Source organism: Microcaecilia unicolor, chromosome 1, assembly GCF_901765095.1.
Source record: "Microcaecilia unicolor chromosome 1, aMicUni1.1, whole genome shotgun sequence".
NCBI lineage: Eukaryota > Metazoa > Chordata > Amphibia > Gymnophiona > Siphonopidae > Microcaecilia > Microcaecilia unicolor.
Genome location: NC_044031.1, coordinates 650907573 through 651180839, shown reverse-complemented (window position 1 = coordinate 651180839; position 273267 = coordinate 650907573). Strand labels below are relative to the sequence as shown.

The 273267-nt window shown below is 44.9% G+C and overlaps 3 protein-coding genes across 5 annotated transcripts; 1 reads left to right on the top strand and 2 right to left on the bottom strand.

Moving 5' to 3' along the window:
* Positions 1-20597: 20597 nt before the first annotated feature.
* LOC115460570 (apolipoprotein L domain-containing protein 1-like) lies at positions 20598-36547 on the bottom strand. Its single transcript, XM_030190336.1, has 3 exons — positions 36471-36547; positions 35248-35302; positions 20598-21574 (listed from the first exon to the last, which is right to left on the bottom strand). The coding sequence occupies exons 1-3, from the start codon at positions 36480-36482 to the stop codon at positions 21015-21017; spliced, it is 627 nt and encodes a 208-aa protein (XP_030046196.1). The 5' UTR covers positions 36483-36547; the 3' UTR covers positions 20598-21014.
* A 46362-nt stretch (positions 36548-82909) lies between these two features.
* MRPL18 (mitochondrial ribosomal protein L18) lies at positions 82910-112977 on the bottom strand. Of its 2 annotated transcripts, none has more exons than XM_030190334.1 (4): positions 112748-112977; positions 98119-98302; positions 92889-93120; positions 82910-83159 (listed from the first exon to the last, which is right to left on the bottom strand). In XM_030190334.1, the coding sequence occupies exons 1-4, from the start codon at positions 112812-112814 to the stop codon at positions 83088-83090; spliced, it is 555 nt and encodes a 184-aa protein (XP_030046194.1). In that variant the 5' UTR covers positions 112815-112977; the 3' UTR covers positions 82910-83087. The 2 variants fall into 2 exon arrangements, with proteins under 2 accessions (XP_030046194.1, XP_030046195.1); XM_030190335.1 differs by lacking the exon at positions 112748-112977 and adding an exon at positions 105181-105216.
* Positions 112978-114095: 1118 nt separating this feature from the next.
* On the top strand, positions 114096-229676 carry PNLDC1 (PARN like, ribonuclease domain containing 1). Of its 2 annotated transcripts, XM_030185840.1 has the most exons (20): positions 114096-114179; positions 114273-114414; positions 127209-127266; positions 127591-127664; positions 129656-129689; positions 129804-129927; positions 162846-162934; positions 170189-170289; positions 177549-177628; positions 180868-181005; positions 185341-185410; positions 197919-198004; positions 198189-198244; positions 200561-200625; positions 208538-208591; positions 218598-218640; positions 219367-219466; positions 219567-219742; positions 222782-222880; positions 227339-229676. In XM_030185840.1, exons 2-20 carry the CDS (start codon positions 114339-114341, stop codon positions 227409-227411), a joined length of 1596 nt encoding a protein of 531 aa, XP_030041700.1. In that variant the 5' UTR covers positions 114096-114179; positions 114273-114338; the 3' UTR covers positions 227412-229676. The 2 variants fall into 2 exon arrangements, with proteins under 2 accessions (XP_030041700.1, XP_030041707.1); XM_030185847.1 differs by lacking the exon at positions 208538-208591.
* Positions 229677-273267: the final 43591 nt, after the last annotated feature.

Here is a 273267-nt window from a genome sequence, read left to right as displayed (position 1 = left end):
AGTAGATCGAGCAACGAAAAATTGGAATGTAGTAAACTAATCCAACAACAATCCCTCCTTCTGCACAGCAGAGTGTCTCACCTTGCAGCTCCTTTTGATCATCTCACTTTATGGGTCAATGAAGACGAATCTGAACTCATGGAGAGAGAAACCTCTGCAATTTGTAGCAGCTCTAAGTTTCCATCACTTAATCTCAGTAAAGGAGGAGGGCATTATGGATGGCTTAGGAGCTGATCTGGAGCTGGCTGCGTCAGCACTGCTTTGGTTTGCATGTACACTAAAGGAGATGACAGCTATGGGGGGTAGTGAAAATAGAGATTAAACAAATTGGTTTCCTTGCTTACCGTGGAGTAGATAGGCGGCTCATCATCACTTCAAACCTCTTGGTCCCAACGGTGTCCTTTGCCTGCCGCGTCCTGCCTACGCGGAAACAGCAAGTTGAATCAGAGTAGGCGGGACGTGGCAGCAGAAGGACCCCGACATCCTGGTCTAACCACTGCCTGCAAGTACGGTAATGGTTCGGTCCGACGAACTGCGGCTGCAGCGGGGGAACAGGTTGAAGGAGGGAGGCAGGGAGAGGGAGCGAATGCGGATGCGGGAGGGAAGAAAGTGAAAGTTCAACGCATGGGGCAGTGGGAAGGGCAGCAGCAGGGGAGAGAGAATCAGGAATTCAGACGGTGCAAGTGTTCTGGGGGACAGGGGACAATGCAATTTGTGAAAAAAAAGCCTTCAAGTCCCTGCTGACAGCACAACAACCGGCTCGCAAAATAGTTCAAAAATTAACAACCGGCTCTGCAGAGCCGGTGTAAGCCGGCTCCAGCACACCACTGGATTTGGGTATTCCTAAGACTTGTTTTTCAGCCATAATGGAAATATCCAGGACTAAAGCTAAGACGTTTTGAGATAGACCTGTTTTTAGAATGAATAAGCCATAAAAAGTGCCCTAAATGACCAGATGACCACTGGAGGAATAAAGGAATGACCCCCCACTCCCCAAAACTGCAAAAGGAACAATACATACCAGCCTCTATGACAGCCTCAGATGTTATAGCCAGTACTATAAGAACAGTACCTTGAAGCTTTTATGTGACTTTTACTGCAGTGCCCCCTAGGGTGTCCCACTTTCTCTGCTGGGATGTTTGTTTGCCCATTCTACTAAGAATGCTGGCTTCTCCTATATCCCAATGATTTGATTTTGTGCGTTTTTCAGTTGGACTTATTTTTTTTTTTTTTTACAAAAATGGACTAAAAAGATAAACGCATGGAGCACAAAGACATCTAGCAAATAGCCATTTTTGAAAAACAAGATTATCTAAGTCAGATTTAGATGTCATATCGAAAATGCCCCTCTATGTAACTTTGTAAGTCTTAAGTGCTTTGAAAATACGCCTCCACATGGATGCACATAACTTACAAAATTCTGCAAGTTGTACATGTAAATGAAGCCCTGCCCATGCTCCACCCCCTTGCCCTTACACATTATGCCACTTAAGCACACCCATACAGAATAGTGCTTGGTTGCATTACTCCAGCACATAAGTGTAGAATCACCAATGAAAGTGTTGGTGTTCTGTACATTTATGAATACAAGTGGCACATAAATAATGGCGCCTGGTTATAGAATTGCCCTTATGATGTGTTTACTCTGGTTTCATATTCGTTTAAGTAGAATCATAAGGAAGCACAATGCTACTGCTCTTAAGATAATTTGAAATTGAATAAAAAATACCCTAAAAAGAATAACACTGCTGGCCTGTCCACTGGTATGGAGACTGATGCTGCTCTGTGGTGGAGTTTTGTTTTTTCTTTTTCAAGTTGTCTTCTGGTCTCTCATACTGTGAACACTTAAAAAGAAGGATGAAGACGGTCTCTCTCGTTTCATTTAACAGATTTATGATAAATCCCCTTGAAAAAGCTTGAGAGTGTGAAACGTGGCTCCACGTTGGGGATAAAGATGGAGAGCCGGTGGTTTTAATCACTATGCACGAATTATGGGTGTTCTGGAATTAACACAGACCGCACACTTGCCAAAAGCGTTGATAAGTGCCTGAACGTTTATTATATTTGTTTTTTGAGGGTTTGTTTTAAGCTGAGACCATTGGAGGCAAGGAGGGCGAGTGCTATGATGCGTGGCGGCAGTGGTTCTAATCCAGAAATATTTGGTTTAATGAACACAGTATGACTGAGCACTGCATTTTAAAAATTAAATAAAGTTTAGCGTAATAGTCTGTTGTAATTGTCATATATGATAATTTAGCAAAACACATGCCAATCAATTTTATTGTTCAGACCCAACGGTTCTAATGATTTTAATTTGTGAGTCCATTTAGCATCTCTTCTTTGTAACATTAATTTTCTGTTGCCCCCTCTTAAATTCCCATATATCCTATCAATAATGCAACATCTGAGTTCTTCAAATTTATGCTTGAAACTGATACAATGTTCCACCATTGGTTCTTTAATGTTTTGCCTGTTGATGTTAGATCTATGTTCTAACATTCTTGTTTTAAATGCTCTTGTTGTCATGCCAACATACAATTTATCAAATTAAATAGACCTTGTTTTCAAGTGTGGGGAGTACTATTCCTCTCCCAGACACAAAGTGTTTTAAATGTATATTTCCTTGTCATCAAGCAGATGAAGCCATTACGTATGGGTTGTGTCCATCAACCAGCAGGGGGAGATAGAGAGCACTCAATTTTTCACAGTGCCTCATGGCCAGCTAGCTCCACTGCCTCTTCAGTATTCTCTATCTCCCCAAGCAAGGTGGCTGCAGCTTCTTCGAGCTCCATCAAAAATCTGCCTGGGGGTGGCTCCTGGCTTGCCAGTTGTTAGCCGGGGTGTTAGAGGCTGTAGCAGCTTCACTTTGAAGGCACATAGGTCAGCCCTTTCCCTGCCTTACCCATGCCCCCGTGGATGTGGACATATTAGCTTGCTTTTCCCTGTCCTTTCCCACTCAGTGGATGCAGGCACATTGGTTCGCCTTTCCCTGCCTTTCCCACTTATCTGAGCCTCCAGAGTGTTTTTATTTACCTCTTTTGCCTCTGCTTTCCTCACAGCGTTAAAAAATAAATAAATAAATAAATAAATAAAGTCGCGCCGTGCTTTAGCGCAGCGATCTTGGAAAAGAGGTTTTTTTCTTGAGATTCTTCTGCAGGACCGGAGCTGTGATACTCGGTCTAGTGAGGTAAGAGTGTTTTCTGACTCCTCCGGGGTGGGCCCGCGATCGGGACGTTTTTGGCACGAACCGCCATTTTTGAATTTTACCACCATTTTCAGTGATGGCTGCAGAGACTGTAAAGTGCTGTTCTAAATGTGGCAAGCGCAAATCAGCAGTGGGGCTCTGTAATTCGTGCTGTACAGACGGTAGAGCCGGCCCGAGCATGGCGAGCGGCGATCTGTTGCGCTCTGAGCTGGCAGCGGACGCCATTTTGGATTTTCCACATGGCGCGGCCTCCGTTGCGACGGAGAGCCCTGAATCCGGGGGGGGGGGGGGGGGGGTCCTCTGAGTGAGGCTAATAATAGAGCTGATAGCCCTGGGCAGGATCCGGGCGGTCAGGGAGTGGTTTTCGCCCCTGATTTTGTTTTAATGCTGCATAGGGCGTGCATGCTTAAAAGAGCTCTTCCACAGGGATCTTCGGACCCTCTGCCTGCCCCCCCCCCCCCCCCCCCGGTGGATCCTGGCCTTTTGGAGTTGGTTTTGCCTGTTTCTTATCCTCCTGATAAACGCAGAAGGGCTAATTCCCCTTCTGAGTGTGGCGCCCCCCCCTTTTCCCCCCCGTGGTCGAGCTATGAGGATTCTGAGGGATCTGGCAGAACTTCTTGGGCTGAGGAGCCAGAGTCGGGTGCAGAATTGCCACAGGAGCTTGATGATCCGTCTGCGGTGAGGATTTTCCACCGTGAGGAGCTGCTAGCGCTTATTTCAGATGCCTTACAAGCCCTCTCGATTGAAGATCCTGGGAGTGGCACAGCCTCCTCTGTTAATCCAAGGATGGCTAGTACCAGAAAGCCTGCTCGAGCATTTCCTTTGCATGACTCCATCCAAGAGCTTATTTCGGCTCAATGGGCTGACCCCGAGGGACCTTTGAAGGTTGCCAGGGCAATGGGGCAATTATACCCTCTGAGTGAGGAACATTTGGCTCGCTTTGCAATGCCTAAAGTGGATGCCCTGGTCACAGCTGTGACAAAGAGAACTACCCTCCCTGTTGAAGGAGGTGTTGCCCTGAAGGATATTCAAGACCGCAGGCTTGATTCAACTCTGAAGCAGTCCTTTGATTTGGCAGGTCTCACTGTTCGGGCGTCTGCATGCAGTTGTTATGCTGCTAGAGCCTGCCTGGCTTGGTTACAGCAGGCAGTGGAACAGCCCGGTGATGGAGCGGAGACCTTATCTGAAGTGGCTCCGTGGATGGAGTCGGCCTTGTCCTTTTTGGCTGACACCCTTTATGATATGGTCAGAGCTTTGGCTAAACAAATGGCTGTAGCAGTGGCAGCTCGCCGCACTCTTTGGCTACGACATTGGGCGGCGGACATGGCCTCTAAGCAAAGGTTGGTGAAGTTGCCCTTTCAAGGCCTTCTCCTGTTTGGTGAGGAGCTGGAAAACACTGTTAAAGGCCTGGGGGATTCCAAACCTCAGCGCTTACCCGAAGATAGGCCGAAGGGTCAGGCGGTCCGCTCCTCTTATAGACCTCGCTTCCGTGAAGCTAGAAGGTACCACCCGGGGCGTGCTGCTGGGTTCACTTCGCGTGCCCGCTTTCAGCAGAGGAACTCCTTTCACTCGGACAAACGTTCCGCAACTGCCGGTTCAAGGCCTGGAGTTCAGGGGCGACCCTCTCAATGATGGTGCGCCGGCCCCCTCCTCGTTTCCTGTCATCGGAGGAAGACTTTCCCTCTTTTTCGAGGAGTGGGCCAAAATCTCCGCAGATCAGTGGGTCTTGGACCTGATCAGAGACGGATACCGAATAGAATTTGATGCCCCGGTGAGAGACGTGTTTGTGGAGTCCCGATGTGGTTCTGCTGCCGAACGGGCGGCGGTAGAGGAGACTTTGCACAGTCTGTGCCAGATAGGGGCTGTGACCCCGGTTCCTCCCGCCGAACAAGGTCTAGGCTGCTTCTCCATTTACTTTGTGGTGCCACGAAAAGGCGGGTCTTTTAGCCCGATCCTGGCCTTAAAAGAGCTAAACAAGTCCTTAAGAGTGCGGCATTTTCACATGGAAACTCTGCACTCCGTCATTGCGGCGTTACAGCCAGGAGAGTTTCTCACGTCTCTGAACCTGAAAGAAGCTTACTTGCACATACCAATTTGGCCCCTGCACCAGAAGTTTCTGTGGTTTGCTGTGTTGGGAAAACATTTCCAGTTTCGGGCCTTGCCTTTTGGCCTCGCCACAGCTCCCCGAACCTTCTCCAAGGTAATGGTGGTAGTAGCTGCCTTTCTCAGGCGAGAGGGTATTCGGGTTCACCCGTACCTAGACAACTGGCTCATCAGAGCAGACTCAGAAAAAGAGAGTCATCTAGCTACAGCCAGAGTGGTTTCAGTCCTTCAATCTCTGGGCTGGGTCATCAATATGGCCAAAGGTTACCTGACCCCCTCGCAATCTCTAGAATATTTGGGGGGCCAGGTTCGACACAGCCTCGGGCTATGTGTTTCTTCCCGAGCAAAGGCGGTGCAAGCTTCAGAATCAGGTCCGTCTGCTCCTGAGGATGCCCCGCCCGTGAGCTTGGGACATTGTCCAGCTGTTGGGATCGATGATGGCCACCTTGGAAGTGGTGCCATGGGCGAGAGCGCACCTGAGACCTCTACAGTATTCTCTACTTCATCGATGGTCTCCAGTATCTCAGGATTATCAGTGCAGACTTTCTTGGCTCCCTGCGGCCCGCCTCAGTATGGAGTGGTGGCTCTCAGACAGCATGTTGCGGCGGGGAATGCTGCTGGCGCTCCCCGATTGGTGCCTAGTGGTGACAGATGCCAGCCTGATGGGCTGGGGTGCACATTGCCAGGGGAAGCATGCTCAGGGTCTGTGGACGCCCGACGAGTTGGAGTGGTCTATCAACCACCTGGAGTTGAAAGCAGTGTTTCAGGCGCTTCTGGCCTTTCAAGTGACCCTGAAAGGATTGGCTGTCCGAGTGATGTCGGACAACACGACAGCAGTGGCCTACATAAATCGACAAGGCGGCACTCAGTGCAGAGCTCTAGCTGCGCAGGCTGAACAAATTTGCCACTGGGCCAAGCTGCATCTACAGTCCCTGTCAGCAGCTCACATTGCAGGTCAGAGCAACGTGCAAGGCCGACTATCTAAGCAGGCATCAGATCGATCCAGCGGAGTGGGAACTAGCAGACGATGTATTCCTGCAGATATGTGCCAAATGGGGCAAGCCAGTGATGGATCTTATGGAGACCAGTTTCAGCATTTCACCTAAACCAGCCTGTTTTTCTTCCTTTGTTGAGGAGGAGTTTCCAGATTCATTTGGGCAGTTGCACCTTTTGGATGTGCGCAGGACTCTGTTGCAGTATCTGCGAATTACAAATTCTTTCAGGACCTCTGATCATCTTTTTGTGCTGTTTGCAGGTCCTCACAGAGGGTCTTCAGCGTCTAAAGCCACTATTGCCTGTTGGCTCAAAGAAGCTATCTTTTCAGCATATCTGCTGTTTGGCCGGGGTCCGCCTGAAGCCTTTAAGGCACATTCCACAAGAGCGATTTCCTCTTCCTGGGCGGAAACTGGAGCACTGTCTCTTCATGAAATTTGCAGTGCTGCAACATGGGCTTCTAAGCTCTCTTTCGCCCGACATTACAGGCTGGATGTGGCTGCCAGGAGGGATGCGCGTTTTGGAGCACAGGTGCTAGCGCGTGGTGTGGCTTGTTCCCACCCTATTTAGGGATTGCTTTGTTACATCCCATACGTAATGGCTTCATCTGCTTGATGACAAGGATAATTTTCTTTCCTTTAGTCATAGCAGATGAAGCCATGAGCCCTCCCTGTATGATTGTCTGTATTGCAGTGATTCTGATTTTAGGTGCTGTTCTTGTTTCCTGAAGTTATATTCCTTCCTTGGGGAGTCAGAAAACAGTCTTCAGGATTCTTGTTACAGTTATAGGAGGATGAGTTCATTCCCTCCAGTTCATGTTTTGGGAGGATGAGTTTATTCCCTCCAGGAGGATGCAAGTATTCCCTCCGTTTATACAAAGTGGAGGACGAGTTTATTCCCTCCAGGAGGATGAGTTCATTCCCTCCTTTTTGAGTTTATGCCCTTGTTAAGGGGCCATCGTTCGCTGTGAGGAAAGTTCATGTTATTCCCATTGCGGTTTGCCATACTGCTTTGGAAGCTTCAAATACTGAAGAGGCAGTGGAGCTAGCTGGCCATGAGGCACTGTGAAAAGTTGAGTGCTCTCTATCTCCCCCTGCTGGTTGATGGACACAACCCATACGTAATGGATTCATCTGCTATGACTAAAGGAAAGAAAATTATCATGGTAAGAACCTAATTTCCCCATTTTTCAGTCTTTTATTCCACCATACAGTGGGGGAAATAAGTATTTGATCCCTTGCTGATTTTGTAAGTTTGCCCACTGACAAAGACATGAGCAGCCCATAATTGAAGGGTAGGTTATTGGTAACAGTGAGAGATAGCACATCACAAATTAAATCCGGAAAATCACATTGTGGAAAGTATATGAATTTATTTGCATTCTGCAGAGGGAAATAAGTATTTAATCCCTCTGGCAAACAAGACCTAATACTTGGTGGCAAAACCCTTGTTGGCAAGCACAGCGGTCAGACGTCTTCTGTAGTTGATGATGAGGTTTGCACACATGTCAGGAGGAATTTTGGTCCACTCCTCTTTGCAGATCATCTCTAAATCATTAAGAGTTCTGGGCTGTCGCTTGGCAACTCGCAGCTTCAGCTCCCTCCATAAGTTTTCAATGGGATTAAGGTCTGGTGACTGGCTAGGCCACTCCATGACCCTAATGTGCTTCTTCCTGAGCCACTCCTTTGTTGCCTTGGCTGTATGTTTTGGGTCATTGTCGTGCTGGAAGACCCAGCCACGACCCATTTTTAAGGCCCTGGCGGAGGGAAGGAGGTTGTCACTCAGAATTGTACGGTACATGGACCCATCCATTCTCCCATTGATGCGGTGAAGTAGTCCTGTGCCCTTAGCAGAGAAACACCCCCAAAACATAACATTTCCACCTCCATGCTTGACAGTGGGGACGGTGTTCTTTGGGTCATAGGCAGCATTTCTCTTCCTCCAAACACGGCGAGTTGAGTTCATGCCAAAGAGCTCAATTTTTGTCTCATCTGACCACAGCACCTTCTCCCAATCACTCTCGGCATCATCCAGGTGTTCACTGGCAAACTTCAGACGGGCCGTCACATGTGCCTTCCGGAGCAGGGGGACCTTGCGGGCACTGCAGGATTGCAATCCGTTATGTCGTAATGTGTTACCAATGGTTTTCGTGGTGACAGTGGTCCCAGCTGCCTTGAGATCATTGACAAGTTCCCCCCTTGTAGTTGTAGGCTGATTTCTAACCTTCCTCATGATCAAGGATACCCCACGAGGTGAGATTTTGCGTGGAGCCCCAGATCTTTGTCGATTGACAGTCATTTTGTACTTCTTCCATTTTCTTACTATGGCACCAACAGTTGTCTCCTTCTCGCCCAGCGTCTTACTGATGGTTTTGTAGCCCATTCCAGCCTTGTGCAGGTGTATGATCTTGTCCCTGACATCCTTAGACAGCTCCTTGCTCTTGGCCATTTTGTAGAGGTTAGAGTCTGACTGATTCACTGAGTCTGTGGACAGGTGTCTTTCATACAGGTGACCATTGCCGACAGCTGTCTGTCATGCAGGTAACGAGTTGATTTGGAGCATCTACCTGGTCTGTAGGGGCCAGATCTCTTACTGGTTGGTGGGGGATCAAATACTTATTTCCCTCTGCAGAATGCAAATAAATTCATAAACTTTCCACAATGTGATTTTCCGGATTTAATTTGTGATGTGCTATCTCTCACTGTTACCAATAACCTACCCTTCAATTATGGGCTGCTCATGTCTTTGTCAGTGGGCAAACTTACAAAATCAGCAAGGGATCAAATACTTATTTCCCCCACTGTATATAATAGTGATAGACATATACATATTACTTTCAGTATATGGGGATCCTCAGATTTGAAGAACTTTTCGTGTATGTTTTGGAAGAATTTAAATATGTCCCCATTTGGAAGCGTTTTTTGGACGACATATTTTTTCTTTGGACTGGATCTTTACATACATTAGAGGGATTTATGTCAAAGTTAAATTCTTACCAACAGAATCTGAAATTTTCATTTAAATATCATCTGACAGGTATAGAGTTCTTAGATGTTTGGGTTTACAAAAAAGATGGACATCTGCATACCAATTTATATCAAAAACCAACAACTCATAATACTTTGTTACACTTTTCCAGCTTCCACCCTTACCATTGAAAAAGAAGACTACCAGTGAGTCAGCTGTTAAGGGCTAGAAGAATATGCTCTGAAGATATGATGTTTGAGATCCAAGCAAGAAAGATGGCTTCTCGTTTTCATGAAAGGGGTTATCCTAGATCAACTATTAAAACAGCATATCTGAGAGCTAAATACTCTAGCCGGGACTTATTATTACAATATAAAACTACACATGAGATGGACAAGTTAGTGGCAGTGATTCCTTATTCAGCTTTAAGTACTCGGATCAACAAGAGTATACATGACAATTGGAAGATGCTGCAGATTCATGCATGTTTTAAGGAGCACTCTATTTGTGCCTTTAAAAGAGGGAAAATGATAGGTGAGATGCTGACCTGTAAAAGACTGGATTATATCAATGAACGTTTTGAACCCACTGGCCACTCTAAATGTACCACCTGTCAATGGTGTGATTCTACTATTGAAGGTGTGACGTGGATACCTCTTAATTATTCTCGTCCCTTAATAGCTCGCTCTCTGACGAACTGCAATTCTATGAACATTATCTATGCCATAATTTATCCTTGCAATATGATTTATATTGGACGATCTAGTCATCCAGTAAAAATTAGATTGAATGAACATAAATCTCGAATTAAGAACAAAGTATTGTCTGCCCCGATAGTTCAGCATTGGCTAGATAAGGAACATCAGATAGAAGATATTAAATGGCGAGTGATTGATCTAGTTCAGCTGGGGTGGGAGGGTGGTGATGCTGGATCTTTGTTGAATTATAAAGAACAAAGATTGATTTTTCAGCTCCGTGCGTTACAGCCTCACGGACTTAATTCTGAATTGGACTGGTGGTCGCTCTTCTGATTGGTAGCTTGCGGATATACGTGGCCCTATCAGATTTTACATCTAATGATCAGCTGTGCCCTATTTAAATCATGACGGCTGTGTGAAATGCCACAGCCATTTTTTCTGAGACGCAGTGATAAATATGGTGAGAGTAAAGTTTTTAAGTTATTATCTTAGGTTAGAAATTTGATGGACATCTTAAATAACAACATTATTTTCGTTTCAGCTAGCCTCTTCCCTGAAGAAGTACTAATGAAACCTGGCCATGTTGGCAGAGGTTCAAGCTGGATGAAAAATCGCTGCTGTTAAACCCTTTAAATTAAATTAAATTAAGCTAAGTAATATTTTTTCATAAAAATTAGTTAAGAAAAAACGTATTTATACACAAAAATGAAGAAAAATTATTTTATGGGTTGATCAATGAGGATGAAAGGGACACCATTAACGATCTGGGACAGTGTTCCCACATGGTGGAAATACCTGAAGGAAGTCTGAAGATCCCCAATATGTATATGTCTATCAATATGTATATGTCTATCACTATTATATATGGTGGAATAAAAGACTGAAAATATATACATTTAAAACACTTTGTGTCTGGGAGAGGAATATAAATGGTAACATACAATTTATACAAATAAACAATCTGCACGAGTGTGTAGTTATAACAAAGAAACTATCAAACACATCACTCCAATATAGTGTCACACTGGGGATTCAGATCTGAAGGATAAAATATATTAAATTTTAAAAAATAGCCTCAGTGTAACAGGGAGCCTAACTTTTATGCTCCACTGTACAAAATAACATCACAGGCTTCCACCACCTTCCGAAAAAAAAAAACACAGAGAAAAACTCCCAGAATATTTCAAAAATTCTAAAGAAGTGGGAGAAAAGTCTGTGTTTAAAAAACAGAAGGGAGGGTACTACTACTACTATTTAGCATTTCTATAGCGCTACAAGGCATACGCAGCGCTGTACAAACATAGAAGAAAGACAGTCCCTGCTCAAAGAGCTTACAATCTAATAGACAAAAAATAAATAAAGTAAGCAAATCAAATCAATTAATGTGAACGGGAAGGAAGAGAGGAGGGTAGGTGGAGGCAAGTGGTTACAAGTGGTTACGAGTCAAAAGCAATGTTAAAGAGGTGGGTTTTCAGTCTAGATTTAAAGGTGGCCAAGGATGGGGCAAGACGTAGGGGCTCAGGAAGTTTATTCCAGGCGTAGGGTGCAGCGAGACAGAAGGCGCGAAGTCTGGAGTTGGCAGTAGTGGAGAAGGGAACAGATAAGTAGGATTTATCCATGGAGCGGAGTGCACGGGAAGGGGTGTAGGGAAGGACGAGTGTGGAGAGATACTGGGGAGCAGCAGAGTGAATACATTTATAGGTTAGTAGAAGAATTTCCAATACAGATCCAAATACCCACAACACTAGATCTCACTATGAATATAAATCACCCAAATAGACACTAATTAGCAATCCCTCACTAAAATCCTCATTCAAACAGAGAAGCCTTTCTGCAAGTAAAGAAAACTCAAAATAGAGCAAAAACTCTTATAACATTGCTTGAATTGCTTAAACTTCCATCCTTACTAATGAATGGTTTCTAATTCTGACAAAAAGTAAACTTTACTTAGCTCAGAACATCCAAATTGTCATAGCAGAAGTGCAGCCTCATAGGATTTTCACAGTCTGTGGGGTTTCTCCAAAATTAAAGTGTCCAGTTTATATTATCCTTCTGGCAAAAAATGTCCAATTTCCTTGTTTCTCGACAGTAGGAAATCCTTCTGTTTCGCAATCTTCATCAGGAGAAATACATAGCAGTGCATAAAAACTGCTTTACAAATTATCCATAGCAAGAGAGATGAGAGATGAGACTGCTTACCGTAAAATTGATATTGACCCTACTGACAGCTTCCTGCAGGAGTTATTTGAAATCACTGCAGTAGCCTTTGAACAAGGCTTTTTGACCAAGAACGAGATGTCATTCTTAAACTACAAGAACGCCAAGATACCCATATTCTACCTTCTTCCAAAAATTCATAAGACTCTCATTTCCCCCCCCCCCCCCCCCCCCCCCCCCGGGCAGACCTATTGTGTCTGCCCGGGATTCTTTACTGGAAAGAGTATGTAAGTATGTTGATGGGTTCCTGGCACCATTAGTTCCAGACATTGTGTCCCATATTAAGGATACTACCCATTTTTTGAGAAAATTAGATGCCTTTTCATCGGCTAATGGGTGTGGATTATTAGTGACGCTGGATGTTCAATCCCTATATACTGCTATACCACAACAAGAAGCTTTGATGATTTTACAACAGGTGCTGGAAAAGTGCCCTAAACCAGCTACAGTTCCATCTGAATTTATTCTGAAGTTATTGAAGTTGGCACTCTGTAATAATCATTTTTTTGTTTAATGGTGAATTATTTTTACAACTGTCTGGCATAGCCATGGGAGCGGCTTTTGCCCCCTCAGTGGCCAATTTATTCATGGCCAATCTGGAAGAAAAATTGATCTATCATCTCCCCCGTTTTCAATATGTTAAATGTTGGTGGAGATTTATTGATGATGTTTTCATGATTTGGGATTCGTCTGAGGAAGAATTGGAGCAGTTTGTTCAAGATCTAAATTTGTGCCATCCTACCATTAAATTTCAGCACACGGTACATCCCTTGGAAATTAATTTTTTGGATGTCAAGGCAATCAATAATGGGGGTCATTTTGAGACTGATGTGTATGTAAAACCGACTGACCGTAATTCATTATTACGGTATGATAGTATGCACCTAACTCACATCAGAAATAATTTGCCCTTTGCACAATTCCTTAGGTATAGAAGGATATGTGATACCCCTCAAAAATAAAGAAATTCTGCAAACCATTTGAAAGAGAAATTACATGAAAGGATATCCGACTAAAACTATTAAACAAGCATACAAGAGAGCCTTATATAACCATCGAGAATATTTATTGGATATTAAGGTTTAGGATCATCAAGATGAGAGACAGCGGATTGCCTGTATTATGCAATATACTGCTTTATCTCCAAGAATTGCCAAAGTGATCTATAAAAACTGGAAAATATTGTCTGCCCATGAAGCATTTTCTGGGCAGAAATGTATGGTATCCTACTCTAGACGAGCAAATCTAGCTGACATGTTATGTCATTCAGATATAAGTATCAAGAAATTAACTGGTCAGGGCAGACACTCTAAGTGTGGGAAGTGTATTATGTGTGACATGTTGGAAGAGACTGATAAATTTTGGGACCCTATAAACAGAAAATGGATTTTTCTACAACATAATACTTCATGTATATCGATTACATGTCCTTGCGGCTTACGCTATATTGGCCAGACGAAGAGAATGTTCAAAGTGAGACTGTCTGAACATAAACATGCCATAACATCTGGAAAAATTCATATGCCTTTAGCTAAGCATTGCACAGAAAAAAATCATGCCTTTGCAGAGTTGCGATGTGTGATTATAAAATATCTGGAACCTAATGGCAGAAGAGGAGATATATCTAGGGTCTTGCACCAAAAAGAACAAAAGTGGATTTATTACTTACAAACTGTATCTCCCAAAGGATTAAATGGACCTATGGAATGGGAGGCATTTTATTGAATGACATTATACATTTGAAATGTTCCTCTCTTCTATTAGAGAAATAAATGTTTTCTGTCTGCTAGGTTGTGGTTGCTTTAAGATTGAGCAGGCTAGCAATGGTGTAAGTGAGTGATGTCATCTGTGGGTGGAGTTTCTCTGAAGGCGTCTCATACAAACCTTAGCCATTTTTGAGCACATTGTTTGCTATGGATAATTTGTAAAGCAGTTTTTATGCACTGCTATGTATTTCTCCTGATGAAGATTGCGAAACAGAAGGATTTCCTACTGTTGAGAAACAAGGAAATTGGACATTTTTTGCCAGAAGGATAATATAAACTGGACACTTTAATTTTGGAGAAACCCCACAGAATGTGAAAATCCTATGAGGCTGCACTTCTGCTATGACAATTTGGATGTTCTGAGCTAAGTAAAGTTTACTTTTTGTCAGAATTAGAAACCATTCATTAGTAAGGATGGAAGTTTAAGCAATTCAAGCAATGTTATAAGAGTTTTTGCTCTATTTTGAGTTTTCTTTACTTGCAGGAAGGCTTCTCTGTTTGAAGAGGATTTTAGTCTAGTGAGGGATTGCTAATTAGTGTCTATTTGGGTGATTTATATTCATAGTGAGATCTAGTGTTGTGGGTATTTGGATCTGTATTGTGTTACCCTCCCTTCTGTTTTTTAAACACAGACTTTTCTCCCACTTCTTTAGAATTTTTGAAATATTCTGGGAGTTTTTCTCTATGTTTTTTTTCGGAAGGTGGTGGAAGCCTGTGATGTTATTTTGTACAGTGGAGCATAAAAGTTAGGCTCCCTGTTACACTGAGGCTATTTTTTAAAATTTAATATATTTTATCCTTCAGATCTGAATCCCCAGTGTGACACTATATTGGAGTGATGTGTTTGATAGTTTCTTTGTTATAACATACAATTTATGGTATGGGCACTTGGGAAACCAGTGCCATCCTCCCCTTTGCATACCAAATTAGTTAGAACTGTGTCTTGTCTCCTGCATTCCAAGAAAAGTTACTTTCGGTCAAAGAAAGAGTTGAAAAACAATCTTTTAAAATTCACTTCCATTACAAGGCCGTAGGGTTTTAAGCCACACTTGTATTTATTCTCTTTATTAGTCTATGAGCAAATTGACTTCACTCGCACTGCAATGAAATTCTCCACTCCAGGTTTTTATGTTAAATGCAATACACAACTTTACTGGAATACTGCAATAGGCAGATATCCAGACTTCATACTTTTCTTTAACAAACAGTTCACTTTGTTGAAAGAGTTTTTAAAATGCCAATCCAAGACTTTTGGCGTAAAGTTCCAACTGCTAATAGTCTCTTGAAAATCCTATGGTATTTACCAGTCCTCCAATACCTATCCTTTCTGGCAGAAAAATCCAAGGTTATGGCTTCTCGCTCCTTCGGTGGCAAGCTGTCTCGCTGGGCTTTTACCCAGAGCCGCCGAGAGACTGAACCAGGCCCGAGGCAGAGCCCCCCCCCCCAATCCAATTACCTTCACTGGCAGGGATCTCGAGGCCCTGCCAGCAGAAAACGTGTTCCTCCAGCATTGCTCTTCTGCCAATTGCCTGCCCCTGTGGCTGCTTTTCCAGGAAAAGCAGCCACTCAGCTGGGCAGAAGAGCAGCGCTGGAGGTGCTCTACCAGACGGGTCCTCCCCAGCCTCCAAGGGGGGCCCGGAGTTTTCTCTCTCCTGCTGCTGTCAGGACGCGATCACTTGGGTCCCATCAGGAGAGAGAGAGACCCCAGCGATGGGCCCCCTTTAGAGGCCCGGGCCAAGGGAATTTTGCACCCCCCTGCCCCCCCCCCCTCTCAGCAGCTTTGCTTTTACCCAGCCGCTGGACCCACTCAGGGAGGTCCGATCCTACTCCTCCAGAGGTGAACTTCTTGAAGCTGCTGCCTCTGTCACCAAACAGACTGTTCCTGTTATGTTCCCAGGGGATTAACCCTTTCTACCCACCCAGAGCTCTCCTCACAGTTACTGTTTTTATAAACAGTAATTATTCCTTAGTTCAGCCTTAGGTTATTAGGCCTGATCAGGATATCCCCTCTCCTCACGGATCCTAGAGGGGTTGAAGGCAGCCATATACCATGTGATCTGTAATCCCATAACTTTTATAATATCCAAACTCCACTCCAACTATGACATCCAGTGGTGTGCTGGAGCCGGCTCGAACCGGCTCGCAAGAGCCGCTTGTTAAATTTTGACGGCTCTTGCGAGCCGGTTGTTGTTCGGGGCGAGCCGGCTCCATTGCACGAGGTAAGCATGGCAGGAGGGCGCTATGCTTACCTTCCCTCCCGCTCCCATCCATGTCTAGCAATGTCCTTCGCCCCCACCCTCCCCTGCCGCTCCCATCCGTCAGTTTCAATTACCTCCCTCGAAGCGCTGCCTTATTTAAAGCCCTGCTGCCTGTCTCCAGCTGCCTTCCCTGCTTGCTTCTGAGGAGTTCGCGCCCTTAGTCCCGCCTTCTGACGTCATTCTGACGTCATTTCCTTTTTCCGCGAAGGCAGGACTAAGGGCGCGAACTCCTCAGAAGCAAGCAGGGAAGGCAGCTGGAGACGGGCAACAGGGCTTTAAATAATGCGGTGCTTCGAGGGAGGTAATTGAAACTGACGGATGGGAGCAGCAGGGGAGGGTGGGGGCGAAGGACATCGCTAGACATGGATGGGAGCGGGAGGGCAGGGGAGGGAGAATTGCTGGGCATGGATGGGCAGAGGGAGGCAGGGGAGAGAATTGCTGGGCATGGATGGGCAGAGGGGGGCAGGGGAGAGAATTGCTGGGCATGGATAGGCAGGGGAGAGAACTGATGGGCAGAGGGAGGCAGGGGAGAGAATTGCTGGGCATGGATGGGCAGAGGGAGGCAGGGGAGAGAATTGCTGGGCATGGATGGGCAGAGGGGGGCAGGGGAGAGAATTGCTGGGCATGGATGGGCAGGGGAGAGAACTGCTGGGCATGGATGGGCAGAGGGGGGCAGGGGAGAGAATTGCTGGGCATGGATGGGCAGAGGAGGGCAGGGGAGAGAAGAGAGTTTCAGGACATGGATGGAGGGGAGGGCAAGAGAAATTCTGGACATGGATGGAGGGGAGGGGAGGGAAGGGAGAGAGAAGAAATGCTAGACATGGAGGGAAGATAGAGGAAGGAGATTAGATGAGGGAAAAGGAAGTGAGGAGAGAAACTGCACATGGATGGAGAAAATAGGCAGAAGCTGGATCCACTGTACAGTCAAGTCTGCGGAGGACCAGAAATGAAGAAGAAAGGAGGAAAGAAAATAAATAAATGGAAAGGAAGCCCTGGAAACGGAGTCAAGGGAACAGATGGAGAGCAGCAGAATCAGATACTGGGCCAGCATGATCAGAGAAACAAAGTCACCAGACAACAAAGGTAGAAAAAAATAATTTTATTTTCATTATAGTGTTTGGAATATGTCCACTTTGAGAATCAGGTGCTGAAGGTTAAAAGTTTATATGTATTTACTTATTTATGGCATTTTATCCCATATTAAACATGAATTAGATTGGAACCTGGGATCATTTAATTTTTTTTCCTGGAGGGAGTAATGCATTGCCCCCCCCCCCCCCCCCCCCGCTATAGCCAGCTCTGCAATTTGGGGGGGGCGCAGTGGTGGATGGGGGGCGCCAAGGTGGACCGGGGAGAGAGCCTGTTGTTAAAAATTTACCAGCACACCACTGATGACATCCCTTGTCATTCTCCCTCTGGGGTGTTTTCTTCACCCTCCCACTCATGCTGTTCTCCCTTCTCCCAATGAATCTGGAGAGTTCAAATAGTTCTGGTAATCCCCTGGGAAGATCCACACACTCAGTTTACCAGGGGATTATATTTCAGTCCTTTAGGATGCTGTTGTTTGTGATGCAGAATTTTTTCTTAGACATCCCTGATAGATAATAGATAATAAAATTCACTGCACACAAATACCTCCAAATTAGATCAGTGTTTACTTGTTTTCTTCAAGACCATACTCCTGTACCCATCCTTCCAGAAATTTTTCAAGTATTCTCAGAAGCTTTACTTAAAAGTAATACTGCATCTAGGGGTCCTTTTACAAAAGGCACACTAGCATTTTTAGCACATGCTAAAATGAGCATACGCTAGACACCCATATATTCCTATGGGCGTCTCTAGTGTTTAGCTTGTGCTAATCATTAGCATGTGCTAAAAACGCTAGCGCATCTTTGTAAAAGACCCCCTTAGTTATTATAATATATTTTTGCCTATTTGCAATGTATCCCTTCAACACCTTTGGGGAAAAAGATCTTGATGTATTCATTCAATGAAGAACAATGGTCTTCTTTCCGATCTAAAATCAATAGACCTTTATCATCTGCCCCTGTAATGCGATTGTTATATTTCATCATACATAGAGTTTTCTGGACTCCTGTCAAACGAACCAGAATAAATAGTAATCTATCTAATTTATGCTGGTCTTGTAAATCTGCTATAGACACATATGAACATATGCTATATTCATGCCCAAAGTAACATTTCTCTGGAATTTGGTATGGCACAGAATATGTGAAATAATTGATTTAAATGTCCCCAATCAGTTTTAAAATTCTTTTGTTCATTAGTGTCAATTCCACTCTTTCTCTTGAAGAGTGTAAACTTTTAAATGTTCTGTTACCACTTACTCTCAGATCTGTAATGTCAGAATGGAAGGATAATTCTAAGGTATATTTTACATTTTGATGGAACTCTGTACGCCTCATTTATAAGTATGAAGCAAGATTAGCTAAAAAAAAAAAAAAAGCAAAGAGAATTGGTACTTTAATAAAAATAAGAAAACCTATGTCTCGCTTTTGCTCATCTTCTGTCTCATAAGATGCCATGAGGTCTATCTTTATTCTATTATTATATGTATACTGTTTATACTGGATTTTCTCTACATCATATTACTCCTCTTTGTTCATCTGCATATTTGCTGTTATATGTTATGCATTCTTGTTATATTTTTCTATTAAAACTTTTCAATAAAGACAATATGAACTTAAAGAAAGACATCCTTGCAAATGTATGCTTAAATATAAAGGCAATAACTTGTTTTCTTTGACCCAAAACAGCTGAGAGGCTTTTTTTGACATGCCATAGTTCTCACAAGGTTGATATTTCTGCAGTCGGTGGGCATGGTGCAGGGTAGATGCATATATAAGGTATGAGAATTGGAGGGTGGGGATCAGTTATGATTAATTATTTTCTTTAACTTGTCTCTTTATTTTTCATCTTGGATTCTCTCTGTTATTGAGGGCTTAGAGGGAATGAATTGCGATTCTTATTTTATTTTTGTTAAGCTGATTTATTCAGGGGTTCTTTTACTAAGCCGTGTAAGCGCCTACGCGCACCAATTCCGAGTTACCACCTGGCTACCGCGTGGCCTGGGTGGTAATTTCATTTTTGATGCATGGCCGATACGCGCATCAGAAAATATTTTTATTTTCTGGCGCATGGGTGGTAATCATCATTTTGATGCGCATTGACCGTTACCGCCTGGTTAACGCGTGAGACTTTATCGCTAAGTCAATGGCTGGCGGTAAGGTCTCAGACCCAAAATGGACGTGCACCAATTTTCATTTTGCTGCATGGCCAAAACACGTGCCTCCACTACCGCAGGCCATTTTTCAGCGCACCTTGGTAAAAGGACCCCTCAGTTTTTTATTGCTTTTTCACCATATGAGGAAAGGCTAAAGAGGTTAGGGCTCTTCAGCTTGGAAAAGAGATGGCTGAGGGGGAATACGATTGAGGTCTATAAAATCCTGAGTGGTGTAGAATGGTTAAAAGGGAATCAATTTTTTTACTCTTTCAAAAAGTTCAATGACTCCGGACAATCAATGAATGGAAATACTTTTAAAACAAATAGGAGGAAGTATTTTTTCACTCAAAGAATAAGCTCTGGAACTCGTTGCCAGAGGATGTGGTAACAGTGATTCATGTATCTGGATTTTCTAAAGGGACAAATTCCTAGAAGAAAAGTCTATAGCAGCCATTTCCAATTTATTTATTTATTGCATTTGTATCCCACATTTTCCCACTGTATGACAGGTTCAATGTGGCTTACATATTGTTAAAAAGGCGGTTACAAAGTTTAGATTTGTAGAAGTCTAGTACATAATACAGAAGTACAATAAATGCTTAGTTTGATATATTAGCATATTGTGAGAGAGGTTAATATTATTTTCCATTTCTGAACTTTTCATGATGTATGGTGGCGTGGGATTAGGCAGATCCAGGGGGGAGAGACTTCTTGAAAAGATATGTTTTCAGGTTTTTTCTGAATTGTAGATAGTTTTCTGTGAGTTTCAGGTCTTTGGGTAGTGATTTCCAAAGTTCTGTGCCTATAAAGGAGAGGCTGGTGGCATGTGAAGATTTGTATTTTATACCTTTGCAATTGGGGTAGTGAAGGTTTAGGTAGGTTCTTGCTGTTCTCGTCATGTTTCTTAATGGTAGATCGATAATCCGGGCACTGCTTCAAATCTAACTCATGAATACTCATTGTGGATATTCTGAAAACCTGATGGGACTAGGTGTGCCCCGAGGACTGGGTTGGGAATGGCTGATCTATAGTCTACTATTGAGATAGATATGGGAGAAGCCACTGCTTGCCCTGGGATTGGTAGCATGGAATGTTGCTACTATACGGGATTCTAGCAGGTACTTCTGACCTGGGATTGGCCACTGTTTCAAACAGGATACTGGGCTAGATGGACCGTTGGTCTGACCCAGCATGGCTATTCTTCTGCCTATTTCAAAATGTATCTTCAATTGTTATCTATCAAACTGCATAAAAATGAATTAGACTGCCATTTTACTTGAACCTGAATGTGGAATACATGACAATTATTTTCACTGTTTAGTTCATGATGACTTCCATGCTGGATGGTGGGATCTTCTCAAACATCTCATGGACTTTATGTAGCTCCTTCAAGCTTTCCTCCAGCTCATCAGCTGCCTGCCGGATCTTGGCTGCAGATTCTGTTTTTGCCCCCTTGTGCAGGTCCATGGCATCCTTGGTTATGAAGATGGCATCCATCACCAGGAAGATCCCCGCCAACACACCTGTAGCTGCAGCTGCAACCTGTATGCTTCTGGCAGCACTTCACGCCACTTTTGAGAGCTGTGTCAACCGCACAATCTCTACAGCGCTGATGACTCCTCTCCCTGCCCTGGGCACTGCCATTGCCGCAACTGGTGCGAGATCTTCCACTTTGAATTCAAAATCCTTTTCAATCCGCTGCACTAATTGCTCAATACTTTTCAAGCACTTATTAATATCTCTCATGTCCTTCTCATACTGCTGCACCAGCTCCTCCACCTTCTTTCTTTCCTTGTTATCCTTCACCGTGTCAGAGATGGTGGCTGTTGCACTGGTGGCTCCCCCAAGGGCTGCAACACCAAGTCCTACGCCTGTTACAATCAGTGATGCCCCAAAAGTGAATGGAGTCAGCGCTAGACCAACGACACTGGTTATACCTCCAGCTGCACTCACGGCACTTCCGGTGATGCTGGCGACTGTTGCACCATAGTGGAATTCATCTATGTTATCAGCAATTTGGCGCAGCTCAGCAATGCACTTCTTGAAGGAGTCAGAGCGCTGCTGCATGAGAGTCAGAAAGTACTTCTTTGCTTCTTCCACCTTCTGGAGTGCTTCCTCACCACCTATAGGATAGGAAGTAAGGAGAAAAGAAAAAAAAGTAAATATAACTCTTTATTGGGGGTGGGAGGGAGGATAATTTTACTATACAGAAGGCATGTGGAGGGCCATTTTCGATATAAATGTCTAAGTCCGAGTTTGGACATTTTGCAAAAAAACATCCAAAATCTAAATAGAAGAGAAGGTCATTTTCAAAAAAGAAAAACGTCTATCTTTTTTCCCCAAAAATACTGTTTTGAACAAGGTTTTGTGAATTGGATGTTTTGGTTTTTTTTTTGGTCCATTTAAAAAAAAATTGTCTAAGTGCAAAACGCCATTGTGATGTAGGAGGAGCCAGCATTTTTAGTAGATTGGTCCCCCAGATATCCCAGGAGATAAATGGGGCACTGCAGTGGACTTCAAAAACATGCTCCCAGATTCACATCTCACCATTGCTCCCTTATTTGGTCTGCTGAGCCACACAAAATCCACCACCCCCAACTATACACCACTATAGTTGCCCTTATAGGTGAACGGGGCACCTATAGGTGGGTACAGTAGGTTTCTGGTGAGTTTTGGAGGGCTCACAGTTTCCACCACAAATGTGACAGGTAGAGGGAGATAGGGACCCGAGTTCCCCCTGCCATGGTGCACTGCACTGACCACTACACTACTCCATGGACATGCATTCTCCTCTAATAGACCTGGCTCTAAAATCTGAGGCCGTCATAGAGACTGGTAAGTCATATTTTTATTCACATTTTTTGGGGGTGGGAGGGGATCAATGACCACTGGGGGGTATTGGGGAGTCACCCCTGATTCCCTCCAGTGGTCATCTGGTCATTTAGGGCACCCTTTTGTGCCTTATACATTATAAAAACAGGTCTAGCTCAAAACTTCTTAGTTTTAGTCCTGGACGGTTTGGTTTTGTTCCATTATGGCTGTAAAACGTCCAAGGCTTAAGAACGCCCAGATCCCACCCTTAACATGCCCCCCTTGTGTTTTGAATGCACTTCTGACAGACTTCATAGTAAAACATCTAAAAATTGGTTTTGAAAATACTGATTTGGACATTTTTGTGAGAAAACGTCCAAATGCTGCTTTATGCCACTTTTTAGATGTTTTTCTGTTTTGAAAATGAGCTCAATAGTCACATATTTTACTTAATGACACACATGCACCTATATGTTTCTGTCAAATAGCATCAGCAGAAAAAAAGCAGACACAGCCACGGGGATAACGATGTCACTGGCTCCAGTGACATCATTAATCCTCTGACAGTCTGCTTTTTGCTGTTTCTGTTCTCTGCGAAACATTTTTCTTCTTTTCCCGTTTCTCTTCTTTTCTGTAAAATATCATACCTGCAAACTTTCAAATAACCTTATATCTGCTGTGAGGCAGGATCAACTTTGAATGGAATTTTAGAAAGGGGATGTCTAACTCAGAATACGGACATCAGATATGGACATCTATCCAGCTCATTTTCGAAAGTGATCGCCGGTCATCTTCTGACACAAACCGGGAGATGGCCGGCGATCTCTCAAAAGCGGCCAAATTGGTATAATCGAAAGCCGCTTTTGGCCGCTTTTAACTGAACTCCATCGCAACGCCGGTGAAAATTAAAAGGGGCGTGTAAGCGGCGAAGCGAAGGCGGGACATGGACGGGGTTAAGAAATGGCTGGCTTTAGGCTTTTACTTGGTCCCTTTATTTTCACGACCAAGCCTCAAAAAGGTACCCTAAATGACCAAGTGACCACCGGAGGGAATCGGGGATGACCTTCCCGTACTCCCCCAGTGGTCACCAACCCCCTCCCACCCCCCAAAAAAACAATGTTAAAACATTTTTTTGCCAGCCTCTATGCCAGCCTGAAATGTCATACCCAGCTCCCTGACAACAGTATGCAAGTCCCTGGAGCAGTTTTTAATGGGTACAGTGCACTTACTACTACTACTACTTAGCATTTCTATAGCGCTGCCAGGGTTATGCAGCGCTGTACAAGTTTAGACAAGGGGAAGGACAGTCCCTGCTCAAGAGAGCTTACAATTGTTACACTTGTGGTGGTAAATGGGAGCCCTCTATAACCCCCCCCCCCCAAACCCACTGTACCCACATCTAGGTGCCCCCTTCACTCCTTAGGGCTATGGTAATGGTATAGAGTTGTGGGGAGTGGGTTTTGGGGGGAGTTTGGGGGGCTCAGCACCCAAGGTAAGGGAGGTATGCACCTGGGAGCTTTTTTAATAATTTTTTAGAAGTGCCCCCTAGGGTGCCCTAGCATGTCAGGGGGACCAGTGCACTACAAATGCTGGCTCCTCCCACAGCCAAATGCCTTGGATTTGGCTGGGTTTGAGATGGCCGACATAAGTTTCCATTGAGAAGTCGGCCATCTCAAACCCCAGCCAAATCCAAGGCATTTGGCTGGCCGGAACCGTATTATCGAAACAAAAGATGGCCGCCCATCTTTTTCGATAATACGGTTCTAACCAGCTGTTTGCGGCGCCGCCAAAATAGATTTATTCCCCTCCACGTCTCATGTGTTATAGAATAACCTTACTATACTGGGCTAGATTTAACTGAATAACTGTATTAACTATACTAGCAGTATAAATCAGTTATGCTGCATTACAAAATATTTTATTATTTATTATCATTTACTGCATACAAAACATCCTAGTTTAACATCTTCTTTCTTCCACATGTGCAGTCATACGCACTCATACCCCTTTCTGTGCATACCTTAAGTAGAGAGGTGTGGTAGCCGTGTAGGTCTAAATACAGACGTCCATATTTTTGAACATGGACATTCCTTCCCTTCTACAATCAGAGCTGAATGTCCATCTTTGGGCCCCTCCCTAGCCCCACCCAAAACACACCCAGACCACTCCCCCTTGCCATATTGATGTACAGACAGGGATGAGCTTGAGGGCCCACAGCAGTAGGGGGCCTACTCTCCCCTAGCTTCGATCTAGTTTAATCATTTTTGATTGGTGGTTAGGGGCCCATGACCCTTAGTGCTTGGGGGCCCAGATTACTATCAGTCTGCCCCTGTGTACAACCATTTTTGATGTCCATATTCTGGCTTTATAAAATCAGTATTTGGACATTCATACAATATGGATGTCTAAATGCCAGTTTTCAGACATCCTAAACATGAACAGACCTTCTACAATAAGCATGTTTGTGTATTTATATACAGGTATAAAAGATACCCTAACTGTCCTTCTCAAACCTACTCCACACTCCCAGGATGCCTATGCATATATAACACAAAATTAGGCACTACGGCAGGGCCGCCGAGAGACTGGGCCGGGCCCGGGACAAGGCCGCCCCCGGGCCTCCCCCACCCGAGGTCGCTGGGCCCCCTCTCCACCCGCTACCTGTCCGGGCCCTCTCTCCACCCTCGGACCCTGTGCACTAACCTTGCACCTCCCTCACCTTTAAAGTGCCTCCCTCAGCTTCGCAGCAAGCAGCGGCAGACCTCTCCTTTCCGTGCCCCTCCCTCGCGGACGTTACATCAGGCGAGGGCGGGACACAGAAGGAAGGAGTGGCCTGCTGCTGCTTGCTGCGAAGGTGAGGGAGGCACTTTAAAATTACTACTACTACTACTATTTAGCATTTCTGGGAGCGAGGGCGGGCCGGACTGTGGCGGCGGCGGCGCCGCCCCCCCCCCCCCCCCCCGGAGGCCCAGGCCCGGGGACTTTTGTCCCCCCTGCCCCCCCTCTCGGCGGCCTTGCACTATGGGGCCGATATTTAGCCAGCAGCAGGCAGTGCGCTTAAAGCCCACTACTGGCACGGACCCCAAATATTCAATGCCAGGCCATTTTTGGCAATTGGCATTGAATATGTGGGTTTTTAAAAAGGCGGCTAGCGGATAACCGGTTAGCTGATATTTAGTGCTAACCGGCCATTGGCTAGCACATAAAGATAGGACAGCAATTTTTGCAGTCCTATCTATGCGCTGCTTGGCTGGTTACAGCTGAAAATTGGGGCTTATATCAGACTTGCCCCTGAAATGCCCCCAGGATTGCTGGCTATCGTTTCAGTGCTAACCGGTTATCTTCCACTGAAAATGACAGGTTACTACTACTACTACTATTTAGCATTTCTATAGCGCTACAAGGCGTACGCAGCGCTGCACAAACATAGAAGAAAGACAGTCCCTGCTCAAAGAGCTGAGACACAAGTTAACCGGTCGGTGGCTATGGCCAATGGTTAACATTCTTAATATTGGGAGGTATGTTTTCTGAGAGCCTACTTTTATGTACATGTATCTTTAGAAATTTATAAAACACTGACTTGAGCGAACTTATCTGGATAATGGCAATATTCAGTCTGCTATTGGATGACTTACCCAAATAACTTAGGACAGTTAGAAGGCTGTCCTAAATTATCTGCATAACAGACTGAATATTGCAAAATCTCTATTTTCCCTATAGTCAGTTAACAAATTCTACCCCTTTACTGCTGACCCCACCTATCTCAAACATAGAATATGATAACAGACTATCACACCTACACATTATCTAACCTACTGCTACAGCCCAGATCCTGGGTGCCTCCCCTTGCTTTCCAAAACCATCTTTGCCCCAAACACCTTCACTGGCACTCTGTTCTGTATTTAGGGAACCATTATGTTTATTTATTTATTACATTTGTACCCCACATTTTCCCACCTATTTGCAGGCTCAATGTGGCTCACACAATATCGCAAAGGCGGTTGATAACAAATACAAGGTTGTGTTGTGGTCGAATGAGGTAGGTGCGTGTTAGGCACTGTGATGGTCGAAGGGAATGAAGATTGTATATTGTCCAGTACGATCATTGGTTGTGCTGTGTTGCTGGGTGTGGGGATTTATGTTGGATCGGTGGGGTAAGCCTTTTTGAATAGGTTGTTTTTTTATGATTTTCTGAAGTTTAGATAGTTATGGATTATTTTTACAGCTTTTGGGAGTCCATTCCATATTTGTGCGCTTACGTAGGAGAAGCTGGATGCGTCAGTTGTTTTGTATTTAAGTCCTTTGCAATTTGGGTGATGTAAGTTTAGGTATGATCGTGATGATCTGATTCTGTTTCTGGTTGGTAGATCTATGAGGTCTGTCATGTATCCTGGGACTACGTCGTAGATAATTTTGTGGACAAAGGCGCAGATTTTGAAGATGATCCGTTCTTTGGGAGCCAGTGCAGCTTTTCTCAGAGGGTTTAGCACTTTCAAAGCGCGATTTACCAAATATCAGCCTGGCAGCTGTGTTTTGGGCAGTCTGGAGGTTTTTTGCGAGTTCTTTACATCCCGCATGGATTGCGTTGCAGTAATCTGCATGGCTTAGGACCATTGATTGTATTAGGTTGCAAAAGATTTCCCTCGGGAAGATAGGCTTTATTCTTTTAAAGTTTCCACATTGAATAGAACATTTTCTTTATTACGGAGTTTACTTGGCTCTCAAGGGTAAGGTTGCAGTCAATTGTGACGCCGAGTATCTTTAGGCTGTTTGAGGTAGGGAGGGTGTGTTCTAGGGTGTTTATGGTTGTGGGTTTGCACTTGTTATGTTGAGATGAGAGGATGAGGCAGTGTGTTTTTTCAGTGTTCAGTTTCAGTTGGAATGAATTTGCCCAGGAGTTCATGATGTTCAGGCCGTTATAGATTTCATTGGTTATTTCTGTCACGTCATGACTGAAGGGAATGTAGATTGTGACGTCATCTGCATAGATGAATGGGTTGAGGCCTCAGTTGGATAGGGACTTTGTTAGTGGGATCATCATCATGTTGAAGAGTATTGGTGATAATGGTGATCCTTGAGGTACTCCGCAGGTAGCTTTCCATGGTGGTGATATGTTTAGTAACAACATCAACCTTCTGGTGCTATTAAACAATACTGATTATCTGTAACAGATGTTCTATGAAAGCAGCAATTCATTAGACACACAAACAGGTGTCGTCATCTGAAGGCTCTGACATGGAACGCTTGGTCTAGACTTCCAACAGACCATTCTAAGCAGGCACAGAAGTTATTGCACACCCACTGCTGCAGGGGGAGCTCAGTTCTGTAAATCAAGCTAAAGGTTTCAGCTGGGAAAAGTACAGAGGGAGGGTATAAGTAGGCTGATGAACTGCTGCTTTCAAAGAACACCTGTTACAGATAAGCAACTTGGTATCACCTAGTCATTCAGATGATATTCTAGTTAATTGTTTTCTTCAGCAAACAAATAGGAGAAAACAACATAAAGTTAACAACTGTTTGTTGTTGATGAGATGTAAGCATTGTTCCAAATCAGGAAAACAGCCCAAACAAAACAATGGTAATGGTTTTGGTTTTGATTTTGTATGTATGTGTGTGTGTGTGTGTGTGGGGGGGGGGGGGGGGTTAGGTTATAATCATGAAAATGTGAATGCCAAACCCAACAAAAACAGGAGCTTCTGCCATCCTGCTTCCTTTCTCTCGCCCTACCCTACAGAAAGTTGTTCCTGGACTCTTCTTTGCCTCTCCCTTTGATAGGGCTCACCAATTCCACCCCTCTCACTGACATCATTATGGGCTGATCTGAAAAGGAATCCTACAGTAGGAGCGGAGCTTCTCTGAAGAGGGGCCCAAAGAGGGATCACCCTTTGGTGAGCTCCTTAGGAGGTGACTGATGGTGATTGAGCCATTTAGTATTGTGAAGTGAGATACAGTATTATGTAGGTTTGGATGTCTTCTTGTTTTGTTTTGGTCATGGTTAGATTATTGGGAGTCTTCCCTGTATTGGTTTATTGAAAGTCAGTAGGAAGAGATGGATAGTGTTATGATTCTGTATGATTCTGTTAGAATTCTGTTAGTCAAGCAGAGGAATGCTTGGAACCGCTCCTGTGTCACGGTTGTGCCCATGTTGCCTGCTCTCCTTCATCTTGCCACCTGGTGGCCAGACCTGGTGGCTGCAATGGTCTGTCTGTGTGCTGTTTTCCATGATCCAGAAGTCATGCTGGTCCGGTCCGGATCTTCTAGCCCTCCAGACTGTCTTGGGATTTTTGGAACTTAGCAGCACACTTACCTGGTGAACTCCCTTGTATGTGGGCTTTATTAGCCAGCTGGAAACTTCTGTGCTTGCCTTTGCATCATCTAAGGTCCCTGGTATGTTGGTGTGCTTTGTGCACTTCTGCTAGTCCAGTTTATTGTCTGTAATTCTTGCCTGAGTCTAGTCTAGTCTTTGTGTAGCTTATTTGTACTGTATTGCTTGTTTCCCAGTCTTGTTTCATGTTTGTTTGTCTTTGTCTAGTTCTTGGTTGTCTGTGTTTCTTGCTAGTGGCTGCCTGGCAGCTTTCAGTTCTGTCTCTTGTCTGTCAGTGTTTGTTCCCTGTTTCAGTGGCTGCTTGGCAGCTTTCAGTTCCTGTCATTTAGCTTGTCCATTTCCTGCCTTGTGTAGTATTGTCTGTCTGTGAGTCCTTGCCCAGTTTCCTGCCTTGTTGCCCATGTATATTCCTTTCCCCTCTGACCCTCAGTCCCTGTTCAGCCTAGTTGGTATCTAGTTCCTGCCCTGCCCAGTAAGTCCTGCCGGCTGCCTGCAACAAGGGGCTCAACTCCTGGAGAAGGGCGGCCAAGTGCAGGTGAAGTCTAGCTGTTCCCGTCAGAGTTCTGTCTTGTCCCTGGTGTGGGGTGGTTTTTGCCTGCCACTCCCGCTCTTCGGCAGTGGTCCAAGGGCTCTTGAATCTAGTTTCTGCCTTGAAAACCTAACATCCTGATTGGTCCATCAGAGGCTGAGCTGATGTCAGTCTGTCTACTTAAGCTCACCTCTCCCGTCAACCCCTGCTTTGGCGTTTACTCCAAATCTGCAGAAGCCTTCCTTTGCTCTGTGTGAGCTGTTAGCTCTGTGCTTGTGTGGAGTTGTTACTCCTCTCCTGGCTGCAGTTTTCTGTTGATCTGTCTCTGTCTGTGTGTGACTGATTACCTCTCACCCTACACCTGGGGATCTCTGTTTAGCTCTGGTGCCTCACTTACCATGTTCCTGTGTATGCTACCCTTTCTTCTTGCCTGCCAGCACTGAGGGTGTTGCTGGTGCTCTGGTCCCCGGAAGGGGACACCTCGCTTAGTCTCTTTCTCCCCTCCCTAAGTATGACTCAGTTCCAGGTAGGCCGTGAGGCCCGCATGCTTGAGTTCTGAGTGTATCGATTCCAGATAGGGCATTCAGGCGGGCCTCACGGCCTATCTTCCCCTTTCTGGAAGTGTAAGATTGGTTATGTTTGTGTGTGCAGGGATTAGTAGCTGGGGTCGTGTATAGTACTTGTTTGGTCCATCCTAGGCCTTGGCCTAAAAGCTATACTAGGCCTCGGACAAGGTCCAAGGGCTCATGACCAGACTAACAGATAGTCCTTGCTTTATTGACTGGGATGTCAGAAGTAAGACTGCTCGGTTGCTGGTGCTCTCAGTGTCCCCCAATACAAGCTCAATGAAGCGAATCCTTGTCAGTGGGCAACACAAGTTTTATTAAACTTTTGCAAACAGAACACAGTCTTCTCTTGGACAACTGAGTTGACCCTGTAGTATCCTAGTCAGTGCTTTATTATTCAGTCCATGCATGTTTTTTTCCCTAGCACCCTCATTCTACCAAGGCTGGATGTGTTATAACCACCTTCTAAACAACATTACCTGTCTATTGTCTCTCTCTCCCTGGCATCCTGGCTTGCACTGACCATGCCTGTCTACCCCCTTCACCATTCAGCAATGCCATGTCTATTTCTCCCCCCCTCCCCATCTGGCATTGCCCCTCTTTCTGTCTCCCCCCCATTCATTATTTCCCTTCTCTGCTGTCTCTTAGTCTCTCCAGCATTGCCTCTCTCTCTCGCCTCCATCCAATTTTGCCCCATCTTTTCCCCCTCTCCCCAGCTAGTATTGCCCTGTGTTCTCTCTCTCTATCCCCCTCCCATCGCATATTATCTGGTTTATTTTTGTCTCCCCTCCCATTCACTGAAACCATGCAGCACAATTTTCTTCCCGCCCTCCCATTGCATCTCTGCTGGACCCGCACTAATAAATAACCCAAGAAGATGTATGGGACCACGGCTCTCTACCTGCTATTGCTTCCTGGGCTGGTTCCGGAAGTTTACAATATGAGGAGGTGGAACCGGCACAGGAAACAGTAGTAGTGAGCAGAGTGGCAGACTCCATCTGCTAATAGATGCCATGCCATCCTAGTTGTGGCATGCAGCAGTGATAGGAGGAGGAGAGGCCTAGTGCCCTCCTCCCCCTCTCCCCAAGTTTGCCTGTGGTCTCCCTCCAAAAGATTGATCTGGCTACACCAGACAAGCACAGAGGATCTTTGAGGGAAAGGAAAGGGTTGTAGAGCTTAGTCAGTGGTGTGCTGGAGCCGGCTTGCACCGGCTCGCAAGAGCCGGTTGCTAAACATTCTACCGACTTGCGAGCCGGTTGTTAAAGTTCGCGAGCCGGCTCTGGCTCTCCTCCCTCCCTCTGGATCCGGTCCCTTACCAACTCCTTCTGTTCTTCTAATTCTTCGGAGCAGGCACTCTTGCCTGCCTGCTGCCAGCTGACTCTCCCCCGCTGCCGATTCGTGCTTTAAAAATGGCCGCCGAGACTTCCAGAGGCGGCCTCGTGTCTCGGTGGCCATTTTGAAGCGCGAATCGGCAGCGGGGGAGAGTCAGCTGGCAGCAGGCAGGCAAGACTGCCTGCTCTGAAGAATTAGAAGAACAGAAGGAGTCGGTGAGGGACCGGATCCGGAGGGAGGGAGGGATGAGAATTCGCTTAACAACTCGGGAGGGGGTGGCAGGGGAGAGAAGGGAGTCACTGCTGGACATGGGTTGATTGAGGGCAGGGGAAAGGAGGGTCACTGCTGGACATGGGTGGATTGAGGGCAGAGGAGAGGAGGGTCACTGCTGGACATGGATGGATGGAGGGCAGGGGAGAGGAGGGTCACTGCTGGACATGGGTAGATTGAGGGCAGAGGAGAGGAGGGTCACTGCTGGACATGGATGGATGGAGGGCAGGGGAGAGGAGGGTCACTGCTGGACATGGGTGGATGGAGGGCAGGGGAGAGGAAGGTCAGTGCTGGACATGGGTGGATGGAGGGCAGGGAGAGGAGGGGAGAGAGAAGAAATGCTGGACATGGATGGAGGGGGAGAGAGGAGTGAGGAAGGAGATGAGATGAGGGGAAAGGAAGAGAGGAGAAAAACTGCACATGGATGAAGAAAATAGGCAGAAGCTGAGGACCAGAAATGAAGAAGAAAGGAGGAAAAGAAAGAAATAAATGGAAAGGAAACCCTGGAAACGGAGTTAAGAGGACAGATCGCAGCAGAATCGGGTACTGGGCCAGCATGATCAGAAAAACAGTCACCAGACAACAAAGGTAGAAAAAAATCATTTTATTTTCATTATAGTGTTTGGAATATGTTCACTTTGAGAATCAGGTGCTCAACATTAAAAGTTTATATTTATTTACTTATGGCATTTTATCGCACATTAAACATGAATTAGATTGGAACCTGGGATCATTTAATTTTTTTTCCTGGAGGAATGCATTCCCACCCCCCTCCCCCCAGGTTCATAGGTGCCCCCGTATAAGAGGCTTGGGGAGGCTAAGCCTCCCCAGCCAGGTGGGGCGCAGGAAGTGGCCGCTCACCTTCCCGCGCCTTCAACAGCACTGCACCGTGTTCGCCACGATGTTCTCCAGCTCCATGATCGGCGCGCGCACTCACTCCCGAGCAACCGAACCGTCTACCCCCAGGCGAGACATACATTGCGTAGCCCGCCTCCCCCTCCTACCCAGCCAATGAGCGCACGGACACACCCCGCTCCACTACCCCACGCAGCCAATCAGCATGCGGACTCCCCCAAGGACAGTACGAGGCTACCTAGCCCAAGGAGGTTTAATAGACTGCAGACGAAGTGAGCCTATCTGCTCCACTGTAGGAACTGAAGCCAGTAGGCGGAGCTTTAGTTCACCCAAAACAATAGCAAAAGATTATTAAGGGACTGTCTATGCCGTGGTCCATCTGTAAAAAGTCAGAATCTGTTCCAGTTGGATTGGCAGTGCCTTAAAAGGTGGAGGACAATATATATATATATATATATATATATATATATTATATAGCACAGTGTAGAAAAATGAGCACAAAATACAGCCTTTATTAGTGCTCTTTCCCACCAGCTACAATAATTTTTGAAGCTGTTTTAATAATACTCAGTTTTGATTTCATGATATTTATATCTACATATGGGATGCTTAAAAAATGAGCGGATGGGTGAGAGCGGGCGGAACGGAAGAGACAGGACCCGGGGGGGGAGAGCGAGGGAAGCGAAAGCTACAGACCGATGGCTGGCTGGGGGGCAGGGGAGAGGAGAGTCGCTGGTGGGCAGGGAGGGCAGGGGGAGAGGAGGGCAGCTGGACATGGGTGGATGGAGGGGAGGGAAGGGCTGCTGGACATGGGTGGATGGAGGGGGAGAGCAGGGTTGCTGGACATGGGTGGATGGAGGGGAGGGCTGCTGGACATGGGTGTATGGAGGGGAGGGCAGGGGAGAGAAGGGTTGCTGGATATGGGTGGGTGGATGGAGAGGAGTGGTGCTGGACATGGATGGAGGAGAGGGAAGGGAGAGAGAAGAAATGCTGGACATGGATGGAGGGTGAGGGAGGAGTGAGGAAGGAGATGAGATGAGGTAAAAGGAAGAGAGTAGAAAAACTGCACATGGATGAAGAAAATAGAAGCTGGATCCACTGGACAGTCAAGTCTGCGGAGGACCCAGCTTTTACTTACGGATCCAGGACAAGAAATGAAGAAGAAAGGCGGAAAGTAAAGAAATAAATGGAAAGGAAGCCCTGGAAACGGAGTTAAGAGGACAGATAGCAGAATCGGATACTGGGCCAGCATGATCAGAAAAACAAAGTCACCAGACAACAAAGGTAGAAAAGATCATTTTATTTTCATTATAGTGTTTGGAATATGTCCACTTTGAGAATCAGGTGCTCAACATTAAAAGTTTATATGTATTTACTTATTTATGGCATTTTATCCCACATTAAACATGAATTAGGGTGTTTTGTGGCTCTACATGAGAATTGTGATATTATGATCCCTTGTTCATATTGTTGACGGTCTGCATTTTCCGTATGGGTGGTATATTGGTGTATTAGGTTCTGCCCAGTGTAATATTTATGGTACAGTAAGGTTCTGAGTGTGTTTTTGCACAAAATTGTGCATAGTGTTTTGCAGTTGAGCGATTGTGGTTAGTATATGCTTTGAGCAACCACTTTATTCTTTGACATATGATACATATCTAATATCTAAATTTAATAAAAGGTATTATGACCTTTTTATTTATTTATTTTTCTGTGTGTTATCTGACAATTATGGATTTAAGCTCCACCCATGGCCCCACCCTAACCCCGCCCCCTTTAGCCTCCCCAAACAGTTGGGCCACCGACCGCCTATGCCCAGGCTCTCTCCCCAGCTATAGCCAGCTCTACAATTTGGGGGGGGGGGGGGCGCAGAGGGGGACCGGGGAGAGAGCCGGTTGTTAAACATTTACCAGCACACCACTGAGCTTAGTAGTAGGTATGGATGGGTACTTTGCATGGGCTATGTGGAATTTATCTGCCCCTATTCTCTGTGCTTCTCTGTGAGGCTAACAACTGTGAAAACTGTGCATGCCACCCAATCTGCTAAGAAGACCACAGACTTGTGTAGGGGCATAGAGCGAATCTGCCTGTCAGACACAGCTTGGCAGTGATCCCTATTTTCTCTACCAGTGTCACATATGTGAACTTTTGACTGGGAAAGCTCTAGTTTCCAGAACCAGGGCTGATCCTTCTGCCTGGCACAGCAGTGGGAGGACATACCTCCTTGACTTGTAGGGAAACTGAAGGACTATGAAAACCTAGTCCAGGGGCGTGGCCTTGCCTTTGGCTCTTTGCTCCCTGGCTGCTATATCATTGAGAGTGAGGGCAGCTTGTGAATTGATTGACTAACACAGACAGAACCTCTCAAGTTGCTGCACTGATTCCCAGGTGTGGTTGGATGGGGATCAAACCAGCACCCTGCCTCCAGGAGGAGAAACTAAGGAAAGGAGCAGTGGAAACCATCTATCCAGGAGAAACAGCAGCAGGACAGAGAACCCCAGTAGTGAATCCTATCAGGGGGACCAGCTACTAGGACTGTGTGCCTGCAGGATCAAAGAGCTCAGCAACCTGGGAAACACCTCATATTAGCCGTCTCTGGAAATGGGAGTCCAGGGAGAGAGAGAGAAACATATCTAAACAATTTTCCATAGAGGGAACCTTTTACCAAAGCAAAGGATTTAACAGAGCTACCAAGACTTTTTTGACTACTAAAGAATTATAAGTGTGGAGAATAATTTCATGTTACTGGTGGCTGTAAATAGTTATACTGAGTACCACCCCCTCCTTTTTTTTCCATCCATGTTAAGTAAACTCCTTTGGTTGGAATTGCACCTTCTGGCCTGGACTGATTTATTGTATGGAAGGAGTGTGCTGAATTTACTGTGCCTTGCAGCTTGCCATCCCCAAGCCCTGACCTCACAAATCAGTCTTTAAAAAAATCTTTAAGTAACTCTCCCAGTGCTCACTGGGGTAACAAGGTTATGTCTAGTAGGCTATAGAAATGATAAGTAGTAGTAGTAGTAGTACACCTGCATCAAAATCTGCAGATGTGCTTCAACTGCACAGCACTCCATCAGCTGCAAATCCCTGATACCCAGAGTAACTTACTGATCTCTGCCTGTTCATCTCCCATGTAATAATCCCACTCCAGTAGTGTTGTATCCTGCAGGCAGAGAAATATGACAAATGCACACAGTTAGTGATCTGCAGTAGACTCCAGGAGGAAGATTAACAGGCAGCTATTATCATTAAGGGGTCCTTTTACTGAGGTGCGCTGAAAAATGGGGCCTGTGGTAGTGTAGACGCATGTTTTGGGCACGCGCAGAATTATGTTTTAGCGCACCTACAAAAAAATGCCCTTTTTCAAATTTTTGTCAAAAATGGACGTGCGGCAAAATGAAAATTGCCGCGCGTCCGTTTGGGGTCTGAGACCTTACCACAAACACGCAGTAACCGGGTGGTAATGGTCTTTGCGCATCAAATTCCACTTGACGCACGTAGCTGCCGTGTATCAGAAAATAAAAAATATTTGCAGATGCGCGCCAAAATTGAAATTACTGCAAGGGCCACGCGGTAACCGGGCGGTAACTCCAATTTGGCGCATGTAGGCACCCACGCAGCTTAGTAAAAGGGCCCCTATGAAAACTACACTCCATTCTATGTGTGTGTATGCTGTGGAAGGGTGTAAGTTTGACTTTAGCCTGTTTTTTTTTTTTAATTCATTATAATCAACACATAAAACTGAAGTTCTTCATTTAGCCGCAGAGCACAAGCAGCAGCAGCAGCAGTTCAAAACCTTTCCTCACATACTCTGTTATCCTTGGTATTTTACACCTGGTCCTTTCGCTCTCTCTCAGACTTGGTCTACTGCAGCTCGTGTCACCCTCTCCTGTCATTAGCAGGCCTCGAGCATTTGAGATTCAGTTTCTTCATGTACACAGATGCAGTACAAAGGCTGCGTGAAGATGTATGGACATGGAGGAGGTAAGTGGGTAATGAGTAGAGGCAAGGGGCTGAGGGCAAGATTAGCAAATTTGCACTCCTGTCTAGGGCAGCAGAAAAGCTTGCTCAAGCCCTGGTGCTAGCAGAAAGCTCTCCTGGAAAGCCAGCTCTAGTGCAATGGTTCTCAACTTAGTCCTACCCAGCCAGATTCGTTTTCAGGATGCCCACAATGCATATGTAAGAGATAAATTCGCTTGCACTCCCTGCACTGTATGCAAATCTATCTCACGTATATTTAATGTGGATTTCTTGGAAAACAGACCACGTGTGTCCCAAGGCCTGGGTTGAGAACCCTGCCCTAGTGATAGATTCAACCTGATCTTTGATACCTTGTTCTCCATGGTTCAGCTTCTCACAATCTCTTTGTTTCCACTATCTGAGCACAGGCAAAGAGCCAGAAATTCCAGTCCAAAACGCAGTCGATTATCTGATGGAGAAATGATGAAATAAACTGTAAGCAAACAGCAGACAGACAAAAGCATAGGATGGATTCCTCGATGTGTTTCTTTCTAATTCTTGTGTGCACAACTCACTTTCTGCAATCACTTTCTAAAAGCATTGGCACTTCATATGATGCAATTATTGCATGTTTCTTGTACCCCGCTTTAGATACAAGTAGTCATGGAGCATATATGCATGAGAAAGACTTGCCACATGTATTGGACAAATTTATGATGAGACCTAGGGTCCTGCCATAAGGGTAGAGGCTCTACTACAGCAACAAACTCTTTACTATTCACTTGTTCTAGATGAAGGATCAGGAAAGGGGATTAAGGGGCCTTTTTACTAAGCCGTGTAAGCGTCTACGCACGCCTAACGCGTGCCAAAATGTAGTTACTGCTCGGCTTCTGCGGTAATTTCAATTTTGGCACACGTCCAATACGCGTGTCCAAAACATTATTTTCGGACGCACGCCAAGTGGCACTTAACATGCGTAGGTCATTACCACACAGTTACCGCATGACACTTTACCACTAGGTAAATGGCTGGCAGTAAGGTCTCAGACCCAAAATGGACACCCACCAATTTTAATTTTGCTGCACGTCCATTTTCAGCAAAAATAAATACAGGCTTTTTTTTAACAGGCATGCTGAAAAATGGACCTGCGCCTTACGAAAACCCGCACCTGCACTACCACAGGCCATTTTTCAGCACACCTTAGTAAAAGGACCCCTAATTTTGGAGGGAACTAGTTAGAGGTATAAAACCTTGAGTGCAGTTCAAATCATTATCACCTGCCTCTATCACTGACCTGCATGTGAGGGAAAGCCCATCCAGCCCAAATGCCCTAGCCAACTGGCAACCGCAAAAGTACAGAAGAGAGTTCTGGTTACCCAAGCCAGACCCCTAATTAAGGGAAACTGGAGCAAGTTGCGGTGACAGTAGCTGCTTAAGCTCTGCACCATGTCTGGGGCAGTGGAAATAGGGAACCCATTGTACCCACTCCTAGGGTATAGGAGTAAAGGAGATATTGAATATAGTTGTGTAATGCCAGCAAGGCAAATCAGACCATCTATCATCTACAGGATCCTGGATAGCTGCAGAGGCTGACAAAACAAGAATTGGTTTAAGCCACAGGTCTCCTGGGAACCATCTCACATGCATCCAGGACCAAGTTATCTGCAGTGCTGCTTTGGAATCTCAGAATCCTTGAGCTTCCCAGCATCCATAACAAAGACTATAAGTGATCATTTCTTTGAAGCTAATTATACCATTCATTATACCAGTGGTTCCCAAACCTGGTCCTGGAAGCACCCCAGCTAGTCAGGTTTTCAGAATACCCACAATGAATATTCATGAGATAGATTTGCATGCAGTGGAGGCAGTGCATGCAGATCTCTCTCATGAATATTCATTGTGGGTATCCTGAAAACCTGACTGGCTGGGGTGCCTCCAGGACTAGGTTTGGGAATCACTGCACTATACTCAATAACAAAGTAAATGGTTTGGAATGCTAAAAAGTGAATATATGAATGGCATTAAAAAAGCAGAAATGGAGAATAAATAAAGGAGTATTAATAAGGCAAAAAGTACTGTTTTACTCTAAGTCTCATTGTTTGCTGAGCCTTCTTCCGTTTCCCACTATGCTTTTCTACAGTTTTTGCAACCACATCCAAAGCGATCTATCTGGGGCAATGGAGGGTTAGGTGACTTTACCCATTGTCACAAGGAGCTGCAGTGGGAATCGATCCCAGTTCCCCAGGGCCAATGTCCGCTGCATTAACCGCTAGGCTACTCTTCCACTCCACTCTATGTTGTTCTTTATTACAATTTTTCAACATACAATATAGAACACTATATACAGAACAGTAGACCAAATTGCAACTTACGAACCCCCACAGCAAAGCTCACAGAACATGGTTATGAGCACCCTTTATTATTTTTTTTTTATTTATCACTTTTCAAAATACATTCAAGCAATATGATTAGAAAAGGTGCAGAGAAGGGCGACAGAAATGATAAAGGGGATGGGACGACTTCCCTATGAGGAAAGGCTTAAGTGGCTAGGGCTCTTCAGCTTGTTGAAAAGACGTCTGAGAGGAGATATGATAAAGGTCTGTAAAATAATGAGTGGAGTGAACGGGTAGACGTGAAGCATCTGTTTATGCTTTTCAAAAATACTAGGACTAGGGGGCATGCGATGAAGCTACAAAGTAGTAAATTTAAAATGAATCGGAGAAAATGTTTCTTCACTCAACGTGTAATTCAGCGCCGTGAGTGTCCCCTTCCCTCCCTTTCTGTTAATTACTATCTGCCCCGCACCATTTTTAATTTACCTCCGCTCCGTCCCCAGCGTTGGCCGCATCATTTCAAAGCCTGCCCTGCTGCCCGTCTCTATTCTCCCCTCGCTCCCTTCGCGACGTGATTCGTTCTGCAGACAGAGTCCCGCCCTCGAGGAAATAATGTCAGAAGGTGGGACTCTGCGGCACAAATCACGTCACGAAGGGAGCGAGGGGAGAATAGAGACGGGCAGCAGGGCGGGTTTTGAAATGATGCGGCCAACGCTGGGGACGGAGCGGAGGTAAATTAAAAGTGGCGCGGGGCAGATAGTAAGCAAGGGGAGGGAAAGGGTAGACCCAGGGCGCCGCTGGCCCAGATGGATAGAGGCAGGGGAGAGGAGAATCGGGCTAGGTATGGATGGAGGGGGGCAGGGGACAGAAGGGAATTGCTGGATGTGCATGGAGGGCAGGGGAGAGGAGGGTTGCTGGAATGGGTGGCTAGAGGGGATGGCAGGGGAGAGAGGAGGGTTGCTGGAATGGGTGGCTAGAGGGGATGGCAGGGGAGAGAGGAGGGTTGCTGGACATGGGTGGGTGGCTAGAGGGGAGAGCAGGGTTGCTGGATGTGGGTGGATGGAGGGCAAGGGGAGAGAACAGGGTTGCTGGGCATGGATGGAGGGGAGGGCAGGGGAGAGAGGAGGGTTGCTGGAATGGGTGGATAGAGGGGATGGCAGGGGAGAGAGAAGGGTTGCTGGACATGGGTGGGTGGATAGAGGGGATGGCAGGGGAGAGAGGAGGGTTGCTGGACATGGGTGGGTGGCTAGAGGGGAGAGCAGGGTTGCTGGACATGGGTGGATGGAGGGCAGGGGAGAGAACATGGTTGCTGGACATGGATGGAGGGGAGGGCAAGGGAGAGAGGAGGGTTGCTGGAATGGGTGGAGGGGAGGTCAGGGGAGAGAAGATTTGCTGGACATGGGTGGGTGGCTAGAGGGGAGAGGAGGGTTGCTGGACATGGGTGGATGGAGGGGAGGCAGGGGAGAGAGAGGAGGGTTGCTGGACATGGGTGGCTAGAGGGGAGAAGAGGGTTGGTAGACTTGGATGGATGGAGGACAGGGAAGACAGGAAGGAGATGCACATGAATGAAGGGGAGAAATTCTGGACATGCATGGAGAGGAGGGAAGACAGAGGAAGGAGATGCACATGGATGGAGTGGAAGGGAGAGAGAAAAAATGCTTGGCATGGATGGAGGGGAGGGATGAGAGAGGAAGGAGCTAAGATGAGGGAAAAGGGAGAAAACCTGCACATCGATGGAGAAAATAGGCAGAAGCTGGATCCACTGGACAGTCAGGTCTGCAGAGGCCCCAGCTTTTACTTACGGATGTAAGGCAAGAAATGAAGAAGAAAGGCGGAAAGTAAAGAAATAAATGGAAAGGAAGACCTGGAAATGGAGTTAAGAGGACAGATAGCAGCATGCCAGAATCGGATACTTGGCCAGCATGATCAGAAAAACAGTCACCAGACAACAAAGGTAGAAAAGATCATTTTATTTTCATTATAGTGTTTGGAATATGTCCACTTTGAGAATCAGGTGCTCAACATTAAAAGTTTATATTTTTTACTTATTTATGGCATTTTATCCCACATTAAACATGAATTAGGGTGTTTTGTGGCTCTACATGAGAATTGTGATATGATCCCTTGTTTCATATTGTTGACGGTCTGCATTTTCTGTATGGGTGGTATATTGGTGTATTAGGTTCTGCCCAGTGTAATATTTATGGTACAGTAAGGTTCTGAGTGTGTTTTTGCACAAAGTTGTGCATAGTGTTTTGCAGTTGAGCAATTGTGGTTAGTATATGCTTTGAGCAACCACTTTATTCTTTGACATATGATACATAGCTAATATCTAAATTTAATAAAATGTATTAATTATGACTTATTTTTATTTATTTATTTTTTCTGTGTGTTATCAGACAATTATGGATTTAAGCTCCACCCATGGCCCCACCCCTAACCCCGCCCCTTTAGCCTCCCCAAACAGTTGGGCCACCGACCGCCTATGAATTGTTGTGTTACTCTTTTTTTTGTCAAATAATAAACCAGGTGACAAGTACCGAAGGAATCAACAGACCTGAGCTCCCTGCCTTGGAGTACAAATCGGCTGTAACTGGTGTCAGGGCCGGTCTTAGCAATTGCGGGGCCCTGTGTAGACCAGTTCACTCTGGGCCCCCCCAGTCCCGCCCCCACCCAACCCCTTGTTGACAAAGATATGTTTTAAACATTTTCTTTTATTTCAAATAAAGACAAATCAAGCAAAACTTGTATACAAAAACTAATTCAAACATGAAAAATGCTATACTAGGAAACCTACAAAGCAAAACCATGTGCATGTAAGGACTAGATAAATGAATTAAAACGAATCCCCTTAATATGTAATACTTGGTAGCAATAATGAAACAGTGATTGAATATTCAGATAGCAAGCAGCCTGAGCCAACCGATTTATTTTCCACTGAACATAATTAACTTTGTATGAACTAGGCTGCTAATAGTGTGCTGAACTGGACAATGTTGGCACATTTAGCCACACCCTTTTACCAGCCATGGCGCATATAAACAGTAATTGTTGAAATATTACACCAGTACAGGAAAAGAAAAATAGTTTTTTTTCATTATAAATAATTTCTGTAAGCTGTTACAGCTCCAGTATATCCAAAATGATACAAACCAAATTAGCATACAGATTCTGCATGCAGCACAAATACCAGAAAAACAGCAGATGTAAATTTTCAAATTGGACATATTCGAAACACTAAAAAGACAATAAAATGATTTTTTTCTACCTTTGCTGTCTTATGACTGTTTTTCTGATCACATTGGTCCCAGTCTCTGATTCTGCTGCTCTCTATCTGCTCCCTTAACTCCACTTCCAGGGCTTCCTTTCCATTTATTTCTTTACTTTCCTCCTTTCTTCTTCATTTCTTGCCCTACATCCATAGGTAAAAGCTGGGTCCTCCATGGACTTGACTGGAGGAGGTATAGAGTAGATCCAGCTTTTGCCTATTTTCTCCAGCCATGTGTGCAGTTTTTCTCCTCTTTTCCCATTCCCTCATCTCCGTCAGTATGCATTGCCTTCCTCTTTCTTCCCTCCCCTCCATCCATATGCATCTCCTTCCTCTCTCTTCCCTCTCCTCCATCCATGTCCAGCATTTTCCCTCTCTCCTCTCCTCCATCCGTGTTCAACTCACTTCATCTCATGTCCTCTCTTCCCTCCCCTCCATCCATGTCCAGCATTTCCCCTCTCTCCTCTCCTCCATCCGTGTTCAACTCACTTCATCTCATGTCCTCTCTTCCCTCCCCTCCATCCATATCCAGCATTTCAACTCTCCCTTCTCCTCCATCCATGTCCAGAAATTATCTTCTCCCCTCCATCCATGTGCATCTCCTTCCTGTCTTCCCTCACCTCCATCCATGTTCAATATTTCTCCTGCCCTCCCCTCCATCCATAGCAACTCTCCTCTCTCCCCTGCCCTCCCCACCCATCCGTCCAACAATTCTCCTCTGCCCTCCCCTCCCATCTATGTCCAGCAATTCTCCTTTGCCCCCTGTCCTCCCTCCCCTCTCATCCACATTGTGATTTTCCTCTGTCCCCTGCCCTCCCCTCCATGTCCATCATTTCTCTTCCCTCCCCTCTCTTCCATCCATGTGCATCTCCTTCCTGTCTTCCCTCACCTCCATCCATGTCCAGTATTTCTCCTGCCATCCCCTCCATCCATCCATGTCCAGAAACTCTCCTCTCTCCCCTGCCCTCCCCACCCATCCATGTCCAGCAATTCTCCTTTGCCCCCTGTCCTCCCCCCTCATCCACATCCTGTGATTCTCCTCTGCCCTCCCCTCCATGTCCAGTGACTCGCTCCAGCCCCCAACTTACCCCCTTTTCACCCCCCCCAAGTTTCACTTCCCAACTACAACCCCAGCCCCACCTGTGCCCTCAGTTTTCCACCACAGCCCTCCTTTCCTTCCAGCCGCTCTGCGTTTCAAAAGTTGCAGTGGTGGCTGCAGCGGCAGCGAAAAAGTAGGCTCGACTCTCCTTTAATCCGTCCCCTTCTCTCTCAGCGTGCACTGTGCCACCTTCGTGGAAACAGGAAATTGCATCAGTGCATGCTGAGAGAGAAGGGGAAGGCTTAAAGGAGAGGTGAGCCTGCTTTTTCCCTGCAGCTGCCACTGCGACTCTTTAAACGCAGGGCGGCTGGAAGGAAAGCAGCTGAGGATCAATGGCACTATGGCAGGGAGTGACAGAAAGCACCACGGGGCCCCTAGAGGCACGAGGCCCTGTGCGACCGCTCCTGTCGCCCCTGCCTAAGACCGGCCCTGACTGGTGTAGCTTCTCTCTCTCCTGCAGTAAATCCTACAGTAAACACCGGTATAGCTTGGGCTACCCCACGTGAACCAGAGGGGCCCCCATCCAAGCCCTTCTGCTCCAGAAGCGGTGGCGTGTTCTTGAATCAATGCCACCACAGATGGTAATGGAGAACTCTGGGCTCCGGCTGCGGGGGGATAGCTCTTCGGTCCGGACTATGAGTGACCTCCCCAAATGAAGTGCCGCTCACTCCAGCGGCAACATCGAGGCTGGGGTTTACTTGGATCGCATCTCTTCCATTGTACCACTACTACTACTCATCATTTCTATAGTGCTACTAGACATACGCAGCGCTGTACACCTGGACATGAAGAGACAGTCCCTGCTCGACAGAGCTTACAATCTAATTAGGACAGACAAACAGGACAAACAAGAGATAAGGGAATATTAAAGTGAGGATGATAAAATAAGGGTTAAAAGCAGCATCAAAGGGGTGGGTTTTTAGCTTAGATTTGAAGACGGCCAGAGATGGAGCTTGACGTACCGGCTCAGGAAGTCTATTCCAGGCATATGGTGCAGCAAGATAAAAGGAACGGAGTCTGGAGTTAGCGGTGAAGGAGAAGGGTGCAGATAAGAGAGATTTACCCAGTGAACGGAGTTCCCGGGGAGGAATGTAGGGAGAGATGAGAGTGGAGAGGTATTGAGGAGCTGCAGAGTGAATGCACTTATAAGTCAATAAGAGGAGTTTGAATTGTATGCGGAAACGGATAGGAAGCCAGTGAAGTGACTTGAGGAGAGGGCTAATATGAACATAACGACACTAGCGGAATATTAGTCGTGCAGCAGAATGTTGAACAGATTGAAGAGGAGAGAGATGGATCAAAGTAGGGTATACACAAAAAATAGCACATATGAGTTTGTCTTGTTGGGCAGACTGGATGGACCATGCAGGTCTTTTTCTGCCATCATTTCATTTACTAAGTGGGAGACCTGTGAGAAGTAAGTTGCAATAGTCTAAGCGAGAGGTGATAAGAGTGTGGATGAGGGTTCTGGTAGTGTGCTCAGAAAGGAAAGGGCGAATTTTGCTGATATTATACAGAAAGAAACGACAGGTTTTAGCAGTCTGCTGAATATGTGCAGAGAAGGAGAGGGAGGAGTCGAAGATGACCCCAAGGTTACGAGCTGTTGAGACAGGAAGGATGAGAGTGTTATCCATAGAAATAGAGAATGGGGGAGAAGGAGTGGTTGTTTTAGGGGGAAAGATAAGAAGCTCAGTCTTGGTCATGTTTAGTTTCAGATGGCGCTGAGACATCCAGGCAGCAATGTCAGACAGGCTGGCTGATACTTTGGCCTGGATTTTGGCTTAAATTTTTGGTGTGGAGAGGTAGATCTGGGAGTCGTCAGCGTAAAGATGATACTGAAAACCATGGGATGAGATCAGAGTACCAAGGGAAGAAGTATAGATGGAGAAAAGAAGAGGTCCCAGGACAGATCCCTGAGGTACACCAACTGACAGTGGGATAGAAGTAGAGGAGGATCCACTAGAGTATATACTAAAGGTACGCTGGGATAGATAAGAAGAAAACCAGGAAATAACAGAGTCCTGAAATCCAAGTGAGGACAGCGTATCAAGGAGTAGGCTGTGATCAACAGTGTCAAAAGCAGCAGATAGATTGAGAAGGATGAGGATAGAATAGAGGCCTTTGGATCTGGCCAGGAACAGATCATTGGAGACTTTAGCAAGCGCTGTTTCAGTTGAATGAAGGGGGCGAAAGCCAGATTGAAGTGGATCAAGAATAGCTTGAGATGAAAGAAAGTCAAGGCGGTGAACAGCACGTTCAAGTATCTTGGATAGGAAAGGGAGGAGGGAGATGGGGCGACAGTTGGAAGGACAGGTAGGGTCCAATGAAGGGTTTTTAAGGAGTGATGTAACTACGGCATGTTTGAAGGCATCAGGAACAGTCACAGTGGAAAGTGAAAGATTGAGGATATGACAGATAAAAGGGATGTCAACCAAGCCTCCAATTCCAATTCATGTGGCGCTTCCACTCAAGCCTCGGAGTCCAGTCCAAGGGACGCTTCTGACCGAGCCTCCGATTCCAGTCCGAGTGGCGCTTCGAACCGAGCCTCTGATTCCAGTCCAAGTGGCGCTTCCACTCAAGCCTCTGAGTCCAGTCCGAGTGGCGCTTCGAACTAAGCCTCCGATTCCAGTCCGAGTGGCGCTTCTAGCCAAGCCTCTGCCAAGTTCCAGTGCCAGCCGAGATGCTGAGTCCACGCAGAGTGCCGAGTCCAGCCGAGATGCTGCGTCCACTCCAAGTTCCAGTGCCAGCCAAGATGCTGAGTCTACGTCGAGTGCCGAGTCCAGCCGAGATGCTGAGTTCACTCCAAGTTCCAGTTCCAGCTGAGATGCTGAGTCGACGCCGAGATGCTGAGTCCACGCCGAGGGCCGAGTCCAGCCGAGATGCTGCGTCCACTCCAAGTTCCAGTGCCAGCTGAGATGCTGAGTCCGGATCGAGTTGCAGTTCCGGCCAAGATGCTGAGTCCGGATCGAGTTGCAGTTCCGGCCAAGATGTTGAACCCCTTCTGAGTTCCAGCTCCAGCCAAGAGGCGAGTTCCAGTCCGGGTTCCAGTCCCGGTTCAGTTCTTGATTCTTGCTCAAGTTCCTGCCCAGCTAACCATGGTCATGTTTTGAAGCTCCTTCATAGATTTCACCATTGTTACACATGGAGACCTGAATTTCCTGTGGGGTCACGGGAGCCTTGAGGGGGAGGGACTGTCATGATTGTGGTCGTGACCCCTCTCAGACTCACCTTATTTCCGGTGGCCAGCTTCTGAGTTGGCTTCTGTCTGTTCTTTCTGAGTTAGCTCTGTCTCTGGGTGCTGGCTGCTTCCAGCGTGGCTCTAATTACTCCACTATACTGCACCTGTGTGTGTTAAGCCTCTCTGTGCTTCAGTTTGCTTTCTGCCTGTGTCCTGTAGTTGTGACATCATCAGTCAGGGCCTTGATAAGGAAGTGGTGTTCTTCCATTCAGGGCCTTTGCAAACACCAAAGGTCCAGGTTAGTGTTGGTGCAGTTAGCACTTCTGCCTTGTCTTGCTTTGCCTTGCGTCTTAGTTAATGTTTCTAGTCTGTATTCCTGCTTGTTTAGTTTCCTGAATCCTATCTTGAATCCAGTCCTGTTGGCTCCCTATCCCTCCTGTCTGAGAACCCTGAATCCCTGGTGCAGTTAGCACTTCTGCTGTGCTCTTGTCTGGGTGCCTGTGGGCACTTCTGAATCCTGTCTGCTTTTGGCTCCCTTTCCCTGCTGTCTGAGAACCCTGAATCCCTAGTGCAGTTAGCACTTCTGCCGTGCTCTTGCCTGGGTGCCTGTGGGCACTTCTGAATCCTGTCTGCTTTTGGCTTCCTTTCCCTCCTGTCTGAGAACCCTGAATCCCTTGTGCAGTTGCACTTAAGCCGTGCTCTTGTCTGGGTGCCTCTGGGAACTTCTGTATCCTGTCTGCTTTTGGTTTCCGGTCCATCCTGTTTGAGACCCTGTGTCCTGTGTAGTCTGTCTTGGTTGGTTCCCTGTTCACCTTGGGCTTCTGCCCTACCCTGGTTAGTCAAGCTTGTCTTAAAGTTCTTTACCCTGTATAGTATCTGTTCTTCCCCTGTTTGTGGCTGGTTGTCTTCAGCTTCAGTTCCCCTCCTTCTTGTGTCTGTCCTGCTTGCTTTCAGTTTCCTTCCAGTCCAGCCTGTTTGGAAATCCTGAATCCTGATTCCTATCCTGAACCCTGTTTTGGCCAAACTTGTTTAAGAATCCTTTCCAGTGTGAGTTTCTTGGTGTTCCAGCCTGCTTGCTCCAGTACCAGTTTTCCTCTAAGTCCTGCCGGCTGCCTACACCCAGGGGCTCAACCCCTGGGGAATGGCAGTCAAGTGTAGGTGAAGATTAGTTCCAGTCCAGTGTTTTCCAGTCCATATGTTCCGGCTTGCTTATCTGCGTCTGCAGTCCCTGCCTTTTTGGTGTGTTAGCCCAGTGCTGGTTGGGGGTTTTTGCCTGCCGCTGCCGCTCGGCAAGGGTCCTAGGGCTCACAATTGCTCCAGAGTCCGTGCCTGCGTGTTTTGAACCTGAGAACCTGACAGCAATAATCTCTAAGAGGGGCAGGAGGGAGAACTCAGTTCTATAAAAAGAAAGTTATTATCAGCATATAAAAGGACTTTGTGGACATCCTTCCCCACCTGGACTGGGAAAATATGATCGTTGCGAATTGCCACTGCCAGCGGTTCTATGGCCAGCACAAATAAAAGCGGGGACATGGGGCAATAGTGCCTAACCTCCTCATGTAGTGTAAAGCCCTCTGACTGGGTACTATTCACTAAAATGGCACCCAACACCCAAAGGTACCTACTAGTTCCACACTTTCCTGGACTTTGAACAAAAAAGGCCACCCAACCTGGTCAAAAGTCTTTTCTGCATCCAGTGCCAACCCCATAGCCATAGTAGATGTGTGCTGATGTTCCATATCAATAGCCTTCCATATATTATCTCCCAGAAGGCGTCCCTTAACAAAGCCTGCTGGTCAACATGTATCAGGAAGCACCCTTTTCAATCTAGAGGCCAATTTTTTAAGCAAAGGTTTTCATGTCAGCAATTAACAATGCAATTGACCTATAGGTAGAACAGGAGGCAGGATCCTTCTCCTGTTTAGGTGATACCACAACTTGTGCTTTGAACATAGAGTCTGGGAAAGGCCTGCTCTGCAGCAGTTCATTGAAAACTCTCCTAAGAATGGGAGCAATCAGCCTGCAGCACCTTATAAAATTCCATAGGAAAACCATCCTCTCCCAGAGCTTTCCAGATGCCAGCACTGCAGGGTCCGTGATATCCCTATTAATCCAGGCTTGCTTGGTCTCTGATAAACTGGGGAGCCCCATGGCTAGCAAGTACTTATCCATAGCATCTTCTGAAATATCCTCCGCAGTATTGTAATGGGGTTCGCTTCCTCCTCTTGGGTGGAGCCGGCAAGCCTGTGGGGCTCCCAGGGTTCCAGGACAGAATACTGCTGATACTGGGACTCAGGGACAAAGTATTTTATTATCAAGGCAATTTCATACAAAAATTAATAATATATTCTTCAAAACGAAAGGTACAGCCCTCTTAATATAGTCTTCAAAAGAAAAAAAGGTGCAGTCCAGATCCCAAAATCCCTCAGCAAACGTTCAGCTCCTCACGAGTTCAGGCCCTCTACTAGGCCTTAGCTTTCCCTTCCCCCCTCCTTCAGAAGGGTTCAGTAAGAGTCCGGCATACTTCCAATAGGGCACAATAGTTCAGAAAACTCTTCATTGACAGTCTTTGCACATCAAATCAATACCACAAATCACCTGCTTTTTACACAGCACAGAGGGAACCCTGTAAGGAGCAGGGTTGGCAGTTTCTCCCACCTCTCGGCACCATGCCCGGTCTGGCCTCCTCCACTGCCTTCATGTGCTGGGCAGGGCAACCTTTGAATTTTACCACTCCATGGCAGCTGGCTCTTCTCCCTTGGGCAGCTCTAGTGGCAGGCTCCTTCCCTCTTCCACAAACTCCATGGAATCTCTCTCTCCATTTGTCTCCCTTCTCTCTTGGTGACTGAGAGCCTCCAGGAAATCTGCTATCCCCTTCTCACAGCTGGGGGGAATTATATACTGATGGCAAAGCCAGGGAAACTGAGCTTCATCCTTCCCTCTCCCTCTAGTGGGGAAGGGAGTAACAGGCTCACCCTGCCTCGAGCCATTGCTCCCCCTGCTGGGGCTGGGAATCCATTCCATCTTTTTAGGATTACTCCCTTCTCTCATTCTTGCAAGGACTTCCGGGACCCATACTTCTGGGCTCAACTGCTTCACTGGGGAATCTCTGGGGCTTGCCTTGTCACAATATACAAGGATTGATAAAACATTCTAAATTTGGCAGCTACAGCAGAACTAGATACCAGCTCCTCCCCATTAGTTCCCCTCACCCACCTATCACTCCATTTTTTCCAGAGCTGTCAGGCTAGGAGTTTGCCTGCTTGATTATCCTGCTCCATATAGTGGGCCTTTGTGCATATGAGCTGATATTCTATCTTTTGGGTATCTAAAATGTCTTAATTCTTGCTTCTTTGCTAAGAGTTGCTTTAGTAAAGCACTGCGTATGACTGGTAGCGCTATAGAAGTGATTTATAGTAGTAGTAGTTAGTAGTAGTAATGACTCATGAGAACTCTGTATTTGAAGAGCTTGTAAAGCTCCAATATCTTTCAGTAATTGAAAACAGAGTAGGGTTAAATGGTCAGTATTCTCAATGTAGAAGGGTAGATAGTGGGGTTCCTCAGAGGTCTGTTCTCAGAACGCTTTTAACATATTTATAAATGATCTAGAGATGGGAATAACTAGTGAGGTAATCAAATTTGCTGATGAAACAAAGTTATTCAAAGATGTTAAATCGCAAGTGGATTGTGAAAAATTGCAAGAGGATCTTATGAGACTGGGAGACTGAACATCCAAATGGCAGATGATGTTTAATGTGAGCAAGTGGAAAGTGATGTGTGTGAGAAAGAGGAACCCAAACCACAGCTACGAAATGCAAGGTCCCACATTAGCAGTAAAAGGAACTAAGTGTCATCGCTGATGATATGTTGAAACTCTCTGCTCAGTGTGCAGTGGTGGCTGAGAAAGCAGATAGAATGTTAGGAATTAGGTAAGGAATGGAAAACCAAAATGAGAATGTTATAATGCCTTGTATCACTCCATGGTTTATGTGTGTAATTCTGGTCACCGTATCTCAAAAAAGATACAGCAGAATTAGAAAAGGTACAGAGAAAGGTGATGCAAATGTTAAAGGGGACGAGAAAACTTCCATATGAGGAAAAAGCTAAAGTGGCTAGGGGAAGAGATGGCTGAGGGGAGATATGATAGTGGTCTATAAAATACTGAGTGGCGTAGAATGGGTAGATGTGAATTGCTTGTTTACTCTTTCCAAAAATACTAGGACTAGGGGGCACACAACGAAGCTACTAAGTAGTAAATTTAAAACAAATCAGAGAAAATATTTCTTTACTCAATGAGTAATTAAACTCTGGAACTCATTGCCAGAAAAAGCGGTAAAAGCAGTTAGCTTAGCAGTGTTTAAAAAAGGTTAGGATAATTTCCTAAAAGAAAATTCCATAAGCCATTATTGAGATGGCAAATCCACTGCTGTTTCTAGGATAAGCAGCATAAAATCTGTTTTACTGTTCTGGGATCTTGCCAGGTACTTGTGACCTGGATTGGCCACTACTGGAAACAGGATACTGGGCTTGATGGACCTTCAGTCTGTCCCAGTATGGCAACACTTACGTTCTTGTGTAGGCCTTACCTGCATTCCATAGTAGACCTGTGGAGGAATTCCCCTTATCACTGAGAATAATAAAATCAGACCAGTAGTTAGCATGCCACTGTTGTGTATTGGACCACAACAACAAAGTAGTACTGGCCTCCAATGTTTTACTCCACCCACTCCTGCGGAGTCATGCAAACCCTGGATACTATTGCATGATCCAAAATTATAAGAGGATAGATCTGGAGATATGCCTATTCAGCCACTGGGTATTCAGACCCAGAAGGTAGTCTAATCTGGAATAAGATTGAAACGTAGAGGCATAGGTGCCACCTCTGTGGGTGCTTGAGCACCTCCAATATTGAACAAACTCCTTGGTTGTGTCCAGGGAGGGATAATTTCCATTGGGTTTAGTACCCCCAATCATTTTAAAAAGTTGGTTTCTATGGCTAGAGGAATAGCAAGTATAATCTCTGGAGTCTGGATTGAAACTTCTCTATAGGTCTACTAAGTTCCACTTGTTCATACAATCCTGCAAATCTTTTCCCTCCATGGGAATCAAGTCTCCTACAAATTTAGACCGATCCAGGGGACCCAAGCTACAGTTCATGTTGCACCCAATAAGCAAAGTTCCACTACTTTAGGTATAATGGAAGTAAATACCGGGTCAAAAAATTGTACTTTATGTCTTGTGAGAGCATATATATTTAAATGGTCAGCTCCAGCTCAGTCATCAGTTATTCCGTCACGCAGGCCCATCTACCCTCTTCATCTTTACCTGTATCATAAAGCACAAAAGGAATGGTTTTGTACAGTAAAATGACCACCCCTCCTTTTCTTAGAACCCCCCGATGGCCCAAAAAAGAGCCCCAACCACCTTATACAAGTTTTTCCATTTCAGCCACCGTCAATTTAGTTTCTTGCAAGAAATATCAATGCATGTGTCACGCAATGTTTCAAAATCCTCTTGTGCTTTATAGGACTATTGATACCTCCTACATTCCATGTAGCTACCTGAAAACCCTTACAACTCAACATCAAGAAGCTTTAAGAACCTGGTGTTATTCCGTCTCCACTCATCCATACCACCAAGAGACCGTTCCCCCCCACCACCACCACCACCACCTGTATCAAACCCAGCAAACCAGCTGTATCTCTGCAGATACCCATATAGTGTCTTCTATGATAAGAAATGACAGATGACCAGTATCCTAACACCCCATACAACCCCCAAGCTAAAACATCATATAATCCAAACCCTTCCACTGAACCCTCCCACCAACCTCCCCAATCCACTCCACCCATTCCCGCTCTAATTTCCCACCAACCCACCCATGTATACTCAGAACTTCCAGCAAGACACCTGCCCCTCCCTCCATTTCAAACATACCAACAATGTACCAATTTCTACTTCTTAAGTTGTCCTCTGCTTGCAAACCCCAGAACATTCACCAACATCCATCAATCCATACAGCAAACCTTCCAAAAACTGTCTGGAAAGTAAATACTAGAGTACTCCTCTCCTTGAATTAATCCCTGCCAGTAAGTTTTCCACTGTAACAAACAACAAAATTCAACAGTCCCCAGCTCAAGATGGATTAAACAGCTGCGGAGTTGGTCCCTCCTTCACCTTTGTGGCCAACATCCTCCTCCTCCAATGAATCATCAGTATTCTCAGATGCTGAGTTAGACCCTCATGATGTCCTCTGCGCATTGGTTGGGCAGATTGATTGTGACATTGACAAAGTGGTCTGCAGCTGTCACTTCTTCAGTGCCTTATGTTGGGACGTTTCAGTTGAGCTTTTACCTTTAAGCACTGAAGAGAACCTTATGATATCTGTGCTCCGTACCACAGGAGCTTGATGACAGGGAAGTGTCCCCCGGAAAGGGCCTTAAGAAAGACCTTAGCCTCCTTTGGATTGCTCAAAAAGGTTCTCTTACCACCTCGGGTCATGATTAGGCAGGCAGGAAACTACATCCCCACTTGAGGTCCCTTGTCTTGAAGCTCCTTTTTATATGGACACATCTCCTTTCTTTTCCTCATCATAGCCAGGCTCATGTCATAAGTCTTATGAGGAGTAGCCTAGTGGTTAGTACAGGGGACTTTGATCCTGGGGAACTGGGTTCAAGTCCCCTTGTGACTCTGGGCAAGTCATTTAACCCTCCATTTCTCAAGGTACAAAATAAGTACCTGTATATAATATGTAAACCACTTTCATTGCCATACTGGGACAGACCAAAGGGCCATCAAGCCCAGCATCCTGTTTCCAATAGTGGCCAATCCAGATTACAAGTACCTGGCAAGATCCCAGAACAGCACAATATATTTTATGCTGCTTATTCTAGAAATAAGCAGTGGATTTTCCCCAAGTCCATTTTAATAATGGCTTATGGACTTTTCTTTTAGGAAGCTAGCCAAACCTTCTTTAAACCCCGCTAACCTAACTGCTTTTAATACATTCTTTGGCAATGAATGCCACAGTTTACTTACATGCTGAGTAAAGAAATATTTTCTCTGATTCGTTTTAAATGTAGCTTTATTGCATGCCCCCTAGTCCTAGTATTTTTGGAAAGAGTAAACAAGCGATTCACATCTACTCATTCCACTTCACTCATTATTTTAAAGATTTCTATCATATCTCCCCTCAGCCATCTCTTCTCCAAGCTGAAGAGCCCTAGCCACTTTAGCCTTTCCTCATAGGGAAGTCGTCTAATCCCCTTCATTATTTTCATCACTCTTCTCTGTACCTTTTCTAATTCCTCTATATTTTTTTTGAGATGCAGTGACCAGAATTGCTCACAATATTTGAGGTGCAGTTGCACCATGGAGCAGTACAAATGCATTATAACATCCTCATTTTTGTTTTCTACACTTTTCATAATAATACCTAACATTTTGTTTGCTTTCTTAGCCGCCGCCGCACACTGAGCAGAGGGCTTGAATGTATCATCAATGATGATGCCTAGGTCCCTTTCCTGGTTGGTGACTCCTAAAATGGAACATTGCATTACATATACATCACTTTGCACTTGCTTACATTAAACGTCATCTGCCATTTAGATGCCCAGTCTCCAAGTCTCGTAAGGTCCTCTTGTGATTTAACAATTTTGAACAACAATGTCATCAGCAAATTTAATTACCTCACAAGTTATTCCCATCTCTAGATCATTTATAAATATGTTAAAAAGCAGCAGTCCCAAAACAGACTCCTGGTGAACTCCACTATCTCCATTGAGAATACTGACTATTTAGCCCAACTCTATTTTCTATCTTTTAACTAGCTTTTAATCCACAATAGAACACTACCTCCTATCCCATGACTTTCCAATTTCTTCTGGAGTCTTTCATCAGGTACTTAGTCAAATGCCTTTTGAAAATCCAGATACACAATATCAACCAGCTCACCTTTATCCACATGTTTGTTCACCCCTTCAAAAAGTGTAATAGATTGGTGAGGCAAGATTTCCTTTCACAAAATCCATGTTGGCTTTGTCTCATTAATCCATGCTTTTGAATAGGCTCTGTAATTATTTTCTTTGTAACAGTCTCTACCATTTTGCCTGGCACTAACGTCAGGCTCACCGGTCTATAGCTTCCCGGATCACCTCTGGAACCTGTTTTAAAAATCTGCATTACATTGGCCACCTTCCAATCTTCCAGTACCATGTCTGATTTTAAGGATAAATTACATATTACTAACAATAGTTCTAGAAGTTAATCTTTCTATTCTATCAGTACTCTGGGATGAATACCATCCAGTCCAGGCGATTTGCTACTCTTCAATTTGTCAAATTGCGCAATTACAGCTTCCAGGTTTATAGAGATTTCATTTCTCTGACTCATCCGCTTTGAATACTATTTCTGGCATTGGTATCTCTCTCAGGGAAGATATGCAGCTCTGCATTGCCATACTGACAAGGTTTATCTTACTGAGCCATTTTTAAAACCAGTTCAGTCTGCTGAAAGCAGAGCAGTTTAACTATCAGGGCTCTCAGAAGCATGTTAATATTGGGTTTAGGCCTGAATTCACAATGAACTCGCTCAATTTCAGAAGGTGGAGTAGCTATCGTTGCAGGAAAACAAGTCTGCAGTAACTTTTGAACATACTCCACTACATTTGTTCTCGCCAATCCCTTCAGCAAACCCAGAATACAGAAATTTGACCTCTGCTGTCTGTTTTCCTGGCGTTTGATTTTGTCTTGCAGCTCCTCTAACCGTTGCTGGAGACACCGCCGGTCCTGTTGGTCTCCAGCCCAGTCCTCCTGAAATTCCATAACTTTAGCTTCCACTGCATCCAGCAAGGCTGAGAGAGCCTCTATTTTGTCTTCCAACCTAGAGACAACCAGCTCCACAATTTCATTTAATCGCTTCCCGAAATTCCCTCAGAACCCGCACATAGACCGAGTCAGACTCAAGCTGTGAATGGGATGGAGGAGTTTTACATTGGTGGCAAAGACCTCCCTTCCCACCAGTCTGCGAGACCAGCTTTGCAGCTTTTATTTCTTTGATGTAGAGTCCTGTGCACGACTGTCTTCAACTATTTCAGCATCACTTCCAATAAATCCTTGTGTTCAAGCAGCCACCAACAAGGTTAGCTCCAATTTGAACGATCAGCGGGGGGGGGGGGGGGGGGGGGGTGCAGCAGCCATGGAGAGCAATCAGACATGTTGATTACCATGTTCACTCACCGGCAGTCAACTTTTGTAGTGACGACTCATCCTTCTCACTGAGATTGGCTGCTGTGTATGTTTTTCAAACAACAGGATAATTGGATCATGTGATAAGAATGTTCCCTGATATAACTAAAGAAGCTCAAAAAATGACAAATTTTTTGTTGCTTAAACCAGGAGTTCTTCAGTCAGGAGCTCTATTTTTCCTACAAATATATATGCAAGTGTGTGACAAATTTTTTGTTGCTTAAACCAGGAGTTCTTCAGTCAGGAGCTCTATTTTTCCTACAAATATATATGCAAGTGTGTTGTGAAGCTAAAATCAGTTAAATATGTCTTCTTTGAATCAATTCAGCTATCTGAAGATCACATTTATTCCTATCTCTGAAACCTCTGTATAATTTAGCAAGAATATATGTTTATTTACTGGAAGTTCGCAGCACTATGTTGCTTATTGACGATTGAAAAAAGTTTTTTCTTTAAATTTTCTTCTTGTTCTCCTCCCTGTTGAATTGTGGGCTTAATGCTACTTGAATTGAAGACTTTATGCTACACTGAATTTCCCCAAGGATTAATATGGGGGCCGTTTACTAGGGTGCAGGTATAAAGTGGCCTCGGCATACACTTATGCAGGTTTTTCCTGTGCACTAAGGCCATTTTTACCACAACAGTAAAATGGCCGATTTTCCTTTTTTTTTTTTTTTCAATTAAATATAGGCATGATTTATAGAATACTAGTAAAAAAAGGCCTGTTTCTGACACAAATGAAACGGGCGCTAGCAAGGTTTTCCTCGGAGTGTGTATGTTTGAGCGAGTGTGTGTGAGAGTGACTGTATGTAGAGGAAAGCCGCTGTTTGGGTCAGTTGCAGAGCGGCTGCGTTGGTACAATGGAACAACGTGTGCTGCGTGCATCGGCAAGGTGGGTGACGGGTTTGCTGAGTCGGGGGTTGGTTTTGCACGTCCTGGATTTGTTTTTGAGAAGGTTAAGGGGGGGGGGGGGGGGCGGTTGAAGTAGTGTTCATGTGGCAGTGATTCCTAGGCAGGGGAATTTTGCAGTCTGCAGCGATTCCTAGTCCTTGGGCCGCCTGGGTCGGTGTTTGGCGGTTTCAGGGTCACGTTTAATTTTGCATTCTCCTGCGATTCCTAGGCAGGGGAATTTTGCAGTCCCTAGCGATTCCTAGGCAGGGGAGGAGTAGGGCCTACTCCTCCCCCCGCCTGGGTCAGTGTTTGACGGTTTCAGGTTCGGGTTTAATTTTGCATTCTGCAGCGATTCCTAGGCAGGGGAGGAGTAGGGAAACACGCTCCGCATGTTTCCCTACTCCTCCCCCCCCCCCCCCCCCCCCCCCCCGCCTGGGTCGGTGTGTGATACTGGCTGGCTCTGGTTCTATTTTAGGTGGTGGGGCTTAGGTAGTCCTGGCGGCGCATGTCGGTGTTGGCGAGGGGAATGCTTTTTTTGCGTACATACCCACTGCTGAGTTCTTCTGTCTTTCCAGCGGTGTTTGTCTGCTGTCTGTGCTGCTGAGACAATGAAGCGTTCTACCGCTGAATGCTCCTCCCTTCTTCTTCTGGTGTTTCATCTGATTGGTCCGTTCTATGTCGCATTCCGTTGCCTGGTTACATTTGTGCTTTGTTATTGTGCAGTGCTACTCCCTTCTTGTCGTTTGCTTGGTTCTTATTGGTCCCTGTTATGTAGCTTTTCGTTGCTTGGATACGTTTCTGTTTTTTTCCTTTTTTCCACCCTCGTCATCATCACGTTTGACGCGAGGGCGGGGCAGGGAGGCATTCTCAGTGGGATGGCTTCACCACCATGAAGTTATGAACCCTTGTGCTGTGAGTTCAGAACCTTTGTCCTCAGAACGTTCAGGGTGCGTTTTATTATAGTAGATGCCTATATTTCCACACAGTTTATAGAATACGCTGAGCGTCCGTCCGTGTGACTCCATTTACTCAGGGGCAGTTACGCCAAGTAAAACTTGGTACAGATACAGACCCCTAAATTAGGTGTGGACCAGGTATATTCTATGACAATGCATATAGTCTTTAGAAATGCCCATGACCCGCCATAGAAGCCAACTTTTCAAAATTATTAGGGGTGCTAAGCCCAATGGAAATAACCCCTCCCTGGATACATACAAGGAATTTTCTCAATATTGGGGGTGCGCAAGAACCCACACCACCCACAGAGCTGGCTCCTATGTGACCCGCCCATTCCACGCCCACAACCATGCCCCATTTTCAACAATGCAACTTAGAATTTGCGTGCACCACGTTTTAGAATACACGTAGACAGTTGTGCGTGTAAATTCTAATTTCAATTAATGTCAATAATTGCTTGTTAAGTGCCAATTATCAGCACCGATTGGCTTGTTAACTAAATTGCACACCGAAATTCTGTATACGACTGGATTTGCACTCACAATTTAAAAGTCATGCTATATAGAATCTGGGGGATAATATGTACAGCACTGTATACATCTAGTAGCACTACAGAAATGATTAGTAATAGTAGTTGCTAACGGATTAGCGCAGAAATGCCCACTCTCCACCCACAGACATGCCCCTCCATGATAAAATAAAAACCAAGTTTGGTTTGCACATGCAGATCACAAAACTACCGCAGGATGCCTGCGCACATCCCATGGTAAGCCATTTTAAGCTGTGGTAAACATGCACTAGTGCTTACCACAGCTTAGTGAAAGGACACCTATTTAATTATCTATATATCTCCCCTGAGATTCTGTGCAAATTATTAGTTGTAATATGTTTAAAAGTTTATCTATCTATAAAGAGAGGGAGAAAAATGTTCATCCTGGCTAACCCCCGCCTCTTTTCTTACCATTTACACAGAAAACACAGCAGGAAAGATAAATAAACGACTATTAAGTCTACTAATTATAAAGTGAAACTGACTTTCCGAGAAACAAAGGATCCCTTTCATTTTCTCAAAAGTGTAATTGTTTTTCTCCCAGCACCACACTTCTTTCACAGTTTTGGCTTATAAAGTTAATCAATAGAAATCAAACAAAATAAAACATGGAAAAGAAAATAAGATGATACCTTTTTTACTGGACATAACTTAATACATTTCTTGATTAGCTTTCGAAGGTTGCCCTTCTTCGTCAGATCGGAAATAAGCAAATGTGGTAGATGACAGTATATATAAGTGAAACATCCAAACATTTCATTGACAGTCTAACAGGGTGGGGGTGGGTGGGAGGTATGCATGGGAACATCAAAGTATTTAAGAGATAGTCTAACAGGATGGGGGTGGATAGGTGAGAGGAGGGTGATAAACATAGCAATACAACTTTATGGTTTATAATGGGCTAGAAAACCCAGATCTTTGTTAAGTCCTGTCTGTTGGGTGTCAAAATATTCAATCATTCTGACTTCAAAGGTCGTACGTTCCTGTATTGGTTTAAAGTTACCTTTCAGGATTCTTACTATGAAGTCACTGGTACAGTGATCTGGTTTTGTAATGTACTGCCCCACAGGGGTGGGAACCAGGCTGGCACCAGCATTCTTCATGTGATGTCTATGTAAATTAAATCTTGTCTTTAGCATCTGGCCTGTTTCTCCAATATAGCATCCTTCGTTACATTTTTTACACTGAATGATATATACCACATTGGAAGATGAGCATGTGAAAGATTCCTTTATGTTGAATATTTTTCCTTTGTGAATGACTGTGGGGTCCTGTGAAATGTTTTGGCATAGCTTGCAGCTGGATATATTGCAAGGATGTGTGCCCTTCTCTTCTTTTTCAGTCTGTGTTGGGAGTTTACTTCTGATTAGCTGGTGTTTTAAGTTGGGTGGCTGTTGGAAGGCCAGCATTGGTGGGGCTGGGAATATCTCTTTCAGTAATTCATCCTCTTGGAGTAGAGGCTGGAGATCTTTTATGATTTTTCTTAATTTTTCCAGCTCTGTGTTGTATGCCACTATAAGGAGGATTCTGTCTGTGGCTTTATTTTTCTTTGTATTGTAGCAGATTTTCCCTGGGTGTTTTGAGGGAGGAGGCAATATTTTTGGAGATTATTTTGGGGTTGTAGCCTTTCAACAAACAAAAGAGAATTCTGTACAATCTTACCCCACCAGAAAGAGCAGCCATAAGAACTCTACAAACTAACGAACGCATTATCATCAAACCTGCAGACAAAGGAGGTGCAGTGGTAATTATGGACACACAAAAATACATTGAAGAGGGGCACAGACAGCTCTCAGACAATAAATACTACAGGAAACTAACTGAGGACCCCACACAGGATTATACAAAGCAGCTAAAAGACCTTATCAGAACATTTCCTAAACAAGTAGAGCCACATCTGAAGAAACTCATACCAAACCAAACTTCTGTGGGCACATTCTACATGCTACCCAAAATCCACAAACCTGGAAACCCGGGCAGACCAATCATATCAGGTATTGGGTACACTCACGGAGGAAATATCTGGACTCATACAGGGAATTCTGAAACCTCTCGTGCACAAAACAAACAGCTTCATACAAGACACCACAGACTTTCTGAATACATTGAAAACTATCAAGCAATTACCATCAAACACCCTTCTGGTCACGATGCATGTAGAATCACTATACAGTAACATTCCCCATGCGGACGGCATAGCTGCATGTGGGAGACTCCTAAAAACATCCACACTGGACCATCAATACTCACCAGAAACTATTACAAAATTAATCAAATTTATTTTAACTCACAACTATTTCCGCTTTAACAATGATATCTATCTACAAATAACGGGCACTGCGATGGGCACCAGGACAGCATCCCAATTGGTTGAGCTGGAAGAGACATTTCTGAATACATACCAGACCAAACCTCTAAAATATTCCCGGTACATCAATGCCATTTTTATGATTTGGATGGAGGGGGAAGAAACTCTGAAACAATTTTACTATTCCTTCAATACATACCACCCTACAATCAGATTCAAAATTGACTACTCCCCAGAAAAAGTCAATTTTTTGGACACCATGGTCTCAATCAGTGATGGCTATGTACAAACATCTATATACAAGAAACACACAGACAGATGCAGGTACCTCCACAACTCCAGCTTCCACCCTTCACATACAAAGAGATCCATTATTTAAAGCCAAGCCACAAGATACCACCATATCTGCTTTGACCCAAGGGACAGAGACAGACATCTTGAAATCCTGACTGCATCCTTCGAACAGATAGGCTACAGCCCCAAAATAATCTCCAAAAATATTGCCTCCTCCCTCAAAACACCCAGGGAAAATCTGCTACAATACAAAGAAAAAAAAAGGCACAGACAGAATCCCCCTTATAGTGACATACAACCCAGAGCTGGAAAAATTAAGAAAAATCATAAAAGATCTTCAGCCTCTACTCCAAGAGGATGAATTACTGAAAGAGATATTCCCAGCCCCACCCATGCTGGCCTTCCGACAGCCACCCAACTTAAAACACAAGCTAATCAGAAGTAAACTCCCAACACAGACTGAAAAAGAAGAGAAGGGCACACATCCTTGCAATATATCCAGCTTGTCAGGTTCTCAGGTTCAGAGCCCGCGGGGCCAGGCTCTGGAGCAAACGTGAGCCCTTGGGCTGCTGACGAGGAGCGACAGCAGCAGGCAAAACCCACCAACCAACGCTAGGCAAGCACACCGACACCGGCAGGGACTGCAGGCACCGCCCAGCGAGCCGGAACACACGGACTGGAACACTGGACTGGAATTCCCCGGACCGGAACACTGGACTGGAACACTGGACTGGAATCCCCCGGACTGGAATTCCCCGGACTGGAGGACCCAGGACTGGAATTCCCCGGACTGGAGGACCCAGGACTGGAATTCCCCGGACCGGAACACTGGACTGGAATCCCCCGGACTGGAACACTGGACTGGGACACCGGACTGGGACACTGGACTGGAGCACACCGGACTGGTCCACACAGCTTCACCTGCACTTAGCTACTAAGCCCCCCAGGAGTTGAGCTCCTGGGTTCGAGTAGCCGGCAGGACTTACTGGACGACACAGGGACCAGGACTAGAACAAGCTGTAACTGAAGTGCGCCCAACTCCTAAACTGACCAAAAGTGTTCCTAAGCCCGGCACCAGGGTTGCCAGGTAGAAATTTTTTTTCCAGCCCAATCCGGGCCAGAAACCAGCCCAAAACCCGCCCAAACACAAACCCCGCGTCACCGGCCCCGCCCCCGCCGTCACCGGCCCCGCCTCCCACGTCATCGGGCCCGCCTCCCCGTCATCAGCCCCGCCTCCCACGTCATCGGGCCCGCCTCCCCGTCATCAGCCCCGCCTCCCCGTCATCGGCCCCGCCTCCCACGTCATCGGCCCCGCCTCCCACGTCACTAACCCCGCCTCCCACATCACTAACCCCGCCTCCCACGTCACTAACCCCGCCCAAAAACGTCACTAACCCCGCCCCCCGCGGCCGAAAAAAATCAAAAAGCCGCCCAAAAAGCCGCCCGGAAGCCTAAAAAACCGCCCAAAAAACCGCAACCCGCCGCGGGCAAAAATTTCCCGCGGCGGGGCGCGGAAAACCGCCCAATTGGGCGGTAAAACCGCCCACCTGGCAACACTGCCCGGCACCAACAGAAGAGCTCCTAAGCCCTCCACTAACAGCAGTGCTCCTAACAGAAACTAACAGGCGTGCCCCTACGCCCTACACTAAGAAGTGCAGGGAAGCCACAAACTTCAGCACTGCACTAACAGCAGTGCTACTCACCATAACAAAAGGGAAAGCAGGGGAGCCAAAGGGAAAAACAGGGAAGTCAAACACACAAGTCACAAGTGCACACTGCACTAAACTAACCTGGACCTAAAGCAAGTAGCCAGAAGCAAACGCTGCGAAGGCCCTGAAGGAAAGAACACCACTTCCTTATCAAGGCCCTCCCAGATGATGTCACTCTCCCTAGAGCCAGGCAGAACACACTGAAACCCCGAGAGGCCCAACCCACATCAATGCAGCACCGAGAAGCTCTTGAAGCCAGTACACCCAGGGAGAGGTAGAGCAACTCAGTCCACACCCACAGCTGCAGTGAAGTGAGACAATTAGCCCCATGCTGGCAGCAGCCGGCAGAGACAGAGAGAGAGAGAGAGAGATAGCTCAAACGGAACAGAAGCCAGCTAAAAAGCTGACCCCCAGGCAAAAGGTAAGTTTGAGAGGGGTTCTGACCATGATCATAACACAGCTGCAAGCTATGCCAAAACATTTCACAGGACCCCACAGTCATTCACAAAGGAAAAATATTTAACATAAAGGAATCTTTCACATGCTCATCTTCCAATGTGTTATATATCATTCAGTGTAAAAAATGTAACGAAGGATGCTATATTGGAGAAACAGGCCAGATGCTAAAGACAAGATTTAATTTACATAGACAGACATCACATGAAGAATGCTGGTGCCAGCCTGGTTCCCACCCCTGTGGGGCAGTACTTTACAAAACCAGATCACTGTACCAGTGACTTCATAGTAAGAATCCTGAAAGGTAATTTTAAACCAATACAGGAATGTAAGACCTTTGAAGTCAGAATGATTGAATATTTTGACACCCAACAGACAAGACTTAACAAAGATCTGGGTTTTCTAGCCCATTATAAACCATAAAGTTGTATTGCTATGTTTATTACCCTCCTCTCACCTATCCACCCCCATCCTGTTAGACTATCTCTTAAATACTTTGATGTTCCCATGCATACCTCCCACCCACCCCCACCCTGTTAAACTGTCAATGAAATGTTTGGATGTTTCACTTATATATACTGTCATCTACCACATTTGCTTATTTCCGATCTGACGAAGAAGGGCAACCTTCGAAAGCTAATCAAGAAATGTATTAAGTTATGTCTAATAAAAAAGGTATCATCTTATTGTCTTTTCCATGTTTTATTTTGTTTGATTTCTATTGATTACCTTTAAAAGTGGACTAACACGGCTACCACACTTCTGGCTTATAAAGTGAAACTGACTTTCCGAGAAACTCAAAGGATCCCCTTTCATTTTCTCAAAAGTGTAATTGTTTTTTTCTCCCAGCACCACACTTCTTTAACAGTTTTGGCTGCAGCTACCATTGTTGGTGTTTATTCTAGGCAGGAGATCCAGAAGTGGGAAATGAAGGACCGCTAGACAAGCCACTGGTTCAACAAGTCCAATTTATTCTCAAAAAATAAAGACTCGACACATCAACTGTGTTTCAGCATACATGATGCCTGCTTCTACAGAAAGAATACTCTCACATATATATGGAAATACAAACAATAATGTAAAATGTTGTATACATATATAATGGATTAAAACTAATTGAAGATAAATACATAAGTATATACAAAATAATAAAATAACCAAACATCAAAACAAGTGGTTATGTGCATACATTGATGTTGGTTTAAAACAAATTATAAAAATATGAAGTTAAAAACACATTAAATGCAAAGACTATGGAAAAGAATACCTTATGTATATTATTGGTGTGCAGAAATGGAAAATTAAAATGGAGTTAAGTCCCCTCCGAAGGGACACCACCTTGTAGTGGTGGAGGGGCTTCTGTGTTTCAATGACTCAGAGGGCTATGCTGAAGGGTTACCCATATCAGACAGGCCTCTGAGGAGAAACCAGACAAAGAGTGTCCCAAACTGGGAGAGTGGTAAGATGGCGACCTGTAGTTCGTATGCCCAACGGCCTAGCTGCCCTCTGAAGTTTTGTCTTCTCTATGTAAATTTCCTCTCTGCAATTGCAGTTACCTTAACTGAGAGGAAGGGGACAACCGGCGGTCAGCCGCCGATGGCCAACGTTTTGTCCCCTGAGCAGCAAGTGCGGGACCGCTGCACAATGAACTGCCCACAGATGAAAGGGTTGGCGAGTCCTTTGATTAGCGCCGGCGAAGGAGCGCGAATGCTCTTGGACCTGGAAAAAACAACTCCATCGCTCCCGAATTATTCAACCACCATGTCCAAAAGAGTGGAGGAGTGAGTTAGAGGCATATGCTGAAATGAAGGACGTTTACAGCAGAACCCGAATCGGCAGAACCACTCCTAAACACCTAAGAGAAATCAGCTTGGAGTTTTTGGCTCCCGTGGAGGTTACATTGAATATCATCTGGAAGGCCCTTCAGGACCTAACGGTGGCAGTAAATAATTTTGTTTCAGATATAATCTTATTAGAGAGTTACATGGACAATTTAACTGAACCCTTTGAGAGTGAAAAATTGATATAACAAAAGTTCTACATGAGCAAGAAGTGGTTATGATCTTGAAAATGATAATAGACCAGAAACTCTGAATAATAAAATGACTATTATTATAGATGATTAATATCGAGATTATTGTTTTCCCCAGAGTTCCGAGTATGACTCCTAAAGTTTTCCTCAGAAACATTTCCTCAATTATTACTTTAAAAGGAGTGAAGCCTGTGAAAACTGGGATTACTTTAATCAGTGGGATCTGAATTAGAGACTTAAGTATATGTATTGATAAATAACTTCTGGTTTTTTTTTTAAACAGAAAGAATGTAATCAGATGTATTATTTCTAACTAATATTGGATAATAAGTATGTTTTCAATAAAATGAATTGACTATACACCGTATTGGGCTTGAAGAAGCTAACCAGATGATCAATGTGGAATAATGAATTAGATGAGTAATATCTGGGGATAAACAGGTTAATACCACATTTTTTTTCTGTTTACTGTTTAATTGATCTCCTTGTCTTGTGTCACTCTCCATATTTAGTGGTCTAAGGAAGAGAATAGAATTACCTGATTGAAATAATTCCTATATACTACCTTCTCTGTATTTCTGGCAAGTTGTTTTATTGCTTGTAAAAATTTAAATGGTTATAAATAAAAAAATTTTAAAAAATGGAGTTAAGTAAAAACAAAAAATATTTAAGAGCATGGAAATAATAAAATTGTTGAGAACAGGAAGGAACAAACTGACCTGCTGATTTTGAGATCCAAAAATAAAAGAATGATACAGGATGAGAATCAAGAGTGATGTATTGGTCTTTAAGAAGACCGTGTATATACAAGTACATAAGTAATGCCATACTGGGAAAAGACCAAGGGTCCATCGAGCCCAGCATCTTGTCCACGACAGCGGCCAATCCAGGCCAAGGGCACCTGGCAAGCTTCCCAAACGTACAAACATTCTATACATGTTATTCCTGGAATTTTGGATTTTTCCAAGTCCGTTTAGTAGCGGTTTATGGACTTGTCCTTTAGGAAACCGTCCAACCCCTTTTTAAACTCTGCTAAGCTAACCGCCTTCACCACATTTTCCGGCAATGAATTCCAGAGTTTAATTACACGTTGGGTGAAGAAAAATTTTCTCCGATTTGTTTTAAATTTACTACACTGTAGTTTAATCGCATGCCCCCTAGTATTTTTGGAAAGCGTGAACAGACGCTTCACATCCACCTGTTCCACTCATTATTTTATATACCTCTATCATGTCTCCCCTCAGCCGTCTCTTCTCCAAGCTGAATAGCCCTAGCCTCCTTAGTCTTTCTTCATAGGGAAGTCGTCCCATCCCCGCTATCATTTTAGTCGCCCTTCGCTGCACCTTTTCCAATTCTACTATATCTTTCTTGAGATGTGGCGACCAGTAATGCGTTGTTGCAGTGATAAAGCAATTACGCACTGAAGAAATCTATGAGAGAAAGGGAGATAAGCTGTAAATTATAATAAAATATAAAAAGATGCATTGGAGGAGATTCAAGAGCAGAGTGAAAAGAGAGCTACACCTGTAGTGGAGATCCAGGAGACCGGATATGCCAAATGCTAATAAATATCGTGGTAGGAGAAACACAGACCAGGGTGCACAGGAAGAAAGCTTGCCGATGCGGTGACTAAAGAGTGTTGAAAGGCTGGTAAAGACCTTCAAAAACGCGTAGTGCTGAACTAAGGATTTTCTCATTTTTTTTCTGTCCTGAGAGGTTTTGCAAAAATCACTTCTGCGCCTTGAACCTGTAGATTTACTGCCAGGTTCTCCTGTAATCAGAAGGTTACTAAACCCAAGAGAGTTAAAAATAATTCCTTTTGCTTAGTGTCCACTAATTATCAGCCCCGAGCTTGCACCTGGTACTAAATTTGTATTGATCTTTGAAGGAATTAAAAACCCTTTACCTGCTTACAACTGAGCTGGATCTTCTCTTCTCTTTAAACTTGGTGCCTTCTGTTCCTGAGTCTGCATACAACTGAGTTGTATCTTCTCTTCTCCTTTTAACTTGGTGCCTTCTGTTCCTGAATTACTGTTCATAGCACTCTACAAAAAAAAAAAAAAAAAGCAGCCACTGCGGTTCTTTTTGAGAGCGCTTGTGCTGTGGGAGGATTGTGGGGCTTCAGTGTCTTGGAGGAAATGAGACTGGCTGTTTTCTGATCCTACTGTAGCTAGGCTGTTTTTGAGAGCAGAGTTGCCTCTGTTGATCACAAAATCTATGGCGGCTTTAAACATTTCTTCCCCTGATTCTCAGTCCTCTGGTTCTGCTCCATATATTATGTCAGACACTAAGGGACCCTCCTGTATCTTTCCATATTAATGAGGCTATGCAGGAGCTTATTGCAGCTCAGTGGGAGAACCCCCCCCCCCCCCCCCCAATTTTAACCTCCTGGTGGATCATGCTATGTCCAAATTATATCCCCTTCTACTATCTGATTTAGAGCAGTTTGCTCTGCCTAAGATGAATGCCCTTATTACAGTGGTTAATAAAAGTACCACTATCCCTGTTGAAGATGGCACTGCATTAAAGGATATGCATGACCGCAGGCTTGAGGCTTCCTTGAATCTTGCCTTTCAACTAGCTGCGTTAAATTCTGAGACAGCAATTTCTTCTTCTTTTGTAGCCAGGGCTTCTTTATCGTGGATTCAACAATTGTCCACATTGGACTTCCCTCCAGACTTTCTCCCTACCCTAGAGATGGGGTTGTCCTATTTGTCAGATGCTCTTTATGATATTCACTGAGCATCAGCTAAGGGTATGGCCTTGGCCGTTTTGGTGCAATGCTGGCTAAGGTTGAGGCATTGTGCCACTGTGGCGGCATACAAATCTCGTCTGGTGAAGTTGCCGTTTCAGGGGAAACTACTCTTTGGTGCAGATTTGGAGAAGATGTTAAAGACCTGGGAGATTCTAAGGTCCATCCAGCAGCTACCTGAGTACAAGCTTAAGACATCTACAGGCAGCTAAGTCTCGTTTTTGAGAAGGGCAGAGGTATAGACCGGAGAAGGCTTGTGCTTTCGCTCAAAAACCTCGCTTTTCTCAGACTCAGTCTTCCTTTTAAGGAGGCAAGAAGCTCTTTTCCACTTCCTCAAGAACCTCTCCTTCTTCACCGCCCTCGCAGTGACAGGGTTGAGGTTCACTCCTTGTATGTAAGCTTAGGTGGGAATATTTCCCAAGGAGTGGACCACCATTACTGCAGACTGTCTTCTTTGGGACAAGACAGATGGATTATCGACCTGTGCCCCTCTATGCAGGAGGAATGGGCTGAATGGCCCCCAGTCACCGTAAAGAGGCTAAGGTAGTTAGAACTGCCTAGCTCATTACAGAACTACCACAAGGGGACAGCATGAAAAGATCTGTGAGTGGCTTTGAAAATTCTAGCTTGTAACCATGGAGAATGTTAACAGGGTACAAATTGTATCGCAGTGATAGGATCAAATTGGAAGGGGGAGCTGCACTATATGTTAAAGAGGGAACTGAGTGAAATAAAATAAACATTCCACATGACACAGATAGCAGCGTGGAATCATTATGGATAGAATTTCCATGTGTGAAGGAAGGAGTATTCTTGTAGGGCTGTACTACCGTCCTCCAGGACAGAACAGACATGAAGAAATGCTTACAGAGATTAGGAAAGCTGGCAAATTGAACAACGCTATAATGGTGATTTCAATTACCCCGATATTGACTGGATAAATGTTACATCAGAGAGTGCCAGGAAGACAAATTTTCTAGATGTAATAAACGACTGCTTCTTGCAACTGGTCCAGGAACCGACAACAGGGGGAACCATTTTGGATTTGGTACTTGGTGGCGGTGCAGGGCATATTGCGAGAGGTGGCAGTGTTGGGTCACCTGGGAAACAGTGACCATAACAGGATCAAGTTTGAGCTACTGTCTGGGATGAACCCACAAAGGAAACCTACTGTAGCTGCATTTAATTTTCAAAAGGGCAACTATAATAAAATGAGGAAAATAGTTAAAAAGAAACTAAAAGGATCGACTGCTAAGGTTAGGACACTAAATCATGAGTGGACATTATTCAAAAATACCATCTTGGAAGCCCAGTCTAGATACATTCCACATATTTGCAAATGTGGAAAGAAGAGAAAACGACAGCCAGCATGGTTAAAAGGTGAAATAAGAGGCCATTACAGCCAGAAGATTGTCCTTCAAAGAATGGAAAAAGGACTTGAAGAAAATAAGAAGCAGCATAAGCACTGTCAAGTCAGATGCAAAGCATTAATAAAGAAGGCTAAAAGAAAATATGAAGAGAAGCTTGCCACAGAGTCTAAAACTCACAGTAACAACTTTTTCAGGTACATCAGAAGCAGAAAGCTTGCAAGGGAATCAGTGGGACCGTTAGATCACGAAGGAGCAAAAAGGGCACTCAGGGAGGACAAGGCCATAGTGGAGAAATTAAATGAAATCTTTGGTTCTGCCTTTACGGAAGAAGATGTAAGAGGTTTGCCTGTACTGGAAATGGTTTTCAAGGATGATGATGTGGAGGAACTGAAAGAAATCTCGGTGAATCTGGAAGATGTACTGAGCCAAATTGACAAATTAAAGAGTAGTAAATTGCCTGGACCAGATGGCATATACCCCAGGGTACTGAAAGAACTCAAACATGAAACTGCTGATCTGTTCTTAGTGATCTGTAACCTGTCATTAAAATCCTTTAGTACCTGAAGACTGGAGGGTGGCCAGTGTAATGCCGATAAAAGGGATCCAGGGATGATCTAGGAAATTACAGACTGGTAAGCCTGACTTCAGTGCCAAGCAAAATAGTGGAAGCTATTATAAAGAATAAAATTACAGAACACATAGAAAAATAAGGTTTAATGGGACAGAGTCAGCATGGGTCCAGCCAAGGGAAGTTTTGCCTCACCAATATGCTTCATTTCTTTGAAGGCATGAATAAATATGTGGATAAAGGTGAGCTGGTTGATGTAGTGTATCTAGATTATCAGAAAGGTTTTGATAAAGTTCCTCATGAGAGACTCCTGAGAAAGTTAGAGAGTCATGGGATAGGAGGCAAGGTTCTGATGTGGATTAGGAGTTGGTTAATGGGCAGAAAACAGTGGGAAGGGTTAAATGGTCATCTCTCTCAATGGAGGGTGAACAGTGGAATGCCGCAGGGATCTGTACTGGGACCGGTGCTATTTAATATATTTATAAACTATTTGGAAATCAGAACAACAAGTGAGGTGATTACATTTGCAGATGATACAAAACTATTCAAGGTTGTTAAAACATGTGCAGACTGTGAAATATTGCAAGAAAGGAAATTGGAAGACTGGGCATCCAAATGGCAGATGAAATTTAATGTGGACAAATGCAAGGTGATGCACATTGGAAAGAATTATCCGAATCATACCTGATGCTAGGGTCCACCTTGGGGGTCAGCACTCAAGAAAAAGATCTAGGTGTCGTTGTAGATAGTATGCTGAAATCTTCTTCTCAGTGTGCGGCGGCGGCCAAAAATCAAACAGGATGCTAGGAATTATTAGGAATGGGATGGTGAATAAGACTGAAAATACTATAATGCTTTTGTATTGCTCCATGGTGCTTCCGCACCTTGAGTATTGTGTTCAGTTCTGGTTGCTGTATCTCAAAAAAGATATAGCGGAATTAGAAAAGGTTCAAAGAAGAGCGACCAAAATGATAAAGGGGATGGAACGTCTCTCGTATGAGGAAAGGCTAAAGAGATTAGGGCTCTTCAGCTTGGAAAAGAGACGGATGAGGGGGGGGATATGATTGAGGTCTTCAAAATCCTAAGTGGTGTAGAACGAGTAGAAGTAAATCGATTTTTTTACTTGTTTGAAAAGTACAAACATAGTAGATGACGGCAGAAAAAGAGCTGCACGGTCCATCCAGTCTGTCCAACACTAGGGGACACTCAAAGAAGTTGCATGGAAATACTTTTAAAACAAATAGGAGGAAATGTTTTTTCACTCAACAAATAGTTAAGCTGTGGATCTCTTTGCCGGAGGATGTGTTAAGAGCGGTTAGCGTATCTGGGTTCAAAAAAGGTTTGGCCAAATTCCTGGAGGAAAAGTCCATACTCTGCTATTTAGACAAACATGGGGAAGCAACTGCTTGCCCTGGGATTTGTAGTATGAAATGTTGCCACGATTTAGGTTTCTGCCAGGTATTTCTGAACTGGCTTGGCCACTGTTTGGAAAACAGGATACTGGGCTAGATGGACCATTGGTCTGACCCAGTATAGGTACTCTTATGTTCACCAGCAAGGGATCCAGGTACATCCTTACCTAGATGACTAATTCAGGAGCTTTCTTATCAAGACAGCCTTCGCAGTACACAGACAGTCCTGTCTCTTCTTTCTGTGCTGGGTTGGGTGGCAAATTATAGCAAGAGTCACCTCACCCCCACCCAGATCCTGGAGTTTCTGGGAGTGTACTTCACTACCCAGGCAAGGAAGGATTTCCTGCCTCAGTATCTTCAGCTCAAGCTCAAACAGCAAATTCTCAGGCTTCTCTCTCTTCCCTGCCTGCGGGCGTGGGATTATGCTCAGGTTCTAAGTTCTATGGCGGCAACTTTGGATGTTCTGTCTTGAGCGAAGTTCCACATGCGGCCTCTATAGTCGTCCCTGTTGAGCCAGTGGTATCCAGTCTTGGGGACTTACGACCAGTTGGTGCTATGGACGCCTCAAGCCAGATGGAGTCTGACTTGGTGGCTTCTCTCTGCGCACACTCAGGCGGGGTTGCCCTTACAGACTCCCAGTTGGTGTATTCTCACCTCCGATGCCAGCCTATTCAGTTGGGGAGCCCATTATCTCCACCACTCTGCACAGGGCCACTGGCTTCCTGGTCCATCAACAGATTGGAACTTCGAACTGTCGGGAAAGCTCTACTAGACTTTGCGCCTCTTCATCATGGGAGGCCGGTGCGCATGCTCTAGGACAATGTCACAACCATGTCTTACATCAACAGATGCACTAGTACAACCTTGGCCGTTGGATGATCTCCTTTATGTGTTTCCTCCGAGGCCTCTCATGGGAAGGAAGTTGCACAGGATTGCACGTTATCCCGGGAAGGTCGTTCTTGTAGCTCCTGACTGGCCCAGACATCCTTGATATGTGGACCTCATCTGTCTACAAATTGTTCCTCTGTTGACTTTTCTTCCATAGATGGGCTTACTGCACCACGGTCCAGTATTTATGGAGGATCCCTCCCACTTTTCGTCCCTTACGGCCTGGCTCTTGAGAGGGCATGATTAAGAAAGAAGGGTTAAGCAGATGATGTTATTACTACCTTGCTGCAAGCCTGAAAGTGGTCCACTTCTTCTTCTTATGCTAGAGTGTGGAGAACTTTTGAGAGCTGGTCTGCACAGAATGGTGTTTCTCCATTTTGTGCTTCCTTGTCTCATATGTTATCCTTCCTTCATGAGGGATTCAAAAAAGCTTGGCTTCCAATTCGCTGAAGGTTCAGGTGGCAGCGTTGACGTGTCATTGAGCCAATATACAGAATGCCTCACTGGCTGCTCACCCTGCTAAAGTGCAATTCCTCAAGGGAGTCACTCATCTACGTCCTCCTCTCCACAATATTTGTCCTCAGTAGAGTCTTCAAGTGGTTCTTAAGGCTCTTCAGTTGGCCCCCTTTGAGCCCCTTCATTTGTCAACTATCAAAGATCTTACTGTAAAGGCAGTATTTCTAATTGCCAATTCGTTGGCGCAGAGAGTATCAGAACTCTAAGATCTCTCTTGAAGGGATCCTTTTCTCCGCTTTTATTTATTTATTTGCTGCACTTGTATCCCATATTTTCCCACCCATTTGCAGGCTCAATGTGGCTTACAAAATGTTACAACGACATTCACAAAATGAAAATGGAGAAAAAACCTATTTGATTCCCACACAAATTCACCCATTTCCTTAAGGTGCTCATTTCTGTCAATTCCCTGCTTAAACTGGAAAAAATCCCAGCAAGGCTTGTTCAAGTCAAGTAAAGCCTCTTAACAGAACATGTGATGATGCAAGGTCAAACAAGCTAACCAGTTTTGCTTTTCTGAGTGTAGCACACCCCCTCTGCCAGGACTTTTTTCTTGGATCTGAACTGGGCCACAAAAGAGTAGCAAAGCATATGACTCTTGAAATGGCATTAAAGCATAAGAGTAAACAGCTTTATGACTCGGGAGTTTCCATACAGACAGTTCTGTCCTTTTTACCGAAGATTGTATCTGCTTTTCATGTCAATTAGACTGTGTTTAGATCTCCATGGAAAAAGAAGGAAGATTATGCAGAATATGCTTCCCTGAGACTGTTGAATGTGAAGTGCATCCTTATGCGCTATCTTACCGCTACCAACGATTTCAGGCAGTCTGATCATCTTTCTGTCCTCTTTGTGAAACCAACGAAGGGTTTGTTGGCCTTTAAAGCTTCAGTGGCTCGATGGCTTAAGGAGGCTATTTCTTCGGCTTACATTCTGAGGGGTAGATCTGCTGTCATGAATGTCATGGCTCATTCTACCAGGTCTTTGACGACTTCTTTGGCACAGACTAGGTCAATTTTGTTGGCAGAAATCTGTCATAAGTACATAAGTAATGCCACACTGGGAAAAGACCAAGGGTCCATCGAGCCCAGCATCCTGTCCACGACAGCGGCCAATCCAGGCCAAGGGCACCTGGCAAGCTTCCCAAACGTGCAAACGTTCTATACATGTTATTCCTGGAATTGTGGATTTTTCCCAAGTCCATTTAGTAGTGGTTTATGGACTTGTCCTTTAGGAAACTGTCTAACCCCTTTTTAAACTCTGCCAAGCTAACCGCCTTCACCACGTTCTCCAGCAACGAATTCCAGAGTTTATGTGTTGTGTGAAGAAAAATTTGCTCCGATTTGATTTAAATTTACTACACTGTAGTTTCATCGCATGCCCCCTAGTCCTAGTATTTTTGGAAAGCGTGAACAGACGCTTCACAGCCACCTGTTCCACTCCACTCATTATTTTATATACCTCTATCATGTCCCCCCTCAGCCGTCTCTTCTCCAAGCTGAAAAGCCCTAGCCTCCTTAGTCTTTCTTCATAGGGAAGTCGTCCCATCCCCGCTATCATTTTAATCGCCCTTCGTTGCAACTTTTCCAATTCTGCTATATCTTTCTTGAGATGTGGCGACCAGAATTGAACACAATACTCAAGGTGCGGTCGCACCATGGGGCAACATAACGGCATTATAACATCCTCACTCCTGTTTTCCATACCTTTCCTAATAATACCCAACATTCTATTTGCTTTCCTAGCCACAGCAGCACACTGAGTAGAAGGTTTCAGCGTATTATCGACGACGACACCCAGATCCCTTTCTTGGTCCGTAACTCCTAATGTGGAACCTTGCATGACGTAGCTATAATTCGGGTTCTTTTTCCCCACATGCATCACCTTGCACTTGCTCGTCACGTTTACAAAGCTGGAACTGGGATTGTGAGCCCTTGGGCCACTGCCGAGGAGCGGCAGTGGCAGGCAAAACCACCCCACTCTAGAGACAGGGCAGATCTCTGACAGTTAGGCTTCACCTGCACCTGGCCGCTTTTCACCAGAGGTTGAGCTCCTGGCTTCAGGTGGCCGGCAGGACTTACTGGACAGGGCAGGACTGGATAACAGCTAGGCAGCACAGGGACTGAGGGTCAGAGGGAATAGGAATAAACAGGAACAGCAAGGCAGGGAAAGGATAGGCTAAAGGACAGGACTGAAAGCTGCGAGCAGCCACTGAAACAGGGAACAAACACAGCTAGACAGGAGACCGAACTGAAAGCTGCAAGCAGCCACTGAAGCAGGGAACAAACACAGATAAACCCAGAACTAGACAGACATACAAACAAGACTGGGAAACAAGCAATACAGTAAACAAGCAATACCCTAAACTAAACATAGACTAACTAGAACAGGCAAGACTTCAGGCAAGAACAAGAGCAAGGAAACAAACTCAGGCTGAAGTGCAACAAGCACCAACATACACAATGCAAAGGCCAAGCAGAGAGTTTCCAAATGGCTAATAAGCCCACCAGCAGTTGAGATTCAGCTGCAACAATCACCAGGCAGCTACGAGTGCTGATCAGGGACAAACAAGAGTAAGTCTGGCAGTCTGGAAGATCCGGACTGAAGTTTAGAACGGGTAGGAACAGCAAGACAGTCTATGGCAGTTCATAGCAGCCACCGGTTCTGGCCACCAGAGAGCGAGGTGAGCACAGACATAACACTCACATTAAACACACATTAAATATCATCTGCCATTTAGCCGCCCAGTCTCCCAGTCTTATAAGGTCCTTTTGTAATTTTTCACAATCCTGTCGCGAGTTTACGACTTTGAATAACTTTAATTTGTGTCATCAGCAAATTTAATTACCTCGCTAGTTACTCCCATCTCTAAATCATTTATAAATATATTAAAAAGCAGCGGTCCTAGCACAGACCCCTGAGGAACCCCACTAACTACCCTTCTCCATTGTGAATACTGCCCATTTAACCCCACTCTCTGTTTCCTATCCTTCAACCAGTTTTTAATCCACAATAGGACTTTTCCTCCTATCCCATGACCCTCCAATTTTCTCTGTAGCTTTTCAAGAGGTACCTTGTCAAATGCCTTTTGAAAATCCAGATACACAATATCAACCGGCTCCCCTTTGTCCACATGTTTGTTTACTCCTTCAAAGAATTGAAGTAAATTGGTCAGGCAAGATTTCCCCACACAAAAGCCATGCTGACTTGGTCTCAGTAATCCATGTCCTTGGATGTGCTCCGTAATTTTGTTTTTAATAATAGCCTCTACCATTTTCCCCGGCACCGACGTCAGACTCACCGGTCTATAATTTCCCGGATCTCCCCTGGAACCTTTTTTCAAAATGGGCGTTACATTGGCCACTCTCCAATCTTCCAGTACCATGCTTGATTTTAAGGATAAATTGCATATCACTAGCAGTAGCTCCGCAAGCTCATTTTTCAGTTCTATCAGTACTCTAGGATGGTTACCATCCGGTCCAGGAGATTTGCTACTCTTCAGTTTGCTGAACTGCCCCATTATGTCCTCCAGGTTTACTGTGAAGTCAGTAAGTTTCTCCGACTCGTCCGCTTGAAATATCATTTCTGACACCGGTATCCCACCCAAATCTTCCTCGGTGAAGACCGAAGCAAAGAATTCATTCAATCTCTCCGCTACATCTTTGTCTTCCTTGATCGCCCCTTTTACCCCTCGGTCATCCAGTGGCCCAACTGATTCTTTTGCCGGCTTCCTGCTTTTAATATACTGAACATTTTTTTTACTATGTTTTTTTTGCCTCTAATGCTATCTTTTTTTCGTAATCCCTCTTGGCCTTCTTTATCTGCGCCTTGCATTTGCTTTGACACTCCTTATGCTGCTTCTTGTTATTTTCAGACAGTTCCTTCTTCCATTTTCTGAAGGCGTTTCTTTTAGCCCTAATAGCTTCCTTCACCTCACTTTTCAACCAGGCTGGCTGTCTTTTGGAGTTCCGTCTTTCTTTTCTAATTAGTGGAATATGTTTGGCCTGGGCCTCCAGGATGGTATTTTTGAACAGCGTCCATGCCTGTTGTACAGTTTTTACCCTCTCAGTTGTCCCCCTAAGTTTTTTTTCCATCGTTCTTCTCATTTTATCATAGTCTCCTTTTTTAAAGTTAAACGCTAACGTATTTGACTTCTTGCGTATAGTTACTTCAAGGTTGATATTAAAACTGATCATATTAACACTGTTATCAAGCGGCCCCAGTACCATAACATCCCTCACCAGATCATGCTCTCCACTAAGGACCAAGTCTAGAATTTTTCCTTCTCTCGTCGGCTCCTGCACCAGCTGCTCCATAAAGCTGTCCTTGATTTCATCAAGGAATTGTACCTCTCTAGCGTGTCCCAATGTTACATTTACCCAGTCTATATTTGGATAATTGAAGTCACCCATTATTATCACATTGCCAATTTTGTTTGCGTCTCTGATTTCTTTTATCATTTCTGCGTCTACCTGTCGGTCAGCACGTGGTCTTCTTTTCATTCCTTTGTTAAGCATTACTGTTTGGATGTGTCTGCTCATGCTGATGCTTCCTTCGGGGCCATGGTTCTCGCTGCATGGATATCACAGTCCCTACCCTCTTAAAGATTGCTTTTGTACATCCCATTTGTTTGGACTGATCCTTGGGATGTAATGGAAAGAAATATTAGTTAAATTACCCGATAAGTTTCTTTCCTTTAGTCCCAACGTATCAGTCCAGAGCCCGCCCTTCTGTGATGGTTTCTGCTTTTCCGGGTTCTATGTAATTTCAGGTATTTGTATTGTTCTGGATCTGTTATTTCTGAGGCACGAGTTTTGCTCTTTATTTCATAGTTCTTTTTCTATCTGAAGGCTCGAGTTTTTTCCTCTATAAGTCCCTCTCTTTCACTGCTTTGTTATCAAATACTGGCTTGGTTGCTAAGCACAGGAGCTTATGAGGCACAATTCATTAAAGTTCTCTATCCAGCTGCTGGAGGATAATCACAACCCATTTGTCTAGACTTAGCCTTTAGGGCTAAAGGAAAGAAAATGATCAGATAACTAACTTTTCCATCTTTATTATTAGAGGCTTCTTTTATAGGCCATCTTCACACATTTCTTTGTGTTTCTATGATCACAAAATCTCTTAATCAGACCTGCCGACTGTAATTTATATTCTTCCATTGTCAAACAAATACAACGGAACCGTAGGAATAGAGAAAAAGGCAAATTTTGTTTCAATGATTCATGGTGAAAACTCATAACATAGTATTCTTGGCTGTAGCTTTTCTAAAAACTGAACTGGAGAATTTCCCTTTCTTTAAAAATATCTTAACATCCAAAAAAAGATATTTCAAAGAAATCACATAGTAAATTGTATTCTCTTATGACAAGAATTTAACCAATCAACAAATTCCAATTAACTTTTGTTTAGATCTGTTCCATGATTAGAATAAACCTTACCCAAAACATATTTTTTCAGCAGCAAGATGATTGTATCCATCCAAGACTCAAATGCCGCTATAAACAAGGGGGCCATGGTAACTGAACTCTGGGATTCATTGCCAAAGAATTTGGCAAAAGCAGTTAGCTTAGCAGGGTACAACCCACCCCCACTTCGGTTTCATTTTTTCTCCAGTAGTGATCAGACCCATTAGCTGAGTAGTCCCAGTTGGGTGGCTGCAAGATACTTCTGTCCAAGGAGAAAACAGAGTTGTGTGGATGATTTCCTAAAAGAAAAGTCCATAAGCCATTATGAAGATGGACTTGGGAAAATCCACTGCTTATTTGTAGGATAAACCAAGACACCAAAGGGCAATGATGAGTTCCACACAAACACACAAAACCAAAACAGTGGAAAAAACCAACCAAAATGTCCAGGATGACCAAAGTTTATTCTTAAAAAAAAAAAAATGCTGATTAAAATAACCCAACATGGGCCGTGTTTCAACAAACACAGTCTTCCATCAGGGGGATCTTTCAAATCAGCAAACAGTATGTAGTCATATTGGAAATGCCAGTACATCAGTCTTCTGCAGGTGTATCTCCATAGGAATGCAGGGGGAGCGGGCAGCACTTGCTTCGGAGCCTTGAATAGTTTAATTTCCCCCCTCCCTCTTTTGTTTTTAAAGGGAAGGATATCCTGGACATGTTGGTTGGCTTTTTCCACTATTTCTAGGAAAAGCAACATAAAATTCTGTTTTACTGTTCTGGGATCTTGCCAGATACTTGTGACCTGGATTGGCCACTGTTGGAAAAAGGATACTGGACTTGATGAACCTAAGGTCTGTCCCAGTGTGGCAACGCTTATGTTCTTATGTAAGAAGGAAGTCTGTGTCTCAGCTGTGTTCTGTCATCAGGCATTTCGTTACCAATAAAATTTACTGCAGATTTGTCAGAGCCCAGATTACCCACTGGGAAAAGAGGACTCCCACTGTTCTTGAATGAAACCACCAGCACTTTTTTGGACATCTTGCTGATATCCAAATTCCTCAAAGGTGGAAAGAGAACTAATTGTGTACGGCTCAACAACTAACTGTATCAATTCCTTGTTATCACTCACTGCTGATGACATCTGCTGCTGTATAGCTGGAGAATAAATGTAATCTGTTGGAACACTCCAAAGTTCTCCGGAGAAGGGATGAAAGTGATTGTGTATACATTTTTGGTTGCTCTGCATATATGCTGTCTCTGCCTTAATTGTCCCTAACTGTTGAAATCTGCCCGTCTTTGAAGTAAACTAATATTGTGGTTCAGAGCATATCGATCGTGTGGTCTGCATTTATTTAAGAACTGTGTGACTATGAACATGTAGAGCACAGCCTTATTTGGCCTCCTGGGGACTATTCTCCAGTCCCAGCCTACACCCTAAACAAAATATTGTGTACCCTGCCAGCAGTCATGTTCCAGAGCACACTGAGCGGTGCTTTAAAATAGTAATGTAACACACTTACAGTTTTGGTGATCTCTCTCTCTTTTGCTCAAGGGACAGAGATCTGAGTCTCGAGGCTGTAACAAGTATCTGGAACTGCTGCCATCCAGAGAACTGCTTCTAATTTTTTCTCCCTCCTCAACATCAGGATGTTGTTGGACACCAATAGCAAGTGAATTAGGTCCCTGTATTTTGCACAGTTGGAATTACAAGGTGGAAATAACTTATCCCTTAGTCATCTTCAGTCTTTCTTGCTTGGCTTCTAAAACCTCTTTAGCTTTGAGGGTGCTCACTGGGCTACCAGGGCACATCTAACTGTAAATGCTGAGATTAGCTGGCTAGGGCATCAGGCACATAAGTGTTGCTATGGGGAGGGAGGGAGGGGAGGTAGATCCCCCCCCCCCCAAAAAAAAGTCTTAGTTCCCCCCCCCTCCTTTCCCACCCCAATGAAAGGCTACCAACCAACCACCTTCCTCCTCCCCATCCCTCGGGTCCAGTCTCTCTCCCCTCAGCCATGAATTTGCGGCAGTTACTGGCAGCGATTAGATCAGGCCAGCCCAGAGGTCCATCCCTCCATTACAATTTCCTTTTGCAATGTGAGTGGAACACAGCAGAGGGAAAGCTTCAGGGCAGCTAGAGGAAGGCCCAATTTAATCACTGCTAGCAGTCGTCACAAGTGTTTAAATTTGCAGCTGAAGGGAGAGAGACTGGACCCAAGGGGTGAGGAAGAAGGTGGTAGTGAAAGTGATCTGGGAAATTACAGACCGGTAAGCCTAATGTCAGTGCCAGGCAAAATAGTGCAAACTATTATAAAGAATAAAATTACGGAACACATAAGTAAACATGGTTTAATGGGACAGAGTCAGCATGGATTCAGCCACGGGAAGTCTTGCCTCACCAATTTGCTTCATTTCTTTGAAGGCGTGAATAAACCTTTTGATAAAGGTGAGTTGGTTGTATCTAGATTTTCAGCTTTTGACAAAGTTCCTCATGAGAGGCTCCTGAGAAAATTAAAAAGTCATGGGATAGGAGGCAATGTCCTTCGGTGGATTAGGAATTAGCTATTTGACAGAAAATAGAAGGTAAGGTTAAATGACCATTTTTCTCAGTAGAAGAGGATGATTACTGGAGTGCCGCAGGGAACTGTTCTGGGATCGGTGCTATTTAACATATTTATAAATGATCTGGAAATCAGAATGACAATGAAGTGATTAAATATGCAGATGACACAAAACTATTCAAAGTTGTTAAAACACATGCGGACTGTGAAAAATTGCAGAAAGACCTTAGGAAATTGGAAAACTGGGGAGCCAATGTAAACAAATGGAAAGTGAAGAATAATCTGAATCATAGTTACCTGATGCTAGGGTCCACCTTGGGGGTCATCAACCAAGAAAAGATCTAGGTGTCGTTGTAAATAATACACTGAAATCTTCTGCCTAGTGTGTGGCAGCGGCTGTGACCAAAAAGTAAACAGGATGCTAGGAATTATTAGGAAGTGGATGGTAAATAAGACCCAGAATACTATCCAGCTTATAATCGAAAGTAATCGCCGGCTATTTCCGATACAAATCGGGATATGGCCGGCGATTTCGCAAAAGCGGCGAAAAGCATATAATCGAAAGCTACATTTGTGATAGCTTCGCCGCTTTCCCTTCGCCGCGCCGGCGAAAGTTCAAAGGGGCGTGTTGGCGGCGAAGCGAAGGCGGGACATGGGCAGGCTTGGGCGTGGCTACCAGATGGCCGGCTTTCGCGGATAATGGAAAAATAAATCCCGGCGATAAGCAGTATTTCGCCGGGTTTATTTGGTCCTTTTATTTTCACGACCAAGCCTCAAAAAGGTGCCCCAACTGACCAGATGACCACCGGAGAGAATGGGGGATGACCTCCCCTTACTCCCCCAGTGGTCACCAACCCCCTCCCACACTAAAATTATTAAAATACAAACCTTTTTTGCCAGCCTGTATGCCAGCCTCAAATGGCATACCCAGCATCCTGACAGCAGTATGCAGGTCCCTGGAACAGTTGTTGTTGGTTGCAGTGGACTGCAGAAAGGCAGAGCCAGGCCCATCCCCCCCCCCCCCCCCCCCCCCCACCTGTTCCACTTGTGGTGGGTACTGTTGAGCCCTCCCAAACCCCACTGTACCCACATGTAGGTGCCCCCCTTCAGCCCTTAGGGCTAGGGTAATGGTGCACACTTGTAAGCAGTGGGTTTTGGAGGGGATTTAGGGGACTCAGCACACAAGGGAAGGGTGCTATGCACCTGGAAGCTAATTTGGTTGTTTATAAAAGATGTTTGAAGTGCCCCCTAGGGTGCCCGGTTGGTGTCCTGGCATGTGAGGGGGACCATTGCACTACAAATGCTGACTCCTCCCACAGCCAAATGCCTTGGATTTCGCCGGGTTTGAGATCGCCAGCAGTTTTTTCCATTATCGCGGAAAAACAAGAGTGGCGATCTCAAACCCGGCGAAAGGCCCACACCGTATTATCGACAAAAAAGATGGCCGGCCATCTTTTTTGAAAATACGGTTCCGGCCGGCTGTTGCGCCACCGCCAAAATAGATCGCCGGCGAAGTTCGATTATTCCCCTCTAACACACCTCTGTATTGCTCCATGGTGCGACCTCACCTTCAGTGTTGCATTCAGTTCTAGTCGACATATCTCAAAAAAGATATAGCGGAATTAGAAATGTTTCAAAGAACAATCAAAATGATAAAGGAAATGGAACTCCTTTCAAATGAATAAAGGCTAAAGAGATTAGGGCTCTTCAGCTTAGAAAAGAGACAGCTGAGGGGAGATATGATTGAGGTGTACAAAACATAGTAACATAACATAGTAGATGACGGCAGAAAAAGACCTGCACAGTCCATCCAGTCTGCCCAACAAGATAACTCATATGTGCTACTTTTTGTGTATGCCCTACTTTGATTTGTACCTGTGTCCTGAGTGGTATAGAATAAGTAGAAGTGAATTGATTTTTTACTCTTTCAAAAATGACAAAGACTAGGGGGCACTCATTAAAGTTACATGGAACTACTATAAAAACAAATAGGAGGAAATATTTTTTCACTCTGAATAGTTAAGCTCTGGAATTTGTTGCCCAAGGATGTGGTAACAGCTTTTAGCATATCTGGGTTTAAGAAAAGTTTGCCACATAAATGTGTTTTCCTTTTTCTCTCTATTCCATTCCCCAGCCCACGTTCTGGGTAGCAAGACTTCTTAAACATGGATACAGTCTCCCCACACTGTCTTATGACTGTTCCCAGACACTCTAGTACAATGCAAGATTTCAACCCTTTCCCACTGTTTGCTTAGCAATATTATTGCATGGACATTATTGCTCCTTAAGAAGTCTTCATACAGTATAGATACAGGAGATGTACCGCAGGATCTTCTGCTCCAAAGTTGGGAGTATACATGCTCCTGACATGTCAACTTGTAAAGCATATTGGGATCCTATTGAATGAGTGTCAAATTTCTTCATTTCTCAATAACACTATAACCTTCTCTACACCTGGGGGAATCCTGCCCCACAATGTGATGTGTGGAAGATGAATTATGTTAAATCCTGCAACTATGTTTCTTCCCCACAGTATGCTCCACCTGCACCCCAGTACAGTGCTGAAGTCTACTATTTGCTTCATGCTGCTTTCTACGTTTCAGTTGGGCAATGCCTTTATGCTGGTGGTGTTCTCATAATGGTCCCCAAGAAGCAAATACACTAAGTAGCTAATTCACTGACAGTCGCATGGAGGCAGCTACGGAAGCAATGAGGGGAAGAGAAGTGTTACTGGCAAACAGGAGAGCACATCTGAGCATGGAGCAAGGTCCAGACTTCAGAATGAGTGACATAAGTGGATGAAAGAGTAGCAAATGTGAGCTGAGGGTTTAGAATTTATGAACACTGTATAGCAAATTCCTCCAGGAGTAGAAAGTCTGATGCTGTAGCTATAGTTTAAGGTAAAAAGGCCATCTCCCATTCTTAAACTGGATCAGTCACTGCCCAACCACACAGGCATCCCAAGGATTCACTCTTACTAGACAAATTAGTCCCAGCAAAAACAGGAGACTGATGCCACTTTCATTGTTGTTGGCTTTTTAATTTGAATATAAATGCACACCTTTCTTTTAATATAAATCCATATTAAAAATGACAATGCTTCTTTGGGGCTGCTGCACATTAGTCTCTCCTCTTTTCCTGCTACAGTGTCTGTGATGGAGTGTTGAACGCAGCTAACTCTTACTTTGATGTCTCACTGGTAGATACGTCGGGGCTCAGTCAGTACAACTCCTCCCTCCATCATGGCATTCCGGAATCGCTGTACCTGCAAGTCCAACTCATCGTTAAAAAATACACACACATTAAACAATCCTGTTTTAAGCAAGCACAGAATCTGGCTCCCTATGCAGTCCACTGACTGAACAAACACTGTCCTGTTACTTCCTCCATCTCTACTCTCTAAATCAATCACAGATCACAAATGGGTGACCAGTGATGAGTGCTGGTGGTAAAATTAGAACGTATCCTTCACTATAGCCTCACCATTAAACACAGCAGGTGCCTGTTTGCATGGGATATTTGACTCAGCCATTTCCAAAGTTTCTTAATTTTGTAGACAATGAGCTATACAGCTGGATCCTTTCCTCTCATGTAATTAAGGGACTAGTGGGCCTGCAGAGGATTTAGTTGAAGCAAAACACACAAGTAGCTAGAACAAGACATTTTCTGGGCATTAATCTTATTTTCAATCAGGCAGGAACAATTAGTAAACGTTTGAAGTTTAGGAAGTTCTTGATTCTAAGGTTATTAATTTTATCTCCCTGATAGCATTGGATGTTGCCTCATTTGTTTTTTGTTATTTTTTCTGTATTGTAGACTACTTGATATTGTTTCAGATAAAAAGATATATAAATTATACTACTAATAATGTCCAAATGCACTGTTCACAAGTGGATCAAGTCGCACCTTCTTAGAAAGGATCATCTCTCTGTTCATCATAGCCTCAAGAGTATACTGCAGTATTTAGGATGAGTGAAATGAAGGCGAAACATACTGCAGTGGGACTCTCAAGGAGACAGTAACCGACTACAAGCCATTACCTGGCAATATTCGTGTTTGTTAAAAATGAATAAACAAGCAAAAGCCTTGGTAATGGTACAACTTCAAAGCATAATTCTTTAGAACTGAAACTGCATGCAGTATCAAAAGATCCCAGTACAGAGCTGCCTCAGCTCCATCTCTGAGGTACACAAGATGTGGAACAGTATAACAGAGAGAGCGCAAACCAATACTTTACTACTTTATGATTCAGGGTAGGCTTTATGACTTACTGTAGTGGTCTTCAACACGCAGCCTCATAACATAGTTGCAAATTTACATCTGCTCACCAGAAGGATGAAGCACAAAAGTACATACAAGTACATAAGTGTTGCTATACTGGTACAGACCGAAGGTCCATCAAGCCCATTATCCTGTTTCCAACAGTGGCCAATCCAGGTCACAAGTACCTGGCAGGATCCCAAAACAGTATTTTATGCTGCTTATAAGCAGTGGATTTTCCCAAGTCCATTTTAATAATGGCTTATGGAATTTTCTTTTGGGAAGCCATCCAAACCTTTTTAAAATCCCGGTAACTGCTTTTACCACATTCTCTGGCAACGAATTCAAGTTTAAATTACACGTTGAGTGAAGAAATATTTTTTCCAGATTCATTTTAAATTTAGCACTTTGTAAATTCACTGCATGCCCCCTAGTCCTAGTATTTTTGGAAAGAGTAAACAAGCGATTCACATCTACCCATTCCACTCCACCCATTATTTTATAGACCTCTATTATATCTCCCCTCAGCCATCTTTTCTCCAAGCTGAAGAGCCCTAGCTGTTTTTGCCTTTCCTCAAAGGGAAGTCATCCCATCCCCTTTATCATTTTTGTTGCCCTTCTCTGTACCTTTTCTAATTCCACAATATCTTTTTTGAGATATGGTGACCAGAATTGCAAACAGTATCCAAGGTGCGGTCACACCATGGAGCGATACAAAGGCATAACATTCTCATTTTTATTTTCCATTCCTTTCCTAATAATACCTAACATTCTATTTGCTTTCTTTTCCGCCGCAGCACACTGAGCAGAGGGTTTCAAAGTATCATCAACAATGACTTCTAGATCCTTTTTCTGGTTGGTGACTCCTAATGCGGAACTTTGCATCACATAGCTATAGTTCAGGTTCCTCTTTCCCACATGCATCACTTTGCACTTGCTCATAATAAACATCTGCCATTTGGATGCCCAGTCTCCCAGTCTCATAAGGTCCTCTTGTAATTTTTCACAAAACTCTTGCGATTTAGCAACTTTGAATAGCTTTGTGTCATCAGAAAATTTAAATACCTCACTAGTTGCTCCCATCTCTAGGTAATTTATAAATATGTTAAAAAGCAGCGGTTCCAGCACAGACCCCTGGGGAACTCTGCTATCTACCCTTCTCCATTGAGAATATTGACCATTTAGTACATAAGTACATAAGTAATGCCACACTGGGAAAAGACCAAGGGTCCATCGAGCCCAGCATCCTGTCTACAACAGCGGCCAATCCAGGCCAAGGGCACCTGGCAAGCTTCCCAAACGTACAAACATTCTATACATGTTATTCCTGGAATTGTGGATTTTTCCCAAGTCCATTTAGTAGTGGTTTATGGACTTGTCCTTTAGGAAACCGTCTAACCCCTTTTTAAACTCTGCCAAGCTAACCGCCTTCACCACGTTCTCCGGCAACGAATTCCAGAGTTTAATTACACGTTGGGTGAAGAAAAATTTGCTCCGATTTGTTTTAAATTTACTACACTGTAGTTTCATCGCATGCCCCCTAGTCCTAGTATTTTTGGAACGCGTGAACAGACGCTTTACATCCACCTGTTCCACTCCACTCATTATTTTATATGCCTCTATCATGTCTCCCGTCAGCCGTCTCTTCTCCAAACTGAAAAGCCCTAGCCTCCTTAGTCTTTCTTCATAGCGACGTCGTCCCATCCCCGCTATCATTTAACCCTATTCTCTATCCTTTAACCATTTTTAATAAACAATAGAACACTACCTCCTATCCCATGACTTTCCAATTTCCTCTGGAGTCTTTCATGAGATACTTTATCCGGAAGATAGAGGGAAGGCCCCGCGAAGCTCCGTTGGGTCACATGCGTTATGCATGGTCATTTTTACACGCATACACATCAATATAAAGCACATGCAACCCAGCGGAGCTTTGTGGACCCTTCCCTTTATCTATCTCTGGTTGGTGCTGCATCATTCTGGTGAGCAAATTTGATGTTTATTTTTCAACCATTCATTGCTGACGGAGGTTGCTGTGGAGCAACATGAGGAAAAAGGTAGTAGAAGGAGACGGTAGCAAGTCATGCTCCTTTTTTCCACAGTGCTTCTTGTCTGTAATGAGGGTGGTAAGGGGACAGCTCCTTTCTGTACTTACTGCCGCAAAAGTGTGACAGGCAGGTCACAGAGGGTACACTCTGGAGTCCTGTCACACACATGCTCCGAGGGCAGCAGTGAGTTAAGGATGCTCTGCTATTTTGCACTATCCATTTTTACTGACTGAGATTTGGGCTGAAAAAAAAAAATGTAGTACAACTAAAGTATTTTTCTCCTATACATCTGGTTGTGGTTGATATTTATATGGCTTGAATGATATTTCAATACTGTTTTAAATCAACCTGCTCTAGACTGCGTATCTATATTACAGGAGGTTCGGCATTAACACAAGCCATTTGCAACTGTGAAAAAGCCAAAAAAATGCTGCTTGCAGAATCAAAATTAGTGCTTACAGTACAGTCTCAATTATCCAACCCTCGCTAATCCGATCATCCGGCATACCCAACAGACCACCGGGTGATGTTATCACATTACTGTTAAGAAGTGCATGGCTTTTCTTCCTGCTTTCTGACTTCACATGCTGAAAGGAAGCCATGTTTGATACGAGAACATGCTTCTCTGCAAGGGAACTATGCTTTTACAGCATGGCAGCAGTTTTTGGACCTGGGACCCCACTTTTGCAATGAGGGAATGAAGTTTTGAGCTCAGACCTTGCTTTTCCTGCTAGGGAACCATTTTCAATCTCAGGCATGCTTTTGCAGACACGGAACCACAGTAAGATTCTTGTGCACACAGCACTTTCTTTATTCTTACTCTCATTCTTAGATTCAGAGGGTTCCAGTTTCAGTTCTGTTTCATACTGTTACTGACTGGAGAAAACAAAGCTCTAATCGGTTCTGTATTTTTGTAAATGCAGTAGATAAATTGTGATGCTGAGAATGCCAGCGAATGGCTATGCAGTGATGCAAATGATCCAGGGTATTGTATTTTTAAGGGGCTACTCTAGCCTCATCTCCACTGTACAGCTCTAATGGACCAGCCATTATACTGAGCAGTGGGAGACTTTTAAGGCTGCACTTACTAAGACCTCTAGACTTCTCTTTCATCCTAACAGTCATGCGCATGTGTTCTGTCAAGGCTGAAAGTTAGTCAGAAGATAACCATATTCTAAATGTTCTTTATTTTATACCATTTGATCATATTCTAATATAGAGGGAGCAGTTAAGTTGTAATTTTCATCTGTTAGATTGATTGTCTAATGCCGGATAGAATCCGGGAAAATCTATCATCATATACATCTGACTCCATAACTGAATGTAGTAAGAAAGAGAAGGAGAGACAGTTTTTAGTTCTAAAGATTATAGGTTTATTTCCATACTCACCCCAGTAATATACAATTACAATGTAAGCGTATGTTCGTTCAGGAGGAGGCCCATCTGGCACGACCTATCGGTCTGATATGCCCCAGGAATTCTTCCCTTGCATCAAAAGTTACCAGTTTTTATATCCTCTTGCTTGCATTGATCTCAATTGGCTCCAACAGACCTCTATAATAACCTTGTCTATCAAATTGTACCCTGACCGCAAAATGTTCTCCGGAAGATCCCTCTGCAGAGGTGTTAACAGCCCCCCCCCCCTTTGAGCTTTCCGTTCTTTCACACCTACCATAGGTGTTGTTTACCAGCTTCATGCTATTTTTGATCAGTTTCGTTTCTTAGCTGCTAACTCTCCTTGTGAGGAATAGAAACTTAAGCAACAGGCCAACTTGACCTAAGTCATTCAGCAAGCAAACCCTTAGGCCTCAGATCTAGGCTCTAGGTTTTTAAACTTGGGCAGTAGGCCTCAGACTGTACCATATCTCTACACTTCCCTTTTCTTCAGACCGGCCAAGGAAGTTTAATATCAGCCGTCGCCACCCACAGCACTAGCTCCTATGTAACAGCCTACACGGGGAGAGTGACACAGCTGTCAAGTCACTCATTCCAGGAGACAGATGCTTTTTGGCTGGTCCTGGATTTCTGTCAGCTTCATTCTATATTGTATTATGGTACTTACAAAACACAGATTTCAATGAATAGAATCATGGATTACAAATACTACACTGCTTTAGGACGTAATTTTAAAACCAGAACCGGCCAAATAATCTCCCTCCTGGAATTGGGTAACTTGACAGCTCTGAAGTGATTGTGGACCAGTTGGGATCACAGCCTGTGCCACTTAGCCTGGACTACAGAAATAAGTAGTAGTGTATCTCCGCGAGAGGGTTGAGACAATGAGGTTTAAATCCAATCGCCCTGGCTGAGAAGCACTGCTTTAGAACACTTTTCCTCTACAAGTAACACAACATACTCAAACAGTCTAGAGAGAATTACGTCGAACGGGCGTGGCCTAGTTTTCGCGGGAGTCCACAGGTGTGTGACTCGCTGAGAGAACTACATCAAAACAGATGATGAAATTGTAGAATTGGTACAAGACAAGGAACATGAAGAATCTGAAACTGATGGTGATTGCCAGATTGATGCTGATGTGAGAACCACAAATGCAGAAGCCTTTGAACGTTTAAATACAGCAATGGCTTGGCTGGAAAAGCAGGAAGAAAGCAGTGCAATCCAGTTCCTTTGTCTGAAAAGACTACGTGATCTTGCAGCTGAGAAATGAAAGTTGGCCTTTAAGCAATTGTGAATGTACTTCTTCTTTTAACACTACTACTACTACTACTTAACATTTCTAGAGCGCTACTAGGGTTACGCAGCGCTGTACAATTTAACAAAGAGAGACAGTCCCTGCTCAAAGAGCTTACAATCTAATAGACAAGTGAACGGTCGGTCCGATCGGGGCAGTCAAATTGGGGCAGTCTGGATTCACTGAACGGTAAGGGTTAGGTGCCGAACGCAGCATTGAAGAGGTGGGCTTTAAGCAAAGACTTGAAGATGGGCAGGGAGGGGGCTTGGCGTAAGGGTTCAGGAAGGTTGTTCCAAGCATAGGGTGAGGCGAGGCAGAATGAGCGGAGCCTGGAGTTGGCGGTGGTGGAGAAGGGTACTGAGAGGAGGGATTTATCCTGTGAACGGAGGTTACGGGCGGGAACGTAAGGGGAGATGAGGGTAGAGAGGTAGTGAGGGGCAGCAGACTGAGTGCATTTGTAGGTAAGAAGGAGAAGCTTGAATTGAATGCGGTATCTGATCGGAAGCCAGTGAAGTGACCTGAGGAGAGGGGTGATATGAGTATATCGGTTCTGGCGGAATATGAGACGTGCAGCAGAGTTCTGAACAGACTGAAGGGGGGATAGATGGCTAAGTGGGAGGCCGGTGAGGAGTAAGTTGCAGTAGTCCAGGCGAGAGGTAATGAGAGCGTGGACGAGAGTTCGGGTGGTGTGTTCAGAGAGGAAAGGGCGAATTTTGCTGATGTTAAAGAGGAAGAAGCGACAGGTCTTGGCTATCTGCTGGATATGCGCAGAGAAGGAAAGAGAGGAGTCAAAGATGACTCCGAGGTTGCGGGCAGATGAGACGGGGAGGATGAGGGTGTTATCAACTGAGATAGAAAGTGGAGGAAGAGGAGAAGTGGGTTTTGGTGGAAAGACGATAAGCTCGGTCTTGGACATGTTCAGTTTCAGGTGGCGGTTGGACATCCAGGCAGCAATGTCGGATAAGCAGGCCGATACCTTTGCCTGGGTCTCCGCGGTGATGTCTGGTGTGGAGAGATACAGTTGGGTGTCATCAGCATAGAGATGATACTGGAAACCATGAGATGAGATCAGGGAGCCCAGGGAAGAGGTGTAGATTGAGAAGAGAAGGGGTCCAAGGACCGATCCCTGGGGAACACCAACAGATAAGGGGATGGGGGTGGAGGAAGATCCATGAGAGTGAACTTTGAAGGTGCGGTGGGAGAGATAGGAGGAGAACCAGGAGAGGACAGAGCCCTGGAACCCAAATGAGGACAGTGTGGCAAGAAGTAAGTCATGATTGACAGTGTCAAAAGCAGCGGATAGATCCAGGAGGATGAGGATGGAGTAGTGGCCTCTGGATTTGGCAAGGAACAGGTCATTACAGACTTTAGAAAGTGCTGTTTCTGTCGAGTGAAGAGGGCGAAAACCGGATTGAAGCGGATCAAGGATGGCATGAGAGGAGAGAAAATCAAGGCAGCGGCTGTGGACTGCGCGCTCAAGTGTCTTGGAGAGGAAGGGTAGGAGGGAGATGGGGCGGTAGTTGGAGGGACAGGTAGGGTCTAGTGATGGTTTTTTGAGGAGTGGCGTGACTACAGCATGCTTGAAGGTGTCGGGGACAGTTGCAGTGGAGAGAGAGAGGTTGAGGATATGACAGATGGAGGGGGTGATAGTAGGAGAGATGGTGTTAAGTAAGTTGGTGGGGATGGGATCAGAGGAACAAGTGGTGCATTTTGAGGAGGAAAGAAGGCGGGCGGTTTCCTCCTCGGAGATATCAGGAAAGGAGGAGAAAGAGGTCTGGGTTGGTTGGTTGAGGGAGAGGGTTGAAGGGTGAAGAGGAGGAGGTGGCTTGGTAGTGAACTCAAGGTTGATCTTTTGCACCTTGTCGCGGAAGTAGTCAGCCAGTGATTGAGGAGAGAGTGACGGGGGGGTGGGAGCGGAGGGCACTTTGAGGAGGGAGTTAAGGGTGGCGAAGAGACACACATATACAGTGGGGGAAATAAGTATTTGATCCCTTGCTGATTTTGTAAGTTTGCCCACTGACAAAGACATGAGCAGCCCATAATTGAAGGGTAGGTTATTGGTAACAGTGAGAGATAGCACATCACAAATTAAATCCGGAAAATCACATTGTGGAAAGTATATGAATTTATTTGCATTCTGCAGAGGGAAATAAGTATTTAATCCCTCTGGCAAACAAGACCTAATACTTGGTGGCAAAACCCTTGTTGGCAAGCACAGCGGTCAGACGTCTTCTGCAGTTGATGATGAGGTTTGCACACATGTCAGGAGGAATTTTGGTCCACTCCTCTTTGCAGATCATCTCTAAATCATTAAGAGTTCTGGGCTGTCGCTTGGCAACTCGCAGCTTCAGCTCCCTCCATAAGTTTTCAATGGGATTAAGGTCTGGTGACTGGCTAGGCCACTCCATGACCCTAATGTGCTTCTTCCTGAGCCACTCCTTTGTTGCCTTGGCTGTATGTTTTGGGTCATTGTCGTGCTGGAAGACCCAGCCACGACCCATTTTTAAGGCCCTGGCGGAGGGAAGGAGGTTGTCACTCAGAATTGTACGGTACATGGCCCCATCCATTCTCCCATTGATGCGGTGAAGTAGTCCTGTGCCCTTAGCAGAGAAACACCCCCAAAACATAACATTTCCACCTCCATGCTTGACAGTGGGGACGGTGTTCTTTGGGTCATAGGCAGCATTTCTCTTCCTCCAAACACGGCGAGTTGAGTTCATGCCAAAGAGCTCAATTTTTGTCTCATCTGACCACAGCACCTTCTCCCAATCACTCTCGGCATCATCCAGGTGTTCACTGGCAAACTTCAGACGGGCCGTCACATGTGCCTTCCGGAGCAGGGGGACCTTGCGGGCACTGCAGGATTGCAATCCGTTATGTCGTAATGTGTTACCAATGGTTTTCGTGGTGACAGTGGTCCCAGCTGCCTTGAGATCATTGACAAGTTCCCCCCTTGTAGTTGTAGGCTGATTTCTAACCTTCCTCATGATCAAGGATACCCCACGAGGTGAGATTTTGCGTGGAGCCCCAGATCTTTGTCGATTGACAGTCATTTTGTACTTCTTCCATTTTCTTACTATGGCACCAACAGTTGTCTCCTTCTCGCCCAGCGTCTTACTGATGGTTTTGTAGCCCATTCCAGCCTTGTGCAGGTGTATGATCTTGTCCCTGACATCCTTAGACAGCTCCTTGCTCTTGGCCATTTTGTAGAGGTTAGAGTCTGACTGATTCACTGAGTCTGTGGACAGGTGTCTTTCATACAGGTGACCATTGCCGACAGCTGTCTGTCATGCAGGTAACGAGTTGATTTGGAGCATCTACCTGGTCTGTAGGGGCCAGATCTCTTACTGGTTGGTGGGGGATCAAATACTTATTTCCCTCTGCAGAATGCAAATAAATTCATATACTTTCCACAATGTGATTTTCCGGATTTAATTTGTGATGTGCTATCTCTCACTGTTACCAATAACCTACCCTTCAATTATGGGCTGCTCATGTCTTTGTCAGTGGGCAAACTTACAAAATCAGCAAGGGATCAAATACTTATTTCCCCCACTGTATATATTATATACATACAGCACTGAACTGTACTTTTAAATACAGTACTGTACAGTATTTCCTTTTTTGAATATAAATACAGTATTGTATGTACTAGTGTTACAGTATTCTATTGTATGTTGTATTTTACATTTTTTTCTGCCAACTTATTGATGAAAATAAAACTAATGTTCAATATGTCATGCTCTGATTGTGTTTTCCTTAGAAATATTTGATATGAATTATCTGGATATACGATTATCCGGACCACCCTCTGCAGAGGAAGGCCCGGATAATCGGCATTCTATTGTATAAACGTATATATATTATTACATTTCAAATGTTCTACACCATAAGCTGCACTGACATTGGAACTTGAAAGACTATAACAAATCCACAAATAAACTAAATGAAATCAAGCAAAAGACAAGGCAGGCAATTAAGAAAACAAAACACTTACCCCCTCATGGTTGAATTCCCAGGGGATGACTTTGAACACCATGTAGCTGATGCCTGCCTCCAGGCAGCGCTGCGCCAGCACACGCCCCACATTCTCACTGGCTGCCGCATCCCGGGTGCTGTAGAGATGTCTCTTCACAGCCCATTCTTGAGTAGAGGCGGATACAACCACGTGGCCATCACAGTGCTCCACAAATGCTGTCACGTGGTTTTGAGAGCGTTCAAAGCGCAACCTGAGGAGACAGAAAATGCAATGAAATGTTAGTCAGACTAAAAAATGGTTAATATTTTGGGGAGTGGCACAGCAGTTACTGAGTCAAGAAATACAAAAGGCGGAAGATGCCACTGTGAAGATTAAGCTTTATAAGATTAAGGCCCTCAAAGAAATTGAATGCTGGGTATATCTGTGAAAAAGGTGCTGGCTTTGTGGATCTAAGGGTGGTTATAATAAATCAATATGATCCATGAAACATAGTCAGAGAAGGGGTTCTCAACCCAGTCATTGAGACACACCAAGCCAGTCAGGTTTTCATGGTACAAAAATGAATATGCATGACAGATTTCCATACAAAGGAGGAAGTGCAGGCAAATTTTACCTCTTTTACATTCACTGTGGGTATCCTGAAAACTTGACTGGCTAGGTGTGTCTCAAGGACTGGGTCAAGAACCCCAGGGTCAGAGGAATATAAGGCTGTAATGAGCTTGAAATTCCAGCCTCCTGCTCTGCTGGGGTCAGGGATCTCCCCTCCTTCCCCAATCCTTAAACTACAGATTCCACCAGCCCCCCCCCCCCCCCCCCCCCCAATGCAGTCATGGCTCCCAGTTCAGTCCTCGGGCCAAAAGGTTTGCTCACTTCTCTTCTAATGTGAAAGCAAGAACTGAATACATATAGTTGGTATTGCATTTCCTCTGTGCAATATTTTGCACTTCTCCACATAAAATTTAGGCTGCCAGTTAGATACCCAGTATGATAAAATCCTCCTGTAATTTCTCATGGTCTCTTATATTTTAACCACTTTGAATATTGAACATAGCAAATGACAGCAGAAGATCATACAACCTATACTATCAGCCCACATTCTGTTACCTGCAAATCTGACCACCATCGCTTATGTCTCCTTTTTCCAGATCATTAATGTGTTAAATACCAGACCCAATACAGATCCCTGGGACATTCCCTTCATTTTACTCTACTGGGAGAGCTGACCATTTTAGTCCTATCCTTTGCTTCATATCCTTTTTAACAATGCACAACAGGATTGTTTTTAACTTCCTGTGGGATCTTTTGAAGGAATTTTATCAAATATTTACTGAAAATCTAGATATACTTGGGAAGCCAATATATGGCGCCTAGCATTATGCGCTATTTCTATGCCAATTTTTTGGCACAGAAAAACGCTATAACGTAAGCAAGGTGTCCAAACAGCCTAAAAACAGCAGAATAGCTCAGAACTACCCTGTTACTGAATAACACCTAACTGCTTCCGCACGGATCTGAAACGGGGGCATAACAATGGAAAAGACGTGGGTGGACGTTCCCTTAAAATGCACACAGTGTTATATAATTCAGAGGATCCACAACCAACTTAAATGTTGGGATTTACCCCTGGTTTCAGTGGGTGTAAATCCTCACACCCAAAGTTGTGTGCAGATTCCAGCGCTATGTACTAGTCTATAAAGGGACCATCCCACAGCAACGTTTACAGAATAGTGTTCAGCACCATATACTGAATCCAGTCCATACTGTCTTACTTCCTCCCTCCCCCACATCTTCTAGTCAGCCCTATTTCCTTCCTGGTGCTCATACCTTCAAAAGATTCTAGCATATTAGTAAGAAAGGACTTTCCTTTGCTAAATTTACACTGGCTGTTCCCCATCATGTCAGGTTTATTCGTATAACCAGTTAATGCTTGTTATTCTGGACGTGAGCCCTTGAGCCCAGGCTGAGGCCTAGTATAGAATTTAGACCAAGGCCTAAGGTGGACCGAACAGGCCCTATGCACCACCCCAGCCACCAAACCCCGCACACTCACAATAACCAACAGGCACCACAAGAAAGGGGAAGATAGAGCATTCAGGCGGGCCTCACAGCCTATCGGGAACCCACTCACGCAGAGACCAAGCAAGCGGGCCTCATGGCCGACCAGGAACCGAGTCACACTCTGGGAAGGGGGAAAGAATAACATGGGTTCCACATGGAACTGCAGCGCACACAGTGCAGGGTAAAGCCACAGAGAAAAGGGTTAGAGGCAGAAGCCTCTAAGGGAAAACAAAGCTGTGCCACAGGCGAACAAGAATATAGGAAACACCAGAAAGAAACACTCTAGGTTTAAACAGCAAAGCACTCAGGGAAAAGGAAACAGACTATAGGAATATACTCTAGGCTGACTCAACACAGCACTCAGGGAAAAGGAAACCAACTATAGGGATATATTCTAGGCTGAAACAGCACAGCACACAAGGGAACAAGGCTGTACTTACAGCACACAAAGGAAAAGGGAGAACTACCTAAGGAATACACAAACTGGCTTCACAACACCCAAGGGAAAAAAAGGAACTGCTAAAGGGAAAGAAGAGGGCAGAGCACTCTGCAGACAAGATAAGGGGTGAGTAAACAAACAGAGGACGCTGCCTTGACCCACACAGACCAGAACAGGAACGCTGCTCTCCACACACAGGAGACAGCTACAGCAAACAAAAGAGAACTGTACAAACAAACAGGAGCAAAAATACAAGGACAAGGGAAGGCAGAACCACAGGGAGCAGAGCAGCAGCTCAGCACAAGCAAGGGAACACCGAAGGACAGAAAGCTAAACAAATAAACTGAAATGATTCAAGGCAACAGCTTACCCCAAACAGCACAACATTACAGGAGGAGAAGCAAACCAGGTGGGGGAAGTGAGGCAATCAGGCTCATGCTGGGAATACCCAGCACACACACACACAGAAACAGCAAGCATGAGAAAGGCTAAACTCCCACATAACACCAGTGCCCAAACACAGGCTGGCTTCAGCAAGGCAATCAACACGAAAGCAATGATTGCATGGGAAATGCAGGCTTAAATGGATCAAGCTTCTGAAGTCTGCTGGCTCAGCCCCTGACAAGCCAATCAGGAGTGAGTCCCAAACCTTCCCCTGCCCATCCAGCAGAATCATAACAATGTTCTTAATAACTTACACTATTTTATCCATCAAGGTGTCACTCATTGGTCATTACCCAGATCACACCAAAGACCCTTGTAGATGCATCTCAAAACAGATGATGGCACCTGCCTGCTGTGTGTGCATCTGTCTGTATATGTTTGGTGGATACAGAGCACAGAGACAGCCCATGGCTGGGTGGTGGATGAACCTTCAACCACAGACACTACCACTCGAAGATAGAGAAACCCTTTTTGATTTTTGCTGCTCCAGTGCAACCACTACTTTGTATGAGAGCACAGCTGATGATTTTATGCCTACTTGTTAGGTCTCTAGCATTGTTTGCCTCCCTTTCAGCAAAACGTTTATACTGACTCGAGCTTTGGACTCCTGATGAAGGCACAGGCTGAAACACAGACTGTGATGAGTCCTTGAAGTGCATATTGTTGCTTTTTTTGAATGTGCTGTCTTCAAGCAAATGCTGGTGTATTTATCAATAAAAGGACTTGTACTTTTACCTTGACTCATCGCCCTGGTCATTCCCACCCTTTTCTTTGATTACCCAAAGATAGTGAGGCAGTGGAAGGTACAACTGGGTATTGGGGGGGGGGGGAGCTGGCTGGGAGCAGGTGATAGGAAATTGGAGGGAGAAGTAGGGGAGAAAGGGTGGCTGGAAAAAAAGTGTGTGCCCCCCCCCCTCCCTTCACCATATACACACACACACACCTACTTTGTGTAAGCTTTTTTTCTATTTTCTCAGTAGGTACTGCTTTCCACTTTATTTTTTTTTTTTAAGGAAACCATTGCACCATCTAGCCTTGCTGGCAGATGTCTGCCATAGACAGCTGAATGGGAACAGGGTTCGCGGGGACGGAAGCAGTTTTGCGGGGTTCCCACGGGAATGGAGGCAGTTCTGCAGTGTTCCTGTGGAAGTGTAAGCTGCACCTGCACCAGCCTCTCATCTACAGAGTACCAAGTTCTTTGAGTGTTGTCTCTTCCTCCTAGTCTTCTTCCTTGCTGACAGCACAAACGTGGAAAGTCTTTCATTAAGGAGGTGGTACAGACACAAATGATGACGGAATTCAAAAAGGCATGGGATGAACACAGAGGATCTCTAATTAGAAAATGGAAGTTATAAAAAAACCTAATCTTAAATGGCTGCATGTGTGTGGCTGTGTCAAGTGATGTTTAGACGGTGACTTTGGCTGTGATGAACTAGGGCTGATACCGGGCAGACTTGTATGGTCTGTGTCTCATACATGGCAATCTGGTTTAGGATGGGCTGGTATTTGCGTATTGAGTAAGTGTTGAAGTCTTTCTGCTGGAAAGGGCTTAGACAGCAACTTCAGTGGCTGGAACATGAGGACAGTGCTGGACTGACTTTTATGGTCTGTGTCCCACAAATTAGAATAGACTGGAGTGGGCTTCAACGGCAACTCCAACAGTTGGAACATAAGGATAGGGCCAGATAGACTTCTATGGTCTATGTTCCAGAAACCCGAAAGAAAGACCATAATCAAGTATATAATATCACACTCGTTGATTTAATCATGAATTGATAATGAGTGTGACTATTGGGCAGACTGTATGGATCGTTCAGGTCTTTATTTGTTGTCACTTACTATGTTACAATTAATCCTCTTTGCTCACGGGCTGATGCGCAGACCTCAGCTCTGACACAGGCATGAGCATCGGATATCACCTGACCTACTGGAGCATGCATGTGGTGACCTCTCAGCACACAGTGCCAGTAAATCAGAGACAAATCTTACATGTGCACACCAGAGTGTTCCAAGCTTCAACTTCCATTCCTTCCTTGCCTACAGTGCTGTGGCTCACATCCAGAGAGAGACTGAGTGAGCTGACCGGAATTTTCTTTTATGTACCATTAAATTCTTATGGGGATGGGTTGGGATAGGTTACATTTTTGCGGGGATGGGTGGGGACGGGTAAGATTTCTGTCCCTGTGCAACTCTCTAGTCTGCCATCTTTTGATCCTGTGCTACATAAGACTGTAGTTATTACCGGTGCCACATACAGGAATATGTGCTACCAGCCTGTGCCACGTAAAAGGAGGCATTGCTACTCACCTATGCCAAAATTGCCGGCTGGGCCATACTGTCGCCCAACCACGGTCCTTTCTCGCTAGTGCCATGCGCTCCAGATTGCGTGGATTGCGGTTCATAAAATGTGGGCTCACCACCTCATTCTCCCTTGTGTCTACTTTGCTTTCAGGATACAGCTGTACATTAGCCCTGGTTTCCAGCAGGCGAACTGACGAGACAGGCAGAGGAAAACAAATTCAATCAATCAACATAAATTCATTGTTTATATACCACTATATCCCCTGAAAAGGGTGCACCACGGTTTACAACATGTCAAATAGACACATCATAAAACAAACAAATGAATTTTTTTTTAAAACTAAGATCAAACCTGGTCCTTTAAGCCAAGTCCCTGCATGCTTTGGTAAAATTATGCTCTCTATGAAGCTCAAAGTTCTCATAAAATACAAATTTTGCATATCCCAAAATAACCAGGAAGTACTATTAAATATCTCCCCCACCTAACCGTCTATGCTGAAACCAGCTGGTCTGTGGGCAGTCCAGGGGCAGAGTTAGCACATATGCTCAATATTGTACTATGGATAAATGCTGGCCGATCACACAAAACCTGATATCCAATGCTGGTGACTGGACACGGTCTGGTATTGAATATGTTTTACATTTATTGAGCTGGAGGAGTAGCCTAATGGTTAGTGCACTGACCTGAGAACCTGGGGAACTAGGTTTGATTCCCACTATATCTCCTTGTGACTCTGGGCAAGTCACTTAACCCTCCATTACCACAGGTACAAAATAAGTACCTATATAATATGTAAACTGCTTTCATTGTAACCACAGAAAGGCAGTATATTATTATTATTTATTGCATTTGTATCCCACATTTTCCCACCTCTTTGCAGGCTCAATGTGGCTTACAATAAGTCATGGATAGTGGAAATATGAGGAGAGAAGAAATTTGGTGTTACAAAAGGAATTGGGTTGCATGGTAATGTGATACATAATGGTAGGAAAAAGAAAAGACAGAAGGTAGTATTTTACAATCAGGGTATATGTGAGAAATTCAGATGTCTTGGTCTTTGTGATAGGTCTTGTCGAAGAGATGGGTCTTTAGCAGTTTCCGGAAATTGGTCAGTTCGTAAACCGCTTTCAGATTGCGTGGCAGTTCGTTCCAGAGTTGTGCACTCATATAAGAAAAGGTTGATGCGTGTATTAGTTTGTACTTTAGACCTTTACAAATGGGGAAAATGGAGATTGAGGAATGTGCGAGAAGATTTTTTAGCATTCCTGGGTGGTAGGTCTATCAGGTCTGACATATATGCTGGAGCATCTCCATGGATGATCTTATGTACTAGTGTGCATACTTTGAACATGATGCGTTCTTCGATTGGGAGCCAGTGTAGCTTCTCTCGTAGGGGTTTTGCACTCTCGTATTTTGGTTTTCCAAATACGAGTCTGGCTGCCGTGTTTTGGGCTGTTTGGAGTTTTTTCAGTATTTGCTCTTTGCAGCCAGCGTAAAGAGAGTTGCAGTAATCTAGATGGCTGAGAACTAATGATTGTGCCAGATTACGGAAGACTGTCCTCGGGAAGAATGGTCGTACTCTTTTCAATTTCCACATTGATTGGAACATCTTTTTGGTTGTGTTTTTCGCGTGGTTCTCAAGCATTAGGTGCCAGTCAATGGTAACACCGAGAATTTTCTAGGTTTCCGAGATGGGTAGGTTTAATTTTGGTGTGTTGATGGTGGTGAATTTGCTCGTATTGTGTTGAGAGGTAAGTACTAGGCATTGGGTTTTTTTCTGCGTTGAGTTTTAACCGAAAGGCATCTGCCCAGGAGTGCATGATGTGTAGGCTTTGGTTGATGTCGTTGGAAATTTCTTTTAGGTCTTGATTGAATGGGATGTAGATCGTTACATCATCAGCATAAATGTAAGGATTGAGGTTTTGGTTGGATAGTAGTTTGGCTAGAGGTGTCATCATTAGGTTGAATATAGCTGGTGAAAAGGGAGATCCTTGTGGAACTCCACATTCAGGTGTCCATGCAGTTGATGTAGTCGACTTTGATGTCACCTGATATGAGCGTGTGGTTAGGAATCCTTTAAACCAGTTGAGAACATTGCCTCCAATGCCGAAGTATTCAAGGATGTGTAGTAGGATTCCATGATCAACCATATCGAAGGCGCTTGACATGTCGAATTGTAGAAGTAGTATATTCTTGCCAGTTGCAATTGTTTGTTTGAATTTCGTCATGAGCGTAGCTAATACTGTTTCAGTGCTGTGATTAGATCGAAATCCTGATTGGGAATCGTGTAGTAATGAGAATTTGTTTACATATTCTGTGAGTTTTTTGGTTACCATTCCTTTTGTTATTTTGGTTATTAAGGGGATGGATGCAACTGGTCTATAGTTGGTTATTTCGCTTGCGTTTTTCTTTGAATCTTTGGGTATGGGGGTGAGTAGAATGTTTCCTTTTTCCTTTGGGAAGAGTCCATTTTGTAACATAAAATTCACGTGTTTCGTTAGGTCTGTGATGAAGTGTTGGGGTGCCAATTTCATAAGGGTATTGGGGCATATATCTAATTTGCAATGAGATTTGGCGAATTTTTTAAGTGTTTGGGAGATAAGATCTTCCGATATTGTCTCAAATTCAATCCAGATCCTATCTGCTGGGTATATTCCAGGGTTTGGGTCTAGGCAGTCTAGAAGTGTAGCGTATTCGATGGGGCTGGCAGGTATTTTGAGTCGTAGTTGTACTATTTTCTCTTTGAAGTCCCATCTCCTTTCCCTTGATATACCACCTTTCCAGACATGCCATCAAGGTGGTTTACAATAATAAAATCAGAAATAGAAAAGAACTCCATAATACACATAGGATAGGTGAAACAAAAAGATAGGAAAGGGAAAGAAGGCACAGAACACAATGGGGTATATTCAGCCAGCAGCTAAAACAATTCATTGTGTATATTAAACCCCTGTATGTTGGGCATTAGAGTGGATACATTTTTTTACTGTATTTATTGAATACCTAAAATTTGTTATACCATTGTATCACAAGAATTTCAAAGTGGTTTATAGTCTCAGGGTAGGAACAGGTTCAAAGAGGCAGAAACAAACTACTAAACAAAAGAAATTACAGTATTGTCTCGATTATCCGTCCTTCACTGATCCGAGCACCATCCGGAATATCCGACAGACTTCACAGTGACATCACATAGCTTCTCTTTCCATTTTCCAAACCCAGGACCCTACTTTTACCACCATTGTGAGCCGGGGCTCTGCTTTTCTTTCTGTATTGTTTGAGGGGTTCCAGTACTATCCGACAACAGATTGGTCCCGTTTAGGTTGGATAATCGAGACGTTACTGTAGCTGAAACAAAAGGAAGTTTGTAGCACAATATTTGTCTTAGAACGTAAACACAACAATCAACAAAAAAAAAAAAGGGGGGGGGGGGAGAATGCACCAAAAAGGAAAGGTTAGGGAGTCCTAATTTTAAACTCTCACGGGATCCATGGACTCATAATTCTGATTTATCTCAGAAAAGACTTACAAATCCCTGCATACAGTGGAACATAGATACACTAATACAGTCTAGGGCAGGGCTGTTCAACCCTTTTCTATTGGGGAGCAACATTTTGTATTATTTGGCTGCAGATTCTGTCGAATAGTGGCATCCTCCCCTCCCCACCCTTCACTCCACTTAGTCTCTCTCTCATGTACCCACCCCGCAGCCTTCACCCAATCTCTCTTGGCTGACTTCAGCTGCATGAAAACTGTACAAATCTGGCTTCTCCACTAAGACTCTGGCTCTCTTCAAGCTTGAGCTGCTCCAGTACAGAAAGTTTGGGTTGACCTCACTGTTTCAAGTCTCATGAAACTTGAAATCTTGAGAGCTCCTGAACTTTCTGCAACATGCAGCTTAAGCTTACAGAGCTTGAGCCGCGTGATCAGGATATTAAGGTTAGTCCGTTGGTTTCAAGTCTCACGAGACTTGAAACTGTGAGAGATCCTGAGCTCCCTGCACCATGCAGCTCAAGCTTGAAGAAACATAGAAATATGACGGCAGATAAAGGCCAAATTATTCATCCAGTCTGCCCATCCTCCGTAACCCTTAACTCCTCCTTTTCCTAAGGGATCTTACAGTGGTGGAAATAAGTATTTGATCCCTTGCTGATTTTGTAAGTTTGCCCACTGACAAAGACATGAGCAGCCCATAATTGAAGGGTAGGTTATTGGTAACAGTGAGAGATAGCACATCACAAATTAAATCCGGAAAATCACATTGTGGAAAGTATATGAATTTATTTGCATTCTGCAGAGGGAAATAAGTATTTAATCCCTCTGGCAAACAAGACCTAATACTTGGTGGCAAAACCCTTGTTGGCAAGCACAGCGGTCAGACGTCTTCTGTAGTTGATGATGAGGTTTGCACACATGTCAGGAGGAATTTTGGTCCACTCCTCTTTGCAGATCATCTCTAAATCATTAAGAGTTCTGGGCTGTCGCTTGGCAACTCGCAGCTTCAGCTCCCTCCATAAGTTTTCAATGGGATTAAGGTCTGGTGACTGGCTAGGCCACTCCATGACCCTAATGTGCTTCTTCCTGAGCCACTCCTTTGTTGCCTTGGCTGTATGTTTTGGGTCATTGTCGTGCTGGAAGCCACGACCCATTTTTAAGGCCCTGGCGGAGGGAAGGAGGTTGTCACTCAGAATTGTACGGTACATGGCCCCATCCATTCTCCCATTGATGCGGTGAAGTAGTCCTGTGCCCTTAGCAGAGAAACACCCCCAAAACATAACATTTCCACCTCCATGCTTGACAGTGGGGACGGTGTTCTTTGGGTCATAGGCAGCATTTCTCTTCCTCCAAACACGGCGAGTTGAGTTCATGCCAAAGAGCTCAATTTTTGTCTCATCTGACCACAGCACCTTCTCCCAATCACTCTCGGCATCATCCAGGTGTTCACTGGCAAACTTCAGACGGGCCGTCACATGTGCCTTCCGGAGCAGGGGGACCTTGCGGGCACTGCAGGATTGCAATCCGTTATGTCGTAATGTGTTACCAATGGTTTTCGTGGTGACAGTGGTCCCAGCTGCCTTGAGATCATTGACAAGTTCCCCCCTTGTAGTTGTAGGCTGATTTCTAACCTTCCTCATGATCAAGGATACCCCACGAGGTGAGATTTTGCGTGGAGCCCCAGATCTTTGTCGATTGACAGTCATTTTGTACTTCTTCCATTTTCTTACTATGGCACCAACAGTTGTCTCCTTCTCGCCCAGCGTCTTACTGATGGTTTTGTAGCCCATTCCAGCCTTGTGCAGGTATATGATCTTGTCCCTGACATCCTTAGACAGCTCCTTGCTCTTGGCCATTTTGTAGAGGTTAGAGTCTGACTGATTCACTGAGTCTGTGGACAGGTGTCTTTCATACAGGTGACCATTGCCGACAGCTGTCTGTCATGCAGGTAACGAGTTGATTTGGAGCATCTACCTGGTCTGTAGGGGCCAGATCTCTTACTGGTTGGTGGGGGATCAAATACTTATTTCCCTCTGCAGAATGCAAATAAATTCATATACTTTCCACAATGTGATTTTACGGATTTAATTTGTGATGTGCTATCTCTCACTGTTACCAATAACCTACCCTTCAATTATGGGCTGCTCATGTCTTTGTCAGTGGGCAAACTTACAAAATCAGCAAGGGATCAAATACTTATTTCCACCACTGTATATGCTTGTCCCATGCTTTCTTAAACTCTGACAGACCTTGTCTCCACATCCTCCACCGGGAGGTCATTTCACACTTCCACCACCCTTTCCATAAATGAATACTTTCTTAGATTCATCCTAAGCCTATGTCCTCGTATGCCCCCTCATTCCACAGTTTTCCTTCATTTGAAAAAGGCTCTCTTCCTGTACATTAATGCCCCTGAGATTTTAAATGTTTTTATCATCTCCTCTTTCCCTCCTCTCTTCCAGCGTATACATGTTGAGGTTGATAAGGCTGTCCTATGTTTTATGTCCAAGACTGCTTACCAATTTTGTAGCTGCCCTCGAATTGCAGGAGTTTGATGCAGCTGAAGGCAGCTGGGCACGAGCAGATAGCAGGAATTTGTGGGCTGGGTTCTGGCCTACAGGCCGTAGGTTAGACAAGTCTGGGCTAGGGTAATTAATGAGGTAATACAGAGAATATGACAGTAGCAAGGAACTGTAGGGCCCCTCTAGTATGCCCTATTTATTTTCTGGTGCATGCCATAGACCCAAGGTGATCACTGTTATGTTGGTCTTTCCCTTGACTTCTCTGCAGCTGAGGACTGTGCTTATAGCAAGCTTCTGTGCATTCTGTTACTGCTTTTATCTATCTCCACCAACTCCCCCGGGCCCTGATGCTAAGAACTCCAACACTAAACAGTGCTCGCCCCATAGTACAAAAACACAAAAATAGAGCTCCCCAATGCTAATGACATACAAATCATATGCACACTGTGAGAATGAAAGTAAGGGAGAGGATCATGCCTGGAGAAATGAGGACTAGTTTCACAGTAAGTGCAGCGCTTGTGCACATGCCCAGCAAACCCTGAAGTAAAACACATATCAGCGTCCTGCTTCTGTGTCTTTAAATATAAGCTTTGCCATTTATTTTTCCACTTGAAAGGCTTACAGTTAAGCACAGAAAATAGGAGCCAATATGTGCTTTCAGTTTCAGGTTTGCTCAGACTTGCATACATTTTTTTCTCAGTACCAGCGCTTAGATGCCGTTAATAATATGGAATATATGGGCCATGCTGGACAGGACCATATAACCATAGAATAGGCTGATCAATAACCTGTATGATTGTGTGTAGAGCTAGGCCTCAAAAGGTTAATAGGACAAACTGTAAACTGCTTACAATTGTACTTTTACAGAAATGCTTATATGAAAGATGATCATTTACTGGAAATGCCCATGTGGAGGAGTGATCTAGTGGTTAGGGTGGTGGACTCTGGTCCTGGGGAACTGAGGAACTGAGTTCGATTTCCACTTCAGGCACAGCTCCTTGTGACTCTGGGCAAGTCACTTAACCCTCCATTGCCCCAGGTACAAATACGTACCTGTATATGTAAGCCGCATTGAGCCTGCCATGAGTGGGAAAGCGCGGGGTACAAATGTAACTAAAAAAAAAAAAAAAAAAATGAGACAGATGGTCATTTACAAGAAATGCTTATGTGACAGAAGGTCTGTTTTAGGCCTTGCAACATTGGATAACAAGGAAGTAGATGTGTTTTTCAAGCAGTTTAATAAGAAACTGAAATATGATCTCATTACAAAATGGTTTATACCCCTAGTAAAGTTAGGGGAATTTTAAAAATATTGAACAGGTGGGAAGGAACAAACAAGATCATGCGGTTGGAGACAATGTTGAAAGTGAGAAAAACCCAGATGACCTGTGCAGATGACCTGCTGATATGTGAAATTACTGTAAATGTGAAATTAAGCAAGTTACAGGAAATAAAGTGCTGAATATAAAGAAAATCATAAATGCTAATAAGTAAATTAACTAATTCTGATGCTAATTAGTATCTGTACACGAAGACAGATTTACAGGAATAAGAATGACGCAAAAGCATGTGATTGAAAGAGTATATAAATGAGAACTGTAAATCAATAGAAATTAGATAAGTAATACTGTGGAATCGCACTTCGCGTCCAGTTTACCACTCTCTATGTGAAAAGCTTTGAGAACTGTCTTGATTATATCTGATTTGATGTACGGCCTAGACTGAAATTACCATATACCAGTGTACCCATAATTGGTAAGTTATAATAAAATCTTTCTTCTCATATCAACAGCCTTCTGACTCTCCTTCTTCTAGTAATTTATAAAAACAGTTTATGTGTATCAGTGGTAGACACTGTTTGCATTTATATAGACTTGGGTTTATTTTACTTATAGGAGGCCAGATTAGTTGGAATCTAGTAAATACAAGGCTTACATGGGCTTCCTTCCACTTCCAAAACAAATCAAAGCCAGCAGATTTTAAAAAGAAAATCATAAGAAATCCTCTCTTCAAACTCCCCCAATGCCAGTTCTGAGCTGGTGGTAGGTTTCCAGTGTTAAGGGCAAGGTTTTTTCATGAATTGTTCTCTGAACATTGAAAGGAAATACCTCATTAACATCTGATTATATTTAAATACAATTTGTGGCTATCTTTGACACGCATGTTTTCTGCGCTACAGCTTTTTAAACATTTTGCACAGATTAATGCCAGCGCTAGTTCATCACTAATCAGCTCCAACACCAGCATTAGGTTCTGATCAGGGCCCTGAAAAGCTGTTCTATGCATTCTCCACTCTTTCTGTGGGGAAAAAAAAAGTGTTTTCTATTGCCCAGCCTCATAATATAAGATCTTATTCTAGAACTTCAACACTCCCTGTGCCACCTTTCAACTCCCTGTACAGAGGTCCCTGAACCACAGAGGGAAGCAGTGTCTGGTCACCTGCATATAATAAATTTAAACCATTTTGGTTGTACCACAGAAGGCGGTATATCAAATCCATGACCATTTACCATCACTTGGTTTCGGCCTTCACCCAGTCTGGTACAAGGGATCTTTGCATCCGTTGCTAGGCTCTGAGGGTCTTCCCTAATCTGTGTCAGCTTGATAAATAAAACAATTCTTATCTACAAGCTATCAATAAAATAACAACACACCATTGCTTTTCCAACAGCTACTTCTAAGGTAAAATTATGTATCATACCTGATAATTTTCTTTCCATTAATCGTAGCTGATCAATCCATAGACTGGTGGGTTGTGTCCATCTACCAGCAGGTGGAGATAGAGAGCAAACTTTTGCCTCCCTATATGTGGTCATGTGCTGCCGGAAACTCCTCAGTATGTCGATATCAAAGCTCCATCCGCAGGACTCAGCACTTAGAGAATTACACCCACAAAGGGACACTCTGCCCAGCTCACCACCGCCGAAACGGGGGAGGGGAATTAACCCAACTCATCCCCACACAAGTGGGGGAGGGGAATCCGTCCAGCTCATCCCCGCGGAGCGGGGGAGGGACACCACCCCGCCGATGCGGGGGGGATCTGGCTTATCCTGCAACCGCGGGAGGAGCTGACTGACCCTAACACCGCCAAAGCGGGAGGGGTACAAAACTGCCCTACAGCCGTACGAAGCGGGAGGGAGCGCCGGCAGAATTTAAGTCTCAATCCAGCCCCGTAAAACGGAGGGGAGAGGAATGCAGCAGCTCACTGTAACACAAACTCGTCTCAACTCTTGAAGAATCCAATTGAAAAAACTTGAACACGAAGTCCTCCTGAAGTAACTGAAGACTAAACTTGAACCTGAAATGCAACCAGAATATAAACAGTACAGATATCTGGGCGGGGCTATGGATTGATCAGCTATGATTAATGGAAAGAAAATTATCAGGTATGATACATAATTTTACCTTCCATATCATCATGCTGATCAATCCATAGACTGGTGGGATGTACCGAAGCAGTACTCACCCAGGGCGGGACATTGAAATCCCTGACCTCAACACTGAAGCTCCAAACCGGGTCTCCGCCCGAGCAGCCACAGTCAAGCGGTAATGCTTGGAGAATGTATGGGCCGAAGCCCAAGTTGCCGCCTTGCATATCTCTTCCAAGGAGACGGACCCGGCCTCTGCCATCGAGGCCGCCTGAGCTCTAGTGGAGTGAGCCTTCAGTTGGATAGGCGGCACCTTCCCCGCGGCCACATAAGCCGCCGCAATGGCTTCCTTCACCCATCTTGCCACTGTAGGCTTAGCAGCCTGCAGACCCTTACGAGGACCTGCAAACAGGACAAACAGATGATCCGACTTCCGGAAATCATTGGTCACTTCCAAGTATCTGATGATGACTCGTCTCACATCCAGATATTTGAGAGCAGAGTATTCCTCTGGGTAGTCCTCCCTACGAAAGGAAGGGAGACAGAGCTGCTGATTCACATGGAAGCGAGAAACAATCTTGGGCAGGAAGGAAGGCACTGTGCGAATAGTCACTCCTGCCTCAGTGAACTGCAGAAAAGGCTCTCGACATGTGAGTGCCTGGAGCTCGGAAACTCTTCTGGCTGAAGTGATAGCCACCAAAAAGACTGCTTTCAACGTCAGGTCTTTCAGAGATGCCCTCGACAAGGGTTCAAAAGGCGGCTTCTGCAAGGCTCTTAGCACCAGGTTGAGATTCCACGCAGGCACCACTGAGTGCAGAGGAGGGCGCAGGTGATTAACTCCCTTGAGAAAACGCACCACATCTGGCTGCGAAGCCAGGGAAGCGCCCTTCAGGCGGCCCCTGAAGCAAGCCAGAGCCGCTACCTGGACTTTAAGGGAACTGAGCGACAGGCCTTTCTCCAGACCTTCTTGCAGGAACGCCAACACTGAAGAAATTGGAGCAGTGAAGGGAGAAAGTGAGCCTGCTTCACACCACGCTGCAAAGGTACGCCAAACCCTGGCGTAAGCAGTAGAATAGAGCGCTTCCTCGCTCTCAGCATAGTGGCGATGACCTTGTCTGAGAAGCCCTTCTTCCTCAGACGCTGCCGCTCAATAGCCAGGCCGTAAGACCAAAGGGGGAGGGATCCTCCATCACCACGGGACCCTGATGCAACAGGCCCTGCTCCACTGGCAGTCGCAAAGGGTGGTCCACTAAGAGCCTGATCAAGTCCGCATACCAGGGACGTCTGGGCCAGTCTGGACCCACCAGGATTATCCGGCCCGGATGCTTTGCCACCCGGTCTAGCACCCTGCCCAACATGGGCCAGGGCGGGAACACATAGAGAAGCTCCTGTGTCGGCCACTGTTGGAGAAGAGCATCTACTCCCAGGGATCAAGGGTCCCGTCCTCTGCTGAAAAAGCGCGGCACTTGGCAATTGGCCGATGACGCCATCAGGTCTAGGCTCGGCTGGCCCCAGCGCTTCGTGATGTCCAAGAACGCCTGAGCCGATAACTGCCACTCTCCGGGATCCAAGGTATGGCGACTGAGAAAGTCCGCCTTGACATTCATGACTCCGGCAATGTGGGCCGCTGACAGCTGCTCCAGGCTCGCTTCCGCCCACTGGCATAAATTCATGGCCTCCTTGGCTAGAGGGGCGCTCTTGGTACCTCCTTGGCGGTTGACATAGGCCACAGCCGTGGCATTGTCCGACAGGACCCTTACTGGCTTCAACGCCAGTATCGGGAGGAACTGCAATAGCGCCAACCGAATGGCTCTGAGTTCCAGGAGGTTGATAGACCACTTTGCCTCTGCAGGAGACCAGAGCCCCTGCGCTGCCCTTCCCAAACAGTGGGCTCCCCAGCCCGTCAAAGAGGCGTCCGTCGTGACGACAATCCACTCCGGGGTTACAAGAGGCATCCCTGCAGACAACTTGTCTGTCTTCAGCCACCAGCTCAGCGCCTTGCGCACTGCTGGATCCAAGGGAAGGCGCACAGCATAATCCTCCGACCGGAGTCCAGCGCTGCAGCAGAGAGTGTTGAAGTGGTCTCATATGAGCCCTGGCCCAGGGCACTACATCCATCGTGGCCGTCATAGAGCCCAACAGCTGCACATAGTCCCAAGCCCGAAGGGGAGAGGCTACTAGGAACTGGTCCACCTGAGCCTGAAGTTTGACAATCCGATTGTCCGGCAGGAACACTCTGCCCACTTGGGTGTCGAATCGAACGCCCAGATACTCCAGGGACTGAGTTGGGCGCAGCTGGCTTTTCTCCCAGTTGATGATCCACCCCAGGGAGCTCAAAAGAGCAATCACCCGGTCCACAGCTTTGCCGCACTCTGCATAAGAGGGGGCTCGGATCAACCAGTCGTCCAGATAAGGATGGACTTGTACTCCTTCCTTTCGCAGGAAGGCCGCGATGACCACCATTACTTTGGAGAAGGTCCGCGGAGCAGTAGCCAACCCGAACGGGAGGGCTCTGAACTGGAAGTGTCGGCCCAGGACTGCAAAACGCAGAAAGCGTTGATGAGGAGGCCAGATGGGAATATGCAAGTACGCTTCCTTGATGTCCAAGGATGCCAGGAACTCCCCTGCCTTCACTGCCGCTATAACAGAGCGGAGAGTCTCCATGCGAAAGTGCCGAACTTTCAAGGCCCGATTGACCCCTTTGAGGTCGAGGATAGGCCGTACAGAACCTCCTTTCTTTGGTACCACAAAGTAAATGGAGTAACGTCCCTTGCCAAGCTGATTTTCTGGCACCGGAACGACCGCACCCAGGCGGATCAGATTGTCCAAGGTCTGCTGCACTGCCACAGCCTTGACCGGAGACTTGCAGGGAGAGAGTACAAACCCGTCTTTTAAGGGTCGGCAGAACTCTAGCTTGTAGCCGTCTCTGATGACGTCTAGCACCCAAGTGTCTGAAGTTACTCTGGTCCACTCGCCCAGAAACGAGGACAGGCGTCCTCCAATCTGCACTGGGCCATGGACCAAGACCCCGTCATTGGGTACGAGACCCTGGGGGAGGACCGGAGGGCGTACCTCCGGGACGGCGGTCTCTGCGAAAGGAATGCTGCTTGGGGGAGAAGTTCCTCTTGAAGGAAGAGGAGGCAGAGGAGCCCGACTTGCCCGGGCGGTACCGACGGACCTCTTGAAACCGTCCTCTGGAGTTACCGGGGCAAGCACTGGTCCGAGCCCTGGCCTCTGGTAACCTCTTGCCCTTAGACGTGCCGAGATCGGTCACAATTTTGTCCAGCTCGACCCCAAAGAGCAGCTTGCCTTTAAAAGGCAACTTAGCCAGGCGGGACTTAGAGGCGTGGTCCGCAGACCAATGCTTCAGCCATAGCCACCGCCGCGCAGAGACTGTCTGAGCCATACCTTTAGCTGAGGCTCTCAAGACATCATACAGTAAGTCTGCCAAATAAGCCAAGCCCGATTCCAGGGCCGGCCAATCAGCCCTCAAGGAAGGATCCGAGGGGGAAGCCCGCTGCACAATCGTCAGGCACTCCCTGGCCACATAGGAGCTGCAAACTGAGGCCTGCAAACTTAAAGCAGCCGCCTCGAAGGACGACCTTAAGGCCGCCTCCAATCTTCTATCTTGGGCGTCCTTTAGGGCCGTGCCACCTTCCACCGGCAACGCCGTTTTCTTAGTCACCGCAGTGATTAAAGAATCCACGGTAGGCCAAAGAAAGGCCTCACGTTCACTTTCAGGCAAAGGATAGAGGCCGGACATAGCCCTAGCCACTTTGAGGCTCGCTTCCGGGACATCCCATTGAGCCGAAATTAAGGTGTGCATGGCATCATGCACGTGGAAGGTTCTAGGCGGGCGCTTCGTCCCCAGCATAATGGCGGAGCCAACAGGGGCTGAGGGAGAGACGTCCTCAGGAGAGGAAATCTTCAAAATGCTCATGGCCTGCATTAACAGGTTGGGCAAATCCTCTGAGCGAAAGATCCGCGCTGCAGAGGGGTCATCCGCTCCATCCGAGTGGGAATCCGTCTCCTCCAAGGAATCCCCAAAGGACCGTTGGGAGAACTCAGATACGCTGCCCTCATCTACATCAGAAGAGACGAAGTCCTCTAAGGCCTGGGAATACACCCGAGGGCGTTTACTTCTGGAGGCCTCAACCCCTTTATCGGACAAGGGAGCAGGGGCAGCGTTTTGCATAAGGAAGGCCTGATGCAGCAGCAAAATAAACTCGGGGGAGAAACCCCCCAGACTGTGCACTTCAGCAGCCTGGGCCACAGCCCTAGATGCACCCTCAACCGGCGCTCGCAAGAGCGGGGGAGAAACATGCTGCGCATCCAAGATGGCGTCCGGCGCGACACTCCGTGAAGGAGCCGCGCGGGAAGAACGGCGCTTAACTTTAGCCGCTTTTTTGCCGTCGCCCAAATCAAGGGTGGCCATGGCATTAACGTCTCCCAGCTCAAGGGCGGTCCAAGAAGAAGCCGTCCGAGCAGAGTGGCCGGCCAAGATGGCGGAGGCGAGCAGCGGGGGATGGGCGTTTATGGCGGGAAAAACCGCCGCGCCGGAGGGAGAACCGGGACACTGACCGGCCTCCAAACTGACAACCAACAAGGGCGAATCAGACTTTAAGGCCCCCGCATCCCCGCTAGAAACGCACACGCGGTCCGGGGAGCGAATCTTCGCGCCCTCGCCCTCTGACGCCATAGGCCACGTGGAGATCGATCGGGGAACCCCCTGCCCGCTATAAAAAGGTAAAGATTACCTGCTTCTCGCTCCGAGCTGTAACGAACTGGTGTCCCAGTGAGTAGCTGCAATAAACGTTTAAATAAACGTCGAAATAAACGCCCTTAAGGACGTCCAAAAATTATTTTTTTTTCAACGGAGCCAGCGGGAGGGGGGAGAAAAGGAGGGACCTGGCACCACCAGGTTTGCACTTGCTCAGGAAGAGCCCTCAACCCCAGGTACTCAAAAAAACCTAAAAATTAGGCTTGGAGACCTAGCCAGAGCTGCTGCTGTGGGTGACCACCACCTGCTGAGATAGAGAACATACTGAGGAGTTTCCGGCAGCACATGACCACATATAGGGAGGCAAAAGTTTGCTCTCTATCTCCACCTGCTGGTAGATGGACACAACCCACCAGTCTATGGATTGATCAGCATGATGATATGGAATCAGCATTCAAACTGCAGCGAACTCACTCATAATCTGTTACTTCCCGCCCCTCATAATCGAATCCTGATTTCTTAGTGTCATTACCCGCGCTGGTTTCCTGGAGTCTGCCGGTGGCGACCAGCAGATGCCTGCTACTCCTCAACAAGGCCATCAGCGTGAAAGTTGCAATGCACGCTACAGGGATGTCTACACTACAACGATACGTTATCAATACTCTGGAACATCCATTTTCTCACTTCACTCGAACCAGTTTAGCTCCATAGCCTGGAGGCCGCCATATGCATGGAAGACACCTTCCGGTCAGGCGGAAATCGCGAGCCAATCAGCTGCGACTGCAATGCGGCCATCTTTATTCGGGGCAAACTAATGGCAAAAGGTAAAAGCCGGATACAGCAGGTTCCTCGGGATCCTCCCTCTTTGTTCAACTTTCTAAAAGATTTGTGCAGCGCTAGGTAAGGTTATGGCTGGTGATCGCTGCATACTGTAAGCAGTAGCGGCCGTGAAAACAAAGAAGCGCTCCTTCTGTCATTAAACCTTATTTTAAGCTTGAGAACGCCCGATCCGCTAAGTTACGCCCCCTGTGACGTAATGTTACAGTCGCAAGGAGGATCGCAACTTTTAAGGTGGACAAGATTGGTTAGGCAATAGGAGGATCCCGGGAGAATAATCCTCAGCGTTAAATACATCAGCTGCCTTCTTCTAAAAACATTTATTTTGGAGGATATATGTAAAATGTCCATATGTAAACGACTGGGCAAAGAAAAAAAATAACTTTTAAAGGTTTTTAAATCGTATCCGGGAGGATCCTGCTGTATCCGGGTTTTACCCGCAGATTCACTCCCGGTACTGCCAGTCCCAAGGAGGTTTAAAATTTGAGAAACTTCCCGTTTCTTCCGGCCCGGCCAAGGAAGTTAAATATCAGCCATCAGCACCCACAGCACTATCTCCTATGTAACAGCCTACACGGGGAGAGTGACAGAGCTGTCAAGTCACCCATTCCAGGAGACAGATGCTTTTTGGCCGGTCCTGGATTTCTGTCAGCTTCATTCTATATTGTATGGTATTTACAAAACACAGATTTCAATGAATAGAAGCATGTATTACAAATAGCTTTAGGACGTAATTTTAAAACCAGAACCAGCCGAATAATCTCCCTCCTGGAAATGGGTAACTTGACAGCTCTGAAGTGATCGCGGACCAATTGGGATCCTATGCCAAATAGCCTGGGCTACATAAATAAGTAGTAGTGTATCTCCGCTAGAGGGTTGAGACAGGTTTAAATCCAATCACCTTGGCTGAGAAGCATTGCTTTAGAACACTTTTCCTCTACAAGTAACCCAACATACTCAAACAGTCTAGAGAGAATTACGTCGAACGGGCGTGGCCTAGTTTTCGCGGGAGTCCTTCACAGGTGTGCGACTCGCTGAGAGAACTACGTCGTACGGGCGTGGCCTGGCCGGCGTTCGCGGGAGCTTTTTCACATGTGGGCTTGTTGTAGTAGTAGTAGTAGTGTGGAGTACGTTCTTGTAATCTTTTTTACTAGCTGGATCAATAGTTTTTGCTCTACTCTCGTGATTTTTTTAAAATATATTTTTGTTTATATTTGTAGCTACCCTATTTTCCGCCTTTGCTTTTATCGTGTATCCTTGTCCCGCTTCTAATCTTCTTGACTCAAATGGATATTTTCGGCAGTCAGCTGGAGGAAGCCCTTCCTATTCTTCAGGAGCAAATTCAGGGCTGTGATTTCTTAGGTAAGGAAGAAACTTAAAATCCTTACCTTCATTTATGTTTTTATCTGTCACTTTCAGAATGGCAGAAATTTAGTTGAGGCCCCGGTAGAAGAAAGTTTCTTCAAGAAACCCTTTAGTCTCAGTGCTTCTATGTTGGATGTGAGATTGACTGCCGGGACTGGAGTAAATGTGTGTGACGGCTTATTAGTAAAGGTACTAGGAGCCCCTTTTACCAAGCTGCGGCAAAAGGGGGCCTGTGTTGACGTCAGCGCGTGTTTTTGATGTGCGCCCAGGCCCCCTTTTACCAAGCTGGTAAAAGGGTATTCTTTCTTTACTGCAGGAAATGGCTGTGCGGCCATTTCAGGGGGAGCCCTTACCACCACCCATTGAGGTGATGGTATGGTTTATGGGATTGACCGCACTGATTTCAATGGGTAAAATCAAGGGCTAGGAGTACCACACTGCTTTGGGAAGTAATTGCAAAAGCAGAACTGGCTAAAAGGTTTCCAACTGGAACTGGGAGACTTAAGCAGTGAGGGGTCCTTTTACAAAGACCCACTAGTGTTTTTAGCACATGCTAAAAATAAGCGTGCGCTAAACGCTAGAGACACCCATATATTTCTATGGGCATTTCTAGCATTTAGTGCATGCTAAAAACAATACTGCGTCAGTGTAAAAGACCCCCTCACGTTTACAGAGCACGAAAGAACATGCTTTGGTGCTTGTATGTAAGTAGGAGCTTTAGAAAACAGTTATTTATCTGTAGCAGGTGTTTTTCGAGGGTAATAGGATGAATATTCTCACTGATGGGTAACCTCATCTGATCTGTGAGAATACTGCATCCTGCTTGGCAGGGCTGGTCTTAGCAATTGCGGGGCCCTGTGCAGACCAGTTCAGTGGGGCCCAGCGCCTGCCCCTCCCCGTCCCTCCTGCCACCATCTCTCTATATAAAACGCACCTCCAACGTTCTAATGAAGCCGGAAGCCTCCAAGTTCTAGGTTTGTAGTTGTGTAAATCGCTGTTTGCCCATGAGTGTCTGCCCCGCCTCGCGTTATGATGACGTCGAGGGCGGAGCACTGACACTCACCAAATCGCATCGCTCACTCGTTGCTACGCCACGAAATGTGATGTCAGACGCATCACGGACCTATGAGAACAACCTGCATGAAAAAAGGAAGGAGTATCAGCAGCTGACAATGAAGGAATCGCCGAACCATTGCCAGGCAATGGAAGGAGACCTCAGAAGCATGACGGACCAATCACGAGCAACTGCATGGGAACAAGGGAGGAGAATGAGCAGCAGAACCGCTCACTTTCTCTGCAGCATGGAGACGAGGAACATCGCTGGAAGGAGAATACTATTTGGATGCCCATGCTCCTGCTCTCGGTATGTGATGGCGCAGACACCCAGAAACACAGTTGCAGCCTCCCTAACAAACGCTCTCCGAGACAAAACTACCCACTGTCCCAACGTCCCCGGCACCTCAACCAACCTCCCTCCAAGTTACACACACCCACAAAAATACTGCATCATAATGGCGCTGCAAACACACACCCAGAAATCAACTTGCAGCCTCCCTAACAAACGTCCTCCAACACACAACTATGGAGGGAGGGAGGGAGGGGGGAGCACCCTGGAACTCAGAGGGGAGGGGGCAGGAACCTGGAACTTGGGAGGGAGGGAGGGGGGAGGACCCTGCAACTGGGAGGGAGGGAGGGGACGACCCTGCAACTCGGAGGGACAGCAGTGAGAAGGCTCTGGGCTTGGCAGCTGATGGGATATGAAAATCGCTGCCTGATGCTCTCTACTGAAATGTGGATGCACATTAAGGTACGGAGCAGGGAGGTGTTCCGAGACAGGAGGACAGATGTGCCAGAGATGCGGGGCCCCTACGAGCATGGGGCCCTGTGTGACTGCCCCTGCCTAAGACCGGCCCTGCTGCTTGGTCCCACAAAAGCTGGTGCTACAGAGGGTAGGGATGGGGGTGGGATAGTGGTGTGGCAAGACAAATTGAGGGTAATTTGTAACAGGCTGTATACGGGTGAAATCTTCGTAAAAGTTGTTAATAAGTCCCAGTAAATAAATGTGTGAAGGTCAAGTAGGTACTTGTATCCTTATTGGTTTATAAAACACCCTGATGCTTCTATATATAATTTGTTTTTAAGTTCAAACATTTTATTGAATTTTTATAACAAAATACAACTGACAAAAATTGTATATTTCAATTTAAAAAATTTTTTTTTTATTATTGGTCTAATAAAACATACATGTCTGAAAACAGAAAAACCAACAGAACTCGGAATTTGTTGCCAGAGAATGTGGTAAAGGCGGTTAGCTTAGCGGAGTTTAAAAAAGGTTTGGATGGCTTCCTAAAGGAAAAGTCCATAGACCGTTATTAAATGGACTTGGGGAAAATCCACTATTTCTGGGATAAGCAGTATAAAATGTTTTGTACATTTTGGGGATTTTGCCAGGTATTTGTGACCTAGATTGGCCACTGTTGGAAACAGAATGCTGGGCTTGATGGACCTTTGGTCTTTCCCAGTATGGCAATACTTATGTATGTATGTAAGTGTACTAAAAAGCAAGAATTAACAGAACCCCCCTTACCCTCCAGAAGTGCCCCCACCATACAGACTTAGGGCCCTGTTTACTAAGGTGCATTAGTGTTTTTAGCGCTCCAACACTTAGCGGGCGCGCTAACCATGTAGGTGCCTATAGGAATATTGTAGGCACATACATGGTTAACGTACGTTAAAAACATTAACGTGCCAATAACGCTGCTTAGTAAAAAGGCCCTTAGTAAGCATCACTGTTAGTAACTTCAGTTACCAGTAAGAAGGCCCACTTAGAGACTTAAAGGGTAAGTACGAGCCCGAGAGGGCAATGTTTGCCAAAAAGTTTCCCGAGTCTCTTGAAAGCAATGACCCTCAGGAGCGTCGAAATTATGAACCCCTTGACGTTCCAGTCTTATTTGTGTAATAAGCAGTGTTCGCCTCCTCTGGAGCATGGGCCCCAAATCCTGTAGCCAGCAGAGCAGTATTGATTTCAGTCCAAAGAGCATAGCTAGTCGGAGAAACCTTTTAAATACCTTCGATACTGTGTCTGTGTAGGTAAATATGTTAAAAAGAAGCAAAGAATCATTGCAAATAGTGCAACGCCAGTCTTTCCAATGCTTGTAATGTAGCTTCCCAGGACTTGACCACCAGAGCACAGTGCCAGAACATATGGCCCAAGGAAGCAGGTGCACAACCACACTTTGGGCAACTATCTTGTAACAGCAATTGTGCTCCGAAGCTCTGTGAGGAGAAATATGACGGCAAAGTGCAAATTTATATAAAATGTAAAATATAAATAAAACATGATTATTTGTTATTGTCAGAAGGGAAGAAATACTACAATCATAATGTTTTTAATTAACAGAATAACACCCATTGATGAGACAGTATATTAAATCTGAGAAAGATAGATTTAAGAGGTTTCCAAAATCTTACACATTTTTCCACAGCCTTAAGTTTGTGTTTATAGATAAGACAAAGCATATACCACCAAAAGATATAATTCAGAGTTGTGGCAGTCTTCCAACAAGCAAGAATCAATTGGATTGCAAACACAATTAATATCCTATATAATAATTTGGACCTCTGCACTTCGTCTGGCTGCCTGGGTTCGTAACACAGTCCCTATTGGTCCGCCCTGGGGATGATGTCACAGGGCAGACCAATGGGAAGTGAGAGGGAAGGGAACCCAGCAGCAGGGCCCTGGGGATGATGTCACAGGGCAGACCAATGGGAAGTGAGAGGGAAGGGAACCCAGCAGCAGGCACCAGAGGTGAGTAAACAATCGCCCCCCCCCCCCCCCCCCGTCCTTGCTTTCGAGTTGCAGGACACCCCTGTCCTCCCCTTCAAGTTGCAGGACGCCCCCTTCCCTCCCTCGTTCCACTCCCCTCCGAATTCCACCCCCCCTCTCCGAGTTCAACACCCCCCTGCCTCCCTCCTTCGAAGTGCAAACAGGAAATGAGGGCAGGACCAGAGGCAGAGCTCAGACAGATGGGAAGGTAGCGTGAAGTGCTGCCCGCCTTCAATGCTGACGCCGGACCCCGAGGTAACAATTTTTAAATTAGAGCCCTCACGTAGGAAGGCGAGGGGCAGCTGGAGGACAGGTCCTGCTTGCACTTCGAGGGAGGGAGGCGCGGGGGCGTTGAACTCAGAGGAGAGGGGGGCCGTGGAACTCGGAGGGGATTGGGGGGTGTCCTGCAACTAGAAGGGGAAGAGGGCAGCGTCTTGCAACTGGAAGGGTAGGGGGCCTCCAACTCGAGGGGGAGGGGGCCGTGGAACTCGAAGGGCAGGGGAGGGGGGTCCTGCAACTCAAAGGGGAGGGGGCCTGGAACTCGGACGACAGAGAGGGACAGAGGGAGGGAGGCGGCCATGGAACTCGGAGGGGAGGGGGGCTGGAACTATTTCTGTGATTTTTTCCTCCCAGTAAGGATCAGTTGAGGATGGGTAAGACTTTCTAAGAAGGAATCAATTTCCTCAGAATAAACTTCTACTCAAATTCAGACTGCAGCACATTTTCAAAAAAGTTGCTAAAAGCCTTCTCAATATCTGCTTGCTTGGTACATATCTTCATTGTAGAGTCATTTAGGGGGCCTTTAACTAAGGTACACTAGTGCTTTTAGCTTGCGCTATAAATCAGCTGACACTAAACGCTGACACACCCATATAATGGGTGTCTCAGCGTTTAGCGCCAGTCGATTTGTAGAGCAAGCTAAAATACTAGTGCACCTTAGTAAAAGACCCCCCTAACAGAGGTATCTTGTGGGGGAGGGGGTTTGTTTTTTTTTTGAGATATTGAGATAACATCCTATCAGCCTTATCTGCTATATATCTCCCAGAATTTTAAATAAAAATATCTCAACCAGCCATCCTACTGGTAAGTTTATTGTAGTTGTGTTTTGCAGTCTTAAGAATGGCATTAAACTTGCCAAATGAAATAATCAATTAAATATGAGTGCAAGTTACCAAGATAACACTTAAGGTGCCCTTTTACAAGGGTGCGGTAGTCTGTACGCACATGCAGTGTGCGCCAAAACGAGACTACTGCCAGGCTAGTGCCCCTTGCGGTAATTTCGGATTTGGGATGCGACCATACCGCCGGGACAAATTCTTTAAAAAAAAAATTTCCTACAGCGTTTCAGGCATTAATTGGCAGATGGTGCATGCTGACCGGTCACCGCGCGTGTAGCACATGAGCCTTTACCGCTAGATCAATGGGTGGTGTTAAGGGCTCAGGCTGTAAATAGGTACGTGCTGGTTTCAGTTTTACTGCAGGCCCTTTTCCCGGCCCATTGAAAAAAAAAAAAAAAACCTTTTTCCCAGACATGGTAAAAACTGGCCCAGGGTGCCCAAAAAAGACACGCTCACACTACTGCAGGCCACTTTTTGTTGTGGCTTAGTAAAAGACCCCTAAGTTAAGAAATTTCAAACAAAAGAGGAAAAAGATTTCAGTTGCTCACTAATCTGCCCTATTATTATTTAGTTATTTGTTACATTTGTATCCCACGTTTCCCCACCTTTTTGCAGGCTCAATGTGGCTTACATATTACCGTTAATGGCGTTAGCCGATTCCGGTCTGAACAAATATATTGTGTGGATAATCAAGGCGGTTTTGTGGTAGAATTAGGTACATGTGTGGTAGGTACAGTTGGGGGAGCTTAGAGAGGGAGAGGGTAGGAAGGGTCAGGTAATGTCCAATACAGTCTTTGGTTCCATTGTGTCATAAGTGTCCAGGTATTTTATGTTGGGTCGGTGGGGTATGCTCTTTTGAACAGTTCTGTCTTTAGTGCTTTCTGGAAATTTAGGTGGTCGAGCGTAGTTTTTACTGCTTTTGGCAGTGTGTTCCACAGTTGTGCACTTAAGTAGGAAAAACTGGATGCATAGGTGGATTTGTATTTGAGTCCCTTGTTGCTTGGGTAATGGAGGTTTAGGTATGATTGTGCAGATTTTGTGGCGTTCCTGGTTGGCAGGTCAATGAGGTCTGTCATGTAACCTGGTGCTTCGCCGTAAATAATTTTATTAGGGACTTTTACTGGTCATGCTTTGTCATTAGTCTTTCAAAAATCTCCTTCATAGTCTCTCCTTTATTATTTGATATGGTCCAATTTAATCTTTTAAAAAATATTTTATGTAGTACAGTTTAATCTTTTTTTTTTTCATTGCCATTTTCATAAAATTTTTTGACGTCTGAAAAACAGGACACATCAAAATGTGGAATTGTCGGTTCGCTCTACACTGAGCACCACTGTTTCACTCACGGCTTCTTCAGGAGCGTTACCAAGACCACTGTTGTTTCCTCTTCAGTGAAAATGTCCTCTCAGCCGAAGTGTTTTCTTTTGCCATTAAGACTTCTTGCTTACCGGCAAAGGAAAACGCTTCCAGGTCCGGGTTTTGCAGGAGGGTAATGCTGCGGCAGACTGAACTCCAAGCAGCCTTTTCTCACCTCAGCTAGTGGTGATTCTCCTGGCTCACCACTTTGCACTACAAAATTCTCCGGTTCTGAGCAGAGGAATTGGAGAGGACTTGGGTATGTCTGTGTCCCTACACTGACCTTTCCTTTAGGTTTTCTCATGGAAGTGGAGCTCACATGATCGTCTATTCGTGCTGCAGCACAAAATCTGCCAGTATTGAACCTTCTCCTGCCTTTATTCCAGCTTGGAGTTGGCGTAGGTTTTGCAGTGGTACGGCACGCTTGTGGAGTCTGCGGTTGTACGAGCATTGGAATGAATAGCTAAGGACCCCTTTTTGCATGCATTAGCATGCTGCTTGCACAGATGGTGGCCGCGCTCATTTCCTGCAGATGATGGCTGCACTGATTTCCCACGCCGGTAAAAGCAGGTGCTAGTCCGGCACTAATGGCCTCTAGTGCCCACGTTTACTTCTGAGCATCGGCACATAAGGCAGATGGGAGAGTCTATTGTTTCTTCTTCCCTGGACTACTGGGATGTATGAAGATCTTTGGTTTACTAGGCCAAAACACACTCTTGTAAGATTACAGAGCTCTCTAGCTATTCAGTATAACAGTTTGTCTTTTGGCAGCAATTAACAATGGAGTGTTAATTACAGAAACAGCTTTTATGGTCTGAGGGGGGGGGGGATGCACAAAAGTCCTCGTTAGAGCTGTTCCGTACAGAATTCCATAACGAATTCCATACGGAACAGCTATGTACGAAGGAAAGGGAATGCAAATGAGCTGCTCGTTGCAGCTCACTTGCATTCTCTAACCCTTCGTAAAACCAGTGGAAAATCGGCCCGTAGAGCATGCGCAGGACAGCCAAGCATTATGCTGGCTGCTCTGCGCATGCCAAAGACGTCAGAAAACAAGCAAACAAACACGTCCTTTATAGACGTCCTTAATTGATGGCCTTGCCCCTCCCCCCCCGCCCGAGGTTGCCGCTGCTCTCCGCTCCCCCTGCATTAAAATCATAACTTTAGGCAGCCCCAGCCCCCCTCCCTCCCTTCCTTCCTCTCTTTCTCCTTTCTTTGAAACGACAGCTCCCGCCATCCTCCGCCGCCATTCCCCCCCCTCCATCGGGCCCCCCTCCGTCTTACCGGGCCCTCACAGCGCCTCTCACCTTTGTGTGAAGGCGCTGCAGGGGCAAGAACAGCTGATCGCCTATGTTCTTTCCCGTGCAGCACCTTCACACAAAGGTGGGAGGCGCAGTGAGGGCCCGGTAAGATGGAGGGGGGGAGTGGCGGCGACGACCTCAGGGGGGGGTGGCGGTTTTGGGGGACACGGGGGCGGAGAATGGTGGGAGCTGTCCTTTCAAAGAAAGGGAGGGAGGGGGGCCGGGGCTGCCTAAAGTTATGATTTTAATGCAAGGGGGAGCGGGGAGCAGCGGCGACCTCGGGGGGGGGGCAAGGCCGTCAATAAGGGACGCTCTTGACGAGCGTTTTTGCCCCCTCCCGATTTTTTTTTTTTTTTTTTTGACATTTAAGTTTTGAAAGCCGGGCAGCCCCAACGAGAGGTACAGACCTCTCATTAGCTTTCCCGGAGTTTTCCAGCGTTAGGGCAAGCAGAAAACCTTAGTGCATCTCATTTCAATAGGGTTTTACACAATTTGCTCATCTGCATTCCGTTTTCGTTGGCTGCTACTGTCGTGGGAAATTGGGCTTTAGTGCATGCCAGGGTGATCTACTTGGTCGTTAAAGGCTCGTTTAGTGCATCTTGCCCTGAGTCCCTTTGAAGTGTTTGTTTCCTAGGAAGCTGAGATTCTCTAGGAGTAGGGTTACCACATGTCTGGTTTTACCTGGACATGTCCTCTTTTTGAGGCGGGCGGGCCTAATGGTGTCCTATACTAGTCTCCTCCCCTTACCTTATTCTGCTGCCCTGGTGGTCTAGTGACCTCTTCGGGGCAGGAAAGCTCCCTCTTTCCTGCCCGGAGCGCTGCCCTGCATACTGTTCCCCTTGCTGATGGTCCTGGCGCTGATTCAAAATGGCCGCCGAGAGTGGCAGCGGCCATTTTGAATCAGCGCTGGGACCGTCAGCAAGGGAAACAGTAAGCAGGCGCTTTGGGCTGCCCTGAAGAGGTCACTAGACCACCAGGGCAGTAGCGTAAGGGGAGGGGAGGACAGGACACTCTTAGGGGTGTGTGAAAGGGATGGGGTGATATGTGATGGGGCGGGGGTGTGGCAGGGGGAGGGGCACGTGTCCTCTTTTTGGGGGGACCAAATATGGTAACCCTATCTAGGAGATATGTAGTCAGTTGGGTGTCAACCCTGTATCTCTCCACACTCGTCCTTCCCTACACCCCTTCCCGTGCACTCCGCTCCATGGATAAATCCTTCTTATCTGTTCCCTTCTCCACTACTGCCAACTCCAGACTTCGCGCCTTCTGTCTCGCTGCACCCTACGCCTGGAATAAACTTCCTGAGCCCCTACGTCTTGCCCCATCCTTGGCCACCTTTAAATCTAGACTGAAAGCCCACCTCTTTAACATTGCTTTTGACTCGTAACCGCTTGTAACCACTCGCCTCCACCTACCCTCCTCTCTTCCTTCCCGTACACATTAATTGATTTGATTTGATTTGCTTACTTTATTTTTTGTCTATTAGATTGTAAGCTCTTTGAGCAGGGACTGTCTTTCTTCTATGTTTGTGCAGCGCTGCGTACGCCTTGTAGCGCTATAGAAATGCTAAATAGTAGTAGTAGTAGAACTGCTTATTCTATCTATATTTTGTGCTTTTAAATTTTGAAACAAGGTAAAATAGTTTTTAAAGTCCAGTATCTAGTATCTAACAAGGCATTTCTGTTCCCTAGTGACATAATAAATCAAATGGCTGTATTTCAGTCCTGTGAAAATTATTTGGAAGCTTCAATGTAGAGGGAGATTCAGCAGGATATCAGAAATGCACAGATCATATAAGTTAGACATGAGTGTTAACTTAAAGGTTGCAGTTATGACTTTGTGTTGCAGTTTCTGATCTGCTGTCCTTTGATGATCCAATTGATGCAGGTCACTGGAGGCTTTTTTTTTTTTAAGTTGTAAATCCAGCTCAGATCACAAGCAGAGAAAGGGTGCTTGCTTGATAAGTGCAGGGGGCAAAAAGTTGCCTCTATCCAAACAAAACAAGTGAAATTAACTAAGGGCTCTTTTTACAAAGCTGTGATTAAAAGGGGCCCTGTTGTAGCGTTGGTGCATGTTTTTGTCATGCGCTGAGGCCCCTTTTAACTGCAGCGGGTAAAATGCTGTTTTTTGTAATGTAAATGGCCGTGCGCTAATCACATGGATTGGTGTGTGGCCATTTTCAGGGAGAGCCCTTACTGCCTGCGCTAACCCGGTGGTACATAAATAGAAAATATTTTTGTAGCACCGGAAATGGCACGTGCTGGGGGTAGGAGCTGCCACCGGGCTCCTGTGGCAGTCCGACAGTAGCTCTACCATGGCATTGTAAAAGTGCTCCTTAAGGAAAGAGAACTCAAAATAAAATTTGGGTCTGGTATCCCAACATAGACTGAGTAGAAGTATGTAAAAATTTGAGCAGTAAATAGTGTATTCTTTAACCTGAAATTTAGGAGTCTCTTTTGAACACGGCCTCTGCCCAGTATTCTTGCAATAGTACCTATGGCATCAAAGCACAATATGCACCGCCTTTTTTTAACCCTCAAAGAATTCCTGGTTAGCTGGATGATAAACACATAAGAATAGAAGCCCTGATATGTCAAATATTGGGATGTTTTGTTTCCTGTAAAGCAGGAAGTTAGGAGTCTTGATGTTTTGCTGGATGCAGGTCTGACAATACAATCCCAGGTACGGTGAGTGGTTTCTTCTTCTTTTTTTTTTTTCTTTAAATCAACTGTGGCTTTTGAGTAAATTGAAATTGCTGTTGATTTTCAAACAGTAGTTCAAAGTCTAGTGTTAAGACGGTTGGATTATTGCAACTCCCCTGTACCTGGGAATTGCTTCTTCCTGGCTTCGGATATTACAGGTAATCCAAACTACAGCAGAGAGACTAATTCTTGGCATTGAAATCATGGCATTGGTTGTCAGTATTTTATAGAGTGCAGTATATGCCTACATTGTTGATTCACAAAAGTATCTATAGAGTGGTTCCAGTTTATGTCTCTCTAAGGTGTTACAAGTGTACAAACCACAGAGGGAATTGAGGTCTGAGGCCTCTAAACAATTGGCTATCCCAGCAGCTACTGAGTTCCATCATGTAGAAACTCGTTCTTGTGCCTTCTCCTTGGCGGGATCTTTGTGGAACAAACTTCCTGGTTATCTGAGGCTTTGTGCATCGGTCCTGCAGTTCATAAAGCTTTTGGAAACCTTTTATTTTGTGCAGACTTACTTGGGTCGAAGTGATGATGCAGTAATTCTATTTTAAATTATGTATTTGTAGGTACATGAATGAGGCACAGTATAGTTGTTTTGCATGTATTGTCAAGCCTCTTAAGACTTGTTAACTGTAAAGTCTCTATCTTGAAGTATAACCTTGGCATACCAGCACACACCTGAAGTCTCTATTATTTTCTGATGTTTCCTTTATTGAATAAACACAGATAATTTACTCACAGTCAGATGTTCAGAAGTGTTGCCCCAGGGCACAGAGACTCCGTAATTCTGAGAGCTGTGTCAGTGGTTGGAGTTAGAAATCTGAGGAGAGGCAGCTTTATTGCAGAGGTGAGAAATAGTTGAACAGGTAGAAGTAGCTCAGAGCTAGGTGACTGGAGAGTGCAATATCTCATTAGGAAGATATATTCAAGGTAAAAAACCAAGTTCATTCCAAGGAGTTTTAGAAGGGACAAGTGCTGTCTGAAGCAAGATGGAGAATGCATCATTTTTTTTTTTTGTTACATTTGTACCCCACACTTTCCCACTCATGGCAGACTCAATGCGGCAGGCAATGGAGAGTTAAGTGACTTGCCCAGAGTCACAAGGAGCTGCCTGTGCCGGGAATCGAACTCAGTTCCTCAGTTCCCCAGGACCAAAGTCCACCACCCTAACCCGTAACCACTAGGCCACTCCTCCACTCCTCATGGAGAGGGAGAGGCTAAGAAGGCTCACACAGGCCCAGGGAGGAAGGAGTCAATAGCTCAATGGGGACAGAGCCTGTAATCGGGTAGCAAGGGGTGGTCCTAGAGGACAGCTTTCGATTGGAGGGAAAGGTCATACCTGGCTGACCTCTCAGGACAGAGATAGTAAGAATGACCAGGAAATGCAGGTAGACAAAGGAGCCAAGCTTGGCTGAGAAAGAGATGAGGTCTAGGCAGCAGCACAAACCAATAGTCAGTTCTTATACAGACTAGCCGTTGAGCCCGTAAAGACGGGCTGGTATTGGGGTTTTCCTTCTCCCACCCTCCCCGCGAGGTCGCCACCGCTACCGTCCCGTCCCCCCCCCCCCCCCCCGGAGTTGCCGCCATCCCTCCACCTGGCCTGGGCCTTCTCTCCGCTACTAAACTTACACATTCATTCGCCGGAACGCAGCACGCACATCAGCTGAGCTGCCGTCGGCCCTTCCTTCTCTGCCTGTGTCCCGCCCTCCTGTGACGTAACGTCAGCGAGGGCGGGACACAGGCAGGGAAAGAAGGCCGACGGCAGCTCAGCTGATGTGCATGCTGCGTTCCGGCGAATGGATGTGTTAGTAGCGGAGAGAGGGCCCGGGCCGGGTGGGGGGGAGGAACGGTAGCGGCGATCTCAGGCAGGCGGGCGGGCGGGGGGAGCGGTATCAACCTCGGCGGCGCAGTTTTCCTCTCTGTCCCGCCCTCGTCATCACGTATTGACGCGGAGGCGGGACAGAGAGGGAAGTCTCTACTGCGCATTTGCGAGTGAGTCGGTCACTCGCCGTTTATATGTTGTTTTTTTTTTTTTTTTTGCTCGCCGTTTATATGTTTGATAGGCAAGTGTGGCTGCATTGCCTGTGAACTACATTACACACAATGCATTGCCCACGTATCTTTGCAGTGAGAGCTGCGACAATGGAAATCCTTAGAAGTGAGAATAACAGTAAAGGCATTAAACACATTTTAGGGTCACATTATAAACTAGTGCGAGGCTGTCAGAGGACAGAACATGTATGTTGTAATGGTGGTTGTTGTGTTTACTGAATTTATGTCTGTTTGTAATGCTCTTTGGAATTCAAGTGTTTAAATTAAAATTGTACTGCCTGTCTAGTTCTGCTTGTTAATCATAAATTGTGGGGTTTGTGTATAATTTACTCGGGGCTTCGCTGTGTATAAATGCATAATGTACTTCGCAAGTTTTCCAATTTTAGTTTGTGGTCGGGTCTCACTAATTTGTGCTGTTCTTGTGCTCTAGCAATGGACATGGAATTCACAGGCCTCCATTCAGTCTTGCCTCACAGCCTGAAGCCCAGGTGAGCAACTCTTATGTGGTGTTATTGCTGTAGTTTTTCAAGTGTATAATGCTGTAGGAGACTTGTTAGCAGTTCCAGTGAAAGGGATGTCATTTTCTGTGAATGCTTTCCACCACACTGGACATAGGGGCTTCACACTACAGAACTTGAAAAGATGCAGTTGTAATAAAGAATGGTGGAAGGGCATGGGATCTGCTGGGAGTTTTACCTCCTGCAGTCCTGACCTTTGCCAGCTGATGTTAGTACAAGGAATAATTTACTGAAGTTATAGACTAGTCTCTTTATTAACTAACTGATTTGTGTGAAATGGATTTGTGTTCACAGTCTGTTTGATTCAGCGGATGATTGGTACAGAAAGGTGAGGTCTAGCGTCCAGAAGTTCACTGTGTGTCAGATTGGTGAGTTTTGCAGCATTGTCTTACTGTTCCCCAAACCCCCAATTCATGAGCTGTTGGCTTGCTTCCTTTTTGTCCATGAACTGTAGAACTATTTCTCCTCTCATACACATCTGTAAGTAGACAAATACCCCAAAGCATCATTAGTGCACAAGCTCTTTAGTTTGAATCTCCTTGTTGGATACCTGAAGCCGTTGACTACAGCAGTTGACGTTGGCCCAGTCTCTGTGAAAAGATTTTTGGCCAGTCTCAGTTTCTGAAGCCTCGATTCCGGTGTATTCTGGTACTTGGAATCTTGCTTTTTCCATTTGCGATGAACTCTGCAGGTAGCAAAATGCGTTAGGATAGTGGTTTGCAACTTATTCCTCAGGATATACCCAGCCAGTCAAGTTTTTAGGATATGCACAATGAATATACATGAAATAGATTTGCATTCGCTGGAGCCAGTGCATTCAAGACTTCAGCTGGATGGTACATATGCTTTATAACTATCTTGAAAATCCAACTGCTGTTTGCATATCAGGTGGGTTGAGAACCACTGCTCTTGGTGTGTTGCATAGACCTGTCGTAAAGCCGTAGTGGGTTATCCATTTAGAGAGTAATTTCTCCAGGCAGTTGTCTAAATTTAGTCATGCCAGTATTCTAGTCATGCAGGCATGTATGCTAACACATATTTAGTTATTAAAAATTATAGCCCACTGTATCTAATGGCACACCTTTTTCATTAGTAGCTCAAGATGAGCTACATCAAGGAGACTTGAGTCACAGGAGATGGCGTGACATCACAAAGCTGAAGCTGGTCCACCCAAGGAGGTTTTCATTTTTCTTAATGCAGCTGCTGCCATCTTGGTACACCCAAATCAATATAATTGATAGGGCGACAAACTCAGCCTACTGGCTTCATCCCAGATAATGGTCCATGAACGCTTCTGCCATCTCCTGTTAAACATCCACGAGTTGCATTCAGGTACTGTAAGTATTTCCCTGTCCACAGAGGGCTCACAATCTAGTTTGCACCTAAGGCAACAGAGAGTTAAGTGAATTGCGCAAGATCACAAGGAGCAGCAGTAGGATTTGAACCAAGCCTCCTTGGTTATCAGCCTGGTGCTCCAAACACTAGGTTATTACTTCCACTCCATGATCATTTTCCAGCTGTGCAACATTTTAAGTATGCACCAATATTTGATAGCATGTATTTTGCAGGTGGGTGCTCACAGCTGTGGTTGTTGTCAGGGCCGCTGAGAGACTGGGCCAGGCCCAGGACAAGGCCGCCACCGGGCCGGGCCCTCTCTCCACCCCCAGGCCCTCTGCACTAACCTTAAGTGCCTCCCTCACCTTCGCAGCAAGCAGTGGCAGACCACTCCTTCCTTCTGTGCCCCGCCCTTGTGGAAGCTATGTCAGGCGAGGGCGGGACACAGAAGGAAGGAGTGGTCTGCCGCTTGCTGCAAAGGTGAGGGAGGCGCTTAAGGTCTGTGCCAGGGAGCAACGGAGGGCGGGTGGGCCGGACTACGGGGCCCGGGGAATTTTGTCCCCCCCCTGTCCCCCCCTCTCGGGGGCCCTGGCTGTTGTAAGTGATCATGACTAGAATGCGGGCATGTTTATGATTTATTAAGGTAGTATTTGATAAAGGAAAGCAAATGCCTACTTTTTGTTTATAAAACAGACTCCAAGTTGTGGTGCCTAAAAATGTTTTCTATAGAACTGTCCTCTTACTGGAAAGCATCCTGAACCTTGGCGATGTGTCTGTTGCGTTCTCATGAAGTGTCACATTGAATCATATTTCTTTGCTAAGAAATGTAAAAATAGACATTTCATAAAATTGTCTGAATCTTGAATCCATTGGACTATATCAAGATTTCCCCAAGATTTGTCAAAACCATGTAGTTCATTCCACACTCATCAGAAGTTGGATGAATTTGAGTGGATTGAGGAGGGAGGTAAAAAAAAAAGTTGTCTGCATTTAAGTGTTTCTAAATCTCTAACTTTTCCCCTAGGGTTGTCACTATTTTTTAAACAGAAATCAAACCGGTAAGTTATTTCCTGCAAAAGTTTAAGGGTGCAGGCAGCCCCTGCACACTGTGATTATATAATTGTTTCTTTGGGATATGGGCTGCCTTGTAACTTCTTCTCTTCCTTCCTCAGGTTTCTATCCTATTCGTACAATTTCTTTCTCTTCCCTTTGACATTTGGCTCTATAGATTCTGAATTCGCCATCCAGGCCACCAGCATTCAGTTTCTGAACGAGTTTGGCTTTGACTTTAATAAGGTAAAGGTTTTCTGTGAGTTAATTGTGGTGCAGACACTCCCAATTAGTGTTTCAGCCCCTCATTTTGCAGCAATGATTATAAGAAACTGAAATTCTGTAAATTCATTGTGATTAGAGTAGTACTTGCCTTTCCCCTCATACAGAACAGTGGTCTGTGTTGCAGCATTTTACTTCTGGAAGAATTCTGCATTCAAAATATTTTAAAATCTGGCAAAATTCATCATGTATCAACTGAATGCAGTTGACAATCCCTAGGAGTCTGTCCCTTCTGTACGGCGGGTCTGGGGGTGGGCATCATTGGAGCTGATCTGGGGGTTGACTTAATTGCATATAATTGGACTAAAATTAGGAATTGCATTTTTATGATATCAATTTGTTAAACAAGAGTGGAGCTGGTGGTTGAACTTTTACCTGGCTTTATAGAACCCCAATTTTGTTTTATGGTTCTGGCCAGGGCATCTTCCTCTGGTGGGATGTGGTAGGAGAGGGACTTTATGTGAATATATTGTGGGCCTGTAGGTTTATGGCACAATTCTAGGGTTAAGTTGAAAACAAAGTTACCCAAATATTACAGGTTACTGTCTAGAGTAGCCCTGTCCTAGATCTGCTGGGAGCTGGTGTGGGTCAACTGTTGTGACACACTGACAATCATTTGTCCAACAGTTATTTCTTATGCTCTGATAGTTAACCCCCCCCCCCCCCGCCACCCCCGCATAACTCATTGGCTAAAACAAAGAACATTGCCCTTACTGAGCATCTCATTTACAGTGTTAAAAAGTTTCTGCATAGGTATCACAGTATTCTGCTCTCCAATGGCAAAAGGAAGCAAGTGGCAAAACTCATATTCTGAGAAAACCAGGGAAAACGATTTGAACTGCAGTAATTTATTTATTTATTTATTTATTTTAGTGCATTTCTACCCCACATTTACCCACATGAGCAGGTGCAATGTGGCTTACAATAAATTAAGTGGATACAATACAAGACAATGATGGCCCAGAAACAGAAAGTGACAGGAGCGGTAGGAACAGGGGATAAAACAGGGTAAATGACATGGGTGAAGCGACGGCAAGTGGGAGAGGTTAATCATTGGAGTAGCCAGTGGAGTAAGCCTTGTTGAATAAGAATTAGCTTGTGCTGCCAGGTAAACATTCACAGAAAAGACCCTCTACAGCATTTAGTTTAAGCAGGATTACACACATGAATAGCACTCATCTACCATGTTACTTCCCCAAAGACAGATATGCCATTAACCCAACTTGACATTTTGTCCTTTAGATTGTAAGCTCCTTTGAGCAGGGACTGTCCTTCCTTGTTAAACTGTACAGCGCTGCGTAACCCTAGTAGCGCTCTAGAAATGTTAAGTAGTAGTAGTAAAAAAAAACAAAAAGTACTTGCTTACTTTTGCCATTGGAGGGCAGTATTTCTCAGAAATGCTAAGGATGAACTATCCCAAAGAGAGATTTTTCAGATGGTATATCCAGGGTATAAGTCTAGAATGATTTAATTGTAGTATTGCTTTGCAAACGAATCAAGGCAAAATTATAACTGGCTTTTCTTTGTATCCTTTCAGAGGCTCCAAAGTGGGGAGCAATATGGGTACATTTTTTTTGAGCTGAAATTTCTTCCACCTAGTACTTAAAAGTATATACATCATTTTGGACAAGGGGAAGCAGTAGGCAGGAAGGTGTGCTCAGATTTCTTCCAACTGGTTAGACCACTTGATTTACTTCTCTAAGGCTTGCCTCTCATGAAAGCAGTGATCAAGATCAATGCACTGGTACTAAGCTTTGATGAGTGACAAATAGGGATCAAAGAGTGTGAGACTTGGCGTCTCTGATTTCTTAATCCTCTGAGGTGGTTTTGTAGCATACTTGGGTCCTGAGTTTGGGTTTGCTAATACTCTGTACCGCTGTAGCTTTATTTTCTTTCTGCAGAAGTTACAATATCTTTTGTACTTGTTAATGTTTTCTAAAAAAAAAAAAGTTCTAAAAAGAGAGAGGTTAAACCAATTAGGGCTTTTTAGCTTGGAGAAAAGACAGCTAAGAAGGGATTTAAGAGAAGTTTAACCATACTTATCCATACATGATTTTATAAGTAGGGAACAGTGGTTTAACCTATTGAGCAACTCTGAAACAAGAGAACAAGCCATGAAACTAAAGGCAAGTAGATTGAAAATAGAGAGTTGCACGGGGACAGAAATCCAACCCGTCCTCATTCATCCCCGTAGGGAATCTAACCCATCCCCGTGGGGAATCTAACCCGTCTCTGCCCGTCCCTGCAAGAATTTAACCTTTCCTCACCCAGTCCCGCAAGAATTTAATGGTACATAAAAAAAATTGCTGTCGGCTCTCTGTTTCTCTCTGGGTTTGAGCTGCAGCACTGCAGGCAAGGAAGGAACGGAAGTTGGAACACTCTGGTGTGCACATGTAAGACTTCTCTGATTCACTGGCACTGTGTGCTAAGAGATCGGCACATGCATGCGGCAGTAGGTCGTGCCTATGTCAGAGCTGAGGTCTGCGCATCAGCCCAGGAGCAGAGAGGATTAATAGTAACATAGTAAATGACAGCAGATAAAAACTGTATCGGTCCATCCAGTCTACCCAATAGGCACAATTATTATTAATTCATGATTAAATCAACAATGAATGTGATATTATATACTTGATTATGGTCTTTCTGTGGCATTTCTGGGACATAGACCATAGAAGTCCGCCTGGCCCTATCCTTATGTTCCAACTGCTGGAGTTGCCCTCAAATCCCACTCCACCCTATTCATCTTCTCATTTGCGGGACACAGACCGTAAAAGTCTGTCCAGCACTGTCCTCATGTTCCAGCCACTAAAGCTGTCTAAACCCTTTTTTTAGCCCATCTTAAACCAGATTGCCATATATGAGACATAGACCGTACAGGTCTCCCGGTATCAGCCTTAGTTCATCACAGCCAGAGTCACCATTTAAGTTTAGGTTTTTTATAACTTCCATTTTCTAATTAGAGATTCTCTGTGTTCATCCCATTCCTTTTTGAATTTCATCACCATTTGTATCTCTACCACCTCCTTAATGGAGAATTTTGTATACTTTTAGGGTGCTATTTATTCCTCCCAGAGCAGTGGAAATGCCACTAGAATCAGAGAAATAAATAACATCCAAGGCTGCTTCTGATCTATTTACCTCGCTTATCTAAACTCCCTAATTACCAGAGCTGTGCACTTTACTCATAGCAAGTCAGGAAATAGCAAGCAGAACAAACACAGAAGAAATATATACCGTATTTTTCGGACTATAAGACGCACTTTTTTCCCCCCAAATTTGGGAGGAAAATGGGGGGGTGCGTCTTATAGTCCGAAGGTAGCGATTTCCCTCCCTCCCGCCCTCCCCCCGGCCCTGTCACCACTTCTCCCTACTCACGTCACGCGATCTTCCCTGGTGGTCTAGTGACGTCGGGGCAGGAAACAGCCCCCTCTTTCCTGCCCAGCGCGCTGCTCTCCGTCCTCCTGTATGCTGCCTGACGGTCTCGGCGAGATTCAAAATGGCCGCCGAGACTTCAGTTCTCGGCGGCCATTTTGAATCTCGCCGAGACCGTCAGGCAGCATACAGGAGGACGGAGAGCAGCGCGCTGGGCAGGAAAGAGGGGGCTGTTTCCTGCCCCGACGTCACTAGACCACCAGGGAAGATCGCGTGACGTGAGTAGGGAGAAATGGTGACAGGGCCGGGGGGAGGGCGATCCCAAACTCGGACAAGACGCACCGGAGCACCTAGGTTTTAGAGGAGGGAAAAAGGAAATTTTTTTTTTCCTATTTCCCTCCTCTAAAACCTAGGTGCGTCTTATGGTCCGGTGCGTCTTATAGTCCGAAAAATACGGTATATGTGAGATCAGCTCTCATATTTATTTGAATTAAAGGCCTAATGCAATACTCACCACGCAGTATCTATTACATCAATTAGTACGGCAATCAAAGCAGCTCACAGAACACCATTTGTGATGAGAAGTACAACTTAATTTTATTTATCAGGTACAAGCCAAATCAGCAGTTCTCATGGGGGGAGGGGGGGACAGCAAGCAATGCAACTATTATCTGATCCTCTCTCTCCCCGTACAGTCTGTAATTACAGTAGATTATATAGGCCATTTTACATCATTAGACCTGTCATTTTCCGTCATTATTGTCTTTTTACATCACTAGGCCCGCCTTCTTCAACTTCCTCAAAAACACTTTCTGTGACACCTGGTCATCTTCCTGTGGTATTATCCAGTTCTGCTATTCTGAACATCTGTTACCACCATATTGCTACATTCATGCCCCTCTGTGTCAGTTAGACCCCCACCCTTGCGGTTTTCTGTTTGTTCTGCAGTGTTTCAACACTGAAGTTTAAGTCAAAGACACAGGCCTGTAAGTTTTTATCTCATTTTAAATCCTGAACCAAAGTCAGGCCTGGGACCCAATAATAATATTCACTTTCTACAGCTGTGCTGTTAAAGCAAGGAGGAGGAGGAGACAGCACTCAAAGAACTTGGTACTGGGTAGGTGAGAGGCTGGCGCAAGTGCAGCATACACTTCCACGGGAACCTCGCAGGAACTGTTTCCGTTGGGAACTCCGTTCCTGTGCAGGTCTGTAATTGAAAACAAATTATAGGAAGATTTTTTTTTCCGCACAGAAGAAAGAAGAGCAAATGACAGCCAGCATGGTTAAAAGGTGAAGTGAAAGAGGCTATTAGAACCAAAAGAGCATCCTTCAAAGAATAGATAAAAGATCTGAATGAAGAAACTAAGAAGGAACATAAACACCGTCAAGCTAGATACAAAGCACTGATTAAAAAAAAAAAAAAAAAAGCTAAAAGAGAATATGAAGAAAAACTTGCCACGGAGACAACAATTCATTGTAACACCTTTTTCAGGTGCATCAAAATCAGAAAACCTGTGAGGGAATCCGTGGGACCAAAAGGGGCACTCAAGGAGGACAAGGCCATGACTTTGGGCAAGTCACTTAACCCTCCATTGCCCCTGGTATAAAATAAGTACCTGAATATATGTAAACCGCTTTGAATGTAGTTGCAAAAACCTCAGAAAGGCGGTATATCAAGTCCCATTTCCCTTCCCTTCCCCACAGCGGAGAGATTGAATTAATTCTTTGCTTCGGTCTTTACAGAAGAGATGTAAGAGATCTACCTGTACTGGAAGTGCTTTTCAAGGGTGATGATGCAGAAGAACCAAAAGAAATCTTGGAGAACCTGGAAGATGTACTGAGACAAGTCGACAAGTTAAAGAGTGATAAATCACCTGGACTGGATGGTACATATCCCAGGGTATTGAAAGAACTCAAAACATGAAATTACTGATCTGTTTTTAGTGATCTGTAACTTGTCATTAAAATCGCCTGTAGTACCTGAAGATTGGAGGGTGGCCAATGTAATGCCGACTTTTAAAAAGGGATCCAGGGATGATCTAGGAAGTTACAGACTGGTAAGCCTGACTTCAGTGCCATGCAAAATAGTGGAAGCTATTATAAAGAATAAAATTACGGAACACATGGATAAACAAGGTTTAATAGGACAGAGTTAGCATGGATTCATCCAAGGGAAGTCTTGCCTCACCAATTTGCTTCATTTTTTTTTTTTTTGAAGGCATAAATAAACATGTGGATAAAGGTGAGCCTGTTGGGGGGTCACGTGATGCTTTAGGGCAAGGCAGACGTGGTTTCCGCGATCTCCCGGGCCCCGACTCGATCTTTCAGGAATAAACCCTGCAAACTTCAGGTAAACACTGCCACAACTGTGGAATCGCGAGGGGAGATTGTATGGAAAAATTTTTGAACTCCCCGAACCAACCAATGGCGCCCAAAAGCTCCAAGAAAGAAAGAGAGAAGCCGAAACCGGCGGGCGGCGCGGAGGCGAGTCCGAGCACGCCGCCAAAAGACTCCACGGCTTTTTCGGTGGAGCAGCTGCGGCAACTGGCGGAGGTAGTTGGAGCGGTGGTCGAACCTAAATTGGACAAAATATTAGAACGCCTCGCGACGATGGAGGCGCTAATCACGGATACAACAAGGAGGACGGGCGAGCTCGAGCAACGGGTATCAGCAGTGGAGGAGTCTCTAATCCCCAACGCGCAACAGCTTAAAGAGATCGGGAAAAAAATGGAGTCTGTAACTGAAAAATTGGATGAATTAGAGAACAGGTCTCGTCGAGCCAATTTAAGAATTGTGGGCCTGCCGGAATCGGTGGGTGCGTCGGTGCTATCTTCAGTGCTGGAAAAATGGCTGGCTAAAGAATTTGCTTTATCTGACCACGCGGGGCCCTTATGTTTGGAGAGGGCCCACCGCGTGGGCAGACAGCAAGATGGACGACGCAACCCAAGGACAGTAATCCTGAAAGTACATAATTATGTACATAAAGAGGAAATTTTAAGGGGATTTCGGATGAAACGGAACGAAACTAAATTTGATGGCAACCAAATACTCATTTTCCAAGACTACTCTGCAGCTTTGCAGGAGAAGAGGAAGCTGTTTACACCATACTGCAAAAAGCTGCATGAAATGAATACCCAGTTTATGTTGGCTTACCCTGCAGTGCTAAAAGTCAAGGACAATGGTCAGTGGAGAACCCTTGGAACCCCGGAGGAGGCACAGAAGTACGTGCAACAACAGGAGCTGAAGGACCGGGACGCTGCAGGCAGTGGCTGAACTGCATAAAGTCCAATGTACTGGGCTACTCTGATAAAGACTAGAACACTAAGTTGCAGGGTTGGTATATTGTTTAAACTGCACTAGGAGTCGGGTGCAGGGAGACAAGGAAAACCCCTGGGTCCCATTTCAATGGGAAATACATGTGTGGGTTCAAAGGGAAGGGAGGAAGGGGTGGAGGGGAGGGGGTTGGAGAGGGATGGAAGGGATAAGGGTGGGGGGGAGGGGGGAGAGGAGAGAGGGAAGGGGACTAGGTTAGTGGGGAGGGAGGGGGAGAGGGTTATATGGATGTGCACTAGTGCTGTGGGAGTGAGTAAAGGTAGGAGTAGGGGGATATTAGTAGTGAATCATATGGTTGTACTGAAAACCCCTGCTCTGAATGGAAGTTGGATCCCTTGGGGGGAGGGGCTGGCCCCCGGGGATGTTGAGAATAGTAAATCTGTCATCCTAACTATTGGAATTTTGGCAACTGGCTGATTGTTCTCAGGTAAAAATAATCTCCTGGAATGTCTCTGGAATTACATCCCCGGTGAAACGGTACAAAATATTAACACAGTTGAGGCGCAGGGGTGCCACCATCGCTTGTCTCCAAGAGACTAAGCTCACGGACATGGAACACAAAAAACTAAAACAACAGTGGGTGGGGGAGTGTTTTTATTCCTCTTCAGGGGGTAAGAAAAGTGGGGTGGCTATTCTAATTAAAAAGGGTCTCCCAGGCCAGTTTAAATTAATTCACAAGGACGCTGAGGGCCGTATAGTGTTAGTGCAGATGAACTACCAGGGCCAACAGTATTATCTGTGCACGATTTACGGCCCCAATGAATATAGTCCAAGTTTCTTTCAAACGCTTACTGCCCTGGGCCTTCAATATGCGGACGCTCCATGGATCTGGGCGGGAGATTTTAACCAAGTACTGAACCCTGCCCTGGATAGATCTTCCCCTAGGGCTTTCCGGGGACCGGGGGGAGGGAAAGACATGGGAACGCTTTGCCATCAACTTCATTTGGTGGACCCTTGGCGGGTGCATAACCCCACCACTAGAGATTATACACACCAATCTAAAGTCCACCAAACCTGGTCGAGAATCGATTACATACTGATCTCCCAGTCTTGGTTCTTTAGGGTTCGGAGGGCTGAGATAGGCCCATTAGCTGTCTCTGACCATGCAATGATCTGGCTGGTTTTGGATCTGGCTGTAGGTGTAACAGGGGCGCGACCATGGAGATTTCCGTCCTTTTTACATCAAGACAAACAGTTCATTGAACACTTACAGACAAAATGGCAATTTTATGTTGACACTAACGCTGACTCATGTGAATCTTCAATTACTTTTTGGGAGGCCTCTAAAGCTGTAATAAGAGGAGAGGTGATTGCTTTTCAAAGTGCTAGGGCCAAGAGAATGGCGGCAGGGGTGTTGCGCCTAGAAGGGGAGTACAAATTAGCAAAAAAAAAATTTATTGCTGATCCTTCTAGGATTCATAAAGACAGGATGGATGCCTCCCTGGTGGCGCTTAATTCACTTTTACATGAACAAGCGCAGAGACACCTATCGGCGGGTCGCCTTAGGTTTCAATGCTTTGGAAACAAACCGGGTAGACTTTTGGCGAGGGTGGCACGGTCGAACATTTCACGCCAGTTTATCCCCAGGATTACCAACCAGCGGGGGTCGCGGGTTTCCACGCCACAAGCGATTTTGGATGGGTTCCGAGATTTTTTTTGAGGATATGTATGCTACAGGGAACTGTGAACGTGGGCCTTTGTTGAGGGATTATCTAGACGATGCAGGGATGCCCAAGTTGAGGGTAGAGGCCCAACAGGCTCTGTCTAAACCACTCCAGGGGATAGAAGTGCAAAAAGTTATCAAGAAACTAAAGCTGGGGTCTGCCCCAGGGGTAGATGGTTTCTCAAATGAATACTATAAAATCATGGCACCCCAAATATATGGTCCTCTAATATATTATTATGATGAAGTGATAGACCGGGGCTCATTTTCTAAGGGAGTCAATGAAGCACTTATTACCCTGATTCCTAAGCCTGGCAAACCACTAGACCAGATGGAGTCCTATAGACCTATATCCCTCCTCAATGTGGATATAAAAATTTTGGCTAGGATACTGGCCGACAGGTTGGCTGCCTATATTCCATCTCTGGTAGGGGAACACCAAGTGGGCTTTGTACGTGGCCGTCACGCAGTTACCCATGTGCGGAAAGTATTGTTGGCAACGGCCTATGGGCAGGCTACTGGGGACCCACTACTATTAGTGAGCCTTGATGCAGCCAAGGCCTTCGATAAAGTCAACTGGGACTATTTGTTCCAAACCCTTGAATATATTGGGGTGGGAGGGAGGCTTTTGGCTGCAATAAATACGCTTTATCGGGACACCACGGCACGGGTTCTGGTTAACGGACTTCGTTCGGACGCTTTTAAAGTGGAAAGGGGTACCAGACAGGGGTGTCCCCTGTCCCCATTATTGTTCTTATTGTACTTAGAACCCCTCCTGCGTACCATACTAAAAGATCCTAATATAAAAGGAGTAACATGTCTTGGGAAAGAAACAAGGGTACTTGCATTCGCGGATGATCTTTTTTTGACCCTCACCCAGCCTACCATCTCGGTCCCTCACCTGATAGAGGTCATAGAGGAGTTTGGTTTTTTTTCTGGTCTTTCTCTAAATTTACATAAGTCAGTAGCTCTCCCAGTTCAATCTGTGGTGAGGGAGGCGTGGGTGGGAGACTTCCCGTTCCAATGGGCAGAGGGGGTGGTCAGATACCTAGGTGTGCTAATCCCATCTGATCTTTCCCGGTTAGCTGAGATAAACCTTGGTCCACTAAAAGATAAGCTAGTAACAACACTGCGGGGGTGGAGGGGGTTACCCCTATCACTACAAGGACGAATAGCTCTATACAACATGATCCTGTTCCCTAAGTGGACATATATTTTACAAATGCTTCCGCTCATTCTGAGTTGTAAAGAGGACACATGGCTTCAGAGACAGCTTAATGGGTTCCTATGGCAAGGAAAGAGAGCACGTATTGGGATCAAGACATTGATGCGGCCGAAAGGGAAAGGGGGACTAGGACTTTTGGACCTGAAATTATTTTCGATAGCCAGTTGTTTACGCCACCTGTCGGACTGGTTCCGATCCACTGAACACTTTTCATGTACTGGGATTGAGACTGCTCTGACAGAACCACTACACTTTGCATATTGGTTACAGGCGCCAACAAACCAGTTACCCCCCCTGGGTCCTTACAAATACATTTTGAATCCTTTAAGAAAAACATGGCACTGGATAAGCAAAACCTATAAATGGGATAGATCGGTGTCGCCTCTGTTGCCAATCCGGGGTAACCTGGCATTCCCAGAGGGAGGGTCCTCGACCCTATTTAAAAAATGGTCAGCGCGAGGGATCCTATTTCAGGTAGTAACAGAGCAGGGGTTAATGAAACCGTTTCAGACCTTATGTGAGGAGTTTGGTCTGGAAGGGGGCGATACATTTGCATACCTACAGCTAAGTCATTATGTCCGTTCGTTGCCGGACGGTTCCCTGGCCAGGGGTGTGTGGGAATTGCAGGACGCTTTGTTGGGGCTGGAGGCGCAGCAGAGAACTCCACTGAAATACTACCATAGCTGCTTGCGAGACTCTCTAACACCATTGGACACTACTCTCATATGCGATAGATGGTCCAAAGAGCTTCGTTGGTGTTTGACATCACAACAGCTGGAGATTTGTTTGAAATCGTCTCAGGGAGTGACTGAGAATGCAGCATGGACAGAGATGAACTACAAATTCTTGCTGCGCCTCCATATCTCACCCCACAGAGCTTTCAGAGCAACTTTGCGAGAGTCAGATGATTGCCCTAAATGTGGGGGCCCGGGAGCATCCCTGGGACACATGTTTTGGTCATGTCCATTGGTGCGCTCATTTTGGCTGGCAATGGGCGGACAGGTGTCGGGCATGTGGAAGGTACGGTGGAGGCCTACTCCAGGCCAACTATTTGATACCTTTCTGGTGCAAGGGCCGCCACCAGAAGGCCTGAGGGCTTTTTTAAGGAGAGCTGTGTTGATGGGGAAAAGAACAATTTTACAGCAATGGATAACACGAGAAGCCCCCTGCACATCACACTGGCGTAGCGCCATGATGCAGTGCTGTTCAGTGGAGAAACAGAGGGTCCGGGACCTGGCCTCTGCAAGGGGAGACCGTTTTTGCAAGGTTTGGTCACCGTTCTGGGACTCACTCACTTCCACAGCAAAAAGCAGGATTTTGAATTGTTAGGGGAGGGTGGGGGGAGGGGAATCAGTTGGAGAGTTTGTTTGGAAGTAAAGGAAGAGGGAGGGGAGGGGGGGCAGTGTTGCCAGGTGGGCGGTTTTACCGCCCAATTGGGCGGTTTTCCGCGACCCGCCGCGGGAAATTTTTGCCCGCGGCGGGTTGCGGTTTTTTGGGCTGGTTTTTGTGCTTCGGGCGGTTTTTTTCGGCCGCGGGGGGGCGGGGTTAATGACGTTTTTGGGTGGGGTTAATGACGTTTTGGGCGGGGTTAGTGACGTGGGAGGCGGGCCGATGACGTGGGAGGCGGGGCCGATGACGGGGAGGCGGGGTCGATGACGTAAGAGGCGGGGCCGATGACGGGGAGGCGGTGCCGGTGACGTGGGAGGCGGGGCCGGTGACGGCGGGGGCGGGGTTGATGACGGCGGGGGCGGGGGTGATGACGCGGGGGCGGGGGTGTCAGGGGCGGGGTTTGTGTTTGGGCGGTTTTTGGGCTGTTTTTTGGGCTCCAGTGGGCTGGAAAAAAATTTTCCACCTGGCAACCCTGAGGGGGGGAGAAAAGTGAAAATCATAGGTTCTGTATATGTTTGAGCAGATTTGATATTTTCTTCTTTGTTAGATAACAGTTTCTCTGTGAAAAGGTTTTTGTTTCTCAATGCTGTGGTCACAATATATTGCATTGTATGAAGTTGTGCTAATAAACAATATTAAAAAAAAAAAAAAAGTGAGCCTGTTAATGTAGTATATCAAGATTTTCAGAAACCTTTTGACAAAATTCCTCGTGAGATTCCTGAGAAAATTAAAAAGCCATGGGATATGAGGCAATGTTCTTTGTCCTTCTGTGGATTAGGAATTGGTTATTTTACAGAAAACAGAGGGTAGGGTTAAATGGCCATTTTTCTCAATGGAGGAGGGTGAATAGTAGAGTACCGCAGGGATCTGTACTGGGACTGGTGCTGTTTAACATATTTATAAATGACCTGAAAAACAGAACAAGTGAGGTGTTTAAATTTGCAGATGACACAAAACTTCAAAGTTGTCAAAACACATGTGGAATGTGAAAAATTGCAGGAAGACCTTGGGAAAAGGAAGACTGGACATCCAAATGTCAGGTGAAATTTAATGTGGACAAATGCAAAGTGATGCACATTAGGAAGAACAATCCAAATCATAGGTACCTGATGCTAGTATCCACCTTAGGAGTCAGCACTCAAGAAAAAGATCTAGGTGCCATTTATATACAATATGCCCAACTCTTCTGCACAGTGTGTGGCAGCTGTGACCAAAAAGGCAAACAGGATGCTAGGAATTAAGTATTGTGTTCAATTCTAGTTGCCATATCTCAAGATATAGTGGAATTAGAAAAGGTTCAAAGAAAAGTGACCAAAATGATAAAGGGATGGAACACCTCCCATATGAAGAAAGGCTAAAGAGATTAGGAGGGGCATAATCGAACAGAAACGCCTATCTCCATGGGCGTTTATCTCCGAGAACGGGTCCGTGAAGGGGCGGACCCAACCGTATTTTCGAAAAAATTAGACGTCCATGTTTTATTCGCCAAGTTGTGAGCTGGGCGTTTTTGCTTTTCAGCGATAATGGAGAATGAAATCGCCCAGCTCAAAAACGAATAAATCCAAGGCATTTGTTCGTGGGAGGGGCCAGGAGTCGTAGTGCACTGGTCCCCCTAACATGCCAGGACACCAACCAGGCACCCTAGGGGGCACTTTTACAAAAACAAAACAAAAGGTAAAAGAGCTCCCAGGTGCATAGCACCCTTCCCTTGTGTGTAGAGCCCCCCAAATCCCCCTCAAAACCCACTGACCACAAGTCTACACCATTACTATAGCCCTAAGGGGTGAAGGGGGGCACCTACATGTGGGTACAGTGGGTTTGGGGGGGGGGTTGGACGACTAAGCATTAAGCAGCACAATTGTAACAGGTAGGGGGGGGATGGGCCTGGGTCCACCTGCCTGAAGTCCACTGCACCCCCTAACAACTGCTCCAGGGACCTGCATACTGCTGCCAGGGAGGTGGGTATGACATTTGAGGGTGAAAATAAAAAGTTGTGAAACATCATTTTTTGTGGTGGGAGGGAGTTTATGACCACTGGGGGAGTCAGGGGAGGTCATCCCCGATTCCCTCCAGTGGTCATCTGGTCATTTAGGGCACTTTTTGGGGCCTTATTCGTGGAAAAACAGGGTCCAGGAAAAGTGCCCTAAATTCTAGCTAAAAACGCATACTTTTGTCCCATTATCTGTCAAATGCGCCCATCTCTGTTCGGCAGATAACCACGCCCCAGTTCCGCCTTCGCCACACCTCTGACACGCCCCCATCAACTTTGTCCGCATCCGCGACGGAGTGCAGTTGAAAACGTCCAAAATCGGCTTTCGATTATACCGCTTTATTCGTTTTTGTGAGATAAACGTCCATCTCCCGATTTAGGTCGGAACTTGGGCGTTTTTCTCGTTCGATTATAAGCTGGTAGGGCTCTTCAGCTTGGAAAAGAGATGGCTGAAGGAGGATATGATTGAGATCTATAAAATCCTGAGTGGTGTACAATGGATAAAGACTGGATTTTACGGATGTTGTAAAGAAAGAAACGACAGGTCTTGGCGATCTGCTGGATATGAGCAGAGAAGGAGAGAGAAGAGTCAAAGATGACCCCAAGGTTTCGAGCTGAGGAGACAGGGAGAATGAGAGAGCCATCAACAGAAATAGAAAATGGGGGGAGCGGGGAGGTGGGTTTGGGGGGGAAAATGAGAAGCTCGGTTTTGGTCATATTTAATTTCAGGTGGCGTTGAGACATCCAGACAGCGATGTCAGACAAGCACGCTGAAACTTTGGTTTGGATGCAAGGTGAGATATCAGGGGTAGAAAGGTAGATTTGGGAGTCATCAGCATAGAGATGGTAGGAAAAGCCATGGGATGAGATTAATGAACCAAGGGAAGAAGTGTAGATAGAAAAGAGGAGGGGACCAAGAACAGAACCCTGAGGTACACCGACAGGCAGAGGGATAGAAGTAGAAGAGGATCCACCAGAGTGAACACTAAAGGTGCGGAGGGAGAGTTAGGAAGAGAACCAGGAAAGGACAGAGCCCTGGAATCCAAGTGAGGACAGGGTATCGAGAAGTATGCTGTGATCGACAGTGTCAAAAGCAGCGGAAAGAAGAATGAGGATGGAATAGAGACCTCTGGATTTAGGCAGTAATAGGTCATTGGAGACTTTAGTAAGCGCAGTTTCAGTTGGGTGGAGAGAGCGAAAACCAGATTGTAGTGGGTTAAGAATAGCATGTGAGGAGAGAAAATCAAGGCAGCGGTGGTGAACAGCACGCTCAAGTAATTTGGAGAGAAAAGGGAGGAGGGAGGAGGGAGATGGGTCGGTAATTAGAGGGACAAGTAGGGTCGAGTGAAGGCTTCTTAAGGAGCGGTGTGACCACAGCATGTTTAAAGGCAGTAGGGACAGTTGCAGTGGAAAGTGAGAGGTTGAGAATGTGACAGATAAAAGGAATAAGAGCAGGTGAGATGGCATTAAGAAGGTGGGTGGGGGAGGAAGTGACGTCATCCCCTGAAATGGCTGCCTGAGCCACGAGCTCCGATCAGCCTCACGCTATCAGGACACCCACGGAGACGCGAGCGCATAAAAACAATTAGCAATTACATGGAAACAGCATCGGAAGCCAAGGGTAAGCGATCCATGTCGAAATCAAAAACGAACCCGATCGACTTACAAGCTTTTGCGTACACGGGCCCAGCGGCGAACATGAGCGCGCCGTCCCCCGAGCAAGAACCGACCAGCCCTCGTGAAGGCAGTCCCCCGCTGCTCTCCCCGCCACTTTTTATAACGGGAGAGGGACACAACCCAGAAGAAACCCACATGCACGAGATCCGCGGGTGGCTACAAGAAATAAAAACTGAAATTATCGCCGCAGTGCGAGCGGACCTCGTGGCACTGGGGGCGGAGCTCCGAGGGGAAATAGGCGCGCTGGGCATCAGAGTCGCAGAGACAGAAGATCGCATTGACGAACAAACAGAATTAATACAGACCATAGACTCCCAGATGAGGGAGGCTAAACTGGAAACAATGCAAATATGGGACAAAGTAGAGGATCTCGAGAACCGGAGTCGACGCTGCAACGTGAGGTTCCGCGGCCTTCCAGACACGCCACTGTACAATGATTGTGAAACAACAGTACAGAGTATTGCAAGCGCCCTACTGAAAGAAGTTCAGATATCTAAAGAACCAGCAACAATCCAACTTGTACGGGCGCACAGAGCCCTAGGAAATACCATAAATAACCGTCCAAAAGATATAATCGCCTGCTTTAATGACTTTAAATTAAAGGAACAAATTATGAGGGCCTCACGATCAACACCTGGATTCCAATGGGACACCTACCATATAGAATGCTACCAGGACCTAGCCACAGCCACACTGAAAAGAAGAGCAGAGCTCAAGCCCTTCACTAAATTTCTGACTGACAAGGGCATTAAATATCGATGGGGCCACCCATTTGTGCTACGATTCTACAAAGAAGGGAAACAATATCAAGTGCGAAGTATAGAGGATGTGGCGGAAATATTCCCAGAAGAAGGATCACAGGGGGAAACTACTGCATCAAAGAAACATCTACCCACGATTGGCGATAAACCACGTTGGCAAAGAGTCGTCGCGGGAAAAGGCAGACTACAACGCCAACAATCAGACAAGCAATTAACAAAAATGGACGCCAGAGTAAAGAAATAAACAAAGCCTATATCCTTGGCATCGGAACCCAGATGCAGGCCGCAACTGGGTGACTATGTAATTGAATTGTGCAGAGTTGATGTTGTTAAGAATGCACTACTTAATGCGGAAAGGAGATATAACTATGATAAGTAATTAGCAATGTATAAGTTAATGAAGTGGGGCCCAGATATTCAAAGTTGATAACTAGAGGGGTGGGTCATTATCCTTCTAGACACCCTTATGTATATGACACGAGGATGTCCTCAAAAGGGGAGGGAGGGTAAGGGGGGTACTAGTGGGAAAAGACTGACAAGATTTAAACACCACATGAAGGGGAGGGAAAAAACACAACAAGAGGGGATAATCTGGAAGACTAAGCAAGGATTAAAGTCAAGGGGTGCACTCTCACAAATTAGATGAGTGTTGTTAAATGTATGACCCTAAATGTAAAGGGCCTTAACTCCCCAGGTAAACGCCAACTCATGTTCAAAGAAGTGCAACGCCTAAAAGCAGACATAACATTCATTCAAGAGACCCATTTGCTACAGTCAGCTGAGCGGTTCTGTCAAAGTACAAGACAGCAACAGGTATTTTGTGCATCCAACCTACTAGAAAAGAAAAAGAATGGGGTCATGATCATGCTATCCCAAAAATATTCATGGCGGGTCCAGAGAGTGATCAGGGACAAAAAGGGCAGATATCTGTTAATGATAGTACGAGTGGAGGGGGAAACACTTACGCTTCTAAACATATACGCACCTAATGACCAGCAGGGTGTATTCTATCTGGAACTGTCAGCGCTCCTCTCCCAGCACATAATAGGCACCCTATTAATAGGTGGGGACTTCAATCTGACGCTGCACCCAACTCTGGATAACACCACACAGGGGGTTAGATACTCACAATCCGCTCGGTCCCAGCTCCACAAATTTATGAGGCAATGGCATCTAGTAGATATCTGGCGACATAGAAATCCCCAAACGAGAGGATACACATTCTATTCGGCAGTCCACAACTCATACTCCCGCATAGATTTCTGGATGGGCCCACCAACCCTAATGACTGATATCATAGATATTCAGATACACCCGAGAACGTGGTCAGACCACACACCAATGGTGCTAGAGGTGAAGCTGAGGGTTTCGAGCCCTGAGGCGCCGCAGTGGCGATTCAATGACAAATTACTAGCAGATTCGGCTATCGCTACCAGTCTAGAAGTGGCCATTAAAGATTACATCACCCTTAATGATAATGGAGAGGTGACATCAGGAATATTATGGGAGGGCTGTAAGGCAGTGATAAGAGGGAAAGTAATAGCTCTACAGGTACATCTTGCACGCCAGACACGAGTGAGGACCCAACAAATACACACAGAGCTGACAACCCTCAGTGCACAAGAAACCCGCCAGAGAGATAAGGAGAAAATACAACACCGCATACATGCATTGAGGATGGAACTTAGGGAAATCCAGATGGCAGAGATAGCAGAACAACTCCAACGGGTGAGACAGGCATACTATGAATATGGGAACAAGTCCTCTCGGCTAATGGCATTTAAGTTGAAAAAATGGTCTGCTAACACACATATCACGGCCATTCATGACAAAGAGGGGAAAATATGCACCACACGAGAAGATATTCGGGCAGCCTTCACAAATTTCTACACAACACTCTATCAGGCCGAGGGAAACTCGGATCCGCAGGAATCCGAGAGATACCTAGTGCAAGCCAAGCTTACAAAATTAACACCACTAGAAGAGGAGATGCTCTCAGCCCCCATTACACACGACGAAGTGGCATGGGCAATTAAAGATCTACCTAATGGGAAAGCACCGGGACCAGACGGGTTCACAAATAAATTTTACAAACGATATAGCAAACTGCTGATCCCCCTGCTAGTTCGGGCATTCAACGAGTTGGAATTCCAGGGGGAACTATCTCATTCTTGGAGATTGGCAGATCTAGTGGTCCTCCGCAAACCAGGGAAAGATCCACAATTTTGCGGTTCTTACCGCCCAATCTCCCTTCTAGGCTCCGACTATAAAATCTTCACCAAAATACTAGCCAAGAGACTACAAAAGCTAATGCCGAAGCTAGTACAGGAGGATCAGGCGGGATTTATCACAGGCAGACAAGCAACTGATAACATTAGAAGGGCACTCCACTTGATCCACGAGGCACGAAATACCCGACAACCTATGTTGCTTCTCTCGTTGGATGCCGAAAAGGCGTTCGATCGGGTTAGCTGGGGTTTCATGTTTAAGGTCTTAGAACATATGGGATTTACAGGTCGTTTTATAACATGGCTTCAATTGATTTACACCAGACCAATGGCTGCCTTGAGGATCAACGGGAAAAGTTCAGACCCGATAACACTAGAACGTGGGACACGCCAGGGCTGTGCCCTATCACCACTATTGTTCGCTTTGACAATGGAGCCACTAGCCCAGCATATCCGGCTGGACCCATATATACAGGGCATCACTGTGGGGGGTGTGACACATAAAATCATGTTATTCGCCGATGATATTCTACTAACCCTAGTGGACCCGAGCGACTCCATGCCTCAGATAATGCAGGAACTAAATCGATATGGTAAATGCTCTGGGTTTCGAGTGAATATGGACAAATCAGAAGCTTTAGGGCTGGGATTAACAATGAGAGATGAAGCCTCAATACGACAACAATTCCCGATCAAATGGGTCACGAGATCCCTTAAATATTTAGGAGTGCACTTAACACCCAAATTGACAGATTTATATCAAGCTAATTTTCCCATGAAGCTCAGGGAACTATTTGAAGATCTGGACAGATGGGAGGGCTTAGAACTATCTTGGCTGGGGCGAGTGGCAGCGATAAAAATGATGATCCTACCCAAATTGCTATATTTGTCTCTTGCACTGCCCCTACCAATGCCGAGGGGGTTCTTTAGGCAACTCAAACGGAAGGTTTTCGCATATATTTGGCAGCATAAACCGCCCAGAGTGAAGGCAGCTATACTATATCAGCCCAAGAAATTGGGAGGTATGGGAGTGCCAAATTTTACGCTATACCATCAGGCGGCACAGTTACGTGTGCTGGCGGGATGGAGTGCTGGTAGTACAAAAGCATGGTTTCAGATAGAGCAACACTGGATGGGACTAAACAACCTGGGCTCTTTACTGTGGATACCAAAGGGCCAACTACGGACATATATTAAGAGAGCCCCCCCAGCGGTGCAATACCCTTTGCAGACATGGTTAGCCATCAGGGGGAAGTATCTTCCTAATCGCTGTTGTTTCCACCAAATGGCAATAAAAACGGCCCCAGGGTGTCCACTAGGGATGGATAATTTAATATACAGACAATGGGAGAGGAGAGGTTTGACCACACTGGGCCAGCTATGGGATGAGGGTCAGGTATTCTCATTCGTAGAATTACAGGAAGATTATGGGCTACCACTTTCACATCTGTTCCACTACACTCGCATTAGAGACTATATAAATAAGAGAGCCAAAGCAGAATTACTTATAGAAGAAACGACCCTAGAAAGAGCAATGAGAGTGGGAAGTCACAGGGGGTGTATCTCTCGCATATATGCTGCACTGCTTAATGACAAGGGACCTATACTATATTACATACAACGATGGGAACGAAACTTGCAGGTTACCATAGATTACACACAGTGGGAAAAAGCATTGAACCACTTGTTGCGGGTTTCCATATCTAGCTCAATGATTGAAAATAGTTATAAGATACTATATCAGTGGTACTACACGCCACAGAGACTGGTAAAAATGTATGGACAGGGGTCTGCACAGTGTTGGAGAAACTGTTCAATGGTGGGGGATATGCTACACATCTGGTGGTCTTGTCCTAAGATTCAAGCATACTGGACAGAACTGTTGGACCTATTTGCTATAGTGACCGGGGTAAGATACCCTACTAAACCGGAGATTTGCCTGCTACACATCAGACCCCCGGGAGTGCGGCTGTCGGTGCACAGGCTCACAACAGTTTGGATGGTAGCGGGAAAAATCACACTGGCATCAGCGTGGAAAAGCCAGCTGGCTCCGCCAGTGATAAAGGTGATACACAAGATGGACTACCTCTACCAAATGTCCAAAATGACAGCTATACGATTGGGACATGTAACAAAATTTAATTTACAGTGGGAACAATATCGAGTCTGGCGATCACAAAATGGGATAGACTTAGATGCACCTAAACTGATTATACCAAGACTATGAATGCTATAACACAGTCCTCATATCATGATATCCCACTGGTAACATGGGGGGAGGGGGGTTTATGGGACGGGACAAGGGGGAGGGGAGGATTGGGGATACACCGCTTCTTGTTTTTGAAGCTCAAACATTCTGTATGTGATACATGACTGTTATAAAGAGGTTGTCAATATGTAATCGTTTAAAAACCTTAATAAATAAATATTTGAAAAAAAAAAAAGAAGGTGGGTGGGAATGGGATCAGAGGAACAGGTGGTACATTTTGAGGAAGAAAGGAGAAGTGTAGTTTCCTCTATAGTAACTTCAGGAAAGGAGGGGAAGGAGAGAGAGGGGAACGGACTAGTGGAGGGAGAGGTGGCGAGGTAGAGAATTCAAGGTTTATCTTTTGAACCTTGTCGTGAAAGAATTCAGCAAGGGTCTGAGGAGATAATGAAGGGGGAGTTGGAGGAGGGGGCACCTTGAGAGAGTTCAATGTGGTGAAGAGAAGTCGAGGGTTAGAGCCAAGAGAGTTGGTCAGTTGGATATAATAATCCTGTTTGGCACGTAAAAGAGCAGATTGGAAGGAGGTCAGTATGAACTTAAAGTGTAAGAAATCAGCAAGGGCCCGAGATTTCCGCCAGAGGCGTTCAGCAGAGCGGGTACAGGAACGTAGGTAGCGGATATTAGAAATCAGCCAAGGTTGGGGTTTTGTACGCCTTATAGGGTGGGTCATCAAAGGTGCAAGAGTGTCTAAGGCAGAGGGTAGAGTATTGTTGTAAGAAGAAACAGCCTCGTTGACAGACGTGGATGGTGCCACAGTAGAGAGGAGGTTTGAAACATGGGAGAATAGTGCTGGGCAGACTTATACGGTCTGTGCCAGAGCCGGTGGTGGGCAGCGGGTCTGGTGGTTGGGAGGCGGGGATAGTGCTGGACAGACTTGTACAGTCTGTGCCAGAGCCGGTGGTTGGGAGGTGAGTATAGTGCTGGGCAGACTTTTATGGTCTGTGCCAGAGCCGGTGGTTGGGAGGCGGGGATAGTGCTGGGCAGACTTATACGGTCTGTGCCCTGAAGAGCACAGGTACAAATCAAAGTAGGGTATACACAAAAAGCAGCAAATATGAGTTATCATGTTGGGCAGACTGGATGGACCGTGCAGGTCTTTTTCTGCCGTCATCTACTATGTAAGATAGGCCGGGACTGGGAGGGAGGAGATTTAAGTGTGAAAGTTATAAGATGGTAATCAGAGAGGGGAAGATCAGAGGCAAGGAAACTAGAGGGTGAACAGTTGGAGGAGAAGATGAGATCAAGACAGTGACCATTTTGATGAGTGGGGGAGGTGGAGCATAGTTGGAGATTAAAGGAGGATGTTAAAGCGAGTAACTTGGAAATATAAGAGTTGGAAGGATCATTAGCAGGAATATTAAAGTCGCCAAGGATGAGAGAGGGGGAGGAAGGATCATGGAAGAAGGCAAGCCAGGCATCGAAGTCACTGAGAAAGGGTGAAAGGGACTTATCAGGGGGACGATAAATGACCACTATTCGAAGAGGCAGAGGAGAGAAAAGGCGGATAGAGTGGACTTCAAAGGAGGAAAAACAGTGAGATTGAGGTGGAAGAAGGCGTTGAAATCTGGAGGAGGGATAGAGAAGTAGTCCAACACCACACCCGCGACCAGCAGGGCGAGGAGTATGTGAAAAAAGATAAGTGCCATGGCAGAGGGCTGCGACTGAAGCAGAGTCATCAGGGCAGAGCCAGGTTTCTGTTATGGCGAACAGATGGAGGTGACACGAGATAAAGAGGTCCTGGATATAGGGGAGTTTGTTACAGATAGAGCGGGCATTCCATAGGGCGCAAGAGAAGGGCAGAGAAGAGGAGGGGAGTAGAGGAATAGAGATGAAGTTAGAGAGGTCGCGGTGAGATCTGTAGAGTTGGGATAATAGTTGGTGAGGAGGGCCAGGATTGGGATTGATGTCACCGGCTGAGAGAGAGGGAGTAAAAGAGAGCGGAGGAGAGTAGGAGAGGTGTGGCCACGAAGGCATCAAAGGCGAGAGGTATTTAGGTGGAATGGGGAAGGCAAAATGGAGGGAAGAAAGAGACGGAGATTAAAAGCCAAGAGGGAGGAAGAGGGTAGGAGAGAAGGTGTGGTGATGAAGTCGATGAATGGGCAGTGAGTTCCTGTAGCGGAGAGAGGTAGGGGGTGAGGGAAAAGATTAGGAAGGGACAGGGCTAGGAAGAGAATGTGAATATTGGCCATAAACGACTGAGGTACTTTAGCAACTGGAAAGAAGATTAGATGTCAAGAGAAAAATGCCCGGCACCTAGAGCGGAGGCCCTGAGCGGATCGGAGTGGACCTGGGTGTCACCCCGGAGAAGGCTGTAAGGATATGCAGATGAGCTGCAAGTCCTCCACAGCACCTGAAAAGCAGCCGGTGATAGAGCTGGGCACCTCTCAGCTGAGAAATTTAGTCAGGGAGATGTGGGAGAACCATTGCTCATCCCTGAAAATGAGCTGTGAGAAATGGATGTACTTTATGGCAGTGTTTCCCAAGCCCGGCCCTGGAGTACTCCTTGCCAGTCAGGTTTTTAGGATATCCATAATGAATGTGCATGAAAGAGATTTGCGTGTAATGGAGGCAGTGTATGGAAATCAAGTTCATGCATATTCATTGTGATTATCCTGAAAACCTGACTGCCAATGGGTACTCCAGGCATGGACTTTGGAAACACTGCTTTGTGGGATCCACTGGCTACTTTGAGACGGGATGCTGGGCTCGATGACTTTGAGCTAACTCGGCATATACCGATTCCTCTCCCCCAGGAGCTTGTCTGTCTCTCTCATTAACTGTAAGAAAAATAAATTTGCATAAATATGCATATTTTGGACATTATACAACTTAACATCGGTGGACCCACCTCCCTCCTGCTTACTGTCGAATTCTTTTGTGCCAACACTGAAATAGGTTTGACACTCCTCGTAAGCTTATCACCAAAAGAAGAGGCAGCGAGTGCTGCAAATCCAAATATCACAGGGCAACAGCACGCTGACCAGTGACCATTAAGAAGTAATATGTTATTGAAAAAGAGCAACCTCCCACTGCAGCATTTGGGCTCGAAGAACTCATATTCCACCTTTACCTGTAGAGGTAAAGGTGGAATATAAGTCTTCAGATGTAGCTTGCGACAGAAGAAGCCAGATCAAAAATCCAGGAATTATAGTATTAATAATAAAAGAAAATGGTAAATAAGCCATAACTGAAACAAGCTACTTAATTACAAGTTGAGGATGCAGGGCCAATATCATGAAATATAAAAGATTTTAATTTCTTCCTGAATATTAAATATTGTCGTCGAATTTTCAATGATAATAGTAAGGAATTCCACCATGTGGCCATCTGATACTGTAAAGAAGAAGAAAAGTGTTTGTTTGATTTTATCCCACCCACTTTTGGAAAACACAATAAAAATTGATTTTGAGTATTAGACCTTTCATTCCGCAAGAGAGTAACCATATTTATCATACAAGATGGCGCCTCACTGAACAAAATTTTAACATTGTTTACGAGCATGATGGCAACCAGTGTAATTTCAAATAACTATCGTATCTTTAACACCACATGTGAATCCAAAAATGTTGTGTATATATTTCGGTGTCCATGTAACTTGTTATATGTGGGTCATACTACACGTCAATTTAAAACAAGAATAATAGAACATCGTCATTGTATTACACATAGTAAGTTAGAAGCACCTATGACACGCCACTGTATTTCTAAACAACATCAATTTGACCAATTGACATGCATGATAATCGACCAAGTTAAACTGGGTATGAGAGGGGGGGATATTAAAAGTATTCTATGGAGAAAAGAGCAGCAGTGGAAACATAGGCTACAGACAGTAGAACCGAAAGGTTTAAATCGTAATATTGAATGGAATGCTTTTTTCTGACTAAAAGTTAAGCCACTCCCTGGATTGCACTTGCTCTCCCGTGATTGGGGGATGTTAGTTTGGGGGTATGGTTCTGCTGAATGGTAAGCCACTCCCTGGATGGCAAATGCTCCCCTAAGATTGGGGGAAGCATTCTAAGGGGCGTGGTTCACATCGAATCTGCAGGTTGCAATGATGTTTACAAGACACTTTGCAGTTTTCTATCTAAACTTAAGCCACTCCCTGGATTCTACTTGCCCTCCCGGGATTGGGGAATGCAAATTTAGGGGTGTGGGTTTGCTGAATGGGAAGTCATTCCCTGGATGTTAAATGCTCCCCATTGATTGGGGGATGAATTTTAAAGGGCATGGTTTACAACGAATCTGCAGGTTGTAGTTTGTCAGCTTTTTTCCCTGGATTGCACTTGCTCTCCCGTGATTGGGGGATACAAGTTTAGGGGTGTGGGTTTGCTGTATGGTATGCCACTCCCTGGATGGTAAATGCTCCCCATAGTTTGGAGGAAGCACTTTAAGTGGCGTGGTTTATATCGAATCTGGAGGTTGCAGTGATCTTTAAAAGACGCTTTTCAGCTTTCTGACATTGCCATTTTTGAAGACACAACATATATGACAGCTACTTTATGGCCTTTATGGTCCAACAGGGACCTATTTGTAGTGCCCTTCCTGAGGCAGCCACTGTGTGGGCGAAACAAGGCGCACTTGTTGAAGGGTGATGGTAATCAAGACAGGTAGCGTTGTTTAAAATTGGAGGAGCTCCTCCCTGACGACACCGGAAGAACCTTGAACTTTTATTTTCTCCAATTGACTAGCTGGAATGCTGTGCACAGCCAGCGGAGGGGATCGTTAGATGCCTGGAGTCCTGTAGGGGATTATATATATGTTTTTGTAAGAGGCCAATTTCCTACCTATGTACTCGCTTATGTCTAGGGGGCGTGGCCTCTGCCCAACATTAGCTGCATGGAAAATAACGGACAGACCAATGGAATATATTAGTTTATTTATACAGCGTTATATACAAAAATATAGAAAACTCTTATCAGCTTATAGCATCAGCAATTCCTGATTGCACACACAATGATACCCAAAAATATAGAGAATAACTATGATTATCCTATTGGCTAATCTGTAATGACAGATAAACACAATACCAAGATCCTAATGATTACCACACAAATCTTATACTAGGCTAACAGCAACTAGAGATCATAAATCCTGACGTCACACATCTGATGGGTCCGAGCACAGACTAATTATCTAACCCAGCCTGAAGGAAGTAAACTATGATCTCACCGTCCCGGTCACCAGATCAGATTCCTTCCGATATCTCAGCCGAATGTCTCAGCGAGGTCACACAAGCTCAGGTGATGCACTTGTCTTGATCAGCCACAGATGATACAGACTCAGTATAGATCCTGTAGACAGCTGTAACCTGGGGAGAAGCTTTGCCAGGTATTATCAGTAAGTCTCTTAGGAAAATCAGGTGCTTGCAGAAATGCAAGTGTTATCTTCTTCTTTGCTTCTGTTCTTCTTCTTAGTTCTTCAGCAACTAACTCTTGTCTGTTTCTGTTCCCGCTTCTCAGACCACTCATGTTTCAGGGAGCCAATCAGAAATAATCCCATCATGTACTCCCAACATCTGTATGAAGCCTCCTTTGTCCGTCTTATCTCGTACTCTCTCTCCCTCTCTCCCAAGGACATGCATTCTCTCCCGATACAGAGTGACCTTGGAGGTGGTGCAGGCTTCAGTAAATCTATTACAAGCTGGAATGCTGACTTCTGCACAGTTGGTAGTCAGACATATAGGTGAAAGGTTGCAGCGTCCATTTTGGCTGTAAAGGTGCTCTCATGTGCACACAGGGTGGGTGAGATCACAGCAAATACTCCTACAGTCCTCTGCTAAGGATAAGTGAATGAACTTTATATGTTTATGCTGGTAGCAAAGTGTTACTAAGTTATATTACTACAGAGGGTTGATATGTGACAGTGGGTCTGTTTGGGTAGAAGTGTATCAAGGTCTGGTTGGGTTTAGTATGGGAGGAGGAGCTGCCCGTATGTTTGGGTGTAGTTTCTGTTGTGTATTAGTCTTCCTGTGGTGATTGGGTTTTGTTAGTAAAGAAGACAGTGAGTTTTTTTAGATCAATTGGTTTTCCTCACATAAGTGTGAGTTTTTTACTTTGATCTGTTTTTCTCCTGTTTCCTCTTTACATTTGGACCTATGATATTACTCTACTCCTATTATATTTAGGATTATGATAAACACTGTTGATGTTCACCCTGTTAGGAGCTTTGAGGTTCCCTTTTGATTAAGAAATTTGAATTCTTTGAATTCTCCAATCACTGTGAGAGACATACACATAGTGTATAATACATTTTCAAACTGTTATCAGGTTGACTTGTTAAAGTGTGAGTTTGAAATTCCCTGGTTTTGTTTAGAGTTTCGGTAATATTATAGAGAAAGAAATGACAGGTTTTAACAGGCTGTTGGATATGTGCAGAGAAAGAGGTTATGAGATGATGAGACAGGGAGGATGAGAGTTATCCACAGAAATAGAGAATGGTGGAAGAGGAAAGGTGGGTTTAGGGGAAAAGACAAGAAGCTCAGTCTTGGTCATGTTTAGTTTCAGATGGCGATGAGACATCCAGGCAGCAATGTCAGACAGGCAGGCTGATACTTGGGCCTGGATTCCTGCTGAGATTTCTGGTGTGGAGAGGTAGATCTGGGACTCATCAGCATAAAGGGATGAGATCAGAGTACCAAGGGAAGAGAAGTATAGATGGAAAAAAAGAGGTCCAAAGACAGAGCCCTGAGGACACCAACTGATAGTGGGATAGAAGTGAGGAGGATCCGCCAGAGTATATACTAAAAGTGCGATGGGAGAGATGATAAGAAAACCAGGAAAGAACAGAGCCCTGAAATCCAAGTGAGGACTGCGTATCAAGGAGTAGGCGGTGATCAACAGTGTCAAAAGCAGCAGATAGATCAAGAAGGATGAGCATAGAATAGAGACTTTTGGATCTGGCCAAGAACAGGTCATTGGAGACTTTAGCAAGGGCTGGTTTAGTTGAGTGTAGAGGGTAAAGGCCAGATTGAAGTGGATCAAGAATAGCTTGAGATGAAAGAAAGTCAACACAACAGCAGTGAACAGCACGTTCCAGTATCTTGGATAGGAAAGGGAAGAGGGAGATGGGGTGATAGAAGGACAGGTTGGGTCCAATGAAAGTTTTTGAGGAGCATCCCTTGGTGTTTTATGCCAGGGAGGAGAATGGTCTAGCACAAATACCTTATAACCAAATCGGAACTGAATAGGAAGGTGAATAAGGTCCAAACAGTCTTAGTCAAGAGAAGCAAAGAGATGCTTTGTCCTTATTTATGGAAAGATGGTATATCAAATCACAAATCATAATCATAAATTATATGTCCGAAGCAGTGTTAGTCTGGAGATACAGAAATATATCCTCTTAACAACTAAATCATAAATAGTCAAAATGATAAAAATTATCCAGATAGACTAGTCAAGGGAACTGAATTGCCTCTTCCATTGAATTGTTCAGTGAAGAGAACAGTATGTCCTCCTACAAAGGACGCACCATCCTATGATGCTATAGTAACATAGTAGATGATGGCAGATAAAGATCTGTACAGTCCATCCAGTCTGCCCAACAAGATAAACTCGTAGCATAAGGCATTCATACTTGATCTTGATTTGTCCTTGCCATTTTAAGTCCGAAAAAAACAAAACAGGCAAACGATCTGCAAGATGCAGAACAACGGAAAAAAGAGCAGACTGTGTAAAAAAAATAAAATATTTATTTCCAAGTCTTCAAAACAGCAAACAATTTTCTTTAATCGCCGAACGTGACCATGTTTCGCCCTACAAGGGCTGCTGCATCAGAGGCTAAACAAATAACTATAAATAAATACATAAGTTAACACGTACAACTCAAGACAATCTCTCTATATAAAACGCACCTCCAACGTTCGAATGAAGCCTCTGTTAGCCAAAAGTGAAGGGGGTGAGATCGCATTGTGTCTGCCCCGCCCACGCGTCAAACGTGATGACGTCGAGGGCGGAGCAATGACACTCATCCAATCGCAACGCTCGGCAGCGAAGCGTCAGGGAAGGAGGCGGCGCTCTCAACGTCTAGCCTTCCCTTCGCTGTGTTCCGCCTTCTTCTGACGTCAAGGATGACGTCAAAAGAAGGCTGAACACAGCGAAGGGAAACCTAGACGTCGGGAGCACCGCCTCCTTCCCTGACGCTTCGCTGCCGGAACCGCCACGGAGGTAAATTTAAAAACAAGAAAAAAAAAAAAAAACCATGTTGGGGGGAGCGAAGAGGGTGACCACAAAAGAAAAACAATGGGACCGGGAGGGCAAGGGGAGAAACGATAGCATGGATGCGAGGGGGGGGGGAAAGAAGAGGGCAGCCCAGGCTGGGACATGGGAGAGAGAGGAGCATGGATGCAAGGGGGGGTCATGGAAGGGAGACAGGGGACTTGCTGGAAAAGGATGAATGGAGGCGGCAGGGGACAGAGGAGCATGGATGGGCATGGATTGGGAGGGCAGGGCTCAGGGAGAGAGGGCAATTGCTGGAAAGGGATGAATGGAGGGGGCAGGGGACAGAGGAGCATGGATGGGCATGGATTGGGAGGGCAGGACTCAGGGAGAGAGGGAAATTGCTGGATAGGGATGAATAGAGGGGACAGATGGCCATGGATGGATATGGATTGCAGGGCAGGCCTCAGGGAGACAGGGCAATTGCTGGATAGGGAAAAATGGAGGGGCCAGGTGACAGATGAGCATGGATGGGCATGGATTGGAAGGGCAGGACTCAGGGAGACGGGAATTGCTGAATAGGGATGAATGGAGGGGACAGATGGGCATGGATGGATATGGATTGCAGGGCAGGCCTCAGGCAGAGAGGGGAAATGCTGGATAGGGAAAAATGGAGGGGCCAGGTGACAGATGAGCATGGATGGGCATGGATTGGAAGGGCAGGACTCAGGGAGAGGGGAATTGCTGGATAGGGATGAATGGAGGGCACAGATGGGCATGGATGCATATGGATTGCAGGGCAGGCCTCAGGCAGAGAGGGGAAATGCTGGATAGGGAAAAATGGAGGGGCCAGGTGACAAAGGAGCATGGATTGGAAGGGCAGGACTCAGGGAGAGGGGAATTGCTGGATAGGGATGAATGGAGGGCACAGATGGGCATGGATGCATATGGATTGCAGGGCAGGCCTCAGGTAGAGAGGGGAATTGCTGGATACGGATGAATGGAGGGGCCAGGTGAAAGAGGAGCATGGATTGGAAGGCCAGGACTCAGGGAGAGGGGAATTGCTGGATAGGGATGAATGGAGGGGACAGATGGCCATGGATGGATATGGATTGCAGGGCAGGCCTCAGGCAGAGAGGGGAAATGCTGGATAGGGAAAAATGGAGGGGCCAGGTGACAAAGGAGCATGGATGGGCATGGATTGGAAGGGCAGGACTCAGGGAGAGGGGAATTGCTGGATAGGGATGAATGGAGGGGACAGATGGCCATGGATGCATATGGATTGCAGGGCAGGCCTCAGGCAGAGAGGGGAAATGCTGGATAGGGAAAAATGGAGGGGCCAGGTGACAGATGAGCATGGATGGGCATGGATTGGAAGGGCAGGACTCAGGGAGAGGGGAATTGCTGGATAGGGATTAATGGAGGGCACAGATGGGCATGGATGCATATGGATTGCAGGGCAGGCCTCAGGCAGAGAGGGGAATTGCTGGATAGGGATGAATGGAGGGGCCAGGTGACAGAGGAGCATGGATGGCCATGGATTGGAAGGGCAGGACTCAGGGAGAGGGGAATTGCTGGATAGGGATGAATGGAGGGGACAGATGGCCATGGATGGATATGGATTGCAGGGCAGGCCTCAGGCAGAGAGGGGAAATGCTGGATAGGGAAAAATGGAGGGGCCAGGTGACAAAGGAGCATGGATGGGCATGGATTGGAAGGGCAGGACTCAGGGCGAGGGGAATTGCTGGATAGGGATGAATGGAGGGGACAGATGGCCATGGATGCATATGGATTGCAGGGCAGGCCTCAGGGAGACAGCGGAATTGCTGGATAGGGATGAATGGAGGGGCCAGGTGACAGAGGAGCATGGATTGGACTCACACTTTCACTTTGACTCTCAAACACTCACTCTCACATACACTCTCCCAAACATACACACTCCGAGGAAAACCTTGCTAGCGCCCGTTTCATTTGTGTCAGAAACGGGCCTTTTTTACTAGTCTAAATATAAAAGACATCTCATACAAATAAAAGAAGAACTATATACCCAGCAGGAGCAGTCCAATGTCTTCCCTGTCTGGTTACTACTAAAAATAAGTGTTCTTTAGTCTAATGATACTGTTAATAAGAACATGTAAGAATAGAGGAGATGATTAAGGAGAACTTGGATAAGGAACTTTTTTTTTTTAAATCATGATGTTTGTTTTGAGTTATTATATGAAGATTTTAAAAGTATTTTAGATACTTTTACTAAGGAATTGAAGTTGAAGAAATTTGAAAAATGTTGAAGGGATAAGGCAGATTATAGGCAGGGAATGTTTATCCATGGAATAAGAAAAATATTATGAATTTAGTCAAGGGAAATCGTGCCTCATCAATCTACTACATTTTGTCCTTTATATATACACTTTTTAATGTTCGTACTTGTTGATTTGGGAAACTTTTTGATTGGTGACTAGATGGTGGGGTTCGTTCCTCAAGGGTCTCTGGTGATGACACAAAATTTATTCAAAGTTGTTAAATTGTGATTGTGAAAAATTGCAAGAGGACCTTATGAGACTGGGCATCCAAATGGCACATGATGTTTAATGTGAGCAAGTGCAAGGTGATGTGTGTGGGAAAGAGGAATCCGAACTGTAGCTACATGATGCAAGGTTCCACATGGAGTCACCGCCCAGGAAAAGGATCTATGTGTCATTGATATGTTGAAACCTTCTGCTCAGTGTGCAGCAGTGGCTAAGAAAGCAAATAGAATGTTAGGACTTAGGAAAGGAATGGAAAACAACAATGAGAATGTCATAATGCCTTTGTATCGTTCCATGGTATGACCACACCTTGAAAACTGTGTGCAATTCTGGTCACCTCATCTCAAAAATGATATAGCAGAATTAGAAAAGGTACAGAGAAGGGCGACAAAAATGATAATGGAGATGGGACGGCTTCCCGTTGAAAGGCTAACATGGCTAGGGCTCTTGAGCTTGGAGAAAAGACAGCTGAGGGGAGATATAGAGGTCTACTGAGTAGAGTGGAATTGGGTAGATGTGAATTTCTTGTTTACTCTTTCTAAAAATACTAGGACTAGGGGTCACACAATGAAGCTACTAAATAGTAAATGTAAAATAAACAGAAGAAAATATTTCACTCAATGTATAATTAAACTCTGGAATTCGTTGCCAATGTGGTAGAAGCAGTTAGTTTTGGATAGTTTCCTAAAAAAAAAAAAGTCCATAAGCCATTATTAAGATGGAGTTAGGAAAATCCATGGCTTATTTTTAGGATAAGCAGCATAAAAATCTGTTTTACTGTTTTGGGACCTTGCCGGATACTTGTGACCTGGATTGGCCACTGTTGGAAACAGGATACCGGGCTTGATAGACCTTTGGTCTATCCCACAATGGCAATGCTTATGTTCTTAAATTGTCATTGAAGCCTCATTCCAGCCAATCCAAATCGGTCCAGCCGCGTTCAGGGCACAGACCATAGAAGTTTGTCCGCAACTGGCTTTGCTTCCCAATTACTGGAGTTGCCATCTAAGCACCACTGAAGTTTGGTTTCTTTCCATACGGGATTCCTTTTGTATTTATCCCATGCATTTTTGAATTCTTTTACCATTTTCATCTCCTGCAGGAGGTCATTCCAGGTATGTACCATCCTTTCTGTGAAAAAGTACTTCCCAAAGTTATTCCTGAGTCAGCCCCCCTGCAGCCTAAATTCATGTCCTCTAGTTCTGCCACCTTCCTGTCTCTGGCAAATGTTTGTTTGTAGATTAATACCTTTCAAATATTTGAAAGTTTGTATCTTATCCCCCATGTCCCTTCTGAAGATCATCAAGTCTCTTCTCATGCGTCTTGCTGCTGCTACTACTTATCATTTCTATAGTACTACTAGACGTATGCAGCATACTTGACATAAAGAGAAAGCCCCTGTTCGACAGAGCTTACAATCTAATTAGGATAGACAAATAAGAGATAAGGGAATTGCTAAGGTGGGGATGATAAAACATGGGTATTGAAAGAGTGAGTAGTAAGAGTTAGGAGTTAAAAGCAGCATCAAAAAGGTGGGCTTGACGTACCGGCTCAGGAAGTCTATTCGGGCGTATGGTGCCACGAGATAAAAGGAATGGAGTCTGGAATTAGCATTGGAGGAGAAGGGTGCAGATAAGTACCATCACCTTATTTTCACAAACCCCATACCATTTTCATCATTGTTCTCTGAACCACTTCAAGACTTTTTACATCCTTAGCAAGGTATGGCCTCCAAAAAAGGAGCACAGTACTCCCAATAGGGGCCTGCAAAGAGGTGGGAAAATGTGGGATACAAATGCAATAAATAATAATAATACAGGGAAGGCTCACTGAAAGATCTAAAATTTTAAAGCACTTGAAAATCTCTTTAGAGACAACCCTGTATGGAGGTCCGTGGGGAGACAGTAGCAAGGAATAAGTACTAAGCAGAAGGCTGCATCTTGAGAAGAGGCCAAAGTTAGGGCCATGTTTAGTAAAGCTTAGCTCATGCTAAGTGCTGTGCATCCCATTTTATTCCTTTGGGCCATACAGCACTTAAAGCACACCAAGCTTTAGTAAACATGGCCCTTAGCTTCCTAAGTGAAGGAATAGTTATGAGACTTTTTTCTGAGGAATGCAAACATCTTGATGGTTTGTATGGAATAAGTAAGCAGTTAACGAGGCAGGACCTGTATGAAGAACCTTGTGTGTAATAAAGAATATGAAACTGAATTCTATGTTGAATACGTAACCAATTTTTTACATCCTCTTATTTCACTCTCTGCATATTTGGCATATCTTCCTTTGTCCTGGAGCAGTTCCTGAAGGATGGAATATCATATCTGAATGAGGAGCAGGAAGAGAGGCTGAAGAAGGACATCCTAACAGGAAACTGGTGCCCCCAAAGGTAAGAGAGAGTAGTGCAATCTGTGGCATGTTGTGACTCTTTTTGTTTGTTTTTACTTTCACTGTGGTGTGATATTGCGTGTGACAGCACAATCTGCTGGGTTTGCTTCTCTTCAATCTGTCAGTATGTGATAGGGAAGCTCCTCTTGTACAGACTCTGGCATTCACAGATTTCTCTGTGAATTCAATAAAACCTAGCCCCACCCCCACACCACTTTTTTTCAGGCAAATCCCAAGCAGAAAGCCTGCAAAAGAATCTGTGGGACTGTTAGATCAGGAAGGAGCACTCAGGGAAGACAAGGCCATAGCAGAGAGATTGAATGAATGAATTCTTTGTTTCGGTTTTTACATAAGAAAATGTAAGAGATCTATCTATACCGGAAGTGGTTTTCAGGGGTGATGATGTGGAGAAACTGAAAGAAATCTCAGTGAACTTGGAAGATGTACTGAGCCAGATTGACAAGTTAAAAAGTGATAAATCATTTGAACTGGATGGTGTACACTCCAGGGTATTCAATAAATTCAAACTTGAAATTGCTGATATGCTGCTAGTGATCTGCAACCTGTCTTTAAAATAGTTCGTCGTACCTGAAGACTGGAGGGCGGCCACAGTGATGCCAATTTTTAAAAAGGTTTCCAGGGGTGATCTGGGATATTACAGACTGGTAAGCCTGACTTCAGTGCTTGGGAAAATAGTGGAAACTATTATAAAGAATAAAATTACAGAACACGTAGACAAACATGGCTTAATGGGACAGTCAATATGGATTCAGCCAAGGGAGGTTTTGCCTCACCAATTTGCTTCATTTCTTGGAAAGCGTGAATAAACAGTAGATAAAAGGTGAGCCAGTTGATGTAGTGTGTCTAGATTTTCAGAAAACTTTTGACAGAGTACCTTATGAGAGACTCCTGAGAAAATTAAGAAGTCGTGGAATAGGAGACAATGTCATTCTGTGAATTAAGAATTGGTTATTGGACAGAAACCAGAGGGTAGGGTTTAGTGGCTATTTTTCTCAATGGAGGAGGGTGAATAGTGGGTGGAGTACTGCAGGGATCTGTACTGGGACCGGCTGTATTTAACATATTTATAAATGATCTGGAAATTGGAACAACGAGTGAGGTGATTAAATTTTCAGATGACATGAAACTATTCAAAGTTGTCAAAACACATGTGGATTGTGAAAAATTGCAGGAAGACTGAGCATCCAAATGACAGATGAAATTTAGTGTAGACAAATGCAAAGTGTTGCACATTGGGAAGAATAATCCGAATCATAGTTATCTGATGCTAGGGTTCACTATCGATCACCTGCAGGACAGCTGGAAAATTTCCCAGTGTGCCAGGTTATTCAGAACAGATTGATTTTATGTATATATTTATTTTTAGAACTTTTACCCCACCTAAAAAAAAAAAAGAAGCAGCAGCAATCAATAAAAACATATATAATATGTCTCTATATAAAACGCACCTCCAGCGTTCTAATGAAGCCGGAAGGACGCCTGAAACCGGAAGATGTAGTTGTGTAGATCGCTTTTTCCCCATGAGTGTCTGCCCCGCCCTCGCGTCACAATGTGATTACGTCGAGGGTGGAGCACTGACACTTACCGAAAGCTTCATTACAACGCTGGAGGTGCAAGGAGGAGTGGCGAAAGGGACAAGGCACAGGGGCGGAGGCGGAGCTACACAGAAAAATAGAGCGTTGCGACCCAATACAACAACGCGGGTACGGGCACAGGGTGGAGGTGTACCTTCAAAGAAAAACAGAGCGTCACGAACAATAGAAGAACCCGGGTAAGAGCGCACGGCGAACGGGAACGTTTCACTGAAACTGGAAGGAAGCCAGGGAAAAAAAGCAGCCTGATCGTCGGAGGAAGGGAGCGAGCCAGCCTGAACGTGGGAGGGAGGCAGGCAGGCAGGCAGCCTGAACGTGGGAGGGTGGGAGGGAGGGAGCCAGCCAGCCAGCCAGCCTGAAAGTAGGAAGGAGGGAGCCAGCCAGCCTGCCTGCCCCTGAACGTGGGAGGGAGGGGGGCCACGACCCTGAAAGACGGAGGGAGGGGGGCCACGACCCTGAAGCTGGGAGGGGGGGGCTCTGCGGCACACTCTCATTCTTTCTCACACATACACTCTCATTCTCACATACACACTCTCACACAGTCTCACTCTATGTCACACACACACTTGCACATTCACTCTCTCTTTCTCTCACACACACTCTCTCAAACATACACTCTCTGAGGAAAACCTTGCTAGCGCCCGTTTCATTTATCTAAGAAATGGGCCTTTTTTACTAGTATCTCAATAAAACTACAGTTGCAGACGTATTCATAACAGCACTCTTAAAAACGAATCATAATTTAAATTCTCGAAAATCTTGCATGAAAAGATGTGTTTTTAAAGCTTTTTTTTTTTTTTTAAACCGTGAAAGGGAAGAACAGAATAGCAAAGGACCAGGAAATGCATTCCATAAGACTTGACCTGTGAGAGAAAAAGCACTTTTAAGAGTGGTAGAATAATTTATACATTTCAAACCTAGGACAACAACTTTCTTTGTAATATGTGATCTTAATGATCTATTAGCATGATGCAACTGCACTACATTTCTCAAATACAGTTGAAAAACAAAATAAACTCTGATACATCAGAACTAAATTATTGTATTCTATATACAGTATTACCGGTAACCAGTGTAATTACTTTAATGCTGGCGAAACATGTTCAAATCTGGTAAAATGACAAACCATATGCACAACCACATTTTGAATAACCCGTAAAGCATGAATTCTAGACCGAGGCAAACCTACCTATAGCATTACAGAAATCCAATCTTGTCAAAACCGGATACTGAACCACTATCCAGAAATCATATGGTTTTAAACATCGGTTTCAATCTCATGCTTAATTGCAAATTTTAAAAACATATTTGAACAGCCTTACAAATTTGCTCTTTAAAAGACAAACAGGAATCTAGGTGTATCCCTAAATTCCTCTTAGAAGATTTAACCTCAACCTGTACCTCTTGTAAAATCAAATTAACTTCGGGTAAAATATTCTTTTGATCACTAATCGTCAGAACATCAGTTTTAATCATGTTCAACAGTAATTTGTTCTCTTTCATCTTATGTTGCATGGTAGTAGAAAAGCAAAAGAAAAACATTTGTGTGTGTATGTGGATAGATGTTCCTAATAGTCATTTGAAATGATGACATTGCTGTCTGCAGCTCTCACTGGTTTCCTTGTTTTTTCTTGCTATTTGTTACGTAAATCCATAAAGCAGTGTTTGGGTTTTCTTCTCATTTATTGCTCATTGTCTTGGCATCTATCTTTCTGTTCTAGTTTCAGGCCAGTAAATTCTCTGCTGCAAGTCTGGTTGTGAAGCCTGTAAGGCACACTTCAGGAGTCTCCTTCCAATGCTTCTGTAAAACTGGTCAACCACCATCCCCATTCTAATGCTCCATAGTCAGCACTGAGCAAAACAAGATTGGGGATCGGGAGGAAATTGCAAATCCACAAACCATCTGAAGGGAAACTCAAGTGAAGATTTTTTTTTTTTTGGGGGGGGGGGGGGGGGGGGAGTGCATGGAATTGAATAAACAACTCTAGAAGGATGAGCTTAAATAAAGAATTTCTCTAATAAAACAGATTTACAATCACACATATTGGAAACAATACAGACTGTCTTGGTGTCCATATGTCGGCACTTTTCTTCAGCCAGTGTGTCGGTATCTCTTCAAGTGCAGAAGGCCCTTTGGTGGGGTTCATATGGGCGTTGAAATATCCCCCTGTTCAGGACAAGCAGATATGTTGTGTAATATTCCTTGGAACAGAGTAAAGTAGGCTTGTGTAGAAATTAAAAGGAAACTAGGGCGATAAATATTGCTTCAAATGTTAACCCTTTTGAAAAGTATGGTGTCCAGAATTGTGAAATGAGCTGCCCGAACAACTGAGAATAATCACATCGCTAGATCCATTGAAACGGAAATTAAAACTTTATTTTGTGAGGCATTTGATAGTTCAGACACTGGCTCAGTCTCTTAATCATCTGATTAACTGCATAAGTGTGTTAACACAATGAGAGTGTGAATAATGTGAAAATGGAGATATGGCATGTTTATTACTTTTGTTTGATTTGTCATTTTAATATTGTGAATATGTTAATTGTAAGCCACCTAGAACATTGTGGATTGAGCAGGTTATAAATGATTTAAATAAACTAAGTGAAAACATTACAGTCACGTGTACAGTAACGAGCCTCAGCTGCTCAAATGTCATGGTTTTCCCAGATGTGTCTGTGGCCCAAAGCAGCCCAACCTCCGCCAGTGCCTAGGGCAGCTGTGAGAGCGCGGTGTCTGCTCCAATTCTCCACTGCCTGTTCCCTCAGGAGATTGTGCAAGCTAACTGGACAGTCAGACCTTGCTTCCCTTTAAATGTTTTGCAACCCTAAATGAATGAAGAACAGTTCTGAAAGTCAAAGGGTCACACAGTAACTCCCTGCAATGTGTGTCTGAACATGGAGATTGTATCATGAGTTTAGTTAAATGTTTGAGCTAACTGATTCCATCTATGTTTTATGTTTGAGTCTGCAAAAGTCATGTAGAACTTTGCCTGCTTTTTAAACCATTCTTGTTATCTGTTTTGGATATGTTCTTTTGATCGTATGATAGGCTTTATGTCAGAAATCCACTATAAAAATTCAGTACTTTATTACATTTCAAGCTACATGCTTTCTGTTAACATTTTTTTCTATCGTTTTTCAGTTGGCTATAATTACCAGTACAAGGAAACCACAGCCCTAAATGAAGGGGGAGGGGGGCGGGGGATATAACCTCCAAGAAACGGTAGTACCAGCCCTAACCACTTTACTGGCCAGACTGAGGCCTGATGCACAAAAGTCACCATTAAACACCATGCATGTTTATATCTGTGGTTGAACTTAGCGATTTGAAACAGCAACCAATGCTCAAAGGAAATCTCATGCAAATGAGATGCATGGAAATTCTGCAAGCGGCTCGGCAGGGAAAGCACCTAGCACATACGCGGAGCAGTCTCTTGGCAAGTGTTGATATCTCCTCATGCACTTCCACCTTCAAAGCTCAGCTTTCCACATGACCAGCTAAACTCCAAAATTTGTATGTTTGTTGTGTCAGCCTATAAAATCTTGTTCATTTCATTAGAAGGCTATTATAAAACAGGTTCCTGTTTCTGATTCATGTTAATGAAGCTGCAGAGATTTAAAATAATAGCTTTATTAGAGTTACGAAATTGGTAACTTTAGGCCTTTTCAACTTGTTCTGTTAGTAGAATTATGGAATCAGGATGGATATGAGTGCACGTTTTTCTACGGCTTAAATCCAACAAACTTTATTATTCTAGCAGACTGCTCCCCATACAACGACAGCTCCAGACTTGCTGTAAAAGTTTGCATGTTAAAGGTAGGCGCTCCTTTCTGTGCAATGCACTGAAATGTCTGTGCAACACTCGGAATGCTCACTTTAATATTAACGAGCTCTTTGTAATACATTTGAATAGGATTATCGGTAGCTGCTATGGCAAAACTTCATAAGACGCTCAACCCCTTTGTGCATTAACATAGTAACATAGTAGATGACGGCAGAAAAAGACCTGCACGGTCCATCCAGTCTGCCCAACAAGACAAACTCATATGTGCTACTTTTTGTGTATATCTTACCTTGATTTGTAACTGTCATTTTCAGGGCACAGACCGTATAAGTCTGCCCAGCACTATCCCCGCCTCCCAACCACCAGCCCCGCCTCCCACCACCAGCTCTGCCGCCCTAAGTAACGTGTTCGCTAGACTGGCTACAATCAATTGTTGCCAGCACGGTAAGCTTTGTTGATCGGGCCCTGAATGGGCTGTTTCAGTTTTATCTGCCATTTTTTTAAGCTATGGAAGTTGAAAAGATACAAAAGGGATCGAGAATGTCTATCTGTCTAGGGTCAAAAATTTTAATGGAATGGGATAAAACTTGGCATGTGGATAAAAACTGGTAAAAATACACACCAAGTTTGAAAATGGGCCAAATCAGACTGGGGTTCCAAATAAAATAATCCCTGCCCCTCTCCCCCTCCTCACCCCCCCCAATAAAAGCAGCCAGTTGCATTTATATGGAGGAGTTCAGGTTCTGTATCACAGAAAAATTCTCTGTTTCACTGTAATTGCCTCTCCCTGATCTCTACTTGCCCACCCCAAAAAAACTGCTCCATCACCCCGCAAATTGCCCCCATTCTGAAAAATCTACTTCTGCACAGTTGTCCCTTTGCCTCGCACATTGCCCCCACACAGAAAAAACTTCCCCGTCTTCAACAGAAACATACATGCAAAGGGGCTGAAAAGAATTCCATATGCCTTGCTCCGCATGCTATTCCCACTTGCTCTATAGGAAGGTTCCATGGAACCTTAGCGGAGATTGGGTGGTGACGCCGGTAATTGGGGAAACAAAACGGGAGCTGGGCAGACTTCTACGGTCTACGCCCTGAGAAAGGCAAGGACAAATCAAACTCTGGTATACATATAAAGTAGCACATACCATGTAAAATGAGTTTATCTTGTTGGGCAGACTGGCTGGACCATACAGGTCTTTATCTGCCGTCATTTACTTTGTAAAACTTGAGGCAGTACCCTCTTCACATCCCACCCCTTCTCTCCTCCTCATCTGAATGCATTTTAACACTTCTAGTGCATATTTCAGATGGAAGAAGCAGGACACAAATCCCATTCTGCAGTGGAATAGGAAGAAAACAGAAATGGGCAAATGTCTTCCTCTGGGGAAGTGGGGCACTTGACCTCTTTGGGAAAACTAAGGTGAAATAAAGAAACCATTGGAGCTGGGTCATATGATAGCCTAGTAACAGTTCTTTTGTCTGTCCAAGGTAGGCTTTGTTAGAACCAACCCATACCAGGGGTGCAGACACTTGCTGTGGGGTATGGTTTGCAGGAATCAATAGGGGCTAGGAAGCAGTGTGATCAAGTGTGAAAACATTCTGTCAACAGTAGCTGGCCCTTCTCCCTCTAGTCAGCTAGCTTACAGTGGATTTTTTTCCTACAATGCAGCTCAGCACTGAAATAAATTTGACATCTCTGATGTATTATCTGTCTTATTTCCCCCACCATCACCACCACCACCGCAACAGGCTCTGTGCCTTGAGCCAGCCCTTATTGCTGTAATAATGCCCAGCCCTTTAACAGGTACTTAATTTGATGCTGATTAATCTCTGCTTTTCTTATCTGTTTTTTAGTGCTTCAGAGAAGGACAAACTGAAAGAGGTAATCGTTGCTGTGACGGATTGGGAGGCATCAGCAAAAGAGGGTGATTCCATAAGACTGCACAACCTCAAAGGTGAGGAGCCTTCCCAGGGTGCTGGCTGTCTCCCCAGTTTTTAAGAAGTTGTGTTTTAAATTAGATAGGGCCTGAATTTCAAGAACCAACTTGAAATAGAAAGTTATATAAGAAATAGAGAGAGAATGAAACAGAGACATCAAAACATTCTTCATCATTCCTCCAAACTAGTCCAGACAAGTGGGTTGTACTCACCTACCAGCAGATGGAGACTGTGACATCACCCTGTAATGGGACTTGTGCAACCCTTAACCAGCCAGCATTTCTCAGGTCCAGCAGATGATAGGGTGAGTCAGGGGCATAGCTACATGGGGCCACGGGGGCCTGGGCCCCCGTAGATTTGGCCCTGGACCCCCCCTGCCGACGACCCTCTCGGCCGCCAACCCGCCGTCATCACCAAGGGCTATCTTTGCTGGCAGGGGACCCCAATCCCCGCCAGCTGAGGTCCTCTTCTTCCCGCGAAGGCTTCGTTCTGTTTCTGACGTCCTGCACGTTGTACGTGTAGGACGTCAGACTCACAGAAACAGAACGAAGCCATCTGACGTCAGAAACAGAACGAAGCCTTCGAGGGAAGAAGAGGACCTCGGCTGGCGGGGATTGGAGTCCCCCGCCAGCAAAGGTAGCCCACGGCGAGGGTGGGGGAGGGTTGGCGGCGGGAGACGGGTCGAGAGGGTCGTCGGCGGGAGGGGGGGACGAGAGGGTCATTGGCAAGGGTCATCAAAGTGGGCGGGGGAGGAGGCTAAAATGTGCCCCCTCACCTCGGGCTCTGGACCCCCCCTCCCGCCGAAGTCTGGCTACGCCCCTGGGGTGAGTACATGCTAAATAGTAGTAGTAGAACCCAGTTCTGGGTTGGGAAGGTCAGTCAGACCTGGCACTTTAGTGGACAAACTTGGTATTGGGGGTGTTGTCTTGGCCTCCCCCCCCCCCCCCCCCCCCCCACACACACACACACAAAACAGTTTTTGCTGTCTGCAGACTGGAGGACACCTGTGCTGGTTCCTTGGTCTGTGGGTGCACACTGGATTCAGTGTCCTTTCCCGGCTCTGAACTCCGGTGGTTTCTTGTTCCTCATCGCCCTCTATCCAAGTGACAATCAGTTGAGTCACAATAAAAAAAAAAATCCATATAGATAAATAAAATTTCACAGAGATGGGCGATGAGCAGCAGACACTTTGCTGTTCCTGTTCAGAGGAGAGCTTAGGAGGTTGCTTCATATTCAGGTAGCACTGTCCACTTTTGTATGGCCGTTCTGGCAGAGAAGCACTGATGCTGTGCAGCCTTTGGGATACAGAGGCTAGTCACCACTGCAAGCGGCCTCTGTCCTGTGGACTTTCAGTTGAAGCTCTGGGGTGGCTTTGGTTACTTTTGGGATACCCGTGGAGCAGGTGTGGTGCTCGTCAAAGGAGTATGTTTGTTATTGGAGTTGGGGTCTGTTGGAGCAGGTGATGTGACTTTGGTGGGAACTTCCACCTTATTACTCTGTGATAAGAGAGTTGGGCCAAGGAGCTGCCGGTGCTCATGTGGCAAGACTGTACTTTTCTTTTTTTTTTTAAAGCTCTAAATGCAGGAGGGAGTTTTCCCCCAAATTTTGTCCTGCTTTTGAATAGGGAGTTTTGCGTGAAGAAAGAAATGCAGTTGAAGAACCAGGTGGAGGGTCTCGTGTTACAAAAGGGCCTTCAGAGGCTAAACAACCAAAATTTGCAGTTCCTCAGAATATGGAATCTTGTGGATCTTCTGGATTGTTTGAAGAAGCCCTCTTGGAATGTGAGGATTAGGGGATTTCCAATACCAGTGTCCTCCTTCAGGGGATGATCCCTCATGTGGTCAAGAGTTTTAGGAAATGAGAGTTGCCCTTTTTGATCGCTGTGGTGCAGGAGGTAATAGATTGAGGAACCAACGTCAGGGCCCACTAAGAAGAGGAAACCCTCCTGGTGGGTAATGGAAAACCGTCTAGAACCTTTCCTATGCACCCAGGTATCAGTGAGTTGATAGAAGCGAATTGGCAGGTGCTGGGCTCTAGGCTTTGGGTCAGCAGAGCCATGGCTGCTTATAGCAGTTGCTCATGTCAGAGAAACAGAATCTTCACCTACCTAATGTGAATAAGCTAATGATGGCAGTAACTAGATAAACCTCTCTTCTTCTGCAAGTGATAGTGTTTTGAGAAAGATTCCCAAGACTGTCAGATGGAAGCCCTGCTGAAGCAGTCCTTTGAGGTAGCCATGCTGGCCTTGGAAGCTGCAGTCTGTGCAGGATATATGGCTCATGCTTGCATCCATTGGGCAGAACAGTTGCTAGATAGTCCTGGCCAGGAGATGGTGAAGGTTGCAGACCACCTCATGCATCTGGAGATAGGGGTGGCATTCTTGGCCAACATGACATATGACTTGATTAGGACTTCCATGAAGAATGTAGCCTTGGCAGTAGCAGAGAGTCAATTTTCTGAGACAATGGTTGACTGCTGTAGCTTCCGAGATGTGCCTCAATAAGTTGAACTATAGTGGAAAGTTGTTGTTTGGCGAGAACTTGGAAAAGCTAGTCGAGGACCTGGGGGAATCGAAGGTTCCCAGGCTTCCAGAGGACAATTCTCACTTTTATGTCCTGAACTCTGTTGGCTAGAGGGCACTTTTGAGATGCTGGACATTACCATCCAGGTAAGGGGAGTGGTTATAAGCAAGGTAGATTTTTGTCCAGGTGGCAGATGGGGTAGGGGAGGGGGATGAGAGTGGCCAGGGAGCCTCCAGATCCTCCCTTTCAGCTTAATGAAGGCTTGAGGATCCATTCTTTGATGGCTACCACGGGTGGTCATTTACAGGTGTTTTACTGAAGATAGTCTCGGATAACCTCTGATCAGTGGGTCCTAGAGGTCATTTTGAGAAGGGATACGTCCTCAAGTTTGCTCATTCATGGGTTTGCCATGGCTACATCAATTGGAAGCAGTTGCTTTAGTGCCACAAGGAGAAAGAGGCTTGGACAGATTATTTTGTGGTTCCTAAGAAGGAAGTTGCTTATTGTTCAGTCATTGACTTTAAAGGGGTGAACAGGGCCCTAAAGGTCACCTTTTGCATGAAAATGTTGCGATCGGTCATAGTGGCAGTTCATCAGGTGGAATTCCTCACCTCATTAGAGCTTAGAGGCCTATTCATATATTCCAATCTGTCAAGAGCATTATTTGTAGGGAGGCATTTTCTGTTCAGGGCCTGAAGACCTTCTTCAAGCTCATGGTAGTCTTAAGTTACCTAAGAAAGGATTTTAGTTCATCCTTATCTGGATGATTGGTTGATCCATGTAAAGACCCTGGAGGAGAGCAGATCATTCATGAGTTGGATGGTTACCTTGTTACAGGAATTAGGTTGAGTGGTGTAGCTGGCCACCCTGGAGGAGAGCAGATCATTCATGAGTCGGATGGTTACCTTGCTACAGGAATTAGGTTGAGTAGCTGGCCAAGAGTCAGTTGGAACCATTGCAAGTATTTGGGAGCCTGGTTTGACAGTGTAGTGGCAAAGTATTCTTCTGGATGGCAGAATTTAGAAGTTAAAAGTCAAGGTCAGGGTGTGCTCAAGCAGCTGAGACTGTCGGCATGGGACTTTCTACTGAGCCTTAGGATCCATGGTGGCCACTATAGAGTTGGTTCCATGGGCTAGAGATCACATGCATCTACTTCAGGATGTTTTGCTGTTTCACTGGTCTCAATTAGATGAACTAGGCAAGTGTTTGCCCTTTGGAGGGGGAGTGGGGCAAGGTACATCCTGGCCTGGTGGCTGGACAAGGGCAGCTTGGCACATGACATGGAGTTGTTAACACTAGAGTAGACAGATGTGATTATACATGCCAGTTTCAGCGGCTGGGGAGCACATAACCAGGGCTCAGTGGCTGAAGGACGCTGGACACCGGAAGAGGCATCATGGCTGATCTGTCCTCTTAAGACAAGGGCCATCCATTTAGCACGCCAAGAGTTCTTACCCTTGATTCAAAATTAAGTTGCGAGTGTGATTGTGACATTGCGACTAGGGTAGCATATGTCAACCAGCAAGGTAGTACTAGGTGCAGACAGGTAGCACAGGAGGCAGGCATCCTGATGGCAGTGGGTAGAGAACAATCTCTGTATTCTGTCGACAGCCCACATAGCAGAAGTCAGCAATGTGGAGGCAGATTTCCTCACAGGCATACTTTGGACCCAGGAGAGTAGGGTGCTGTCTGACGAAGCCGCAATGTTAGTTCATTGGGGGATGCCAGAGAGAGATCTCGTGGCAACAGTGAGCGATGTGAAGGTCAGAAGATTCTTCAGGTCGCAGGAAAGAATGGTTTTTCAGAAGGCTGGACATGCTAGTTTGGCGTTGGTTTCCAGAAGCTTTTCTGTATGTGTTTCTGCTTGATAGAACGATTCAGAAAGTGGAAGATCATTCAGGGCAGGTGATCCTGGTTGTGCTAGACTGGCCAAGAAAGTCCTTTTCTAGTGATCTAATGTGACTGAAGATGGAGGATCCCCTAGTCCTTCCCATGTTGAGGGGCTTGTTGTATTGGGGTCCAGTCTGATGTAGGACATAGCTTGATTCTGTCTGGCTATTGAGTGTGCATGGCACCTGAAGTGAGGTTATTCTATGAGAGGAATTGTTGAGTTCTTGGAAGACCTCACGTGCTTAGCCTGTGTCATAGTTTGGAGAATTTTTGAAGTGTGGTGTGAAGAACACAATTTCCTGCTATTCTCATGTAATCCTGGAGTTTCTACAGGATGAGTTTGACAAAGGCTTGACATTATCCTCCCTTCACATTCAACCAACAGCCTTAGCATGTTTTTGAGGGCTGGTGGAAGGGCGTCCCCTGGCACTTCATCCAGATGTTTCCTGTTTCTTGAAAGGAGTGAAGCATATTGGATCTCCATTTAGAATGGTGGTTCCTCCTTGGAATCTTAGTCTGGTATTATCGGTTATATGGTGTGTAGCCCCACCCAGTGCATCCCAGGATACACTGGGCAGGGCTGGGCACTGCCATTTTGCAGCGTTGAAGGAAGAGGAAGGAGGCAGGCTACCTCCCTCCTCCAACTCACAAGGTAGGGGGGTAGGGGTGTAGGTAGGGAAGGGGACGGATTAATCACTGAACTACCAGGGACCCTTTGCTAGGGGAGTTAGGGGGGGCTGGAGACCCACTGGATCTCCAGCCCTCCATGAACCTGGGGGGGGGGGGATTGTCGGGGGGACCGGAGGTCCAGTGGACCTCCAGCCCACCTGTCGCTCGTGGGGGGGGGGGGGGTGTTGGTTGCCCACTGGGCCACCAGGGACTGTTTTGGACATGTTGGGGGGGGGCTGGAGACCCACTGGATGTCCAGCCCTCCCTGAACCTGGGGGGGGGGGATCGTTGTGGACCTCCGGCCCCCTGTCGCTGGGGGGGGGGGGGATTGGCTCCGGCCCCCTGTCGCTGGGGGGGTCTTCCAGGTTTGCTTTGTTGGGGGGAATGGGGGCCTGCTAGCATGCAAATGCTTGCTGGACAGGGCTCACCATTCCTCCCCAATGATCTACAAACCCTAACGTCAGCTCGGAGCTGGCGTAGTGTTTGCCTTGCCCAGCGACCCAATCTTTGGCGCGCTGGTCGCTGATCATTGGGGATGAATATGTTTAGCCCTGTTTTGCATGCATTTGCATGCTAGTATCGTTCAGAGCCCTCGAGCGCGTTGTTTCATGTGCTTGGGGACTCTGATCATTGGCCGATAGCAAACGCCGGTGCTAGTATGGCGCTAACAGCTTCTGATCATCCCCCTGTAAATATGAGTTTGAGTGAGCAGTATCCAGGCTGTCCAGCTGACCTTTAGAGGTCAGACCCTATTCATCAGGGTAGAATACAAGCATTAAAGCTCCTTTCAGTACTTCAGGGAAATACCCATGTTAGAATTAATCAAACATGACTTGTTCTTCCCGATGGTATTATCCAGCTCCTCAGTTCTGTTATGAAGTACAGCATTGTGTTAATGCTAGAGAATTAATTGATGGAAATAGACGCCTACTCTTTTAAAACCTCAAGATGCTTCAGTCTTCTGCAGAATTAAGTCATGAACATAAGAGTAGCCATACTGGGTCAGTCCAATGGTCCATCTAGCCCAGTATCCTGTTTTCCAAATAGTGGCCAAGCCAGGTCAAAAGTACTTGGCAGCAACATTTCATACTACCAATCTCAGGGCAAGCATTTGCTTCCCCATGTCTGTCTCTGTATCAGACTATGGACTTTTCCTCCAGGAATTTGTCCAAACCTTTTTAAAACCCAGATATGATAACTGCTGTTACTACATCCTCCGGCAAAGAGTTCCAGAGCTTAACTATTTGATGAGTGAAAAAATATTTCCTCTATTAGTTTTAAAAGTATTTCCATGTAATTTCCTCAAGTGTCCCCTAGTCTTTGTACTTTTGGAATGAGTAAAAAATCGATTTACTTCTACACTTTCTACACCACTCAAGATTTTGTAAGCCTTAATCATATCTCCCCTCATCCGTCTCTGTTCCAAGCTGAAGAGCCCTAACCTCTTTAGCCTTTCCGCATAAGAGAGGAATTCCATCCCCTTTATCATTTTTGGTTTCTCTTCTTTGAACCTTTTCTAATTCTGCTATATCTTGGAGCGATACAAAGGCATTTGAACTTGACTTCTCCTTATAGAGCTAGATAAATATGACCTGGTTTTAGAAAGTTTAAGCCTTGTAACCGCTTTCCATGGAGTGATCTGAAATGTCACCAGTATACTGCTCCATCCAGGTTGTACAGCATATGTCAAAGTGGAATTATCCAGGCCTGTTTTTCTGGACACTTGACTTGTAATAGTCCTAAGTATTACCACACTTTCCAGCTAGACATAGGCTGAGGTCTCTCCACTTGTGGAACCAGTACCTTACACGTGTGATAGAGCTCCATGCCTGCAAATCTTTGTACTAACCAGAGAGGGTAGATACTCGATCCCATGCTCTCAGTGATGTCATGCAGTTCAGATATTGGTCGGATCAAAACTGCCCCTTCCTTTGAGGATGGCTTTGGGGAAACAGGAGGTGAACAAGCCATAAATAGAGTCCTAAGGATAAAAGAAAGAGAAGCAATGCTGAAACATTCAGCACTGGGAACTGCAGTACTTGAGTGTATGAAATCTAGAAGCTTTTCTGAGTTGGTTTTGTATGGGTTTTTTTCAGCCCCTCATCTTGCTGTCCCCCAGTGGCATTATAGTAGTATTCAGGGGGAGTGAGGTCATTCTCTTCAGCACACTGAGTATGAATTCTCTTTTCTGGTAGGTTTCCAGATGTTGATGGCACAGCTGGTACTAAGGCAGGCTCTCCCAGATATTTGGACCATACCTGTGGAGGGAAGTGAGGTGATGTATCCATTGAGAAGTTGTGCTTAGGCAATCTTCAATCTAATGAAGATCCTGACAGGTACCTGTTTCGTCTGACCGGCTTCGTTGGATGATCTTTGAATTCTTGTGGCTCCAGTTTTTGGATGATGATTTTTGTACTTGGGAGGGCTGCAGCAGCGATGCTCTTTAACCCTTCTCTGCCACCTCACAGGCAAACTTCAGGTATGGATGGTTCTCTTTTGTGCTCTACTGGTGACCTGGTGGTGTCTGCTTACACCAGCACAAAAGGGAACATCTATATCTGAAGTCTGCCTGTGAGGTGACAGAGAAGGTTGAGTTAAGTACTGTTCAATGCAGGATTTAAGCTTTTGCCAGAAACATTAACAATAAGATGTTCATGAGATCATGATAAGATTAAGAGCAACAATTTGGAATGCACGTATACAGTCAGTGTTGGCAATAAAGACTAGATAATGAGACTAGATAACATTTTAATGATTTTGAAAAAGAAGAAAAATATGTGATAAAGGTTTAAATAAAAAAAAGAATAGTTTGTTTTTTTTTGGACCGATGATTGATTGATGTGGCTCATGGTACACGCAATATAGCCATGCTATTGGTATGACAGTGTGATCAAGCAGCGGGTTCTGAGGTTATTTTTTTACCTATCAACAAACATTTTTTGACAGTTTTTTGAGAGACGGATCACTAAGAAGAGAAAAGAGGGAGATTATTCCAAACTAGTAAAAAAGCCCCGTTTCTGATGCAAATGAAACGGGGGCTAGCAAGGTTTTCATCTGTGTGCATGTGGGAGTGTGTGTGTCCCTGCCCTCTGCCCTCTCTCCCCTCCCCCCTCTGAGTCCTTCACTGTTACAGAGAGAGCGATTAGATTTCGTGCTTTGCTGTGTTTTTTCCTTCACTGTTTGTGTTACAGAGAGAGCGAGGGCGGGGCAGACACTCATGGGGAAACCGGATATCTCTCCCCCTTCACACTTCCGGCTGGAGGCTTCATAGAACATTGGTGGTGCCTTTTATATAGAGAGATATGGGGGGAGAGAAGAAAGAAAGTTCAGTGTCTGCTTGTTTCTAGCTGGACATGTTTAGGGCTTGGTAAAACTAGACAGTGGTTGTTTAAAGAGTGGAGGACCCTCGCAGGAGAGTAGAGGACAGTAAGGTAAGAGTTGGTTGCCAATAACAGAAATAAGGTTGAGGAGGAATATTTCAAAGGAGTAAGAGTATAAGGAGTTCGGAAAATGTATGGATTCATATTTCTTCGAATTAAGAAACAAGCGGTGTTCAGAGAGCCAAGGAGAGACATTTGGAGACGATGGTTGAGGTTGGTGAGATCAGAACAAGAGGGGGGAACAAGTAGAGAACATGAATGTCATCAGCATAAGAAAGGAATGCAGTGATTAGACTGGATCAAGATAAGGAGTGGAGCCAAGAAAACATTAAATAAGGTAGATGTAAGTATAGAATCTTGTGGCACGCCGGAGATGATAGAAAAAGATGGTGAGGGAGCCTTACGATGAACAACCTGACAAGTGTGATTAGATAGATAGCTTTGGAACCATAGCAAGACAAAGCCAGAAATGGCAATGGACTGTAAGCGTTGGGAGAAGAGTGTGGTTGACAAGATTGAAGGCTGAAGACAAGTCGCATGAAACAAGGATTACTGAAGAGTGTTGGTCTAATGCGGTTCTAATAGTGTCATGCATTGCCACCAAAAGTGTTTTAGTGCTGTGAGGCTAAGGCCAGATTGGAAAGGATGTAAAGTAAGTGAAGAGTCAAGGAAGGAAATGAGATGGTAGTGTACTTGGTTTTCCCAGACCTTAGAGAGAAAGGGCAGGTTTGAAATTGGCCTGTAATTGCCAGGGTCTGCAGGATCAAGATTGGTTTTTTTTTCAAAAGAGGTGTGATCAGAGTATGCTTCCAGGTACTGGGTACATGGACACGTGGCAAACTGGTTTGAAGCAAAGGCAGGATAAGGGGGAGGATATGAGAGGCAAGATGCTTGAAAAGATGAACTGGCCATATATCCAGCACAGAGCCCAAGGGGTTAACAGATGAGAGAGCATTCTTAAGGGTGGTAAGAGTGGGTGTGCTAAAGGAAGTCCAGGAAGAAGAGGGGAAGCTAATTTGCCATCAGGGTTGGTCGAGGAATTTGGGGAGGAAGAGGAGATAGTGGGAGAAGGACCAGCAGGAAAAGTTGCACAAAGAGTGGAAGTTTTGGTTTGCCAGGAGCCCAAGGTTGATGGAGATAGAACAGATGGATCAAGAGGCAGAGCAGCCTCTGAAGAGGCGAGCAACTTTAAAAGCTGGAAGAGAGTAAAGTCAGTATTTTTGAAACACAATGACTTTGCATTTTGTAACCTCTCCCCCACCCCAATAGCTCTAAGTTGCTTTCGTTCTATGTAATTATGTATGTGCTGTTGTACTCTTCATAGGGAATTAGGTGGATTACGAATGTGATAATAAAGATACCAAAGTGATTTAAACAGGCAGGAGATGGTCTTGCCTGCTTAAATCGTTTATCTGTGGGTAACCGCAAATATTCAGTGGCACTTAACTAGTTAGTGCTGCTGAATATTCATGGTTAGTGCCTGAGCCAAAACCAGCTACCTTGTGGCTGTTCAGGGTGGAGTTGGCAGTTCTGTGGTTAAAGGCCTATATTCAGCCCTTCACCGCATAAGATAACCACTTAAATTGGGCAGCATAAATAGCAGTCCTATATTTAAGCAATTCAGCTTATGCGGTCAAGGACTGAATATTGCACTTTAACCACATAAGATTTAGCAGTCAACCTAAAATCAGATACTCTGTGCCAGTTGCCGGACATGGCCTGGGATTGAATATCCGGGAATACAGCTGGCGGCGGACGTAAAAATGGTAACCACCACTGGCTGAATATTGGCCGGACAACAATTAAGTGGGCTTCTACCCAAACATTTGAAATATTTTTTTCTAAATTGAAGTACCAGGCCCTCTATTGCCCCTTCCTTCAAGGCTGCCATCATTATTTGTCCGAGTGGAGCCCCTTCCAGAGTGGCGGGGATCTTGCTAATTCTAATAGATTCTGTGGTTTGCCGTGGTATTACTCTGTAATTGTATGGCCATGTTGTGTACTGGAATTTTTATTACTACACACAGACCTGAGTGAGTGCTCAGTGATTTACCTGGAAATGTTACCGTGTTGCACCTGGACTAGTGTTGGCAGTTTGTCCTTGTTTTCACAAGTTGTGGTGCTTTGATTGCAGCTGTTGGTGAGGAAGGTAAACCGGCAGCGGCGACAGCAGCTGGAGAACTCCTCGCTTGATCCATGCGGAAAGAATCGTGTGCTCCTCTTAGCTCGAGGTTTCACCAACATTTTCCAAACAATTGTTGGTGCAAAGAAGGTACCACCCTATTGTGCTGAGCCGTCCCTCCCCACAATGTGGTGAATGCTATGTACAAAAGAAGCACACATTGACCTCTTTCTATTTTGGTGATATAACCTCATGACAGCACATTTCTTATGTCTACCTGTGGCCTTTGTTTATATTTTGAGGTTCATTTTTTCATACTTATTCTGTCATCAAATCTATTGTACATTTTTATGAATATTTTGAAGATTTGCCTTTGCAATTCATCTAATTAGGAATCCTAAGTATATTTATTTATTTTTTAATGTTTTATGTTTTTAAATAAGAATATTATGTATGTCAAGTAGTTTTATTTGACAGTTTCATTTATGTATATGTTATTATTTTCAGACCCCTGATGCAGGCGCTTGGTTGCCGAAACACAGCCCGTGTCAAATCTTTCCAATAAAGAACTCTTCATTGTACTGTTTCTGGAGGTCAATGTGTGCTTCCTTTTTTTTTTTTTTTTTGCATTGATCTTTTGGTGTACTCTTACCCTCTTTTGATTGACTGTGAAAGCTATGTACCCAGTGACTGAGAACCCCAGGTTCTACTCTCACTCCTTGTATACTAGAAAGCATCTGTGGTTATAGCTATTGTTCGTTTGAAGAGACCTGTGTATGCCTTTTTACACTCTCCCTCTCTCTACATCACTTTGTTTTGATTTCTGGAAACTCTTCTTATTCCTCCTACCTCATTCTTTATCGTGGGGGTGACCTGATTCTCAAGGTGATGACAGGTAGAAGAGGCGACTGTCAAAGCCAGAAGGGTGCTTGGGTGCATAGGGAGAGGAATGGCCAGCAGGAAAAAAAGAGGTGATAGTGCCCTTGTATAAGTCTTTGGTAAGGCCCCCATTCAGAATACTGTGTGCAATTCTGGGGACCGCACCTACAGAAAGATATAACTAGACGTATGAGGAGAGACTTGCTGAACTAAACATGTATACTCTGGAGGAAAGGAGAAACAGGGGTGATATGATACAGACGTTCAAATATTTGAAAGGTATTAATCCGCAAACGAACCTCTTCCAGAGATGCGAAGGCGGTAGAACGAGAGGACATGAAATGAGATTGAAGGGGGGCAGACTCAAGAACAATGTCAGGAAGTATTTTTTTCACGGAGAGTGTAGTGGATGCTTGGAATGCCCTCCCACGGGAGGTGGTGGAAATGAAAACAGTAATGGAATTCCAACATGCTTGGGATAAGTATAAAGGAATCCTGTGCAGAAGGAATGGATCCTCAGGAACTTAGTCAAGATCGGGTGGCAGAGCCGGTGGTGGGAGGCGGGGCTGGTGGTTGGGAGGCAGGGATAGTGCTGGGCAGACTTATACGGTTTGTGCCAGAGCCGGTGGTTGGGAGGCGGGGATAGTGCTGGGCAGACTTATACGGTCTGTGCCCTGAAGAGCACAGGTACAAATCAAAGTAGGGTATACACAAAAAGTAGCACATATGAGTTATCTTGTTGGGCAGACTGGATGGACCGTGCAGGTCTTTTTCTGCTGTCATTTACTATGTTACTACTACTTATCATTTCTAAAGCGCTACTAGACGTACACAGCGCTGTACACTTGAACATGAAGAGACAGTCCCTGCTCGACAGAGCTTGCAATCTAATTAGGACAGACACAGGACAAACAAGAGATATGGGAATATTAAAGTGAGGATGATAAAATATAAACAAGATGGAGTTGGTCCAGAGGGCAGGGCCGCCGAGGGGGGAGGGGCAAAATTCCCCAGGCCTGGGCCCCCAAGGGGGCCTGGCGCTGCAGTATCTCTCTCTCTCCTGCTCCTGATGGGACCCAGGTGATCGCGTCCTGACAGAAGCAGGAGAGAGAGAACTCCGGCGCCAGGCTCCCCCCCCCCCCCTTAGAGGCTGGACTTCGGGCCAGCGTCTCCGGTTTGACTGGCAGGGGTCCCCCCAGGCCCCGCCAGCAGAAGAGTTTTTCCTCCAGTGCTGCTCGTCTTCACTCTGCCACCTTGCCTGCCAAGTGGCAGCTTTTTCCCTCAGGCCGCTCATACTCTGTTTTGAAACTGAGCATGTGCAACGTGAGAGAAAAAGCAGCCACAGGGGCAGATCATGCAGCAGAGTGAAGATGAGCAGCACTGGAGGAAGACCTCTTCTGCTGGCGGGGCCTTGGGATCCCTGACAGCAAAGGTAGTTGTGGCGGGTGGCGGCGGTGATACTGGCGGGGGGGGGGGGGGGGGGGGGTCATTGGTGGCAGCAATCCTGGGGTGGGGGGGGTGGCGATTCTGGTGAAGGCGGCGGCGGCGGCCCTGCCCCATGCCCGGCTCAGTCTCTCGGTGGCCCTGCCAGAGTGCGGCTACAGAATTGGTCAGTGGGCTCTTTCATACAGCATAGGGGACAGACTTAGCTCTCAATTTGTATACTTTGGAAGAAAGGCAGGAGAGAGGGGATATAATAGATGTTTAAATACTTCTGTGGCATTAATGTACAGGAGGTGAGCCTCTTTCAAATGAAGGAAAACTCTGAAATGAGAGGGCATAGGATGAAGCTAAGAGGTTATATAGGCTCGGGAGTAATCTAAGGAAATACTTTTTCACGGAAAGGGTGATGGGCATGTGGAATGGCCTCCTGATGGAGGTGGTGGAGACAAGGACTGTGTCTGAACTTAAGAAAGCATGGGACAGACACGTGGAATCTTTGAAGGAAAGGAAGAGATAGTGGTTGCTGTGAATGGGCAGACTTGTAGCCAGGTTTTGACACCTGGGGGAGCAGACCTTTTGTAAAATAGGTGCCGTTTGCAAGGCTGCATGCCCAATCCACATAGGCACCATTTAACTCAAAATGCATTTGGGGGAGCGGTTGCTCCCTTTGTACCCCTTCTAGCTACGCCTCTGTGGATGGGCCATTTACTCTCTTCTGCCATCATGTTTCTGAATTGGACTGTTATTTATGTGACCCAATGTTTAAGCGGTTCAGCTTATGCGGTCAAAGGTTGAATATTGCACTTAACCGCATATGCTTTAGCGGCCAACCAGCATTGAATATCCAGAAATGCAGCGGGTGGCGGACATGAAAACACTCACCGCCATCGTCTGGATATCGGCCAGTAACTTCACAGAATACTTCCTAAGTGTAATTATTCCTGTAACTGCAAATTGGGGCTAACTAGTGCCAGTTAACTCCAATAATGTCCAATTTATTTGTTATACTTAGGTAATTGTTATGCGTGTAACTGGCACTCTTCTATAACCTGTACAAGCAATTTTGCACGCTAAGCAAAAAAGTGCTCGCAAGATCATAGAACAGAGTGATAGCATTTCTAACCTGGACGCAGGATGTACTACTTCTTTCTTAGGGTTACCATATGTTCAGATTTACCCGGACAAACAGGCAGATTGCTAGCCTCCCCTCCCCTTAGTTACTACTGCCCTGGTGGTCTAGTGACGTCTTCCGCCTTTGGGGCAGGAAAGAGCCATAAGTACATAAGTAATGCCACACTGGGAAAAGACCAAGGGTCCATCAAGCCCAGCATCCTGTCCACGGCAGCAGCCAATCCAGGCCAAGGGCACCTGGCAAGCCCCCTCTTTCCTGCCCGGAGCGCTGCCCTGCATGCATCCTTCCTGTTGGTGATCTTGGTGCTGATTCAAAATGGCTGCCGAGAGTTGCCCTCGGCGGCCATTTTGAATCGGTGCCGAGATCACCAACAGGAAGGATGCACGCTGGGCAGCGCTCCGGGCAGGAAAGAGGGGGCTATTTCCTGCCCCGAAGAGGTCACTAGACCACCAGGGCAGTAGTAAGGGGAGGGGGGTGATGGGGTGTGTGACAGGGGGAGGGGAAATGTGACTGGGCGGAGCGAGGGTGTGAAAGGGGGCAGGGTGGGGTGTGTGGTGGGGGCGGGGCATGTGTCCTTTTTGGGGGACAAAATATGGTAACCCTATTCTTGCTACAGCTGTGGCTGCTCCTCTTTCTACCAGGATTATCTTCCTGCTCATTCCTTCATGGGCAGTCTTTGGTTTTCTGCATTAGCTCTGGAAATATCTTTTGTAATTTGCACAGTACAGAAGGACATGCATTTGTGTTTCTTTTCCTCCTGTGTTGCACAGGTTTCTTGAGGCTTCCAGTTAAGTTGGTGTGCATATTTCTATTTCTGCTTTGTAACCCTTGTATGTTCTGAGGGTCAGTCTGTATTTAGTTTAATCTGTGTGTAATGTTCCAGAGGCTGGTGTAATGTTTGCAGTGCTGCTCTTTTCAAGGTAGAGTGGTTGATGCTTAAGTCTTGGCAGTTAGTGCCATTATGGTTGGATGTGCTTGCAATATAGATGCAGGTTTGTGTTACTCACAGAGTGTTTTTTCCCCTTCTGCAGCCAGTAGTTGGACACAATATGCTGATGGACCTCCTACATGTTCATCATAAATTTTACAGACCTCTTCCAGGTATAGTCTATATACTCCTCTGTCCCCGCCCCTCTTCCCGCTCCAAATTTTAGAGGCCAAGTCAGTGCCAAAATCCCAACAATGGCTCAAAGCTGAAGTTTAGAAACACTTTCAGCGGTCAGCTTTTTAAAAAAATGATAAATGCCATAGGCTGGATATTGGCCAGAAAGGTTTCAGTGCTCCAAAACAACTGCAGTGGACTAATATGATTTTGTTTTATTCTTGTTGGGTGTCTGTACTATGCTGATTAGTCTTTCGAATACTGTGAGAATATTGTACTTTATTGTTGTATTTGATTATTAATATATTTGATGGTTTTTTTTCTTTTATTGATCTTATTGATGTATAGAAATGGTTTACTAGACCTATAGAATATACATTTACGGGACATAGTGCATTTTTGTTTCTAGCAAAAGAGGTGCCAGTACTCAAATTGATTGTTCTTCGCTCCTCTACCCCAGGATTAACCCTCAAAGGCTCATTTAATAAACTCCTAGATATGTTGGCTCTAGCTGCGATTAAAATTCATAATGTCGGAAATTTTAAGAAACTATGGGCTCCTTTTAATTTATTTTGTACTAATACCTAAGAAAGCAGAAAGCCCCTATCTTTTTTTTTTTTTTTTTTTTCTATATTCGCTCCAGCAACGATACTATTACATTTGATGCAATAATTGTTATTAACATTTATTAATTGTATGGTTGGATGTACACTTTTTTGTTGTATTATCTTTTGAAAACTCAATAAAAAAAATCACTGGGAAAAAAAGAGGTGCCGGTACTCAAATGCCAGGCCATCCTATACTGAGGCACCCACCCCACAATAGCCAGGTCCCCTGCAGCCAGCTATAGAATTGTATAAAATGGCAATATTGATGTGTAGAGCCCGGGCTAAAGAAATGCAGGGAGTCCAGTCTAACTTGTTGGTGACTGTATTAATGTTCATCAGAAATTGGAGATGTTTTGAAAAGACAGACAGTTGAATATACGGGTTTTGAATTTCCCTTGTCTGTCAACTATGGGTCCCAGGAATCATTAAGAGAGATTTGTTGAAACTGTTAAAAAAAAATACTTGAAGAAGCTTTACGACCTTTCCATAAGCTGTATTATCTTCTGCTTAAGATGAGAAGATTGACTGGAGAAAGTATGAGAGAGGGAGAACATTTGCAGGGATCTAGAGATGCTCTTCATGTGATAGTTATGTTCAAAGCTCCTTCTGAAGTGCTGATGGATTGAGCAACTTTGCTAGTTTCCTTTGAGGCTAATAAATTTGATAATGCAATTGTTGAGTTCATGGTTCAGCGTGTATTGCACTTTCCTGATTTCTGCATGTCTACACAGAGAAGGAAGACACTCTTTCTGCAGCTACATTATTATTATTTGTTACATTTCTGTCCCACAAATTTCCCACCTATTTGCAGGCTCAATGTGGCTTACATAGTACCGTAGTGGCGTTCGCCAGTTCCGTAATGAACAAATGCAGGTGTTACTGTAGTAGAATAGGTTCATGTAAGGTAGGTATATTAGGGGAATTTAGGAAGGAAGAGGGAAGTTGGGAGTGTCCGTTACGATTTTTGGTTTTGTTGTGTTGCAGGTGCTCAGGCTTTTATGTTGGGTCGGTGGGATATGCCTTTCTGAACAGGTTTGTTTTTAGTTCTTTCCGGAAATTTAGGTGGTCGTACGTTGTTTTTTTTTTTACTATTTTTAGCAGTACGTTCCATAGTTCTGCGCTTAAATAGGAAAAGTTGGATGCATACATTAATTTGTATTTGAGACCTATACAGGAAAAGGGTGTGTGTGTTTTTTTTCTCAAATGAGATCTTTTTCATGTTTAAATCTGTTTGGTTTCTGAGTTTAATAAACATTATTCATAACAGTCAAAACAACCAACAATAGTGAAAAACGTATAACATTCCAAGTACTTCCTACAAAAATTAACCCCACCCCCAATATTATTCCATTTTCCTTCTAAAATCCGCAGTTAGTCATACTGCAACTAGCACCCTCTAATACCACAGTAATTATCGAACAAAGACATTCATTATGTTTGTTACAGCTGTTTAGTAATTACGACTTGGGGAGTTATACTTCTCCATTAACTAGTCCATTTGCTCAGATACTATACGATGATGCTCATTTTCAAAGCATTCTTACAGCAGGCTAACCATTAGTAAATGACCCCCACAATGTAAACCTGTGCAGCAGGGAACTCTTTGAGTTGTTGGCACATCATTCTCTTCTCTTGTCTCTCTTCTGTTTTTCCACTTGCTCCTCCTACCTCCCCTGCCTACCAATCATTTATTAACAAATACACAAGGCTAAAGGTCCCTAATTCAATTTGATTCCTTTTGTAAGGCCTTAGGGCCTGATAGTGAAGTGCTCAGGTACAGCCCCCACACTCCCCAGTTTTCAAAATTAAATATGAGGCAGTTTTAAAAATAGGAGACTATAATCTGGTAACGAACCCATCCAAAATTTGTATTCATCTGTGACACTTAAGTGACGGTCACTAAATGAAAGTGGTAAAAAGTCAAACTTTTGAATAAAATCCACATCTTTTAAGGTGTATAATGTCGGTGTTCAGAATCTTGGTCACCAAAGAGTAAGACACAAAGTGCTGTTTGTCATCCTCCTGATGCAGGCAGTTTGTTGAAATGCAACTGCATTGGGTTGTTATGTATGAAAAGCTTTTTTTTTTTCCCCCACTGTACCGGCATTCTCATTTCTAGTTGGAACTTGTTGCTCTTGGAACTATACAAATTTACAGACCTCACGTTTCATGTTGCTATATTTCTTTAGGCTCTCAAAGTTCTTGTCCTCCAATCAGGGCCTGTGTGGTGACTTTTGGCCCTCTTGCAGATCTTGTAGGAAAGTTCTGGTAACACAGTTTCTATGACTTGCAACTTCTCATTATGTCAGATTCTCAGTTTGGTCAGATACTGCAGTGTTAATCTCACATTTTGCCAGATTGCCTCTGGATATTCCCTCCAGTCCTAATCATGTGACTGAGAAGTCCTGGTGAATGCTTGGAGAATTAATAATTTTGTGAGCATAACTCAGAAACTTTGCTATAAACATTTGCGGTCTGTTATTATTATTATTATTTGTTACATTTGTATCCCACATTTTCCCACCTATTTGTAGGCGCAAAGTGGCTTACATGGTACCGGAGAGGTGTTTGCTGACTCTGAGAACAAATATAAAGTGGTGATGTGGTAAGATAAAGTTCGTGTGGCACAGCCACAATTTGGGAATCGTACAACGGAAGAGTTGAGTTATGTCCATTGCGTACTTAGGTTTTGTTGTGTCACAGTGATCAGGCGTTTAGGTTGGATCGGTAGGGTATGCCTTTTTGAACAGGTTTATTTTTAGTGATTTCCGGAAGCTTAGGTGGTCATGCATCGTTTTCAAGGCTTTTGGTAGCATGTTCCACAGTTGTGTGCTTATGTAGGAAAAGCTGGATGCGTAAGTTGATTTGTATTTGAGGCCTTTGCAGCTTGGGTAGTGCAGATTTAGATATGTTCGTATTGATTCTGATGTGTTTCTAGTTAGTAAGTCGATCAAGCTTGTCATGTATCCCGGGGCTTCACCGTAGATAATTTTGTGAACCAGGGTGCAGATTTTAAAGGCAGTGCATTCTTTGGGAGCCAGTGCAGTTTTTTTGCATAAATTCCATTGCAGTAGTCTACGTGGCTGTTATGTCTGAGAATGTGAGCCCTTGTGCCTTGACTGAGCACGACGAAGATGGAGTGAGACCGCACTCGGTCAGGCAGCCAGACAACCCCTAGCTTCACCTGGGAAGCGACTGCTGTTCCCTGAGAGTTGAGCCCCCAGGTGCAGGCGGCCACCAGGACTTCTGGAACCGGTGGGGTTGCACGGCCACTGACCCGACAGGCAGGGAGAACAGACACCGTCCAGGAGCCAAGGAATCAGCAGCGCAGCGAATAGTCAGAGAAACAGTCCGAGGTCTAGGCAGGCAGCAACACAGCGCGTAGTCAGGCAACAATCCAGGGTCTGGTACACAGGAATCACAGAAACAAAGATAGCTGGCTGTAGAACACAGACGTAGACCACGACCTCTAAGCACTAGTAGCCGAAGCAAGGAAGGACTGGAGGCAGGGCTTTAAATAGTGTAGGAATTAGGTTCAAACATGTGCAGCTGATCCAAGATGGCTGCCTCCATCAGAAGAGATGCCCTATGCCCAAATATGGGCTTCCTTCCTGAAGCTGCCCATCTCCAAGATGGCTGCCACAACCTGAGACGCCCATCTCCAAGATGGCCGTCCTATCCTGGCGATACCACATCCAAGATGGCCTCCGCATCCTTGAATGCCCATACCCTGCGCAAGCAGGCTGCACCTCTGGAGGAGTGGAACAGAGTGTAACAGTGGCTTAGTACCATTGATTGTACCAGGTTGTGAAGTGTTTCCCTCAGGAAGAATTGTTTCAAGTGTTTGAGTTGTATGGGCCACAGTCATGGTGCTAACTCTGTGAGTGCTCCCAGATGGTTTTGCTCTTCCATTTCCTGAAAGTTTACCTCAATGAGCGGTTTCTGGTTATTTAGGGAATTCTATAAATAGTGCCTAAACTTTCAGTGCGGAAACACGTTATAACAGATGCAAAGTGCCGAAACAGAGCTGAAATGGCAGATAAGCATGGAAATACACTTACGTGCCCAGTTACAGGATAGCGCCTAAGTGTATCTGCACACAACTGCAAAGGGAACTTTCCAATGCGGGGGGCATTCCTGAAAATTGTGCATAGTATTATAGAATACCGCGGATATGCGCCCAACTTGCATGCCAGGATTTACACCTGGTTTCAGTTGGTGTAAGTTCTCATGCCCAAATCTATTCTATAAAGAGCGTTCATCCCGGAGAGCTACCAGGTACTTCTTAGCCAGGATCAGGTGACCCTCAGGGGGAGGAATGCTGGCTTCGGCCTAACCCCTGGTAAGCCTTTTCTTGGTTGAGAGGTGCCCAGCTCTCCCACCGGTTGCCTTCTCAGGTGCCGTGGAGGACTTGCAGCTCATCTGCATATCCTCGGAGCCTTCGCCAGAGTGACTCCCAGGTCCGTTCCGATCCACTCGGGGCCTCTGCTCAAGGTGCACAGTGCTCCTACCAGGTGCTGTGGAGGACTTGCAGCGTTCTGCATATCCTCACAGCTGCATCCGGGGTGACTCCCAAATCCACCCCGACCTTCCCAGGGCCTTCGCCACAGTTACCCAGGGCTTTCGCTCCACCTACCCAGAGCTACCAGGTACTTCTTAGCCAGGATCAGGTGACCCTCAGGGGGAGGAATGCTGGCTTCGGCCTAACCCCTGGTAAGCCTTTTCTTGGTTGAGAGGTGCCCAGCTCTCCCACCGGTTGCCTTCTCAGGTGCCGTGGAGGACTTGCAGCTCATCTGCATATCCTCGGAGCCTTCGCCAGAGTGACTCCCAGGTCCGTTCCGATCCACTCGGGGCCTCTGCTCAAGGTGCCGCGCGCCGAAAGCTTTCCTTCTAATAAGTTCTGGGAGAAGAGGATATTTCTCTGGTAAGTGAACAAATTTTGCTTGTGCTTTCGGAACTTGAAGATTGGGGTTTAAAGGAGGAACTGTAAGTTAGTGATAGGCTGATATCCTTAATACTTTAGCAAGTTTTAAATTACGGAAAAACTCAAAAAACACTAAGATGGAGTCAGCAGTCCAGCAGCGAGAGGGGTGCTATCCAGTCTTTTGCATTGAGTGTCACATGTATGATTATCTCCCAATTGGTGAGGTGTCATATGTGTGTGCCCGATGCAAAGAGCTCCTAGCTCTCAGAGAACGTGTCCGTTCCCTTGAGGCTAGAGTAGCAGACTTGATGGAGCTGAGGGAGACAGAGAGGTACATAGAGGAGACCTACAGGGATGTTGTAGAGAACTCCCACCTCCAGTCAGGTAGCCCCTGTGCTACCTTGGAGGAGGGAGGTCTCCTAGAAGGAGAGCATCACCCTGGTGAAGTAGGAAGTACTCCTGTAGCCAGGACCTGCCCACCAGGGGATGTATTATCCTTTCGCACCGAGGATATATCTCCAAATGTTGCCCGGGAGGGAAAGGTTAGGACAGCTGTTGTACTTGGCGATTCGATCATTAGGCATATAGATAGCTGGGTGGCTGGTGGACGTGAGGATCGCCTGGTGACTTGCCTGCCTGGTGCGAAGGTGGCGGACCTCACGTGTCACCTAGATAGGATTCTAGATAGTGCTGGGGAGGAGTCCGCTGTCTTGGTACATGTGGGTACCAATGACATAGGAAAATGTGGGAGAGAGGTTCTGGAAGCAAAATTTAGGCTCTTAGGTAGAAAGCTGAAATCCAGATCCTCCAGGGTAGCATTTTCTGAAATGCTACCTGTGCCACGCGCAGGGCCCAAGAGACAGGCAGAGCTCCAGAGTCTCAATGCGTGGATGAGACGATGGTGCAGGGAGGAGGGCTTTAGATTTGTTAGGAACTGGGCAACATTCTGGGGAAGGGGGAGCCTATTCCGAAAGGATGGGCTCCATCTTAACCAGAGTGGGACCAGGCTGCTGGCATCGGCGTTTAAGAAGGAGATAGAGCAGCTTTTAAACTAGAAATGGGGGGAAGGCCGACAGTCGCTCAAAAGAGCATGGTTCGGGATAAGGTATCTTTCAAAGATATCACCATAACAGGGAAGATAGAGTATCCTGATAGTGAGGTTGCAAAAGAGATTGTAGTAGATCGGGTATCTTTAAATAACAATAAAAATCAGACAAAAGATTGCCAGTTAATACTGTCAAGTACTAAGCATGATGTACTTAGGAACAACAAACATAGTTTGAAATGTCTATATGCGAATGCCAGGAGCCTAAGAAATAAGATGGGGGAGTTAGAATATATTGCACTAAATGAAAAATTAGATATAATAGGCATCTCTGAGACCTGGTGGAAGGAGGATAACCCGTGGGACACTGTCATACCGGGGTACAAATTATATCGTAGTGATAGGGTGAATCGGATTGGTGGAGGGGTAGCATTGTATATTAACGAGAGCCTTGAATCAAATAGATTGAAAATTCTGCAGGAAGCAAAACACTCCTTGGAATCACTGTGGATTGAAATTCCATGTGCAAAGGGGAAAAGGATAGTGATAGGAGTGTACTACCGTCCGCCTGGCCAGGACGAACAGACGGATGCGGAAATGTTAAAGGAAATCAGGGACGCAAACAAACTGGGCAACACAATAATAATGGGGGATTTCAATTACCCGCATATAGACTGGGTTAATGTAACATCTGTACACGTAAGGGACATAAGATTTCTTGATGAAATCAAGGACAGCTTCATGGAACAGCTAGTTCAGGAGCCGACAAGAGAAGGAAAAATACTAGACTTAGTCCTTAGTGGTGCTCATGATCTAGTGCAGGGGGTAACGATACGAGGGCCGCTTGATAACAGTGATCATAATATGATCGGTTTTGATATTGGCATTGAAGGAAGTGAAACTAGGAAATCAAGTACGCTAGCGTTTAACTATAGAAAAGGTGATTACGACAAAATGAGAAAAATGGTGAAAAAAAGACTGAAAGGAGCAGCTCGCAGAGTAAAAAACTTGCATCAGGCGTGGATGCTGTTTAAAAACACCATCCTGGAGGTTCAGGACAAATATATTCCACGTATTAGAAAAAAGGGAAAAAAGACTAAACGTCAGCCGGCGTGGCTAAACAGTAAGATAAAGGAAATCATTAGAGCCAAAAAACAATCCTTCAGAAAGTGGAGAAGAGAACCAACTGAAAGTAACAGGATAGATCATAAGGAATGCCAAGCCAAATGCAAAGCGGAGATAAGGAGGGCAAAAAAGGACTTTGAGAAGAAATTAGCGTTGGAAGCAAAAATACATAGTAAAAACTTTTTTAGATACATTAAAAGCAGGAAACCGGCCAAAGAGTCGGTTGGGCCGCTGGACGAAAATGGTGTTAAAGGGGCGATCAAGGAGGACAAAGCCGTAGCGGAGAAATTAAATGAATTCTTTGCTTCGGTCTTCACCGAGGAGGATTTGGGGGGGACACCGGTGCCGGAAAGAATATTTGAAGCGGGGGAGTCGGAGAAACTAAACAAATTCTCTGTAACCTTGGAGGATGTAATGGGTCAGTTCAGCAAGCTGAAGAGTAGTAAATCACCGGGACCTGATGGTATTCATCCCAGAGTATTAATAGAACTAAAAAATGAACTTGCGGAGCTACTGTTAGAAATATGCAATCTGTCCCTAAAAGCGAGTGTAATACCGGAAGACTGGAGGGTAGCCAATGTTACTCCGATTTTTAAGAAAGGTTCCAGAGGAGATCCGGGAAATTATAGACCGGTGAGTCTGACGTCGGTGCCGGGCAAGATGGTGGAGGCTATTATTAAGAATAAAATTGCAGAGCATATACAAAAACATGGACTGATGAGACAAAGTCAGCACGGATTTAGTGAAGGGAAGTCTTGCCTCACCAATCTAATGCATTTTTTTGAGGGGGTAAGCAAACATGTGGACAATGGGGAGCCGGTTGATATTGTATATCTGGATTTTCAGAAGGCGTTTGACAAAGTGCCGCACGAAAGACTCCTGAAGAAATTGCAGAGTCATGGAATCGGAGGTAGGGTATTATTATGGATTAAGAACTGGTTGAAAGATAGGAAGCAGAGAGTAGGATTGCGTGGCCAGTATTCTCAGTGGAGGAGGGTAGTTAGTGGGGTCCCGCAGGGGTCTGTGCTGGGTCCGTTGCTTTTTAATGTATTTATAAATGACCTAGAGATGGGAATAACTAGTGAGGTAATTAAATTCGCCGATGACACAAAATTATTCAGGGTCGTCAAGTCGCAGGAGGAATGTGAACGATTACAGGAGGACCTTGCGAGACTGGGAGAATGGGCGTGCAAGTGGCAGATGAAGTTCAATGTTGACAAGTGCAAAGTGATGCATGTGGGTAAGAGGAACCCGAATTATAGCTACGTCTTGCAAGGTTCCGCGTTAGGAGTTACGGATCAAGAAAGGGATCTGGGTGTCGTCGTCGATGATACGCTGAAACCTTCTGCTCAGTGTGCTGCTGCGGCTAGGAAAGCGAATAGAATGTTGGGTGTTATTAGGAAGGGTATGGAGTCCAGGTGTGCGGATGTTATAATGCCGTTGTATCGCTCCATGGTGCGACCGCACCTGGAGTATTGTGTTCAGTACTGGTCTCCGTATCTCAAAAAAGATATAGTAGAATTGGAAAAGGTACAGCGAAGGGCGACGAAAATGATAGTGGGGATGGGACGACTTTCCTATGAAGAGAGGCTGAGAAGGCTAGGGCTTTTCAGCTTGGAGAATAGACGGCTGAGGGGAGATATGATAGAAGTGTATAAAATAATGAGTGGAATGGATCGGGTGGATGTGAAGCGACTGTTCACGCTATCCAAAAATACTAGGACTAGAGGGCATGAGTTGAAGCTACAGTGTGGTAAATTTAAAACGAATCGGAGAAAATTTTTCTTCACCCAACGTGTAATTAGACTCTGAAATTCATTGCCGGAGAACGTGGTACGGGCGGTTAGCTTGACGGAGTTTAAAAAGGGGTTAGATAGATTCCTAAAGGACAAGTCCATAGACCGCTATTAAATGGACTTGGAAAAATTCCGCATTTTTAGGTATAACTTGTCTGGAATGTTTTTACGTTTGGGGAGCGTGCCAGGTGCCCTTGACCTGGATTGGCCACTGTCGGTGACAGGATGCTGGGCTAGATGGACCTTTGGTCTTTCCCAGTATGGCACTACTTATGTACTTATGTACTTATGCCCTTTATAGAAGAGAGCAGGGCATCGTTGACTGAGTTCATGCTCTCTTGTGTTCTTTTATTCCCACATAGTGCAGATACTAGATCACGTACAGTTTTCAGAGCCTTCCAGCTTCACATCTTTCTCCAATACTACCTTTTCCAATTCAGGGCCAGATGCACTAAATGAGCCAACAATGTGGTTTTTAAACTGGTTCTAGCCAGTTTAGCACGCAAGTAGTAAACCGGGACATGCACAAAAGGGTTCTCCTAGCCATTTTCCTGTCATGGTAGCAGCTAACGAAAACGGAATGCAAAAGAGCTAATTACTATTATAATGTGAATGTGATGCACTACCATTTCTGACCCCATGCACAAAAGCAGTCCATACCTTTACCGTGGAAATTTTAACGGGAGGTGTGGACCTGCCGGTTCTTCATTATCGCAACTAGGAGAAGGGGAGAAACAAGGCATGGAAGATGGAGCACAAAAAAAAAAGTATACCAGCTTACATGCAGCTTTTTTGTGTGTATGAAAGCTGTGCCAAATATGTTTCTTTTTCAAATTACATTTTACTGGCAAGAAATTGTGGGGGGGGGGAGGGGAGTACTGAAATGTAAGCATAAAAGTAATGTGACTTACCAAAAATACAAGGAAATTAAGGGTCCATAAAAGAAACAGCGTCTGTGGGACACGGGCTTGGTTCCACCCCCAGCTGTTCCTGCTGCTTCCTTCTATTGACATCCTAGAATGCCCATCTCCCTGAAGATGGACTCTCATTGACTGGCTGCTGTCCCAACTCCTCCTCCCTGCAGGGCTTCCCTGATGACATCACTTTAGAGCTGTTAACTGATTGGATCTGAACTTCCTGGTGTCCCCCTCCACAGAGAAGGGCTAAACCAATTGGACAGCATCAGCTTGGGATGTCCCGCCCACTCATTACTGGAGGGGGACACCAGGAAGTTCGGATCCAATCAGTTCACAGCTCTAAAGTGATGTCATCAGGGAAGTCCTACAGGGAGGAGGAGTTGGGACAGCAGCCAGCCAATGAGAGTCCATCTTCAGGGAGATGGGCATTCTAGGATGTCAGCCAGCCAATAGAAGGAAGCAGCAGGAACAGCTGGGGGTGGAACCAATCCCTGATGCTGCTGATTCCTCACAGAAGAGCAGAGAGCAGCAGAGCAAGGTTTTTCTCACTTTCCCAGCAGCCGGAGGCAGGGAGCTGCAATACAGGTATGCCCATTCAAAAAAAAGCATTTTTGTGTCTGCCCCCCAAAAAAAGGGTAAATCTACTACTATCGTATATGAGAGCCGTCTGTAGCATGCGCAGAGTTGCCACGCATTCAAATGAGCTGGGTTGCAAAAGCAACGAGCAGCTCATTTGCATGCGATTTTCTTAGTGAATCCCTCTGAGTTTCTAAATCGGTAAATTTTTACCGATTTGGAAACGCACACGGATCTTTAACGGGACCTTTGTGCATCTGGCTCTGTTATTTAGTTTATTAGTATAATTTTACAGTATCAGTTGCATCTCTATGTTCATAAACTTTGCCAAAATTACTTTCTAGTGTGCTACGTCCATGGCTTTCATTAGTTTCCACCAGTGATTCATGCTGTGCAGTCCTTTGCGTCGGCCATTTTGGAATCACTTTGCTTCTTCCTGTTACCTATTTTCCCAGGTTGTTGTTTTTTTTTTCAATTTGTATCTTTTTGAAAAATTGTCCATGTGTTGGTTTTTATGCAGGCTTGGAAAACATTTAGGACAAAAGTGAGTCTAGTGAGAGCTTTATTGTAGTTCTGATTGTGAACTGGAGTGTAAGAGCAGTACATTCTATTTTTTTCTTGGTATTTATATCCCACTTCTAACAACAGAGAGTCTAAGCGGGTTACAGTAACACAAGAAAGAAATACAGGGATCAAGAGAGACAGTTGCTAAATCATACAGCTAAATACTTATCAAAAAGATAAGTTTTCAACGCTTTACAAAATGGAAAATATCCTGGAAGAGTGTGTATTTGCTGTGGAATAGAATTCCATATCTTACTAGACTGGTATACAAATGAACCATCTAAAACACTTTTATAATGTACATTCTTAATAGTCTGTAATCCAATTAACAAAGTGGACTGACAACCTGAACTTTTCCAAAAAATCGGATAGGTTATTATTTGAGTATGGAAAAAAGCAATAACCGTGCAGAATTTTAAATACTATACAGGCAACCTTAAATTCCACGCACACGAAAAGCGCAACCAGTGTAGATTTCTCAACAAAAATATCACATGATCAAATTTTGATCAGCCAAATATCAGTTTTGCTGCGGTATTCTGCAGAAGCTATAACTGTCCAACTAATTTTGAATGAAAACCAACATAAAGGCATTGCAATAATCTAGCTGAGAAAGAACAATAGCCAGTACTAACATGTAAAAATGATCAGGAAAAAAAAAACTGGTCTAATTGTCCTTAACTGATGCAGTTGAAAGAAAATCTTTTTACTCAAATGATTTATCTGAGTTTACAGTGTTAATTGGGTGTCCAAGATAATTCCTAGAATTCTAGATGGTTTTTCAATTTGCAGTTGCTCTCCTGAATGTATTATAGCCATAGATGGAACTGTTAACATATCATTGCCGAAGTACAAAATCTTTGTCTTGAATGCATTAAGCTTGACTCCCTTCCCTTCATCATGATCTCTCTAGGCCTATTTTCTAGTGCATATATGTTTTGTTTCACCCCAGAAAGCTACAGTGAATTTAAGAAGAACATTCACACCTTGTTTCCTGTTATCCTTGATACCAAGATCTTGACAGGAGCTGTCTGGAAGGTGAGTGAGGAACTGCAGGTCATGACCCAGGCACATTGGTCAGAGCTATGTGTGGAAGTCAATACAGTAATAACAGCAGGGGTGTAGGCAGGAGTGAAGAGCATGGGCAGCACTGTATGAGAAGTAAGGCATGACAAAGGTACATTGGCAAAGCTGTATGGGAATATTCTCTCCTCTCTTTCAGGAATTCCAGTTTCCCTGGGCTGGAAATCTTTCGAAAATCTTTGATGTCCTCAGCAGGTGCATGGGTTTGTATATTGAAGTGGGAATTCCAGATCTCATTTGTTTTGTGACTTGGGCGAGGTATTTAACCTTCCCTTAGTGATCTCTCTCACTGTGTCCTCATTTTTTTTGTGCCTTTCTATGTCTGTCTCTAAGAGAAACTGGCAACTGGCAAAGTGTCCGCAATATTACTGGATTCAGAGAATATCTGGCCAGAATTCCTGCAGTGTAATGAGAGAGATAAAGGACCAGTAAAATTAGCAAAAGCTTTAGTTCATGCTGCTTGGCAATCCATGAAAAAGATAAAGGTCTGACAGGACATTTTATGTATTGATTTATTCATTCATTCATAGATACATACATACATTCTTATATCCCACTGTTATCCAAAAATGAGTTTCGGTTCAAAGTCGTATTGATACTTATGGAGTTGGTATACAATTTTCTGTTTACATTTGTGGGTTTTAGTGACACTTTGCAATTTCTGTTTTCACTTTGCTTTGTGCTTGTAAAGGTGACTTGTAATTTGTATTTGGGATGGATGATGATGGCTAGGTTATTTATAGTAGAATTTTTTTAAGAGGTATGTTTTTCAGTTCTTTCTAAAGTTGAGATAGTTCATGATGCTTCTTGTGATCTTTGGTGTTGAGTTCCACCATTTGGAAGCTAGGTACTTGAAGCTGGCCATGTATATAGATTTGTAAGTTATTTCTACAGTTGAGTAGGTGAAGAAGTAGGTAGCTTTATGGTTTCTGGGCTTGTGTTTCTTGGTGATAGTTCAGTCATGCCTATTATATATTCCGGTGCCTGACCAAATAATATTTTATGGATGATGGTGCTTGCTTTGAATATCTGTCCTGCTTTGATTGGTAGCCAGTGTAGTGCTTCGTCGTCTTGAAAATTAGTCTTGCTGCCGTGTTTTGGACTGTTTGCAGTGATTTCAGTGCACTCTCCTTACAACCCATGTATGCTGCATTGCAGTATTGCAGTAATCTAGTTGCGATAGTATTGTCGATTGTATTATTGTCCAGAATGATTGTCTTGGAAATTTTCTGATTCTTCACAGTTTCCATAGTGTTCTGAAGCATTTAGCTCTTACTGCTGATATTTGACCATCTAGTGTTGGGTGTTTTGTCAAGAGTAATTCCCAGTATTTTCAGCTGTTTTTCAAGTTGGTATGTTTGGTGGTTGATTGTGAAGTTTTGGTGTTCTATAAGGTTGTGTGGACTTGATAGGACTAGAAATTTGGTTTTATCCCTATTTAATTTGAGTTTGAAAGTTTCTGCGCAGTTTTCCATAAGGTCCAGTTCTGTTTTAATTTTGTCCGTTATTTTTGTGATGTTGAAAGGTATGTAAATGGTGGCATCATCTGTGTAGATAAACAGGTTAAAGCCCATTAACTCCGATATTTTCCCCTATAGGAACCATCATTACATTGAACAGTGTTGGTGATATCAGAGAGCCCTATGGTACCTCACACTCAAGGATCCAGGATGTTGATAGCTGGTTGGACATTTGATCTGGTCTTTAGGAAGCCATTGAATAGTTTGGCCACTGTGCCGCTGATTCCCATGTAATCGAGCAGGGTCGTGAGTACTTCGTGGTCTACTAGGTCAAAAGCACTTGACATTTTGAATTGCATTGATAGTATTTTCTGCCCTTGGCTTATTAAACTTCTAAACTTTGTTATTAGAGTGGTTAGGATCGTTTCGGTACTGTGTTGTGGTCTGAAACCTGATTGGGATTTATGTAGTATTGTGAATTTTGCAAAGTAGTCCATTAGTTGTGTTACCAATCCCTCCATCGTTTAGTCAGCAGTGGTATTGAGGCCACTAGTCTGTAGTTTGTGAGGTCGCTGATCTTGTTGGTTATGTTGGGAATTGGTGTGAGTCTGATTTCACGTTTATCTTTGGGAATTGTCCTTCTGTTAGCACATATGTAATATGTTTGGTGATGCATTCAATGAACCATTCTGGTGGGTTTTTCATCATGTAATTGGGGCATTTGTCTAGCAGACATTGCATTTACTCTCATCAGAAGTGCATCCATCACTCTCTTACCTTCTATTGCTTTTATCTATTTCTATAATTTTTTTGTTGTTGCCCTGTCTCTCCCCCCCCCCCCCCCCTTTGCCTCTTACATTGTCCATTATTCCTCTATTTTGGCTTATTGTGAGCCCAAAAGAAAAGATACTACAAATGGCTTCTTTGACAGGCAAGAAATTTAAGTCTCGTGCAAATTCAGCAGCCTAGGATGACTTGGGAGGGGGAGAGGGGAAGGAAAAGGGAATGTACAGAACTAAAATTAATGCTTCCTTCCTTTGCTTCTTCACAGTGACATGAATCCTGCGAGCCCCTCCTGCCCCCTCATAGAGCATGCTGTTGACTGCAGAAAATATGGTACAGAAATCTGAGTTTGCTAAGACCCAATCTCCCCCCAAAGGAATTGAGAGCTGCTAGAATATTCCCTCTTCCCAAACCCCAGACTGTGCTGCTTCAGAAGTTTTCTGGCAGGACAGAGTGATAGCAAGACCCTTATAATCTGGTCTCTATAAGAAGCAAAATTTTTACAGCACACCAGTTGGGAACATCTATTCTGGGAGCGAGCTGGTCTGGTGAAAATAATAATTATAAGGAATAGCTGTGTGAATAATTACATAGATATCTCCAGAAATTGTTTGAATTTACTAATGCTTTTGAAATCAGTGAAGCAAAACAAAAAGAGGAGAAAGTCCAATCCTCATGTATGCAACAGGAAAAAGGAGTTAGGTCACAAAAGATGAGGAAACCAAGCATGTATGGACCATTCAGGTCTTTATCTGCTGTCACTTATTATTTTACTATGTTATGCTATGGATATAACAAAAGAGAGGGAACGAAGTACAAACTAAAGTCCAAACAAAAAAACAGCACCACGGGCCTTTAAAAATGGAACACAGTTCTTTAATGAATGAGCCTTGTTTTTCATCCGTTTGGATACAGAAAGTGAAAGTGCCTTGTTGCTTTGTAGCGTTTACTATATGAGACATGGGGTAAGGAATAATATACTGTAGAGGAATATATTCGAGTTGTTCCCCAAGTTTTCCACTTCATCACTTTGACCCCTGACGCAGGTGGTAGTCACCGAAAAACGGCCCGTGTCGGGTCTTTTTGTCAAGGCTCATTCATTAAATAACTGTGTTCTATTTTTAAAGGCCCATGGTGCTGTTTTTTTGTTTGTACTATGTTATGCTATGTCATGTAATATCCAAAGACTTTATTGCTTATCACTTCTGAAGGCCTATTGCGGGAAGAATACATAATTAATGAGTACAAGCAAGATATTAATGACGGACACGGCAGGACAGCAGAAATAAGGGAAAAATTATGTCATACCTGATCATTTTCTTTCCTTTAGTCCTATACCAGCAGTCCAGACCAATGGGTTATGTCCATCGACCAGGGGATGTAGACGGAAAAAAAGTAGTTCTAAGTGATTCGTCCCAAAGGGTATTGTGCAGCCATAGAATCTTCAGTATTTCGATTAGCCAAGCAGTTGTGCTTATATTCATACTGTCAGTTACAACCAGATATTTGTCGCAGAGCAAATGCCAAAACTCACCCAAAATCAATTCCAGTCATGCAGACATAACCTCTGCTGAAATGCAGTGAGACCATAGAGTCAGGAGATGCAAGCCGAGGAACATGAGAGAAACTTGAAAACAGAAACAATGATATCTGCAAAGGGAAAAGAAGGGCAACAAAGACATTGTTGATCACACATAAGAATAATCAGGGTTTCCGGACTGATCCGATATAGGACTAAAGGAAAGAAAATTATCACGTAAGACATAATTTTTTCTTCCTTTTTGTCCATACCAGACCAGTCCAGACCAATGGGATGTAGCAAAGCAGTGCCGAGCAAGGGAGGGACTCAAAATTTAAGCCAAAAAATATACTATACCTCTTACCGAGAGCTTGTAGTCAAGAGACTGCTAAAGTCTACTATGCAGAAATGAAAGTGACCTTTAGCAGAAATAACAGATCTAAACTATCAACCCAGAGATTGGATCTGAATGCACCATGTTAAGATGAAAGGAGAGGAATCCAAGTCAGAAAGGAAACAGAGTGACTTAAGTTGATCATGGAGAGGAGCTGAGGCACTTGGCCTGAGGAGAGAAATATTCCAGAAGACTGATACAGCAAGCCAGAGAAGAAGACTTAAGTATTCAGCTTGAGAAGTATGCTGATATATTAGTATTGAGAAGAGAGTTGATCTGTTGTACCAGAGAGGAGATCCGAGTCATCCAGGGAGACAAGAGAGCTAAGCTGGACAGCTCGAAAGGGAAGGAGAGTTGTAACATACCAGGCTATAATTTATTTAGGAAGGATAGAGAGGGTCGTAAAGGTGTAGGAGTAGCTCTATATGTGAGCAATGATATCGCAGCAGCTGAAATGACAGGGACCTGGGGAAAGGAAGAAGCGATATGGATCACCTTAAAAAGAGATGATAGAACCTCTGTCCATGTGGGTGTTGTCTCCCTGTCCACATAGGTGTTGTCTACAGACCGACACAATTGGAGGAATTAGATAAAGATCTGATAGCAGATATTCAAAAGTTAGGAAACAAGAGAGAGGTGCTGTTGCTGGGAGATTTCAATCTGCCGGATGTAGATTGGAAGGTTCTGTCTGCGGAATCGGAAAGAAGTAGAGAGATCGTGGATGCTTTCCAAAGTGCTCTGCTCAGACAAATGGTGATGGAACCCAGGAGGGAGGGAGCGACGCTGGATCTGGTGCTCACAAATGGGGGTAGTGTATCAAATGTCCGAGTGGGTGCCCACCTGGGCAGCAGTGACCATCAAACGGTTTGGTTTGATATGACGGCTGAAGTGGAAGGCGGCCACTCAAAACTCAAAGTCCTGGATTTCAAGCGAGCTGACTTTAGTACAATGGGGGAATACCTGAGGAAGGAGCTGATGGGCTGGGAGGACGTATGAAAAGTGGAAGGACAGTGGTCCAGGCTGAAAGAAGCTATAAATAGGGCCACAAACCTTTATGTAAGGAGAGTAAATAAAAGAAAGAGAAAAAGGAAACCGATATGTTTTCCAAGCAAGTGGCAGAGAAAATAAAGGCTAAAGAGTTGGCATTCCTGAAATACAAAAAAACTCAAGAAGAGGAACACAGGCAGGAATACTGGACAAAACTGAAAGAAGCCAAGAGAGAGATACGTCTGGCGAAAGCGGAAGAACAAATGGCTAGAAATATAAGGAGGGGTGACAAAAATTTCTTCAGGTATATTAGTGAAAGGAGAATGACTAAAAACGGAATTGTGAGACTAAAAGATACTGCGAACCGCTATGTGGATGATGATGAAGAAAAAGCAAATTTGCTAAATAGATACTTTTGTTCTGTTTTCACAGAAGAAAATCCTGGAGAAGGACCACGATGGACTGGCAAAAGTACATTTGAGAATGGAGTGGATATAGCACCGTTCACGGAAGAGAGTGTGTATGAACAACTTGAAAAGTTAAAGGTGGACAAAGCCACGGGACCGGATGGGATCCACCCCAGGATATTGAGGGAGATCGGGTTCTGGCGGGTCCTCTTAAAAATTTGTTTAATAAATCCTTGGAGATGGGAGAGGTTCCGAGGGATTGGAGAATGGCAGATGTGGTCCGTCTTCACAAAAGTGGTGATAGAGAAGAAGCTGGAAACTACAGGCCGGTAAGCCTCACTTCGGTTACTGGAAAAGTAATGGAAGCGATGCTGAAGGAAAGGATAGTGAATTTCCTGCAAGATCCGAGACAACATGGTTTTACCAAAGGTAAATTGTGCCAAACGAATCTCATTGAATTCTTTGATTGGGTGACCGGAGAATTGAATCATGGACGTGCTATAGACGTAATCTACTTAGATTTCAGCAAAGCTTTTGACACGGTTCCCCACAGGAGGCTCTTAAATAAACTGGACGGGCTGAAGATAGGACCTGAAGTGGTGAACTGGATTAGGAACTGGTTGACGGACAGACGCCAGAGGGTGGTAGTTAATGGAATCCGCTCGGATGAGGGAAAGGTGAGTAGAGGAGTGCCTCAGGGATCGGTGCTGGGGCCGATTCTGTTCAATATATTTGTGAGTGACATTGCCGAAGGGTTAGAAGGTAAAGTTTGCCTATTTGCGGATGATACTAAGATTTGTAACAGAGTGGACACCCGGGAGGGAGTGGAAAGCATGAAAAAGGATCTGCGGAAGCTAGAAGAATGGTCTAAGGTTTGGCAATTAAAATTCAATGCGAAGAAATGCAAAGTGATGCACTTACAGAGTAGAAATCCACGGGAGACCTATGTGTTAGGTGGTGAGAGTCTGATAGGTACGGACGGAATCTTGGGGTGATTGTTTCGTCGCCTTCAGATCCTCAGATACTGTGTGACAAGGCGGTGGCCGTAGCTAGAAGGTTGCTAGGCTGTATAGAGAGAGGTGTGACCAGCAGAAGAAAGGAGGTGTTGATGCCCCTGTATAAGTTGTTGGTGAGGCCCCACCTGGAGTATTGTGTTCAGTTTTGGAGGCTGTATCTTGCTAAGGATGTAAAAAGAATTGAGGTGGTGCAAAGAAAAGCTACGAGAATGGTATGGGATTTGCATTACAAGATTTATGAGGAGAAACTTGCTGATCTGAACATGTATACCCTGGAGGAAAGGAGAAACAGGGGTGATATGATAGACATTCAAATATTTGAAAGGTATTAATCCGCAAACGAACCTTTTCCGTAGATGGGAAGGCGGTAGAACTAGAGGGTATGAAATGAGACTGAAGGGGGGCAGACTCAAGAAAAATATCAGGAAGTATTTTTTCACGAAGAGAGTGGTGGATGCTTGGAATACCCTCCCGCGAGAGGTGGTGGAGATGAAAACGATAACGGAGTTCAAACATGCGTGAGATAAACAGAGGAATCCTGTTCAGAAGGAATGGATCCTCAGAATCTTAGCCGAGATTGGGTGGTGGGAGGCAGGGCAGGTGGTTGGAAGGCGGGGGTAGTGCTGGGCAGACTTCTACGGTCTGTGCCCTGAAAATGACAGATACAAATCAAGGTAAGGTATACACAGAAAGTAAGCACATATGAGTTTATCTTGTTGGGCAGACTGGATGGATCGTGGAGGTCTTTTTCCCCCCGTCATCTACTATGTTACCGTGTTTCCCCGAAAATAAGACACTGTCTTATATTAATTTTTGCCCCCAAAAATGCGCTAGGTCTTATTTTCAGGGGCTGTCTTATTTTTCGGGGAAACATCGGGGTTGGCCCGCCCGCCCTCCGTCACTCCCGGAACTAACCTTAAATGCCTCCTTTCACCTTCGCAGCAGCAGGGCAGGCCACTCCTTCCTTCCGTGTCCTGCCCTCGCCTGACGTAATGTCCGCGAGGGCAGGGCACGGAAGGAAGGAGAGGTCTGCCCTGCTGTTGCTTGCTGCAAATTTGAAAGGAGGCGCTTAAGATTAGTTCCAGGAGCGACGGAGGGTGGGTGGAGGGGGGGCCCGGTGACCACGGGGGGGGGGGGGGGGGGGGGGCGGCCCGGGGCGGCCTTGTCCGGCTCTCGGCAGCTCTGCTTTCAAACAAAAATTTGCTAGGTCTTACTTTTGGGGGAGGCCTTATATCTACCAATTCAGGAAAACCTCTACTAGGTCTTATTTTCGGGGGATGTCTTACTTTCGGGGAAACAGGGTACTATGTAAAATGACAGCAGAGTCTTTCAGGAGCTAAAAAAAACCCAAAAAACTAACTAACTAACCTACTCAGCTGAAGGGGCGAAACCAGTTAGAGAACTGGCACCATATTTGTGAGTACGAGTAGTCAAGAGAATGTAGAATATAGCTGGTTGCCACGGTAGTATAACAGGAAATGTAGAAGAATTTATCTATGAAATGGAGGTTAGGAACATCTATAGGTGAAACCAGGAGATTGCAAGAGCCATGCAAACCCTGTCCAGAATTGGAATACCTCTGAGACAATCCTATTTGGCAAAATGAAAATGAAAAAAAAATATCCTATTGAACTCTATTACTGCCAAGGTACTTGAAAAGAATTAGTTATATGACTCAGGGTTGAAAAGAGAAGGGACCTGACTGAGGGAAAACACTCTGGCCAATATTTAAAACTATTTAACCGTCCAGGAACGGCTTCTGGTTATTAAATTGCCTTAAGCCAATAAGCACTAATATTCGGCTCAAGATAGGCAGCTATCTTGGCTGAATATTACCGCTTAGCGGCTAGCCCGGTCATCGGCTATGTTGCACTAATATTCCATGGCTAACCAACTAAGTGTAGTGGCCATATAGACCTGCTATTTATGCGTGTCTATCTTTGGTGCTATAACTAAGCCATTCAGCCGATGAGTATCGGCTTAACCAGCTATGTTTTTAGAAACCAAAAAGACCCCCCCCCCCCCCCATAAATTCAGTGCCAGTCGCTAGATACAGCTCTAGCATTGATTTTTCTGTGTTCGCCACCAACCACAGGAGTTAGCTGGACTCCCGCAGTCTCAATATCTGCCCCACTGTGTTTTTTACTAGCAGAGATGAGAGATAATAATAGATTAGATATGCAAACTGCATAGCCTGCTTTCAGAAAAACAAACCATGCTAATTGCCTCAGTCCTGACAAGTGTTTTAAAAACAGCTTGAACAGAGGCCAAAGATAAGGGCTGCTTTAGTTGAAATTTGAGCCGAGGAGCAATAACCCTTGGGTGGCTGAAAGCCATACTGGAGGCTTAAAGTTAAAAATAGAGTAGAAACATGTTGGCGAAAACGAGTTCACTTCAGCTTAATTAGAGCAGAGATAGAAACAGGTGTGCCGTTCCCCTGCAGTCAAACTTGGTGCCTTACGAAATATTGGTATGTTAGGAGAAATCCTGAGAGAGAGCTCCGTTCAGATAAAAACTTATCTAACTAGGGTGTAGGTTTAAGCTGAGTGAAGCCAAAGCTGGGAAAAAAAAGTCAGCAACTAGCCAAGAAATTTGCCCAGAGGCAAAATAGGAGTGCAGGAAAGCAGGAGGCAGTGACCAGCACAAAATGAGTAAATGAGCTAAAAATACACTGAGGAAAAATGTAAACAAAAAATTGTGAAACCGTCATTAGCTAAAGGAATCAAATAATGTCTATTCAGCATTTAGGAATATTAAATTCTGAGGACGAAGGAACTTATGAAAATGAAAGCATTATGAGAGACTCGCAGACCAGGAAGTTTCCTACCCTCAGTGTGATAAAACAAATAAAAAAAAAAAACTCAAGGCAGAATGACTGAGACATACAAAACTTTAAAGGTAAAATACTTTCCAAGTTAAGGATACATAAATATTGTCTTACCAAGCAGAATATGAAATCGTTTCAGCCCCTAGCCTTGCCGTTATTACTCTTAGCATAAAGAAGGATGGGGGTGGGAAGGGACTCAGTGCCACCGACTGTTACGCAAGCTCCAACCAAATCTTTTAAAAAGGAGCTAAAACTATCCATAAGGACATCCTCTGCAAAACTGACACCCAGATAGTACTAGGTCAGGAGCTGGCTCAACGGACATCCAGATAACATTGAGTCAGGAGCTGACTGAAGAGCACCAAGTAAGATCTGCACAGCCCCATCAACCATCCACTTGGAGACAGAATACTGAAGATCCTACGGCTGCACAAAACCCTTTGGGGCGAATCACTATTGAAAATATGATAATGAACTCCCCCCACTCCCACTCAGAGAGAATAGTGCCTGGGCCTTGTCAGGGCACTGGCATTAAATATCCAGGTATGTGCAGCTGGCCGGCACTTAACTGGTGCGGATAGTCAGCCCTAACCAGTTAAGTAAACTGGCCAAAGATAGGACTGCTGTTTATATGATTCTGTTTGGCTGATTTAATTTAAAAGGTTAAGGCTGCATATCAGCACTTAACCAGTTAAATGCTGACTCCACCTCCCAGACTACCTGTTGAATAGCCAATTTCGGCTTAAGTGGTTAGTGCCACTGAATATCAGTGGATAGCCCTGCATAGGTGATTTAACTGGGCAGAAGCCTCTCCTGCCCAATTAAATCACTTTGAATAATGGACCATGTAGTATTTTGTATTATTGGTCTGTCATTCCCTAACTCCCTCTCTTCAGCTGTCTGTGCTGTATTCATTCAATGTGCGTACTGGCATGATTCTTCAAGGTGGGTTAGCACTGCACCTCCTGACTTTGAGAAACCCTCTTTCATTCTGATTGATTTCCAAGAGGTTACTTGATGACTGAGTTCTGCAACCCCTGAATTAGCCGAGGACCCTGGTTGCGTGTTATATGGTAATGATGTGCTCTGTTTCAGTGGAGAACCGATGTCCCCACGAAGCAGCCTATGATGCGTTTCTCTGTGGATCAGGTATGTGTGGAGAGTGGTATTTGGTAAGCCTGGGGGTTATACATTGAGCAGGTTTTGGGTTGGTTATCTTAGGGCAGTGGTTCTCAACCCAGTCCTTGGGGCACACCCAGCTAGACGGGTTTTCAGGATATCCACAATGACTCTATACATGAGATAAATTTGGATGCATTGTCGTATTAGTATTCATTGTGGATATCCTACAAACCCAACTGGCTGGGTATGGTCCAAGGACTGGGTTGAGAAGCATATTAAGGGGTAGGTGTGCCCTGACTAAAGACTGATCATTGTTATATCCCTAAGTGGCCGATGCTTAGAGTACTGGGCTGGCTTTCGACTTGCCAGGCACCTTCTGCTTTTTATCATGGTCTGGGCACAGCTTAAGAGAGGTAGGAATTCAGTGCTAAAGTGATAATCCTCCTGAATCAGCAGAAGCTTCCCACTGTTGTAGGGAAATGACAGAAACTCTGAGGAGCAGCAAAAATAACAGATGCCAGAAGCATCTTATTAAAAAAAGAAAAATACAATTTGCGGACTCTGGTCCTCGAATGATGCCTCAAATTAGTGTATAAGGTGCCATCTGTCTCTGCCATTTGCAAAAATGTCACACCCCATACTTCAGGATGGGGTGTGACAGATGAAAGCCAGCTGAGTATTAATGTCACTTACATAAAAACAGGACTTTCCATTACATAACTTCCCATTATTCCAGAACCTGTAGAATAGTTGTGTCCATCAATAGCATACCTGAAGTGGCATCAGCAGTCGACAACACAAGACAGAGGCGCCATGACACCCATCTGGAAGCGGGGTTGGCCTGCTTGGTGGATGCTGATTATCAAAAAAAAAAACAAAAAAAGGGAGTAAATCCTAAGAAAGCTTGTATTCAGTTAACAAGTACTAGTGAAAACTGAAAGACAGCATCATTCAATACATATATAACAATGAAAAACCATAAAGAAAATAACCTTTAAAAATGATTATAAAAAATTGTGATAAAGGTGGAAATTGCTCAATCTTAGTGAAGGAGATGAACTACCAATTAGAGCCCGACCAAAATTCGGTTTTGTTTCTGGTGCCAAAACCGACCCAAACAAGTTGTTTTCAACAGGTTTCCGTCCACTGAAAATGACTGTCTTGAGTTTCTGCGGTTTGATAGGAACTGATACCCTGTTTTACGGTGATTACCGAACCTGGCACTCCAGCAGACCCCCTCTGCATGCTCCTTCTCCCTGCCCCTCACCGCTGCAGTGAAGACAGTCACCTGGCCCAAAGCGTCTCTCTGTAACAGGAAGTTCTGAGGTGTAACTTCCTGTTACAGAGAGAGAGTTGGGCTGGGTGAGAAGCAGCACTGTCTTACTGCAGCGGTGAGAGATAGGGAGAAGGAGCACACGGAGAGGGAATCTGCTAGAGTGCAAGTGCTGGAGGACTTAAAGGTGATCTTTAAATATAAAATCCCCAGCAGTTGAGAGGCTAGGCAGCATTGCTGCTCCTTCTCTGTCTCTACCGGCTAGCATAGCCATGGGTAGGCAGGGGCCCTCCCCAGTCCCCTCCACTTAGGCTCAAGAGCTGCCTCAGGCCCACGCCCAGTTGCCCACTCAAACGCTAAGGAAGACTACAAGTCCAGGACCAGTGCACCATCTGCTCTCTATTCTTATTACTTTCCTCTACGCCCCCCTCCCATTGGTCATTAAATCTCCTTGGTCAGATCACATGCTCAATGCTCTTATTGGCCTTGTCCCCCAGTGGGGAAAAGCTAGCACACCACCAGCCCACCCTGCAGAGCCTCTATCTCATGCGCTCTGCAAGGCTCTGCAGGCCCTAGTCGCGCCCCATCTGTAGCAAGAAGTGTGCGGCAGAGGGGCAAGACTAGGATTGGCAGAGGCATAACCTAACCACGAGGCTCTGCGGCAGGCTGCTATGCTGTTCACCACTGATTTAAGTTTGAGGAGGTGACTACAGGAAGGGAAGGAGATAGATTACAGGCATGATGGTCTGATGGCCGAAGGGAGGGGACAGAGCTCTGTTGGAGAGATGGCCAATGGGAGGGGGAGAGAGGAGAGGAGAGATGGCTGATGGGAAGGGGGAGAAAGGAGAGAACAGAGACAGTCACAGGGAGAAGATGGACCGGGGTGGGGGGAGAGGCCAGAGAGACAAGGAGGCTGGCTACACAGTTTTATGATGCCTTTACAGTTAGGACTTTTTGTACAAGTTTTTGGGTTTTTTTTAGAAAATTAAGGCTTAGGTTATATTTTGGGACATCAGAAGAACAAGTAGGGTCAATAGAGTCTGGGAGAGGTCTTTATTTTACAAAAATATTCTTTGCCCTGATAATGGATTTGTCATAGACTGGTGGACCCGATTATAGATACTTTCAAAAGTTAATTTTAAGGGATTTAGAGAGTATAGAAAATCATATGGAACATAACATCCCAATTTAAAAGACAAGCATTGAGAGATTTTGCAAGGGGATCAGTCTATTGTGATATCTAGGGCAGATAAAGGAGGAGGGGTAGTAGAGCAAGATAAAGTACAGTATGAATTGGAGGCTTGGTCCCAATTGAATGATTTTCAGTTTTATTTGGGTTTGGAGGAGGATCCAACTGAGGAGTTGTACAGGTAGGAAGTAGATTGAAGTAAGCAGTTGATCAGGGAGTGTCTGTCTCTCTCTGTCTCTCTCTGTCGCCTGATGGGACCCGGATGATGGTGTCCCGATAGGAGCATGAGTGAGAAAACTTCGGTCTTGGGCCTCCCTTCCATTGTCTGCCTAGCAGCTACTGGGCCCTCAGATCACACATGCTCAGTTTTGAGACTGAGCATGTGCGACCTGAGGAAAGCAGTCACAATGATAGGCAGAGGAAGGAACTGCGCTGCCTGCAGCTGGTGGGGCCAGCCAAGGTACTTCGGGAGGGAGGGAGGAACAGGCAGCAGCCCTGCCCGGGGCCCAGCTCAGTCTCTCGGCGGCCCTGAAGGGGCTGGCCATGGGAGCTACGGTAGCTCCCACAGTTGTCTGCTTATATTTGGCTGAGTTTGAAGACAAATTTATACGCATTAGTCCCCACTCAGCCCAGGTATTTACATGGAAGAGATTTATAGATGATATATTTTTTATATGGAGTAGGGAAGAGTCAGTTTTGGGAGAATTTTTGGAATATTTAAATCAATGTGATCCTAGTATTAAGTATACTTCACATATAGGAGGCCATCAAGTTCAGTTCCTGGATGTGATGATTTCATTTGAACATTAGGAAACTCAAAAATAGGAACACTATTCTCCATTATCAAAGTTTTCATCCTAATAAATTAAAGAATAGCATTCTGTCTGGCCAGTTTATGCACCTTAAAAGATTGTGTACATGTAATTTTCAGTATGAACAGCAGGTGTTTAGGATGTACAATAGATTTCATGATCGAGGGTATCCTCGAAGGGTGGTGAAGAAGGCATGTAAAAGAGTCAACAATGTACAACGCAGTTGGTTAACCTAGAATTAGTTTCCCTATTGCTTCTTATTAACACTTCAATCTGGCTTTCGCCCCCTTCATTCAACTGAAACAGGTTGCTAAAGTCTCCAATGATCTGTTCCTAGCCAGATCCAAAGGTCTCTATTCTATCCTCATCCTTCTCGATCTATCTGCTGCTTTTGACACTGTTGATCACAGCCTACTCCTTGATACGCTGTCCTCACTTGGATTTCAGGGCTCTGTTCTTTCCTGGTTTTCTTCTTATCTCTCCTAGCGTACCTTTAGTGTATACTCTAGTGGATCCTCTTCTACTTCTATCCCACTGTCAGTTGGTGTACCTCAGGGATCTGTCCTGGGACCTCTTCTCTTCTCCATCTATACTTCTTCCCTTGGTACTCTGATCTCATCCCATGGTTTTCAGTATCATCTTTACGCTGATGACTCCCAGATCTACCTCTCCACACCAGAAATCTCAGCCAAAATCCAGGCCAAAGTATCAGCCTGCCTGTCTGACATTGCTGCCTGGATGTCTCAGCGCCATATGAAACTAAACATGACCAAGACTGAGCTTCTTATCTTTCCCCCTAAACCAACCTCTTCTCCTCCCCCATTCTGTATTTCTGTGGATAACACTCTCATCCTTCCTGTCTCATCAGCTCGTAACCTTGGGGTCATCTTCGACTCCTCCTTCTCCTTCTCTGCACATATTCAACAGACTGCTAAAACCTGTCGTTTCTTTCTCTGTAATATCAGCAAAATTTGCCCTTTCCTTTCTGAGCACACTACCAGAAACCTCATCCACGCTCTTATCACCTCTCGCTTAGGCTATTGCAACTTGCTTCTCACAGGTCTCCCACTTTAGCCATCTCTCTCCTCTTCAAATCTGTTCAAATTCTGCTGCATGACTAATATTCCGCCAGGGTCGTTATGCTCATATTAGCCCTCTCCTCAAGTCACTTCACTGGCTTCCTATCCGTTTCCGCATACAGTTCAAACTCCTCTTATTGACCTATAAGTGCATTCTCACTGCAGCTCCTCATCTCCACTCTCATCTCTCCCTACATTCCTCCCCGGGAACTCCGTTCACTGGGTAAATCTCTCTTATCTGCACCCTTCTCCTACACTACTAACTCCAGACTCCGTTCCTTTTATCTTGCTGCACCATATGCCTGGAATAGATTTCCTGAGCCGGTACGTCAAGCTCCATCTCTGACTGTCTTCAAATCTAAGCTAAAAGCCTACCTTTTAAATGCTGCTTTTAACTCCGAACCCTTATTTTATCATCCTCACTTTAATATTCCCTTATCTCTTGTTTGTCCTGTTTGTCTATCCTAATTAGATTGTAAGCTCTGTCGAGCAGGGACTGTCTCTTCATGTTCAAGTGTACAGCGCTGCGTACGTCTAGTAGCGCTATAGAAATGAGAAGTAGTAGTATTCACAAATTCAAGCCTTCAGAATTCCATTAAGAAACATTGGTCCTTACTAGCTATTCATGTGGGATTTAAAACCGCACAAAGATTTGCATTTACAAGAGGCCCTAATTTAGGGGAGTTATTAAAAGACAGAAAAGAAGTTCTGTTACAGGATGAGAAGAGACGGGGCCATGTACAACGTACATGATGTACTTACTGTAAATATGCTTTGATCACAGACAAGGTGTAGGTTCCCAATTTGAATAAATATTTTGAATTACGCTGCAACACGGATTGTAATTTGAGTCAGGTAGTGTATGCCATACAGTACCTGTGCACCTTGTGGTATATAGATGAAACTATGAGGAAAGTCAAATATCGCATAGCACAGCACCTGAGTAATATTAGGCTTCAGAAGAAAGACACACCTTTGTGGATCATTGGATTCAGTATAATCATTTAGCATTGTCCAGAACTTGTCGCCAGAAAGACTGAATAAGAGAACAGCTGCAAAACATATGGCCAAGCTTAGCAGGAGCATGCAGTGGTGGTTGTCACCCATGAATCTGACTATCAGCGCTCCCTTTCTGATAACACAGTGGGACATGGTGACAGTGGACGCCAGCCAGTCGGGTAGGGGAGCTTGTTCCATCAAGGTGCCCTTGCCAAATGAAACTTGTAATGACAAGTTTCATTTGGCAAGGGCACCTTGATGGAACAGGAGTCACCGTGGTCAATTAAATTGCTTAGAGCTCAGGGCAGTGCAGAATGCCTTACATGACTTTGCTTCATTTCTGGCAGGGACCCTGGTCCAACTTTTTCCGACAGTGTGACAACGTTGGCTTATATCAACAAGCAAGGCTGGACCTGCAGCTGGCAGTGAAGGTGGCCTCCTTCATGAGTTGGGTGGAGAAAAATCTTCTCTGCTTGTCAGCAGCTCACATCATGGGGTCTTTGAATGTGGAGGCGGACTTTCTTAGTGGGCACTCCTTGGAATCAGAAGAATGGGAAACAGAATGAGCCAGGGGGTTCAGCTAATAATGGACCAAAGGGATTCTCTGCTTCTGGACTTGATGGTGACGAAAAGGAATGCCAAAGTCCCCAAGTTCTCCAGCTGTCAGAAAAAACCAGGCTTGATGGGATCGATGCCCTACAGCAGTCCTGGCTAGAGACACATCTACTGTATGTCTTGCCTTCCCTTCTTGACCCATGGTAGGCTGTGTGTTGAAAAGAATTGCATTGCACCAGGGTTGAATTATTCTCATAGGCCTGGATTGGCTGTGGACCTGATTCGACTGCTGGACAGGAGTCCTCTCCATTTCACAGGTACATGGCCTACTGAAGCAAGGTCCAGTGCTCAAGGAGGATCCATGCCTCTTTGGTCTTACGGCTTGGCCATTGAAAGAGCTCAGTTGAGATGAAAAGGCTATTCTGATTCGGTCATTGCTACCTTGCTTCAAGCTTGGAAAAACTGTACATCTGTGGCATATATGAGGGTGTGGAGGACGTTTGAGGCTGGTGTTCTGAGCACAGGCTTTCTCCCTTCTCTGCTCAGATGGTGTACATCTAGCGTTTTCCAGACAGGCCTTCAGAAAGGATTGGCATTGGGTTCTCTAAAAGTTCAGGTTGCAGCTTTGGCCTGTTTTCAGGGGCCGACTACAGAAGATGTCTCTTGCAGCTCATCCAGATATCGTTTGATCCTTGCAAGGAGTGGGCCGCTTGTGGCTTCCTTTTAGTACACCGTATCCAGTGTGAAACCTTAATTTAGTCCTTCAGGCTCTTCAGAAGTCTCCTTTTGAGCCACTCTGGAAGGTCTACTCCAAAGATCATACACAAAAGACAGCATTCTTGGTGGCTGTTGCATCAGCACATAGGTTTTGAAGTTTCAGGCTCTCTTGGGATCTTTCTTTACTTTTTCAGAGTTGGGTGTGTCCCTGTGCATGATTACTTCCTTTCTTCTGAAATGGTATTGGGCATTTTGTCTCAACCAATTTATGGAGATTCTGTCCTTTTGCAGAGAGGACGAAGAGGCCCAGTATTCTTCCTTTATGCTTCTCGATGTGTGTGGAGTCCTCATTTGTTATCCGGAAGTTGCAAATGAGTTTCGTAAATTGGCCAGACAGTTTGTGCTTTTTGGTAAACACAGGCTTGGCCTTATGGCTTCCAAGCCCACAATTGCTAGATGGCTGAAGGAGACTATCGCATCAACTTATTTGCTTGCCAGGCTGCACAGCAACTACCTTTTTGTCTCTGGTGGATATTTGCAAGGTAGCGATGTGGTCAACGCTGCATACCTTTGCCAAGCACTACAGGATGGATGTTGCGTCATACGCTGAAGGCAGTTTTAGGGCTTCGGTCCTCAGGGTGGCAGTGCCAGGATCCCACAAGTTTTGGAATAGTGGGAAGCTACATAATGGAAAGAGAAATTGGTCTTAATTGATAATTTTCTTTCCATTAATCTGTTATGATTGGGGTCTGAACCCCTCTCAAGAACTTACCTCTTTCCTGGGAGTCAGCTTCTTAGCTGGTTTCTGTTTCTTTTTCTGTCCTTTCTGAGCTGGCTCTGTCTCTCTGTGCTGGCAGCTTCCAGCAGCAGGGCTCTAATTGTTTCACTATACTGCACCTGTGTGGGTAGTCTGAGTTGCTCTAACTCTCTTTGGGTGTACTGGCTTCAAGTGTTTCACGGTTTTGCATTGGTGTGGGTTGGGCCTCTCTGGGTCAGTGTGCTTTTGCCTAGGTCTAGGGAGTGTGACATCATCAGGGAGGGCCTTGATAAGGAAGTGGTGTTGTTTCCTTCAGGGCCTTTGCAACAGTTGTGTTTGCTTTAGGTAGGGTGGTGCAGTGTGCACTTCTGACATTGTGTCTAGTTTCCCTGCTTGCTTTTGCTAAGGTCCAGGTTAGTGTTAGTGCAGTGTGCACTGGTGTCTATGTGTTTAGCTTTCCTGCTTTTCCCTTATGGTTCCCCTGCTTTTCCCTCTTGGTTTTGGAAGCATTGCTGTGTGTAGGGCTTTGGAAGCTCTGTTGCTGATAGAAGTACTTCAGGGTTTGGTGTTGTTAAGAACACTGCAGAGTTTGCTGTTAGAAGTACTTCTGGTGTTTGTGCTATTGGGAGCATTGCAGTCTTTGCTGTTGGTGTTTGGTGCTTTAGAAGCACTTTTGGCTTATGTGTTAGCTTCACTGCTTTTTCCTTGTGGCTCCCCTGTCTTCCCCTTTTAGTGCTAGGAGCTCTTCTGGTTGCTTGCCAGAGTAGTGCTTAGGAAGCACCTTGTTAGTTGTATCTAGCTTGCTAGAGCAGTGCTTAGGTAGCTGGTTAGTTCTGTGTTTAGCTTATTAGTGTAAAGCTCTGCTTGTAGCTTGGTGCTTAGTAGCACCTGTGTTAGCTTTGTGTTTAGTTCCCTGCTCTGTTAGTTTAGGGCTTAGGAGCTCCTGTTTAGTATAGGGCTTAGGAAGTCCTTTTGTCAGTTTACTGTTAGGAACACTCCTGCTGGTTTAGGGCTTGGGAGCAAGTAGATCAGTTTAGGTTTAGGAGCACTTCTGTTTCCAGTCCTGGTCCCTATGTCATCCGGTATCCAGTAAGTCCTGTCGGCTACTCGAACCCAGGAGCTCAACTTCTGGGGGGCTTAGTAGCTAAGTGCAGGTGAAGCTGTGTGGACCAGTCCAGTGTGCTTCAGTCCCGTGTTCCAGTCCTGTGTCCTCCAGTCCGGGGGACCAGTCCAGTGTGTTCCGGTCCGGTGTGTGTTCCAGTCCGAGGGATTGCAGTCCAGTGTTCCAGTCCTGTGTCCTCCAGTCCGGGGGATTCCAGTCCAGGTGTTCCGGTTCGCTGGGCAGTGCCTGCAGTCCCTGCCGGTGTGCTTACCCAGTGTTGGTTGGTGGGTTTTGCCTGCTGCTGTCGCTCCTCGGCAGCAGCCCAAGGGCTCACGTTTGCTCCAGAGCCCGGCCCCGCGGGCTCTGAACCTGAGAACCTGACATAATCCTTCCCACAATTCCAGAGGCCCACACCCGAGGTTTCTGAGATGTTTAGTCGGTGCGAAGTAATGGGTCAGATATCAACCGTCACCTTGCATGGTGCTTCTGGCATCTCTCTTGTTCTCTACAAGTTGTCCAGAGATGAGAAGTCCACAAATGCTTGCTTTTCTGGTTAGTACTAGATTAGTGAGTTATTTAAGGTTGTTGTGTTTTGTTCGGAGTTTCTCCTTATTGCTGGTCTACTTAAATGCTGAGGAGCTGGACTGGGTGCAAAGAGAGATATCGCAACTCAGTTTTCTGTTCTGTTTCTCTGCCTGCTGGTTCATGGACACAAATATCCCCCAGGTTCTAGAATTGTGGGAAGGACTAATGGAAGAAAATGATCAGGTAAGACCTAATTTCTCCATCAGACAGACAGTTTTGGGTCTTGTTCCATTGTACCTATAGATTTGTAAGTTCTGTTTATTGGAAAAATTGGAACAAACCTGAATCAAGTTAAGGACTGGTTCACTGGCCGTGAAAGTGACCCTATTTCAAAGAGGTACCTGAATATCCATTTTCTGCAGTAGTCACAGAGCAGGTGTTTTTCTTTCCAGTTTTCCTCCCCTTGTTTGCAACTACCCATGGCTTTTTACCCTATTAATAAACCCCATCCACTTCACAGCCCAGTTATTGCAGTGACCGGCCTCGACGAGGGCCAGGAGGAGCCCTGATGCATGGCTGTGAATCAAACCATTAGGGCTGTGAATGCTACATCTCTGCCAAGCTGGTTTCGGCAGCTATAGAACCATGGGCACATAGTTTATAGTTTTATTTAAAACTTGATATACCGCCAATACAACAAAAGTTGTTTGAAGCAGTTAACAAAATTAAAAACAATACATTAAAAGAAAAGGAATGCCATTATCAATAGGACAGTAAACAGTCACACAGAAAAAGACCACAAGACTTTAGGGATGGATATATGTAGAACCAAACTTTGTGATAATGAAAACCAAGGCTGCAGAATAGTATATCATACATTCAGGGTGATGGAAGCAGTAAGATCAAAAGTTGGTGTCACGTGTCTGCTGCTGAGGCACACAAAGGGATCCTTTCTGTTTTATGCCCAGAGTGAACATGTTCTTTATCGCAGAAAGAAAGTCATAGATTGTTTTGTTTTTTTTAAGTTCTCATCCAGATGGCACATCTGCTGCTGGTGTCAGGGCAAGGGTGAGTATATCAAAATCATTGATGGGGTTGTGGGTTCATATAGAGATCAGAGCTATTGGTTGGGATTAATAAAATGAGCATCTGCTGGGGGCAGCAGTGTACCTTGCCACTGTCACTGTAATGGTGGAGGTAAGTTACTGTGTGTGGATTAAATGTATGGACGTTTCATTCTGCTGCCATAGTAACAGTGGTCACATTGTTAAGGGGGGAGGGGCAGCCAACTGGTGATGGCATTGGAGGAGGAGTCTCTCCTGCTTCTTACCCAGACTATATCCTGGGACATTCATTGGCCCCAGCAATGGTCTAAGTAGGGCTGCATTTATAATATTTCTGTTCAGTGTCTCTGGTTTGGATTTTGGGCAGGTGTTGGATGAGGGCTAAATGGGGAAGGAGGACAGCTTATTAGATTTAAATATACCATTGACCTTGTTCCTGGCATTGAAGGAGCATTTTGTATTACTCCTTCACCCAGTTGTTCACATGAGCCATACCCTGATTTCCAGATTGGTGCTAGCTGAGAAAAAAGCTCCTCTGTGCTTTGCATGTGGACAACGTTCCCCACAGCACCACCTCCTGGGAGAGCCTGCGAGTCCAGGAAGTATGAGCTCTCTCACAAGCAGAAGTTGTATAGCTGTTCCTAGAGTGTCTGTCGCTCCACTTGTGGCCTTTTTCACCTAACTGTTTTTCTTCTTTTTTTGTTTTCTTTTGTTTTTTTGCTGTATTCAGTGAAACTGAAGAGCTAGAGCGTTCCTATACTCAGTATGTGAAGATAGTTTCCAAATATGTTAACCAAGTGAATGTGATCCGTGCTGGATTCTCATGTGTCGTAAGTGACCCCATTTTGTTATCTTTTCTTGCAGACTTGTCTCATTTCTTTTCTAGAAAGACTAATCCTCACCCAAACTATTTAAACTCAAACTTGGCAGAATTTCTCAGGACCGGATCCCTTCCCGAAGCGACCGCCTGCCCTGCTGCTGACTGTACGTGGTTGGCCCGATGTGGATGAACAACAAATTTACCGTGAATTTCTATCCATCTGCAGAGTGGATGTGAAGAGACTCAGAGGGACTCAGTTTCTGCTGCTCACCACCAAATTCAAAGGGTATTGGAGTGATTCTGAACCTGCCACATGTTAGTTCCAGAGGTCCACCACCTTCTCCAAGCCCCTGTGTGCCATCTCGAGCAATGTCTAAGGACTGAGTGGACATGAGCAAAAATTGTCCATTATATTACCCTGTGAACACTTCTTACAGATATCAAGAGGCGTAGCTAGGTGGGGTGCCAGGGGAGCCACTGCTTCCCTAAACAGACTTTGGATGGTGCCGGTACCAGGGGCGTAGCCAGACACCCAATTTTGGGTGGGCCTGGGCCCAAGATGGGTGGGCAGAAGAACTCCGCCTTGTCCCACAAGTAATTTGGTCTCCCCCTCTCTCGCCTGCATGCCATATGGTCTCTCAAACATCCCTCCTCCCCTGCATACCTTTTAAATAGCAGATTTTCACTGGCAATGAGCAGCAACTAATACACACTGCTCATGTTGGCCCCACAGCCTTTCCTCTGATGCAACTTCCTGTTTCTGCATAAGCAGGAATACATCAGAGGGAAGGCTGCAGGGCCGGTGCGAACAGTATGTATCAGTTGCTGCTTGTAGCAGGCAAAGATCTGCTATTTAAAAGGTATATAGGAGGGACAGTTGGGAGTTTTTGGCTGGTGGGGCTTGGGAATCCCTGCCAGCCACATTAGAGATGTGCTGCTATTGGGTGGGCCTGAACCTAAAGTGGGTGGGCCTGGGCCCACCCGGGCCCACCCTTGGCTACGCCACTGGCCGGTACCTATTTTTCAGGTGATCTGTGGCACCTACGCCTTCGCGTGCATGTCTCTCCACCCCCCCTGGCGTCGCAACCTGTCTACACTTCTGCAGGTACCCACAGATGTGCAAACACAAGCAACATAAACGCAGGGAGGCTGGAAAGAATTCCATGAGCATCCTCTCTGCATCCCTTCCCTATTTGTTCACCTGTAGTTTAACTATATGTTATAGGTACTCTGAATTTTACTCAATTGTGGATGTTTAATGCAGCTTAGAGAGAACTTTGCTCCCCTTGTAGAAGCACCACTCTTAAAAGACAGTTGGGGCACTTTTCAGCACAGCAGGGTAGGACCCCATCACTATCTACCAGCTGCCTTCCCCAGTATCTCTGTTACTGGTGGTATTATTCACACATTATATATTTTAGGGAATTACGTACAAACAAAAAGTCAAAATAATACAACATATTAAACAAACATTTGTAGTATTCTGGAAATGTATGTAGGTATTTTAACACTTGGCTGTTAGCCAGCCCTAGCTCCCCAGTCCACATCTTCCCGTTGGCCATGTGAACAGTGATGTTCAGCAGCACTGTAACAGAAACCTTGAGGTTACTGGCAATCATAAAATAATTTACCAACCATTGTTTTTGGTAGGTTGTGAAATGGCCACTAGGCTTCAGTTGCCAATTTCCTGGGACAGAGGCGGGGAACCTATAGCCTTTAGGCCGCATATGGTGTTTTGTGGCTAATATACAATGGTACAATACAGAAATGATTTTTTTGGGTGACTCTTTTTTTTTTCTTTGATGACATGTTCGTAGCACAAGCATCAAGCACTGGAACCTTTGCACAGACACTTAAAATTTTGTCTTGGTTTAAAATAATTTAGGGGCCCTTTTACCAAGCAGTGCTAAAAAGTGGCTGGTGCCGTTGTCCGCATGTAGTTTTTTATTTATTTATTTATTTGTTGCATTTGTATCCCACATTTTTCCACCTATTTGCAGGCTCAATGTGGCTTACATGATTCCGGAGTGACAGTCGTCATTTCCAGATCTGAAAAATACAGATTGGTATAACATGTACATTATAGGGTAAATTACAAAGTGATATTACCTTAATGTTCATGAATGGAAGAGAATTTACATTATGCCGTAGTAGCAGTCACTATTTCCGGATCTGAGAAATACAAAATGGCATAGCATTGGTATTCATTGATGATAGCATAAAGTACAAGGTGGTATTGCATTAAGGTTCATAAATGATATATTAAAGTAAAGGGTGGTTAGACATTCAAATATAGAAAGTTCATTTACAGTATGGATTTGCCAGGACAACAGGTGGTGGTGGTGGTGCATAGTACCTTCTACGTGTCCGAGTAATAGGTAGTCCAGTGTAGGGAGTTCAGTTTAGTTTTGTTGTTATTTCGTGTTTGGTGTACAGGATGAATTGTGGTATGCCTTTTTGAACAGGTTGGTTTAGGTATTTTTGCGTGCTGCAGCCACTTTTAGCGCAGCAGTAAAATGGCCGCGCTTCTGTAGGTTTCTTTAATGGCCATGTGCTAATTTTCCAACTAACGTGTGGCCATTACAGTGGGAGTCCTTACCCTCACCTGTTTTATTGGTGCTAAGTGTTCCTGCTCTAACTCCTTGGTGGTCAGGCAGCGTGCAGCAATGTGCCTTCGCTATTCAATTAGTGCAGGGCACGCCTACACTCCACCCATAGTCATGCCTCCCGCACTGAAAACTAAACATTTTTTTCAGCACAGGATTAACCCATGCTGATGCGTGTACTACCGTGGTACTTTTTGCTGCAGAGTAGGCAAGCGTAGTGCCTACCATGGCTTAGTAAAAAGGCTCCTTAATGACGTATTTTCTTGATCTCAAAGTTTAATTTTGCTTTTATGAATTTTCAGTTATAAAAGTATGTTTTCTCTTTTTTTTTTTTAAATAACATCTAAATACACTTGCATATTTTTGGTGCATACCGTTGAATGCACAACCTTAAGTACAATATGCGTCCTTACAAGATCCCTCTGAAATGGGATGTGTCCTTCTAATTATAAAAGGTTCCCCACCTCTGCTCTGGGATCTATCATCATCCTCTTACCTCCTCTGCCCACACCATATACACTCAGGATCCCCACATTCAACATCAGGGCCTCTTGGGAACCCCCACATTCACAGCTGAGCTCTTTTCACGCTCTGTGCTTGGAATCAGAATAAACTAAAAATGTAGGCTCTTCGAGTTTATGTGGGAAGTAAGGCCTAATTGCCCCCTTGTGACTGCAGGCCCTGCCTTACTTGCTCTTGTTGGTTTCTTTTCTTTTCAGTGTTCGGGCGATACAGCAGGAGTATAAGGGCCACCCCAACCTGCAGCTTTGTGTATATCGTTACTGGAGACACTCACCTGCTGTCTGCTGTGTGTTCAGGTAAATGCTTCCTGTGAGCAGTGTAGGTGGTCTTTGATCTAATCTCAGTATCTGCTTATTCCCACAAAAGGTCCAAAACAGCTCACTTAATAGATCACTTTAAAAGAAAGAACATAATGGTTACAAAAAAATCCAATAATAAAATTATTTAAAGGGAAGGAATTTGATATACCACCTTTCTGGCGTTACAATCAAAGCATTTTACTTGTTATATACAGGTATTTATTTTGTACCTGGGACAATGGAGGGTTAAGTGACTTTCCCAGAATCTCAGGGAGCTGCAGTGGGATTTGAACCCAGTTCTTCTGGTTCTGAGGCCACTGCACTAACCTTTAGGTTATTCCTCCATGTAGTTATTATTGACTATTATCGATCAAGTATTTCTGGAATAAGTAAGTTTTTAAACTCTTGCGAAAGGAAACATATGAAGATATCTGTTTAATCACTATTGGTAAATTGTTCCAAATTTGAGTTGCTTGAAATAAGAATATTTGTAGAATGTTTTTAAACCAAACTCTCTTAAAGAAAGGAAAGTTAAGCACCTGTGTAAGCAGGAGGCCAGCCCTGTTCTGTATCTTAATAAGAAGAAACAGAAACAAAGCAACACTGGGCCTTCTTGTGTTCAAGCAGTTAGGCCAGTAGGCCCAGGTTTAAGTCCTGCTGCTGGTATACACTGCGACATTTGACAGAGTCATTATTTTATCTCCTCATGTCTCAGGTGTCCAGTTTGTGAAAGTTGTCTGGCTCAGGAATTCATTGTGCCTGTGTGTAATATGTTGTAGTCTGTTGTGATTTGTAGATGCTAGAAAAAAATGTTAAAAATGAAAAAAAAAAATTTGTGACACCTGTTAAAAGTTTTCAAGCATGAAATTGCTTGGATTTAATTTGGTTTTAGGATGAGTCTCCACAAGGTTCCTGCTCAGTGTCCCTGTGCCATCAGCTTTTACTCTCTGCAGTAGCAGCAGCAGAAGATACTTGCAGTCAGTTGCTTTGATGTCAGTCTTATCAATAGCTGTAATATGGGGAAACAAATTGTAGCAGGACATGGGTGGTCATAGGGTTGGCTCACTTCTTTTTCTGTAAAAGTTTATATACTACTTTCCCAAGCAAACTGTGTTCAAACAGTTTACGACATAGAATTTTGTAAAACGTGTAAATAACATAATACACAAACCACAGGCTATTTTCCATCCAGCCAGGCCTCGTCATCCAACGCACTGCTGCTACTTCTATCCCCAGCACAGAACTTTTATTTTTTAATGTAGCCTAGAACTCCTTTTTGTTTGATGTGTGTAGTATGTGTTTTGTTTTGGTTTTTTTTAATCCATCTGCCTGGGTGGCCACTGCAGAGCAGCCTTTGGACTACAGTCTGTGGCCACTCCTGCTTTCTTTTTGTGGCTTGGTTCGTGGCAGTAGAGAGAAGGGCAGTAGCTTGTCTTTGCTGACGTCACTTGTCATAATCTGCTTTGACTGCAGGAGAACCGCCTGTAGAGGAAAGGGAATTCTGTATGAAACAGAAGTGGTGGTGCTACACTGAAAATGTAGTTAGTTCAGTGAGGTGAAGTAGTGGCCCCTTCTCTTCCTCTTCACTATGCTGATCGCTTGTGAGGAGGACAATCACAGCAGTAGTGCGGCACCTCAAGCTGCTTCCTCCTCTGCTGCTGGGCCCCGAGTATCAGGCTTTTGAACACCTTGTTTCAGAGTGTAATCTCAGGTTACATCATCCCCTTCTGCTGCCACAGTGACCATTGTCCTTGTCACAAGCTGGAATGGAATGTGAGTGAGAGGATCAAAGGCAGGAACAGCCACAGAACAAGTGAGGGGTACAGGGTGGCAAGATAGTAAGGGGAAGAAGATCGAGGGAAGAAGCGAATGAGGGCCGGGGAGAAGATCGAGGGAAGAAGCGAATGAGGGCCGGGAAGAAGCGAATGAGGGCTGGGGAGAAGATCGAGGGAAGAAGCGAATGAGGGCCGGGGAGAAGATCGAGGGAAGAAGGGAATGAGGGCCGGGGAGATCGAGGGAAGAAGGGAATGAGGGCCGGGGAGAAGATCGAGGGAAGAAGCGAATGAGGGCCGGGGAGAAGATCGAGGGAAGATGCGAATGAGGGCCGGGGAGAATATCGAGGGAAGAAGTCAATGAGGGCCGGGGAGAATATCAAGGGAAGAAGTCAGTGAGGGCCTGGGATAGAGAGTAGGGTGGGACAAGAGTGAATGAGGAGATAAGGTGGCACAGAAGAGTGAGTGAGGGGAATATGGTGAGGGAGAGAATGAGTAGGTGAGGGGAAGAATAAGTGAGTGTATAATAGTGTTTGGGGGGGGAAGAACATTCCTCTCCCCATCTTCATCTGTCTCTCCTCCTTCCCCTTTTTCTTACAATCTTCATGCAACATTAATTGGTGATAACAATTGATAGTTGGTCTTAATTGCTAATTATCACTGTTTTGAGGTTATTCGCAGATCTGCCCGATGCCCTTATTCTATCCCCATGCACAAGTCCCAAGGAGGTGTGGCTATGGAAGGGGCATGGACAGGTTGGGGCGTTCCCAGAAGTTTGGGTCATAGGTCATAGAATACTTACATTTCTGCACCTAACTGCCCTTAGATGGACATGAGCAATTACATCAGCCTTTGGCAGCAGTAAATGATTGATTGCGCCCAGAGTTAGGCATAGAAATGCGTGCTGAGCTAGTATTCTGTAAAAGCCATTACACGTGGAACAGTCTGTACAGAATTCGCACTTAGTACCTAACCTTGGGTGCCGTTGACTGAATCTGGCCCTTAAAAGTATGTGTTTTTTTTTTTTGTTTTTTTGTTTTTTTGCAGTGTGGCCTGTCATTGAGATAAATTTGGCATCCCTGCAGTGGACACACTGATTGGGATTAAATACTGATTGCATCCTATGCTTTCTGTTGCCATCTGTAAGCTTGAATAGGGTAAAATGGAGTCACCCAGAACCAGTTTCACTACTTTCACAAGTGAAGGAGTAGCCTAGTGATTAGGGTTAACAATCAGAGAAGCCCAGTTTTAAATCCCAATGCTCCCTCTGATCTTGGGCAAGTCACTTAACCCTGCATTGCCTCAGGTACAAACTTAGATTGTACATCCTCCTGGTACAGAGAAAGACCTAGTTTACCTGAATATAACACACTTTGAGCTGCTACTGAAAAGGTCTGAGCCAAATAAATAAATAAATTTGTGTGTTTCCCTGTCAGCCCGACTCTTCTCAGCATATGCATTGTGCACCATTTTTGTCCTTGCCTTCAGGGCCACCAAGGGTAGGGGGGGCGCAACATTCCTCTGGGTCGGGCTTTCATCAGGGCCTGGTGCCAGCAGCCCAGATGAGATCCAGCGTGTCTCCCTCCTGGTTCTGTACTTGCCTGTAGTCATTGAATGGCAGGCAGCAGCAAGCGAGAAACACTGCAGAAACAGGTAGTTATGTCACAGGAGATGGGACATGGCAGGAAGAAGGATCTGTGGTTCTCAAAGCAGTCTCTCTTAATTGCTACTGCCCCTCCCTTCCCACCTAGGGTTACCGTATTTGCTCCCCCCAAAAAGAGGACACATGCCCCACCCCCGCCATCCCTGGCCTGCCTACACCATGCCCCCCCCCCCCCCCCCCCCAATCACACACTCCTAAGGGTGTGCTATCCTTCCCTTCCCTTCTCTTACTATACTGCCCTGGTGGCCTAGTGACTTCTTTGGGGCAGGAAAGAGCCCCCTCTTTCCTGCCCCAGCACCTGCATGCTGTTCCTTGCTGACTTCGGTCCCGTCGCCGATTCAAAATGGCCGCTGAGAGTTGAAGTCTCACGAGGCTGCTTCAACTCTCGGCGGTCATTTTGAATCGGCGCTGAGACCGGAGTCAGCAAGGAATAGCATGCAGGCGCTGGGGGCAGGAAAGAGGGGGGCTCTTTCCTGCCCCAAAGAGGTCACTAGACCACCAGGGCAGTATAGTAAGGTAAGGGGAGTGATGGATAGGACACCACTAGGCCCTCCAGCCTGCCTGTTTGTCCGGACAAATAGGCGGGCTGGCAAAACCCGCCCGGTTGCCCGGCCATGTCCTCAAAAAGAGGACATGTCCGGGTAAAACCGGACGTATGGTAACCCTATTCCCACCCCCTAGTTCTCCACTTGCCTGGAGTCATTGGATGGCAGGCAGCAGCAAGCAAGAGACACACTGCAGAAACAGGAAGTTACGTCACAGGAGGTGGGACACGGCAGGAAGAAGTACCCGTGGTTGGCAACGTAGTCTCTCGATTGCTGCTGCCTGCCGTTCAGTGACTCCAGGTAAGAAGAGGACTGGTGGGGATGGTGGCAGTAGGCCCCTTAACATTATTTGCCCTGGACCCGGCTTTGTGTCTCGGCAGCCCTGCTTGCCTTCTGGCTGGTGCTTCCCTGCATGTGCAACATATGGTGTGTTTGTGTACTCCTCACTCATTAACTCAATGCTTTTCATCCTCAGTGTGTGTGGTGTTGTCCTGGTCTGGTCTGCTGTAGCCTTTGTTTTGGGGAAATCTGTTCCCCAGCATCTCTAGGACCTGAGGGCCTCCCTGGAGCACTCTTCGCAGGATTATTCTCATTTTGTTGGACCTTGCAGATTTTGGCTTGTACTGTTCTTATCCTGTTTTCAGTAGAGGCCTGAAGACCTTTGTGAAACCTCATGGACTTTGCATTAAGAGCGAGTTCTCCTGGAAGTAAACTGCATGTCTCTATTAATGGTACCTGGGGGACACGGCCTGGCTCTCTGTGTAAATATTAATTACAGCACAAGACCTCTATAGCTCTGGTTGTGAAAAATGAACAGTAAAATCTGTTAGGTTTGGTGGTGGCACAAATGTTTGAGTGGCTAAACTTTTTGAACATTTGTGAAACAAGGTACGTGCACCTTCAGTCTGTTCTTGCTTACATCCAGCATCATCAGTGGAACAGATCCCTCTGCATGAGGGGTTCTTAACCCAGTCCTCGGGGCACACCTAACCAGTTAGGTTTTCAAGATATCCACAATGAATATGTATGAAAGATATGTGCTTTGCACTGCCTCCTTAGTAAGCAAATCTTTCACATGCGTATTCATTGTGGCTATCCTGAAAACCCAACTGGCTGGGTGAACCCTGAGGACTGAGACAAGGTATTTTTCTGACCTCCGCAGCACCCCGATAAATAATACAGTTTCATCTTACAAATAGTGAAATACTCAATATTCAAGCAATAGATGTAATGGTATATCCGTCTATAGGGTAAGATGTAAATGGGATTCCTGTAGAAATGGACCATTTAAAAATTGTCTCAGGCCCTTGTCAGGGAAAAGTGCTGACAGGCTGCATACTGTTCCCTGCATGGAAAAGAGGAGAGATGGGGGAGAGCCCAGAAAAATTGCAGATTTAATTTTTATATCCCTATGCCTGTTTTTCACCCACTCTGCCCCTGCGGGGAACATAAGCGTTGAAAGAAAACTGGCAGCAGCACCACCTACAGAAAACTCCCGCCCCAAGATTCAAAACACAAGTCTAATAACTCCAATAAAGGAAACTCCTTAAAAATTTGTTCCAGCTTACATATTGTACTTGCAGCCTGGTAGATATATTATAAGTCCAACTGATTTAGGTCCCTATTTACTAATGTTTACACTGCAATAACACAATTATTGCATTCTATCAACTATAAAGCCAGTTATGTGTCCCTTGCTGTGTGTGAATTCTTGGTGGGACAGCCACATACTTTATGGGGTGCAGCACTGTTCTGGTTAGGTCTACCACCCACCCCATGGTATGAAGGATTCTTTCAGTCAGAATCAATTAAGATGGGGAGGCTTTTGGTCTCTAGTGTCATTCACTCAGACAGCTTTCACTTCCAGTCTAGTCCAAATTTCTTTTATAGCTGTTTGATCAAAAAAGTGTATCACAATTAAAAATTTTGATCAGCAGGCCTTAACTGGTTGGGTTGGTAAATGGATACAAGATTTGGGCTCAGAGGCAACGAATGGAATGTTGAAGGGCCTGATTCTTCCTCTCCTTCCCCCTCCCCATTTTACTTTTAAGAATTTTTATTGATGATACTCCATATCAAAACATTGTTATCATATTGCAAGCATATCTTGCTTATATTTCATCTCATACTAACAATTTTCAACAATAACTTCATCATCAAACATTTTACATATTCTCCCTCTTCCCCTTCCCCCCTTCCCAGGTCCTCCTCCCCGTTTTAAAGTGGTTAATGCAAATTTGGTAGTACAAAATTCTAAGTTTGTCTTGGGCTTATATAGCCCCTAATACAGCAGCAAAAATAGACATCACACAGAACGCTTCCTATATGAAATGTGGGAGCTATGTTGGGACACTTGTTTTGGTCTTGTGCATTGATTCAGAATTTTTGGAAAGTTATACGTATTCATGCATCCATGGATTCTTTCCAAGCACCTTCCATCCCTTCCTCTGTTCTTTTAGTTTCATGTTTTTGTCTGTCTGACAGACTACAATGAGTTATTTTGTATGTTTTTGTTAACCTGGAAATGTATACTAATTGAATGGTGACATACTTCTCTGCCAAATCTCATATAGTGGCTGAATATGTTGTATGCTACTATGGTAATGGAGCGCCACAAGACAGGGTGGAACAACCCGATGCAATGGGCCAAACTTCAAAAACGGTGGGAACCTATATGGTTGCCTAAGCCCCATCATGCATGCAGTTGGGTATTAAATTGTTAACTGAGAAGATTAAGTTCTTGTACAACATTAGCCCTCACTCCAGAAGCTGGTGTAAGAAACACCTCTGGTCTCTGGTTTGATGCCTTGTTTGCAAGGGGTGGATTGAGGGGGATGTGTGGGGAGGGACTGAGAAGGGGGTATTAAACAAAAAAGAAAATGAAAAAGTTCATCTTTAAGAGCGTTCTATTCATTTGTATATGGTTGATCGATCTTGGGTCATTTTTTTTCTATATATTCACGATCACTAGTATTGCATTCAATGGACACACTGTAAATTTTTAATTATAATTGTTTGTTAAACATTAAATGCAAAAAAAAAAAGACTTTATTGCAGTTTTACTCCTTGCTCAGATCGTGCTATTCAATATCCCCTCTGACCACCGTTATCTGGTTAGTGGGATGACTGTTGAGGGGGAGTTAACTGCATAACAAGACTGAATATCAGAGGAATTAGTTTTGCTTATGCCCCTCCCCCCACCAAGAGCATCCAACCCCTCCCAAGGCCCTGCCAGATCATCCAGCCCCCTCCTGAAGACAGCCCCCGTCCCCACCTGTCCTCTAGAGTAATACAGGCAGATGTGATCCATATGCACTTCTGCCTGTGCCAGCTCTGTATTCAAAATAGTGGTATGACCTGTAGCAGTAGTCATGCGGTATTATCGCTAGGGGTCAGGACCCTAATGGTAAAGGGTCGTAAGGACCATCATTTTGAACCTGGAGGAGGCACAGGCAGGAGTGACTAGAGATTGTTCTTGCCTTTCCTACACTAGATTACCATATCATTGTTAAGGTACGCATGGGGGTGCCTATAGTGGGGTAGGGGTTATTGGGAGGGAGTGGATACTAGTGGTGGGGATCTTTGTGAGCACAGTTCTTCCAGGGGAAGGGGACTCTAGGAGGGGGGATATTCTGAGTGGGCGTTTCATGAAGGGGTGGGTGATGAAGCTGTGGCAGTCAGGGTGAATGTCGTTAATAATTTTAAACATTGTTAACATTTACATGTTAATCACAAATGTTAATGGTGATTAATCAAAAGCACTAGGGTTTTTTTTTCTTAACTTGCTCAGGTAATGGTATTGGGGCCACTTGACAACAGTGATTGCAACATGATAGCATCCAACCCTGATGTAAATTTTTATCCTTTTGCAGCTACTCCTCTAAGGGTTGTTTTTTTTTTTTTTTAAACAATTTTCCTGATTTTATTGTAGTCTCCTTTTTGAAAGGTAAATACTAAAGTATTGGATTTCCTATGTGTATTTATCCCAGTTATTAAATCCAATCTAATCGTGATCACCATTGGCAAGATGTTGCAGTACCATTGCCTCTTGTACCAGATCATACGGGCCACTCAGGACTAGGTCTAGAATTACTCCCCCTCTTGTTCTTTCCTTAACCAGCTGCTCCATAAAGCAGTCCTTGATTTTATCAGGAACATTTCCTCCCTCGTATGCTCTGATGTTACATTTATCCAGTCAATATTAGGGTAATTGAAATTACCCATTTTTTTATTTTATCCAGTTTATTAGGCTTCCTAATTTCTGGTAACATATCTGCATCTGTCTGTTCATCCTGGCCAGGTGGATTATGGTACACTCCTATCACTTGAATGAACAGTATCCATTTTAGTATGTTTTGATTTATGTTTATTTAATAAGAGAATGTGGTAAAAGCTTTCCATGCCAGTTTTTTGTATACATTTTTATATGTATACTAGTAAAAAAGGCCTGTTTCCGAAACCAATGAAACGGGCGCTAGCATGTGGGGTTTTTTTTTGTGTATGTGTCACAGAGTTATTTTGTGTGTGTGTGTAGGTTGTTGATGTTGTGTTTTTTTTTGTTTTGTTTTGTTTTTTGCTTGGGGGTTGGGGGATGTGCTGTGCTGGCAAAGTGGGTTGGATTGGTGTGTGGCTTTGAGGGTGTGTTTCTGTTGTATTGTGTGTGTGTGGTTTGTCTGTCAAGGAGGTTTGTGGAGGGGGGTCTTTCTGTTGGTGAAATGTAAATGTGGTTGTAGGGGGTGTCAGCCTTTGTTGAGTGTTGCTTTTTTTTTTTTGTGTTGTGCTGAGGCAGCAGTGTTGTTTTAGATGGGCGGAAGGTTGAGGAGCACGTTCTTTGTCGGTATTTTTTGGCCGTTTCAGGGCTGCTGTAGGGGAATACTGGAAGAGAAATGTGCTGTTGGAAGCAGCGCCATCTTTTTCCATTGGGCTGGGGTTCTGGGCATCCTGGAGGTGGGTGACGGCTTGCTTGAGGACGGGGATGGCTGTTTTAAGTTGGCGGAAGGGAGAAGAGCACGGTCTCGGGCCGTCGGGGGGTGATCCGGTATGTTTGGTCCATTTCAGGCCGGCTGCAGGGGAATGCTGGAACATTTATGCGCTGCAGGAATCAGCGCCGTCTTTTTCCAGGTGCTCGGGGAATCCCCGAGGTGGGAGACAGCTTGCCTGAGGCTGGGGATGGTTGGGCATATCCTTGGCCGCTTCGGCAAAAGGGGAAGAGGAAGGGGGTGGGGAGTTACCTGCAGCCACCTGAGAAACCATGTATTCTTTGTTTGTTTTGTATTATTAGTTTGCATTTCTGTTTAAGAAAGAGTGGATGCCTTTCGAATGATGGAGGTGGTGCTCGGTGTGCGGTTGTTTCGTTAGTTTGGCAGCCAGTCTCCAGCGATTCCTAGGTCGCTGTTTGCTGCTGGCTGGGTCGCGGGTAATCCTTCCAGCTGGGCCGCAGCTTGTCCTGTTCACCCACGTCCCAGATGGTGACGGGCACGTTGTTTTCTGGCTCCTCTGACTCCATGTCAAGCGATCCCAAATATAGTCTGTGCTATAGGCCCTCTGGCACTCTTCAGTGCTGGCATTAGGCATTTAAAAATTCCCCCCCCCCCCCCGGTCTATTTTTGCACATACCCACAGCAGGAATATTCTCCTCTCGTTCCAGCGGTGGTTCTGTGCTCTCCGTGCTGCACAGATAATGAGCCATTCTGCTGGGGAATGCTCCTCCCTTATTGTCATGTAGTTTCCTCTGATTGGTCCGTCTTACATTGCCTAGTGTTGCCTGGGAACGGTGTTGTGATGGTCCTTTGTGTTTTAGGAAGTTGAGGGTGTTTTTTCTGATTGGTCCGTCATGCGAGGGCGGGGCAGAGAGACATGGTCAGTGTTCTGGCTTCACCACCATGAATCCATGAACCCTTCAGTGAGTGACTGAGTGACTTCAGAACGTTGTCTTCAGAATGTTGAGGGTGAGTTTTATTATAGTAGATATAAATATTTTTTTTTATCTTTGAGACAGGATGTATAAGATTTGTATGTGTATATTTGTTTTATATTGTACTTGTCTTTTTCTATAAGTATATATGTTTTCATTTCTGTATTTGTTATATACACTAGCCCTCTAAATTCTATATGTGGCGCTCAAAATTGCATGCGCAAATTTGTGTATATAATTTAATTGAATATTGAGCTAGTTAGTGCCAATTGGGCACTAATAATTATTGGTGCTAAGTGGCAATAATTCAAATTTACATGTGCATTTTGCTAGGTGGTATTCTATAAAGATGCATGTGTAATTTTTTTTTAGCGTGCAACTGAAAAGGGGGTGTGGCCATGGAAGGGGCATGGGTGGGCACACTATTATAGAACCCAGGGAATCTGTACCTAATTTAGGGTTCAGTTAGTGTAAATCCTCGCGTCCAATCCCTGCACTAAGTGATATTCTATAAACAGTTCCCAACTCAGAGCATCATTTATAGAATTAGCAATCTGTGCTTATTTTTTCAGTGCCCAAATTTGTGTGCAATTTACTGAATTTAGTCCTAGATATTTTATCACCCCTGACGCAGCCTCCCTAGGTGAAATGTGGCCATGTTGGATTGTTTATAAATAAAGTTGTTGACATTTTGAATTCTGTTTTCCTGGTCTGCTCCATTTCTGGTGCTGATGCAAATGACAGTAGCATGAGACTGGAAGTTGCATGTGTGCTCTGTGCTGCAGTGTGTACTCTGCAGGTGTGCTGACTACTTGAGTGGCCTAGAGAGTGCAGGACCCACAGTGCCAAGTGCAGAAGCTGGCCTCTGGCGAGAAGGGAGAGGGAGCTGTGCAGCAGTTTTGTGCTGCTGCAGAAGCCAGGGAGATTTGGATGAATGCTGCTGGTGATAGGGAGGAGGGGACAAAAAAGGGGAAATGGGTGGAGAGGGGGAAATACTGGGGCTAGAAGGTGAGAAGAGGGGAATGCTCCTTGGGCTTAAGAGGGATGGGGGAGGGGCATACTGAAGCTGTAGGGTGAAGAGAGAGAAGGTGAGAGGAGTGCTTCCACGGTTGGAGAGGGGGTGGGGGTGCTGGCCAAAGGAAGGGACGAGAAAGAGGAGGAGAATGCTGGAGGAGAGAGAGGTTTTTACAGGGAAAGGGGGATGGGTTGTAGAGTTGGAAAAAGTCACAGGTGACAGCTTTATGGTGATATAGATTTTATTCTCAATAAAATAAATATGTGGATAGTAGCTTTGTGAAGGCTGTGCTAACTTTATCCAGTGCTTTCCAGGCACGGTCTGAATATCAGCCCACACCTGGATAACATCGGATAGTCAATGTCTGTGCCAGGACTAAGCCTGGCATTGAATATTGGAGTCAAATTCTGCCTGTGGCAGTCAGCACCATGAAAATTGTGCATCATCACAGGCTGAATATTGGCCCTGTTCTGCCCCCATATACATGGAAGCAGGTGGCATGTTGTTTTTATAGAGAACTCAGTGCTTGAAAGTGTGTCCTTGAACTACAAATGTGTGCAATTTTGTAGTTCTCTTTGATGGACTCCTTTAACAGCACATATACAGCTCCCTGTGGTTTATGGGAGGCTTCCTAATGGTTGCTTGCCTTCTAAGGGCTAGTAGTGCCCCTTCCTCTGCTCTGAGAGCATGGTGGAAGTAGCTCTCTGACTTAGCAAGTAGTATATGCATGGCTTTTTTTCTAGCTCAGTTGTTTCTGAACCTGTCTTGGGGAACTGCAGGTTTTCAGGATATTATTCATAATGAATTTTCATGAGTTAGATTTGCATCACTGCCTCCATTGCATGAATATCTAACTCATTAATATTCATTGTGAATATCCTGAAAACCTTGACTTCCTGGTCAGGTTTGGGAACCTAGCTCATGAAAGAAAACACTCAGGACCAGAAGCTCTGCTATAAAATGTGTATTGCCAGGCCCTGTCTTGCTTCCTGAATACATTATATTTATGCTTTTTAATAGTACTGTTTATTAGGAAATATTTTATATCATTTTTCTAGTATAAGAATCAGAACTGCTTAACGTTACATAGTAGCCACAGTTCCATTGTGATGGCAGTTCATACTGTTTCAAAAGAACATAACAATGCAACCACTTAATATCTCAAATTCCACATATTACAAACCTCTGAATCCCAACTCTCAATTATGTCTAATATTGTCATTTCCATTTCCTGCAATTAAACAATGTTTTCAAGACCTTCCTAAAACACAGTATTGTATCTGCAATTTAACTTCTCCTGGCTGAGTAGCCTGGGAGAAGGATGGATCCAGGCCTCTGACTTTGTCAATGTGCACTCATCCACAGCAGTGACTGGGAGCTCTCTCATACCCAGTCTTTACTCTCTCTCTCATTGTTTTGTTTAGTTACTGTTCTGCCCCCATGTTCATGGTGGCAAGGGTGTATGTATATTTAGTATGAGTAGTATTTGTATTCAATTGCATTGTCTGTGTATAGATAGCACTGTGTTTTAGGGCTGCTTTTCCTATAGTTTGCAATACCCTGTGATTGACTCCTTGTGAGCTTTCCCTATTGGCTGTTAGCTGTGAGCTAGGGCCAGCCCTCTTTTTCTGCTTCTGTGGGCAGTGTGAGTGAGCCTAGCATGCCTTTGTGATCAGCAGCAGTTCTAGGGGCTGATCCCTCCTTAATCTACTGTAATTCCATGAAGATTTTTCACCATCTCCCCAAGTCATTCCCTATTCATTTTCCCCGAGTTACTCCCCCTTATTCCCCTTTGAGTATTACAGCTTTTCCTCTCAGCTGGGCTGAGGTTCTGGCCATCTTCTTGCCTCTGAGATGGCTAGATGCAGACTCTGTTTGCAGAAGGAAACAATTCTCTTCAAAGCAACCGAACTGTAAATTGGATTTTCTTTGTTTATTTATGAGTACTACAATAAAGATTTGCTTAAGCATTGAGAGTGTACTGGTAAAGGTTCTACTTGGGGATGGTCTAGCTGGCTGTTTAAGCGCCACTATACTTTGCATAGAACAGTACAATGAAAAATCTTGAACACTACAGTAAAAATCTCGGAGTGAAAAATCTTGCAATAACTTTGTGGATTCAACTAACAAAGATTTTTAGTGGATATTCTCAAAGTATCTCATATGTGGATAACAGGGCATGTTCCAGTTCAAATGCATGTGTGCTTACACTATAATTATAAGCATTCTTAATTGTGAAAGTGACAGAATTAAAAGTACATTGCATTAAAGCTTCTAATGTGTTACCTCAGTAAAAATTTGATGCAGTGAAAATGGGGAAATGCAAGGTGCAGAATATTACAAGCATAACTGCTTCAGAGATCCGTTGTCATAAGAATATTATAAAGTAGACATTTGTGGACTGGTGCTAGTCATCTTTGCAAACAGATGCAGACAGTTTGGAGGTATAGCTCTCTTCAGAGCTATAGTGCAAACCTGCATAATTTGTACCCCCCTGCCTCCATCTTTGCTTTAGCAAGCAGAAGTGTCTACTTGAGCGCAACCCCTCCCCCCCCTCCTTCCCTACACACACACTGCAATATATAAAGGAAAAGAAAGGAATTTCTATATAGGGCTTCCTTGCTAAGGTGCTTGTGCAACAGCGGGAAGCAGAGAGTTGCATGCACACTCCCCCCCCCCCCCCCCCCCCCGCATTGTTCTTACTAGCAACATTTTGGCACAAAGTCACAGTTCTTTCTGCAAAGGTGTTCTAAGAAAAAAAAAACAGGATTTATTTTTACCTGTATAAGCCATGGCAGATTTTATTGATTCGGACAAAGCAGTAATTGAGCAGACTGACACAGGGAATACAGAACAAGCCAACCTTGGTAGTGACAAAGATTCAAGATCCAAAAGACCACACTATACCTACACATAAAGGTAAAGGGAGTTATGAAGCAATTAAAGGCATAGAATCACACATAACCTTTGCAGGGGGAGAATGAGTGTCAACACTCTGGCAGCTCCAGATGTAGTTCTAGAAATTCTAGAGGTTCCAGGTTCCTAAACTCATACAGGACAAATCATTCTAGCAGGTCCACTATGGGCTCTATTGTTCTTTAACTGCAAATGGATAGAGTGGCTGTCAAATCAAAAGTTCTTTATAGTAAACAAGGTGCAAGCATAGAACTTGAGAAACAAACTGGAAGAAAAAGCAACAGCTGCCACTGCATGCAAGAAGGCAGAGTTACAAACCAAATTAGAAGAAGAGGCGAGAGCAGTGGCTGCCACTGCATGCAAGAAGGCATCATTAGAAGAGGTAAAAGTCACTGCTGAATACGAGACGGCAGACATCACCTTAAAGCTGCTCCAACAAGAGAAAGAAGCAGCTATGTTTGTCCAAGTAAAAGCACTTGAAGAAGCCACAAGGCAGGATAGTGAGGAGAGTCAGCTCAGCCATATCATCACCAAAGATTCTGCCCAGTGAACAGCAGAATATGTGAAGGCTCACACCCTAGCTCACAAAAGCACACAGTCACACTCTGACGCATAAGAGTCATCAATGCTGAGCAAGCACATTACAGCAGAGTCTAATTCACCTGAAAGAAGCAAGCCTAAGGCACAGCACACTAAAGAGGTGAGCCACTGCTACAGTGATCCGCACGCTCACATGCATACTGATGCACTACAATTGACTCTTGTTCCAGGAAAGCACACCAAAGGTATTGCTTAATTTCAACTGGGTTTAGATAAAAGTTGAGCTATTACACCCAGCAAAACACCCTATCATTAAGCAAGAGCTACCTGACCAGCCATACTCCATGCCTGACTTCAGACAAACCCCAGCACACAGCCAGCCACTGGCACCTACTGCCAGTGGACTAGAAACTTCAGAGAGAGAAGATCTAGCAATATACAGGGCTCACAAAAAGATGGTGAACATAGGGCTTACCCCGAAAAGTATAGAAGGTGGAAATCTAACTTTAAAGATGCCACAGCAATTATGAAACTCACTTCAGTGCAAGAGATGAACCTGATGATAAAGTGACTGGGTACTGAGTCAGCCAATTTTGTAAACAGATTATTGTATACATATTTGCATGACCCCTCAAGAGGTTTGAAAGAAATGTGGAAGAGACTGGACCAATACTATGGCAGTCCAGAAGCTATCCAAATAAGTACTAATGGAAAGAATAAGGGGTTATCCAGAGGTGACAAATAGAGATAATGACAAGCTACAAGAATTAGATCTTCTCCAGGAACTGGAAGCACTCAAAGCTGATCCAAACTTTCTTGGTCCATACTACCTGGATACAGCTTGGGGCATAAATGAGATTATATCAAAGCTGCCATATGACATAAGAGAAAAATGGTCAGCAGTACGTGCCAACTATAAAGAAATCAACCACGAGAGGTTTCCTCCATTCACAGTCTTTGTGAAGTTCATCTGAGATTTGGCAAAGAGGAGAAATGAGCCCAGCTTTATGTTTGATGTACCTGAAGCAGTCAAGACAGGTTACTTTCTGAGTCAAAGGCCAGTCAAGAAGTATGGCAACACCAAGAAGCCTATAGCTGTATATATCATGGACGTGTCACCCACAGCAATCCCACAAACTGATTGTCCTCCTACTACAGAGAAAGTAGAGGATTCTGATAGATGGTGTCCTATACATAAGAAACTTCATCCTGTCAAGAAATGTAGAGGGTTTAGGAAGAAACCTTTAAGAGAATGTAAAGATCTGCTACAAATGTTGCTGTTAATCTAAGCTCATGGTTAATGACTGTAAAGCAGCCATCAAGTGTACAGAGTGCAATAGTGACTAGCATGTCAGCACCTTACACACTGACAAGAGTAAGCTTACTTCTATAGGAACCCCAGCCTCCGAGTCCAGCCACAGTGGGGAGAAGGGGTTTAGCTGGCTGTTTAAGCACCACTATATTTTGCCTAGTACAGCACACTTGTGGAGGGCTGGGGGGGGTGGTAGGTAAGGGTTATGGTTAGCATATTTTCTCTTTTTCTTTTATGTGCCTATGCCCAACACACCTACCCATATAATGAGTAGACCTGTACCAAATAGTATATGTTACTATTTGGCCAAATATGAATAATGAGTAATATTATTTATTGAGCTTTAACATAAATAATAAAAGAAGCAATGTGAAATCAGAAAGCAAGTGTTTATTTCAGTAGGGTTTAGCATAGTAGAGCCCTGGATTATTCATATTCAAATTTAAATCACTATTCTGCCAAATATGAATAATGTATTTGGAGCACTATTTGAGGCCAAATTGAATCAAATACAAATATTCAGTACAGCCCTAATAATGAAAGAAACCATCTCTGGTGCTGGGCAAAATAGTGGAAACTATTATAAATAATAAAATTACAGAAGACATAGGCAAACATAGTTTAATGGGACAGAGTCAGCATAGGTTCAGCCAAGCGAAGTCTCGCCTCACCAATTTGCTTCATTTCTTTGAAGGCATGAATAAACGTGGATAAAGATGAGCTGGTTGATGTAGTGTATCTAGATTTTCAGAAAGCTTTTGATAAAGTTCCTCATGAGAGACTCCTCAGAAAAAAAGTTTCATGGGATAGGAGTCAAAGTTCTGGTATGGATTAGGAATTGGTTATTGGACAGAAAACAGAGGGTAAGGTTAAATGAGCATTTCTCTCAATGGAGTAGGGTGAAGTGCCACAGGGATCGGTACAGGGACCAGTGCTATTTAACATATTTATAAATGATATGGAAATCAGAATGACAAGTGAGGTGATTAAATTTGCAGATGACACAAACCTAATCAAGGTAGTTAAAACACGTGTGAGATATTGCAGGAGGACCGGGCATCGAAATGGCAGATGAAATTTAATGTGGACAAATGCAAGATGAGGCACATTGGAAAAAATAATCTGAACATAGTTACCTGATGCTAGGGTCCACCTTGGGGGTCAGCACTCAAGAAAAAGATCTAGGTGTTGTAGATAATACGCTGAAATCTTCTGTTCAGTGTGCGGCGGCAGCCAAAAAACAAACAAAATGCTAGGAATTATTAGGAAAGGGATAGTGAATAAGACCGAAAATACTATAATGCCTCTGTATCGCTCCATGGTGCGACCGCACCTGGAGTATTGTGTTCAGTTCTGGTTGCCGTATCTCAAAAAAGATATAGCAGAATTAGAAAAGGTTCAAAGAAGAGCGACCAAAATGATAAAGGGAGTGGAACTCCTCTCATATGAAGAAAGGCTAAAGAAATTAAGGCTCTTCAGCTTGAAAAACAGACGGATGAGGGGGAAATAAGATTGAGGTCTACAAAATCCTGAGTGGTGTAGAATGAGTAGAAGTAAATCGATTTTTTACTTGTTCCAAAAGTACAAAGACTAGGGGATAATGGAGGAAGTTACATGGAAATACTTTTAAAACAAATAGGAGGAAATATTTGTTCACTCAATGAATAGTTAAGCTCTGGAATGCTTTGCTGGAGGATGTGGTAACAGCGCTTAGCGTATATAGGTTTTAAAACGTTTTGGACAAGTTTCTGGAGGAAAAGTCCATAGTTTGCTATTGAGACACACATGGGGAAGCAACTGCTTGCCCTGAGATTTGTATCATGGAATGTTGCCACGATTTGGGTTTCTTCCAGGTACTTGTGACCTGGTTTGGCCTTAAGAAGGCCCTTAATACAGTAAGTTAAATAGAGCCCCTATGTTCCTGTGTGCATGTGCCTGGTAAAAACCTGAACATCAAGCACAGTGGTATCTGTTTTCTGTGGCCTAAATGTAAGTGTTTTAATTTTTTTATTCAGCTTGAATAGATCTACCAACCAGAAACAGAATAGAATCATCACGATCATACCTAAACCTACATTACCCAAATTGCAAAGGACTTAAATACAAAACGACTTACGCATCCTGCTTCTCCTACATAAGCGCACAACTATGGAATGGACTCCCAAAAGCTGTGAAAACAATCCATGACCATCTAAACTTCAGGAAATCATTAAAAACCAACCTCTTCAAAAAGGCCTACCCCACCGATCCACCGTAAATCCCCACACCCAGCAACACAGCATTACCAATGATCGCACTGGACAACATACAATCTTCACTCCCTTGACCCTCAAGGTGCCTGATACACACCTACCTCATTTGACCACAATTTAACCTTGTATTTGTTATCAACCAACTTGGCAAATGCCATTACGGTATTATGTAAGCCACATTGAGCCTGCAAAAAGGTGGGAAAAGGTGGGGTACAAATGCAATAAATACAAAAATTAAAATATTACAGGAAATGGACAGCTATAATATTTACAGAGCTGTCCTACATCTATATCCTAAGACAAGGAAAATGGCTGATGAAGAAGTTAAGAGTTGTGAGGCGATGACAAGAAGAATACGGAAAATGGATATTTATAGTTCTCATCCACTCCTGTTGTCACTGGTGTAAATAATGTGTTTTCTGGAATGGCCATGAAGATTGAGATGTGGTGGGGGGTGGAGCCAGGAGGCAGAGTGGGCTGGGTAGGGGATGGGGCTAGGTAGAAGGAGGTGGGGATTGGGCATATACTAAAATTTCCCAGTGAAAAATTGGGCCCCCTTGGAAGCAGGGGCATAGCCAGACCTCAACGGGAGGGGGGGCCAGAGCCCAAGTAGGAGGGCACATTTTGGCCCACCCTTCCACCACCACTTCTGCCCCCCCCCCCCCCCCCCCCCCCGTGGCCACTACCACCGCCACCCTCCTGCTGCTGCTTCTGCCCCTCCTCTGCTGCCACTGCAAAGGTACCTTGGCTAAATTATTTGTCCCACGCTGGTCTCGCATTTCATGGCGCCCTGTTCTGTTTTCAGTCACTGTGCACACTCGTTTTAATGAAACTGAGCATACAGCCAAATTGGGGGCCCCAGAGCCAATTTGGGAGGGCCCAGGCCCCTGTGGCCCCCGAAGCTACGCCAATGCTTGGAAGTACTAGTGGTATATCAACTCTCATCCCTCTTCCCTTCCCTAAAGGACTGATAATCTCCCTCCCTCCCAACCCCAGATCCAACATCTCTCCCTTTCTCTTCCTTCCCTTCCCCTCCTCTTCCCCAGGTCCATTATCTCTATCTTTCTCTCCTCCCTCTCCCTCCATTCCCATGAGCAGTGACACAAACTTGGTGGGGAGCAGCACCAAGCTCTTCTTGTAGCTGCTGGAATTCACAGCCTCGGCCATAGTTTCCACAAGTGTCCCCTACAGTTCTGCTTGTGGCTCTGCAATTCACTCCCCTCCCCCCACCCAGGTTTCGGCATCTGCCCCCCCCCCTCTCAATCCAGCCCCCCAACCAGTCTACCTTAAAGGTGGTCACTTCCTGTTTCTGCATGGATGGAACAGCCCAGAGGGAAAGCTTCAGACCAGGCCGCAGGCAGTGTATGTGCAATACTACCACTACTGTGGACCAACAGAAGACTACCATTAAGGTAGACCGGTAGTGGTGGGGGAAGGGTGACACCGGATTGCACCGAGGATAAGGGTTGGAAATGGAAGAGAACAGAAGAGACGTTTGGAGGAGACAGATGCTGCAATGTGATTCATTTTTAAAATTGTGATTAATAACGCATTAATTGCAGAATTAACTGCAATTAACTTGCAGCCCTAATAATTATTCCAATCAAGCTTGATGATAGAAAACCTGACATACTGGTAGTGGAGAAAACCATACAGCTAGTATTGCTGATATAAGTCTCAATACCAAACCAGTATTCTGCACTTCTAATGTCCAGAGCGGTTTACAATTACCTAGAATTAAAACAATTCATAATACAGTACAAAACAAAAATACATAAAATCAATTACACTTCATCATAAACAGGGTAAGGTTAAGAAAGCAAATAGGTCTTCATTTTCTTCCAAAAGGAGAGATAATCAATTACTGTTTTAATGCTAGTAGGAAGCGCATTCCAGAAAGGGATCCTAAAAACCAGCAAAAAACGTTTTTGTTATCCTATGGAATCGAACTGAGCGGAATATCAGCAAACTATATAATCTCTCTGAAGTTTGACCTGATGTAACACAGATCAAATCAGTGAGTAAGGAAGAAGAGAAACTATACACTGCCTGAAAAAGTAAGCAAAGAGATTTATACAGTATCCTTTGATGTACTGGGAGCCAGTGCAATTCAACAGCAGATTTTTAAGTTCAAGAGATACAGTCAGAGACCAGGAAACTCTGGAATAAAGACATAGAAATAGTTTAAATTGTATTGGGCGCCACTGGCTTGACTAAAAATAAGTTCCAAGTGCACCTCAATATGCTGCATATATATATATTACACAATACGGGCTCCAGAAGGGAGCTGTTTGGCAGCAATGCAAGCATTATGAATAAAACTAGAAGTAAATCTGAGAGACAGAGATCATACCCAAAATACTCCGACAAGAGTAAGGTTTGTTTTTATCATTGTATATGCAAAATAAATTTAATATAAATCCTGCACTTCCAGTTCTGTAAATATTGTATCCACAGATCCCCCTCCTTACCCATGACCTCCACCTAAGATATTTTGTTGTATATCTCACAATTTAAAGAGGAAATTATGATGCAATCTCAGTAACAGACTCCATCCACTACCAGATGCGTTGTGAAATAATCCAAAATCCTGCACTCAAATGGGGAAAATCAGCCCTATGCTACATTTCTGTACTACTACTAGATGTATTCAGTGCTGTACATATCATATGCAGGTACTTTCTCTGTCCCTAGTGGGCTCACAATCTAAAGGTTGTTGTGGGTTTGTTTGTTATTTTTGTACCTGGGGCAATGGTGGTGAAGTGTCTCGCATAGGGTCACAAGGAGCTGCAGTGGGAATTGAACCCAATTCCTCAGGAACTCAGCCTGGTGAACTAGCCATTAGGCTACTCCTCTGCACATTTGTAGCAAATCTGCCATACCACAGCGGCACTACCTCCTTGGACTCCAACAACCTATGAAACGTCAACACCAGGCACTAGAACACAAGTACACCTCTGGTTGGGCAAACACAAAAGAACAAAAACGCTTCAGATCCCTCTGTACCGGTAAATACCTCGGCTTGGTCATGCTTGAGGACACAGACAAAACCTTCAGCAAATATCAAACAGCAAGTCACAAATTACAAATGTACAGCCATAAACTGAAAGGGAAACCCCCACAAAGCCAGAGTCTGTAAATGGTACTGAACTGTAAATCTAGAAACAAAAGAGGAGAGCAGTGATGTCACCACCCTAAAAGGCAGCTTAGATCTTGAGTTCCAGTTCCTCCCTGGCAAATAAGTGCATTGGCCTGCATCCAAACCCCTGTTTTGTCCAGCAGGCTATATTTTGGAGCAGAATGGATTTGTAATGGCTTCTAAAACTGATATTAGCAAGCTTACAAGGACTGTGCTATGCTTGGGCAGCAAAGCCACGGCCCGAAATGGATCCCCAACCCACACACCCTCACATGATTTGGAAGCTGACTCTTCAGCAGGTAAGGATGATGACCAGGCCCATTCTATCTGTGCTAAGGATTTAAAGAGGCACCCGAACTCAATGCAACAAGAGCTAAAGCTGATGCATTCTGTACATTGCACAAAATCAAAACTATCCACTTTGATTTGCATGATATGGACACTTGCATGAAGGATTTGGAAGGCTGCGTAGATGAGCAAGCTGAATCACTTGCAGAGACCCAGACCCAAGCTGCATCTTCGTTCTGAAAGGTGATATATCAAAAACTGGAATAAATGATAAACCATTTGTGAAGAGCTGCAAATCAAGCTAGATGATATTGAAAATAGAGGGGAGAAAGGAGAACTTGTGCTTTTGAGGGTGCCTGAATGCAAGGACCATTAAGATATCCCCGCTATTGTGCAAGTACTATGTCAACAGCTCGGTGACTCTGGAAACCAAGGCCTTGTTGAGTTGAATCGTGTACACAGAGCCCTGGAACTGTTCCTAATAACCGACCCCATGATATTGTTTGCTTTACCAAATATGCTGATAAAGACCACTTGTCTCTGCAGAACTGCAACGGGGGGGCTGACCCACTCAGAGGGAGATTTAGGGCCTATCCCAGCCCCGCCCATAGCTTCACCCAGTCCTGCCCATAGCCCCACCCCTGGCATACACCGTTTCACTGCCAGCAGCAAAAGAAGTGGCCTCCCCGGGCTGCAGCAGTAACAGGAAACACCTTTATAACATGTCATTACCTGCTGTCGCAGGATCAACGGCAGCAGGAGGTAATGTTTTATGAAGGTGTTTCTTGCTGCTGCTGGATGGGGAGGCCACTCAGCGAGAGATTCTGGCTTCTCAGCAGGAGTGCAGGAGATGACCCACAAAAGAGGGAGACTTGGCAGGTCTGTCTTTATCGGCATATTTATTGAAGGGAGTGGAGGAGCAGTCTAATGGTTAGTGCAGTGGGCTGAGAACCCAGTGAACTGGATTTGATTCGCACTGTGGCTCCTTGTGACCCTGGACAAGCCACTTAACCCTCTGTTGCCCCAATAATCAGATGACCACTGGAGGGAATTAGGGATGACCTCCTTTTATTCCCCCAATGGTCACTAACCTCCTCCCACCCCCAAAAAATGTGATGAAAAACATTACTTGCCAGCCTCAGATGTTATATATTAGAACAGATGCAGGTCCCTGGAGTAGTCTAATGGTGGGTGCAGTGCACTGCAGGAAGGTGGACCCAGACTTCTACCTCCCTCTACCTGTTACACTTGTGGAGGAAACTGTGAGCCCTCCAGAACTCACCATAAACCCACTGTTCCCTCATATAGGTGCCCCCTTCACCCATAAGGGCTATGGTAGTGGTGTACAGTTGGGAATAGTGGGTTTTGGTGGGCTCAGCAGACAAGGTAAGAGAGCAACGGTCAGGTGTGTACCTCCACTGCAGTGCCCCTTAGGGTGCCCTATTGCTTTCCTGTGATGTAAGGGGGACCAGTGTACTAAAAATACCGGCTCCTCCTACATCCCAATGGCTTGATTTTGTGCGTTCTGCACTTGGACGTGTTTTTTTCGAAAATGGACCAAAAAGTAAAACGTTCAAATCACAAATAAAACCTCCTATTTTCAAAAACAAAAGATAGGCATTTTTCTTTTTTGAAAATGACCTTCTTTGCTATTCAGATTTTGGACATTTTTTTGCAAAATGTCCAAAGTTGGACTTAGACGTCATATCGAAAATGCCCCTCTATATCACTTAGAGAGTGAGCTCCCAATGAATGAAGTGCTATGTCCCACCTGATAGTGGTCTAGTCAGACTACCACGTGGGTGTTTGTTTCTCTGAGGGAGCTCATCTCATCTTTATTTTCATTTTTCATGAAGTGATTATTGCATTAGTACGTTTTCCTGGTTCTTTGATTGGTTATACTATTTGCTCTGCCAGTGAAATTAGGGATTTGTTATCTTCATGATTATACTTTTCCTTGACTAGATTCTGCTGCAACAATTCCCACAGCTCAGCTCTTTGCTGACTGGAAAAGTACTTTTAGAAAATGTATTGAAATCTGCTTCTAGTTAATTTTATGGAATATCCTCTGGTCCTAGTATTGTTTCATAAAGACATGTAACAATAAGGAAAGGTATACAGTAGGGATATATGTATTCTTTCCCTTGCTGTTCCTAATATTGCATCAGTGTCTGTATCTAGCGGCAGGGCCGCCGAGAGGGGGGGCAGGGGGGACAAAATTCCCCGGGCATCCAAGGGAGGCCCGGCGCCGCAGTCCCCTCCACCTGCCCCCCTCCGTCCACCACCGGGCCGGGCCCCCCTAAATTCAAAACATAGCGCCTCACCTCGACCGTGCACCATGTAAAAGAAGCGCAGCAGCGGCAGTCTGCAGATCGCCTCCCTTCAGGCCTTCCCTCCCTGTGTCCCGCCCTTGTCTGATGTAACTTACGCAAGGGCGGAACACAGGGAGGGAAGGCCCGAAGGGAAGCAATTTGCAGAGTGCCGCTGCTGCGCTTCTTTCACATGGAGCGAGGTTGAGGTGAGGCGCTATGATTTGAATTCAGGTGGGCCCGGCCCGGTGGTGGATGGAGGGGGGCGGTGATGATGACCTCTGGGCGGGGGCGGGGACCCAGGGGCAGCCTTGCCCCAGGCCCGGCCCAGTCTCTCAGCGGCCCTGTCTAGCGGGTGGCTGGCAGCCTTCTTTTCTGTCAGTCAATAAGAGTAAGTTATTGATGGATTTTCCCAGCAATCTGTCCTAGTATTTTGTTTCAAGCTATATGCAGATCTAGGCTGTCTAGGCTTAGGGCTGCCATATGTCCAGGTTTCCCTAGACACGTCCTTCTTTAGAAGCATCATGGGGCATTTGGGTGGGCCTATCCATTTGTCCAGGTTTGCGGGCAGACTGGCTTGTTGGCGGGCCTCAGGGTGTCCTCCCTCCCTATCATCATGTCCCAGTGGTCTAGTGACCTTTTTGAGTCTTCGAGGCAGGAAATAACCCGACTCTTTCCTGCCTGGCGCCGCCACGGACCCGCTCGCTGCCAGTGCCGCTTCAAAATGGCTGCAGAGATTTCAAGCGGCAGCCTCAAGAGACTTCTGCAGAAAGGTAGGTGGAGGGAGACTGAAAAAAAGATTGGAGAGGGGGACATACATGGGGGGATAGAAAGGGGGAACTACAGCATATGAAGAAGGAGGTGGAGAGGGGAGGAGAGGGAAGGAGGATATGCTACTCATGGATGGGAGGGAAAGGAAAGGGGGATATGCTCAAGGATGTTTGCTGTTTTGGAAATGTACATTTTTCATTTTATATTTAGCAGAATATGGTCAAAAATGCATTTCTGTTACTTTACCAGTATTTTCATTGCTTATAGAATCTGGCTTTCTTGTGTGTGTGGGGAGGGGGGGGAAGGGGGTGTCAAAGTGACTGTGTGATGCAGGGGCATGATGGGGTGGGGTAGGGGTGTAACAGGAGGTGGGGCTGCATTTTATTTTGTGTCTTTTTTTTGTCACGGCAAATATGGTAACCCTATCTAGGCTGCACTTCTGACCTGCTATTTTTTCCTGTATGCTTCCTGCAGCAGTTCTAGTGCACTAGGTACTCAGACCTTCTGGCACCAGATCCTGCTGGAGGGTTGGAGTGGTTTCTGGTAGTTTCTAGAAAGGAACCTGGAAGCAGGGGAGGAGTTAAACCTTCAGAAGGGGTGTTGCTAATGGCAGTATTATACTCCCCTGAAGAAGATTTAAACTCCCTGACTTTGCCACCAAAATGTTTTCTTAGGAACCTCTTCTGCTACTCGCCATCAGTGTTGCCAGGGCTGCGGGTTTCCCGTCCAATTGGGCTCCTTTCCGTGACCCACTATGGCTTTTTCACACTGTGTGCGGGTTGCAGGATTTGGGGTGGCTTTTTCTTGCCCCGCCGGCGATTTTTTCGCCCACTGCGGTTTTTTCCCTCGGCCGTCAGCCGCGGGTTGGCTCAGTTTTCCCGCGGCCACAGCCAGTGGAGGTGGGCTTAATGATGTAATTTGTATGCAAATGGACTCATTAATATTTATTAATAATGTCATTCATATGTAAATTGATCTATTAATATTTATTAATGATGTCATTCATATGCAAATTGACTTTGTGCGGTTTGGGGCTGGTTTGGGGCGTGAACAATTTTTTACATCTGGCAACACTGCTCGCCATACCTTTCTGGGAAGAACCCCATCCCTGCCAATGCCTTAGAAAGAGAGAAAGAATCAGCCTGTCTATGCCCATCCAGTTAGAGATTTGTGGCACTTGGAAGCACAAGGATTCAGAGGCACTGACAGCACTGGCTTGCTATAGTGAGAAAGGATGGGGACCCTTCTCACCTTGTATAGTCTCTTTGGGGAAGAATGAGAATCTCAGGATGCTTGGCCCTTCCACCAGGTAGCTCATATACCACTCCTATGGGACATTACATCTATGGCAGAGTGGAGGAAAATTTGAGAAATAGAAAGAAACATCTTTTTTTTTTTTTTTACTGTACCAGACTACAGCAAAGGTATCTGTTTAATGTGTGTGACATCAGCTTGTTCAAATGTGACATCTGACCGAACTGTGCTCTTAACTATCTGAATATCAGCAACCTACCCTGAGTAGCCTCAATATTTAAGAAGTGTGAGCAGGAGGAAATAAGATGTATATAAGTTGGTGTTTGAATTGACTGTGGGTTTTCATCTGTGCTTCATCAATTGACAGTGCAGTAAAGTTCCAGTTTGTTTTAAGTTACTTCATGGTGTGGTCTGGATTTTTTTGTGCGAGTGGAAGTCTGATGCCTTGCTTGCTCAGCTCTCCAGCCTTAAGGTTGGCCCCTCTCCTGGTCCCCACCATCCTGGGCAGTGACTAGGCAGCCACCTAGCACATTTATACGACAAGGGGGCTTTCACATGTTCCATATTTACTTGCTCCAGCCCACTCATGATTTTATAAACCTCCATCCATCCCTTTTCAACCTCTCCAAGCTGAAAATCTCTTGATCTATGGAGCAACATTTTTCATCAGTCTGTTCTGTTCTTTAGTTTGCTGTAAATGCCTTAACATTTATAAACCATCCTTTGAGTGTTTACACAGGAAACACGCTCTTTCTCTATCAGGCTCTGAAACAGCATTACCTCACCAGGGTTTCCACATGTGGCCTCACATTTTATCATTATCCTCTTTGTGGCCGAGGATACCAACCCCTCATGGTTTCTAAGATCTGGCAGGATCTCTCCAACTTCTTGTCTTCTGACCTCCCAGAGTCCTCTGGCTTGATGTCCTCTGCTTTTCCAGAATCTCTCCAGATCAGTTTTACTGCCTTTCTTACAGAAAAGTGAGTGAATATGTATCATTATCATTATTCTGGGGGTTTTTAGGAAAAGTTTCTTTAGCAAGGGGTTTGAATTGAGCTAGTATTTTGAATTATATAGCATACAGTGTTGATGCCTGGTTGGGAGAGAGAAGAGAATGGGAGACTCGGGGAGAGGGTTTGAGGGCAGGGGATGACAAAAATACATGTAAACATTCGTAAGTATGAGGATCCAGGGTTCTGCCTTGAAAGTTTATAAACAGAGCATTTGCATTTCTAGTCATGGAAGAATATAACTAGCTGTGAATTTTCCTGTGTTCATAGCTATGATCAGGGCTTGGGATGATGAAAGGTCAGTCTGAATTCCGAGGTTCCCTCTATGCTGTGCAGGAATTTATCACCTCTAAGCACAGGGTATGCTGCAATCCTTCCTCACTTTGAACACCACCAGGCAAGTAGGTCCCAGGAAACTTACTTACACAATCATATCTCATGCGTGCACTCCTGTGCATCTTATAGGGAATGTAGCTGAACCATATTTTCTGCCTGGATCTAGAACCTTCTTATTCCTTTCCTTGCATCTCTTTTTCTAATGTTCCTGACAATCTTCTATTCTATTCCATTCTATTCTATTTCTGTTTTCATATCCCGCCAAAATCAACTTGGAATCAAAGCAGGTTACATCCAGATAAAACTAATACGGCAAAAGCATGAACTACAAATTATCCATATATTTGCTAAATAAGTATGTTTTCAATGCTTTCCTAAGGGAAAGGGAAATGATATACTGCCTTTCTGAGGTTTTTGCAACTACAGTCAAAGTGGTTTACACATATTCAGGTACTTATTTTGTACCAGGGGCAATAGACTCACAGAAACAGAAGCCTGCGCAGCTGCGTTGCTGATCTGGAAGGGCTCTACATGGAATGTTGCTAGTGGAATAGCAACATTCCATGTAGAATCTCAAATAGTAGCAACAGAATCTCCAATAGTAGCAACATTCCATGTAGAATCTTAAATAGTAGCAACATTCCATTTAGAATCTCAAATAGGTAAAGGGAAATGGGACTTGATATACCATCTTTCTGAGGTTTTTTGCAACTACATTCAAAGTGGTTTACATATATTCAGGTACTTATTTTGTACCAGGGGCAATAGAGGGTTAAGTGATTTGCCCAGAGTCACAAGGAGCTGTAGTGGGAATTGAACTCAGTTCCCCAGGATCAAAGTCCTCTGCACTAACCACTAGGCTACTCCTCCACTAGTGACATTCCATATAGAGGCCTGCCCTTGCAGATCAGCAATGCGGCCGTGCAGGCTTCTGTTTCTGTGAGTCTGACGTCCTGCATCAGACTCACAGAAACAGAAGCCTGCGCAGCTGCGTTGCTGGTCTGCAAGGGCAGGCTTCTACATGGAATGTTGCTAGTGGAATAGCAACATTCCATGTAGAATCTCAAATAGTAGCAACAGAATCTCCAATAGTAGCAACATTCCATGTAGAATCTTAAATAGTAGCAACATTCCATTTAGAATCTCAAATAGGTAAAGGGAAATGGGACTTGATATACCACCTTTCTGAGGTTTTTTGCAACTACATTCAAAGTGGTTTACATATATTCAGGTACTTATTTTGTACCAGGGGCGATGGATGGTTAAGTGACTTGCCCAGAGTCACAAGGAGCTGCAGTGGGAATTGAGCTCAGTTCTGCAGGATCAAGGTCCACTGCACTAACCACTAGGCTACTCCTCCCCTACTCATATAGGGGGTCTTTTAAAAAGTTGTGGTAGCGTTTTTAGTGCATGTTAATAATCAGCTTGCGCAATATGCTAGAGATGCCCATAGGAATATATCTGCATCTCTAACATATAGTGCACGCTTATTTTTAGCGTTCACTAAAAACACTAGCACACCTTAGAAGGACCCCATAATTAGGAAGTGTCCGTTTCTGAACTGGAATAGAATTCCAAATCCTGCTAGACTGAAAGTTAAACGAACGTTTGTGAATGCATTTATAGCAATAACATGAGTTACAGAAGGATACCCAATCTTATTAATGATCCAAAGCGAGAGGCAGAACGAACAGTAGGAAAAGTAATTAACTGAACAAGGGCTTGAGAACAACAGCCATTAATTATTTTGAAAACCCAACATGCCACCCAGAGGCGTAGCTAGGTGGGGTGCAAGGGGCGCGATTTGAATAAAATGGCACCTATGCGGATCAGCTCTTCAGCTTCACAATGACACCTATTTTACAAAAGATCTGCTCTCCCTGACATCAAAACCTCGCTATGCTTCTGATGCCACCTTAAATTCGATGCAAGAATCTAATGGCAGCCAATGCAAGTCCCTTAATAGCGAGGTCATGTGGTCATTTTTTACAGCCAAAAATCACTCTCGCAGCTGCATTCTGCCAGAGCTGAATCCTATTTCTAATCTTGTGAGCAGTACCCACATACAAAACATTGCAATAGTCCACCTGTGACAATAATATAGCTTGAAAACAGTCAAAAGTGCTTTGGGTTAAAAAAAAAAAAAAAGATCTTACAGCTCTTAATTTTTTTTTTTTGATTACATTTGTACCCTGCACTTTCCCACTCATAGCAGGTTCAATGCTGCTTACATATTATATACAGGTACTTATTTGTACCTGGGCAATGGAGGGTTAAGTGACTTGCCCAGAGTCACAAGGAGCTGCCTGTGCCTGCAGTGGGAATCGAACCCAGTTCCCCAGGACCAAAGTCCACCACTCTAACCACTAGACCATTTTACTTCTATTTGATTTGCCCACTAATATCAAGATAAATGTGTTATATTTATCAAATGTTTCCTTGCCATTTGAAAAAACATATTCCTCTCCTTAAATCTCATTACTGCCAGAGAAGGCTCTGAAATGTACTAACATTTCACTCCTTCATTTTCTTTCTTTCTTCCCTCTGTCTTCCCTTATTATTCCTATTATTATTTCCATAGCACTACACAGTACTGTACACATACACATAAGAAAGGGTCCCTTCTCAATGCAGTTTACAACAAGACAGACGAGAGAATGAGGGAGATTCATTTATTATGTGCATGCTTAAAAACAATATGAGTATTTGAACAGAAAAATAGTTTTTGTTTCTCTTTCTCCCTCTCCCTTGCTTTCTACTTCTCTCTCCCTTCCTCACACACTTTCCTGTCTCCTTTTCTTCTTTCTCTCTGGCCCCTTCAGTGCCTCCCTAGTTTGCCTCTTTCTGCCTTTTTAATTCAATTTTAATATGCTATCTTGTCATGGCAATATAAATATTGTCAAAGCAATTCAAAATGTAACATTGTTATTGTATTATATAACATTGTATTATATTAAATTAAGTCTTGTCCTCCCTAGAAAATTTCTGTCTCAGTGTCGCTTCCATTGTTTATGATTTACTGATGGAAGGGATTTGTTTCTACCTGTTACTCTGAAGTCTTACAGCTCTCTTGGGTACTTTAGGTGAATCTTCAGCCTTATGGGCTCCTCTTTCAAAGTTTTGATTATTAAACTGAACAACCATGATCATCCCAGCACTTGTAAAAATGCATAACTGGACATCATACTTTTAAATATTAAAATTTGCTTTGCATGTATGTGTGTGCCCACTCTTCCTGCTGTGGGTTCTTTGAGTTTATGCAGTTGTCAACACTTATTGTTTTGCTTTGACTGCTGCTGCTCTTTGCCACCCTTTAAGAGCTGCTCCCATAGGCAGCTGCCTAGGCCTAATAGTTGGACCAGCACTAGGGTGCCACAGAGCCATCAGCAGTGCGAACTGCAGAATGGTCCTGTGCCTTTATGCTGTATTTTGGACAGAGGGACAGATTCTGGCGAGGAAGAAGTTACTGAAAGGCTGCGGAAAAAAAGAGAAAGATGAGGAATGGTGGCTATGATGAGAGAAAGAGATGAAAAGCTGTATGTACATGCAGTAAAAAGAGGGAGATTGAGGAATGGATGGTAAGGAGAAGGAGTGAAATCGTAGTGGAGAGAGAGAGAATTAAATGGAAGTAAGCTGAAAGGTAGAGATCATTGTCCAAGATGGATATAGGAGAGAAAGTGAGGAAGATGAAGGAAGAGAAGAAGTGTCAGATGGACTGGAGACCCTGGAAGGAGAGTTAAGAGAAGACAGAGGACAGCAGAGACTAAGACCACCATGATGAAATGAATGAATCTGCCAGACAACAAAGGTAGAAAAATTATTTTCAGTTTGGTTATGTGAATATGCTAATTTTTCAAATTTAAATCTGCTGTTATATTTTGTACAGTACAGGGAGAGTTACAGCTCCTATTTACCTGGTGGTGTTCTTTATGCAGATTGTGGCTTCTTGAAGGTTCAGTTTAATTTGTGTATATGTTTTTATTTTTAATTTATGGTCACTTATTCTGTACTCTCCGATGGTCTTGCTATGTCCTAAGTGTGTGATTGAAACTAGATATTGTGTTACTATATAAATTCTATGCAGGGATGTTTAGTAATCTGACTTGTTTAGTTGTATTAATGATCCAGAGCCTTCTTCAAAATGGTGCCGCTGACCCCTGGAAACAGTCTTGCAGTACTACCACTGGGGGTTGAAACTTTTATACAAGGGCTTTTTTCATTTATATGGCAGTTTGACTCCCCCCTATTTTGAAGAAGGCAGCCACCAGGGCAAGAACAAGTGGGAAATGATCCTGTCTTTCGGACCCGTGGGATATGTCGGAGTTATGCAGGTGGTTTGAATGGCTAGAAAGGAGCTGATGTGGGGGAGCTCTGAGGTAAGGGGGGATACACACCAATGCAAAAGTTGATTCAGGGTACCACAGTCCCTTGAGCCAGCCCTTTTTGCCACGGCTGAAATGTGCTTGCTCTTTAGTTGTGAATGGAAATTTGATGATAAAGAGGAGTAGAAGTGCATGGCTTTGTGTTTTGCGCTCTGCTTATTGACATGGTAACACCTCTGATGCAGGCAGTCTAGCTGAAACCCAGCCGTGTTGGTTTATTTCCATAATTAAGTATCCTGGTGACATCTGTTGGTTGCTTCTCTTTCCTCTTGGTCAGCTCTACTCTTCTGTCAGCTGTTTTATGTATACCATGGACTTTTGATGGGGTTTTTTGTTCAGAGACTGAATAAAAAATACATTTGCAAAAATAAAAAGTGCCCCCCACTATCCCATTACTGCTGACATAGGTGTTACCCCTCCTACCCTCACCACATTATGCCTCATCCCTACTTTAACCTCCCCAAAATGGTTCTGAAAAGATCCTTACAGAAACAAATGTAGAAGCAGGCAGCATGCAAAAGAAAAAATATCGGTTTGTCATAGTTACCAGGTACCACAAATAAAAGAATGAAATCCTTTCCCTGCATGCGTACATCTAATGAGTTTCTAGCTGCATGTTTTGTTTGTAACCACAGTTCCTTCAAAATGTAATTGTCTGTGTATTGTTTCCCATTTCTTATTAGGAAATAGATCATAATGAAAGCATTCTGTGCACAGGGCTCTGTACATAAGTGATATCCTTTCATAGATAATGTGCGGGTGGGAGAAATGGAAGGGCCATGATCAGACTGGCCAAGCCCAGGGGGAGAGGGTGGGAACAACAGTGACTTCTTAACGCTGTTTCCTCTTGTCTGGTCCTCTAAGCACTGTGCCTGGGATGGAAGGTAAGTGTTCTGTGATGTGGTCTTTTGGTACTGGACAGAACCTCCGATATTAGAAGACTGGGGATAAAAATGCAGCTGACAAAACCTAAGGCAAGCTGGAGTTTTGTATTTTATATGGATTTATATAGTACTTGTAGATGCAGATGAAAAAGAGAGTGACACATAATTTCAGTCATAGCAGAAACAGGGAAGATCAACCAAAGGAGAATTAAAGCCAGTGATACGATCGCTTATACACACATAGAGAACGTTCTCTCTCTTTTTCTTTCTCTTTCATAAGGAGATGTTGAACAGATTGGGATGTACTAAATTATTTTAGAGTTGCCACCTCACTCAGGCCAGCTCCAACAGGCTGATCCAGTTCTGGTTTTATGCATTGATGGATTTGTAGTGCTAATTTCCCTCAGCAAAGCAGGATGATATCTCCATGCATGCAGGTGCTATAAAACCTACACTACATCAGTCTCTCTAGGTTTAAAACTGGTCTAAAAACGTATCTTTTCTTTTTCTTTAGCATTCAGTTGATTGCTGTTTATGCTACACAGATGTTTCGCAGTTGGCTGACATGTTCTGTTACTATATTAAGGTGATTTTTGTCAGTAGGCTCCTCGTTCCCCTTCTTTCCCTGTGTATGTTTGTGACTGAAGTATATACTGTCCTATATTTTATGGAGTTCTTTTCCCTGGTTTTATTTTTTTTTGATTACATATCGCTATGATTTGCAATTTGCAATAAGGGTGTTTTTATCAAATTTGAATAAACATAAATATAATTCTACTGTAATTATGATGCACAGTTTGCCCCCAGTCCTGGAAAAGTCACAGAGGGAACAGTGTGTTGCAGCAGAGTGTGAATGCTGACACATCTTGTATCAAACTCACAACCAGGGTGTGGTATAGATAGAGAGAACCCTATCTCCTGTTTCCCTTTTTATAGCACTCATTGGAATTTTGTTACTTGCTGCTGGAGGGGGTAATTTTATAAACTTTTCCCCATGTATAAAAGGCCTCGTAAAGTGTATGGTGTCAAAGCGCATTCTTTTACGTGACCTGCGAGTGGGTGTGTTCAAGGGTATAGTTTGGGCGGAGTCACAAACTTGCCTAATTCTATAATCTTAGCACGTAAATGTAAGTGACATTTGTATGCTAATCTAATATAATAATTTGCTCCTGCAATGTTCCAATGAGGCTACCTGGGTTCATAACTATCTCCTGACGTCACTCTCCCACAGTAGAAGCCTGCGTGCCTGACGTCAGGAGATGTTACTGTGGTCGCCTCTGTCTCGCTGTCTTTGGACTATGCATCGCTGCCACTCTCCTCCGCAACCCCACGTCTCTCTCGCTTCCCGCTCAGGTATCTGTGCCGGTTGTTCCATCTTCACTTACCAAGTCAGGGTTATGGCGGCCACCAGCAGTGGTAAAAGGTGTGAAGCCTAGGCCCTTTTCTCTCTCTCAGCTGTGGTCCCGCCCTTGCAGAAACAGGAAATGAGGGCGGGACCACAGCTGAGAGAGAGAAAAGGGCCGAGCCTGCACGCCTTTTACCGCTGCTGGCGGTCGCCATAACCCCAACGAGGTAAGTCAAGATGACTTTCAAATTTCGTAGGGAGGGGGCCTGGAACTGGAAGGGAGGGACGACGACCCTGGAATTGGGAGGGAGGGGGGACCCTGGAACTGGGAGGGAGAAAGGAGGAGGGATGGAGGGAGGGAGGGAGGGGACGACCCTGGAACTCAGAGGGAAGGAAGGAGGGGATGACCCTGGAACTCGAAGGGAGGGAGGGGACGACCCTGGAACTCGAACGGAAGGAGGGAGGTAGGTGGGTGGCACACACTCTCAATCTCTCACACACACACTCTCTCCCAGACACACTCACACCCAGTCTCACTCTCTCTGTCACACACACACACTGTGAAAGATCTGTCCCTCCTCCAGGGATTCTCAGGATCTCGCCGCTTCCTCTGAGACTTCGGCTATGGGCCAAGCTTCATGCCCAGCCCCATAGCCCACTGTAATCCACAGGGTATGCCTCTGGGTGACCAATAACTCCAAAAATAAATCAGTAAGTTTTTATTTTCTTGGTGCTCACAGTCCAGCAGTTCAAGCAAAGACAGGAACCAAAAATCACAACCCCACTGTTTCCCTTTTCAAAGGAATCAGCACAGCAGGGTAAAAAGAAAGATAACCCCCACCCCCCCCCCACTGCTTCCAGCACTCAGTTTGTTCCTCCTTAAGCAGTCCTACAGCCCGGCGGTCCTCCCCCTCTCTGGAGAGCGGCTGCAGGCTGCAGCAAACAAAACACAAAAACCACTGCTACATATCTTCCCCAAGTGCAGTGGCAAACAGTTAAAAACAAACAAACCTCTTCCTTTCACTTTGAATAGTTCACACAGGGGAAAACAATAACCCCTCCCCAAAACAGCAAACTTTTCACTCTGAGGAGTTCAGCAGCACACAGTTCAAAAACAGCCTGAACTCTATGGGGAGATACAAGGATCCCACACTTTCAATATCACTGACCCTTCTCCCGCATGACCCTTTTCGTTCCCCTTCCAGTCCAGCTGCCATACCAAGAAGTCACCTGCTTTCTCAGCTTTTTCCCCAGTGACTGAGCCCATGCTGCTATGTCCATCGGCTCCTCCAGGCTCTCCCCTCTCTCTCTCTCTCTCCAGCCTCTTTCCACTCCATGGGTTCCTCGTCCCACCCTTTCCTCAGCTGTTCCTCCTCCTCCTGATTAACCTCCAGGGACACCTCCCTTGCCTTGTCAGAGTTCTCCCCTGGAGGCTGCTGGGTAGGATAGTTTCTGTACCAGGGTTTTCCCCGGGGCTGATGGGTATTGTAGTCTTTCTCCATCCTCCATTTTCCAGTGGGCAAGAACCCTTTTCTTTTCTCCCTCTGCAGAAGTAGCAAAGGCAAGGCTCTGTTCTGTCTCCCTTTTCTCTTGACCCTCCTCACTTCTTCCTCTTCCACTTCCATTTTACCCACCCCCTCATCCTCCTCTTCACAACACACACACACTCGCACATTCACTCTCTCGCTCTCTCACACAGTCACTCTCACACACACTCTCTCAAACATACACATTCCGAGGAAAACCTTGCTAGTGCCCGTTTCATTTCTTTCAGAAACGGGCCTTTTTTACTAGTATTATAGAATACAAGCATTTATGCATGTGAAATTAACATTCACATGTGTAAGTTCCAATTAAGTACCAAGCGGTGTTCTATAAGCTTAGCGTGCAACCCATATAGCACACAATTGCAAGGGGGCATATATGTTGCATGAAAGGGGCATGAGTGGTCCTATACTTGAGCATCTAACTTATAGACTACTATAAGTTACACATTGAAGTGCAGCATTAACACGCTAACATTTATGCCTGTTTTTTACATGGTGTGATAGCACCTAAATGTTGTCCTACAAATGCTAACTTCTGCTCTATTCAATAATGGAATCTGGGAGTCCAGTATCCGTTATAGAATTCATGCTCAGCACCCTGTACTTCAGCGCCCAAATTTGGCTGACCTTTATAGAATTGCCACTTAAGTGTGTATTTTATAAAATATGTGTCACTCTTGCCTCACCAATTTACTTCATTTCTTTGAAGGCGTGAATAAACATGTGGATAAAGGTTTGCCTGGCTGAAATAGTGCATTTAGATTTTCAGAAAGCTTTTGACAAAGTTCCTCATGAGAGATTCCTGAGAAAAATAGATTCATGGAATAGGAAGCAATATTGTATTCTGGATTAGGACTTGGTTTATGGACCAGGTAGGGTTAAGTGGCCATTTATTTCAATGGAGTAGGGTGAATAGTGGAGTGCCACAGGGATCTGTACTGGAACTGGTACTATTTAACATATTTATAAATTAAATTGGAATGACAAGTGAGGTGATTAAATGTGCAGATGACACGTGGATGGGCATAATCGAATGTCTCCGGCGAAATAGGTCGCCAGCGATCTATTTTGGTGGCGGCGCAACAGCTGGCCGGAACCGTATTTTTGAAAAAGATGGCCGGCCATCTTTTTTTTCGATAATACGGTTTAGCCCGGCCAAATGCCAGAGTTCGCCGGTTTTGTTTTTCAGCGATAATGGAAAAAACTGCCGGCCATCTCAAACCCGGCAAAATCCAAGGCATTTGGTCGTGAGAGGAGCCAGCATTTGTAGTGCACTGGTCTCTCTGACATGCCAGGAAACCAACCGGGCACCCTAGGGGGCACTTCTAAAAATGTTCAAAAAATACACAAATAGCTCCCAGGTGCATAGCACCCTTCCCTTGGGTGCTGAGCCCCCCAAATTACCCCCAAACCCACTCCCCGCAACTCTACTTCATTACCATAGCCCTTATGGGTGAAGGGGGTTTTGGGGGGGTTTGGAGGGCTCAACACTTAGCACCAAAAGTGTAACAGGTAGGTGGGGGATGGACCTGGGTCTGCCTGCCTGCCTGAAGTGCACTGCACCCATTAAAAACTGCTCCAGGGACTTGCATACTGCTGTTAGGGACCTGGGTTTGACATTTGAGGCTGGCATACAGGCTGGTAAAAAAAAGTTTTTATTTGTATTTTTTTAGTGTGGGAGGGGGTTGGTGACCACTGGTGGACTCTGGGGAGGTCATCCCCCATTCCCTCTGGTGGTCATCTGGTCAGTTGGGGCACCTTTTTGAGTCTTGGTCGTGAAAATAAAAGGTCCAAGTAAACCTGGCGAAATACTGATGAACGCCGCTTTTTTTTTCCATTATCCGCAAAAGCCAGCCATCTGGTAGCCACGCCCATGCCCGCCCTTGTCCCGCCTTCACTACACCGCCGACATGCCCCCTTGAACTTTCGCCGGCGCGGCGACGGGAAAGCGGCGATGGTGTAAAAAATGACGATTTTGATTATACCGATTTTGTCGCTTTTGAGAGCTCGCTGGCGATCTCCCAATTTATGTCTGAAGATCGCCAGCAATCACTTTCGAAAATAAGCCTGAAAGCCATTCAAATTTGTTAAAACCCATGCAGACTGTGAAAAATTGCAGGAAGACCTTAGGAAATTGGAGGGCTGGCCATCCAAATGGCAGATGAAATTTAATGTCGACAAATGCAAAGTGATGCACATTGGGAAGAATAATCCAAATAATGGTTACCTGATGCTAGGGTCCACTTTGAGAGTCAGCACCTAAGAAAAAGATCTAGCTTTATTGAGGACAATATGCTGAAATCTTCTGCTCAGTGTGCGGCAGTGGCCAAAAAAGCAAACAGGATGCTAGGAATTATTAGGAAAGGGATGGTAAATAAGACCAAGACTACTATAATGCCTCTGTATTGCTCCATGGGATGACCTCACCTTGAGTATTGCATTCAATTCTGGTCACTGTATCTCTAAAAAGATATAGCAGAATTAGAAAGAGTACAAGGAAGAGCGACCAAAATGATAAAGGGGATGGAACTCCTCTCATATGAGGAAAGGCTAGAGAGGTTAGGGCTCTTCAGCTTGAAAAAGAGATGGCTTAGAGAAGATAGAATTGAAGTTTACAAAATCCTGCGTGGTATAGGATGGGTAAAAGTCAATCAATTTTTTACTCTTTCATAAAGTACAAAGACTAGGGGACACTCAAAGTTGCAAACTTTAGCACTTCTTTCTCATCTTCTTTCCTGCATTATTATAAAATTCTGTGTTACGTGTTTAATTTGGGATTTAGCAAGCACTAGCAGTTTGATACACACACATTAGCTGCTCTTATTCTTTCCATCACAATTGAACTTTGGAATGCAATTATACATGAAAGGTTGAAAATATTGGTACATCTGCCAGTCTTCTGGGGAGCACAATTAAGCTCCAAAAACTTAACAGAATGGAATCAAATTTAGTGTGAAGGAAAAACAGAAGAAAAGGCACATCGTTTGAAAATGTGTCAAATCGGACTGGATGTTCCAGAGATAAACACCCTAATTCTGTAAAAGTCACCAAAATTTGATGGAGCAAATTTGGACACATTCCCAATTTAATTAAACAACAAGCTAATTAGCGCAATAATTGGCTTTTTAACAAGCAATTATTGCCACTAATTAAATTTAATTGAACATTATGCATGTAAATTTCGGCATGGGGTCTGCGCCTAAAATTTATGTATGATGTTGCAAAAAATGGAAGTGTCATGGGCTGAACAAGGCCTTCCTAAAATTAACACACATTGTTATGGAATAACAGGGATATGCGTCTAATGTAGATGCGTACATTTGCACCACATTTCAGTTGGTGCAAATGGCTGCGCCTATTGTTAGGTATGATTCCTGGGCTTAAGCGTTATTTTATAAACCATGCCTAACTTTAAGCACAGCTTATAGAATAGCGCTTTTTTTCATATATAGAATGTAGCCCATAAAGTCATGAAAACAAAAATGGTCAAATGTATTTCTGTAGGAGAGGGAGTTTGAGCAGCTGTATTATAGAAATATTGATTTATTGAAACATAGTTGTGAGGGCACTGTTCCTTTCAAACTGTCCTCCCCGGTCTATATTATCCTGGCCACAGGCACACATAGAGCCAACACAGATACACATATATACAGACATACAGATACACACACACATAGAAACAGGGTTGATCCTGCCACTAGGCATCTGCCTATGGCAGCAAAATTTATTGTTTTTTTTTTTTGGGGGGGGGGGAGGCGGTGGCGGCTCTGTGGCTCTGGTGTGGTAGGAGAGCATCGCATCAGTTCTGCTTCAGTGCAATGGCAGGCCTTTCAGTACAGACCCATGCTCAAGTGCTGCTGCATTCCGCCCCCTCCAATAGTAAGTATGTGTCAGAGGGGGCAGGACGTGGTAGCACTTGAGCACAGGCCTATATTAAAAGGTCCACGACTGCGCTGAGTCGTGGACCTTTTAATATAGCTTCAGGCCCAGGAGAAGGCAGGGTGGCTGACAGTGAGAAGATACTGAAACTGGGATAATTTGCGTGTGTGTGTGGGGGGGGGGGGGGGGGTGCAGATAGGGGATGGGGATATTGAATTTAGGATGGTAGTAAAGGAGGATAAGATGCTAGATATCTGGGGGGTAGGAAGGAGAAGTGGAGATGCTTGCTACCTTGGAGGTAGGGTGGGGAAGGGAGAGATGCTGGACTTGGGGGAAGTGGGTACATGGATGAAGGTTCTACAGTTTTTGCAAAAACATCCAAAGCGATCTATGTGGGGCAACGGAGGGTTAAGTGACTTTACCCATTGTCACAAGGAGCTGCAGCGGGAATCGATCTCAGTTCCCCATGACCACACACACACACACACACACACACACACACACACACACACACACACACACACACACACACACACACACACACACACACACACACACACACACACACACACACACACACACACACACACACACACACACACACACACACACACACACACACACACACACACACACACACACACACACACACACACACACACACACACACACACACACACACACACACACACACACACACACACACACACACACACACACACACACACACACACACACACACACACACACACACACACACACACACACACACACACACACACACACACACACACACACACACACACACACACACACACACACACACACACACACACACACACACTCCATGAGTCATGCTTTGCATGCTTTCCCCACTTGTTTTAAAGACAAAGCAGGAAGGAAAGAAAATTGGACAGGAGAAAAAAAGGAAAGAGATCCCTTCTCCCAATTCACATTAATAGCCCTGCATGCCCTATAAGTGTTTCACCCTCCATTCTTGTTTCCCTTTCCATCTGTGTGTGTTTGTCTTCCTCCGTCTGTATTTGTCTATCTCTCCTCCTTTTGGTTGTCTCCCGCTTTTATCAGTGTGTAGGTATCTCTTTTATAAAGCTACCCCAGACTGGGTCAGCCCAAAGGTTCATCAAGTTCAGCATCCTGTCTCCAAATGTGACCTAGATTGGCCGCAAGTACCTAGGAGGATCGCAAAGAATATACCCCTGGGTTCCTTAAGGGTTGCCCAAAGTTGGGCACATTAAATAATTAGCTAATTAGGCAATAACAATCAAATTTGAACTGAAGGAAGGGAGGAAGGAGTTAATGAGTGGTTTAATGCTTTGGGCTCAGTAGTGGATGAGATCCTTCAAACTGCAGAAGTGAATAGCCATTCTGCAATAAGAAACAAATGATATCATCCAGAATTGTCTCTACTGAGAACTGCATGACTGTGTGTTTTGTGCTCTGCTTATTGACATGGTAACACTTCTGATGTAGGCAGTCTAGCTGAAACCCAGCTGTGTTGGTTTATTTCCATAATTAAGTATCCTGGTGACATCTGTTGTTTGCTAAAAATGCTAACACGCCTTAGTAAACAGGGCCCTTAATTTGCTATACAAAAATGGAATTCAATTTAAAGTTTTGCAATGGTTTGTCTTATTTTTCACATCGGGTTCAGATTGTAAGTTGGAATCAAGAGTTGTCCCCAGGGCTGCCGAGCCGGGAGGAGAGCAGGGGGGGGGGGGGGCAAAATTCCCCGGGCCCAGGCATCCAAGGGGGGCCTGGTGCTGGGGCCTCTCTCTCCTGCTCCTGATGGGACCCGGGTGATGTCGCCCCAACAGGAGCAGGAGAGAGAAAACTCCGGTGCCAGGTCCCCCTTGGAGGCTGGGGAGGACCTGGAGCAGCAGACACCGCAGGCGCTGCTCTTTCCTTTGCCACATTGCCTGCTTGCCAAGCGGTTGCTGGGCCCTCAGGCCGCACATGCTTGGTTTTGAAGCTGAGCATACGCGAAGTGGGAAAAAAAGCAGCTGCAGGGGCAGGCAATGAGGCAGAGGATTAAGCAGCGCTGGAGGAATACATCTTCTGCTGGCAGGGCCTCGGGAGCCCCACCAGCTAAGGTATGGCAGCATCAGTGGTGATCCTGGGGGGGGAGGCAGTGGCCCTGTCCCTGTCCCGGGCCCGGCGGCGGCAGCCCTGCCCTGAGCACGGCTCAGTCTCTCAGCGGCTCTGGTTGTCCCCTTCAGTGAAATTGGCAAAAGGAGTACCACAGGGCTCACTCCTCTCACCCATGTTTTTAAATCTATACCTTGCTCCACTGGCTAAGCTTCTTGAAAGCTGGGAATATCTTTCATTTTTTTTTCATAGATTTATTTATTTATTTATTTAATTATTCATGTTTGTATCCCACAATTATCCAAAAACAAATTTTGGTTCAATGTGGCTTACATATAGAAGATTACATTGATGCATAACGATTGCTAAGATATATGGGTTACAATCTTAAGTTGTATAGAAGAGTGTTCTTGTGGATTGATATCAGTTATTAATAGTTCACATTCGGTTAGTCATAGAATGTCTGGAAAAGGTAGGTTTTTAGCTGTTTTCTGAATTGAAGGTAGATTGTGATGCTTTTTGTGACCTTGGGGACTGAGTTCCACCATTTGGAGCCCAGGTAGCTAAAACTTGCCATGTAGATGGTGGCGATTGTTTTTGCAGTTGGGCAGGTGGAGTAGTAGGTATCCCCTGGTTTCTGGGTTTGCATTTCTTGGTGATAGTGTGATCAGGTCTAACATGTAGTCTGGGGACATGCCAAACAGTATTTTGAAAATAATCGTGCACGTTTTGAATATTAATCTGGCCTTGATTGAGAGCCAGTGTAGCATTTTGAGTAGTCGGGTTACTCTTTTGTATTTTGATTGTTTTGAATATCAATCTCACTGCTGTGTTTTGGACAGTCTGCAGTGATTTTAGTGTGTTTTCTTTGCACCCTACGTATGCAGCATTACAGTAGTCTAGATGGGACATTATCAGTGTCTGCACTATAAGACAAAATGTTTGTCTGGGGGAATAATCTCTGATTCTTCTCAATTTGCATAGTGTGTGGAAGCTTTTTGATATGACTGCAGAAACCAGTTTTTCGAGAGTCAGGTGTTTATCGATGATGATTCCCAGTAGTTTAAGTTGTGTTTCGATTGGATACGTTTGTTGGTCTATTGTGAGATTTTGGTGAGTGGTTGGATTGTGTGAGCTGGATAGAACAAGGAGTTTCTTTTGTCTTGGTTCAGATTAAGTTTGAAAATTGTGTTCCAATTTTCCTAATGTCCTGCCGTTTTTTAACCTTATCCAACATCTTGGTGGTGCTGTTGTTAAAGGGTATGTAGATAATGCGTTGTCAGCGTATATGTATGGGTTAAATCTCAGTGTTTCCAGTTTCCTGCCGCGTGGAGACATCATGACATTGAATAGAATAGGTGATATCAGGGAGTCCTGAGGCACTCTGCATTCTGAGATCCAGGAGGTTGAAAACTGATTGGCCATCTTGATAATGTAGGATCTAGTTCTTCAAAAGCTGTTGAACCAGGTTGCTACTGTTCCAGTGATTCCTGTGTTGTCAAGCAGGGTCAGTAGTGTTGTGTGGTCTACTAGGTTAAAGGCGCTTGACATATCGAATTGTAGTAGTAGTATTGATTGGCCTTGACTTATTATTCTTCTGAATTTTGTTATCAGGGTGGTCATGACCATCTCAGTACTACAGAGTGGTCTAAAGCCTGATTGAGAGCTGTGGAGGATTGCGAAATGCGTTAGGTGTTCCATTAGTTGTTGTGCTACTAGTCCCTCCATTGTTTTGGTCAGTAATGGTATTGAGGCAATGAGTCTGTAGTTTGTGAGTTTGTTGATCTTACTGGTGGTGTTTTTAGAGATTGAGGCGAGTATGATGCTGTCCTTATCAACAGGAAAAATACTGTTACAAAACATGTATTCTATATGTTCAGTTAGACACTCAATGAACCAGTCTGGTGGGGTTTTCATCATGTAGTTAGGGCAGCTATCTAATAGACAGTTGGTGTGGGTGTATTTTGTCAGTAGTGCTTTAACTGAGCTGGTTGTAGGTATCTTAAATGATGACCAGATTCTGTCAGCTTCAGTATGGTCATTGTTGGATTCACATTCATATAGGAAATCTGTGAGGGATGTTTGTGTTGCAGCTAGATTTGATCTTATTTTTGTTATTTTATCCTTAAAATATTGTGAGAGCTCACCTGCTTTTGGTGGTATTTTGTTTGATGTTAGCAGGGATTGTGTGTTTAATACATTATTCATAAGTTCATATATATATTTTTTCAGTGTTTATCTTTTCTGGGGGTACATATGTGATACATATCTGGGCATACATATGTGATATTCAAATACTTGTTTTCATGCAAAATGATCAATCTGTTGATGAATGATTTAAATTGCAAATTGGATTTATTATGTAAATGGTTAAATGATCACAATCTCATTTTAAATGCTGAGAAATCTTCTGCAATGTGGTTATCCCATAAATCAAATTTAATGACTGTTCAGCCAGTGTTGCAGGGCAAGTTAAGTCTGTTAAAGGATGATGTTAGTTACTTTAGTAATTATTCATGTCAGTTCTTTGAAATTTGATATACACTTTGGTTCTGTGGTTAAATCATCTTTATTTTCAACTTTGATTCATCAACTGAAATCATTTTGAATAGATCCAATTTGGTTAAGATAACTCATGCATTTGTAATGAGTAGACTTGACTATTACAATTCTTTATTTCAGGGTCTTACCAAAACTAGTCCAAAATACAGCAGCACTTTTGGTAGTAAATAGAAAAAAATCCAATCTTAAGAGATCTACACTGGCTACCAATCCCTGCCAGGATCACATTTGCTTTGTTTTGGTTTATAAAGCTTTCCTCCCAACCTTGTTTATTACAAATTCCGTCATTGAAACTGGCGAGGTTGACCTTCATGACAGTGGCGTAGCCAGAAGTCAATTTTTGGGTGGGCCAACAGGTTGGATGGGTGGGCACTAGACAGTGGTGTGCTGGTAAATGTTTAACAACAGGCTCTCTCCCCGGTCCACCTCTGCGCCCGCCCACCTCCCCCTCGTCCACCTCCCCTCAAAATTGCAGAGCTGGCTATAGCCGGGGAGAGAGCCTGGGGGGGGGGGGCAATGCATTACTGTCTCCAAGGAAAAAAAATTAAATGATCCCAGGTTCCAATTTAATTCATGTTTAATGTGGGATAAAATGCCATAAATAAGTAAATAAATATAAACTTTTAATGTTGAGCACCTGATTCTCAAAGTGGACATATTCCAAACACTATAATGAAAATAAAATGATTTTTTTTCTACCTTTGTTGTCTGATGACTGTTTTTCTGATCATGCTGGCCCAGTATCCGATTCTGCTGCTATCTGTCCTCTTAACTCCGTTTCCAGGGCTTCCTTTCCATTTATTTCTTTACTTTCCTCCTTTCTTCTTCATTTCTTGCTCTACATCCATAAGTAAAAGCTGGGTCCTCTGCAGACTTGACTGTCTAGTGGATCCAGCTTCTGCCTATTTTCTTCATCCATGTGCAGTTTTTCTCCTCTCTTCCTTTTCCCTCATCTCATCTCCTTCCTCATTCTTCCATCCCCTCCATCCATGTCCAGCATTTCTTCTCTCTCCCTTCCCTCTCTTCCATCCATGTCCAGCAACCCTCCTCTCCCCTTCCCTTCATCCAACAACCCTCCTCTCCCCTTCTTCCACCATGTCCAGCAACCCTCCTCTCCCCTTCCCTTCATCCAGCAACCCTCCTCTCCCCTGCCCTCTCCTCTCCCCTTCTTCCACCATGTCCAGCAACCCTCCTCTCCCCTTCCCTCCATCCAGCAACCCTCCTCTGCCCTTCTTCCACCATGTCCAGCAACCCTCCTCTCCCCTTCCCTTCATCCCGCAACCCTCCTCTCCCCTGCCCTCTCCTCTCCCCTTCTTCCACCATGTCCAGCAACCTTCCTCTCCCCTTCCCTCCATCCCGCAACCCTCCTCTCCCCTTCTTCCACCATGTCCAGCAACCCTCCTCTCCACTTCCCTCCATCCAGCAACCCTCCTCTCCTCTTCTTCCACCATGTCCAGCAACCCTCCTCTCCCCTTCCCTCCATCCAGCAACCCTCCTCTCCCCTTCTTCCACCATATCCAGCAACCCTCCTCTCCCCTTCCCTTCATCCAGCAACCCTCCTCTCCCCTGCCCTCTCCTCTCCCCTTCTTCCACCATGTCCAGCAACCCTCCTCTCCCCTTCCCTCCATCCAGCAACCCTCCTCTCCCCTTCTTCCACCATGTGCAGCAACCCTCCTCTCCCCTTCTTCCACCATGTCCAGCAACCCTCCTCTCCCCTTCCCTCCATCCAGCAACCCTCCTCTCCCCTTCTTCCACTATGTGCAGCAATCCTCCTCTCCCCTTCTTCCACCATGTCCAGCAACCCTCCTCTCCCCTTCCCTCCATCCAGCAACCCTCCTCTCCCCTTCTTCCACCATGTGCAGCAACCCTCCTCTCCCCTTCTTCCACCATGTCCAGCAACCCTCCTCTCCCCTTCCCTTCATCCAGCAACCCTCCTCTCCCCTGCCCTCTCCTCTTCTTCCACCATGTGCAGCAACCCTCCTCTCCTGTCTGCCCTGTTTCCTTCCGCCCCCCCCCCCCCCCCCGCCGTACCTTTAAATATTATAGTTTTGCTGGAGTCGCGGGCAGCCGGTATTGAAGACATCGGCAGGCTTACGCTGGTTCCAGCAGCCTTCCCTTCCCTCGTTGCAAGTAGGATGATGGCTCCGCCCTCGTAGAAACAGGAAATACGTCAGAAGAGGGCGGAGCCATCATCCGACTTGCAACGAGGGAAGGGAAGGCTGCTGGAACCGGCATAAGCCTGCCGATGTCTTCAATGCCGGCTGCCCGCGACTCCAGCAAAACTGTAATATTTAAAGGTACGGCGGGCGGCAGCGGGGGAGTGGCGGGCTGGGGAGGCAGATGCGGGATCGGAGCTCAGCCTGCTCCCTCCACTCCGCTGCCTCCACTGCTGGGTGGGCCTGAACCAAAACTGGGTGGGCCTGGGCCCACCCAGGCCCACCCGTGGCTACGCCCCTGCTTCATGAGGAATAAAGGTTTTAGTTGTATTGGATCTTTTGTATGGAACTCTAGTCCAACTACGGCCAGCAATTTGTCTAGCTAATTTGGATTTTGAAAAATTATGACAACGTGGAATTTTTAAAAGGCTTTGTTGCAATAAGTTGATGACTTGTGTTAGCTAAGTTTTAATATTGTATTTTTAAGTTGAATGTAATGGGTGTTTTTTTAAACTCCAATGTATTTTTTAATTATATGCTAATTTTTTTTGTAAACTGCTTTAAACCTTATGGTAAAGGTTGTTCCTTGCAGAGTGCCCCTTCATTTCAGTGCCTATCTCTGGGTGCAATTTAAAGAATCTAGCCCATATTAACACAAGGCAGATAAAGACAAGCATGGTCCATCCAGTTTGCCCAGTAAAGCTGATCGGGTTGTAACTGCCACTCTGTACAGTTATCCCCCCCCCCCCCCCCCTTTATTCTTTTTTGTGGTGTGAAAGTCACTTATATTTTGCTTGGGTTGTATCTTCTTGCTATATAGGGACCCTCTGTGTTTATCACACACTTGTTTGAATCCTGTCACTGTTCTGTCACCACCTCCTCCACTGGAAGGGCATTCCAAACAACCATTACTCCTACCGTGAAGAAATATTTGCAGATGTTTCTTTTAAATGTTCCTTCTTTCAGCTTTATTTCATGTCCTTCGATTCTGTAGCTTCCCCATTTTTGGAAAAAGCATGGTTTAAAAAAAAAATGCATACAGTATTAGTTCAGTATTTAAATATTTGTGCCATTTCTTCCTGCGAATTGGTAGATTCAGAAAAGGGGAAAGAAACGTTTGTTGCCCAAGGTCATCTTCTGAGCCTGTGACATAAGCTTGTCAGAAAGATGATGGGAAAAACTGCTTTCCACAAGAGATACAAAGACAGAGACTGTAATGGGTCAGCAGTCACAATAATCATTAATAGCCAGCATCAACTACAAGAACATCTGATGTAAGCTGCTGCTGCTGCACACTGAGCTGATGTCACCCATGTGAAGGCTGCCATGAAACAAGCTGCAGCAAATGGTAATGACAAGCCTGCCCAAATGGTTCAATCCACACTTGCAATGATGGACCCTGCCGCTCAATTGTACCTGACAAAGACAGAATTTTTGAAGCAAATTGTCAAACGAGTCCAAAAAGTAGAACATCCAAAACTGTCAACCTTCTGCTCAGTGTGCTGCTGTGGCTAAGAAAGCAAATAGAATATTAGGTATTCTTAGGAAAGGAATGGAAAACAAAAATGAGGACGTTATAATGCTTTTGTATCACTCCATGGTGCGAACACACCTCGAATATTGTGTTCAATTCTGGTCGCCGCATCTCAAAAAAGATATAGTGGAATTAGAAAAGATGCAGAGAAGGGCGATGAAAATGATAAAGGGGATGGGACGACTTCCCTATGAGGAAAGGCTAAAGCGGCTAAGGCTCTTCAGCTTGGAGAAGAGACGGCTGAGGGGAGATATGATAGAGGTCTATAAAATAATGAGTGGAGTTGAACGGGTAGACGTGAAGCGTCTGTTTATGCTTTCCAAAAATACTAGGACCAGGGGGCATGGGATGAATCTACAAAGTAGTAAATTTAAAATGAATTGGAGAAAGTTTTTTTTCACTCAACATGTAATTAAACTCGGGAATCCGTTGCCAGAAAATGTGGTAAAGGCAGTTAGCTTAGCAGAGTTTAAAAAAAGGATTGGATGTCTTCCTAAAGGAAAAGTCCATAGACCATTATTAAATTGGACTTGGGAAAAATCCACTATTTTTGGGATAAGCAGCATAAAATGTTTTGTACTTTTCTGGGATCTTGCCAGGTATTTGTGACCTGGATTGTCCACTGTTGGAAACAGGATGCTGGGCTTGATGGACCTTTGGTCTGTCCCAGTATGGCAATACTTATGTACCCTTCTTCTCTCTAGGGTATACATATTCGGGTCTTCAGGTCCCTTCACGTGTCTTCTGGGGCAGATTCTACACCATTTTGGTTGCTTTTCTCTGAACCACTTCAAGTCTTTTTATATCCTTAGCAAGATGTGACCTCCAGATCTTCAAATCTGAACATTGTGACCTGTATAGAGGCATTAACACCTCCTGCTTTCGATTATGCCCTTCTCTATGCAGCCTAACATCCTTCTTGATTACAGTTTTTAAAATCATATGGAGTTTAGCCCCAAGTTATTCTTTAGATAGAGTAAGAGCTAAGGGCTTCTTTTACAAAGCTGCTCTACCGATTCCCACGTGGCAAATGAGAGGAAGCCCATAGGTATTGAATGGGCTTTCTCTCATTTGCCGCACCGAGAATCGGTGGCGTGACTTTGTAAAGGAAGCCCTAAATTCTTTAAGATCTATACAAAATAAACAGAGGGAATTTCCACCCTTGCAACAATGTTGATTGTCAACTTTAAGCAGTTTAACCCCCCACAAATTTGGAATCACCTTCAGGGAGAAATAAGACTAGAAAGAAATTCTAAAAGATTTTGTAGATTGGTTCTGACTTGACTGTTTCAGCATTGATTAGATTCCATAGATCTATCATAAGATTAATTTAATAGGAAATTACAGTGGTTATTTTAGGAGCTCTAGTCTTGTTTTGGACAGCTGAAAACTGGCATTTAGACGTTCAAATCCCAATTTTACATAGGCAGGATATGGACACCTAACTCTGCAGTACATCCATATGACAAGGGACTGTGGTCTGGGCGCGTTTTGGGAGGACTAGAAAGGGTCCATAATATGGACATCCAACTGCAATCACAGAAGACGAAGGGACATCCAAGTCTAAAAAAGATGGACATCAGTATGTAGACCTGGTACTTGTCACATACACAGAGAGAGTAGTGGATGCTTGGAATGCCCTCCCGCGGGAGGTGGTGGAAATGAAAATGGTAACGGAATTCAAACATGCGTGGGATAAACATAAAGGAATCCTGTTCAGAAGGAATGGATCCTAAGGAGCTTAGCCGAGATTGGGTGGCAGAGCCGGTGGTGGGAGGCGAGGATGGTGCTGGGCAGACTTATACAGTCTGTGCCAGAGCTGGTGGTGGGAGGCAGGACTGGTGGTTGGGAGGTGGGGATGGTGCTGGGCAGACTTATACGGTCTGTGCCCTGAAAAGGACAGGTACAAATCAAGGTGAGGTATACACAAAAAGTAGCACATATGCATTTGTCTTGTTGGGCAGACTGGATGGACCGTGCAGGTCTTTTTCTGCCGTCATCTACTATGTTACTATATCTAGGTTACAGAAAGTTGCTCTGATTGAGCATCTGTCCTCTGGAGGGATTAAGGCATGATATCTCCTGAATCTTCCAGTGGTTGCTGACCCCCTTCCTCTTCCCTGAAAGTGAAACCGGCAAGAAATACTAGGCTTTATGACAGCTTCAAGTATTGTGGACAATTTTAATAGACTAACATGTAGATCTGAAGAGTAGCCGAATGGTTAGTGCAGTGAAGTGAAACCAAGGGCTACAGGTTGCAATCCCACTTTAGCTTTTTGTTTTTTAAATTGTAAACCCTCCAGGGACAGAAAAATACCTACTGTACCTGAATATATAAGACACCTGCAAGTCTGAAGGCAATGAAGTGGAGTACATTCAGGTATAGTAGGTATTTTTCTGTTCCTGGAGGGCTTACAATTACAAAGAAAAATCACAAACAGCTGAAGTGGGATTTGAATTGGATCCCCTGATTCTCAGCTTACAGCTCTAACCATTAGGGTACATTATTCTCCAGATTCTATATATGGTGCATAAATTTGGTCATGTGCACCCAATTTGCGTGAGCAACAAGCCAATTGGTGCTAATAATTGGGCGCTAACAATCAACTTTTGGCAACAATTTAATTTATACCTGCATCTTGCTATGCTTTATTTATAATGATGCACACGGAAATTGTTTAGCGTGTAACTGAAGAGGAGGCGTGGCTATGGGAGGGGCATGGTTGAGTGAGGCATGTTCACTAAAGATACTCACCTAATTTACACATGAGGATTTACGCCAGATTTCAGTTGGTGTCAATTTTCATGCCCAAAGTTGGACGTGGATCCCGGCGCTATGCACTATTCTAGAAACAGTGACAACTCAGAGCGACATTTATAAAACAGCACTCAGCTCTCATTTTTATCGGCGTCCAAATTGTAGGGCAAATTTTCCTCCAGCTACCCTGCCATA

Bases quoted from the DNA above. Each gene is read 5' to 3' on its own strand.
- LOC115460570 (XM_030190336.1), bottom strand. The intron at 21,575-35,247 runs GTAAGTTACTCT...CCTATCCTATAG, and splicing joins AGATGAACAGGCAGAGATCA to GTGGTGAGGAAGCACTCCAG.
- PNLDC1 (XM_030185840.1), top strand. From the start codon at position 114,339: ATGGATATTTTCGGCAGTCAGCTGGAGGAAGCCCTTCCTATTCTTCAG. The intron at 114,415-127,208 runs GTAAGGAAGAAA...CTTGTGCTCTAG, and splicing joins TCAGGGCTGTGATTTCTTAG to CAATGGACATGGAATTCACA. The intron at 218,641-219,366 runs GTGAGTATATCA...TGCTGTATTCAG, and splicing joins CTGCTGGTGTCAGGGCAAGG to TGAAACTGAAGAGCTAGAGC.
- MRPL18 (XM_030190334.1), bottom strand. From the start codon at position 112,814: ATGGCCTTGTTGAGGAGTAGCAGGCATCTGCTGGTCGCCACCGGCAGA. The intron at 98,303-112,747 runs GTAATGACACTA...CTGTCTCGTCAG, and splicing joins ACTCCAGGAAACCAGCGCGG to TTCGCCTGCTGGAAACCAGG. The intron at 83,160-92,888 runs GTAAGTGTTTTG...TTGGACTTGCAG, and splicing joins GGGAATTCAACCATGAGGGG to GTACAGCGATTCCGGAATGC.